Source organism: Balaenoptera musculus, chromosome 10 (assembly GCF_009873245.2).
Source record: "Balaenoptera musculus isolate JJ_BM4_2016_0621 chromosome 10, mBalMus1.pri.v3, whole genome shotgun sequence".
Lineage (NCBI taxonomy): Eukaryota > Metazoa > Chordata > Mammalia > Artiodactyla > Balaenopteridae > Balaenoptera > Balaenoptera musculus.
Window position 1 is genome coordinate 100,275,863 of NC_045794.1, and position 202,743 is coordinate 100,478,605.

Below are 202,743 nucleotides of genomic sequence, written 5' to 3' on the forward strand. Positions count from 1 at the left end.
TTCTCACGCTTTTCCGGCCACATTTCTTGAAAGCTCTCCCCGTATTTCACCTCCTCCTCCCTCTTCCGCTGCTTCCTGCATCCTGGCTAGCAGCCCCTGATCCTCTGAGCCGGCTGGCATAAGGCCCCCGGGGGCTCCCACGTCACCAAGTCTAATGTGCGCTCATCAGCCCCGAGCTATGTGGCCTCTGGCAGCACCTGGCACAGCTGGTCATTCTCATCCCTTGGTGTCCAGCACTCTGCACGCTCAGGATTCCGCTGCATCACCCCGAAGCGGACCGCTAGAGCAGACGCCCCTCTCCTCCAGGTGCTGTATTTTGCCCAAAGCTGAAGGCAACCCAGAACTGAACTACCATTATATTACCCACCCGAATGGGAAGCAAAAGGGAACGTGGCAGTCGCTGTCTGTTAAGTGACTGCTTACAGGCTACACAGAGTGTGGATGACATATGCCTTAGAGCAGAGTTTCTCCAACTCAGCACAGCGGACCTTTGGGGCGGGATCATTCTTTGTTGTGTGGGGCTGCCCTGTGCATTGTAGGATGTATATTGGCATTTCTGGACTCTACCCAGTGGATGCCAGCAGCACCCCTCCCCATCACCCTGGTTGTGACAGCCAACAATGTCTCCAGACAGTGAGAGGGGTTGATTTATTTATTTTTTGTTTTGTTTTGTTTTTTAATGAAGTATAGTTGAACTACAATGTTGTGTTAATTATTGTGGAAGCTAAGCAGGGTGGGGCCTGGTTAGTACTTGGATGGGAGGTTGATTTATTTTTAATAAATTTGTTCATGTGATCCTGGAGGCTTGGTAAGTCCAAACTCTACAGGGCAGCTGGCAGACTGGAGACTGCAGAAGAGCAACAGGGAAGAGCTGCAGTTCAAGTCCAAGGCCATCTGGAGGCAGAATTCCTTCTTGCTCGGCAGAGAGAGGTCAGTCTTTTGTTCTGTTCAGGCCTTCGACTGACTGGACGAGGCCCACCCACTTTATGGAAGGTAATCTGCTTTACTCAGATTACCTAAAGTCCATTCAATTTAAACGTTAATCTCATCCAAAAAACACTTTCACAGAAACATCTAGAATAATGTTTGACCAAATATCTGGCCACCATGGTCCAGCCAACCTGACACATATAATTAACCATCACAAAGGGATGCGTAAAAAGGAACTTCTTATAAAATCCTGAACTTGATTCAGTAGTTTTCTTTTCTTTTCTCCTGTATGAATGTGGCAGAGTTCTTTTGGAACTATTTTATTGTATTGTAAGCGAAAACAACTAAGTATATATGTTCATATGTTAGGAGTCAAGATTTTCAGATAAGAACGAAAGTAACAATTACAGAATCAAATAATGTAAGTGGGAGTACTCTAATGTTGGAACTATATTGGAAATATTGACACAAACTCATGATTTGAAATAACTACATTAGCAATTATTAATGATGATATATAAATATCTTCCTTATCCCCACGTGTGGGCCAGGAGCCTCCTGGTAAACCTGGGCCATCTTGATGAGTCACAGGGCAAGGAAGCTTTTAAGGATCACTGGGGGGGCTTCCCTTGGTGGCACAGTGGTTGAGAATCCGCCTGCCAATGCCGGGGACACGGGTTCGAGCCCTGGTCCGGGAAGATCCCATGTGCCGCGGAGCAACTAAGCCCGTGCACCACAACTACTGAGCCTGCACTCTAGAGCCCGTAAGCCACAATTACTGAGCCCGTGTGCCGCAACTACTGAAGCCCGCGCACCTAGAGCCTGTGCTCCGCAACAAGAGAAGCCACCGCAACGAGAAGCCCGCGCACTGCAAAAAAGAGTAGCCCCCGCTCGCCGCAACTAGAGAAAGCCCGCGTGCAGCAGCGAAGACCCAACATGGCCAAAAATAAATAAATTAAAAAAAAAAAAAGGTTCACTGGGGTCATGTCAAGAGGACACAACAGCTTACTTAAAGGGCCTCCCATTGGCCAAAGGTCTGGCAGTTTGAGCACTAAAAGAAGTAAATTGACTGTGCTTGATTGAAACACGTTGAATCTATGAAATACCATGACTCCATAGTGACACATAAGATAAAAAGTTACCATAGGATTTCCCTGGTGGCACAGTGGTTAAGAATCTGCCTGCCAATGCAGGAGACACAGGTTCGATCCCTGGTCCGGGAAGATCCCACATGCTGCGGAGCAACTAAGCCTGCGCACCACAACTACTGAGCCTGCACTCTAGAGCCTGCGAGCCACAACTACTGAGCCTGCGTGCCACAACTACTGAAGCCCACGCGCCCTAGAGGCCGTGCTCCACAACAAGAGAAGCCACTGCAATGAGAAGCCCGCACACCGCAATGAAGAGCAGCCCCCACTCGCCATAACTAGAGAAAGCCTGCGCACAGCAACGAAGACCCAACGCAGCCATAAATAAATAAATAAAATTTTTAAAAAATTTAAAAAAAAAGTTACCATAATATTCCCAGAAGGTGACCCTAATAGAATGTACTTGTGACTCTTATCATTCATTTAATTATTATATTGATAAGGAATACATTTGTTTGAAGACATTTTCCAACTCAAGGCAAAGACTCAATGGAATAATCCAATATTTCGTAATTTCCATTCATTGTAAATTGGGATTTGCTTCCTAATCATCTCTGGGGACGGGCAAATGTGTGTGAGTATAGACAAAATAATCGATGAAAGAGCTAATAATTGTTGAAGCTGGGGGACTGGTACTGGAGGTTCATTGTTCCATTGCTCTGCTTTTGTAACATATTTACAATTTTCCAGGATAAAAAATTATTTTAAGTCAGGAGGATGGATGAAACAAAATTGGCAAAATGCTGATCACTGATGAAGCCAAGTGATATGTATATTCTATTCTTTCTATTTCTGTTTGTGTTTTAAATTTCCATAGCAAAAAAACATCTTTTCTGGGAATTCCCTGGTGGTCCAGTGGTTAGGACTCGGCTCTTTCACTGCTGGGGCCCGAGTTTGATCCCTGGTTGGGGAACTAAGATCCCGCAAGCCGCGTGGTGTGAATCTTTTCTCAGTGTTCACATTTGATAGAGTCATACATCATTAGAATCTAAGATTTACAAGCTAAGCTCAAACGCTGGGGAGGACACCCTTAGATGGTCACTGCTCCAAGGTACCTTCAGCCATTGGGCACGGACCAGGCAAAGACCAGGCTCTCTCCGTGTGTCCCTCCCAACTCCCTTTCCATCTTTCCACCCTGCCTGCGCCCTCGGACCTCCATGGGCTGCATTGATGGGCTCCTTTCTAAACCCCCCAGTGGGGTTACTTGTCTGCAGTAAGACTCTGCTAAACAAGGAAATGCCCAGGACTCATTTATTTATTTGTCAAGTACTCATGACCTGCACCATCTCGTTTAATCCTTGCCATTGAGTCCTTGTTATATACATTAGCTTATTTAATCCTTAGAGCAGATCGTGAGGGAGAGATTAAGATCGTTTGCAAATAGGACACAGCGCAAGGTACAGTCAACGTGCCCAAGACCACAGAGACTGACAGCAAGTCTGGGGGCTTGAGCTGAATGCTTCCCAGGCTCTGTGGGGAACTATCCAGGGACCCTCCCACCCACCCAGAAGTTCACAGAGTCATGTGACCTAGCTTTTCAGGTCTTTTAGAGTGGTGACCATTAGAGGGTTGGGTAGGATGAAAATATGAACTAGAGAATTCATTTGAGAGCTGAGGTTACTGGCAGGGTGTTCAAATTCAGACACTGATACCCAAAGGGCAGCGTCAGAAAAGACCAGGTTGGAACTGCTCTATATCTGTGCTGGGAGAGGCTGAGAAAGGGCCGGGGCTGCGCCCTGCGTGTTGTTGGAAATGGGAGCAGAGATGGGACAAGGACACAGGCTTCTGAGGTGACCCTGCTGGGGCCTGACTGGCTGGCTGCACTCAGCTCTTCCCTCCAGGCCTCCGTGTCCCCACCAGCCCGCCAGGGGGTGGATTTGGATGCACTCGCAGGCCCCTCCCGGCTGGCCGGGCCGTCCTGGGATGGATGGGACTGGGAGGGGGGCTGAGCAGCAGTCTATCAGGCCGAGGCCTGGAGTCCAGGCTCCCAGTGCCCGGCTTGGGGAGGCCCCACCCCATCCCCTCCATCCATAGCTCCCATCCCTCCTGAACCCCTGAAACACAGCCTCTGCGAGGCAGAGCCGGCAGCCTGGGGCGCAGGGTCAGTTCGGGCAGGAGACTTGGGGAAAGGCACTGCAGCTGGTAACCCCTGTTTTCTCCTCTGTAAAGTGGGGGAGATGCCCCCCAAGCTCCCGCAGGCGTGAAGGGACGTGATGGCGGGGGAGGAGCCTGGGAGCTGTAAAGCGCCCCCCCTTCTGCTCTCACCCTCCAGCTCTGACCCACAGGGTTGGCCAGGGTGAGGGGCCACTGGGGAGTGAGCGGGTTGCCCGTGGCCACGTGACGGAGAGAGAACAAGCCGACCCAGGCGTTTCAGGGCCCCCCATGCCTGCCAGCCTCCAGATCACACAGACAAGGAGAGGCCAATGTCTAATCTGGGCTCCGTTCCAGACACGGACAAACCAGTTTGTCACCGCTCATCCGGAGAAGGCTCACCTCGCCCACCACGAGGCGGGGGAGGTGGTGGGTGGGTGTGACGCCAGAGCACCCCTGACCCTGCTCTGCCCCACAGTACCCCCCTTCGGCCTTGGCACCGGGGCTCCAAAGAGCTCCTCCAGGACCCGTGGGTCTGACGGCCCTCAGGCCGCTGTGCCCCGCACGGGACTGGGCAGCTAGCTGGCGGTGCTGGGGGATGTCAGTTACTCTCAGGTTGTAAATCAGTCCCCGCCACGCCCCTCCTGCCGCCCTTCCGGTGTCACCGGGTGGGAGAAGCTGCCACTGGCTCCGTAAACTCTCCGAAGCCCAGGGATGGGGCCCTCGTCAGAGAACCGGCCTCATAGACCTCAAAGCGGAGACCACCAGGGACGGGAAGATCACCAGGGTCTGTCCACGCCTCCAAGTGGCTGGGTGGCTTACCCCAGCCACTCGCCCTCTCTGGGCTCCAGAGCCTCAACTGAAGGAGAAGGTCTAAAACTGACGTCTGGATTCCCTCTCCCCTCCAAAGCTGCTCTTCCCAGCACCTTCCCCATTCACTTAAGGGCAACTCCATCCTTCCAGCTCCTCGGGCCAGAGCTTGGGGCCACCCTGGATTCCTCCCTTACCCACACCCTACATCCAATCCACCAGCAGCATCCTGGTGGCTCAGCCTGCAAAATACGTCCGCGGTGTGAACACCCCTCCTGCCTGCAGTGATGCCAGCCGGCCGCACGCCTCGCTACGGCTCCTTCCTAGAGGGCGTCTGGTGTGAACCGAGATGAACTTGGCGCCTTCAAAGAGCCACCTCTCTTCTGCTTATATTCATTAAAATGTTTTTTTACATTTTACATTTTGATTTTTATTAAATAGAACATTTTTTATTAAATAAAAACCAAAAACATCTCTACTGGGCTATACCAAGTTATAAGGATAATTGAAAGTGCTGGTTTCCCCACACCCTCCCTACTGCTGTTATTCTTTCTTTATTTTTATTTTTATTTTTGGCTGTGTTGCGTCTTCGTTGCTGCACGCGGGCTTTCTCTAGTTGCGGCGAGCAGGGGCTACTCTTCATTGCGGTGCACGGGCTTCTCATCGCGGTGGCTTCTCTTGTTGCAGAGCACGGGCTCTAGGCGCGCGGGCTCAGTAGTTGTGGAACACGGGCTCAGTAGTTGCGGCAGATTCTTAACCACCGTGCCACCAGGGAAGTCCATCTTTTTTTTTTTTTAATTGAAGTATAATTCAGTTACAAGGTTGTGCCAGTGTCTCCTGTACAGCAAAATTCTTTCACGGTGGTGGCGCAGTGGTTGAGAATCCGCCTGCCGGCTCAGGGGACACAGGTTCGAGCCCTGGTCTGGGAGGATCCCACATGCTGCGGAGCAACTAAGCCAGTGCGCCACAACTACTGAGCCCATGTGCCACAACTACTGAGCCTGTGCTCTAGAGCCCGTGAGCCACAACTAAAAGAGAAAAAAACCAAAACAACAACCACTGGACTGGTGGTCCAGTGGTTAAGAATCCACCTTCCAGTGCAGGGGACACGGGTTCAATCCCTGGTCAGGGGAACTAAGATCCCACACGCCGTGGGGCAACTAAGCCCACGCACTGCAATTACTGAGCCCGTGCGCTCTGGAGCCCGTGCACCACAACTAGAGAGAAGCCTGTGTGTCGCAAGGAAAGATCCTGCATGCCACAACCAAGATCCCCGTGTGCCGCAACTAGGACCCAACGCAGCCAAATAAATCAATTAATTTTTTAAAAAATAAAATAAAAAATAAAAATTCTTTCACTTATTCATTCATCAAACACTGCTGGGCATGTGCCCGGTGCAGGGCATGGGAGTCACTGTAACAAAGAAGATCCTATCACAGCCCGGGATGGGCTCTTACTCTGGGGTTTGAGGGAGCAAGACACATCACCGGCATGATGTCATCATAGTAGCCATGGCACGTGTGGAGAGACATGGAAGGAAGCCTTCCTGGAGGAAGAGGGATTTGGGCCGGGCCTTGGAGAACAGGTGGCTTCCATGGAAGAGTGTGGAGTACAGGCAGTCCAAGCAGTGGGCACAACATGTGCAGAAAGGCCTTGGGCAGCCGTCTGAGGGCAGCAGTCAAAATCAGTCTTGAGAAAACGTCAGTTGTTGATACCAAAGCTGGGGGACGCTGCAAAAGGCCGCATCTTTGGAGCAACAGAGGGCAAGAGAGAGCGTAGTGAGCTTGGGGACATGCCAGTGTTCAGGAGGGTTAGTGCCCCGAGTTGGGGGAGAGAGGGAAGGCGGAGAGGTTGGCGGGAGCTAACCAGCCATGTGAGGCCTTGGATGCCGGGGTAAGAAGCTTGGACTTTATCCTGAGGACGGTCAGGGCCTCTGAAGGGTTTTACATGAGGAAGTGACGCCCAGGTTTGCATTTTAGAAATGCCACTCTGGTTTCTGGGGGAGAGGAGACCAAGGAAGAGGCAGGGCTGTGCAGTGGTTAGTGCATGGATGATGGGGTCCCATGACATGGGTTTAAAATCCTCTCCCTACTTCCTACCTGGGAGACACTGGGCATGTCTGTCTGTCTTGCATAACAGCATCAGGCACTGTGCTGGGGTTAAAGACAAGGTTCCTGCCTCCACAGAGCTTACAGTCTAACAGGCTCAACCTCTTTGAGCCTCAGTTTCCTCATCTGTAAAATGGAGGTAATAATCATACCTGCCTCTCAGACTGGATGTGATAAATGAGTTAACATGTGTGAAACACTTAGCGTAGTCCTTGACACATAAGGGCAACTGTTGTTATTACGTTATTAGTCCAGGCAGGAAGGCATAGACAGAGCCAAGTATGTGTGTCATGGGTGAAAGTTGGAGTCCTAACCCCCAGTACTTCAGAATGTGACTGTATTTGGAGACAGGGTCTTTAAAGAGGTGATAAGGTGAAATGAGGTCATTAGGATGGTCCCTAATCCATATGACAGGCATCCTTATAAGAAGAGGAGATTAGGTCACAGACACACAGAGGGAGACCATCTGAGGACACAGGGAGAAGGCGGCCACCTGCAAGCCAAGGAGAGAGGCTCAGAAGCAACCAGTCCTGCTGACACCTTGATCTCAGACTTCTAGGCTCCAGAATTGTGAGAAACTAAGTTTCTGTTGTTTCAACCCCGCCTCCTCCCCGCCAGTCTGTGGTATTTGTTCCAGCAGCCCTAACAAAGTAATAGCATGTGCCAGGCAGCGGGAGCAGGACCAGAAAGGAACAAATGGATTTGAGTCACTTGGGAGACTGGTGTGGCCAGCACATAGTAGGCATTCAATAAATACCTGCAGAGTAAGGTTGGATTCTACCTGAGCGGGCACTGAAAGGGAGGCCTCTGATGGCCTGGAGAAGGAGGGTGAAGGTCTGGAGGCTCTAACTCCCCACACTGCCCAGCACCCCAGTCGTGTTCACCCCACGACCGCACTTCACACCTCTGCTCTGCCAGGGGGCACCTTGAGTACCCCCAGTTCACTGAGAAAGAAACTAAGGCTTTGGAGAAAGAACCAGAGCCAAGGCCCTTCAGGGCCCTGCTGGGGCTGTTCTGCAGGATGGGGGGGGGGGGGGGGGGGGAGGAGTCTGGGGCACGCGGAGAGAGGTGAGGGATGCTGAGAGCAACCTGGAGCTGGCGGTGGATGGGTGAGCTCCTGGGGGCTGGGGTTTCTTTGCTCACATTTTGTTTTGTTTCATTTTGTTTGAAAGTGACTAAATCTCATGGCAGCTAAAAGCTTGGCTTCCAGGACTTCTCAGATGTGGCCAAGACTAAGACCAAGTGTTTGCTGGGGTGACATCAAAAGAAAAGAGTTGTGGAAACCGGCTCAGGCCTCTCTGGCCTCTCTGGCCCTTGGAGAAACATTTCTGGGTCAAGAATTTCCAACCTATAAACTCCCCATGTTTCAAATTCAAAGGAGGTCTGTGCAGGGCTGGGTTTGTATAACCTTTCCCATCACAGAACTTCCTGCTCCGTGGCCTCCTAGCAAGCACGTAGTCCAGGCCAGGGTTCAGAAAGATGGTCTGATGGATTGAAATACACAAACGGATTTAAAGTCAGATGGAACTAACATAGTGCTGTAGTCGATTACACTTCAAAAACAAAAAAACTCATAGAAAAAGAGATCAGGTTTGTAGTTACCAGAGGTGGGGAGTAGGGGCTAGAAGGATCTGGATGAACTCAGTCAAAAGCTACAAGCTTCCAGTTATAAGTTAAATAAGTACTAGGGTTGTAATGTATAACATGATAAATATAATGAACACTGCTGTATGTTACCTATGAACGTTGTTAAGAGAATAAATCCTAAGAGTTCTCATCACATATATATGGAATCTAAAAAAAAAAAAAGGTCTGATGAACCTAGGGGCAGGACAGGAATAAAGACACAGACGTAGAGACTGGACTTGAGGACACGAGGAGGGGGAAGGGTAAGCTGGGACGAAGTGAGAGAGTGGCACTGACATATATACACTACCAGATGTAAAATAGATAGCTAGTGGGAAGCAGCCGCATAGCACAGGGAGATCAGCTCGGTGCTTTGTGACCACCTAGAGGGGTGGGATAGGGAGGGTGGGAGGGAGACGCAAGAGGGAGGGGATATGAGGGAGGGGATATAGCTGATTCACTTTGTTATACAGCAGAAACTAACGAAGCATTGTAAAGCAATTATACTCCAATAAAGATGTTAAAAAGAAAATTGTTTTCCTACTTCTTTAATTTTGTGTCTATGTGAGATGATAGATGTTCACTAAACTTATTGTGATCATCATTTTATGATGTACGTAAGTCAAATCATTATGCTGTACACCTTAAACTTATACAGGGCTGTACGCCAATTATATCTCAATAAAACTGGAAGTAAAATATTAAGTCAGACGGAAGACTCAGGGCCCTGGAATGGGCCTGATCAAAAGGGGAAGTTTTTTAAAAATTGGTATTTGCAAAAAAAATTTTTGGAATGTCCACATGGGACGTTTGGGCTGAAGCATTGGCAGGTGTCAGGGCCTCTTTGGCACCCCAGTTTCCCTCCACTGACACCAGCGTGAGTGTCACCCAGGCAAACGGCTCGTATCTCCTGCGCTTTTCCCTTCTTCAGAATCTGCCAAACAAAAGTCAGCACTTTGAAGTGGAAACTTGTTCATAAATCCAAAACTTTTTTTTGCAGAATGTTTCTGGGCCTCAGTAGATTATTATTTTAACTTTTTCCCCCAAATATTTTCTCCATATTTGGGCAAGGCAAGAGGCTAAGGATTTTTGTTTGTGTTTTCATAAGAAACTGCAGTGTCTTGGAGACGACAGTGAGTCCCTGCCTGCTTCTTCTCTGTCTCATGGGGGATTCTGGGCTGAGCCTTCAAGGTCAGCTCTGCTGGCCTCTGACAAACTCTGGTTCACACACACACAGTCGCTGGGCAAGAAATGTCAGTCCATAAAAATTCCTGGAGGAAAACCCCACCCCTTGCTCAAGAGTTCCTTATCTCAGGGCATTTTCTGTTCCCTGGAGATAAGGATCTGTTCTTCCACTCTTGGCAGGTCAGAGCTGAGAGGCCATCAAACCCCCGCCCCATTTTACAGAGGGGAAACTGAGGCCCTGGGAGGGGATCAGTGCGTTTGTGGCTGAGGATAAAATCTTTTTCTCCCAACGCTTCTACTTTGAAAAATTTCAAATCTATAGGAACGTTTCAAGAAGAGTACGGTGAACATTCATACTTACCAATTGTTAACATTATGCTACATTTGCTTTGTCTCTTATTTTCTCCCTGTTTCTCTCCTTAAATACGTGTGTGAGTTTCAGATATCATGACGCCTCACCCACGATAGTCCAGCATGCATCTCCCTCTACAGAACCACAATAAGGTGGTCACACTCAGTGTTTAATCAATATTATTATCCAACACACATTCCGTAATTCAAATTTCTCTCTTTGTCATGCTAACTACCACAGTGTTCATTAGAGCTTCTTTGTTTTTACCCAAGAATTCATCAAGGGTCACTCAGTGCCTTTATACAATAGTTGTTATGTCTCCTTCAGTCCACAGTGATTCTCAGCCTTTTGTTTTGTTGTTTTGTTTTTGCTTTTGCCTTTTATGACAGTAACATTTTAAGAGCATCCAGGCCAGCTGGTTTGCAGAAGGTCCCTCAGTTTGAATGTGTCTGATTGTTTGCTGTTGATTAGATTCCGGTTAGACTTTTTGGCCAGGAAATCCATAGATGATGCTGAGCCCTTCCCAGAGCCATGATGCCGGGAAGCACGTGAGGTCAGTCCGTCCCATTATTGGTGACATCAGATTTGACTGTTTCATTAAGTTGGTGTCTCCAGATTTCTGTGTATCTTGTTCCCTAAAAATATTTGACCCTATGATTTTAACATCTTCTGAGATGATTCCTTCTCGAATCAGTTATTACCAGGATGGTTGTAAAAGAGTGATTTTTGGTTTTGTCATTCTCTCTACATTTATTTGTTGGTGTTCTTCTTTAAAGAAGAATTTTCCCTTCTCTTATGAAACGTTTTTTAAAGTATCAGTATTGGGACTTCCTTGGTGGTCCAGTGGCTAAGATTCTGTGCTCCCGATGCAGGGGGTCTGGGTTCGATCCCTGGTCAGGGAACTAGATCCCACATGCATGCCGCAACTAAGAGCCCACATGCCACAACGAAGATCAAAGATCCCACATGTTGCAACTAAGACCTGGCTCAGCCAAATAAATAAATAAATAAATAAATATTTTTTAAAAGTATCAGTATTGACTCATGGATTTGGATTTTATCCAATGGGCTAAATATGTTACTTTGGTTATTTATTTTGTGCTCAAATTTTCCCCAATCTGACCATTGGGAGCCCTTTCAAGCCCCTTCTGTGCCATCGTTCTTCGAGAGCTTCTTTACTTTCTAGGCTCCTCTGGACATTCCCTGTCCCAGCCCTGGAGTCGCCATCTCTCTAGGGGCCCTGGTGCGCTTTGCTGGTGGATGAGGTTTCGGGTCCAAGAGTGCTAAGTGAGCTCCTTGCAACAGGCTGTCATCCCTTCTATGTCCTCTCAGTAGACAGAGCTTGGGAGTCGTTTTGTTACTTTTTCATAATAATATTGCTAATTGAAAATACTCCCCGTTCCCCCACTCCAAATCCCCTTCATCCTATGGCGGGAAGCTGGGTGCTGACAGCACCAGTCCTAGGGTGCCCCAAAGTTGCTTCCCAGCTGCTCTGTCTCCCACCGTCACCACTGCCTCACCAGTGAGGACCAGGGTCTCTTTGTCCTTAGAGGATTCTCCACCAAGAGAGCACAGGCAGGCAAGCCTGTTCCAAAGCCCCTCAGGTACAGTCCTTTTCTTCAAGTGGTTATGCCATCAATGTCATACACAGATTCACTAGTTACTGTTGGGCTCCAGTTTTAAAAAATCCCATCCTTTTACTTTTATTTTTAAAATGTAAAATCTAAGGTGTACTGGGAGATGTGCACGCTTCCTGATGCTGGAGGGAACCATCTGGTCCAGGTGAAGACCCCAACACTATTTTCAAAAGCTCCCCCAGGAAGCACGCCTTGAAACCCTGATCCATCCCTTTTGAAACAGCCCTGGGCTGGGGGGCAGCAGTCCTGCGCTCCACCAGCCCCGGAGCCCACCTGCAGCCTTGGCGAGTCCCTGGCCTCCCGGGGCCTTGGCCTTGCACCTGTGAACTGAAGGGCCACACCAGAGGTCTCCAGACAGCTCACAGACCAAGGACTTCGAGGTTTTCCATGACACCACTTTCACCCGTTAACCCGTTTCATCTTCACAAGAGCCCAGTGAGTGGCACATAGTAGGGTTTCCATAAATAGAGTTCCATAAAGGAATCAGCGTCCTCACTTTACAGTGCGAAAACTAAGGCTCCAAGAGGGAGTGGCTTGCCCCCAAGGTCTCATTAGGCGAGAGACGCCCTGAAAGCGCCGCTCCAGCCGTGGCACACAGTAGGAGCTTCGGTCAGGGGACGGGGAAGGTCCGGCGGGGATGGATTTGTGCCCTGAGCACCTCGCGGTCCGGGGGAGCCCGGGGCGGGGTTTATGTAAATATCCTGCGAGGAGGCCGAAGATTGGCTGACTCGGGCGGGGGCGGGGCGCGCCCGGGGTCCAGGGCCGACAGGTGCGCGCGATGGGAGAGGCGCGGTGCACGCTCGCCCCCTGGACCGCCCGCCCTGTCGCAGCTTCTCTCGGGCGATGCCTCCGCTCTGGGTCCTGCTGGCCCTCGGCTGCCTGCGACTTGGCTCAGGTAAAGGGCGGATGAGAGGAGGGGGCTGTGCCCGGGGAGGGCGGGCAGCTGTGTCCCGGGGCGTGTCCTGCACCCTGATCCTCCTGAAGGGTCCCCAGAGGAGCCTGGATGGGAAGTGGCATCAGGGATGGGAACTTATTCCCTCCAGGAATGGGCACAGATGCCTGCTCTGTGCCAGGCCCTGTGCAGGCTCTGGGGACCTAGATATTAATAATAATAGCCAACGTTGATTAATAAGCTTCCTCTGATGGGGATTCGAGGGTTCTGTGTTGGGTGCTGCAAGAGACAAGCACACAGGGGACTGTGGGAGAGCAGAGAAGGGACTGGACTAGACTCATGGTGACGCTTGGACTCGGGACACGGAGGGATATTTCAGGTGAAGGGGCAGCATGGGCAAGTTCAGGGAGGAGGGCGGTGGCATTGTCTATCCTGGGAACCTCCCACCCATTGTCCATCGGTGTGACCGGAGCATGAGGTCAGGGGGTGTGCATGGAGGGGAGGCTGGAGACCCACGAGGCAAGGCCCAGAGCTTCAGGACCTCACTGCCCCTCCAGAGAGGCTGGACCGTGTTGGAGGGCAGTGGGGAGCCAGGAAGGGGCCCAGCAGGAGAGGGACGCAGTCAGATTTGCACGATAGAGAGCAGAGGATGGGGGAGGGCTGTTTACTAGGGTCCAGGTGAAGAGGGTGGACTCAGACCGGGCTGACGGGGTGGAGAGATGCATAGGCGGGGCAATGGGGTTCTCGGTGACTGAATGTCTGTTGGGGGGAGCGAGAGAGAAGTAGTTCAGCTGGATTTCCTGGTTCTGGTCAGGATGGCTGGGTGGGGACGGGAATGCTGCCCGTGTCTGAGACAAGTTCCTGAGATGGCCCACAGGGAGAGTGAAACCCAGTGCCTGGCTCACCGCAGATGTTCAGTAACTGCAGAGGGGTGTGTGTGTGTGTATGTGCGTGCGCGTGCACGTGCGCAGAGGGTGCCCGTGGGTGTGGACAGTTCTGCTGGGGGTCAGCTCCTGGCCTCATTGCTCCTCCAGGTGTGAACCTCCAGCCCCAGCTGGCTAGTGTGACCTTTGCCACCAGCAACCCCACACTCACCACTGTGGCCTTGGAAAAGCCTCTCTGCATGTTTGACAGCTCAGCGGCCCTCCATGGCACCTACGAGGTCTACCTCTATGTCCTGGTCGACTCAGGTAAGGGTCCTGCTTCCTCTGGGCTGCTCTGAAAGGGGCTTTGACCTGTCTGCAGGCAGGAGGGAAGGAGACAGGTAGAGGGGTGCTCCATCCCTGCAATTAAACCACCCCATGCACCTCACTGACATGCACTGGTGCCCGCTCTGTGCCAGCCCTGGGCTGGGTGCTTGCGGTCACAGACGTGCATCTGCCCTGGAGGGACATCCAGTCTAGTGGGGGAAATAATAACAGCATCAATCACTGAGTACTTACATTGTGCTTCGTGCTTCGCACACCTTAGAGCTAATAGTTACAACCTGCCTGCAAGGTAACTGTTAGGATGCTCATCACAGGGGCAAATAATCGGGGCTCAGAGAGGCTGAGTAACTCATGGGAGCTCCCGGAGCTGGAGAGCAAATCAGATTCTCTGGTCCTCAAGCTCAAGTCCTGCCCAAGGTTTCCCGCGGTAGTTCAAGATCGGTGTTTGGGATGGAAGCCACGCATTTGGACTTGAGGGCTCTGGGCCAGCCCCGACCTGTTCACTGGCAGCAACCCTGGGATCTGAGAGTAGGGACCCGATGACAACCTCTTACGTTTCTAGCCAGCAGCCATTTACAGCAGCTCCTGTGGGGTCATCATTTTATTCTTTCAGCAAGCAAGTATTGACTGCCTACCTGTGCCCAATCCCAATCTGCAGGCACTGCGAGGTATTTTCCTCCCATTTCACAGAGGGTCCAGAGAGGTAAAGTGAGTGGTCCAAGATCACCCAGCAAGTAAGGAAGAGACCCCAGGGCCCAGTAGAGCGCTGGCGCAGAGAGGATGCTTAGGGACGTTTGTTGAATGACTGAGTGAGTGACTAAGCTGGGGTGGCCAGGAACCTCACTCCTGGCACTGCCTCTACAGCCAGCTTCAGGAACGCCTCTGTGCAGGACAGCACCAAGGCACCTCTCAGCTCGACGTTCCAGCAAACAGAGGGAGGGAGGACAGGCCCCTACAAGGCGGCGGCCTTTGACCTGACCCCCTGCAGCGACCTGCCCAGCTTGGATGCTGTCAGGGATGTGTCCCGGGCCTCGGAGATCCTGAACGCATACCTGGTCAGGGTGGGCACCAATGGGACCTGCCTGTCTGACCCCAACTTCTGGGGCCTCTGCAACCCACCCCTGTCAGCAGCCACGGAATACAGGTGGGTGTGAACGGCTGCGGGAGGGGGGCAGGTGTGCCCCAGCCCCGACGTGGGGCGATGTAGAGCCGGTGAAGTGTGAGAACCCACATTTCTCTGGAGCCTACCACCTGCCCGGACCGTCCCGGGTGCCATAAAGGATTCCTGGCTTCCTGGGCTCGTGACCGTGCACAGGGCCCTGCGCTCAGAAGGACCCCCTCTTGGCTTAATGCTCTGCCATTGCCATCTTGAAATTCTTAACTTTTAAACTAGGGGCCGCATTTTCCTTTTTGCACTGGGCCCTACAAGTTATGCACCTGGTCCTGGCCCATCACCCATGTGGCAGTTCGTTTGACAGGGAAGGAGCTGTGGTCCAGAGAGGGAAGGGGGTCACCTCGAGAAAAGCTGGGGCTCAGCGCAAAGACTTCTCCCGCCTTCCTGCAGTGTACCGCAGAGCAGCTCCCTGGTTCATTTCCACGCGTATTTCCTGAGCATCTGCTCTGTGCCGAGCTGGGGGCTCAGCCCTGACCCAGGGCCAGGCGTCTCACCCAGCGCCAAGCCTTGATTACACTCACCCCTGTTACCATGGAGACGCCTAGGTTGGGGCCTCTGTACCCTCTAGGCCACATCTGGGGCCCAGACCATCCCTTACCTCCATCCTCTCACAGGGCTCACCCCTCCTCTGGCCTCGGCCACTGGGCAGGACCTGAGTCCTGGCTGTCCTCTTCCCCACCCTCAACCCTTACCTCTGACCTTGTTCTTAACATGGGAAAACCTCTCCCTCCTACTTGAGCCCACCCTACCTAGGGGACACAGGGCACACATCCCAGCCTCTGGAATTCTCATCTTCAAACCTAGAGAAGCAGGGATTAAGCAAAACACTGGATGCTACAAAGATTTTAAGGGTCTTCATTTTTTTGTGTGTCAGACTAGAGGCTGTTGATTTCTTTGATCTCAGAACATCCATCATTTTTAACTGAGGGTGAAGAAGACCTAAAGTAGGCCATGGGTATTCTGTACTGTGTCACCTGATCTTCCTTTATGTTTTGTAACACTTGATTGGGATTTTCTGGATATAAAGTTAGCCTTTATCACAGGGCATCGGGGTTGCAAATGGATATTATTCCTTTTTTTTAAGTCTCTTTTGTGAGATCGAGGACCAGGCTGGGAATAGAGGAAGGCAAAAATGCAAAAAGGACAGATGGGTCAATAGTCAACAAATCTGCTACGTGCACAATATATACGGCAGAGAAACAGAGCGGCTCCCAGAGGGAGAGCCTAGGCTCCGACGGCTTTGTGGATGAGGTGGCATCTGAGCTGTGGAAACACCTGGCAAAGGTGCTGCTAATGCGAAGTCCAGCAGCATCCTGTTGCCAGAGCCCCCCACCCCCACCCCACCCACTGGGGCCACCTAGATCTCCATCTCCTACGAGTCCCAGCTCTGCCCCGGTCCCTCCCCCTCCCTGTGGCTGAGGCTCACAGGATGGAGAGAAGTCATCCCTGCTCCATTTCCTTCCAGATTCAAGTACGTCCTGGTCAATATGTCCACAGGCTTGGTACAGGACCAGACCCTGTGGTCGGACCCCATCCGCACCAACCGACGTAAGTGGTGGAGGTGAGCTGGGAGTGGTCCTCAAGGGAACCCAGGGAAGCAGACACATGCTGTCACTTGGAAAAGTCTCCCCAGATACAGGCAGGTTATTGGGTTATGAGGAAAATGCATCTTAAAATAGTTTAACCCAAGACTTCATCCTCCCTCCCTCCCTCCCTCCCTCCCTCCCTCGAGGACCAGGTGTCATGACAGAGGCCGGTGGAAGATTTGCAGGTGTTTGGGCTGGCTGTGGATGGTGTAACTGAAGACAGAGTCAGCCGGCATTTCCAGCCCTGATGGTGCATTTGCCTCCAAAGGGCTCAGCCTTTATCCTGCATTTAGACCCTAACGAGCCCCTTTGTTGAGCCCTCCCAAGGACAACATCATTATCCTGTAGGGTGGTTCCAGAGGCATCTTAGCCACAGGGGCATGAGCCCTGGCGGCAGCAGGAGTGCCATTCTCCTATGGTTTTTCTGAAATGGGGGGTCTTGCAGGCCCAGGCATCTGCCGGTGGTCCTGCCCTGTCCCCCTCAAGCCTCCATCTGAGTTCTCAACACAGATACCAGGTTTATACACACCAAATCATGTCTGCTGAACCTTAGGGGTGACAGAAGAGATTTCCTACGGTAACTTTGACGACCTGTGACCCTAACTTTAGAACTCCCTGGGAATTCCCTGGCAGTCCAGACTCCGCACTTTCACTTCAGCTGTCCTGGGTTCGATCCCTGGTCGGGGGGCTAAGATCCCACAAGCTGCAGGCACAGCCAAAAAAAAAACAATTCCCCTGCCACCCATGGTAATCTTATGGGCCAGTTAGGGCTCTGTGAGGTTGCCTGAGGTCACACGGCTAGTGAGGGTGTAGCTGGGCAGGCGTGCATGTGGCTGGGGGCTCCTTCCTACCCTCTGTCCCCGCTCACCCCTCCAATGGCACGCCCATGCTTTGTGGTCCCACTGAAACAGCACTGCCCTGGGGCCGAGAGTCCCAAGTTCAAGCCCAGCGTCTGAGCCTCACTGCTGGGTGGGACCTCAGTTTTCCCATCTGAAAAGTGGGAAGAAGAATCCTTGCTCTGCTCCTCCAGCAGGATTCCTTCGGGTAATCCAGATAAAAGCACCAGGCCCAGCTCTCTTGGGGCAGGGAGACAGACCTACAGGCTTGAGGCTGGAGTCTGAGTGCCCTTGAACAGGAACTCATCTCCCTGAGCTGCAGGGAGCAATCTGCAGAACGGGGGTCTCATGGGATTTACAGGAGACACTGGACGAAAAGCCAGCTCACAGTAGGACCTATAAATGGTTTGTCCACTTAGTTCCAAAAGGGTGACACTGGCCAGAGCAGAGGGAGGGCACAGTCCCCCTGACTCCGTTAGACTGGGGATCTTTGCTCCACCTTTATTTTGTTTATAATCTGTATCCCGTCCGTCTCACCAGAAAACTTGAGTCAGTTCATAATTCAAAATTATGCAAAAAGACGGTTAAAAGAGGGTGAGAGCAGACACACGCAAGAGAAAGTTGGGGAGTGGGATGTGGTAGCAAGTCAGATAATTACACCTGAAACCCAGGGAGAGGCACTGACCTGGGTCCTTGCTTCACCCCTGAGATTTTAGGCTTCCAGGGCAGGGAAGGCTTCCCTGTGCGTCCCTGGGAGGAGGCTGGGGGGTGCAGCACCTGGAGAGTAACCAGCCTGCATCCCACAGTCGCTCCGTACTCGGCGATCGACACGTGGCCGGGCCGGCGGAGCGGGGGCATGATCGTCATCACGTCCATCCTGGGCTCCCTGCCCTTCTTCTTGCTCATTGGCTGTGCTGGCGCCATTGTCCTCAGCCTCGCGTGAGTTCCCGCCAGTTGGGGGGGCGCGGGCAGGGCTTGGGGACACACTCCACCAGGAGGGTCTTCTGAGGTGGGGGGAGCCCGGGAGCAAGAGAGCTGCCTTCCACCCTGGGTGGGGTGGGGTCTAGTGAGAGGGGAGCAGGGTCCTGGGGTGTCCAAGGTCAAGTCTTCAGCTGGGTAGGGGGTTGCTGAGCACTGGGGCTTTGTGGGCAGATCCGAGCTCTGACACAGCTGTGCGTCTTGGGCAAGTGTCTTATCCTTCTATGCTTCAGTTTCCTCTTCTGGAACATGGAGATTCTAATCAATATTATCTGCCCCATGGAGTTGCGAGGGTTAAGTGAAATATTCCCTATAGAGTCCTCAGGGCAGTACCCAGGTACTAAATGGGTATTAGCTTCTGTTGTCATTATAATTCACTCGCTTGCAGTACAGATGGGGAAACTGAGGCCTGAGGGGGGAAGGGTGGCCCAGGGTCACACCCCCAGGTAAAACAGAGCTGGACCAGAGCTCCTGAGTCTCCTGACGCCACTACCAACTCTGATGTGCATCTATTTAGATCAGGACTGGAGGTGTCCCATGGGGTGTCTGGAGCAGCTTATGGGGCTGCCTGGTGGAAAGACAGGAATCCACTAATCCTGGGAGGATGGAGCAGGGGGTGAATCAAGGCAGCCGCAGGTGCAGGTGCCATGATAATCCAGAAGAGGGCAGGGCAGATCCTACCTGGAGCATCAGGGTGGGCTTCCTGGAGGAAGGAACAGCAGGAACAAATTTTTATCAGGACTGGGATGAATTGAAAACTCACATGCAGTGTGCATCTCAGCAAGAGAGGCAGGAGACCCAGGCGGCTTTAAAGATGGGGGGCGGGGTGGGGGTGCCTGTCCCAGCGCGGGTGCAGCGGATGGAAAAGCTCCTTGGAGTAGGTGAAATTACGTGGAAAGGTAGAGATTAGCCAGGAAGGAGGAGACGTGGGGTGGGTGAAGGATGGAGTAGGGAGGAGGCAGTGAACTTGGAAATCAGATTGCCCTCTGACATTTAAGTTAAAAACACAGATAATAGATGAGATTAGCCACCAAGAGACTGGTCTGTCTGGCCAGACCTGGGAGCAGTCTAGATGTGGTGATGTCCCTCCCTCCCTTTGGGCAGCACCCTAATCTGGCACCAAGGTCCTGTTATCTGACTTTAGCCTGGCTCTTCCATTCGTCCCTCCTACCATCCCCACCCCAGCTCCAGCTGCACCCAACTTTGCACTCTTGCCCCAGACACTCCCTAGCCCTTCCTATCAAATGCCTGGAATACATTTCTGTGCCTCCATTCTCCTCCTTTAAGGCCAGATTAACTGTCCCCTCCTCCAGGAAGCCCTCCAGTGGACTCATCCACTCTGTCTGGTCATTGTGTGCTGTGGTCTGTCTCCCCATACAATCTTAGCTCTTTGGAGACATTTGTCCAGCTCATGGTAAGACCTGTAAATTGTTCACACAATTCCAAGAGTGACACTTTTCTTATCCCAGGGCCTGGCACACAGTAAGTGCTCTGGAAAGATTGGTCTATTGAATGAAGGCCTAAGGTGACCTCCGTGAAAGCAATGTCTAAGTAGAAAGGTCCCTGACCAGCTGAGGGGTTGGGGTTTGCTCTGCGCTCCTAACCCCGGCTCTGTTCATCTCCTCCATCAGGGACATGGGCAGTGCTGACGGGGAAACAGCCCACGACTCCCAGATCACACAGGAGGCCGTCCCCAAGTCCCTGGGGACCTCGGAGCCCTCGTACACATCTGTGAACCGGGGGCCGCCCCTGGACAGGGCCGAGGTGTATGCCAGCAAGCTCCAGGACTGAGCCCGGATGCCACTTCTGGGCGGCCACAGTCTCCCCGAGGGGCTTGCTCAGGGGTCTGCGGGGGGCCATGTTCACACCCTGACCCCAACCAAGGCGAACACAGGGCCTGTTGGTCCAACTGCAGGAAAGCACTTAATAAAATCTTCCCAAGATTTTGAGTTCAATAAAGACTTACAGAATGAATGAGTGAGATGTTGAATGAATGAATGAGTCGTCATTTTGAGGGTTTGCATTGTTTCTCTGGAGAGTGGGGGTAGGGGGCTAATTTTCAGTCAAAGCGATGGTGGAGAGGGTAAGGAAATCAGGGCTGTTAGGGCACCGGGGTTGTCTGAGTCTCAGGCTCCTCCGGAAGATGGGAAATCAGCACCTCCCCTGAGGGCTTCGCGTGAGCTTTAGGGATTATTAGATGCTGTTTTTGGGTTTGCTGGCTGTGAGGTACCAGAAGCTGATCTGGGTCCAGGTTACGGCTCTGCTGGCAGCTCGTCCTGTCCCCCCCACCAACCCTGTAGTCAGCTCTTTCTCTTTGGGGCTCAGTTTCCTCATCTGTAAAATGGGCTGATGTAAACAGTTAATTTCAGGGCCATGCACTTCTGGGTCCCTTCACAGCTTTCTCTGAGGACCCCACCACAGGCAGGCAAAAGAGGCTGCAGGACACAGGGGAGGGGCACCAAGTCCTCTTGGGGGGCAGACGGGCTCTCCCAGTCCTGGGTCTGTGAGTCTCCACACAGATAACTCAATTCTGTCTTCTGAGCCAGGTAGCAAGACTGCTTTCCTTTCTGGGATGTGCAAAACAAGTCAGTCCCACTTTCCATCACTGAAAGAAGAAGAGGTTTGTCAGGGGACTTTCCCAGCGGTCCAATGGTTAAGACTCCGTGCTTCCAGTGCAGGGGGCGCAGGTTTGATCCCTGGCTGCGGAACTAAAATCCCACATGCCAAGCGGTGCGACCAAAAAAAAAAAAAAAAGAGGTTTGTCAGAGCAGGGTTGGTTAAAGCAAGAATGCTACCTGACAGCTGTGAGGAAGAGCCCCAGCAGGCTGATGGGGTGCTCTCAGGGCACCAGATCACGGATGCTGAGACATGTCCAGATGCACCAGAGGGGGCCATAGCTGACAAGGCAGGAGGCCGTTGGCCCCTTTGGAATGGCATTCAGGCCCCTTCTGTGCAGCACAGGGGAGAAGAGGGTAAACCTTCATCTTTGGGCAGCATGGGGTTGGGGGGTGAGCTTGGATTCGAAGGCAGAAGCCAAGCCTTGGCCAGCTTCCAGCCAGTTCTCTCCAGTCTGCAGAATAACCCAAGCTGGTGGGCGGGGGTGGGTGGGAGAGGCTGGGCTTGGTTCATGGATTCTGGGCTGGACTCAAGCTTCACAGAAACTTCTAATTATAAATACCCACAGAAGCAATTTTTCTAGCTCACTTCTCAGATTCTGAAGGATCCTCTCCTCCCATGACTGAGCTGGCAGGGCCTTCAGAGCTGAGCTTTCCACCTCCACACAGATGCTGCTTCACCTTCTCTCCCATCTCAATCATGGTTCATCAATGAGCTGATCACTGTAGACATGCTGTGTGACTTGGGGCAAGGAAGTACCCTCTCTGGGCTCCTCTGACCTCATCTGTGCAAAGAGAGTCAGAATGCTTGTGAAGGTTGCTCCAAAATAAGTGATTTTTTCTGAGATCTAATCAATCACGAGGTGATGTCATTCAGTTAAATCCAACCAAACCCTGAGCCCCAGGCTTGGGAAAACTCGGAGCCACCCTTCCGGTCAGAATAGAAATGCACAGAGGAATTGTCAGAGCAGAGCCCTGGACAGAGCATGGTCTGGCCTTCGACACACAGGTCAGTCTAGAAGTGCTGTAAGAATCAGAGATAGGATTACTCTCCCCACCCAACCAGGGCTGGCATAGCCAGGAGGGCTTCCTGGAGGAGGAGGTGATTTTTCTCAACTTTTCTCAACATATAACCTTTTGAGTTTTTTTTTTTTCCAGCAGCGTAATTCCCTTGGGGCCCATCCAAGTTGTTGCAGGTATCAACAGTGCATTCCTTTTTATTGCTGAGTAAGTGTCCCGTGATGTAAATGGACCACAGTTTGTGTATCTGTTCTCCCACTGAAGGACATTTGAGCTGTTTTCAGTTTTTAGCTGTTATGAATACAGCTGCTATGAACATTTATGTAAGGTTTTTACATGAACATAATTTTAATTTTTCTGGGACGAATACCTGAGAGCTATTGCTGGGTTGCATGGGAAGTGCATGTTTACTTTTTTTTTTTTTTAATTTATTTTTGGCTGTGTTGGGTCTTTGTTGCTGCACGCTGGCTTTCTCTAGTTGCAGCAAGTGGGTGCTACTCTTCGTTGCGGTGCTCGGGCTTCTCATTGTGGTGGCTTCTCTTGTTGCGGAGCATGGGCTCTAGGTGCGCGGGCTTCAGTAGTTGTGGCTCACGGCCTCTAGAGCGCAGGCTCAGTAGCTGTGGCGCACGGGCTTAGTTGCTCCATGGCATGTGGGATCTTCCCGGACCAGGACTCGAACCCGTGTCCCCTGCATTGGCAGGCAGATTCTTAACCACTGTGCCACCAGGGAAGTACAACACTATTTTTTATTTTAGCCATTCTGATAGGTGTGCAGTGGTTGTATGCCTTCACATTCCTACTAACAGTGTGAGAGTTCCAGTTCCTCCACATCTTCTGCAACACTTGGTATGGTCAGGCTTTTAAATGCTGGCCATTCTGGTGGTGTGTAGTGGTTTTGATTTGCATTTCCCCATAATAATGTTGAACATCTTTTCAGGTCCTTATTTGCCGTTCATATATTTTCCTTGATGAAACGTGTTCAAATCTTTTGCTCAGTTTTTAAAAACTGGGTTCTTCGTTTATTATTGAGTTATAAGTTCTTAGTATATTTTAGATTGGGTCCTTAGTCAGATATGTGTTTGCAAATTGCTCCCAGGCTGTGTTTTGCCCTTTTATTTTCATAGTGGTGTCTGTCCCTGACCCAGCTGCCATTTTCTTTATAGCCTCCCCACGCCCTGACAAGTGTTTTTTTTTCTTTATAAATTTTAATAATGGTTATGTTTTTTAAAATTAATTAATTAATTTATTTTTGGCTGCATTAGATCTTCACTGCTGTGCACGGGCTTTCTCTAGTTGTGGCGAGCGGGAGCTACTTTTCCTTGCAGTGTGTGGGCTGCTCATTGCGGTGGCTTCTCTTACTGTGGAGCATGGGCCTAGGCACGTGACACATGTGTATATTGCCCATTTCCCTTCTACACCATCAGCTCCATGAGGGCAGGGGCTGTTTTCCTGCTGTGTTCTCAGCTCCTAGGAGGTATTCATGCTGGTCCCCCTGGCCTTATCATGGCTGCTGGGGAGCAGGGGCCTGGATTGGTGAGCCGAGACCTCAGTGTGGCTTGTTGCAAACTTCCAGGCCAGGGGTGAGGAGGCCTGAGCTGGGGCCCGGGTGGGGGGCAGACGGAACAGCGGAGGAGGGCCAGAGAGACTTCTCCAAGCTTCCCTCCTCCCTTCTCCTGCCAGCAAAGCCGTCCTGCTAGCTACACACCCCCCACTGGCTGCCCAGCACTGGCGTCACAGTCCTACCTGCCAGCCTGCCCAGACACAGGTACAGCACCAGGAGTTTCTACAGGAAATTGATGTGGGGGGGCGTAGGGGAATTCCCTGGCGGTCCAGTGGTTAGGACTCCGCGCTTTTGCTGCCGACAGCTCCGGTTCCACCCGTGCTCCGGGAACTAAAATCCCACAAGCCACACGGGGGCGTAGTGTGTGTGTTATCTACGTAGGGTGTGGTCCAGACGTATACCATATGCATACATCAGGGCTTTACACCCGTGCAGGGCATCTTTGTGTTATGATGTGGGTCTTTCCGTGGCAACAGAGCAACAACTTCCTTTCTGGGATGGAAGGATTGTCAGCTCATCCCTGATGTCTTTTCCCTCTCCCGGGGCCCCGCCTGTGACTCTGTCCCTTTTCTCCATTCTGCCAACACCACACCCTTTCTGTAGCCAGGCATGTCCTGCAGCGGTCCAAGCAGATGCCCACCTTCCAGCTTGGCCTGGTTACCGTTAAGTCCTCAGTGTCTGCTTTTCAGTCTGTTAAAGGGGAATAATAATACCTACCGCATAGGACGACTGACAGGTGCGGTAAGATGCATATGGAGAGTTTAGCACGTGGCACGTGGTAGGTGCTCAATAAACAGTAGTTAAACACACAAAAGCATATCCACGAGAGCAACTTCTGCACAGAAGTGAGTGGGGTCTGTCTGGGGAACCGAGCCTTGTGGGTTCACACATACACATATTCACTCCTGTGTTCAGTACACGCTGAATGAGACGTGCTCACACCAGTGGGGTGGAGGCTGGGATGCGGACTCCTACACCCTGCAGGGCCCACACTGTGTGACATACGCCCGCACCCCAGCACCATGCCGGCTCCTTGTCTACCTGCCCCGCCACTGCCTTATCTGCTCTGAGAGTGTGCAACGCGGCCAGGTGGCAGTGCCTCCCAGTAATTTTCCACAGCTTGAGAGAAGCTGTGTCTCTCTTGGATATGGGGGAGGGGAGGGGAAGGCATTGTTCCCAAGGTGTCCCTTCTGCTGGCTTTGTCCTTGTAAGGCTGCCTGGCTGAGCTTTTGGGTGGAGGGGCCGAGACTTCCAGCCTGCACCTCGCCTAGAGCTGAACTGATTACTCCAGCTCCACCATCCTGGCACACCCTGCCCGGGGCCCCGCTGCGCCTTGGGTCTGACCTCTGACAGCACCGAGCCCACAGGGTTCTGTTTATCAAGGTCCACGCTGGGGCCTGGGGCCCTTGAGGGCAGGGGCTGTCTCCTACAGGTCCAGGTGTAAGCAGATAGGTTAGGGGGTCCCCAGAGAAAGAGAACCAGGCATGGCTTTCTTGACATAAGAGAAGCTATTTTTGGCCTAAGCCATTTTGGGATGTCAGCTTGGCCATAGTGCTTGCCCTTGAACAGGTCTCAGTAATTAATGATATTAAGAGAAGTGAGGGAATGCAGGAACAAAGTAAAAGCAGTCAAGAAACAATAGTCAGTGATAAAACAGAGTCCAAGTTCCTCCTCAAGAGATATACATCCTAATCCAATACAGTCTTTGAGTTCTGCAGGAACTAAGGCCCCCATCCAAGTGGAGGACAGAAAGATGACGTTGACCCTTCTGACTTCAATCAACTAAAGCTTGGACTCTGTCGACCTTTGCCCCAATTCTATGCAGAATTCTCCTCTGCTCAAGCCCCTTCGTGAACATGCATGCGTCTTTAGTTTATTATTTCTTTTTGGCCGTGCCACGTGGCTTGTGGGGTCTTAGTTCCCAACCCGGGCCCTCGTTAGTGAAAGCACGGAGTCCTAACCACTGGACCACCAGGGAATTCCCCACCCTTAGCTTAAAACTTTCCCTATTTTGTGGTCTAGGGATACACTGCTTTGGGAAAGATTCCCAGTGTTCTCCTTACTTGCTGCAAGTAATAATAAATCCTTCCTTCTCCTGCTTTCTCTTTTTAAAAAATATTTATTTATTTATTTATTTGGCTGTGCCAGGTCTTAGTTGCAGCATGTGGGATTTTTTTTTTTTTTTTTTTTTAAAGTTTCAGCCTGTGGGATAGGTTGTTGCTGCATGTGGGCTCTAGTTTCCTGACCAGGGATCGAACCCGGGCCCCTTGCATTGGGAGCGCAGCATCTTAGCCACTGGACCACCAGGGAAGTCCCTTCACACGCTTTTTGGCTTAGTTGTGTCTTTTGGCTCCACATTCACCAAGAGGTGAACCCGGTTTTCGGGTAACACAGGTGCCCAGCACTCAGCACAGGTGCTCAGGAATTGAATTGCACTGTGTTCCGACCCTGGGTACAGGGCATTAGGAGCTGCAGGCAGTGGTGGTTAAATGTGCCTCAGCTTCCCCATCTGGAATAATAACGATGGCGACTTCCTCACCTTGTTCCGAGAACTAAAGGAACACAGGCGAGTGCCTGGCACCACATAGGAAGCCCACCTCTGCTCCTCCTTCACCCCTGACTCACTGGCCCCCACGGTGTTCGGGGCTCTGGGGCCCCAAAGTTCACAGGCTTTTGAAACTTACAAGCACGACTTCCCTCACGAATGGGAGGCTCCCTGTAGGCTGGGGGTGGGGTGGGGTTTGTTAGCCAACTTTAAAACCCGCGGGGGGGTGGGTGGGGGGATGGGGGGAGGTGCTGAGGAGAGAGGAAATAGCCATTAACTCTGGCTGGCAGGGCAGGGCAGGGAGGGCGGACTCAGGAAGGACGGGAAGGCTGGCAAGAGGAAGAGGCTTTTGATCCGGTTAGGTTTTCTTCAGGGAAGGGAAGGGCTTCCAGAGGCAGACAATGGGAGGAGGGGGCCACCAGAATAATAAGATCACTAGGGGACACTAGACCAGCTGCGTACCTCTGTGCCGAGCCCATCTATGCGCGATCTCATTTGGTTCTCTCAACCACCCCAGGAGGCGCGCACTAGCATCACACGTTTTACAGACGCGGAACCTGGGACACGGACGGGCGTGTGGTCACAGGGACTCACGGGATCCGAACCCAAGCTGGTCCCATTCTCAGCTTCCGGGTGAGAGAATTTCTTGATGAGGGGAGAGCACGGGTGGACACTCACTCATTCACATTTGGGCACCGATCGTGTGCCCAGCCCCGTTTTAGCTTCTGGGTACCCAGGGATGGACACGGCGGACAAGGTCCCGGCTCTCCCGGGGAGCTGGGGAGAGAAAAATAACAAGTATACGTAATTTCAGAGTGGTAAGAACTCTGAAAGAAAAGAACGCGGGGCTGGGGGAGAGGACTGGCGATTTTAGGTCCGCAGGGTCTTTGGCAAGCAGGGCGTGTGTGGAGACCCGACATTGGCCCGGGTCTGGACCCAACTCGGGTTGGAGAATAGAAGCAGTGCATGAGTGTGATGCAGAGCCTGGCTGCAGAGAGGCGCCTCCGATTGCACTTAATGGTCTCTATGTCCCTGCAAAGTGCGCCCATTTTGCTGATGAAGCTGAGAACGCGCTGTGAGCAGCTGCAGGCGGAGCGCGGACGAAGTCTCGGCCCAGCGAGAGCTCTCCGCGCACTCGACCGCGCCTGCGCCGGAGATGGGGCGGGGCCTCGGGGGAGGGCGGGGCCAGCGGCTCGGGAGCCGTTGGTTTTGGGGCGGAACCTCCGCGCGGCGAGGGCGGGCGCACGAGGCAAGGCTTCGCCGTAACGCCGCGGCCGGCCTCCGTGGGAGTCGCGGCTGGGGGTTGCGCGTCGTCTGCTCCGGCTCCGGCTCCGGCTCCGGCTCCGGGTGCGCGCGCCGTCTTCCCCCCGCAGACCGACTTCCGCCCGGCCCCGCCCAGCGCGAGGGGCGCGCGGCCTCCCGGAGCCCCCGGAGACTTGGACCGCTGAGCGGGAGGAGGCGGCGGGAGCGCGAGCTCCGACCAGCGTCTCGGCGGCGCCGCGGGTGAGCTGGCTGGTTGGGGAGGCCCGGCGGTGCCGGATGGAGAGCCCCTCAAGACCCCCGGCCTCTCTCGGGATCCACGGCCGCCTCAAGGACCCCGACAGAGCTCGGTTCCCAAGACCCCCGTCTCACCCGCCCTCGGGAGTCCCAGCCCCCGAGACCCTTTCGGAGTCCCCGGCCACCTCTGGCCCCTACACCTTCAGGACTCTCGAGCCCCCAAACCCAGGATTTCCCCTAGACCCCGAGACCCCCTGAGGCCCTCCCGCCGTTTCAGGGCCCCGGGACCCCTTAGGATCCTCGGTTCCAGAAACCCCCCAAGATTCCCTCAGGACCCCCGAGACCGTCCCTGACTTTCCCATCCCCGGGTCCCCTCAGAACCCCGCTGGGCCGCGAGGCCTTCCGCGCCATCTCCCCCGGCTCCCTGGGCCATCGTCCCCACCCTCGGCGTCTGCCCTGCCCTCTACCACCTGCCCTGAGGTTCTGTTGCCGTTTGGCTCCCTCTCCTCGCTGGTCTCGAGGCTGGGTTTCTCAAACCTGAGGTCCGTGGACCAATGGGGCGTCCGTGAAAGTGCTCCTGGGGGTTTGTGAATTCTTGATAATATAAAAGAAGTAGAGGCATAGGAGTCACCTGATGACTCTTTGTAACCAGGTAGGGGGTGTGATCTCAGCGCGGGCCGTGGCGTCGTGTTTACTGTTGCATTGAGGCCAGAGCAGGACAGGGTTTAATTTTCATGCTCTGCGGTGAGACTCATGGCTCCACAGAAGCGCCTAGAAAACAGATCCGATGTGGTGCACGGTGGCCCAGCTAAGTAGGTGAGGGGCTTGGGGCGGACCAGGACGCTTTGAGCTTGTCTCCTGATTTTGTCATTCATGGAGCTAATTTTTTTTTTTTTTCTTTAAATGGCTGTGGTGGGAGAGAATTGTTTGGAGGAAGAAAGACCACATGAGAGGTGGAGGTGACCTCGACCCAGGGTGGTGGCAGTGAGGACCGTGGCTTCTTCAAGCACGGCTAAGCTTCTTAAAGTCTAGACCCAAAAGACTAAGTTTCCAGGAATTGGCACTGGAGCCAGAGATGACACAGCCCCTGCTCTCAGGGCCACGATGGAGGGGGGTAATTAAGCACATAGGTAGTTTTTATATGGCCTTGAACTTAGCTGGGGTGAGGGTCAGATTCTCAGGAAGGGGTGTTATGGAGGGCTTCTTGGAGGGGAGGAAAAGTGACAGGTAATAGGTGAGCTGATTCTTGAAGGTTGAAATCAAGAAGTTTGCCAGGGTCACTCCAGGCAAAGGGACAGTATGTGAAAAGGAGAGGCATGCCACAAAGCACATGAGATTTTGGAAACCAAGAGGTGGGCTGGAGCATAGATTCATCCTGGGGCGGGGGGTGGCTGGAGATGTAATACCTCCTTAATGAGCAAGGTCCTCAGGGGCTATTAGAGGGAATCCCAAGTGGGAAGAATCCAGCTTTGTTCCCTGAGGCCCACCATGCCCTTGGCCCTTTCTTGAATTACTGCTTCTCCCATCCCCCGGAGTGAGTGATGGTCCAGCTCCCAGCTGAAGAAAGGTGGGCGTTGGTCAGTGGAGAGGAGTGAGGGAGGTGTTCCGGATAGAGGAGACCAGAATGGGGGAAACTGGGAAGCTTGGCAGAGGGCGGGGTTTCAGGCGTGGAGTGGCAAGAACGGGCTGGGCCAGGGTAGTCAGGACCAAAGCAAGAGGAGCTCCTGAAGCCCGGTGGAGGATTTGGTGTTTGAAGGGAGCGGGGGACCATCGAGGGGTTGGAGGAGGGGAGTGAAGAGGGGTTTTGTGTTTTTGAACAATTGCTGGGTCTGGTGTGGGAGAATTGTTTGGAGGAAGCAAGACCACATGAGAGGTGGAGGTGACCTGGACCAGGGTGGTGCCAGGGGGGACCTCGGCTTCCTCAAGCATGGCTAAGCTTCTTAAAGTCTAGACCCAAAAGACCTTTCCAGCTCTTTCTTGTCTCAGCCCACCGTCTTCTGCCTGGGGACTGACGCTGGGAACTTGTTAGTCCTTTTAGGGGAGGTTTTGGTCTTTTGCCCATAGGTCACCTAGGGCTTCATCAGGGTGACTGTGTGTCAGAGTGAGCCCAGCATCCACCCCGGAGGTGCACATGTGGCACAGTGGGCAGGGAGAGGAGAGGCTGGGTCTCAGAAGTAGAACCAGATCATGGAGTGTTTGGAGGCTGGGCTTGGGCGTCCTGAAGGAACTGGAAAGCCCTTGAAGGAGAGACGAGTTCAGATGTGTTGTGTCAGAAACGTCACTTTGGAGACAGTGTGGGACCAGAGGGGCTGAAACCGGAAGCAGGCTGGCTGTCAGTCCAGACAAGTTGTGAGGACTGCAAGGCATGGCAGAGGGTAGGGATTAGAGATCGATTGAGAATAAATCCACAGGACTTTTGTTTGCTGAGGTCTGGACTTGGGTGAGGGGCAGGGAGACTCGCCCGGTACAGTGACGCTGTACAGTAGAACTTTCTGTGGTGATGAAAGTGTTCTCGATCTGTGCTGTCCAGTTCACTCGACACGTGTGGCTGTCAAGCATTTAAAACGTGACCAGTGTGACCGAGGAACTGAATTTTAAATTTTATTTAATTTCAATTGATTAAATCCAGGAAGGATACCCATCGCGTGCATATGGTGTAGTGGGGATCGCACTGTCGTGGGCTCTGCTGTTTTAAGTGTTACCCCTTTTAGTGTTTGCAGCAACCCTGAGATGTACGATATTATTCCTTTTTTACAGATGAAGGAAATACAGCTCAGAGAGACGGAGTAACTCAACCCCATATTAAGTAGTACAGCTGATACTCGGTTGTTTAACTTCTAAGCCTGGACTCTTTCTGCTGGATCCTACTTCCTCCCTCAAAGAGCCTCAAGGTCTCTTTCCCAGGAGAATGAAGTCCTCTCCAGTGGTGGCTTTGTTTCCCAGCTGAGCCCTCCTTATCTGTTCCCTGCTAAAGTTAACACGGACAGCTGTGTGATAAGCTGCCAGCCGGGAGCAAACAGAAAGCTCTTGTGAGCTAGTTGTTTTGCCCGAGGCTGCTTCTTGCTGCCTCTAGTATCTTCCTAATGCTGGCTGTTTCTCTTAGCATTTCTGGAAAATGAATGGAGCAAGGAAGCAGGTGAACCTGCAGATCAGCCAAACTGTGTGGCTTGGTATTTGTAAAGATAGGTCGTAAAAAGAGGTACAAATGAGTACCTTACATGAAGTTTTGGGGTCACAGTGGACCAGCTGGTGCCCAGGATAGTGGCAAGATTATGGGACATAAGCCAGGAATGAGTTTATAGCTTGTCCCTGGACTCCCTAGGGGACCTTGACCAAGTCACTGCCTCTCAGTCTCAATTTTCACACCTGTTATTTAGGGTATTTGACATCGCAGAACCTTTAAGATCCCTCCAGCTCTAAAATTCTATAATTTTAGATTTCACTGGAGGTTTACTTTCTAGAACATCTCTTATTCCTCTTGGGATGGATAAATGCTGGTGCTTCAGCATTTGGCCTCTGCATTGGTGCATTTTAATAAGCCATTATTGGCTTATTGTTAAGTAACGTGTCTATTTGAGTTGTGCAGCATGTCATATCTGATGGACAAACTATTAACCAGTGACCACTTCACATGTTGGCAGTGTTCCTAGTAAAATGTCAGGTATATTTGCTTGCCCTCCTGAGCTGCACTGATGATTGGAGAAAACGTGCAAGACTCCATTTAGCATGGTGGTTGGCCTCTTAAAAGGGTTTAATGTCAGCGTTGGCCAGGTGAGAGGTAATAATAAGAGCCACGTCACAGGGTTGTTGAGAGCTTTACATGAGAATGCATGTAAAGTGCTTAGTGTTTGCCCTTGAATCTAATAGGGGCGTAGAAAGCGTCAGTAATTAATGTTGCTTTTTGAACTAAATTGTGGCCTTTAAATTTTTTACTAGTGGCGGGTTTTGTTGTTTTCTTGGTTTGAGCTTATGTGCCCAAGCAACTCTGTTTGGAGGCACTGGTTTCAAGAAGCAAAGGAACACATTTTTTTTTTTTTTTAAATTAATTTATTTATTTATTTTTGGCTGTGTTGGGTCTTCGTTTCTGTGCGAGGGCTTTCTCTAGTTGCGGCAAGCGGGGGCCACTCTTCATCGCGGTGCGCGGGCCTCTCACTATCGCGGCCTCTCCTGCTGCGGAGCACAGGCTCCAGACGCGCAGGCTCAGTAGTTGTGGCTCACGGGCCCAGTTTGTCCGCGGCATGTGGGATCTTCCCAGACCAGGGCTCGAACCCGTGTCCCCTGCATTAGCAGGCAGATTCTCAACCACTGCGCCACCAGGGAAGCCCAGGAACACATTTTGATCATTACAAAATAAGGATTTTTTCCCCCTGCAGTTTATTTTGACTGAATAAAAAGTGATTCATTAAGTAGCATGTTTTCAAATTAAGGTTTTGTATTTCCTGTAACTTGAAGAAAACAATTCATCCTGCAGATCTCTTACTAGTAATGACTGGGTTAAGTTTTACCAGAATCCAGTTTAAATGAATATGTCATTGTGGAGAAGCAGTGTTGAACCGAAAGCTTCCTGTTGCTGAGGGAGAGCAGCTAGCTGCTGAGGTGGTTTATAGTAATAGACAAACATCTTAAGGTTAAGTGCCTTTCAGACATTGGACGCACTCAAAATCTTCACAACAATCAGTGATGTGGATGGTGGCATTCCCATTTGACAGATTCGGAAACTGAGGTTCAGAGCGATCTCGGGGCTGGGGATATGGTGGTGTCTCCTGTCTCCAGATCCTGTGTTTTCTCCACCAGAGCCCCAGGTGTTGTGGTTTCAGGGCAAGCCTCTCCTTTGCAGTTCTGGAAGCTTAATTTTTGTCCATTTGCACCTTGTTTTCAGCTCAGGTGAACCTACTTATGCTAACCAAACTCGCCAGAAATACCTCTACCAACCAGATCCCAGATGATTCATTAGTGGTTAGAAGTCTGTCAAATGTACTTGAAAACTTCCTCTTGTTGCCCAATGATTTCTGCTTCTGTGGCCCCCCCTCCCAAGTCAACATGGGGAACCAGATTGCCATGAAAAAGGCAGTTTGAGGGAATCAAGTTAGTGTGAAGGGCAAGGAGGATGATGTTAAGGACCAGGTGTGTCAGTGTCAGTGAGCTATGGCCCCAGGCACTCCTCTGCATGTGCTGATGGAGCCGGGAAGAGCTTGCTTTATGGCCGGAGGCCTCCACGCCTGCCTGGGTGTAGTCGCAGGGCAATTGGTTTGGCCTCATTTAAGGACATTCCAGTCCTTAGGAACCACACTGGCTACAGGGATTACATTTAATACTAGTATTAATATTTCAGGTCTCCTGTCTCCTGTGAGTAGCAGATTTATAAATCATTTCTTAGTGTGGGTTACTTCTGTAACAGTAGCAGAGTGGTAATACCAGAGCTAGCTGTGTTGCCAGGCCTTTACATTAATCAAGTCATTTGTAGTCACAGTGACCTGACTTTTTCCACAAATTCTGGGGGATCTTATTCCATCACTATGGATTGGGTTCAAGTGAGTTCAAAGCGAGCATTTGGAAATTTTCATGAACATTTGCGATGTCCCTGTGTAAGGAATATATTTTGAGCGTATGTCTACTGTAGGCCCCTCTTCCTTCATTGTAATCTGGGGCTGTACAACTTGGGAGTTGTCATCTCCATGCTCTTTTATACCACTCAAAACCCATGTGATTATTTATAGGAAGAAGTTAAGAAGTTTTCTTAAGAATATTTTTCAGGGTCCCACAGACTGGAAACTTCTAATTCAGGGTTTGTACTTAAGTGAAGGTGTAATTTATAATAGAAAGTGATTCGTTTTAAGTTTTTTATTATGCTACTTGTAATAAAATACTATTCTTTTTTAAAAAATATTTATTTATTTATTTGGCTGCACTGGGTCTTAGTTTTGGCATGGGGGATCTTCGTTGTGGCATGCGAACTCTTAGTTGCGGCATGCACGTGGGATCTAGTTCCCCAACCAGGGATCGAACCTGGGCCCCCTGCGTTGGGAGCATGGAGTCTTACCCACTGGACCACCAGGGAAGTCCCTAAAATACTATTATTGACGAATATTTTCTCCCTCCCCCTCAAAACTTTATGGACCCTTTCACTCATTGATCTGTGCTTTTTTTTTTTTTTTGGTCTTGATACTTTTGTCTTTTTTCCCATCCCTCTGCTCTTTCTGGCTGTGTAGAACGGTAATGAGTGCTTCAAAGAACGGCCAGTTCTGTAGATCAGCACCTGGGCCTGGTTCAGCAGGACTCCGGCTGGCCTAGCTGGGGTCGCTCACGCAGTTGTGGTTATTTGGCTGCTTGCCTGGCGTTGAGCGGTCCCTCGTAGCCTTGCATGCTTGTCGAGTGGATGGTGCTGGGTTGTCAGCTGGTGTGCTCTCCATCGGTGGCCGTCCAGGAGGCTAGACTGGGCTTTAGGAGGCTGAGTTCCAAGAGGGCAGGCTCCAGTGTCAGCGTGCTTATCAAATGCTTGCTTGCTTGTTTGCCGACATCCCATTGGCCAAAGAAGTCATATGACCAACCCCGAGTCAGTGCGAGCAGGACTGACTACACAAGGGCCAGGGGACCAGGAGGCGCGATGGAGCGGGGGCGGGGAGGTCACTGACAGTCCGGCGCGGGCGAGTTAGGGAGCTGGGGAGCGGGACTTTGTTTTGCTAGCTGTAAATAACAAGTTTGGTGTTTGTAGTTTATTCTGTTTTGCATTAGACTCAGTTTGGTGAACATTTATTTAGTGCTGGACGCTAGGGATTCAAAGGATAAGGCAGTCTCTGGCTACTCTGAAGTTCATAAAATACTCATGATCTCAGATTTTAAGCAGAAAATATCCTATTTAGACTTTTATTCATGGCTTTAAATAAAAAGGACAGGAACTGCTTATACAAATCTGTGTTGGGGCCTGATTTTGCTTTCAGAAAATGCTGATAGGTCCTTGAAAAAGAAAATGGGTTGCCATGATGACTTGGCTTTGGGCCTGCAAACTGTGGTGACGACACCATCACCAAGGAAACCAAAAGATGCAGTGTCTAAAAGGTCTCTGAAGGCTTTTGTTCCTGTTGTCTGGAACCTGACTGGCTTGGAGGAATGGTGTTGGGGATGGGAGCAGAACCCCAGAGGCTTGCCCACCTACAGAAACTTCTAGGATCAGGCACTGAGTGCTTTGGAGGGAGATCTGCTTGGCCCTTGGTTTAAAAACAAGGAGAGATTTGGGGTACTTTCTAAGTCATTGTGAGATTTGGCTCGGATAATTATGCTGCTGAAAGAACAGGAAATGAGGTAATGTCTTTCAACATGCAGTGTTACAATGAACTGTAAATGTCTAAATATGGGCAGCTATGCAGTTCATCATTACATAGTTATTGTGTTGAGATTTAATGTAATTGGGTACTTTCTGTGTTGGCTACTTTGATCCTTAAAGACACCCATCGGTATTAAAGTCTAGAGGCTCACCTGCCTGTTGAGTTTGGAGCATGTGCGGTTCTGTTGGAAGTGCTGCGCAGCCGGCTCCAGGCCTTCATCACGCTCAGGAGGAGAATGAGTTTTGAGCGCTTAAGCCAGCAAACAACCACCCAGGAGTGCAGGCTGTCACCTGTTATATAAGTGCTCAGTACTTGTAGTGATAACTTGTTCTTCTGGAAAACTTTGAAATCACTTAATTTTGGAGTTAAGTCCAGCCCAGAAAAGTTTAATTTGTTCATACTTTTTTGCAGATGTGTAAATTCAATGTTGAGGTTTTCCATTTGTGTCTATCTTCATACATACATGGAGCATCGAAAGCAGCTGAACAATAATTGAAAGAACTAGAGAGAGATTTTTAAAAGTTCTTCACAACGGTGACAGTTTGGGGCATGTGATTTCTTAAGTCATTGGTTGACCAGTGACTGTTTAAAAAATATTCTAAAATGTTTTGTAGAGCAGGATGAGGTAAAAGACTCCTTTCCAGGTGGGAAGGAGTAACTATTTTCAAGTGATGTAGATTATTTGGGGGAGCAGGATTGGGGGGCAATTGGATTAGTCAGCCGTAAGCATCTCGTATTAACCTTTCATATAGGATTGAACAGGAAGAACCCTGAGTTCCGTCCTGCAGTGGGAGGTTGAGAAAGGACGTCTGCGGCCTCCTGAGCTCTGTGACTCCAGAGGTTGAATCCGGAGCATCTTTCCTGTGAGAGGTTCCCAAGCTTTCAAAACTCGGTCAGTTAGCAAGATTTCCTATTTCATAGCTGTTAAAACTGAGGATCGGTGAATAGTTAGGTCAGTCATTGAAATCTCCAGGCTGGGGCCCAAGGTTGCTTATACTGGGGATTATATAATATAGTGGAAAACCTCAATATTTATTCCTTTCCTTAGAAAATATCTAGTAGAAAAAAACAAAAATGAAACAGTCTGACCTTTGATGACTCAGATAGTAACTCCACAGCGGGAAGGAGTTAGGGCTGAGCACCAGCCTTGGGCAGGTGACAGGCATCAGGGAGCAGCACTTTCCTCACCTACAGACTGGTCTCTTAACATTTGGGGAAAGGTCACAGACACCTTTGGGAGTTTGAAGGGCGCTCTGAACCCTTTCCCATGAGCTGGGGCGGGGTGGGGGGTGGGGTGGGAAATGTGCACAGGCACCTACACAGAGTTCTGTATACATTTCCAGGGGATATTCTTACGATCCTGTTTAGCTTTAAAATCTAAAGATGCTCATAGACTGATTAAGCCTTGTTTCCTTCCCCTGGAAAATTATTTTTGATGACCTAATTCTAATTTAGGGGGGAAAAAAAAGAGATTATACATGTGAAAAGGTGGTTTTCAATTAGTGCTGGTTAGGCTATGCAAAGCAGGCACTTACGTATTCTGCTGATCACTTTTCTGGAAAGCAGTTTGGCGGTAATGTGCTGAGATATTTTACAGAGTTCATATTCTTTAACTGAGCAATTCTGCTTGTCAGAAATCTCTCCTAAATAAATAATTTCAAAATAGATGAAAACTTTGTGCACAGAGATGGTTGTCAGAGTGTTACAGTAATGCCCTACATTGGGGAGGTAGGTAAAGTAAATGATAGCATATCAGTAAGATAGACTTTCATGTATGTTGCTATTACATTTATATTTAGGAATAGTTTTGAATAACATAAGAGAAATGTTTTTATTAAAATGCATGAAAAAAGTAGGATATGACCTAAGGTCTCAAATGATGTAAAAATTTTAAAGGAAAAAGTCTAGAGGGAACTCTACAAATGCTAACAGTCATTGCTTGTAGATAGTAGGATTATGGGCTTTTTAATCTTTATTTTTCTGTATATTTCCTTCTTTGCAGTAAATGTTAGGTAGAGAATTGGGGGGGGAAATATGATTCTGGAAAAATGATAGAACATGGAGATAGTTTGGCAATAGAGACCTAGCTGATTCGAGAGCCGTGTTTTATGTAAGCTAAGAATTGACCTTTTACTTCGATTATTCCTTTGGACTGGATTTCAGTACGGCCGAGGGGAGGCCTGGCGTCTCCTCGGAAGACTTGCTGGGCATGTCGTGGTCCGTCTTGGTGCACCGCTCGGTACCCTCGAGAGCTCGGATAGTCCTGGAAACCCGTGTGTGGCTTACTTTATCGTGCCATTGCGTTGTCTTCCTTCCGTGATAAGTCGTTTGTGTTCGTGTCACCTGGAAGCGGTTCTGGAGCAGAGTCATGAGGGGCAGTGAACACACCCAGCGCTGAGCCACTGCACCACCTGCGCTCCCTCACACTAGTTTCCCTTCATCTTCCCTCCAGTGTCGAGCTTCGCAGAATCTGGGTCTGAGACTTTGCCTGGCCTGTCAAGTCACAGAATTAGGAATGGGGGCTTAGGAATCATTTTGGATGTACGTTTTTGTATACGATGCTTTTCAGTTATTCTAATTTAAAGAAAGCTCCAGGACCTTTGATTTTAATTCCACCTCATCTCTCTTCCAGGGTACTAATAAAAGAACTTTCATCTGGGAAGTAGAAGTCGCTTCTGACCGATTGCTTCTGAATCTCTTTAGGATTCACAGATGGATTCCGTGGAAAAGACAACAAACAGAAGTGAACAAAAATCAAGGTAAATGAAGTCAACTGCACCCTCAAACAGGTGTATAGCTTCCATCACAAGTCTCCTTATATGTTATTTGGTAGCTGGGAGGGTGAGTGAAGTGAGAACACCGGCTGGGGAGGGCATCTCCGGGGCCAGGTAACTACCCTTTGCTCCAAAGTAAGGAACGTTCGCAGAGGCAGCTCTCTTCCTGCCCAAGGAGGCGACTGTCGCCTGGCCTCCATACCGAGCAGCAGGTGACCAGAGGGTCGCGTCTAAGGCTGGGGGGGCCACGTTTCACAGGAAAGAAACCTCTGACTGGGAGTGGGCGGGTTACATTTCTGTAAAGTGACGCAGGAGAAGGAGGTGCTTGCCGGGGAGTGGGTTGCAGAGGACCAGCATTTTGCCAGGAATTTTCTTTTCTGTCCCTGTAATCAGGGATCATTTTATTATCATAGTTTGTATTTACAAGCTCTTTGCAGTTTTAAAGGAATTTAAATTGCTGAGATTTCTTGTTCACAAATACATATCACTTAAACGTGTGCTCAACACTATGGGGGACTCGAGATGAATAAGACAGTACTGTCCCAAGTCCCTTAGGAATGAGGATAGAACATGTGAGATTAATACACAAAAAGAAAAGTACACAGGCTCCGTCTTGCGGTTAGTATAACTGGGGGGACGATGCGTGTGTGTTTGTGTCCAGCACGGGCTGTGTTTGACCGGACACCTCACGGATGTTCCCACACTACACTGTTTTCTTTGTGGTTGCAGTACTTCCATGTTGGCTTTCATTCTTTCCCTCCCTTGTTTTTAGTAGAAAGTTTTTAAAAAGCCTCATCCGGAAACAGCCTCAGGAACTGCTCCTGGTAATCGGGACGGGAGTCAGTGCCGCCGTGGCCCCAGGGATCCCCGCCCTGTGCTCGTGGAGGAGCTGCATCGAGGCCATCATCGAGGCCGCGGAGCAGCTCGAGGTGCTGCACCCCGGGGATGTGGCCGAGTTCCGCAGGAAGGTGACCAAGGACGGGGACCTGCTGGTTGTCGCCCATGACCTGATCCGGAAGATGTCCCCTGTAAGTCTTTTCACACAAGTGCGTCAGGTCTCACTGGGGACACCTTGGCTCTGGGCCAGGTTGGTGAATGAGTCTAGCGTTTAGATTTCTCCAAGCCTGCATCGTGTCTGTTTCTCACCGCGTTGGGCTGACAAGCCAGAAATCTTTCAGTTCATCAGAATATTGTCCCTTTAAACAGACGGGGTGCCGAGCACAGTGTGGGCTCCTAAAACAGTCCATGTTAAACAGAACCTGGATAGGGGGCTTGTCTCAGGGAGGTCGCCGTGCTGCTCTGGGGACCAGCCTGGTGATCTCACCCTCTTTTAGCGAAGGGACGGAGCAGCCAGGTCTTCGTTTGGTCCAAGCAGGCCAGCCGCATCCCTTCACACGACCAGGGCTTCCCAAACATTGTAAGATGGGAGAAGATGGAGCTTCTTTGTCTGCAGGTGGGAAGGACCTAGCAGAGGAAGAGCGGTTGGTGATACAGGGGACACTCACTGAGTGATGCCCTGGAGCCATTGGGGCGGGTGCAGAAAGGGCTGAGCTCACACAGGTCACAGCCAGGTCGCCATCGCACAGGACGCACGCAGGGAGCTAGACGCTGTGGCCGAGGCCCAAGGCCGCTTTCTTCCCCTTAGGTTTGTTGAAGAAGTATAACCGTCATCTGAGAGTTGGGGTGGGGAGATGTTGAGGGTTAGTTAACCGAGAAGAAAGCCTGAAAACTAGTACGCAGAGCTTCGGCTGCTGCAGAAAGAAACCCAAAAGTACGTGGCTTGACTGTGATTGTGTTTACATTTCTCACATAAACATCTGGGTGGGCAGCCCCAGGGGAGCGCAGGGGCTTGACGGTGTGGGGAGCCCGGGCCCCCGTTTATGGCTCCGCCGTCTTCACCGTGCAGCCCGCACCTCGTGCTCAAGGTTAGCTGCCCCGACTCCTGCCGTGAGTGATGCGTGCCTGCCAGCTAGTGGGAAGGGGACAGAGGGGCCGTGCGTCCTCCCTTACGGGGGCTGACATGCAAGTCACTTTGTTTTCATGGCGTTGGCCGGAGTTGTACATGTGGCCATGCGTGGCTTTACCAGAGTCTGGGAAGTCGTTTTAGCTGGGTGACGATGCCAGGTATGGGTGTCGTATTAATAAGGGGAACTAGCGTCATAGGGCAGGATTTGGCTGCTGCTTGTTTTGTAAATAAAGTTCTGCGTTCCTTTACACAATGTCTAGGGCTGCTGCTTTCATGCTTCAGAGCAGAGTTGAGTACTGGCAGCAGAGACTGTGTGACCCGCAAAGCCTAAAATAGTTTGCTCTCGGGCCCTTTCTAAAGGAAGTTGCTGAGCCCTGTCAGGGGAGGAAGGGGCAGAGTCGATGGACCAGAGAAGGACCCCTCGGATGAGGCCGTTCGTTCGAATAGAGGCCAGCTAGGTTGATGCTTGTTTAATCAAGGAGATGAATATTTGGAGCTTTATCTTATTCTCCTCTTTACTTTTGTGTATTTTTGAGAACTTCCATAAAAAAAAAGAGTTCAAGTGAGGCAGTCAGAATGGTTGTTTTCCTTGTGTTCAGCGGGTTGGGAACAGGTACAGAGTAAGTGGAGAGTTGGTTTTCTCAGGGTTGGGGTTTTGCCCAAGGATTCCAGCAAAGCCAGGGAAGGGCGGGGAAGGTGAAAGCGAATTTCAGGAGTAACTGTAGTATTACATTATGGAATCTAGGCTGCGTAATGGGGGAAGTTAGGCTGGCGGGGGAGGGAGAGACAGTGGGTCAGTGCCATGGGTCCTGGTGGGGTGAAGTCCCCTGGGAGCCGGGGTGCTAAGAGTTGGGCAGGTGGAGGGAGAGGCGGGCCAGGGGTTCTGGAAAGGGTCCCGCTGCGGGTCATGATAAGGTTAGGGGTGTGGATGGCGGAGATGGGACAAGGTCGCTGGAGGAGGGTGATGGAGGCGTTTAGAGGCTGTGACATAGGAAGGAGCAGCCGCGTGGGTGTGAACCCAGCGTGAGCTGCGACAGACGCGCAGCTGCAGAGACTCGGCAGCGAGCGGGTGCCACCCTCGCATCCTCCCTGGTCCGCAGTGTGCGGGTGCCAGGGACGTGGGGAGCCGGTCTTCAGGGCAGAATGAGGCGAAGGCTCACAGAAGCGCGCGAAGATGAGGGCTCACTGACGGCCAGCCCCGGGAACAGCGGGAACAGCGGGGGTCTCCCGAGCGGGCAGGGATAGGAGGGTCGGAAGAGGGAGCGCCGAGCCCTGGGATGAGCGACCACCTGGGAGGACGTGGGGGTCTCTGGTGGACGCTCCCGACGCTGATGGCGGTGGTGACGGGGGCGCGGGGGGGGGCAGGGGCCGGCAGAGGCGTTTCGTGGGAATGCACGGGTCAGGTTCTCCCGCCCGTGCTGCTGGCCCCGGGGCGAGGCTGGCGGAGGGGCGCGCGTGCTGGGAGCGCATGAAGCAGCCTCCTGGCGCCACACCCCGTTTCTCTGATCCCGCCACAGCACAGCTCTTCCGGGGCTGTCGTGTTCGCTCTTGCCCGCTGCCCGCCTCCCCTCGGAACCCAGCGCGGCCGGGCTCCCCCGAAGCCGCTCTGGTCAAGGCCACCAGTGACCTTTGGTGCTACATCCAGGGGCCCAGTCCCACTCCTGACCCTGCTGGGCCTCTCAGCAGCATGACACGCTGTCTTTCATCCAGTTCCCTAGAGCAGCAAGGAGGAGGAGACCAGTGCCTCTGTGGCTCTCGCGGAGGGGGAGGGAGCCCCGGTCTTCACTGTAGTCTTCAGGGCCCCACGTGATCTGGTTCCAGGGCAGCTGTCTGGCCTCACCTGTGACACGTGCCCTCACTCCTCTCCGGAGACCAGGGCCCCTCGCCCGCCCTCAGCCCCACCTGTGCTCTCACCTCGGTGCCTCGCGCTGGCTCCTGTCCCGCTTGGACCCCCCTCTCCAGAGCTGCCTCCCTCCCTCCGCGCTCTGCTGAGGCCGTCCCGGGGCCCGCTGGCCTGTTTACCCTCTGCCGCGCGGCAGCGAGCCCCCTTCTCTGCTGGGCTTCCCCGCAGCGTTGATCACTGCTGACGTGTTGGCACGTTACCTGCCTCCCTCCCCCAGGGTTTCAGTAAACTCTACAACGTCAGCCGTTTTCTCTCTTTTTTAAAAAACCACTGCATCCCTGGCGCCTAGAGTACTGTCTCCTGCCTAGGTGCTCGGTGGTGACTGAGAGATGGCGGTTTTGTAACTCCGGGTCCACCTCTCCGTAGCGCACGGGCGACACCAAGCCCAACTTCTTCCAGGACTGCCTGCTGGAGGTTTTCGACAACCTGGAGCAGCACATCCAGAGCCCGCTGGTGCTGCAGTCCATCCTCAGCCTGATGGAGAGGGGCACCATGGTGCTGACCACCAACTACGACAACCTGCTGGAGATCTTCGGGCAGCAGCACAACAAGCCCATGGAGTCTTTGGATCTGAAGGACAAGACCAAGGTGCGGGCCGGGCGCCGGGGCGGGAGGCGGGCTAGAGGCAGAGGCGCAGGCATGTTTGCACTGCTGCTGTGGTGTGGCCCGAGCTGTCACCTCCCAGCAGAGGGCCCGTCATAGGAAAGGTGCTGTCTGCTCGCGGAGGCTCCTCTCCCCGCTGGAACGAGGCACGGAGGGCCTGGGACAGGGCGCTGCCGCCAGCCCCTCAGGACCCCTCGTCTACCTGCTCTGGCTTCCGGTTTGCTTCTGTCCTGCACACCCGCAAGGGCTCTGTCATCGTAGGAGATGTGGGTGATAGAGGCTATAGTTCAGGAAAGCAAGATCACCTATAGTCCTACTGCTGTGAATTTTGGTTAATTCACTTATTTATTTATTAACAACTGGGATTGCAATACACGTCAAGTTTTTGGGCTGATTTTTTTTCCCTTAATATTATACTGTGAGCATTTTCCTGTCATCAAGCTGTCTTTAAAAGCATGGTTTTAAATGTAATTTCATTGTGAGACTGGATTATAGTTATCATTGTGAGCATATTTTCACAACTATAAATAACGCTACAGTGAAAATTCCTACACTTTTGATAAGTTCGTGGAGAACTGTTAGGGTCAAAGGGTATGACCATTTTAAAGACAAACGATGTAAATCACCCACGTGTTCTCCAGGAAGATTTCCAGTTTACACTCCTGCAGCTGTGTGAGGGGGACTCCGTCTCCCATGTCTTGCCAGCACGAGGCGTTACTAAAAAACCTAACAAAACACATTTCTCCCATCGGATAGGTGTACATTTTACGCTTTTATGTCTTTCATTGCTAAGGTTGACCACAGTTTGATTGCATCGGTTGTATTTCCTGTGCGCCGTGTGTGCCTGTGGATTTGTACGATCGCTGCCGGCTACGGCTGCTGCCTGTTCCTGCTTCACTGCTGGCGGGCAGGGGGTCCCAGCCCCGCTCCACACGCAGGGACACCGAGGCCCGTTGCGATGCTGTCTTACTCGGGACCCGGGGAAGTGTGGGAGCTGCCCTTAGGCGGCCTGTCTCCCGGCGCTTGGCTGAGGAATTGTGACGGGGCCCCGGCCGACGCCGCGAGCGGCACCCCCCCTCCCCGTGACACGTGGCAGGACACCTGCTCCCATGTCGGAGCAGCGTGGCCCCGTCTGCGGGGCTGCTCCCTGCTGTACCGAGGGCCCCTGGAGATAAACTGCACGTGGCAGGGAACAGAAGTGCTGGCTCCTCCGCCTGCTCGTGGGGGGCTGGGGGCGGGGGTTAGTCCATTTGTCTGGGGTTGTCAGTCCGGCCCGCTGACGTGAAAGCCCCTGGCGTGGAGATAAAAGGAATATACGTGATGTGCATCTTCTGTATCTTGAAATGAAGCCAATTTAGAGCTATTTGATAAATTATTTTTTCTGTATATGTGTATTCTTCTGGGTGTACAAACAATGTATACCTAGCAGTAATTAAAATAAAACATGTGACTTAGAAGTGAAAGCCTTCATCATCTCCCTAAAGTCATCAGTCTTGACAGTGTGCTATAAGCTGAGATGTTAAAGGTATTTTCTACCTAACAGTCTCGGTCTCTGAAGAAGTTCTTTTCAACATGGCAGGACAGGAATAAGTAGCATTTAACACCTGAGTTTCTCTTAGGTTTAAAGGTATAATTATAAATTGAAGCATCTCTCTTACTGTGTCCCAGGTAGGTCTGAGAGGCCATGAGTCACTGTGGATATTTCCTCTTACACCTGTTTTACATACCAGCGTTCTTCCCCTGTCTGGCTTGCTCTTTGCTAGGTCCTTCAGTGGGCTAGAGGACACATGAAGTACGGAGTTCTTCACATTCACGGCTTATACACAGACCCCTGCGGGATGGTGTTGGACCCATCGGGATACAAAGACGTTACTCAAGACCCAGAAGTCATGGTATGCCCATCCTGACTAGGCCCTGGTTGTACCCCTGGGGCTGCTTGGCGGCCGCTAGCCAGCAGTGGTGGCGGTCTGAGCAGGTTCCTGGCCTCTAGGCCTCCTGCCCCTCGGGTCACACCGCTGCTCTCAGCGCTGTCTCCAGGGCCCGGCACAGGGTCTGGCACAGGGTCTGGCACCTGGCACAGATGCTCAGCGAACGTTCCGTGATCCTTTTGCTCAGGGTCACAGTTACGTTTCTTCAGCGTGACTCACAGGCCCCCGCACGGTCTGCAGCGCTCTTCTCTGGCCACTCCTCTCTACTCATCTTTTTTCTGTGTTCATTCAGGCATCTTCTTCCCTTTCTCTATTTAGCAATCTCTTTTAGCTTTCAAAACCTAGTTTTAAAATTTCATTCTCTGTGAGGCTTTTTTGATATCCTGGACAAAATGAAGTGTGGAGAAACTGCCTGCTAGCTTTTTATAAACTCATTTATTATGGCACTTAAGAAGCCACGGGCCTTCACTGACTCGCTGTTGAGCTCAGCATCAGGCCCTCCCTCCCTCGCCCCTACGCCCTGGGCACAGGGGTGACGCCCCTCAGTGGCACCAGTACTGCGTGGGAAGAAGTTCCTTGCCAATACTGAACCTCTCTCTGAGGTGTTTGGGTGTCTGAACTGGTGATTCTCTGCTGCGTGCCTGAGTGACCCCACTAACAATCTTCGTTTCCCTCTACGCCCACTCCCTTGGGTCATTGTCACTGGTCCCCTCCTCAGCTCTCCTGCCCGCACTCCCCAAAACCCTGTTTTTCCGAGGCCAGGCCCCTCTCCGTGGAGTTCCCATCTGTGATTCACTGAGACAGAGGTTAATTCCAGGGCGTTACATGTGCACAGCTTGGAGCTGAAAGAAAATTTCATGCCCTTATTTTATGTTTTAATCATTTAAAGTTGTACATAATTCTAGAAGATTTGAATTGAGTGACTACACTGACGAGATGGTGGGTGGGGAGGGGTGGGCAGTAGCGCATCTGCACGGATTTGGGGACGTGGATTTGGGGCCTGGGCTGTTTACCCTGGCTTGGAGAGGAAGGGGCCCCCTTCCTTTCTGCTTTTCTAACTTTGCTCCTCTGTGGCTCTTGGGAAAGGCTGGTTAGGGAGCAACGATTTAAAATCGCAAATATCTAGCTTTACATCATAAGATCCCACTCACTTTCAGATGAGCATGTCGATCTCCTCGTTGGTTCTTTCACAGGAAGTTCTTCAGAACTTGTACTGCACCAAATCTTTTCTGTTTGTGGGCTGCGGAGAGACCCTTCGTGATCAGATATTCCAGGCCCTCTTCCTTTATTCGGTGCCGAACAAGGTGGATTTGGAGCACTACATGGTTGTGCTCAAGGAGAACGAAGACCATTTCTTTAAGCATCAGGCAGACATGCTTCTGCATGGGATCAAAGTCGTGTCCTACGGGGACTGTTTTGACTATTTTCCGGGGTACGTGCAAGACCTTGCCACTCAGATCTGCAAACAGCGAAGTCCAGGTATGGGATTTTTTTTTCACTTTTCAATATACAAATCTGATAGGATTCTTCCTTTTTTTTTTTTTTCCCTTTTTTGTAGATATAAATTACATACCATAAAATAAAATTGAAAGGTAATTTTACATACCATTAGATTCACCAGGCTTCTAGTTATTTTTTTTAATGTCTCTGGGTACTTTAAAAATAGAAGACTAGGGTTATTGGTATGATAGTAATAGCGTATAAATAGAACGTTATAGTTAAAGCTGTGCATATAGTTGTACGCATCTATTCGTTACAGATGACATGCCATGCTTCAGATTACCTTAACCGAGAAAGAAAACTGCGCAGCCAGCTTCATCAGCTGGGATACTGACAACCTGAAAAATGCAGATACCTCATACCTTTATCCTGTCACTACCTTTTAAAAGTTAAAACACAGCAGCACAAAATGATTTCGTGCAGACTTTTATTTCTTTTTTAAATAACATCTTTTCCCTGTTCTGCTGAGTGCAACACACCTTTTAAGTAATTGTCCTTGGCCCTTCTTTGGGGAATTGATCATCTGCCAGGAATGACCAAGAGAAGTGAGCACTTCTTTTTTTTTTTTTTTTTTTTTTTTTGAGTAGTTAATATATATTTTAAGTGAGCGCTTCTTAAACTGGTCATCTTGCCATAAGGGCAGTTCATGGCTTTGAGTTTGGTGTCATAAAACATGGATGACGGCAAACTTCAAGAGGTCTGTATTGGCTGTCATGTCACGGTAATAGGAAACTCAGACGTGGTCACCCACACAGTGGAATTGGGTTAACCACAAAGCTGCCTGCATGTGACCGGCCATGAACTTGAAGACTAGAGATAATGCGAAGATCACGGGAACCAAATGCACAGATAATCCAGCAGTCTAGCTTCTTCCCACTAGTCCTTTTCCGAATTGCTAATAATTAGCAAGATGGACTGACTTAAGTTGCATTTACATTAATAAAAGTGTCATTAGGGTGGCAGTCAAGTTTTTTTACTAAGGGAAAGAGCAGGGAGCCGACCCTTGCGCTGTGTTACACACTGCTATGAATTTTACATTCTTGACCTTATTTCACTTTTCGTCACAGTATCCACTGCTACTAAGTAGATGATTTTAGAACTGATGAGACAGGCTCAGAGAGTTAGTGCCCAGGTATTTTGAAGCTGGGGCTGGGGTCCTGGACCGACAGCAGTGGAACATGCCTTCAGGGTGTCCCTGCACGGGCCTGCGTGCCGGCCCGCAGGACCTCAGCCGGGGCTCCTGCGCGTGCCGCCGATGGCGGGGCCCTCCGGTCCCCACCCAGGCCCCCTTTTCCAGACCCTGGCCACTGAGTGCATTTGACAGGCTGCTGGGGGCTGAAGGCTGTTTGGACTTGTAATGTGTGACCGCGTCCTCAGGGACATCTGTACGCGAGTTCTTGAGGTGCTTCTCCTGTTGGAAGAGGGTGTTGGGTCAGCAGCAACGGCAGTCGTGGTGGCAGCTCCCCGCGCCCGGGCTGTCGGGGGCTTCACACGTCGGGGTTCAGTCCTCACGTCGGCCCTGGGGGTGGAGAGGAGGGGCGGGAGCCGGCGCCGCTGCCCCGGCGCGCAGAGCAGGCTTCAGGCTGGCCCGGGCCTCCCCCGCTGCGTCACAGCCGGCCTCGCCTCCGTCTCCACCGCCGGCCTGACGAGGAAGCGCTGGGGAGTCGGTTCTGCTGACTGTTCTCCTTTCTTCCCCAGATGCCGATCGAGTGGACAGCACCACGTTGTTCGGTAAAGCAGATCTTGGTTTTGCCAGCCTGTTTTTTGCCTACATGTTCCAGTGTTTTCCTGCTCTTACTTCTAAAATCATAGATGTGTTTCTCACATTGAATACTTAGCCCGTGTTGTGTCAAGACATCCCCGCCAGAGATGATAGATGGCAACACCTGCCTGACGGTCCCTTGAACTGGGAAGCAGCTCTGTCAAACGTGGGCCATCCACTGGTGCCAGGAATAATTTCCTGTCCTGGAACCAAGAGTCCGGGGGAATTAGAACAAGAGTCTATTTGTATCATACCATTGGGTCTAAGATGTAGTTAATTTTTTTTTATTATCAGATATAATTGCTTTACAGTGTTGTGTTAGTTTCTGCTGTATAATGAAGTGAATCAGCTCCATGTATACACATACCCCCTCCCTCTTGGACCTCCCTCGCCCCCGCCCCCCGACCTAGGTCATCACAGAGCACGGAGCTGAGCTCCCTGTGCTGTACCGCAGGGTTCCCGCTAGCTCTCTGTTTTACACATGGTAGTGTATAATTTGACCCATCCCCTTCAGAGATTTTAATTGCAAAGGTTCTAAGCATTGGTGTAAAATTTTCTATCTACTACGTGGTTGAAACGTCCATACTCATCTTGCAGGGCTCGACTCTGCCCATTTATGAGTTACCAGGTATGACTGCGCTCAGAGGCTCCCAGCGTCCACCCTGGGGTGAACTTAGTGCCAGGTTTCCCCATGCTGGTCAGTCAGTTGGGTTAGAAGGGGCTCTGGTCAGTGGAGCCGGGGACCTTGCAGCCCCGGTTTCCCTGCCCCTCTCAGCAGAGCCACAGATAGAAACTTGGTAGTGCTGCACGGGCTTCAGTTAAGGAATCGTGAAACAGGCGTGCTCAGCTTTCCGTTTCTCCCTTATCTCCGTGGGAAAGGACACATTTATTTTAGCTGCGTTCTCTGACTCCCAGAGTCATCCATTTCTCTTGAAAAAAGCATTAACTTGATAGACATCTGTAGCATATGGTAGGGATTAGTTGGTCAGTGCTTCAGTAAAATCAGATAAGTGTTTTTTAAATTAAAACAATTTTTTAAATTGAAGTATAGTTGCTGCACAATGTTATATGTTACAGGTGTACGATATAGTGATTCACAATTTTTAAAGGTTATACTCCATTTATAGTTATTATAAAATACTGGCTATTTTCCCTGTGTTGTACAATATACCCTTGTAGCTTATCTTACACCTCATAGTTTTTACCTCTTAGTCTTCTACTCTTATGTTGCCCCTCCCCCCTTCCCTCTCCCCACTGGTAACCACTGGTTTGTTCTCCAAATCTGTGAGTCTGCTTTTTTCTTACATTACTAGTTTGTTATATTTTTTAGATTCCGCATGTAAGTGATACCATGCAGTCTTTGTCTGACTTACTTCACTTAGCATAATGCCCTTCAAGTCCATCCATGTTGCTGCAAATGGCAAAATTTTGTTCTTTTTTATGGCTGAGTAGTATTCCATTGTATTCCAAGATGTATTCCACGTCTTCCTTATCCATTCATCGGTTGATGGACACTTGCACTTACTTCCATATCTTGGCAATTGAAATCATACTGCTATGAACACTGGGGTGCATGTATCTTTTCCAATTAGAGTTTTTGTTTTTTTCCGATATATACGCAGGAGTGGGATTGCTGGATCATATGGTAATTCTATTTTTAGTTTTTTGAGAAACCTCCATACTGTTTCCACAGTGGCTGCACCAGTTTACATTCCCACCAACAGTGTACAAGGGTTCCCTTTTCTCCACATCCTTGCCAACATTTGTTGTTTATGTTCTTTTTGATGATAGCCATTCTTAGATAAGTTTTTTAATAAAAGTTTTCATCTTTCAGGTAATGCATGCCAGGACTGTGCAAAGAGGAAGTTAGAAGAAAATGAAATTGAAGTTTCAAAGAAACTCAGACAATCAGATACTGGTATAATGTCTTTTCTTTTCTTTTTTTAAAAAATTTTATTTATTTATTTATGTTTGGCTGCGTTGGGTCTTCGTTGCTGCGCATAGGCTTTCTCTAGTTGCAGCGAGCGCGGGCTTCTCATTGTGTTGGCTTCTCTTGTTGCAGAGCACGGGCTCTAGGTGCACGGGCTTCAGTAGTTGCGGCACGTGGGCTCAGTAGTTGTGGCTCGCGGGCTCGAGAGTGCAGGCTCAGTAGTTGTGGCGCACGGGCTTAGCTGCTCCGCGGCATGTGGTATCTTCCCGGACCAGGGCTCGAACCCGTGTCCCCTGCATCGGCAGGTGGATTCTTAACCACTGCGCCACCAGGGAAGCCCTGTAATGTCTTTTCTATTTTGCAGATTGGCCTTATTTGGAGGTGTTTTCAGTCATAGTGGTTTGCTTTAATGCCCCAGCCTCTTGGTCGAAGGAATGATACATAGATCATTCCAACTGCCCAGAGGTTCCTACTTTAACAATTTCTGTTTCTTTAAGTTAGCATGTTATTGAAGAAAAACTCGCCAAGTACACAAATTGTAAGCAGCGCAGTGAGTTTTCACAAAGTGAATGTTTCCCCCATGTCTGGGGCTCCTCAGCTGCCTGCCGGCATTTTAGAAGGCGGGCCCGGGTGACTGTTCCGCAGTCGGCTGTGTGGATTTGCCGCCGCCGCTGCTGCATATGCACAGCTTTCCTGTCCCAGGCCGCCCTCTGAATTGGTGGTGTGTGTATAGGGCAGCAGAGCGGACTGCCGGGTGGACTTTGCTCCAGAGCAGTGGGCAAGCCAGTCTGTGGGCTCCAGGGGATCCCCTGGATGCCAGCACCCACACCGGCAGCCTCCTCTCCAAGCAGGTCTGTCTGTGTAGAGAGCGCCCTCTGGTCTTCCTTACAGAAAGCTTTGTCCTGCTGTGCATGTGGGTGAGACCAAGGTTCACCTTCTCAGTGCTGCTGGCCATAGCTGCAGGCGGGAGGGCTCAGAGCGGCACGGCAGGCTCCCACCTGCAGGCAGTCCCGTTGTGCACACACCCTGAGCCTTCACTCTTCTCTGCAAGTCAGCAGGCTCCCGCCCTGTGTGCTGAAATTGCCCCTCACTGTTGACAGCCGCCCCCTCTTCCAGTCCACTGAGAAGGGGAAAAGCACGCACATTCATGGGTCGAGATTTCCATGGAGCTTTGCAAATCTAATGTTATCATTTACTTTGTCCCGCGGTGGTATTTATAACTCAGAAAGCCATTTTTAGACAGTGGCCACTATTTCCATTATGGAGGTATTTTCAAAGTCTTTAGCACATAAGAAAAACCATAATCAATTTTTGAAATAAAAATCCCATTGCAGATACTTTTTTAAGATCAACTTTAATGTTTTGGTATTCCTTTCTTTTTGTTTAAACAGATGATGCTGGAGGGTCTTGAAATCTTTAAAACCAATAAAACCTGCAACTTGAAAACCAGCCTTCTGTAACCACAGTGCCATCCCAAACGATGAGGAAATGTTAGAGAACTCCACACAGGACCTCTTGATCCTGAACCGTCAAATACCCCAAAAGAGCCATGTGGGTGTGTGGCCCTCAGAGGCTGGGTGAGGGAGTTCCGCGTTGTGTTGAACTGCTTGGGAGGTGACGCATACACACGGCAGGTATCCTTTGTGAGGACAGATACACAACTACCTCAGGGACCAAATCAATGGGCAGGGACGTACCTGGTATTCCCGACTCCCATTTGATATGCCCTGTCAGGTGGTTTTTTTCTCTAATAAAAGGGGGAAAGTAAAGACTGTCCAAGCAACAGTAGTTGCCAAAGAGAAAATAAGACACTAGACACTTAAATCTTATAATTTTTGTGGAAACATCCATTAGTGTAGAAAAAAAAATTAGAAGTGTGTTTGTTACATTGTTAAATAGTAAAGAAGGAATGGAAACTGGAGGCACTGAGTCCGCCAGTGAGAGCGGTATGTTTTAAGAATGACTTGACCTGTAGGCTTCTCTGGAGTTGTGTAATTTCAGTTAGTACTTGGTCTCTAAAGAATGGCAGGTCTAACTGTTACTAAGAAGTGAAGTCTTCAGGAGCCAGAGGGCCTTTTCAAAAGCACAGGTCATGCAAGTGTGTCATGCGATGGATAACTGAGAAATTACAAGTGGAGCACAAGACCAAGTTCTAAACTTTTAGTTCAATTCCAAGCTTTCCAAGCCTTTATTCTATGGGTTAAGGTCCAACCTTTCTGTTCTTGTCTCTTAAAATCCTCTCCCCACAGCCCATATTAAAGGATTTGCACAGAGTGAAGTAGGCAAAACTTGTCAAGGGCCTGTTAACACTTTAGACGTTGTCAGGGTTCGCGCAGGGCAGCTGGCATGCTGGACTGCGTGCTCGTGCCCAGGGAGTTGCTCTGTGGCCCTGGCGCTGTCCCTGCTTGGCTTCTGTGTCAAGGCTGCCTGTCTTGTAGCTCCCCACGGGTTTAGGGAAAGTGAAGCATGAAGTTGGGATGTGTAGGGAATGAGAGAAAAGCCAGAGAGTTGCTTAAGACCTTTTTTGTTTTTTTCTTTTTGAAGCATGGAAAACAAATCTTTTATGTTATTCTGGTCAGAAATAAAATTTTATCTTCAATTCCGTTTGCTCAACTTTTCTTTAGTTATGACAAGGTGTGGTATCATGTACTTAATGAGAATTTTTACCTTGAGTTGCCACTCAGTTGTGAAACTGATTACTTGAATGTGTTTATTAAACTTTTTGAAAAGCAAACTAAGTTGGCTTTTTAAAAAGAGACACATTTATAAAGTGCAATCCGGGCAAGATATGTGAATTTGAAAGTTGGTCATACATAGGGTGTAGCAATATTACAAGCATGGAAAATGATGTGAAACAGGACATAAAACTGGAAAAGTAGAGCCAGTTCAAGACGAGCTCTGAGTGCCATGCTGAAGAATCGGAGGCCTTCTTGTTGTAATGAGTGAATATATCTAGTCAGTTCTGCTGTGATTCTTATTTTAAATGCAGATTTAGAAAGAAAGAAACAATCTGAGCATAACTTGTTCACTTATTTATAATTTTGTCTCTCAGAAACACTGGGTCAGAGAGTGACTAAGTATGGATTTGTTTGCTGCCTCAAGCTTAGAATAGCTTTTACATTTTTAAATGGTTATATTTTAAATAATAGTTATACAGACACCTACACAATAGTCTCCTTGCTCCCTCATCGAAGCCTGAAATATGTATTACTCTCTGGCCCTTAAAGAAGTTTGCTGGACCTGCTCTAGGTGAAAGCGGGAGACTGCAGCCGGCTGCGTGGAGCTGCGGGGGGTACACCGCCCAGCCCTCAGCCCCCGGCCAGCTCCCTCACACAAGCCTCCTTCCCCCACTCGACCTCAGCAGCAAGCTTCACCCGATGGGTTGCCCATTTCACAAGCCAACGTCTGAGTGTTTTTGAGATGAAGTGCCATATATGCTATAGTATTTGTGAATCTCTTAACTATTTAGTGTGTATAAAACCAGCTATTTATTAAGTTCCTGTCTTTTTTTTTTTTTTGGACCCCATGTTTCCCATCACCCGGTGGTTTTCATTGTGTACTTTTGCATGGCGCTGGGGTTTTCAGGAATATGGGGGTACTGCGTTATAACAGAACAGTGATCCTACTCAAGGATCACCGGCAATCCACGAGTCCAAGTTACAAGACAGAGAGAACAGCCCAGGCAGAGAAAAGGGTCTACACTGAGCTGTGTCACCGAAGGGACATTTCAATGTAAAGTTGATGCCTTTCAAGGCAGAAGGCGGCGGTGATTTAGTTGGTATTACCAGCACTAAAACAAGGAACAAAGGACTAGTGGCTTCTGCTATCTCAAGTTCTTAGAGACTAGCTGATGGAGCACAGGAAAGCAAGTTTTACCTGAGATAATGAATGTTGTGCAAAAGAGATGCCATTACTTCAGGAGGCCACTCCTTGATTAATTAATTAGCACTTGGGCCCAAAGCAGCCTTAAATACAAGACCACCAGCACCTTAGAATATTTTAATTCCATTTTTAAATGGAAATGAAGTACTACTGAAAACTCTGCACCTTTCTTTCCTACCCCTAACAATGTACAGCAGTGGGCCTTCTGTATCCATGGGTTCTACATCTGTGGATTCAACCAACCTTGGATTGAAAATAGGAAAGGGAATTCCCTGGTGGTCCAGTGGTTAGGACTCCGTGCTTCCACTGCAGGGGGCACGGGTTCGATCCCTGGTTGGGGGAATAAGATCCTGCAAGCCGCATGGTGCAGCCAAAAAAAAAAAATCGGGGAAAAAAGATGCCAAAAAGCAATACTTGAATTTGCCGCATACAGGCAACTATTTACGTATCATTTACATTGTATTAGGCATTATAAATAATGTAGAGATGATTTAAAGTATATGACAGGATGTGCATAGGTTATATGCAAACATTGTACCAATTTAAATAAGGCCCTTGAGCGTGCTTGGATTTTGGCATGCGTGATGCCCACAGATAATAAGGACGACTGTTTAAGTGGAGAAGTCAGTTGTTACTTGGGAAAACCTGTGTTCTTCAATGTTTCAACAGAAATTATATTCAGAAAAATTTAAATTGCATTGAAGCAGACATAATTTAATTTCACCTTAAAGTTTTGTTTGTGAAACTGTAGATGGTAGACGTTTGAAATTAGACTTTTTTATTGGCATTTTCAATACTGACTTCAGTTCCTCTGAAATAATTTTCCATAAAACACAGGTTTAACACCTTATAACTAGCATATTTAGGAACTAAGAGTTTCCCTTAAAGATTACTTAAACATACAAGGCGAGATCAGAGTAAAGATGATGCAGGATTTGAAAACTTTCTGACTGGCTTTCAAAATGGAAGTTAAAACTATGGTGGTTTCTTTTTTAAGCTCATTCAGAGCTAACTCTCACAAGAAATACTACCTACTGGAATGGGGCCTGAGCACTCCTTAATGGAAGTGAGCTACAGCATCTTTGGTAGCAAATTAAGCTTTTCCATAAATGGCACACAGGCTGTCTAGCTTTTGCTCCAGAAGTCTGTTACTCAGGAGTGGCGTGGGACTGAACGGCAGAGAACAATGACTGGCCTGACCGTTGCGTGACTCTGCTCTCACAGCCCAGGGGCGTTCTGCGTCCTAACGGGCCTCCTGCTGTCTCCTGCTGCTTTCTCTGTCTTCAGTATCTGGATACTGAGACAGATCTAGGGTCAAAACTCGGCTGAACATGCAGTCATCATGCTGAAATGGAGAGAAGACAGTTAAAAGTCAGTTCCTTTACTTAGGGAATAAGTGCTATTAAATGTAAAATAAGAGCCATTAGTGAGTCTAGATTTGCATTTAAAAAGGAACCTCCTTATAGCCACCTAAAAAGGTATTACTTCTCTGCATTTACATCAGCTTTATTTATTTTTTGTATTAATCTGGTAAAGGGTACCAGAATATGCCACCCGAAAACATGCCTCTTTTGCATATGGATTGTTTTGAGCCAGAGGCTACTGAAAACCAGCAGATGTAGGTAAAGCTCCAAAAACCAGGTACAAGTTTTCCTTTTGTAAAGGAAGTTTACATTTATGTAAAAGATGACACCCTTTCCACTCTTAACTCTTTATCAGTGGAGAAGGCACCTGAATCTGCAGAGCAAATCTGACTGAACAGGCCTTGTTTACTGTACTTTTCCTGGTCACCTTCCCATCACTTGCCTCCCCTGCCCAGAAGCCCCAAGACTCTTATCCTTATTTTAGCCTAGGATGGTATATAAGTCCAAGTTCTAGCCACCCCACTGAGTTACTCATTACTGGGTGTACCCATGTGTGCACACATGATGCACATATTAAGAACCTGTTTTTCTCTTGTTAATCTATCTATTGCTGGTCTAATTTACAGGGCCCCAGCCAGAGAACCTGAGTTGGGTAGGAAAAGATTTTATCCCTCTCCTACACTGGTAACGAGAATTTCCATTTCTCTCCGGCAGCATATTTCCAGTGATCCCCTGACATTAATTAGGCACAGGAAGGGAAATTAATTTTTATCTTAGCTTAAAGGAAAACGCAGGAAATAAAACCTAATTGTCCAAGAATTGAATGATTTGAATGAGTTGCCCTGCTCCATTAGCTCAGGTATTTTCAGTGGCTCAAGAAAGGTGTGTTTGAATTCTAGAAGTTACTCTACAACTTGGAACTTGTCAATTTCTTTGTTTTTTTTCCTTTGTTAGTTTTGGAAGATAAATGGTTCCTTGTTCTATCACAATGCATTTGTTTTTGCCTAAAACATTCAAACATTACAGAAATATGAAATACAATATCGACAATTTATTCTAAGTTAATATGTACTATTATCTTATAAACAATTATCATACTGTTCTGCAATTTTCGATTTACTTTTTCACTTAAAATATATCTTAAATTTCTGTGTACTGCCATGGAAAAATATCTGAGTAGTTACTGTTAAGTCTTATTTGATTAAAAAATCATTTAAGCTTATATTTATAAACTGCAGAAATCAAACTATCTATAGACTTCACTAGGAACTTGTAATTGTGCTGTCAGGACACTCTAAGGTGATCTTATTCCTCTCCCCCATTTACTTATCTTTACCTCTGGATAGATGCCTATCAGTGCATCAGCTTTGGAATATAACTCCTCTTTTAGGGAAATGATTATCATCTGAAACTGTTCCTGAGTCTGCTCTTTGATATAACTTGATACCTGGGAGGAAACAGAAAGCACACATTTCATGAGTAAAGAAAGGCCTCCTTTCTCGGGGTCTTGAGGACAGTGATTCTGCATGTCTCTGAATCTGCCCATTTTAGGTGACAAGGCACTTACTTCCCTTTCTGTTAATTCAGTAAATCCACTACAACCACAGAAATGGAAATAGCTCAGATTGTAAAATAAGAGGTTAGTAAAAAAATATAAATCTCATTAACTCTATAACTGAAAACTTGGAAGAATATTTTTTTAAGAATAAAGCTCTAACTTAAGATACTATCATGTGAATATGCAATCAACCTTTACAACAAGATAAAACTACCACTCAGATATTTTATGAGGGTGAAGAAGGGCTGGTATTTAAACTTCCAACTACCTATATTGCCAGCAAAGCCTCAGGATGGGAAAAATATGGCGATTATACATGTATTCATAATCCATAATCAACTCATTTGGTTAGAGGGGAGCTCAACAGCTCCTTCAGGAGGCTTAATTCCAAGGAATGAGAATAAGAACAAGAAAGACTGGATAGAAATGGGTCTTGGTGAACAAACTACTCAGAATTTGGAGAATGATAAAGAACTTGGACTCAAACCACAGTTTAACAAGATACTTGCCAACTCCCTGGATCTCTCTGCAAGCCCAGAGGGTGTCTTCTCCATGTGTATTGGTCCTGACTGCACCCAAGATACTAAGGACACAAGTTTTGGAAGCAGGAATGGCAGCTTCAGTTGAGGAATGAGTCACTAGTTGAGGTGAATGATGAGAGAGGAGGGAAACGGCTTTGGGCTAAGAGGCTGAATTCATAGAAGGAACTGCCGCATTAGAGGCAATGGCAGCCACTATGATTCAGGTCTTTAAAAAGTCTTGGGATGTTGATAGAATGGAAGAGGAGATGGGATGCAAATACGTTAAGGCATGCATTTTGCTAGGAAAGTTACCTACGATAAATGTTGGGCACCCTGATCACAAGAGGGAGTGGAAGCTCCTTCACAGTTGCTCATATTACATCACTGCTCATACTCAATTCAGCAACGGGGTGCCAGGAACGTAAATCTCAAAGGGAAGCTGGAAATTTAGAGGTTTTTAATACATAGGATAGGTGCAAATAGAAAAGAGTCTTAAGAAAGACCTAGTACGTGAAGATGCCACTAATACGAACATCTAAATTTTGCTAGAAGATACGGATCCCTTAAACGCTACAGAGAGAAGGGGCAGTCCACAGTGATGGATCCCAGCCCCAGCCCACACACAAAGGGTATGGGATACAAAGTACTAAAATTAACCTTCTGAGGGGAAATTTCTCCCAAATGACTGAGGCTATGGAGTCCAGTTAGCTGATGCAGACTGGCTGGCATCCAAGAGAGACAAATCAAGATTTTCTTTTCTTCCCGTGTTTTCTTCTTCCCCAGTAATCCTGAAGTCTCTGGTAGGTCACAGAATGTGGCTCTTGCCTGTTCTCTACAAGGTTCAGGGGACTTTGGACTTGTTTTCTAACTTCTATGGGTGTGGTGTTGATGTGCTATTCTTATGTACGCTGTGACATGTTTAAAAAGCAAGGTCCGGGACTTCGCTGGTGGTGCAGTGGTTAAGAGTCCGCCTGCCAGTGCAGGGGACACGGGTTCGAGCCCTGGTCCGGGAAGATCCCATATGCCGCGGAGCAACTAAGCCCGTGCGCCACAACTACTGAGCCTGCGCTCTAGAGCCCGCGAGCCACAACTACTGAAGCCCACACGCCTAGAACCCGTGCTCCACAACGAGAAGCCACCGCAATGAGAAGCCCGCGCACCGCATCGAAGAGTAGCCCTCGCTCGCCGAAACTAGAGAAAGCCAGAGCGCAGCAACAAAAACCCAACGCAGCCAAAAAAAAAAAAGAAAAAAAAAAAGTATAAAAAAATAAATAAGGTCCTAGAGAGGTTTGGGTTAGATGAATACAGCCTGGGAAATCTGAAAGATGACATTGTTGCCTAAAATTAGAAGTTACCCCAGGCTGCAGCTCCTGAAAAATCCCCTGACTCTCCCAGGCATTATTACACATGAGGTTCAACAGAGTAAGGAATCAGGGAGGTCAGTTTCAGAGACTCAACCTATCAGGGTGGCACCCCAAGACTGAGTACATCTCTCGGGGCTGGACTCATTAACCAAGCTCATAAGACTAAGGTATAAACCAGAATGCCAGTTTACAAATTAACAGAGATATCTCTGTCAGCATGACCAGAGCAGCCTCCTTGTAAGCAGCTGTAAATGCAAAGCCCAGTCATTTCTGGAAGATGGATGAACCTGGAATCAGAACCAGGAGTTTCATTCATCCATTTCTGGAAATGGATGGCTCTGGAAGTAGGACCACAACACAGGGACTCTGCAGGATGGAGCTGTCCCAGCCTTGGGCAGTGACAGGTACTGCCAGTGTTTGCCTCTATCCTTTGGTCACATGTCCATGGTCAACCCCATTCTCAGGTCAAAAATTTACAGTCAGGATGTGTGGTCTGAGAGCCTGTCTCTCAGGTGGCTTTGTGTATCTATGCACTGATCTTTAAGGCTGACTTTCAGTTGTGTCCTTAGTTCCCTCATGGTCTCAAATACTGAAAACAGTGCAAGTGTAGTAAATGACTGTATAAATTTTAATAAATGAAGGGGAGCAGAATTTTGAACTTTAATTCCTTTGGAATTTTATTTAGATATGTTATTTTTGGACTTTATTAAACACTAATTTGGTCCTGTTTGCCATGTGGCCTACTATTAAGGACGCTCTAGGTCCCAAAACCTAGATTTAGGGAAAAGCAACTCACCCAGTAGCAATGTTGTGGATCCAGTACAGTGATTCTCACCTGACTCCCCAGCAACTCACTGAGGGTCCCCTAAACCTTGAATGAAAACTGCTACCCTGAATCATCTTGTTTTTAGATTTTTAACTTAGAAAAATCTACTTTTAACCAGCAACTATCAAATAAACTATGTTTGTTCAGGGTAAATTGCCTTCTGACTGCATCATGATCCTTGAATTATAGACACTGTACTGGAAATTAAAAGCAGAAAGGAACTTACTTTGCCAATGTTAGTATTGTCCAGGGCTGCATCTACTTCATCTAAAACAAAGAATGGAGCAGGCCGAAAACTAGAAAAAAATTATAATCGCTTAAGTTACAACTTTGTTTTACAAGACTTGGAGGGGAGGACTAAGAGTATTCACGATAAATAAATAAAACACGTCCTTTTGGATGCTTTCGTCTAGGTCTCCGATGACCTCTATGTCAGTAAATACAACGCTCAATTCTCAGTCCACATCCCAGGTGACCTTTGCAGATGGTACCGGGGGGCGGTCCTCCCCGTTCCTCTGACGTCAAGGACAGCGACATGGTCTACTCCCCGTGCATCACCCACTGCTATAGGCCCCAGTCTCCTACCAGCTCCTCCTCATCTCTCTAACTTCTTGACACTGCAGTGCCTTCGGGGCTCAGCGCTTAGAGCACTCTATCTGATTAGCTCCCTTGGTGATTTCATTTGCTCTCAAGGTTTTAAGGATCTTCTATTGATAGTTCTGACCTCTCTCTTTAACCCTGGCCTCATGGGTCCAACAGCTTCCTCAACTCCATGTGGGTGTCTAGCTTGAACTTGTGCAAAATCAAACTCCTCACCTACCCCTCAAACCCATCCCTCCTGTGGTCCTCTCCAGCTCAGTGAATGACAGCTCTTATCACTCCAGTTGATTAGGGTCCCTCCTACCCCATGCCCTGTCTGCTCCCACACTGGTCCAACCCGCCATGATCTTCCACCCTGACTGCTACAGGAGTTTCCTAACCCTGTGCCTGCCACTGCTGCATACAGTCTATTCTCTACAGGCACCAGGCTCACTCTGGCCTCAGGGCCTTTGTACTTGTTCCTCATGTCTAGAACATTCTTCCCTTAGAATTCTCCCCTAGAACATCCATCCACGTGACTTGCTCCCTTAATTTCTTCAAATCTTTGCTCAGATACTACCTTTTCAAATAGGCCTTCCCAGAAGACTTAAATATTGCAAACCCTTCCCTGTTACTATTGCCATTCCCTTCTTTAATTTTCTCTATAGCATCTGTCATTTTCTAATAGTCTCTATATTAGAGAATTACTTTACTAATACACCTTATTTATCATCTGTCTTCCTCAACTAAAATGAAGCATCTTTGAGGCAGGGAATTTGTTTTCTTCACTGCTGTCTCTAATGTCCATTTTTAAAAAAAATATTTATTTATTTGGTTGCGGCATGCGGGATCTTTTAGTTGCGGCATGTGGGATCTAGTTCCCTGACCAGGGATTGAACCCGGGCCCCCTGCATTGGAAGCATGGAATCTTAGCCACTGGACCACCAGGGAAGTCCCTCTAATGTCTGTTAACACCACTCGACACACAGTAAATATTTAATAAATATCTGTTGAATAAATGGATGGGGGTGACACCTAGCATTAGTCTTATTCTGCTAAGATTTACTTCACACAGGCTCCTGTTTAAGTTCCTGCCTCCTGCTTTTCCCAAAGTCCTCCTGCATTAATGGCATTTTCTTTTCCTTTCCTGTAATTGCCAATTCCTTTTCCTTCTTGAGACCAGTAGAAAACAGCTGTAAAACTTTTATGTTGATCTTTCTGATCATGAAAATAGAGAGGCAGCATCATCTATACCTTAGTTCTTCATCTAATGCTTTGAATGTCAGAAGTTCATTGCCTTAATTTTAGCTGACATTTTTTCCCTTTATTTTACAAACATAAGTGTCACCATCATCAGTGGAAATGAGGTTAAACATTTTTTTTTCAGAAGAAATACTTTGTTTAACATTCCTTACTAAATAGCAGATCTCTGAATAGGGACAAGGAAAATAATATACAAGTTAGGTGTTTTTATTTTGTTTGGCTTTGTTGTTGGTACTGTTTTTTGGCAATCCTGATTTCACATCTGGCCATTTGATCCTCCTTTTTCTCCTTTCTTTTCTATGAAGCTGGAATATTAGTAGCTACTGATAATAACAAATTGAATAAAAATCTGTCAAAGACTGAATTCTCTCTTAGATTTGCTGTCTAAATTGTTACAGGCCTACAGCATAACCTGAATTGTCTGGCTGAAAAAAACAGTTTTGTATCACATACGCTAAATATGACTAAAGACAAGTAATTAGCAGGTCTTCTGTAGGAAGGTCTATTTGGTTTCTGCCCTGATGCAAAATCATATAGCTCACTGTGACCTTACCTGTGCACAGCAAACAGGAGAGCCAAAGCTGCCACACACTTTTCTCCCCCCGACAAATTATCCATTGGCATGAACCTTTTGCCTGGGGCCACACAGTTATAGCTAATTCCCTCCAAGTAAGGCTCTTCTGGGTTTTCTGGGCTAAGAAATGCCTGAAACACATGTTATTTATTTAGCAGCATCAGAAAAGCTATTAGTAAATTTCAACTTGGAATTGCAACAGAGTTTTACAAAATACTCTTGGATAGATTTTCCTCCATTTTGATGGAAAAATATCAATGCCTGTAAATAATGTATTTAGCTCTATATGTAATCACAGACAGCAACGGTGTCTGGGGCAGGGAGTAGAGGGAAAACATTCTAACATACATAAAGGATAAGGCCTTCCCACCAGGCTACCATTCAAAGCTCAGAAGCATATGCTGCAGTCTTACCAAAACAATCTTCATTCAGTTCTTTCATTGGTCCTTTCATCAAATCTTTATTGATGAATCCTGCCCTCAAGGAGTTAATGGGTTTCTTTTAGTCTTACTTTACTGAAAATAAGTTATTTTTGGTGGAAATTCTAAATATATGATTCAGGATTACCTCAGTAATAAAAGAATACCATGAGAAAGAGGGAAAAGGAGATACATAAGATCAGATCTACATCTTTAGTCCACATTCAAGTCCACAGTATTTGCTATATGGATGCTGATCACGGAATGGAGAGATTACCAGTACAAGGGGCGTATCTAGATTTGAACGCTGCCTTTAGTTCTTTCCCTCTCCTTTGTTACTCTGGGCAACTCCACAGACCCCATATCAACCATTTTCCCCAGATCGTCTACATTACCCTAACTTTACTACAGAGACGGCTCTATAAAATCAAATTAGTACAGGTGACAGAATTCCAGAACTGAAAAGAGAACCTGGAAACCAAATGATCTAACCCACTCATTTTGCAGATGAAGAAGCAGGACCAGAGAGATTCTGACTTGTCCAGGCTGGTTAGTGGTGGAATGAGTAGGACCTAGAACACAGGTCACTGCAATAACCAATTTTCATGAGCTGACTTTGCCTGGTAAGTGGGTCATTCAGATAGTGTGGTGGTGATTTCCCACCAGAAAAAAAACACACCACCAATAACACGAAGTTCCCACTCATATTTGAGGTGAAAAATACGTACTTGGGCACTGTCGTTTCTGCAGAGCTTCTTGTAGATCTGATCAATTGCGACTGAGATGTGCTCAAAACACTGGCTGAAAATATCGTATCTCCTTTTTTTCACCTGTTCAAACTCTTGCCTACGTATTCTGGCTTCCTTTCTGCTGGCCTCAAAAGCTAAGAGAGAATCAATGTTCTTTATTTTGGAGACCACCAAGGGCTTCTCTTATTTCAACTTTAAAGCATAAAATACTTTTTAAACTAGATTTTGAGTTTGGTTGTCTTGAGTAAAATCTACCTTCAAAACACCTCAACTGTTATGAATTCCAAGAAAATGACTTAAAATTGATGAGCCCTTTTTCTGGTAGGGCTGATTTTTAAATAATAATAACAAACTCCAACAGAGTATCTAATATGCCTCTTATGCTGGTATGAAATAAGACACTATTCTAAAATAATCAATACATCTGTTTTTAAATTAAAGAAGAACGCTTTTCAAAAAGGAATGTATTAGTGATTCAGTATTAAAAGTACATTACTATAAGATAACAGAGGAAAAAAATATATATAATAAAAACAAAGGTACAATTCAGGGGGGATTATTAGTAATTGTTATAGAAATCAAAACCCCTAACACCCATGAATATGATCTTGCTAACAACTAAAGCTTCATTTCACCATCTGTGGACTCCTGAAACTTGTCTCTGACAGTCTTTAGGTTCTCCGGGGCTCTGAGGTTTGGGGCCGCCGTCCTCAGCAGGACGTCTTCCTGGGATGCTACTTGTTGCCGTAGGAGTCTAAGGTGGGCCTCAACTTCTTTATCAGGTTGTAGAGCCTATTATTGGCAAAGAACAGCAATGGTTAGCATGCCATTTAGATCCAAACTGCTAAGGTACAATAATTAGGCACAGGGCCCTTCGGAATCTGGCCCGTCTCCCTCCGCATCCACTCCTGCCCTCCTTTGCAGCCCTCTCTGAGTCTGCAGTGCGGTCAGGTCACACTGCTGTAGCTTCCTGAAGTTGGCTGTGCTCTTTCATAGCTCTAGAGTCATAGATGCTGCTCTTTTGGAACGTGCTGCACCTTCATCTTTCTTAATCTGGCTAAAAAAGTAACAATTCACGTATCACTTCATTTACTCATTCATTAAAAAATATTGATCATCTACTATGTATTAGACACTGAGGATTCAGTGATGAAAACTATTCTGTCCTCGCCCTTAAAGAGCTCACAGGGAAGTCAGACATGCAAACTGACGTCTGCAACAGCGTGAAACCCTCCACCAGGCAAGCACAGGTATTATGGGGCAGGCAGAAGGGATCCAACCCATCTGGAGGGGTAACACTTAAGCTGAAACCTAAACAATGAGCAGAACTAACTTGAGTGAAGAGAGAAGGGAAAAAGTGATGTAGGCATCACCTTCCAGGAAAACTTTCTTGACACCCCCCAGAGGGGGTTAATTAATATCTGATAAAGGTGACATTTTCATTCATTGGGAAAAGAATTATTTAGATGTTGAGTAAACTGGTTAACTTAACGTACCTTTTAAAAAACAGATTCTTACCTCATACCATATATAAAGATAAATTTCAGATTAATTAAGTAGGTAAGTGAAAACAAAAAAATCACTAACAGGAAGAAAATATTTATAAATATTTACTCAGTAATGTCGTGGGGAAGGACTTCCTAAATACGAAGGCACTGAATAGACTATAAAATAGATAAGAGCTTTTTTTCTGATTGCCAAAAGTACCACAAGTACAATGAAAAGAGCCCAACAAATCTAACAAAATACATTAGAAACATCTGAAATTAAAAGATGTGGTAGCTACTGCTACTTGGTGTCCATTCTCCATTTCTTCCTTTCTAACAGAGCCCATGTTTGACCATTTCTCCCTTATACGTCCCATGAACCCTGCTTGGTCTAAAGCTAAGTCCATCCCACCCCCAACAGTGATTGGTCAGGAATGAACACGTGACCCAATTTAGGCCACTGTGATTAGGGGACAATTGGTAGAGCTTTGTGGAAAAGCCTTTCTTCAATCTTTAGAACAGAACCACTACAAAAGGCAGCCTCTCTCTTCTCTGAGGGTTGTGGTTAGGTGGCTGGAAGGCCAAGAAAGGCTACAGTCATTTTGCCCTCATGAGAGAAGCAGCTTCAGGACGAAGTCAAAACACAAAGCAAAATATGGCTATAGGGTTAAGAGAAAGAGTAAGAGCTGCTAAATTAATGAGACCATGAAACTGGATTCCAGGTTTGTGCTCTGTAGCTGTGAAGGATTTGTCACCTCCTGAGGGTACTGCACTGGGACACGGACAGGGCAATTCAGGATGCTGGAGTATGTTGGCTACTTTTGTCTATTTCAGGACTTCTCAAAGACTTTATTATTCATTCTGAATCTCCAAGAAGGGAATAGACTTTCAAAACACTGACAGAAACTTTTCTTCTTTGGCAAGACATTTCATGGTATTGGTGTTCTACAGAACACACAGTGAGAAACGATGATATGAAAACTTTAAATGTTTTAAGCATTTTATGTGTAACCTATTTAGACTATTTCTTAAAAAATCATTAGGAAATCTACTTTTTCCCCTAAATTTATGCTCTATCATCTAAAATTATTCTGCAGTATTTAAATATTCACTATTACCATGAGTTAGTCATGAACAACAGAAATCTTTCAATTACCTTCAAATCCTCTCTTAGAGAGCTGTAGTCTACCTCAATGGCTTCTTCTTTTTCATATATATCCACTGTTGCCTGGGTACTTTCTGCTTCAGGTCCCAACTGAAAAACATATGAAGCCCTTTCCTTGTTATCTGAAATGGTGATCTCTACTCATCTGTCTGTCCCAAGGCCTCCAGTTGATTGCCACCTCATGCAGATTGAAAGTTAAAACCCTTATGTTGGCCTGCAAGGCCATGACGGTCTGGCCTCTCCTTCCCCTTTAACTTCACTTTGTGCCAGTCTTCCTGGTACTCGCTCCGCTCCCACTACACTGGCCTCCTTGAACAGACCAGGCACACGTCCACCTTAGGGCTGGCACACTGCCCTCTGCCTGGACCCCCTTCCCCTAGATGTCTGCATCTCTTCATTTTCTACCTTGTCTGCTAACCAGCTGCCTTCTCTCAGGACATCCACGGCCTCTCCATCTAATATTGCAAACTCTCCTCCACCAATACTCTCTATGCCCTTCCCTGCTTTATATTTTCTTTAGCCTACAGCATCACCAAATACATAAATATTTTATCTGTTTACCATTTTGTTTCTGTGCCTATCTCTCCCCTAGCAGAATGTGAAGGAAGGGATTTTTGGCAGTTATACTCACTGCTGTGGTCTCAGTGCCTAATGCAATGCTGACAACATAGCAATATATTTCAATTTCAATATATATCACTCTGAATGGAGAGAGGAATAGGAAAGAAGGGACAAATACATGAGCACTTACTAACCTGTAGGCTGGTCTTTGGTGTAATGCTGATACCAAAAACAAAGACTTACAAATTAAAAGAAAAAAACCCCTTTGCTACTCACTCTTTCCTAGATGTTCTCAGCTGAAACAAACCCAATAAAACTACTTTTGGAATTAAGTCTATATTTTATGTAATATATTTATGTTAAAATGGTTCACAGAGAAGTGGAACTTGAATACAAAATGTAATCCTGAATCTCACGATTCCTATTTATGTGATTCAACATCGTATTTTGTATTAAGCTTCTATATGAGTCATCTGATGCCTTGAGCTGCGCAGCTTGCGGGATCTTAGTTCTCCATCCAGGGATCGAACCCGGGGGCCCAGAAGTGAGAGCACTGAGTCCTAACCACTGGACCGCCAGGGAATTCCCAAGAAAAAGGACGTCTGAGTATAATATCACACCAGAATTATGCTATGAGAAGTGGTCAATATTAGCAAGAGAAAAATTGTTTTACAGTTACTTCAAATTGAAGAACCCAAAGGACTGAAGGCCTCTTCTGGAGTAGAAATTGGATGGAAATGCATGGATTTCTGACTGGGGGCAGAGCAGAAAGGGGAGGAGGGATGTGGAAGGGAGACCACAGAGATTCACTAAAGAACTCAGAGATAATCTGAGAGGTAAAAGAAATAACTATTTTCACCATCCTCTGGATTGGCTAACAGTAAGATATTCTTCCTGAACTGTATAGTCATATCTTTCTTAACATGAGTGACAGAACTAAGGGTGTATAAACTTCCAGCCAGCCTAAGGAGTACTGTGCGATACAAATGTGACGAGGAAGAAAGGAAAGAGGCAAACAGAGAAACGTCCACTGCTGGCTGACGCTGGTCTCGTCCTGTGGCTCCGTGGGGCCTGCTGTTGCCCCCCCCCCACACGCTCACCACCTGGACAGACTCAGTGAGGCACGTTTCTGCTGAGAACCACCTCAGGTTGTCGGTGAAGGTGCAGAGCAAGACCCCTCCACACACCGTGGACAACGTTACCAGAGTACAGAGACGTGCTCACGCCAGCGGGCCAATGGCACCTCGCCTGTGGCTCACACCGCCTCCCCAGCGCCCCTAACTCCAACAGGTTCAAGTCTCTGACCCCTCTTGGGCATCTGTGCACAGGTAAGAGACTCTGGTCCATCCTGTGGGGCTCAAAGGACATGGATTAGCAAGAGAAATAAGAGAACTGCACAAAATGCCCAGCCCTCTGGCATGAGGACCATCCTGCCCTTTTTCCCTCCTAGAGACGTCTTTTCTGCCCCTAAACGAGCTTTAGAACAAGAGGAAGAATCTGCATAGATGCAACTTCACTAAGCAGCCAAAGGCCTTACATTAAGTTCCACACAACTGCACATATTTTAAAATCATTTGCTAGAATACCTCCACTTCAATGATGTCATCCAATGACCCCGACAAAAGAATTATTTCAATGTCTTGAACTTTGCAATCAAGCAACATGTTATGTTTCTCTAACCGCTTCTGTTCCAGAGAAGTTTGAAGCATTACAACTTCTTTTTGCCGTTTTCCCACTTCCCTGTAAATACACAGATATGAAAAAGTGATTATATTTTACTAATTATGTAAAGTTGCACCAAGGAAAAAAAACATGTTATAAACTTACATGAAAAAAAAAAGATTTTTTCTTATGAGTGCTGTAAGTTGCAGAGTTAGCCCATGGATGCTTGTAATTTAAACTTTAACACTCCTGACAAAGGCCATGAATATAATGATTTAATCCAAGGGAGGATTTTCAATAATAAATATTATTACTTTAATCAGGCTAGCACCAATACAGCCCTTTCCTAGTTACCTTATTTTTGTTTTAATTAATTAATTAATTTATTTATTTTTGGCTGTGTTGGGTCTTCGTTGCTGCGCATGGGCTTTCTCTAGTTGTGGCGAGCGGGGGCTACTCTTTGTTGCAGTGTGCGGGCTTCTCATTGCGGTGGCTTCTCTTGTTGTGGAGCACAGGCTCTAGGCACGCGGGCTTCAGTAATTGTGGCACGCAGGCTCAGTAGTTGTGGCTCGCAGACTCTAGAGCGCAGGCTCAGCAGTTGTGGCACGCAGGTTTAGTTGCTCCGCGGCATGAGGGATCTTCCCAGACTAGGGATAGAACCCGTGTCCCCTGCATTGGCAGGTGGATTCTTAACCACTGCGCCCCCAGGGAAGCCCTACTTACCTTATTTTTAAATCAGTACAATTTTTCAAGCTGCATTTCTCTTTCAGTATAAGTTCTACATTTTAGAACATCAAACCAAGAGAAAGAGTCTCTTAGCAAGAGAAATGTCTTACCAGTTAAGTCATTATGCACCTGACAGTCTCAACTTTTTTTACTACCACCACTAATGTAATGCCTTCTATCTTACTGAGGGCTTGGGAGTTTTACCAGTTGAAACAAGGTGGGACGTTAAAGAGGACCCAGAAAGAGGACCAGAAATAAAATAAAATAAGAACTATATGGTCTTTAAAAATCTGATGACAGAGATGTGGATCTGTTTAAATACGAGTTAAAAAAAAATCAAGAGTAAATGAACTTAATTCCACTCAAAAATTTTAGACAAAGAATTTTCTGGCTGTATCTTGAAATACTAAAGGTCTTTGAACATTGTGGGAAATTGTGAAATGCCAAGAAGTTGAACAAAAACAGAGCGCATTTCATCTGATCGCTTATGTTTGTGTCAGTCACACAGGAAAGCAGATGTCACTGTGGGGCAACAAGCCAGCTGACTCAAAGCGTTACTGGTCATCATCACGGCAAACATACCTGCTTATCGTGTACTAGGTACTGTTCTAAGTACCATATAAACACTCACTCATTTAATCCTTACAATTATTCTATGAGGTAGGCACTATTATTATCCCCATTTTACTGATGAGAAAACGAAGGCACAGTAAATAAGTGGCAAAACTGGGGCATGGAACCATGCAGTGTAGTTCCAGATTCTACGTCTCACCTGCTATGCTCTGTCACACAGACAGACTAGCAGGAGACTCCCCAGTAGGAAGGTACTGGTGTCAAGGGGATTTAGGGTAAGGAACTCTTTATATAGGTCCATGTTTTCACCCACCAAAAGGAACTATTCACTCTAAACAACTAACCACCTCTCTTGGTTTTCCCCCAAACTGCAGTGCTTGATAGGTGTGATGTGGGACCAAAAGCAACGAAGGGTGTATATTCAAATAATAAAACTTCCTATAATAAATTTCAAGTTGATGGTAAACATCTTTTAAACTCTGATAAACTTCTTAGTCACCTATCAACAGCCAAAAACTTCTTCCGTTCCTCTTCAATTTGAGCTTGGACTTTCTCAGTGTTGGTATTCTGAGTGACAAATATGTCCTTAAGTTGCTGCCGTTTCTCCATGAGTTCATCCACAACTTTCAGACAATTTTCTTCAGCCTGAATGGAGATGATTTACATTGTAGATTTACCATCTTCTACATTAATAAGGTCAATAGATCATTTTATCATTAACATAACAAACCCAGCCATTCCAAGGTAAACCCCTATCCTGTAGGTTGCCTGAACCTCTATCACAGAACGTGACCCACCCTTGTTTACACTTCCGGGTAATCACTACCTACCTTTCTCTTTCACTTTGAATTCATTTCTCAGCTTGCTGCCATCTGACTTCTGTTTCCACTGTCCAGTGAAAATGTTCTTGCTACCATGACCTCTTAATTGGCAATTTTCCAGATTTTGACCTCTTGAAAATGGACATTTTCCAGACTTTACCTTTTCGGCAACTTTCCTCACTTCCTTCTCCCTCCCACTCTGGGGCTTCTGTAACACCACCCCTTCGGGCTCTCTTCATAACCTATGTGGCCTCTCCTTCCAGAACTCCATCCTCACCCCACTGCTCTTCACTGCCTTCCTCTCTGGTTGGAGCCTCACCCACTCACATAAGGATTCAGTTTACTCCCCTAAACCAGCCTAGACTTCTGTTGTCTACGTCCTCTCTAACTACTTGCTGGAAATTGCTATTTAGATGTCACACAGGGAAGTCATGCTCCACAGGTCCAGAATTTTCTCTCCTTAATCTCTCCTCCTATCCACCAATCACCCAAGTTAGAATTCAGGACTCACCCGTGTCACACCCCTCCCAATATCTAATAATTCATGAAGCTGTGTGGACTGTACTTCAAGTATTTCTCAAATGTGCACCCCGCCCCCACCTTCTATCACTATTAGAATTTTTCAGGAACTCAACGAATGTTTAATCATGGAAGAAAGTCATCATTTCAATGACTTCAGCCACCCATCATTAATTACCTTCTTTAGGTTATCGATGTCTTCTCTACCTTTCTGGATAGTTTCTTTTAATGTGTTAATCTTATTCAGTTTTTTCTTCAGATGATTGCGACTATATTCAAGTTGAGCATTAAGCCGAGTTTTTTGTTTCTCAAATTCTAATCTAGTATAATAAAGTCAAGCATTACAAGAGGTAAACAGAGTCCTTCAATTATTTTTTAAACTCTTTTTTAGTTTTTATTATGGAAAATTTCAAACAAATACAAACATAAAAGGAATACTATAATGAATTCCCATATAGCTATCAACCAACTCTAATAAGTATCAATTCATGGTCAATCTTGTTTTATCTATAATCCCACTCATCACTCTTTCCCACCACTGGATTATCTAAAGCAAATTTCAGACATCATATAATTTCGTCTATAAATATTTTAACATGTATCTCCAAAAGTGAAGTGATTTTTAATACATAACCATAAACTACTATAGGTAGAAATGATAATAACATCCTTAATATCAAAATGCTTTCACTGCCAAATTTCCTGGGTCTCATTAATTAAAAAAAAAACTGCATCAGGATTCATACACTGCATATGAATATGTTTCTTAAATCCTTTAAAATCTATAGTTTCCTTCCCTTATCTTTTTCTTTAAGTAACAATTTATATGTTTATTCTTATTTAATTAGCCAATCAGTCTTTTCAAATAGCTATTCATTCACAAACTCCAAACTTGGGAATTTAAGAACATGTTCCTTCCTGATGTACTTTCCTACTTTGCTAGCTTCATAAAGTCCCCACAAAGAATTCCAGCATCAAAAAGACAGTCTCTTCAACAAGTGATGCTGGGAAAACTGGACAGCTACATGTAAAAGAATGAAATTAGAACATTCTCTAACACTATATACAAAAATAAACTCAAAATGGATTAAAGGTCTAAATGTAAGACCAGAAACCATAAAACTCCTAGAGAAAAACATAGGCAGAACACTCTTTGACATAAATTGTAGCAATATTTTTTGGATCTGTCTCCTAAAGCAAAGGAAAGAAAAGCAAAAGTAAACAAATGGGACCTAATTAAACTTGAAAACTTTCGCACAGCAAAGGAAACCACTGACAAAAGGAAAAGACAACCTACTGAATGTGAGAAAATATTTGCAAATGATATGGCCGATAAGGGGTTAATATCCAAAATATACAAACAGCTCATACAACTCAACATCAAACAAACAACCAGATTAAAAAATTGGCAGAAGATCTGAATAGACATTTTTCCAAAGAGGAAATGCAGGTGGCCAACAAATACATGAAAAGACGCGCAACACTGCTAATCAGCAGGGCAATGCAAATCAAACCCACAATGAGATATCACCTCACACCTGTCAGAACGGCTATCATTAAGAAGAACACAAATAGCAAATGTTGGCAAGGATGTGGAGAAAAGGGAACCCTTGTACACTGTTGGTGGGAATGTAAATTGGTGTAGCCACTGTGGAAAATAATATGGAGATTTCTCAAAAAAAAAACCTAAAAATAGAACTACCATATGACCCAGCAATTCCACTTATGGGTATATATCTGAAAAAAACAAAAACTCTAATTCGAAAAGATACACGCACCCCAGTGTTCATAGCAGCATTATTTACAATTGCCAAGATATGGAAGCAAACGAAGTGTCCATCAACAAATGAATGGATAAAGAAGATGTGGTTTATATATACAATGGAATATTACTCAGCCATAAAACAGAACAAAATTTTGCCATTTGCAAGAGCATGGATGGACTTGGAGGGTATTATGCTAAGTGAAATAGACAGAAAAAGACAAATACTGTATAATATCACTTATATGTGGAATCTAAAAAATACAACAAACTAGTGAATATAACAAAAAAGAAGCAGACTCATAGATATAGAGAAGAAACTAGTAGTTACCAGTGGGGAGAGGAAAGGGGGGAGGAGCAATATAGGGGGAGGGGACTGAGAGGTGCAAATTAGTAGGTATAAAATAAGCTACAGGGATATATTGTATAACACAGGGAATATAGCCAATATTTTATAAAAACTACAAATGGAGTATAACCTTTAAAAATTATGAATCACTATATTATATACCTATAATATATAATATTGTACATCAACTATAACTCAATAAAAAAGCCGTATCTCTAAACAAAAAGAATTTCAGTATCAACTGTAGCTCATACTTTCTCCACCCACTCTCCCTCACATAGACTGCTAATAGAATCATTCATTTAAGAAACATTTTAAAGCACTAATTGCATCAGATACTGTGCTAAATACTAGTAATACAAAGGCAACAACAATAATGATAAAAACAGAGTCATATTTAATGAGAGGTTACTATATGCCAGACACCGTTATAAATGCTTTTACATGAATTAACTCACTTAGGTTATATGGCTCTCTGAAGTTGGTAACACCACTATCCTTATTTAACAGTTGGGGAGACCAAGGCACGGAGAGTTAAGTATCTTGCCCAAGGCTACCCACTTAGGAAGTGGTGGAGCCAGGCATGACACACTCAGGCAAGGGCCAAAGAATCCCTGCTCTTAACCACTGACCATGCTGCCTGTACGAGTGGTTAAGAACAAACCCTTCAGGGGTTTATTTCTGCTGCAGGAGGAAGACGCACAGGCTGTGTACGAGTGGAACACTTCTTCACTTGGCTCCAGAACACCACTTTGGCTTTCCTCTCCCCTCACTGGCTGCTCCTTTAATAGTTCCTTCTTAACTCCTCAACTTGCTTACATAGCCTAGGATCGCTTCTCTCTTCTATGTACATTCATTCCCTTGGTGATCTTATCCAGTCACATGACTTTAAGTACCATCTGTATACTGACAATCCCCAAATTTATACTTCCAGCCTGGACCTCTCCCATGAATTCCTGACTTGTATATTCAACTGTCTACTCTACTACACCTTCAATTGGATGTCACAGGCACCTCAAACTTAATACCTGGGATACATAATGGATAAGCTACTATAAGTAATAAGAGGGGTTAGCAAAGTTATCAGATGTTGGATAATTTAAAATTTGATACCATTTTTCTAAGCCAGTAGAAGGCAACTAGGAAAATATCTTAAAAATAGATACTAGTCGTAAGAGGAATAAAACTATAAAATATCTAGAAATTAAGAACACACAAGATCTTTATGGAAAAAAACTTTAAAATTTTAACAAAGGATAGAGATGATTAGAATAAATGAAGAGATATTCTATGTTCTTAGATGAGAGGACTTAATATTTTGAAGATGATCTCCCCAAATAAATTTATAAATCCAATGCAACCTCAATCAGAGTTCCAGTTGTATTTTTATGATTGATAGGCAGAACTCTTTAGCAAGAAACTATATTGAAGTTCAAGCAGACTTCAGAACAAGGAATATGACAGGGACAAAAAGGGGCATTTTATAAAGATAAAGGGATTAATTCAGCAAAAAGAAATAATGATCCCAAATATGTATGCACCTAGTCACAAGGCTTTAAAATACATGAAGTATAAACTGACAGAACTGGAAGAAGAGAATGAGAGATCCAAAAGTACTTGGAAATTTCAACACTCCTCTCTTAGGAAATGCTAGACCAACTAGACAGAGAATCAGTAAGTACACAGACGACGTAGCAACACCAATCAACTTGACCTAAGCGCCACCCAGAAAACACTCCACCCAACAGCACAATGCATATTCATTTCAAGTGTACATGGAACATTTACTAAGATACAATATATGCCGTGCTATCAAATAAGTCTCAATCAATTTAAAAGGATTTAAATAATGCAAAATATATTCCTTACCACAATGGAATTAAAATAAAAATCAGTACCAGAAATATATCTAAATCCTCCCTCCACCAAGTGTTAAATTAAATAACACTTCTAAACACCCCATAGGTCACAGAAAGAAATCACAAAGGATATTAGAAAATATCTTGAATGGAATGAAAATGAAATAAAACATATCAGAAGCAGTGGGATGCAGCTTAAGCAGTACTTAGAGGGAAATAAACAGCTTACATGAAAAGAAGAGTGTAAAATAAATAAAGCAAGCTTCTACCTTAAAAAGCAAGAAAAAGAAGAGTACATTAAACCCAAAATAAGTAGAAGGAAGGAAATAATGTAGTTAAGAACAGAAATCAACAACATAGAAACATAAACCACAGAGAAAACCAATGAAGCCAAGAGCTGGTCTTAGAAAGGATCCAAGGATCCAAAGGACCTCTAGCTAGACATCAAGAAGAAAAAAGACAAGACAAATCAGCAATATCAGGAATGAAAGAGGGCACATCAGTACAGATCCTACAGAAATTGAAAAGGATAAAAAGGGAATATTAATAACTTTGTTAATAAATTTGATAACTCACATGAAATACACAAATATTCCTTCCAACACACAAACTACCAAAACTCACTCAAGAAAAAAGATATCCTGAATAGCCCTGTGTCTAATAAGGAAACTGAATTTGTAATTTAAAAATCTTCCCATAAAGAAAGGTGGGTAGCCCAAGTGGCTTCACTTGAAAAATTACCAAACTTTTAGGAAAGAAATAATATAAAAACTCTCCATGAGAAAAGAGGAGAGAATAATTCTTGACTCATTTTTATGAGTCTGGCATTAACCTGATACAAAAATGTGACAAAGACGTTGCAAGAAAAGAAAACTATAGACCAATACTCTCATGAATATAGATGCAAAAATCCTTAACAAAATTTTAGCAAATCAATCCAAAAATATTTGAAAAGGATACTACAACATGACCCAGTGGGCTTCACCCAAGGTATGCTAAGTTGGTTTAACATTCTAAAATCAATCAATGTAATTTACCATATTAATAAGCTATCCCCCCAAAATAAAACCCAACCATACAATTATCCCAAAAGATAGCAGAAAAAGTATTTGACAAAATTCAACACTCATTCATGATAAAAAATTTCAGCAAACTATAAATAGAAGGGAACATCCTCAATCTGCTAAAGGGCACCTTAAAGTTAGTATCATACCTAAAGGTTAAAGACTTAATGCTTTGCCCCTAAGACTGGGAATAAGGCAGGACGTCCACTCTCACCACTTTTATTCAGTACTGTACTGGAGGCCCTTGCTAGTGCAATAAGACAAGAAAATAGAAGGCATACTAATTGGAAAGGAACATATAAACATGTATGTGTATGTATATTTTCCCCCTTACTGTCAGTTGTCTTCTCATTTTCTTCAAGATGCTTTTGCCATGCAAAAATTTTTTTTAAATTTCTATACATTTGCAGTTTATCTATCTTTTCTTTTATGGCTTCTGGGGTCTGTCATACTGAAAGATCTTCCCTAATCTGAGATTATTTTTAAAAATTTTCTTATGACTTATTCTAGTAATATTTTTATGCTTTCATTTTATTTACATTAACATATTTGATTCAGCTGGAATTAATCTGAGTCTAAGGAATGATGTAGGGATCCAAGTAGGTTTTTTCCCAGGATGCTAACAAATGTATTCCAACTGAGTTACTGAAAAGTATATCTTCTCTCCACTGATGAAATGCACCTTTATTTTAAATCAAATTTCCCTTACAGATCTGAGTATATTTCTGGACTCTGTTTGTGAGCCAGTACCTCAAGATTTAATTAAGATAGCTTTATACTATGTTTTAAAATCTGGGAGTTCTAGTCCTTTTTCATTACCTTTTTCATATTTTTCTTAACTAGTTCTGAATGTGAACTCTAGAATCACCTATCCAGTTAAAAAAAATCTTGTCCATACATGTATTGAGATGATATTTAAAGTACACTATAGATTAAATTAGGGAATACCAACTTCTTTACAACATTGAGCCTTCCTATGAAAGAACTAGTTTGCCTTTCCTTTTAATTCACATTTCTGTATATAATTCTCAGTCTTGTTTGAAGGTTTCTTTATATATTGCTTTCATATCTTAGTTTATTTCTAGGTACTAAGTATTTTACCTTTTTCCTCTCCACTATAATTGGGATATTTTCACCTAATATATTGTCTCCCTGGTAGTTTGTTTATAGAAAGGCTATACAATTTTATCCATATATGGATATTTACAGAAAACTAAGTAAATTTTAATAACCACTATGTAATTATTTCCCCATTCTCTTATTTTGTATATTTGTGCTTTCTCTCTTTAAAAAATTGTGGAATAAAAGAATTAGATCTCTTTATTAAAATAGGAATGTTTACTAGCTATTTCTTGACGAACTGAAATAAAGACTACCTCAGGCAAATTCCTTTAAATTATGAAATAATAGTTACATTTATATATAAGTAACTGCTTACCAACATCTTTTAATAAAAATACCTTTTTTGATCAATTTCTTGTTGCTGTTTAACATGCTTGTTCTCAAATTCACGAATATTTTCTACACCAATTTCTTCACAGAAGTGTTGAAAAATATCATCTTCAACCTTTTAAATTATTTTAAACCAAGTGGTTTAATAATTAATTTTAAGAAAATACATAGACAATGCTTAAATCTATGTTTTTCCCACCAAGATTTTCCTGGATTAGGCCAAAGACTAATCCCAACAAGCATCACTGTACTCTGAAAAGTCAGTGCTTTCTCTTTCTTTAACTCCATAAACTACGCTTACTTATTTTCAAATTTCTTATTCTGAAAACTAAATAAGAAAGCGCATAGCTGGCCTTTTAAGTGTTTTGGCCCTATGAAGTGTTTAATACAAAATCGGAAGTATTTCATTCACCAAAATATAACATTCTACATAAATACATAAAATATTCTTTATATTTGAGTAATACTTTAGAGTCTTAAGCAGTGTAAAACCAAGAGGACTGAAGCATAGAATTAAGACTCAAAACACCTGGAAAAACTAGAATGAGCCATATCCAACAAAATAACATTTAACATTAATATTTTTAAAGCCCTGCATTTATGCACTATTACAGGATAAGAGAGACTTGTTTTAACAACAGGACATGTTAAAAAACTTTCAGATTTCAGTTTAATATAAATTAAATATGAAAGTGATATGATTGACACAACAGTAAGCTATAAATTGTATAAGTAGATAATCCAAGCCATGGAAAGTTATAGTTCTGTGTGCAGAGTTCCAGGGTACTCTGAACTGGTCAGATAGTATTTTTACATTATTTTTTGTTCTGGGCATTGACAAATAACAGAGTACCCAAAGGCTGGTTACCAGAACTGGTCTTAGATCCATAGTAAATGTAAATAACTAAGGAATTAGGGGTATTTAACCTGGAAAAAGATAATTAAGGGGCAACATAAGTGTAGTTTCAAATCATGTGGTAAAAGGCAGAACTAGAGGCAATGGGTGAAAGTTATTGAGTGATGGTGTGACAAACAACTTTTTAAGGATTAGAGATAAGCAACAGCGGAATGAATTAAACCAGAAAGTGTCTGTCACTTTATAAGCAGAGGCTAGATGATCATATCTTTGGTGCCCCAGAGCCAAGCAACTGTGCCTGGCATATAATAAATGTTCAAGAAAAAATTACTGAGTGAATACACAACCTTAAAAATGACACAAATGACAAAGTTCTTTCCTTCCTGGTGTTAAGGGCAGTGAGAGAAAGAAAGTGGCTGCAAATTTTACAATGGACAAGGAGAGGCTGGAGAGCTGAAGAGAAAAACCATGTATACTAGTCATTTTCTCTTGAGATTAGCAATAGTGGTTCTCAAAAAAACACAAGGAAATTAATTTGGCAAACCAATAGAACTTAGCATTTATCAAACTTTGCTTTAGCATATATTGAAGAAGCCCTAAATTTGGTATCTGGTCTAGAACTATATTCCACATGCCATTTAGTAATAATATATCATTCATAACCTTATGTATCTTTCCTTGAAATTCCTCAATTCTTTGTTGCCGTTCTTTGATTCCTTCACTCAACATAGTACATTGAGACTCAATATTTAGTAGTTCACTTTGTAGTTGAGATTGTTCCTGATTACAAAAGAGAAAAAAATGTCTTTTTAATATGGTCATTTTAGCTTTATATAGTGAAGCCAAAAACATGATAGGTATCTTTCAGAATAAAAAGAGAATCTGTGAGATAAGGTAAATTCAGGTACAACTGGATAACAACATTAACAACCATAAAAATAAAGTCACTTAAAGAACTATAATGTACCTCAATCATGGGGAAGAGTATAAAAACTACATGGTGCTTTATAAATGTAATTCCTGAAATTCTATGTCCTGGTTCTAATTTCCATCAAATTTTATGTAAGTCTATGTTACCTGGTAAAAGGCAGCAAGGTGCTTCTTTTTAATCATTTCTAGTTCACTTTGTGAATATTTGAGTCGTGTATGAGTTCCTTGTACTAGAGTCTGTATTTGTTTCAAATCTGTTTCCTTGCGAAGTGTCTTCATTAAATTCTAAAAAGGAAGGCAAATATAAAAATATTTTATAACAGACAACACTTTTACTTTTCACAGTGCTTTCATACGTCATAATTCACTGCTTTTTACATATAACCACATCCACACTCCACCTTCCCTTCTTCTGATACTGGGCAATTAAGTACATAAGTCATCTGGAGTAACCAAGATGCCATACAACATCCTCAAAAAACTATCTTCCTAACAGGAAACAGGCATGAAAATGAGGAATGGGGAGTGCATGTTCCACCCAAGGCACAAAAATGGCATAAATGAGATCATATGATACGTGCTGCCTTGTTTTTAGTGCATCCTTGTCTTGCCTCATCCATTTCCTTCTCCCTTCACCTACCCTATTACTCAACCAAATTAACTCGCTAGTATATGTTCTTCTGTATTTTTACTCCAGGTCCGTATATGAAAACATGTGTATACATACCTATATATGTTGTTTTTTTCAGTCTTGTTTTACAAATTTAGAATCACATTAAACATGCTTTTCTGCCTCCTGCTTTTCTCATTCAGTTACTCACAAAGGTCAACTGATAAAGCTCTAAATTCAGTCTTTTAATGGCTGTGTATTATTCCACAGTGTGACTGTAACAAAATTATTTAACTCTTCTTGTAATGATGGGCATTCACTTGGTTTCCAGGTTCTTGCCACCACAAACAGTGCTGCAATAACATACTTGTATGTATACCCTTAAATATTGGTGTTTTTATTTCCATGCAATAGATTCCCCAGAGTGAGCTTAATGGGTCAAAGGTATTCATGTTTTTATTATACTAGCTGGTACCAACTGCTTTCCCAAAGGCTACAACAATTCACATTTCTATAAATAATGTTATGAGGGAGTATGTTTCTTTACAACCCTACCAGCATATATATTTTTCCCAAGTCTTACTGATATATCTGAAGTAACACTAATTTAATTTGTGTTCCCCTGAGTACTATATTCTATAGTGAGCATTTTTTCATGTTTACTAGCCATATGGATTTCTTCTATGAACTGAGTACTCTTATCCTTTGCCCCGATGTTTCTGTCATGTCTTTTTCAAGTCAATTTATAGAGTTCTTTGATACTACAGAACCTATAGTCTTCATTTTAAACTTTTTAAAAAAACGTATCCTCATTTAAAATATTTTTTAATTCAAGTTTTCAATCTATCTGGAATTTATTTTTTTTTTAATTAATTAATTTATTTATTTATTTATGGCTGTGTTGGGTCTTCGTTTCTGTGCGAGGGCTCTCCCCAGTTGTGGCAAGTGGGGGCCACTCTTCATCGTGGTGCGCGGGCCTCTCACTATCGCAGCCTCTCTTGTTGCGGAGCACGGGCTCCAGACGCGCAGGCTCAGTAGTTGTGGCTCACGGGCCCAGTCGCTCCGCGGCATGTGGGATCTTCCCAGACCAGGGCTCGAACCCGTGTCCCCTGCATTGGCAGGCAGACTCTCAACCACTGCGCCACCAGGGAAGCCCTGGAATTTATTTTTATATGTCATATTATGGGGCACAAAATTACTTTCCTAGATGTGCCAATACCATTCACTAAATAATCTAACCTTTTCCCACCAAACTAAAACATCATTTTAGTTGTATATTAAATTATCACATATACTGGGCCATATTTTTGAAGTCCTTATTCTTTTTCATTAATCTGTCCATTCCTATGCCAGTACTACCTCAGCTTGGTTACAATGGCTTTTCATAGTATTTTGTATGCTGGTAACATACAGAATACTACCACAAGTTCTACCACACTCTCTCTTGTTACCTATTTTTTGACTAGTCTCAGGAAATTCTTCATTTGTAAGAATTAGAGGATCGTTTTATCAAATAAAAAATTCTTGGTTTTATACATACATACATACATACATACATACATACATACATATATATATATATATATATATATATATATATCTTTTCTTTTTTTTTTAACTGCATTTTGTCCTTGGTGCTGCGTGGGCTTTTCTCTAGTTGCGCGAGCGGGGGCTACTCTTTGTTGCGGTGCGCAGGCTTCTCATTGCGGTGGCTTCTCTTGTGGAGCACGGGCTCTAGAGCGCAGGCTCAGTAGTTGTGGCACGCAGGCTTAGTAGTTGTGGCTCGCGGGCTCTAGAGCACAGGCTCAGTAGTTGTGGCACGCGGGCTTAGTAGTTGTGGCTCGCGGGCTCTAGAGCACAGGCTCAGTAGTTGTGGTGCACGGGCTTAGTTGCTCCGCGGCACATGGATCTTCCTGGACCAGGGATCGAATCCGTGTCCCCTGCATTGGCAGGCCAGGGAAGTCCTCTTGGTATTTTTTTTTTTAACTTTATTTATTTACTTATTGAGTTTTGGCTGCGTTGGGTCTTCGTTGCTGTGCCCGGGCTTTCTCTAGTTGCGGCAAGCAGGGGCTACACTTCATTGCAGTGTGTGGGCTTCTTATTGCTGTGGCTTCTCTTGTTGCGGAGCACGGGCTTTAGGCGCATGGGCTTCAGTAGTTGCAGCACGTGGGCTCAGTAGTTGTGGCTCACCGGCTTAGTTGCTCTGCAGCATGTGGGATTTTCCCGGACTAGGGATTGATCCCGTGTCCCCTGCACTGTCAGGCGGATTCTTAACCACTGCACCACCAGGGAAGTCCCCCTCTTGGTAATATTTTAATTGAACTTGCATTCAAGTTATATTAATTGGAGGACTTCTAACCCAAGAATATAGTATGTCTTTCCTTTCAATTGTTTTGTCCTTCAATAAGATTTAGCTTTCTAATAGGTACTGTGCCTTTATACTTATATTTCTTCCTATTGTGAGCAGAATATTTTTCCCTTTTTAGATGCTTTTTGATAGTATAGAGAAAAACTACACAGTTTTGTTTATGTTGCCCTTCCATTATTTTATTAAATCTAGTAGTTTTTAAACTACAGTCTTATTATCAGCAAAAAGTCAGTTTTTCTCTTCTTTTCAAAAATTTATACAAATTATTTCATTTTGTGACTAACTATATTTAATATAACTTCCAAGATCATGTTAAATAATAACAGTGATAGCCGATATCTCTATTTCCTGATTTTAACTAAAACAGTTTTTATGTTTCACCATTTAAGCAATTATTTCTGTTAGTTTTGGGTAAGAGATATTTTTTATTTTATTGAAGTAATTTCCACCAATTACTCTTCTACTTAGAACTTTAATTAGGACTAGCTGCTGAACTTTATCAAATGCCTTTTTATGTATGATCATATGATTTTTCTCCTGCCTTTAATTTGTTAATGTAATGGATTATGTTGATCGATCACTTAATACTGAAATACCCATGTATTCTTAGAAGAAATTCTATTCAGCAGATGTATTTTTCTTTTACTACATTGCTAAATTCTCTATAGTAATATTTAATTTAGAAATTACATATTTATACTCACAAAGGAAGTCAGTCTTTAGTTTTATTTTTTGTAGTATCTTTATAATATGTGATATTAAAGTTATACTGGGGCTTCCCTGGTGGCGCAGTGGTTAAGAATCCGCGGGCCAATGCGGGGGACACAGGTTCAAGCCCTGGTCCGGGAAGATCCCATATGCCGTGGAGCAACTAAGCCCGTGCGCCACAACTACTGAGCGTGCACTCTAAAGCCTGCGAGCTAAAACTACTGAGCCCGTGCGCCACAGCTACTGAAGCCTGCGCACCTAGAGTCCATGTTCCACAACAAGAGAAGCCACCGCAATGAGAAGCCCACGCACTGCAACGAAACGAAGAGTAGCCCCCGCTCGCCACAACTAGAGAAGGCCCGCGTGTAGCAATGAAGACCCAACGCAGCCAAAAGTAATAAATAAATAAATAAATAATAAATTTATATTAAAAAAAGTTATACTACCTTTAGTAAACAAACTGAGAAGTTTCCATCTTTTTCTATGATCTAGAATGGCTTATGTAACATTAGAATTATATTAGACAGAACTGAGCTATAAACCCATCTGGTCCCAGTCTTTTTCTTTTTTAATTGTGGCAAAATATACATAAAATTTACCATCTTTATCATTTTAAAGTGTACGGTTCAATAGTGTTTAAGTACATTTGCATTGTTGTGCAACCAATTTCCAGAACTCTTTTCACCTTGCAAAACTGAAAACTAGACCCATGAAACAACTCCCCATTCTAACCCCCCAGGCCCTGGCAACCATCATTCTACTTTTCTGTCTCTATGGATGAGACTACTCTAGGGACCTCATAGAAGTAGTAGAATCATACAGTATTTGTCTTTTTGTGACTCGCTTACTTCACATAGCGTAACATCTTCAAGAGTCATCCATTTTGTAGCATGTGTTAGAATTTCCTCCCTTTTTAAGGCTGAATAATATTCCATTATATGTATAGACCATATTTTGTTTATCCATTCATCTGCTGATGAACACTTGGGTTGCTTCTACTTTTTGGCTATTGTGAATAATGCTGTTATAAACATGGGTGTACAAGTATTATTCCAGACCCTGCTTTCAATTCCTTGGGGTATATACCCAGAAGCAGAATTGCTGTATCATAGGATAATTCTATTTTTAATTTCCTGAGTAGCCACCACACTGTTTTCCATAGCTGCTGTCACTATTTTACATTCCTGGAGTCTTTTTTCAATGAGAGATGATTCAACTAACAGTGGCTTAAAAAAATGTGTTTTGGTTTTTTTTTCTCACACAAAAGCAGTCTACAGTGATGCAGCTCCTCAACAATGGCATCTAACTTTCAGCTTCTTAATACAATGGTTTTTATACTCAAGCTTGCTATCTCTTGGTGCAAAACTGCTGCTGCATCTCCAGGCCTCTTGAATGCGTTCCAGTCAGGAAGAAGAAAATGCAAAAGATAATACCAACATTCCCATTTATATCTCCAAAACTGTCACAGAGCCACCACTAGCTACAAGGGAACTTGGGAAATCAAGTTGTTTTAGTTTTTTATGATTCTATAATAGAAGCAAGCAAGGAAGGAAAAGGTTGTGGATAGGTACTGGGCCAACCAACTACAACACTGCCTGCCACTGCCTCATTTTTCAAATGTTCCACTTTTTTTCTGGTCGATCTTGGCAACTTATATTTTTCTGAACATCATCCTTACAGATTTTCAATTTTTTTTACTATATAATTTTTTGCCTGTAAGATTCTCTTAAAATTATTTTAATTTTCTCATTCCTGATCTGTACATGATTACTTCTAACTTTTCTTCCCTTCATTAGAGTTGCAAAGAGTTTATCTATTTTATTAGTCTTTCAAAAGAACCAGCTTTAGATTCATTTTTCCCTTTTCTATTTGGCGTTTTCTATTTAGTTAATTGCAGCTTTAAAAATTTCCGTTATTGTTGTTTATTTTGTGGTGGTTCTAATTTCTTAAAGTAATAAATTCCCTTATATTTCATATTTCTTCTTTAATAATGAAGGTATTTTCCTTTTGATGTAGCTTTACTGTATCTCAAAGATTTTGTATTCACCATTTTCAAGACATTTTGTAACTTTCTTCTTGATTACTTGTTTGATCCCCAAACTATCTACAAGTACATTTCTGAATTTCTATGTAGACAAAGATTTTTTTGGTCACTATTTCTATTTCATTAAATTATGATCAAGATGACCTATAAAAATCTCTACTTTAAAAAAAACTATTGAAGTTTCCATTGTGGACAAGCCTATGATCAGTTTTTAGTGTTTCATAGTTATTTTAAATAATATCTCACATTTATTGAGCACTTATTGTTTTGTAAAGTTTACATTAACCTACTTAATCCTCTTAACAATGCTATGAAATAGGTACTATTATTATCCCCATTATTATTGATGAGAAAATTAAAGCATAAAAGCATTTAAGTAACTTACTCAGAGTCACACTGCTAATAAGTGTTAGAAATAGAATCTGGATTTAAGCTTATTGACTGTATTACCAATTCCTCTAAGTTACTGTTTTTGTCTACTAGATCTGTCCAATTTTGAAAGACATACATATAGTGAAATGTTTCACTATAGTTTCATTTTTATTAACTATCCTTGCTTTAAATATTTAGGTACTATGTGCTGCAAAGAGGTTTAAAATGGAAATCTTGTTTTTTAATATATAATGTCCTTCTTTATTCAATTCATTCAATAAATATTTATTGAAAGCTTACTATAGGTGAGGATTTTTAACCTTAAAGTTCACATTGTCTGATTTTGTCACTCCTGTTCTTTTTTGTTTGCATTTGCCAGGTGTTCATCCCATAATTTTCAACATTCAATTTTAAGACAATTTCTTACAAATGACATTTAGCTGAGTTTTGCCTTATTTTAAGCTATGATGATCTTGGTCTTTTAATGGGAAACTTAAATCCACTCATGTTTACTGTAATGACTGATAAACAAAAATTTTATTTCCTCCATCTTACTTTTTATCTTTTATTCTTTTCATGCATTATTTTTGTTATTTGTTCCTGTGTTAGTGTACTTTTAAACACTCTAGTCCCACCCATGTCCCCCCACCCACCAAGATACAATCTTTAGAATATTCTTACTTCTTCATTTCCTCACAGATAAGACCTCTGGAACATATTTACTTCTCTCTCCATCTCTAGTTCCCTGGTTTTGCTGAGTTAGTTTAGCACTATTCATTTATTATAATTAGGTCTGTTCTAATCCATGTGTTGCTTAGAGTACTTTCTCTGATATTTTTGTAACATGGAGTATGTGCATGACATTATCTCTGAATCTGCTTATCTGCAGATTCCTGAAAGGTAAATGATATCTTGGGATGTAGTCCTTTTCCCTCAGTTGCCTATAGCTGTTATTCCAGTCTCATCTAGTTTTGTAGTCTGATACGAACTTGATTTAAAAAAAAAAATACGAGGAATATTTTTTAAAGGGGGGTGGCGTATTTTCATATTTTAGCCTTGCCTCTAAAACCTAGGACTTCTGTGTTAATGTGTGCCTTTTCTCATTAAACCTACATGGAACTGCGTGTGTCATTTCAATTGGTAAATTAAGGTGGATCCTCAGTTAGAGACATTTCTTCTTTTTTGTTTAATTATTTCCTCTCCTCTGTGCTCCCCTTCCTCTTTCTGAAACTTTTATTATTCTCACGCCAGGTCTCCTGAGTCTACCTAAGTCTCTATTTTTCTCATGATTTCCTTATCTTTGTAATTTTTCCCCCTCATTGAGATACTATTCCACTTGGTCTTCCAGGTTATTAATTTGGTTCTCAACAATGGCAATCCCATCCCTCAATCCATCTACTGCATTCTATAGTTTAGAAATACATTTATTAGTGCCAGAAAGTCTTTTTTTGTGTGTGGGGACAGAGAGAGGGTCGACACTACATTGCGTTTCCTTACTGCTACTTTTTTGTTGAAGTGTTGATGGCCTCCTGGAACACCTCAAATGCATTTGTGCATTTCTTTCCCTACTGAGGATCAGGTCTGGGTATTAAGGTATCCTAAATGGCAGCTGCCCCACAAACATTCTCTACACCCAAAGGCCAGCAATTACAACAGAAAACTGTCAGTGTCCCACTCTGAGATGGAGGAAAAGACGTCTCTCTGGTCTCTTTGGCCTCTCCCAAACTCAGGAATAGGGAGGCCACAACCTACTAATATTTAGCTTCATGGGGTTCAAGACTACGCATATTCACATGCGACAAATATTTAACCTCCCCCCAGGATTCCCCTATGTCCTGATTCTTCTCCCAGCACTCTTCAAAGATCAAGAGAAGCCCTGCATCAGCTTTCCCTGGTGGCCTCCCCGAGAACCCAAGACATCATTTGCACCCAACTCCCCACTAGGTTCAGGTGAGACACACAGGTAAGAGCTTAGTATAAACATGGATAGGAAGCCAGATTCATTTCAAGTTGCCACCTTCCTAGAACTTTCTCTGTGCCTAGGCCTAAATTTGTAAAACCTTTAAAAGCTGAATATTTATTTATATACCTTACTTAGATCAAAACATAATTTGTGGTCTTATGCTTACAGAAAAAGATTAAAATTAGCGGAGTAACCTTGCCAGAATATCTCCTTGAATCAAAAACTGGTCATTTGTATACACAAAAGAAGAAAGCTAAATAGGAAAAATAAATAATCTAAAAGCATTCTACTGACTTAGTATCTGTTAAAGTTGACATTTCAAGTAAGTGTGTGTGTGGGATTATAATATTCAACCAATGATACTTTGGAAGGAAGTATTGAATTTCTTTTGTCATTTTCAGAAAGAATAAGGTCTTTCTGAGCATGACACTGAAATCCAGAAATTATAAAAGATTAATAAATTTGGCTACATAAAGATTAAAAATACATGTATAATAAAGTCAAATGTCAAACAGATACTGAACGGTAAAAAGGAATAAACTTTTGATACACACAATATGAATTTCAAAAGCACTAGGTTAAATGAAGAAAGCATAACACAAAAGACTACTTACTGTATGAGTCCATTTATATGAAATTCTAAGTCAGAAAAAGCTACAATGATAGAAAGCAGATTGGGTTGCCAGGGTCCAGAGGGTCCAGGGAAGGGTACTGACTACCAAGGAGCCCAAAGGAATTTTGGGGGGTTATGGAAATGTTCTATATCATGATTTTGGTGGTGGTTACACAACTACATACATGTCAAAACTTATTGAATCATACACTTAAAATTGGTGACCACTATTGTATATAAATTACATTTCAATATAGCCGACAAAAAAAGTTGAAGAGAGAATATATTTACAACATGAAATATTGAAACATGAACATGAATATATTTACAACATACATGACTAAAGGTAATTTATTTATAATACAAATAATTCTTAAAGTAGGTAATAAAATAACAAATACCTAATAGAAAAACATGCACAGGAAATAAATAAGTTCACAGAAGAGGACTTCCCTAGTGGCGCAGTGGTTAAGAATCCGCCTGCCAATGCCTGGGACATGGGTTCCAGCCCTGGTCCAGGAAGATGCCACACGCCGTGGATCAACTAAGCCCAGGCGCCACAACTACTGAGCCTGCGCTCTAGAGCCCACGAGCCACAACTACTGATCCCGTGTGCCACAACTACTGAAGCCCACGTGCCTAGAGCCCGCACTCTGGAACAAGAGAAGCCACCGCAGTGAGAAGCCTGCGCACTGCAATGAAGAGTAGCCCCCGCTCGCTGCAACTAGAGAAAGCCTGTGTGCAGCAACGAAGACCCAACGCAGCCAAAAATAAATAAACAAACAAATAAATTTATTTAAAAAAAAAGAAGTTCACAGAAGAAAAAAATTACAAAGAACCAATAAATACATGAGTCAATGCTCAACCTCAGTTATAAGAATTACATATTCAAACAATTAGATTACACTTTTTTCTTTACCGGATTGGCAAAGATTAAAAATATTTGCTAGTATCTAGTGTTGCAGTCTAGGAACATACACACTCTACTACAGGTTTCTTTTGATGGGAACTTAGCAGTATCTATCAACATTTTAAATACACACATCTTAGACCCAGAAATTCCACATGTAGGAAATCATCTTAGAGATACAAGTAAAGATATAACAACAAACATTTATATAGTGCTTAGAGTTTTGCCAGGCATTGTTTTAAGTATTTTATCTGGAATATCTGATTTAATCTTTAAAATAACTCTAAAAGGAAGGTCCTTTTATTATCCCCATTTTACAGATGGGAAATTAAGGTACAAAGGGGTAAGGTAAGTTGCCTAAGGTCATACTGCTGCTGGTAAGTGGCAGAGTCAGGATTCAAACTCAGGCAGCGTGGCTATAAGATTTATACTCTTAGGCACTGTGTTATTTTCCCTCTCTAAAGAAAGTTTAATGCTGCATCATTTGTAATAGCAAAAACCAAATGTCCATTATTAGACAATGGTTAAATAAGCAAAATCTATATAATGAAACGCCAGGCAGGATTCATTAAAAATAAAGTGGTTCTCAAAAAAAAAAAATAAATAAAGTGGTTCTCTATATGCTAAAATGAAAACATGTCCACGTTATGATATTAAGTGAAAAAGCTTGTTGCAAACACTATCAATAGCAAAAGTCTATTATAAAACAAATCAGAAAAATAACACATATGCTTGCATACACAGAGTACATTTCTGGAGGCTATGCATCAAACTATGTTTAACAAATACCACTGAGATGTAAGGATGGGTAAGGGAAAGATTTTTATTTTTTACTTTATTCCATTCTGCATAATTTGAACCTTTTAAACTATAGGCATGGTACTTTTATTACCCAAGAAATTAGCTTAAAAACACAATTACTCTACTTGGTATTCTACAGTTTTTACAACACGGATTTACCTTTAATTCTTGGATTAGTTGGGTTCTCCTGTCTCTTAAATTCTTTATTTCTTTCTCATCCCAGCATCTAGCCTTGTATTTTAAGTCACTTGACCCTCCAGAGATGACTCCAGATTTTAAAAATAACGTTCCATCAAGAGCTACTGTCTGTAAAATTAAAAATATTTTACCTTGGAGAAATGTACATAAAGATAAAAACAGAACATAATATGACAACTTTCACAGCTGAGACTTTGTAGATGAGAAAAACTACTTACTGAACTCCACTAATAAGATAACTAGCTTATGAGGGACACCAGCCAACAAACTCAAATACAAAACCTTGTTTTGCTAAGGCCCAAACAATTCTAGGCAATAGATTAGCAGCAATTTAAAAAGTTCAAAATAAAATTATACATTAGTTCTAAACATATTCAATATAGAGAAGAAAAAACCAAGAGTATTTGTATTTAATATCTCATAGTCTGCATTATATAATACTGTATTTTAAAGAATCTGACATCACATGTCAAAGACATACTATGAAAACAGCCTTAGTTACTTTAGGATATCAAAAATATCACGTTCTCTAAAATGAATATGAAACTGGGACCAAGAAAAAAACTTAAATGGAGTCAAAAATAGCTTAAAGGTATTTTTTAGGTATAAAATAGCTTAAAGTTTATAGTCCTATGAGTAACCATATGCTTTATAGAATAAATGAAAGCAATTCTCAGTGTTTTGCAAATGTTTCTAATTAATTAGTCAAAGCAGAGGAGACAGCTCGTGGAGGACTAAAACCACGTAATGTGAACTAATTTTTAAAAAAAGCTGACAGGAATCTCATTCATTCCTGCATTCAGGCAAACATTCTCTTTATGACTGCTGTGTTTGAAACATTCTATACTGGGGACTGGAGTGACCAAAAGGGAGTGAAATATGGTACTGACCCTTAGGGAGTCATGCTGGTAGGGAAAAGAAACATATAAACATATCATTACAATGTAAAGTATGAGACAATAGAAACATAGAGTAATCTGGAAGCTTAAAACTTGGGTGCTCCAACCCAGCCTGGAAGGTTCACAGAAGGCTTCCAGTGGAGTTGAAGGCTTTCACTGTATCTTATCAGAGGTACTAGTTAGAAGTAGATTAATTATATTTAACAGAAAACTTAGTTTATTTCTCTCTTGCAATTACAGAGGTAAACATTCCAGCGTATGTATGGTGGTTGCATAGTTAAAAAAGACTCCTATAATACTGCTCTACCATCCTTAGTACTTGGATCACTCAAGGGAGACAGGCTTCTTATTTTCTGGAAGGCCATGGGGGCTCCCTTCCCTCCCAACTGTTAGCTTGGCAATGAGTTGTCTAATCAGGCCTGAACTATGGAAGGACACTAGATCTCTACTGGATACCAACAGCCATGGCATGGAAACTGAACTCCTGTAGATAAGCTCTGGTTGGTCTGGAAAGCAGCTTCCCTGACCAGGAAGTCCACTGTTACGTGATCAGCTTACTCCTCCGACCTCCCCATAAAAATATAAAGTGGTATTGAGGCAGCTTCCCCCTCCTGGAACACTTTTAGCTCACGCTGTTTCTGCCTGGCCAAAGCCCACCTCTGTGGAATGAAAGCTGAGGAAATACACAGGCTCCACTGCTTCTCTGCTTTTAAGTTGTTCTAAATAAAGCTTACTTTACATCTACAGTGTGTCACTAGTGATGTGTGTGTCAGTGTTTCTTATATGACAATCTTCAAAGTCATTTTGTAGTCCAAGACGACTCCTAGAGCTCTAGCTATGTGTTCGTATTTCAAGAAAGAAGGGAAAGAATGAGGCTGGTAGACAGGGCAGATCACAGAGTTCTTTGTACGTCATCACAGGAAGAATGTGGATCAAATACAAATGAGGACAGGTGGGGCTTGTGGAGGGGGCTGGGGGATTAGCACTGAACAGTCTAACAGCAAACAGGAGAGTGAAATGGTCAGATATGAACTTTAAGTAGACCAATCTGGCAAGTATCTAGAAAATGGGGTGGTCCAAGTGAAGCCAGAGGTGATAGTATGAAATCAGCCAATACCTACAGTGAAAAAAAGGAAAAAGATTTGAGAAATATTTAGGTGGTGTAATCAGAAAGCCTTGGGAATTGTAGAGGTTACAAGGAAGTCCATGAGGAGAAAACAGAATTTCATTGGTTAGAATAGTGGTACTAAGAATTGAAGAATACAGGAGAGGGATCAAGATCTAGAAAGAAGAACCTGAGTGTAGTTTTATACATGATGATTTTACAGTGCTTGTGGGCTAATAGTTTACTTATTTATAATGTATATCTTGACTATTTCCTAAAAGAAATTATTCTTTTATAGATTATAATAAAGATTATTCTAATAAATATAAATATACAGTAAGATAGCTACAAATAATAATTAGAGATAACAAATTAAACTAGGTGAAAAAAGAACAAAGTATAAATAATTTAGACTGATGAGAAATCAGTAAATTCAATCAAATAAGTAGGAAGAAGAAAAATTATTCAATATATGATGTTGGGACCGGTAATTAACCATTTAGGGGGAAAAAGCTAATACCTACATCTAATAATACATATTAAAATTAATTCTAGATTAAATTAAAATATAAAAGTGATACCATTAAAAAAATGTGAAGTTAAGTAAATATATTTTGATCTCATAGTAAAGACCCAATTATACATATACCAAATACCTATAAAGGTTAAGAGTAATATAGTTGATTATCAAATATATGGCATATATACCACAATACTCACTAGATCTTTCTAGGGTATGGTTGCCAGACTTAGCAAATAGGAATACAGGATGCCCAGGTAAATTTGAATTTCAGATAAACAACGAATAACTTTTAAATGTATGTCCAGACATTTTATCTGGCAACTCTATTCTAGAGGACATGTTAGGGATGGTTATTTTCCTTTTTGAGCTCTTTTTCCCAAACTGAACATTTATTAACTTGTGTTTCCGATATGTAAAAGCCAAATGTAACACAAAGGGAAAAAAATCCATGGGCTGGCTTGGAGAGAAGAGACAGAAGTGTATTGAGAACTTTGAGCTAAGAATCTGTCATAATACACATGGTGTTCTAACGCCAACTCTCTCTTCCCAGCCATGATACTTAGGCAACTCAACTTCCCCTCTCAGAGCAGAGGGACAAACGATTTTCTGAGATTCTTTTTACTTTCATTGCTTGGTTGGCTGCTGCTGTTGTTATTGCAACCATTTACTGTACTGTGCTTGACAGAGTGCATTTATGCTATTTGATTCTATGTTTCAACCCCGTGAGGTAAATATGATTTCCATTTTATAGATTGGGGCTTAAAGATATTAAGAAACTTGCCTAAAGTCATACACAGGGACTAAAATTCCTAAACCAAAAGTTGGTCAAACATCTATGTCCATGTTCTTTTTTTTTTTTAATGTCCATATTCTCAATAACCACCATGTTACAGACCTCCTTCAATTCTAAAAATGCAATGGGCAGCAATTCATAGAATTATAGGGTTTTTTTTTTTATAGTTTCTAGGTTTATTAAAATAATTTACTGAAAGTAAATTTAGTATCAAATAACCTATTTACATTTGATTTACAATCAAATTCCTATCCTGGAAGGACTATAATTTCTATTTCCAGCCTGCAAATTCCTTAACTTATAGCTTACAACGGTTGCTCAGGGCAGTAATCCTATGCCTACTTTGGAGGTTGCATTCCTGAAAAAATACCATGGCTGGCACAACCGGGATCTTATACAAAATAAGGAGTTGGAGGAATTTTTAAATCGCATTAAATAAAAGTTCCAAAGAACATGGCTTAGGAAAAGGAGAAATTTTTTGGCATTAAAAATTTGCCCTGAGGGCTAACCAATCATTCCACTGAACCAACTTCAACTGTTTCAAGAAATACTGTTTCAGTGTTACAAGTAGATCTTCTATAATTTTTGTGTTATGCAGATTATACATATTTTTAAAGTTGTCTTTCACTGATATGGAAATAATATACTTTAACTTTTTCTTTTATTTCTGAATGGGTAAAATATTCATGTAGTTCAAAATCCAAAAGATACAAGAGTAAAGAGTGAAGACTTTCCCCGGCGTTGCGAGACCCCAGCACCCGGTTATCCTCCCCAGAGGTGACTGATGCTGTCAATTTCTTATGTATTCTTCCAGAAATATTTTTGCATAAGCAAATACACACATATATCTCTTCTTTCCCCATTTTTTACATAAATGGTAACATACTACACTCTACTTATTACTTTTTTTTAAACTGAATATATCTTGGAGATTGTCTGACACTTGTATATAAAGAGCTTCATTCTTATTTAAGGTTGCATAGTGTCCCATTCTATGAACTCATTATAATTTTATTGAACATAGTCTTGTGCAAATTGTTTCCAATTTTGCTTGCTACATACAGTGATTCGATGAATAAATCTTTACATATATCATTTCATATACATGTGTATGTAACGTTCTGAAGAAGTACAACTGCTAGAATTGCCCTTCACAGAGCTGGTACAAACTTACATGCCCACAGAAGTGAATGCAAGGGTCTCTTTCCCCATAAAGTGTTATCAAACTTTTTTATGTTGATCAATCTCACAGGTGAAAATAGTATCTCAGTGTAGTTTTAATGGGCATTTCCCATATTTGGTTTTTTTTGGTCGTTTTTTTGGCCACGCACATGGCATGCAGGAGCTTAGTTACCTGACCAGGGATCTAACCCGCGCCCCCCACGCCCCACCCCCGGCAGTGGAAGAACAGAATCGTAACCCCTGGACCACCAGGGAACTCCCTATCCAAATGTTTTATGCATCCTAAAACACAGAGAATATTCTTCAAGTGGAATAATAGTAATAGGAAGAAGATAAGAGTCCCTGGAATATACTTAACGTAAAAATACGACAAATAAACCTGATTAAAATTTTGAAATAACGATAAGAACAAAATACAGCCTAAAGGGGTACGGCATGTTACTGTGGACAAGATATAAACCATAAATATATGTTGAATGAAGGAAGCGTTAAACACAATCTTATTTTCATGTGACTTCTTTAAATTGACCACACAAATCTTCAAAAATCAATTTTACAAAATACATTTTACAAATATACAAAAATCAATTTTAGCATAGTTAATTAGGTAGCAAAGTAAGGAAGATACTGTATTAGCTCACTTATTACACCTGCTTGAATTTAATATGTAGAAATCAATGACAGTGATTACTAAGACAGTGATCACATTATCATTAAGATAATTATAGATATAACTACTAAAATGTATGAGAAGTTAATCATATTAGACAAGTCAATACATTTAATACTGGAAATTCCTATCTTTCATAAGAATAGCCCAACCCCCACCCCCACCCCGCTTCGTGTTAATTTGCGATTCTGGACATTCCAGATCAAATGTGTAAAATGACTAGTAAATAAAAAATGACTATCACTTTTTGAGAGCTATTTGCTAGGCACTATAAAAGCATTTTGCATGTTATTACTTATTTTAATCCTATAACTCTATGAAATAAGTACTATTATTTCCCCAAATTTAGATGAACAAACTAAAATTAGAGGTTTAGAAACTTGCCTAAAGTCACATAATTAATTACTAAGTAGTATCACTGGTCTTACTCCATAGTTTATGCCCTTAGGCATTGTGTTACACTTCATCACAGATGTAGTTTTAAAAAAAACTATGTCAGATAATTTGAAGAATTTAACACTGCTTAACTAAATACAAACTCTATTTCAATTGAGAGTAAAACAATATTTTTAAAACCAAAATTATTCCCTTGAGAGACTGGTATCTAGTAACCTCATTTCAATTGTGCTATTTCTACAACTTCAAAATGTGTTAAAACCTTGAATGTGTAAAAGGACAGTTAATATCTCCATTAAGCTATGGAAGAATTAACCCAGAATGTAAAATAAGCACCTAAAATCTTTCCTGGTATTCAGAAACACACGTATTATATATGTAAGTACAGGGAAAATCTGAGATTCAACAGGGACGTTTATTGTATATAGAGTAAAAAAAAATTAACAGCTTTAGGCTCTCACTACAATAAATCTAACTTCCAAAATATGATTTATGATTTGGGGAAGTATTAGAGAAATTAATTTTTTGAAAACTCAACACTATAAAAACTACTGAAGCCATTAACATCTTAGGTTCTATTTTAGTTTCCCCTACATAAGAGAACATACGAAAGCATATAGAGATATTTGTGTGTGTAATATGTTAGTCTTATAAATACTGCTTCAAATTATCCGAAAGTACAATCTAAGCCTCTTACTTTCCGTCTTTCAGGTCCATTGAAGGCAATATGCCTTGCTTCTTCCACAGTCTCACAGACAAGGCCATTTCCACACACAAACTGAATTACTTTCTTCAGCTGAGGAAACTGAGTCTTTATGACATCAATCACCATTTTACAGCCTTTAATCTCCCGTAATCTTTCATTGATTGGCTTGATCTAAAAGGTTTAAAATATACTTGATATATTAGGTATATTAAAATAAAAACCAAACACTCAGTACATTCTTTTTCAAAGAACATACATAAGTATGAAAGCAAATGATTAGTAGTATGCACTTATACACAATAAAAGTTTGACAAGAACCTGATGAACAATATCCCACCTTTGGCTCGTGTAATATTTTTTAAAAGTATACTTCATCAAAAGCCAGAAGATATAATTTCTAGATTCAACTCTGTCACTAACTAGTTGGGATAAAGCAATAGATGAGAAGCCCTTCATGCTCTCAAAATCATAAAATCTAGTGGGAGATAATACCCATTTACATACTTTCAAAAGAGTGGCACAATAGCATGGAACTCAGAAAATCATTTTAGGCTTAAACGATCAGGAAAGCTTTTACACCTTCTTTGACATGACTTTTAAGTTGGGTCGATAAAGAGATCAAAAGACGTCTGCAATATATTACTGAAAAACAGCAAGTATAATTTCATTTTTGTAAAACAAAACAAAGGGAAAACCCTATATACAACCAAAGTATGTGTGTATATGTATATATATATATATATATATATATATATATATGTACACACACACACACACACACACATATATATACACACACATATATATGGAGCATATATTTATATAAATCTGTATGGATGGAAGCAATCTAAAATAGTTGTGATAAAGGAATTGAGCACTGAGATGAGGTAGGAGTATTTCCTTTATACTTGATACACTTCTGTATTATATTTTTAAAAAATGAGTGTGCCTTGAAAAAAATCTTTAGCATGAAATACATAAAACAGAATTTTAACAGGCAAATGAACTAGGTTAAATAGTTTTAGTGGGCAGAAGGTATAAACAAAAGTGTGAAACTACAAAAGGCCAAGTCTGAACCATTAATACCCAGTTAGCATTTGCTGAGCCCCTCCTCTGTGCCAGGCACTGCGCTAGGTGTACTACATGTAGTGATTCCTTGCAATAATACAATAAGGTAAGGACTAATTTCTCCACTTCACAGATGATGAAACTGACACTCAGAAAAGTTAAGGACAAATCAGTGAGAACTAATTAGAAGGAGGGCTGCCATTCAAACTCAGGTCAGTCCAACTCTAGGGCATGTGCTCCTAACCACTATGCACACTGCCTGCAGTTCAGGGACTTGAAAGCTGGACCAAGTAGAACATTTTCTTTATTAAGCAATGAAAAGATCACTGAAGGATATCAGCCGTGATAATGACGGAGTTCCTGCCTCAGGAATTTAAACTTTGGATGCTCTAAGGCCTTTCAATACATACCTCAAGGCTCAAAATTTGGCTTGCTCCACACCAAGAGCTGACACGTATATTTACTGGACCATACATTTACAGCTGAGACTCTGGGTTGGCATTTCACCAACAGAACGTACGTCTTATCCATCTCCTGTACTTTGCTACAGGACAAAATAAATTGCTGGCTAGTAGGCAGAGTGGTGCACTGCTAGAGCAACGTCCTTGAAATCATCAGGGTAAATTATGGCAAAACTAGATTAGGAAGAAATGATATGAAGGCAAGAAAGATAGCACCCACTTGATACTATTCTTTGCCTGCCAATACATTAACACCAGCCATTTGAATGAATGACTAACTGGCATCCAACTTACGATTTTTTCAATCACTACCATAGTCTCAGGCAATAAAGACACACTTTAAAAGACAGAATTTTATCACTACTAAATACTAAGGATTATAAATTTCTTACATCAAGGTAATCTAAAGCAAGGAATGTCTCAGGTTCAGCTCTTTCCTCCTTCAGAAATCGAATACAATCTTTTGCTACCTTTTCAGAGGCTACAACAATGGCAACCAAGTACCGACCAAAAAGTTTAGTAACAGCCAGCTGGTATTTCTTATGAATAGGATGACACAGGTCAAGCAGTCTTCCAAACTTAACAGGTTTCAAAAAAGGAGAGAAAAACAAATACATTAATGAGGAACATATAATTCATTGTTTTCTAATGTAACAAAGCAGCATAGACCAAAAACTAATTTTCTAAAATTATAAACATGATAATTTAACAGTCTCATTCAAATGGAAATAAATTTCATTATGAAATATCCATTTAGGTGTGTCACACTTCATTCAACAAAAGAGTAATAAGGAGGGATGAGTCATACCAAGGTATTAAAATATTTTACAAAGCTAGCAATTAAATAGTATTCATTCATTCCCTTATTTATTAAATAAGAAACTGTTGAGGCACCTACTATATGCAGGCACTGAGCCACACACTGGGTAAACATGCCTGAATAAAACACATCCTCTCTGACCTCACAGAGCTTTCAGACTAGTAGGGAAGGAAGATATAAATAATCAATAATTACATGCATGTACAAAGTAGAGTTATAACAGACACTGTGATTAAGCACAGAGAGCTCTGAGAATATGTAACAGGGACGAGGTTGACCTGAGAAGCCATGGAAGGCTTCCCGTGGAGAAGTGTTTTTGGGGATCTGAAGACTGGTCAAGAATCAGACTGAAGTTCAAAAAGTCTATTAAATGTCACAGTGCCGGGGCTTCCCTGGTGGCGCAGTGGTTGAGAGTCTGCCTGCCAATGCAGGGGACACGGGTTCCAGCCCTGGTCTGGGAAGATCCCACGTGCCGCGGAGCAACTGGGCCCGTGAGCCACAACTACTGAGCCTGCGCGTCTGGAGTCTGTGCTCCGCAACGGGAGAGGCCGCGATGGTGAGAGGCTCGCGCACCGCGATGAAGAGTGGCCCCCGCTTGCCGCAACTGGAGAAAGCCCTCGCGCAGAAACGAAGACCCAACACAGCCAATAAATGAATAAATAAATAAATAATTTTTAAAAAAGAAAAGTTTCTCTGATCTTTAAAAAAAAAAAAAAAAAAAATGTCACAGTGCCAACCGTCCTGTACCAATGCTCCCTAGAATGTCTGCAGATTCAATTTTACATCTTTAGACTCTTTCTTCAATGTTAGGTTCTACTTCAGAAATACCAATTTCTTCAAGATAGATCATCGTCTTTAATATTTATTACCTTGGTCTTTGTTCTTCTCAATTTACCTATGATTAGCTCAAGCCTTACTTCTAGGTCAGTAATTTGATTTTCAGCTATGTAATCCATTCCTTGTTATTTGCAATTTATTATTAGTTCAGTAACATTTGTTCTTGATTTGTTTCCTTAGCTCTACATTTTTCTTTTTATTTTATTCTGTTTTAGCTCATATTTGAATCTGATTTTATGAATTCAAGCTCTTATTAAATTGTCCACAGCACAGAACACTTACGGGGGATTCTGTTCTGTAACCTTCTTCCACAAGGCTCTTTGACTTCTAAAAGCCTTTTAAATTATTCTTTCTTTTTACTATTATATGTACCTATAGCTGCCATATCGATTCTCTTCACCTTCCCTATATTTAATGTGGGCAGCTCTGGGCAAACCTTTTATTTTCTGTGACGGATAACTTTTTTTGATTGTCTCACCTAAAATTGAGATGGTTATCTCCTCTGAGCAACAGATGATGGACCAAGTATTTTCTGTTCTATATTCTAAGTATTTTCTTTTTTTTTTTTATTCTAAGTATTTTCTGATCTATTTCCCATCATCTAAGGGCTTGGATGGCAGGGGTAAGAGAGGTATGCTAAGGCTGTGCATGTGCTTTATTTGAATACCTGAGTTTTCTTCTTTCTTCTCAGTTTTTAATTAATATCCCATACCAAGGTTTCTCTCCTTGGGGGAAGATAACAAATCCCATTTTTGGAGAGAGGGTTTTGATTTGGCTTCTCAATTTAACAAGGAGCCCTAGAGCCTTCACTTCCATCTAAGAGAAGCAGAGGTCCATGTTCTCTGATTCTATTTTAGTGATAGATTTTTACTCTAAAGGAAACAAACATATGAGTTTGCTTCTTTCTAGATTAAGGGATACTAAGTGAGAATTCTCAGGAATGAATCGATTTATCAGTTTGCCTTCTGCAGAATTAAGAAAAAGCAATGCTATACTTCAATCTTTTTTAAGAAATTCTGGACTATTACCATTTTCTGAAGGTTATAGCATGATGTATGAGCCCCTTTCCTCTTTTGGCTGTTGAACTAGTTTTTCACTAGTTTTTGTCATTTTCCTTGGTATCAGGGGAAGAATTCTGTGACCCAGCCTTATTCCTCCATCATTGTCTAGAAGTTAAGACTAACACTTAAGAGTCAGAAAGGCAAAAAGGATGCTGTAAAGGAAACGAAGATGGGAGGCCAGAGAGACAGGAGGAAAACCAACAGAGTGTAGTATCATGGAGGCCAATGGACAGATGTTTCCAAAGAGTGCAAGCAGTTAACACAGGGTACACTGGTGTCAGTGACAAGAGAGTGAGATGTCAGACCCCAATTCCAAAGGAAACAATTCTGTGAGGCTGACCCCCCAAGCAACAGGTTAGTAGATATTGCTGTACTGGGGCTAATGAAATACACTAGTAATACTGGATGGCAGTCACATTTGGAGAATAAAAATTCACCGTTTCAAAAGTATGCCAACAATGTCTACTGAAAAAAATATTTTAAAAAACCTGAAATCATGAAGAAAATGAGGTTTGAGGCCATGTGTCTATGGGCAACAGACTACTTCATGCACCTGTGTCCTTTGGGGATGATGGCCATACCTGGACTTTCTGGGTAATGTGTTCATGTCAATGTTTCTCCCCAATAATTACTTATCTATAACCATCACTGGGAGTTATTTACATTTTACCTCAGTTATTTACTATTATGTTTTAAATATAAATAATAAAACACAAAACCTATAGATTTCTGAAATAATATTACTTCCTATTAATGGCAAATTGTTAATCCCAAATAAGAAAGCTTAGCCTTTTTATTTCAATTACCACAGAATCTGGGTAAAGTCTTTTAAGGTGTTCCAGAACCTCTGCTCTCTTTTGCTGACGTTTTCCCTCATGGGTATCAATTCCAGCATTCTGCAGTTCACTTCTAATAAGATTCAACTCTTCATTAACTTCAGACATTCTTGATTTTGTTTTTTCAATTTCATCCACTAGGGTTTCCTCTTGCTGTTTTTTCTCTTTCAAGCAATTCCTACACAACAGTAACAATAATACATTATAGAGCAAAAAGAAAAACCAAAATTTAGGAATTACAAGATACAGTACACTCTAGTCTGACATTGCAGGGGAATGGAATAATGCTCTATCAATTTTAAACGATGAAAAATACAATATAATAAACCTAGCACCAAACATGGGCAAAAGATATTTTAATCATTCTTTCTTGATTCAAAAGATACATATTTCTGGATTCTGAAAAAGAAAGGATAGGTCACTATAACCAGAGCAATCATCATAAGCTTAATGGTAAGTAAATGCCAATTAAAAAGAAATTCTTCGTGGTAGAATACTTAGGTGGTGCTAGCTTTCATGACATACTTTTATTATAAAATATCGATACCAAAAGAGAGTTTTAAGTTTCACCACTGTTAAACATTTATATTTTCAAAACTTAAACCTTAGTGGTCAAGGATAATTTTTAATTATCTACAATGAAATAAAAAAACAATGGAGGACTAAGAACATTATGATACAGTGGAAGCATTCATCTGATGACTATACCACAAACATCGAGACCCCTGAGATACAAGAAAGCTGCAAGGAATATTTTTTTACTATACTTACATGCATGTTTTTATATACTCCTCCAACTTCTCTATTCGCTTTTTATGATCTTCTATTTGTTCTTTTATGTGTTTTAGATTTTCCTAAAATAGGAAATGAAATCTGAAATCAATTACAGCAAATCCAAACAAAATTGATTACTTTTCACTGTATGCCCAGAACTTACTATAACAGCATACATTGTTCTAAATTTGAAATATATATAACCATATGAAAATTCTTATAAGAGCAAATTTTAATTTTGAAAAGGCAATATGGTACAGAGCTTTGAGGTTTCAAGACTCAGGGTTCAAATCCTGGCTCCATCATTTATGTCCTGGCTGGAGATATCTGATCTCCAGCAAGTTTACTTTGGTAACTTCAAACCCCAGGGGGATTATTTTCAAATATCTATATACAGTTCTTACCTCTCTCTCAAACTAACTCATTCAATAAATATTTATTCACTGGCTACCATGTGCTAGGAACTACGGCTATAATAATGAACAAGACAGAGTCCCTGCTCTCAAGGACTAAGGTTTGGTGAGAGAAACAGACAAATAAGTAATTCCAATAGAGTGGCTCAGTACTATAATTGTATAGGAATCTATGAGGCAACTATAGGCTTGTGGAACTTCACAAGTCTTGCTCCATTCACCTTATCACTAAGTCCAAGGATTGTGGTCGTCTCCAATTCGCTTATCTTTAACATTCTCCCTGTCTAATTCATCCTGTGCATTATAGCAAGATTAATCTGTCTTACTTCATCACTAAGTGATCTAAAACCAGGAGTGTACAAAAGTAAAAAACACAATTCTTTTTCAGTACACAACAGCAAAAAAGAGAAGAAATACCAGTTTTCAAGTGGTAAAGGATAAAATATACCATGAAGTTAATGATCTCATTTTACTCATTTATCACAGAAATTCACTGAACAAACATCTACTATGCTAGGTGCCAACAGCTAAAAAAATGATTAAGATACAATTCCTTTTCTCCAGGGACTCCCACATTATTTTTTTTAAAATAAATTTATTTATTTATTTTTGGCTGCTTTGGGTCTTAGTTGCTGCACGCGGGCTTTCTCTAGCTGTGGTGAGCAGGGGCTACTCTTTGTTGTGGTGCGCAGCCTTCTCATTGCGGTGGATTTTCTTGTTGCGGAGCACGGGCTCTAGGCGCACGGGCTTCAGTAGTTGTGGCACGTGGGCTCAGTAGTTGTGGCTCGCGGCTCTAGAGCACAGGCTCAGTAGTTGTGGCACGTGGGCTTCAGTAGTTGTGGCACACAGGCTCCGCAGCATGTGGGATCTTCCCAGACCAGGGCTCGAACCCATGTCCCCTGCATTGGCAGGCGGATTCTTAACCACTGTGCCACTAGGGAAGCCCCAGGGACTCCCACATTTTGAAATTAGAGTCCCCATATTGAAATTCTGTTATCTCACTTAAGAATTCCATTCAGGCTTCCCTGGTGGTCCAGTGGTTAAGAATCCGCCTGCCATTCCGTATATATGTGTTAGTATACTGTATTTGTTTTTCTCTTTCTGACTTACTTCACTCTGTATGACAGACTCTAACTCCATCCACCTCATTACAAATACCTCCATTTCATTTCTTTTTATGGCTGAGTAATATTCCATTGTATATATGTGCCACATCTTCTTTATCCATTCATCTGTCGATGGACATTTAGGTTGCTTCCAGGTCCTGGCTATTGTAAATAGAGCTGCAATGAACATTGTGGTACATGACACTTTTTGACCTATGGTTTTCTCAGGGTATATACCCATATATACGGAATCTAAGGAAAAAAAAAAAAGGCCATGAAGAACCTAGTGGCAAGACGGGAATAAAGACACAGACCTACTAGAGAATGGACTTGAGGATATGGGGAGGGGGTGGGGTGAGATGGGACAGGGTAAGAGAGTGTCATGGACATATATACACTACCAAATGTAAAATAGATAGCTAGTGGGAAGCAGCCGCATAGCACAGGGAGATCAGCTCGGTGCTTTGTGACCACCTAGAGGGGTGGGATGGGGAGGGTGGGAGGGAGGGAGATGCAAGAGGGAAGAGAAATGGGAACCTATTGTATATGTATAACTGATTCACTTTGTTATAAAGCAGAAGCTAACACACTATTGTAAGGCAATTATACTTCAATAAAGATGTTTAAAGAAAAAAAAAAAAAAAAAAAAAGAATCCGCCTGCCAATGCAGGGGACACGGGTTCAAGCCCTGGTCTGGGAATATCCCACATGCTGTGCAGCAACTAAGCCCGTGTGCCACAACTACTGAGCCCGCACGCCTAGAGCCCGTGCTCCACAACAAGAGAAGCCACCGCAATAAGAAGCCCGTGCACCGCAACGAAGAGTTGCCCCCACTCACCACAACTAGAGAAAGCCTGCGTGCAGCAATGAAGACCCAATGCAGCCAAAAATAAATAAATAAAATTAAAAAAAAAAAAAGAATTCCATTCAAAGAGACAGGAACAAGATTAGCTAACATCAAGGACCAAGTTTAGTCAACTGGAAACACCTGCCTCTGCCTTTACTCTGGCCAGTCCCAGGGCTTGTGTCAGGGCCTGGATGTTCCGTTGGACACGTCATGGGGGATAATCAGACTGCCGTGACACCAGGCATTCTGGATTCAAGATGCCAGCTGATCATGCTAGTTGTCTAGAAGAACCAACCCCTGCCCAGCCCTTAGTGATCTTGGATCTGTGGAAAGTTATAGCCCTTTCCACCTGGGAACCACCAGTCCTGTGGGAAACCAAGTATGGGTACAGATTTTTTCATCTCTTTCCACCCTGATATGTTATTTCTTCTGTCAGTGTTTTTCTATTCAAAAGACAACAGAGATTCAATCAACACTTACCGACATCTACCAAGTACATGGGACTTACAATAGGACACTATTACGAATCCTGCCTTTAAAAAGCTTCCAGACTAGTAGAGCTATATCATTAACTGTACTTTTCCTCCAATCTGATAAAAGCCCTTAGACAGAAACAGATTAAGAACAATGGGTGATTAGATGAGGAAGAAACTATTTTTCAGGTTTTTTTTTTGGTGGGGTGGGGAGAAAAGGCAAACCAGGGAAGACTTTGTGGTGTGGGTAACTATTGAATTGAACATGTAATGATGAGTAGGTTTTTCCAAAATTAGCATGCACAGAGGCAAAAATGTGCAATGAGAAATCAGTGTATTTGCAGAAATCAGTGTATAATTTTATAATGTGATACAAATTATACCAGTGTTTTAAAAGTAATTACTGATATGTTACTACATTTTTCTCCTTCCACAAAATGTCCTTTCTTCTACTCATATGATTATCAATATATATATTAGTATATTATCATATACTACCCTTCATATTTGTTTGTATTTTCATCTGCCAACTCACAAAGAGACTACAATGAGAGGCATACAGTGTAGGATTAAGAAGGTTCATTCTGGAGACAAAGTGTTTAGAATCAAATCCCAGTTCCTCCACTTACTAGTTCAGTCAAGTTAACTATCTCGTGCCTTGATTCCTTCATTTGTAAAATTCATTAATCCAACAAATACTTATTATCTGCTCTAGATCAGGAACTATTCTAGGTGCTTGAGATGTACCAGTGAACAAAACAAACATCCCTGCTCTCGTGCAGTTTACATTCTAGAGAGGGACAGTAGACAAACAATATGCAAATTAAACAGTATGTCAGGAGATAAGCACTGGGAAAAACAGAGCTAGGGTAAGGGGAGCAGAAGTGCACCGGGGACTACCGTTTTAAATAGGCTGGTCAGGGTAGCAGGCCTCATTGAGAAGGCAACATTGGAGCAAAGACTTACAGGACATGAGAGTGTTAAAAACTAAGAAATGTAGGGAAAGCATGTTCCAAGCAGAGGAATAGCCAGTGCAAAGGCCCTAAGGCAGAAACATGTCTGATACGTTCCAGGAGGCCATTACAGCTAGACCACAGAGAACAAGAGGGAGAATAGAAAAACAGGAGGTTTGAGAGGTAAATTGGGGTGGAAGGGGCAAGCAGATCAGGTAAGTCTATGCAGGGCACTCAAGGACTTTGACTTAAACTTTATGTGCAAGGGGAAGTCACTAGAGGACTTCAAAAAGAGCAAGTTTCATGATCTGATTTAGATATTAAAAGCATCACTTTGGCTGCTGTGCTGAGACTATTATGAAGGAGACACAAGAGAGAAAACTTTTCAGGCTACTACACTGATCTAAACAAAAAACAAAAAGATGGTGGCTTGGACCATGGTGGTAGCAACAGAAATGGAGAGAAGTGGTAAGATTTTTGGTATACTTTGAAGGTGGAGCCAACACAATTTCCTAAAAGAGTCAAAGATGGACTCCAAGATTTTTGACCTCATCAACGAGTAAGACTGATTTGTCATCATCAGAGACTGGAAAGACTATGTTTGGGGTGCATTTGGGTGTGAGCAGAAGTTCAGTTTGGGACGTAAGATATCTATTCAACACCCAGAATGAAGATGATGAGGAAGCAGCTGGATATATGAGGTTGTGAGCTAGAAATACAAACTTGGGAGTCATCAACAGATGGTATTTAAAGCTATAAGAATACAGAGGGTATGGCCAAGGTGGAGGAGTAGGAAAACCCTGAATTCACCTCCTTCCATGAGCATACCAAAATTACAACTACTTATAGAGTAACTATGAGAAAAACCTGAAGACTATCAGAAAAGATTTGCCACAAAAAAAGATATAAAGAAGGAACCACGAGACAGGTGAGCAGGGCAGAGACATGGTACAGTCAGGACCAATACCCCCGGGTTGGGGACTCATTAACAGAAAAAATATGATGATCGTAGAGGTTCTCCCCAAAGAGCAAGGGGTCAGAGCCCCACATCGGGCTCCCCAGCCTGGGGGTTCTGCACCAGGAAGGTGAGCCCCCAGAACGTCTGGCTTTGAAAATGAGCAGGGTTTACATACCAGAGAGCCAGAGGACTGTGGGAAACAGAGACTCTACTCTTAAAGGGTGCATGCAAAATCTCATATGCTCTAAGTCCCAGCACAGAGGCAGTAGATTGAAAGCAGCCTGGGTCAGATCCAGGAGATCTTGGAGAACCTCCTGGAGAGGCAGGAGGCAACTGGGATTCTTCCTGGGCACACAGATGCTGGTGGCAGCCATTTGGGGGAGCTCATTGAGCTCATTCTATTATGATGACACCAGTGCTGGCAAGCACTGTTTTGGAAGCCTCCCTCTAGCCTAAAACCACCCATCAGCAAGCCTACACTGGTCATGTGGAGTCCGGGCCCCACCCACCAGCGGTCAGCAGCAGCCCTGGGCACTCCCAGGCTGTGCAGCCAGCCATGCAGGACCTGGCCTCACCTATTAGTGGGCCAGTAGCAGCTCTGCGTCCTTTAGGCCACACAGCCAACCACATGGAAGCCTATCTCACCCTCCATCAGCTGCAACCACTGCACAAAGTAGGGCCGTGCAGCCAACAGGGCCAGGGGCCTGCCCCACCTACCAGCATGCCCAAGTAATTACCTCCCTGCCAACAGAAGTGTGCATGCAGCCCACACAGGGGGCACCAGAGGGGAGTGTGCTGCTGGGCCCCATAGGACATCTCCTACGTAAGGCTACTTCTTTAAGATTAGGAAGCAAAAACAATCTACCTAAAACATAGAAATACACACAGAGAATTAGGTAAAATGAGAGGACAGGGGAATATGTTCCAAATAAAGGATTAAGACAAAACCTCAGAGGACTTCCCTGGTGGCGCAACGGTTAAGACTCCGTGCTCCCAATGCAGGGGGCCCAGGTTCGATCCCTGGTCAGGAAACTAGATCCCACATGCATGCCGCAACTAAGAGTTTGCATGCCGTAACTAAGGAGCTTGCCTGCCGCAACTAAGGAGACTGCCTGCTGCAACAAAGGAGCCCACGTGCCACAACTAAGGAGCTCATATGCCGCAACTAAGGAACCGGCGAGCTGCAACTAAGGAGCCCTCAAGCCACAACTAAGGAGCCCATGTGCTGCAACGAAGGAGCCCATGTGCTGCAACTAAGGAGCTGGCAAGCCGCAACTAAGGAAACTGCAAGCAGCAACTAAGACCCAGCACAACCAAATAAATAAATAAATATTTTTTTTTATAAAAAGACAAAACCTCAGAAAAAGAACTAAAGGAAATGAAGAGGAGCAATCCACTCCATAAAGATGCTCCAAGGTAATGATCATAAAGATGCTCACCAAAATAGGCAGAAGAATGGGCAAACACAATGAGAATTTCAACAAAGAGTTAGCAAATAGAAAAAAGAACCAAACAGATTAAGAATACAATAACTGAAATAAAAAGTTCACTAGGGGACTTCTCTGGTGGTGCAGTGGTTAAGAATCCGCCTGCCAATGCAGGGGACATGGATTCGATCCCTGGTCCGGGAAGATCCCAGGTCCGGGAAGATCCCAAATGCTGCAGAGCAACGAAGGCCATGCGCCACAACTACTGAAGCCCACGTGCCCTAGAGCCCATGTGCTGCAACTACTGAGCCCGTGTGCTGTAACTACTGAAGCCCGTGTGCCTAGAGAAGCCACTGCAATGAGAAGCCCACACACTGCAATGAAGAGTAGCCCCTGCTCACTGCAACTAGAGAAAGCCTGTATGCAGTAATGAAGACCCAATGCAGCCAAAAATAAAATAAATTAAAAAAAAAAAAGTTCACTAGAAGGAATCAACAGAAGATTAGATGATACAGAGGAACAGATCAGCAATCTGGAAGACAGAGTACTGGAAATTGCCCAAGCAAAACAGAAAAAAGAATTTTAAAAAATGAGCATAGTTTAACAGACCTCTGGGACAATATCAAGTGTACTAGCATTAGCATTACAGGGGTCCCAGAAGGAGAAGAGAGAGAAAAAGGGGCAGAGAACTTATTTGAAGAAATAATAGCTTAAAACTTCCCTAACCTGGGGAAACAAACAAACATCCAGGTCCAGGAAGCACAGAGTCCTAAACAAGATGAACCCAAAGAGATCCATACCAAGACACTTTATAATTAAAATGGCAAAAATTAAAGATAAAGAGAGATTCTTAAAAGCAGCAAAAGAAAAGCAACTAGTCATGTATAAGGAAACTCCCATAAGACTATGAGCTGACTGTTCAGCAGAAACTTTGCAGACCAGAAGGGAGTAGCACAATATACTCTAAGTGATGAAAGGGAAACACCTACAACCAAAACTCTACCAGGCAAGGCTATCATGCAAATTTGAAAGAGTGAAAATGAGTTTTACAGACAAGCAAAAGCTAAGAGCTCAGCACCACTGAACTGGCTGTATAAGAAATGTTAAAGGGACTTTTCAAAATGGAAAAGAAAAGGCCACAACTAGAAATCTGAAAATTATGGAAAGAAAAACCTCACTGGTAAAGGCAAACCTACAGTAAAGGAAGTAGATAAACCACTTATAAAGCTAGTAGGAAGGTTAAAAGACAAAAGTAGTAAAATCATCTGTAACCACAATAAGTAGTTAAAGGATATACAAAACAAAAAGATGTAAAATATGATGTCAAAAACGTTAAACTTGGGACTTCCCTGGTGGTGCAGTGGTTAAGAATCTGCCTGCCAATGCAGGGGACACGGGTTCGAGCCCTGGTCTGGGAAGATCCCACATGCCACAGAGCAACTAAGCCCGTGCGCCACAACTACTGAGCCTGCACTCTAGAGCCCACGAGCCACAACTACTGAGCCCACGTGCCACAGCTACTGAAGCCCACGCGCCTAGAGCCCGTGCTCCGCAACAAGAGAAGCCACCGCAGTCAGAAGCCTGTGCACTGCAATGAAGAGCAGCCCCCGCTCGCCGCAACTAGAGAAAGCCCGTGCGCAGCAACGAAGAAGACCTGACGCAGCCATAAATAAATAAATAAATTTATTTATTTAAAAAAAAACCAAAAACAAAAGAACATTAAACTTAAAGAGGGAGTAAAAATGTGAGGTTGTTAGAATGCAATGGAACTTAAGATATCAACTTAAAATAATCATATGTATATATGAATCATATATATTACATGTTACATATAACATAACATGTTCATATATTATATATGAACCTCATGGTAACCACAAACCAAAAGCCTATGACAGATACACACAAAAAAAGAGGAAAGGAATCCAAATATAACACTAAAAATAGTCATGAAATCACAAGGGAAGAGGACAAAAGATGAAAGGAACAAAAAATAATTACAAAGCAACCCAAAAACAATGAACAAAATGGCAATGAGTACATACCTATCAATAATTACTTTAAATGTAAATGGACTAAATGCTTCAATCAAAAGACATGGAGTTACTGAATGAATTTTAAAAATATGTTTATGCTGCCTACAGGAGACTCACTTCAGATCTAGAGACACACACAGACTGAAAGTGAGGGGATGGAATAAGGTACTCCATGCAAATGGAAACAAAAAGAAAGCTGAAGTGGCAATACTTATATCAGACAAAACAGTCTTTAAAACAAAGATGGGCATTATTATATAATGATAAAGGGATCAAACCAACAAGAAGAGATAACAATTTTAAGTATATATGCACCCAACATAGGAGCACCTAAATACATAAAGCAAATATTAAGAGACATAAAGGGAGAAATTGACAGATACACAAAAACAGGAGGAGACTTCAACACTCCAGTTACATCAATGGACAATTCATCCAGACAGAAAATCAATAAGGAAACACTGGCCTTAAACAGCACATTAGATCAGATGAAATTAATAGATATATATATGACATTTCATCCCCAAACAGCAAAATAAACATTCTTTTCAAGTGCACTTAGAACATTCCCCAGGATAGATTGCATGCTAGGCCACAAAGCAAGTTGCAATACATTTAAGAAAACTAAAATCATATCAAGAATCTTTTCTGACCACAACAGAGACTAGCAATCAACTACAAGGAAAAACCTGCCAAAAACACAAATATGTGGAGACTAAACAATTACTACTAAACAACCAATGGATTGATGAAGAAATCAAAGAAGAAATTAACAAAAACACCAAGACAAATGAAAATACAATGATCCAAAATCTATGGAATGCAGCAAAAGCAGTTCTAAGAGGGAAGTTTATAGTGACCTAAACTGAGGTAGCAGCTTTGAATGGGAGATGTTTGCGAACAATATATATGATAAGGGGTTAACATCCAAAACATAGAAAGAACTCATACAACTCCACATAAAAAAAAGACCTGGGGCTTCCCTGGTGGCGCAGCGGTTGGGAATCCGCCTGCCAATGCAGGGGAGATGGGTTCATGCCCCGGTCCGGGAGGATCCCACATGCCGCGGAGCGGCTAGGCCCGTGAGCCACAACTACTGAGCCTGCACGTCTGGAGCCTGTGCTCCGCAACAAGAGAGGCCGCGATAATGAGAGGCCCATGCACCGCGATGAAGAGTGGCCCCCGCTTGCCACGACTAGAGAAAGCCCTTGCACAGAAACGAAGACCCAACACGGCCATAAATAGATAAATAAATAAATAAATTTATTAAAAAAAAAAAAAAAAAAAAAAAAGACCTGGACTTCCCTGGTGGCACAGTGGTTAAGAATCTGCCTGCCAATGCAGGGGACACAGGTTCGCTCCCTGGTCCGGGAAGATCCCACGTGCTGTGGAGCAACTAAGCCCATGTGCCACAACACTGAGCCTGCACTCTAGAGCCCACGAGCCACAACTACTGAGCCCACGTGCCACAACTACTGAAGCCCGCACACCTAGAGCCCGTGCTCCGCAACAAGAGAAGCCACTGCAATGAGAAGCCCGTGCACCACAATGAAGAGTAGCCTCCGCTCGCTGCAACTAGAGAAAGCCTGCACCCAGCGAAGACCCAACGCAGCCAAAAATAAATAAAATAAAATAAATTTATAAAAAAAGAAAGACCTAATTAAAAAATGGGCAGGGTACCTGAATAGACGTTTTTCCAAGGAAGACATATAGACAGCCAGCAGGCACATGAAAAGATGCTCAACATCACTAATCAGCAGGAAATGCAAATCAAAACCACAATGAGATATCACCTCACCCCTGTCAGAATGGCCATTACAAAGAAGACAAATAACAAGTGCTGGCAAGGATGTGGAGAAAAGTGAACTCTCCTACTGCTGGTGGGAATGTAAATTGGTGCAGCCACTATGGAAAACCGTATGGAGATTTCTCACAAAATTAAAAATTGAACTACCACATGATCCAGCAATACCACTCCTGAATACTTATGCAAAGAAAACAAACACAATAATTAAAAAAGATAGATGCACTCCCATGTTCACTGCAGTATTTTTTACAATAGCCAAGATATGGAAGCAACCTAAGTGTCCATCAATAGATGAATGGATAAAGAAGATGTGGTATATTATATATACAGTGGAATGTTACTCAGCCATAAAAAATGACATACCTAACCTCATTGTTCAAATTAAGAAATCAAAGTTCAGAGAAGTGAAATGATTTATTTATACGAGCACAGGTCAGTGACAGGACAAGACTGGATGGAAGCCAGGTCTGCCTTACTCTAAGGCAGAACACTGTAATGTTGTCTTGATGGTTACCTCTCATGTAGACTATTAAGCTCCTCTTGGGCTATGTCCTTAATGTTTCCAAATGACTTTTCACCTACGTTATACTTGTTTTTTTCCTTTATCAACCCTCCTCCTAACCTCACTGGACTAACCTACATGTAAGAACAGACAATATCATCTGCCCACACCTATCATTATACACATAAAATGCTTACTGACTGTATGTATGAAGATACTGTCTGTTTATATCTTAGACCATGAAAGAGCACCTAAATGATACAATACTAAGCAGCCTAACAGGTAATCCAGAAAATTTAATTAATTCCTTATGTCTGATGTAAATCCATTTATATACTGAAAAACCAATATAAAAATGGGAATAAAATTTCATGAAAAATAATTCTAAATCATTACTGCCCAAACCAAGGTACCTGAGCTTCCCCATGCCTCCTCTTTTCAAATGCCAGTCTGTCTTCATCAGCCTTTTGTTCCCACTGCAGCTTTTTCAATTGTTGGGTCATTATACCCACTTTCTTTCTTACTTGTTCCTTAAGTTCTTTGTATTGATCCAGCTGTATAAAGAGCATTTAAACATTGCTAACTCACTTAAAGAAGCATGAGAGGAAATTCTTTATATGCTATCCTTCACTAGCAGATTATTAAACTTGTCAAAATTATGTTTTATATGAATTAGACCATAATTAGCCATTTCCTCTGGCTAAGATAGCATGAACGTAAAATGAACGTCTTATTTAAAACTGTTTAGATAGATCAATAAGGTATTCAAAACCAACTCTATAAGGTCTCTGTAAGAAATTCTTAAAAGAGAAAGAACATTAAAACTCATTAAAATTCTTAAAAAAGAAATGAGTTCAGAGAAAATTGTGTATTTTTCTATTTATACAGTCACAATTATTTTAGTATATATATTGTGATATAAGGTTATTATAAAATTAATGAAAGAGATAAATGACAGAAATTTAGTTGAGGGAATGTTTGAAAACTCAATTATAAATTTTTGGATATCTACTATTGACTTATAATTAAATCTTATGTACTAAATGGATATTAATTAATCACTTAACATTTTAAATAATCTTAAGGAATCAATTTCCCTTCAGTCAATTAAGTGATCATGTTTCTTCAAAGCCATATATTATCTGACTTTTAAGTTTTTACAATATTCATGAGAGGAAAAAAATGATTACCTTAAAAACATAAGAATATAATTTAATTACCTAACTTTTATTACAAAATGATACCATGTAACCTTGTTGAAGTATTTTCTATGACTTTAATTAACTCATAAATGTTATAATGTCATCTAATTTTATGAAGGAAAAATAGCCTACTGTAAAGATTAAATTTAGATTCTACATACAGGCTGAAAAATTTAAATCCTCATAATTTAAATTCTGAGGAAAATCTCTTAAAATATCAGAAAGAGAGGTCATCCTTTAATTTTTTTCTAATTAAAAGGAGAAGCTGAAACAATAGAAACAAATGATTTCCCATGTGTCAACTTTTTCACCTGACTGGCTTCTAGTTCAATGTCTCGCCCTTTATGTAAAATTTCTTCCTCAATCTGCTTTTCAAAACTTCTCCATGCACCATCTAAATCAACCAGCTCTGTCTCTAAGGCCTTTATGTCATCTTCCTGTTTAGAACGTTGTTTTTCACTGTCCTTTATTGATTTCTTAGCTGCATCTAACTTCTTGAGGTGGTGAGAAGTGTTTTCTTTAGCTTTAATGTACTGAGGCTTCTTCTGATTTAAAAGTGCTTCAAGAGATCTAAAAAGAAAAATAAAGTTTGCTTTAAAGGAAATTTAATTTTATAGTATATAAAGGGAAGTTCTTTTGATCAAATTATACATTTAAAAAGAAACGATAAAAATTGACTTTCAGAGACTATAAGCAGATCAGTGGTTACCAGATGGCGAGGGAGAGCCAAATAGGTGAAGCACAGGGGAATTTTTTTTTTTAATACATTTATTTATTATTTATTTACTTATTTTTTGGCTGCGTTGGGTCTTCGTTGCTGTGCACGGGCTTTCTCTAGTTGCGGCGAGCGGAGGCTACTCTTTGTTGCAGTGTGCGGGCTTCTCATTGCGGTGGCTTCTCTTTGTTGTAGAGCACAGGCTCTAGACACGCAGGCTCCAGCAGTTGTGGCTCGCGGGCACTAGAACGCAGGCTCAGTAGTTGTGGCTCACAGGCTTAGTTGCTCTGCGGCATGTGGGATCTTCCTGGATCAGGGCTCAAACCTGTGTCCCCTGCGTTGGCAGGCGATTCTTAACCACTGCGCCACCAGGGAAGTCCCAGGGGAATTTTTTAAGAGTGATAAACTACTCTGTATGATACTGTAGTGGTGGACATATGACATCATGCAGTTGTCAAAACTTACAGAAATTTACAGCAGCAGGAGTGAATCTTAATGTATCAAATTAAAAAAAAATCACTTAGGAGGCCGAGGGATCCTAGACAGAATGTAGAATGTGACTAAAGAATCTAACTGTATTACAAATGTATGAAACAACCTTATTGAAGAGGGTGGGGGGAAACGTGCTAACCTAAGTAACTCTGGAAATGAGTGGAGTCCATAAAACTAAAAGCAAAAGGGATTGTACATAAGCCTTGTACTCCAGTTGATAAAGTTGCTTCCCACAAGGATATGGGTTAATAATTCTGATACTGCCATACATGATTACTGGAATTGAACAATTAAGCAAATGGATGGGAGACTGTGGAACCCAGATTTCTTACTGTTGGAATAGGAGGTTACAGATAAGCAAGAAAAGGTCAACATCAATAACGATATGGGACTTCCCTGGTGGTCCAGTGGTTAAGACTCTGCACTCCCAATGCAGGGGCATGCGTTTGATCCCTGATCGGGGAACTAAGATCCTATATGCCGCATGGTGCAGCCAAAACAAACAAACAAAAAATAATAATAATGATGTCATGCTGATACTATGATATCTTAGATAGATGATATGTCATATAACATATATGATATATATTTTTAAAATTTTGGTATAGCCACTTTATTTAATTTATTTATTTATTGTCCACATCATGCAGCTTGTGGGATTTTAGTTCCCCGACCAGGGATCGAACGGGGCCCTCAGCAGTGAGAGTGCAGAGTTGTAACCACTGGACCGCCAGGGAATTCCCCATATATGATATTTGACATCCGTGATATAATGTGATGATAATGGCATTTTACCTCTGTGGTCTTCTTCTTCCAAACCCATAAACGCTGTCTAATTATGAGAAAACTAACAGACAAATCCTAATTGAGATACATTCTACAAAAAACCTCACCAAAGCTTCTTAAAACTGTCAAGGACATCAAAAACAAGGAAGGTCTAAAACTGTCACAACCAAGAGGAGCCTAAGAAGACATGATGACTAAATATAATATGGTATACTGGATCGGAAAAAGAACATTAGGTAAAACCTAAAAAAATATGAATAAAGTACGGACTTTAATAATAATGTATAAATATTGGTTAATTAATTCTGACAAGTGTATCATACTAAAAATATAAGATGTTATAAGTGAGAGAAATTGTGTGGGGAATATGGGAACTCTCTGTACTATCCTTAGAATTTTTCTGTATATCTAAAAGTATTCCAAAGTAAAAAAGTTTATTTAAAAGATCAACTTACAAAGTGTCACTTATATTTTTATTTTTTCTATCAATCTACATAAAATCCAACTGTTAATAACTATTTTGAAAACTCACTTTAATTCTTTTTCTGTTTGTTGCAGTTGTCTGCTTAACATTCCATGTTCCTTTTTCTTGGCTTTAACTATGTTTTCATGACGAGAAAGAGACTCTTTTGTGACACTCAAATCCTTATTCACACGCTCTAACTCACTGTTTAGAAAAGAAATTTTTTTCTCATTGTGATACAGTTGGAAAAGCTGCAGTTGTATCTTGTTTATTTTCAGTTCTTCAAGGAGACTCTGGTAACGTTCTGCCTATAAAACAGTACAATTCAACAACAGTTAAAAGGGAGTGTGTTTTACATTGACCTTTCCATAAACTCAACCAGAGTGCCAACAAATGATCTCTAATGAATTTTTATTTACATCATTAACAAATGTTATTCTTGCCAAAAGTACCATTATTTGGAGAAGGCTTCTGCATATGCTTCTACAATAAACCAGTAAAGGATTTTATTTATTTATTTTCTAAAATTTCTTTATTTATTTTTGGCTGAGTTGGGTCTTTGTTGTGGTGCACGGGCTTCTCATCTCGGTGGCTTCTCTTGTTGTGGAGCACAGGCTCTAGGCATGCGGGCTTCAGTAGTTGAGGCTCACGGGCTCTAGAAAGCAGGCTCAGTAGTTGTGGCGCACGGGCCTAGTTGCTCCGTGGCACGTGGGATCTTCCTGGACCAGGACACGAACCCATGTCCCCTGCACTGGCAGGCGGATTCTTAACCGCTGTGCCACCAGGCAAGCCCAGTAAAGGATTTTATATTCATGCACTCAGTGGTATGGTGGTAAGAACCATGAAGGGCCACCCACTAACCGAGTCCTGTCCCATTTTTGTCTTGACCTCAGAGTTTGGCAAGCATGTCTGACATCAACTTCCTCATTTGTAAACTGAAGGAAGTTATATGACTTTTAAGGTCCCTAGAGACTTTAAATTCAATGATTCCAGGTAAAATTCCTTCTATAGGATGTAATTTTTTCTAGGAATAGAACTAATAGGACTATTTTAAAGTTCTAAATTATATGTGAGATGGAAGAATTTCTTTAGTATTTGTGCTATTAATAAAGAAATAAAGGAAAGTGCTGCCTTAAGAGGAAAGCTCTTAATCAATGAAATATTCCAAGTAATGGGTAAACGGCCATCTGCCAGGATGTTGTAAAAAATAACTGGGAAGGTGGACTACTCTAACTGTCCTTACAATGTTTAAAGGTCTGCAATTCTACACTGCTGTAAGCTGTTTGAGTATATTAAGCATACTATAGTTTGACTTTCACTTAACACCACCCCTTTCTGACAAAACCAAGGACATACACATACATATAAAAATGTGAAGAAAACAGAGAAACATCACTAATAAGGAACACATCCACTTTTCATTTATTTCTTCAAATATTTATTAATTGCCTATTGTGTGCCAAGCCCTCTTCTATGTACTGGAAATATAGTAGAAAACAAGACTGAAACAGTCTCTGCTCTTGTAAGTTTATAATCTAGTTATTTTAATGGAGGGAAGAAGAGGAGTCAGAGATTAAATAAGCAAATAAATAATACACAAGATAATTTCATACAGCAAAATATGCTACAAAATAGGGACTTCCCTGGTGGTCCAGTGGGTAAGACTCTGTGCTCCCAATGCAGGGGGCCCAGGTTCGATCTCTGGTCGGGGAACTAGATTCTGCATGCATGCCGCAACTAAGAAGTCCACATGCCACAACTCAAAAAAAAAGATCCTGCATGCCGCAATTAAGACCCGGCGCAGCCAAAATAAATAAATAAATAATAAATCTTTAAAAAAAAATGCTACAAAAGAAACAAAATAGAGTAATGCAATAGTACCAGGGAAGGGATGCTAATTTAGATTGGGGGCGTGGACAGCAAATGCCTGCCTGAGTACATGGCTTTTTTATGAAAACTTGAATGAGAGTACCAGCCATGTAAAAATCAGGCGTACAACTATCTAGGGAGAGGAAATAGCAAAAGCTCCAGGATAGAAGGGAGCATGGTGCTTCCAATAAATAATAAAGGTCAGTGTGGTAGGAGAGTAGAGGAAGTTAAAGCTTCAGAGGTGAACAAGGGGCAGATCAGCAGGCTGGAAAGGGAGACTAGATTCTCAGTGCAGTGGGAAGCACTGCTCTGGAAGAGGTTTTATGCAAGACAAAGACAGAATCTGATTTGTATTTGAAAAAGATTACTCTAAAGGCAAACAGTTATCAACAATATACAAGGCACTACATTAGACATTGTGAAGGGCACCAAGAACTAACACAGAGGGACTTCCCTGGTGGCGCAGTGGTTGGGAATCCGCCTGCTAATGCAGGGGACACGGGTTTGAGCCCTGGTCCAGGAAGACCCCACATGCCGCAGGGCAACTAAGCCCACGAGCCACAACTATTGAAGCCCGCGCACCTAGAGCCCTTGCCCTGCAGCAAGAGAAGCCTGCGCACTGCAACGCAGAGTAGCCCCCGCTCGCCACAACTAGAGAAAGCCTGTGCGCAGCAACGAAGACCCAACGCAGCCAAAAAATTAATTAATTAATTTAAAAAAAAAAAAAAAAAAAAAAGAAGAACTACCACAGAATGGCATTCACAAAGTGTGGCTATGGCCTCCTAGAGTTTTACAGTTTTACTCCTTCACGGAGCCCCTGAGGTCAAAACTATTTTCATAATAATACTCAGATTTTATTTGCCTTTTTCACTGTGTTGACATCTGCACTGATGCTGTAAAAGCCAATGGAGGGTAAAGCCGCTAGGTCTTAGCACAAATAAGATTTAATACAGAAGCAGATATGAGAATTCGTCTGTCTTCTATTAAGCCAGATATTAAGGAGATTATAAAAAGGTAAAACAATACCACTCTTCTAATTATTTGGTTTTAGAAAACTCTTATTTTTCATAAAAATATGTTACTTATTTTAATATGAAATGAGTTTATTATTGTTATTTTTACACTAATCATTAAAATATATTTTTTAAATGTCTCAGTTTTAATTTTAAATACAATATATATAAATAGATACAACCCACATGAACAGAAAGTCTTTGGGGTCCTCAATAATTTTTAAAGTATAAGAGGACAAGATCCAAAAGTTTGAGAGCCTCTGCAATATACGATATAAATCCCTCAAGTTTAATTTTAGTTGGGAAAATCAGACATCTTTGCAGTGCAGGTTGTCCTGCCTATTTGGGAGAAAAAAACCCGAAGAGTGGAAAATACATCAAAAAGTTTATCTTTGATGAATATTGGACTTTGTCTTATGTTATTAAAAGCATCTTTTTAGTAACCCCACACCAATACTTAAAATTCTAACACAAAGTTTTTGTATCCAACACTTAATTGGTTACATCATGACACCTTACCTCTTCCTTCTCTAATTTTGCATGTTTACGCTCTGCAGCTACATTTTTTTTCTTATTAAAATTAAACTGTGCATCTTCTTCAGCTTTCTGTAACTTTCTTTTCTTTTCCTCATATTCTCCTATAAGCTCTCTTGAAGTGCTGATTTCCTCAAAAAACTGCGTTCTTTCTTTGGGTTTTTTCACTGAAATTGACTCCACAGTTCCCTGTTAAAAATAGTTAAGCACACCAACATATAAAATATAATGATATATTTTCAAAATCATGAATAAAATAAAATACTACAAGCTACTTACCTGAAAAACTAGACAGTTCCGTGCTTTGACTATTATGCCTATCTTTTCTAACTCTGTGATATAAGCAGAACGACTCACAGGACTATCATCAAAATAATATTCTGAGCATCCCCCTAAAATAAAAGAATAAAGGCTGTTATAGGAAGTATAAATACCAGACATATACCAACAACTATTGAAAGCTTAATAAAATTTTTTTCTTACTGAAATAGCCAGTTATGCAATAATATACATGTTAATAAATGCATTTAATCAGTCAACAAATATTGAGTGTCTACTACATGCCAAGGAGTGCTCTACAGTGGTGAACATAACAGACGTCTGACCTCAAGGAGCTTATATCCTAATAATGGAGACAGACAAAAATGAGATATGTAAGTAAAATGACTATCATGCGAGGAAGTGTTAAGTGCTAAGGAGTAAAGTAGAGGTGGAAGGGGGTGTGGTAGTCTCTGTGTAGGAGAAAGAGGCATTGCAATTTTAAATAGGATGGTGTAATGGTCTGAATGTTTGTGTCCCCAGTGAATTCATATGATGAAATCCTAACCCCAAAGGTCATGTTGTTAGAAGGTGAGGCCTTTGGGAGGTGATTAGGTCATGACAGTGGAGCCCTCATGAATGGTATTAGTGTCCTTATAAAAAGATCCTACAAGGCTCCCTAGTCCCATCCACATGTGAGGATACAATGAAAAGTCTGCACAGAAGAGAGCCTTCATCCAACCATGCTGGCACCCTAAGCTTGCACTTTTAGTCCCCAGAACTGCGAGAAATAACTTTCTATAGTTTACAAGCTATGAAGTCTGTGGTATCTTATTATAATAGCCCAAATGGACTAAGACAGATGAGCTGGGAAGAAGAACAAGGCTGGAGGCATCACACTTCCTGATCTGAAGTTACATTACATAGCTACAGTAATCAAAGCAGTGTGGTACTGTCATAAAAACATACAGAACAATGGAACAGAATAGAGAGTCCAGAAAGAAATCTAAGCATCTATAGTTAACTGATCTTCAACAAAGGTGCCAAGAACACACAATGGGGAAAAGACAGTCTCTTCAATAAATAGTGTTGGGAAAACTGCATATTCACATGCAGAAGAATAAAATTGGACCCTTACACAAAATGGACACCATACACAAAAATGAACTCAAAATGGATTAAAGACTTAAATGTAATACCTGAAACTATGAAACTACTGAAAGAAAACATAGGGAAAAAGCTTCTTGACATTGCTCTGGGCAACGATTTTTTTGGATATGATACCAAAAGCACAAGCAACAAAAGCAAAAATAGACAAGTGGAATTGTATCAAACTGAAAAGCTTCTACACAGCAAGGGAATCAAACAACAGAGTGCAAAAGGTAACCTACAGAATGGGAGAAAATATTCTGGAACCACATATCTGATAGGGGTTAATATCCAAAATGAATAAGGAATTCATATAACTCAACAGCAAAAAAACAAATAATCCAATTTAAAAACGGGCAAAGAACCTGAACAGATATTTCTCAAAAGATGACATACAGATGGCAAACAGGTATATTAAAGGGTGCTCAATAGTAGGAATCACCAGCAAAATGCAAATCAAAACCAAAATGAGGTATCACCTCACGCCTATTAGAATCAAAAAGACAAAAGACAAGTGTTGGTAGGATGTGAAGAAAAGGGAACCCTTGAATATTGTTGGTGGGAATATAAATTGGTACAGTCACTATGGAAAACAGTATGAAGATTCCTAAGAGAATTAAAAATAGAACTACCTTATGAGCCAGCAATCCCACTTCTGAGCATATATACAAAAAAAATGAAATCTGTACCTTGAAGAGTTATCTGCACTCCTATGTTCACTGCAACATTATTCACAGTAACTAAGATATGGAAACAACCTAAATGTCTTTCAACGGATGGCTGGATACAGAAAATGTAGGAATATTATTCAGCCTTAAAAAAGAAGGAAATCCTGCCATTTGTGACATCGTGGATGAACCTGGAGGACATTATGGTAGTGAAATAAGCCACATACAGAAAGACAAGTACTGAATGATATCTATATGTGGAATCTAAAACAGTTAAACTCATAGAAGCAGAGAGTAGAATGGTGGTTGCCAGGGGCTTGGGGGAGGGGGAAATGGGGAGATGTGGATCAAGGGGTACAAAGTTTCACTTATGCAAGATGAGTAAGTTCTGGAGATCTAAGTATAGCAATGTGACTATGGTTAACAATACTGTATAGTATAGTTCAAATTTGCTAGGAGGGTAGATCCTAAGTGTTCACACACACACAGAAAATAGTAACCGTGTGAGGTGACACATATGTTAATTAGCTTGATTGTGGCGATTATTTCACAATGTATATTAAAACATCAAGTTATACAATTTAAACATATACAATTTTTATTTGTCAATTATACCTCAATAAAGATGGGAAAAAATAAATTTATGATGGTTTATTAAGTAAATAGAGTAAGCTAGGGACTCTGACTGAGATGGAGACTTTTGATAAAAAACTCCAAGAAAGTGAAAAACTAACCAATGAAAATATCTAGGTGATAAAGTGGTGAAATACTTAAATTATGCACTAAGGTATATGTACATAATAATAAGTATTTCTAAAATTATCTGTGATTGAAGTTGAGGAAAGTTAATAAGAGTATTTATACATTAGAACATTAGAACCATGTTGTAGTGGCAGATTGAAAACAACAAAAAACAAAACCAAGAAACGTCTACTTACAGAGGCTCTGTAAACTCCCAGCATAAATAGAAAATATATATATACATAACTCTCAATCTTGTTTACTCAGGAAATACAGGGATTCATGAATAAATCATAACAAAACACAAAGTCAAATATTTCACACAATTTGCTTTTTGGTGGCAGGAAAAACTTTCTAAACAAACCAAAAATATGCATTTAGTTAGTTTATCACTAGGAAAACCATATAAACATAAACAAAGAACCTCAGGAAGGACTTTTATGACATCACTGTCTTTGAGGTAGACTCCCTCCTTCATTTTAACCGAATAACCAGGGAGAAAAATGCTACTTGACAGTAAGGGAATTTGAATAAATATGTCTGCTTAAAGAAAAGTCCGGTGTAGAATCAAACAGGTTCTATTACTTGCTACCCAAGATAAAAAAAAAATACCTCGGATAGTCCTTGCAAATGTTTTCTCTTCTCCACTTTCTTCCACGTATACCATTTTTACAGTTGCAGAAGAAGAAACAGGTTTTCCAATATGTGCTCCATGAATAAGTTCTTGAATATTTTTCACTCTTAAGTTAGCTATTTTTTCTCCCATTACAAAACTAAGTGCATCCATTACATTAGATTTTCCTGGAGAAGGAAAGAGAGAAAAAGTTATTTATTCTTAATGATAAAAAACCTTGCCCAGAGCCAAAGAAACCAGGCTACCAAGGGCCAATACACATATCTAAATAGTACTGTCTTTTCTATATTCAAAATGCACGTGACGGAACAATTTTATGTAGATAACTGGTTTCTATGCAGCTATGGTAGAGTATTAAGTTATCTAAATGTAAGGATCTATACATGGATCTAAGCCCCAGCTCTCTCCCACTATTAAGTATTATACCATGGCAAATCATTTAACTTCTCTGAATTTCAGTTATCCCCACTTTATAAATTTTAAGTGTCACATATTTTTAAAAAATGGCTACCTCCAGGATTTTCCCAAAGGCTAGACTAGGGTTGCTAGAATATTTATGATTGGTATGTGTTGGTAGTGCAGAAAAGTTACATAGCATGTCCAAGCTTGCTATCCTATGAAAGTCCTGCTTACAAGGTTAGCTGGCATCGTGGGATTGGGATTTGGATTCTGTGAGGGTTTCCACCACTTTCTGATAAGAATGTCTCACTGTGCCTAAACTGTTTATATAAACAATATGATTTATGCTGAATACTTGCTTTTTTTCTAGGAGTCTGGAATTTTGGTATGTGCTAGGCAGAGGTGCTTATGTGACCATTTCCCAGTAAAAACCCTGGGGGTTGAGTCTTTAATGAGGTTCTTTGGTAAACAACATCTCACATGTGTTGTCACAACTTGTTGCTGGAGGACTTAAGCCTGTCCTGTGTGACTCCACTGGGGGAGGATTCATGGAACCTTGCACCTGGTTTCCTCAGAGTTCCTCACGTGCCTTTTCCCTTTGCTGAGTTTGCTTTGTTTCCTTTCGCTGTTATGAGTAACAGTCCTGGGTACAACTATATGCTGAGTCCTGAGAGTCCTCCTAGTGAATCACTGAAACTGGGGGTAGTCTTAGGGACTCCCAACTCAAATGGCAAACTGTTCTCCAACCATGAGCCGATAGTTTAAGACAATTTCCAAGGTGCAATGTCATTTCAGCTACTACCATCTGTACTTAATTTTCTTTCTTCACATTCGTTCCCTCATATCCACAAGCAATTTAAATTTCTAGTGCCAAAAGCAGGGAAAGAAACATAAACAAGAGAATACTGCCAATCACTGGAAATATGGCTTAGTTTTAGAAGTTAATGATCTTTCTAAAAAGAACTAGAAGTGGTTAAAAATGCTGCAAATGTATTTAACTAAGTCTCAGTTAACTAACAGGTATGAAACATGGCTTTTCTGGGTTAATTGATAATCTGCAGATTGAAAGCTATTGTAAGATGGTTATGTATATAGGACCAAACGAACATTAACTGAATTATTAAGTCTGACAGTAACAGAATTAAACAGAAACTGGTTTTGGTCAATCCTTATTGAAAGTCTGCCTAAAATAAACACTTCCCCATCCAAATTCATTCATTACATTAATTCTTTTGTGTGCTAGGTCATAAGGATACAGTAAAAGAACAAGAGAGATACAACTCTGTCTAACGAATGTTATAATCTATTAAGAAAGTCAAACAATAAAGAAAAAAAATTATATATTATAAGTATCATGAGGAAACAAACTGAGTGATGAAATAGAGGGTAACTGGGAGAGGTAACTTCAGATAGCATGGTCAGGAAACATTTGTTAAGTGCCTAGCTTAACAACCGCCTGTTGGCAAAAATGAACGAATTAATGAACCAAGTTAAGTTTTGTAATAGTCAGAGCAGGAACCTCTGCTATAAATAATTCAAAACTAACATCAGGAAAATAATAACTCTAGAAGAGTTACCTTTTAGACTATCAACACTTGATGAAGATGAACCAAATATTCACAAGATATAAAAATTACAGTATCACTCTCCCATCTCAAAACCTCAATATTTGCCACTCATCTGCCCTCTTACCAACAGCTGGTAAGTTCCTTTTTGATTTCAGCTCTGCATATCTCTTCCAATCTGCTCCTTCTTTACCATCCTTCTAGTTATTCAAGTACTCCTTACTTCCAAGAACCTCCTAGCTGGACTCAACCTTCACTCTCTTGCCTCTTCAAATTCATTCATTCTACAAACATTTATGGAACACCTATTAATCAGGCATTCTCCTAAGTACTCAAGCTAAAAAGAAACAGTATGTAGGATTTTCCCCTAAGGTACTTACAGTGGGAAATATGATCAATTTTTATTGGACCCCATTTTGTGCCAGACACTCCACATCTATTACTTTATTCAGTCTTTGCAATAATCCTATGAGATAGGTATTTAATTTGCATTTCAGAAGTAAAAAAGCAGAGGCTCAAAGTCAAACAAATCATGTTTTGGGGTTAGGCGTCTGATTCCAAAATCTATACTCTTCCCACTAAAAGGAGGAAATTATAACTTACTATAGTAAGTTCTAAGATACAATTAACACAAAGAACTATGAAGCACTTAAGAGAAGCACTAACTACTGGAGACTCTGAGTAGACTCTGCAGGAGGTAATTCTGGGCTAAGTTTTAAAGAGTAAGTAGAAGTTTGGGGAGGCAGTGCTGAAGGTAAACATAACCATTCCAGGAAAAGAGGATAGCTTGATCATTGGCACAAATGGGAAAGCAAGGTACCATTCCAGTGAGAAAAGGGTAACTAATGATATAGAGGTGGAGCAAAGCTTACAAGGTTGGAAATGATAAGAGAGAACTAAACTTCATGCTGAAGATTATGTGAAGCCATGAAGGATTTTAGGAATAGCAGTGACGTTTTCACATACATTTTATAAGGATTTCTGAGACAACAACCCACCAGAAAAATGGGCAAAGAACATAAAAGGGCAATTCAGAGAAACAGAAATACAAAAGGCCCTTAACCATATGAAAAGACACTTGAGCTCAGTCATAATAAGAGAAATGTAAATTAAAACTGTTTTGACTACCATTTCTCACTTACTAGACTGGCAAAAATCCAAAATTTTGAAAACATATTCTTAAACAGGACCTCTCATTAAATTACTGTTGGGAGTACAAAATGATATAACCACTATGGGGGGTAATTTGGCAATAGCTAACTAAATTATAACTTCACTTAGCTTTTGAACCAGCAATTCCACTTCTGGAAATCTATCTCCCTGATACATGTGCAAAACTACACAATGGCAAATACACAATTATACAATTATAAGTCATTTCTAACAGAAGTAGATTGGAAACAACTTAGGTGTCCAAAAATTAAAGGACCACTTGAAATAACTATGTAACAGCCACACAATGGAGAATTACACAGCAACAAGAGAACAGAAGAGGAAGTGGGAAATGAAAAAAGAAAATTACGTAACAGCATATATAGCAAAAAACTAAATACGAACTTTTACTTAAAGAAAAAGTGCAGGGTTGGGAATAACAATACACACATATTTGCTAGCATTTGCAAAAAGAAACACTGAAGGATAATCAAGAAATTAATGGTTATGTATAGAAGGTGAAGAAGAGCAGGACACAGAAACTGAGTTGGACCCGTTCTGTTTGCCTCACACTGCTTCTGCCTTTATCCACAAGCTCTCATGCCTTTGAGCTTCTAGTTGGATTTGGCCAATGGAGAGCCCTGGCAGGAGGGAAGAAGGGAAAAAAGTGAGGTCAGGGTATTTACTTCCCTATTTTCCTCTCTGTAAAGTGGCTTCTGACTTGCTGTGCCCTTCAACAGAATGTCACTGGCTTTTTGAAGTTCCTTCTAGGTTCCTTCCTCTCTCAGCCTTGGGGTGGCAGCAGCTCCACTGCTGCTAGCTGTGTGGTCCCTCTATTCCTTGGGATTCCTCTACAGCCCTCCCACACCTTTGTAATTAGTCCCTTTGTAAATAAATCTTCCTAAAACTGTCCTAATTTGAGTGTGCCACTTGTTTCCTGTTGGGACCCTGACAGATACAGGGAGCAGGGGTAGAAGCAAGATTTCTCTGTGTATACTTTTCCATAGAGTTTTGACCTTTAAAGTATGTATATGCATTCCTGATTTTAAAAAAAAACATCTAAATTTAAAAAATCCCATAAATGAAAACAATCACAAACAAGTAAACTTAACTGAATATTAAATTGGTAACATAGGCATACTGAGAAATGATTTATTTCAACGGACTTCAGATCACAGAATTCTGACTGTACATTCTTAGTGGGATCGATTCTAAGAACCAAAAAGAAGTACAAAGGAATTTTAAATTTCCTTCAGTTGCTTTATCATTTATAATGTTATTGGTATTGGTAGTTTAAGACAGTTCTCTTTATATTTTAAGTTAAAGCAAATAAGTAATTATATTAGTCATGTTAGGAAATAAGATTTTCAGAGTAAGAAAAAATATTTACAATGACAAAAATCAAGGAACAGTGAAAACACAGTTAAAAGTGAATGGAGGGACTTCCCTGGTGGTGCAGTGGTTAAGAATCCACCTGCCAATGCAGGGGACACGGGTTCAAGCCCTGCTCCGGGAAGATCCCACGTGTCGCGGAGCAACTAAGCCCGTGCACCACAACTACTGAGCCTGTGCTCTAGAGCCCACAAGCCACAACTACTGGGCCCTCGTGCCTAGAGCCCGTGCTCTGCAACAAGAGAAGCCACCGCAATGAGAAGCCCGCGCACCGCAACGAAGAGTAGCCCCTGCTTGCCACAACTAGAGAAAGCCCGTGCACAGCAACAAAGACCCAACGCAGCTTAATTAATTAATTAATTAATTATTTTTAAAAAGTGAATGGCAAAATATCAGCATGAACTCAAATTTTAAAAATTACTGTAACATGAAAAGATGTTCAAAATCATATTAGTCATTAGGAAAAAGCAAATCAAAACTACAATGAAATACCACTTCGCATCAACTAGGATGGCTAAAAGAAACAAGACAAACAAAAACAACTGCTGGTGAAGATGTGGAGAAATCTGAACCCTTATTCATTGACAATGGGAATGTAAAGCCAGACACAAAGGGCCACATATTGTACGATTCCATTTATACGAAATGTCCAGAACAGGCAAATCCATAGCGACAGAAAGTAGATTAGTGGTTGCCAGGGACTGGGTGGAGAGGAGATAATGGTGAATGATTACTAATGGGTACAAGGTTTCTCTTTGGGGTAATGAAAATGTTCTAGAATTAGATAGTGATAATGGTTATACAACTCTATGAATATACTAAACATCACTGAAGTGTACACTTTAAAAGGATGAATTTTATGATATGCAAATGACATTCCAATAAAGCTGTTATTAAAAAAAAAAAGAACAAATCTGAAAAAAGCACTTTACGCATTTTCTAGCCCCATCCTCTGAAATGACCCAGAGCCACTGTTACCCAAATGCACTGAATATTCTAGTTCCCAGATGGCAGTCTTTAATACCTTACCTTCTAAACAAACGCAGAAATCATTGGAGAAGTGGCTAATTCCAAGTCTGAGGCAGAGAAAACTGAAGATAAGCCTGAAAACTGGGACATCTTATGTTAGAAAGCAAGGAAGCTTTCAAATATTAATGAGGTAATGACCAAAGGACATAGGAGGCAGCTTGAAGGAGTTCCCACTGATTAAAGTTATGAAAATCTGAGCATCAAAAAGAATGATTTTGGTGGATTAAAACACACTGTACCGGGCTTCCCTGGTGGCACAGTGGTTAAGAATCTGCCTGCCAATGCAAAGGACACGGGTTCAAGCCCTGGCCCGGGAAGATCCCACATGCCACGGAGCAACGAAGCCCATGAGCCACAACTACTGAGCCTGAGGTCTAGAGCCCGCAAGCCACAACTACTGAGCCCACATGCCACAACTACTGAAGCCCGCGTGCCTAGAGTCCGTGCTCAGCAACAAGAGAAGCCACGACAATGAGAAGCTTGCACACCACAACAAACAGTAGCCCCCGCTCACCACAACTAGAGAAAGCCCACGCACAGCAATGAAGACCCAACACAGCTAAAAATAAATAAATAAATTTATTAAAAAAAAAAAAACCACACTGTACCAATGAAAATCCAGGTGTCCTTTTTATTTTTTCTTTTTTAACAGTATCCACCTTGTGAGCTGCTCAGTTTTCTCTGCTTCTCCTTGCTCAAGAGTAGGACAGAAGCTAATACATCTGTGAAGCAAAATGAGCGTCTTCAGCTGAGCAGGCAGCAAGAAAGGGAGGATCACTTGGGAAGTTCTTCAATGCCTGATTAAGCTGTGCCAAGTTCAGAAAAAGTTTGCTGACCCCTGCTCTAGACTCAGAAATGGAATGTTGCATAGATGACCAGAGAGAAAAATAATAGGATTTAAAAGAAAGGTGAAGACAGCAGGAGCAAGAAGAACTACAATCCTGCAGCCTGTGGAACAAAAACCACATTCACAGAAAGACAGACAAGATGAAAAGGCAGAGGGCTATGTACCAGATGAAGGAACAAGATAAAACTCCAGAAAAACAACTAAATGAAGTGGAGATAGGCAACCTTCCAGAAAAAGAATTCAGAATAATGATAGTGAAGGTGATCCAGGACCTCGGAAAAAGAATGGAGGCAAAGATCGGGAAGATGCAAGAAATGTTTAACAAAGACCTAGAAGAATTAAAGAACAAACAAACAGAGGTGAACAATACAATAACTGAAATGAAAACTACACTAGAAGGAATCAATAGCAGAATAACTGAGGCAGAAGAACGGATAAGTGACTTGGAAGACAGAATGGTGGAATTCAGTGCTGCGGAACAGAATAAAGAAAAAAGAATGAAAAGAAATGAAGACAGCCTAAGAGACCTCTGGGACAACATTAAACGCAACAACATTCGCACTGTAGGGTCCCAGAAGGAGAAGAGAGAGAGAAAGGACCAGAGAAAATATTTGAAGAGATTATAGTCGAAAACTTCCCTAACATGGGAAAGGAAATAGCCACCCAAGTCCAGGAAGCACAGAGAGTCCCAGGCAGGATAAACCCAAGGAGAAACATGCTGAGACACATAGTAATCAAATTGGCAAAAATTATAGCAAAAATTAAAGACAAAGAAAAATTACTGAAAGCAGCAAGGGAAATACGACAAATAACATACAAGGGAACTCCCATAAGGTTAACAGTTGATTTCTCAGCAGAAACTCTGTAAGCCGGAAGGGAGCGGCATGATATACTTAAAGTGATGAAAGGGAAGAACCTACAACCAAGATTACTCTACCCGGCAAGGATCTCATTCAGATTCGATGGAGAAATCAAAAGCTTTACAGACAAGCAAAAGCTAAGAGAATTCAGCACCACCAAACCAGCTCTACAACAAATGCTAAAGGAACTTCTCTAAGTGGGAAACACAAGAGAAGAAAAGGACCTACGAAAACAAACCCAAAACAATTAAGAAAATGGTCATAGGAACATACATATCGATAATTACCTTAAACGTGAATGGATTAAACGCTCCAACCAAAAGACACAGGCTTGCTGAATGGATACAAAAACAAGACCCATATATATGCTGTCTACAAGAGACCCATTTCAGACCTAGGGACACATACAGACTGAAAGTGAGGGGATGGAAAAAGATATTCCATGCAAATGGAAATCAAAAGAAAGCTGGAGTAGCAATACTCATATCAGATAAAATAGACTTTAAAATAAAGAATGTTACAAGAGACAAGGAAGGACACTACATAATGATCAAGGGATCAATCCAAGAAGAAGATATAACAATTATAAATATATATGCACCCAACATAGGAGCACCTCAAAACATAAGGCAACTGCTAACAGCTATAAAAGAGGAAATCGACAGCAACACAATAATAGTAGGGGACTTTAAAACCTCACTTACACCCATGGACAGATCATCCAAAATGAAAATAAATAAGGAAACAGAAGTTTTAAATGACACAGTAGACCAGATAGATTTAATTGATATTTATAGCACATTCCATCCAAAAACAGCAGATTACACTTTCTTCTCAAATGCGCACAGAACATTCTCCAGGATAGATCAAATCTTGGGTCACAAATCAAGCCTCAGTAAATTTAAGAAAACTGAAATCATACCAAGCATCTTTTCTGACCACAACGCTATGAGATTAGAAATGAATTACAGGGAAAAAAACATAAAAAACACTAACACATGGAGGCTAAACAATACGTTACTAAATAACCAAGAGATCACTGAAGAAATCAAAGAGGAAATCAAAAAATACCTAGAGACAAATGACAATGAAAACATGACGATTCAAAATCTATGGGATGCAGCAAAAGCAGTTCTAAGAGGGAAGTTTATAGCTATACAAGCCTACCTAAAGAAACAAGAAAAATCTCAAATAAACAATCTAACCTTACACCTAAAGGAACCAGAGAAAGAAGAACAAACAAAACCCAAAGTTAGCAGAAGGAAAGAAATCATAAAGATCAGAGCAGAAATAAATGAAATAGAAACAAAGAAAACAATAGCAAAGATCAATAAAACTAAAAGTTGGTTCTTTGAGAAGATAAACAAAATTGATAAACCTTTAGCCAGACTCATCAAGAAAAAGAGGGAGAGGACTCAAATCAATAAAATCAGAAATGAAAAAGGAGAAGTTACAACAGACACCACAGAAATACAAAGCATCCGAAGAGACTACTACAAGCAACTCTATGCCAATAAAATGGACAACCGGGAAGAAATGGACAAATTCTTAGAAAGGTATAACCTTCCAAGAGTGAACCAGGAAGAAACAGAAAATATGAACAGACCAATCACAAGTAATGAAATTGAAACTGTGATTAAAAATCTTCCAACAAACAAAATTCCAGGACCAGATGGCTTCACAGGTGAATTCTATCAAACATTTAGAGAAGAGCTAACACCCATCCTTCTCAAACTCTTCCAAAAAATTGCAGAGGAAGGAACACTCCCAAACTCATTCTATGAGGCCACCATCACCCTGATACCTAAACCAGACAAAGATACTACAAAAAAAGAAAATTACAGACCAATATCACTGATGAATATAGATGCAAAAATCCTCAACAAAATACTAGCAAACAGAATCCAACAGCACATTAAAAGGATCATCCACCATGATCAAGTGGGATTTATCCCAGGGATGCAAGGATTCTTCAGTATACGCAAATCAATCAATGTGATACACCATATTAACAAATTGAAGAATAAAAACCATATGATCATCTCAATAGATGCAGAAAAAGCTTTTGACAAAATTCAACACCCATTTATGATAAAAACTCTCCAGAAAGTGGGCAGAGAGGGAACCTACCTCAACATAATAAAGGCCATATATGACAAACCCACAGCAAACATCATTCTCAATGGTGAAAAACTGAAAGCATTTCCTCTAAGATCAGGAAGAAGACAAGGATGTCTAGTCTCACCACTATTATTCAATATAGTTTTGGAACTCCTAGCCACGGCAATCAGAGAAGAAAAAGAAATAAAAGGAATACAAATTGGAAAAGAAGAAGTAAAACTGTCACTGTTTGCAGATGACATGATACTATACATAGAGAATCCTAAAGATGCCACCAGAAAACTACTAGAGCTAATCAATGAATTTGGTAAAGTTGCAGGATACAAAAGTAATGCACAGAAATCTCTTGCATCCCTATACACTAATGATGAAAAATCTGAAAGAGAAATTAAGGAAACACTCCCATTTACCATTGCAACAAAAAGAATAAAATACCTACGAATAAACCTACCTAGGGAGACAAAAGACCTGTACGCAGAAAACTATAAGACACTGATGAAAGAAATTAAAGATGATACCAACAGATGGAGAGATATACCATGTTCTTGGATTGGAAGAATCAATATTGTGAAAATGACTATACTACCCAAAGCAATCTACAGATTCAATGCAATCCCTATCAAATTACCAATGGCATTTTTTACGGAACTAGAACAAAAAAATCTTAAAATTTGTATGGAGACACAAAAGACCCCGAATAGCCAAAGCAGTCTTGAGGGAAAAAAAAACGGAGCTGGAGGAATCAGACTCCCTGACTTCAAACTATACTATGCAAAGATATAGTAATCAAGACAGTATGGTACTGGCACAAAAACAGAAACATAGATCAATGGAACAAGATAGAAAGCCCAGAGATAAACCCACGCACCTATGGTCAACTAATCTGTGACAAAGGAGGCAAGGATATACAACGGAGAAAAGACAGTCCCTTCAATAAGTGGTGCTGGGAAAACTGGACAGCTACATGTAAAAGAATGAAATTAGAACACTCCCTAACACCATACACAAAAATAAACTCAAAAGGGATTAGAGGGCTTCCCTGGTGGCGCAGTGGTTGAGAATATGCCTGCCAATGCAGGGGACACGGGTTCGAGCCCTGGTCTGGGAAGATCCCACATGCCGCGGAGCAACTGGGCCCGTGAGCCACAACTACTGAGCCTGTGCGTCTGGAGCCTGTGCTCTGCAACGAGAGGCTGCGACAGTGAGAGGTCCGCACACCGCGATGAAGAGCGGCCCCCACTTGCCGCAACTAGAGAAAGCCCTCTCACAGAAATGAAGACCCAACAGAGCCAAAATAATTAATTAATTAATTTTTTAAAAAAAGGGATTAGAGACCTAAATATAAGACCAGACACTATAAAACTCTTAGAGGAAAACATAGGAAGAACACTCTTTGACATAAATCACAGCAAGATCTTTTTTGATCCACCTCCTAGAGTAATGGAAATAAAAACAAAAATAAACAAATGGGACCTAATGAAACTTAAAAGCTTTTGCACAGCGAAGGAAACCGTAAACAAGACGAAAAGACAACCCTCAGAATGGGAGAAAATATTTGCAAACGAATCCACGGACAAAGGATTAATCTCCAAAATATATAAACAGCTCATGCAGCTCCATATTAAAAAAACAAACAACCCAATCCAAAAATGGGCAGAAGACCTAAATAGACATTTCTCCAACGAAGACATACAGATGGCCAAGAAGCACATGAAAAGCTGCTCAACATCACTAATTATTAGAGAAATACAAATCAAAACTACAATGAGGTATCACCTCACACCAGTTAGAATGGGCATCATCAGAAAATCTACAAACAACAAATGCTGGAGAGGGTGTGGAGAAAAGGGAACCCTCTTGCACTGTTAGTGGGAATGTAAATTGATACAGCCACTATGGAGAACAGTATGGAGGTTCCTTAAAAAACTAAAAATACAATTACCATATGATCCAGCAATCCCACCACTGGGCATATACCCAGAGAAAACCATAATTCAAAAAGACACACGCACCCCAATGTTCATTGCAGCACTATTTACAACAGCCAGGTCATGGAAGCAACCTAAATGCCCATCAACAGACGAATGGATAAAGAAGATGTGGTACATATACACAATGGAATATTACTCACCCATAAAAAGGAACGAAATTGGGAAACTTGTTGAGACATGGATGGATCTAGAGACTGTCATACAGAGTGAAGTAAGTCAGAAAGAGAAAAACAAATATCGTATATTAACGCATATATGTGGAACCTAGAAAAATGGTACAGATGAACCGGTTTGCAGGGCAGAAATTGAGACACAGATGTAGAGAACAAACGTATGGACACCAAGGGGGTAAAGCGGTGGGGGAGTGGGGGTGGTGGTGTGATGAACTGGGCGATTGGGGTTGACATGTATACACTGATGTGTATAAAATTGATGACTAATAAGAACCTGCTGTATAAAAACATAAATAAAATAAAATTCAAAAAAAATAAAATAAAAGGTGAAAAAAAATCCATGTGTCCATAATGATACCAACAACAAAAAAAGAAAAACTCACTTTCACTATTTGCCCTATTAAAACTCTTTTCTTTGAAAATACTAACTAAAAGGGGCACGCATTTATTCTGATTTTACAGTGCAAACTGCATTTTATGTTAATCAAATAACCCCAATTAATGAAGTAAAACTTTTTTTTTAAATAGGGGAATATCATCCAATGAATATAGAAAGCATGACAGGATTAGAAAAACCTGGTTTTGCAAACCTGAATGCAATACTGACTCAGGCAAGATTATTAATTGGCATTAAAACCATTCGGGTAAATGGTTGATAGAGAATATTTGTATAATGCCAAAGTAACACTAGAACACTAGGCTAGAGAGAAAGGTTACAGCTAACTGTATAATGGAGAGATCACTGTCACCACCCTAATCCAGGGGTCAATCTTAGCATCACCAGATATTATGTGATATAAGGTAATGTGAAGTACACAACAGCACCTAAAATGAAGTCTAGCCAAAAATCTTCAATTTGAAACCATCAACTTTATAGACATCTTCCAGTTCAAAAAAATAGAGGGGATAGAGGAACAAACTAAACTACATCATAAGGAAGCAATCAGACACATCTAAACATTCTATGGAAAAACGTTTTCAACCTTTTCAATGAGTCTGTTATAAATAAAAAAAAGAACTATGCTAAATTAATAGAGATCTAAGGGATATAACAATCAGATGCAATATGTGATTCTGGGATGGAAAATGGTTTGGTCAAAGAACACTATGGAGTAAACTGAGGAAATGTGAATTTGAGCTGTGCATCAGATGAAATGCACTAAGAAAGAAAGGTGAGGATAATTGTCTGAAAAGAGTGAGTTAGACAACAGTATGTATTGTATAACCTCATTTTCATTAAAAAAAAAAAAAAGTTTGCACGGAAAAAGATCTACATGGACATGTCCTAAGGTATTACAATAGTACTCTCTGGATTGTGGGAATACGTTTTTACTTTTTTACTCGTTTATTTTCTAATTTTTTACAAATCATATATAGTGCTTTTGTGATAATAAAATATTATTTTTAAGAATTCAGCTGCCATTCTGGATTATCTAAAATGGTTTTTAAAACTAACATTTTTTTCCTGATTATAACAGTAAACCATTCAATGTAGGGTTTTGGAAAACAAAAAAGTATTTTAAAAATCACCTGAAAAATCACCCCATCTGGAAAAAACTATTGATGGAAATGGATATTGAATTTTGTCAAATGCCTTCTCCTCAAAAAAATAAAATGAATCTTCTTTCTTGCAGGAACAAATGAAGATTACTGTGGCAGCAGTGTGCCACATGGATTAAAGTAGGGTAAGACCAGAGGTTGGGAACTTAGCTAAAAGGTGACTGCATTAATCCAAGGAAGAAATGATGAGAGTGTGAAATAAAGTGATAGCAGTGGCAACAGAGGGAAGAGGACAAGGTTATTAAGGAGGCAGGATTGGAATGATGGGTAATGTATTGGCTGTGACAGGGAGAATTTATCAAGGATGATGGAGAATTTATTAAGGTAGCAGCCATATGAAACCCTGTGAGAAAGGCATTCTAAGTCCAAGGAACAGAAAATGCTAAAACCCAGAAATAGCAATGAGCTTGGCCTGTGTAAGGAAAGCTAAAAAAGCAATTCTGACCAGAGAACAGTAAATGTGGAGGAAGAGAATATTTGAGAAGAGAAACATACACGGGTCAGGTTATAAAGGGCTTTGTGGATCATGGTAAGAAATATGGATTTTACTCCAAGTGCAGTGAGAATGCACTGCACAGAGACAAAAAAGGAAGCAGAAGGACCTGTTAGGAGATTATAGCGATAGTCCAAATGAGAGCTCTAGCAGCTTCAACTGTAATAGTGAAGAGTGGCAAGAAACAATTGGATTCAGGATGCATTTCAGAGGTAGAGTCATTAGGATTTATAGACGACTGGATGAGGAAAGTGGGGTGTAGAAGGTAAAAGGAGGAATCAAGAATTACTCTGGGGCTTCCCGGGTGGCACAGTGGTTGAGAATCTGCCTGCCAATGCAGGGGACACGGGTTCGAGCCCTGGTCTGGGAAGATCCCACATGCCGCGGAGCAACTGGGCCCGTGAGCCACAACTACTGAGCCTGCGCGTCTGGAGCCTGTGCTCCGCAACAAGAGAGGCCGCGATAGTGAGAGGCCCGCGCACCACGATGAAGAGTGGCCCCCACTTGCCACAACTGGAGAAAGCCCTTGCACAGAAACGAAGACCCAACACAGCCATAAATAAATAAATAAATAAATAAATAATTAAAAAAAAGAAAAAAAGAATTACTCTGGCTTTCTGTCTGAATAAATGAGTAAATTGTGCCCTTTACTGAGCTGGTAAAGACCTAAGAACGAACAGGTTTGTTGTTTGGTAGTGGTGGGGGAGAGGAAATTAACTACTCTTCCTGATTATATTGTTTTAGATGGCTACTAGAAATAGGAAACTAAATGCTAAATATTATAGGCTGGAAATATAATTTGGAAAGTCAGTAGCTTAAGGATGGGACTGGATAAGACCACCTGGGGAAAGGAGGGAGAGATGAAATGTGGTCTACCTTGCCCCCTTAACAGCAAGGCCTTCCCATGACCAACTTCTTTAAAAACACCCCCAGCATTTCCTATTCCCCTCCCTTGTTTCTCTTTAAAACTTAACACTTTAATATTCTATATACTTTTCATATTTAGTTTGTTGTCTGTCTCTTTGCACTTGAATGTCAGTTCTATACAGGCAGGAATTTTTATATCATGTTCACTGATGAATCCCCAACAACCTAGAACAGTGCATGGCATATAGTAGGCACTCAATTATTTTTAAATGAATGAAATACTGTTGAAATGTCAAACAGGATGAGGACAAGGAACTAACCGCTGTCTTTTATAAGATATAGCACAATAGTGACCTAGATAAGTGTCATTTCAGTAGACTTTGAGGCTGAGAACTGAATCAAGGGGGCTGAGAAGAGAATGGAACTACAGACAATGGTTTCAAAGAGTTTTGCTGTACTGATTAAAAAAAAAAAAAAAATGGGGCAATAGCCTAAGGAAACAGTGAGGTTCAAGGGATTTCCCCCCAAGCATTTCATTACAAAATTTTCAAACATACAAGAAAGTTGAAAGAATTTCATAGTAAAAATCCATATATTTACCACTAAATTCTATAATTAACATTGTACTATACTTGCTTTTCACACATCCACTGATCCTCAATGTCCTGAGAGTGTTCATAAGGCATGTATGTATTTATGCCAATGAAAATTATCCAATAAGGGAGAAAGATACAATCCAAGAGAGAAAGATAATAATTACAAAAGCAAAGAACTAAGGAGGGGACAGGATCCAAAGCACAAGTGGAGAGGATGGCCTTAGACAGACTCAAGGCACCCTCGTGGTAGTTCACTGATAAAAATCCTTCAAAGTCTAACTTTTCTTTCCAGAAAGTTAAATATAAACTCTTCACTCTGGTAAGGACTTATCCAACAGAATTCCATTATATCCCACCACTTCCCTGCATATGCACTATATTCTGGCCAATTTGGACTATTACCTGCCCCACAAATAGACTTTCACAAACCCCTGGAAAAATACTCTTTACGCTTTGAGCCCAGCTCAAATGCCAACTCCTCTAGAAAAGCTTTCCTAATCTTCACCTCTTCCTGTCCAAAACTCCCCAAATCAGATGTTGTATTTTTCGTGTTTAAAGTTTCATAAACAGTGTTATCTGGCTTTCTATTTCAATTAGTGTGTCATTTTCTTATACTCCCTATACCTTCAGAGCAGGAGCTGTCTTAATCTACACATCTTCTTCTGCTCCTAACATTATATATAGGCAACAACCATTTGCTGCATCTGAGTGGAAAACACGAATGTAAAATTAAAAATAAAAAATTTCTGCTACCCATAAAAAGCCCCAAATTAGATTTTATTGAAAACAAACAAGGGACTTCCCTGGTGGTCCAGTGGTTAAGACTCCATGCTTCCAATGCAGGGGGTGCGGGCTCGATCCCTGGTTGGGAAACTAAGATCCCACGTGCCATGCGGCGTGGCCAAAAAATTGAAAAAGTAAAAAAATTAAAAAATAAATAGATAAAAACAAACAAATGAGAACATGTCAAGTTTTGGCAGGTGGTGACAATAGAAAATTATTACAAAAAGTATGACTAAATTAAACTATAACAGGAAATGAGCATGATGGGAAATTATCAATTGGCTTAACAAATTCTATCTGAACGTGCCAGTAATTCTGTAAGATTTTAAAAAATGATGATCTACCAACAAGTGTTCAAATGAACAAAAATAGAATATCACCCATTAAATCGGTCATGGATAAGTACTATATTGAGTTTGGGCCTTCATATAGCAAAAAGAATGTGAACACTTTAGGCAAAATTCAAAAACAAGTAAACCAGAAATTTCTGTTGTGGAGAGATGGTATTGAAGACACTGCTGAAATGATCCACAACTGGCTTTTCCCGGTTCTAAGCATAGTCTCTAGGATACCAGTGATTCTCTAGAGGGGAGCTGAGCTTCCAGGGCATGTGGATCTAGGGAGGGCAAGAGGATTTGTAAAGGCATTTTCACAGTCACGTTAAGATATGTTGTTAATCACAAAAAGTATTTCTAAATTAGGAAAAGAAATAATATTATTTTGAAACTCGTTTGGCACTAGGTTACACAAGTTCAAAGCACCACTTTCACAGGATCTTGAATGGTAACGGGCATGTAGTTCAAGTGGACTAAATGATGTTCAAGACGTCACGCAGATACTCATTCCGAGTACTGCACTGTTTGGAGTTGCAAAATGTAACTGAGCAACCCTTCACATAATCACCAGTTAAAAGGTGAAAATTCCCTGGTGGTGGGCTCAGCAACTTCCCGATAAAAGAGTGGAGAAGATTAGTTAGGGTAACAGTGCAGGAGTGATTCCAGTAATTATTTTTTCAATGTTTTCTGATAACAGAATAAAGTGAAAATGAGGAAATATATTACACAGAAGAGGCAAGGAAATCTTCAAATATGTGAATGCATCTAAGCTCAGGTATTCTTTCGCATATACTAAGTGCAAAAGAAAACCTTCAACAGCAGCTGTTTTTATAAGGCAACAGAAATTTCACAACAGTTCCACAATAATTATATTCCAGATTTGGTGTGCAGGGAAGGCACACATTCACGTGTCCTATTCACGTCTGTCAAATAAATTGATTTACTGAGGCTAAGAAAGGAAAGCTGGGCTAAGAGAGCCAAACCGGAGACTCCAGATTTCAGAAGACTCTCCAGGTCACTATCCTTTGAGGCCCCACTCCACCTGCTCTGCTCAGCACCCCACTGTTTCCCATCACGGAGCCAAAGGGAGCCTGGCCAGGCCCCAACTCCAGTCCAGACTCTGCCACTTACTGGGCAACCTTGGAAAGTCATCTGGCCCCTCTGAACCTCAGTGTCCTCCACTGTAAAATGGGGATCATACCCATTTGTGAGGATTAAACAAAAAGAGCGGGGCCAGGAACTCAGGAATAAGTTCAACAAACGCGGCCATTTTCACAATATTCCTGCGAAGCTTCCTTGGATCCAAATGGTTGTTCGGGCTCCTTGGAACCAATGACTTCCTCCCGATCTCGCTCCCACTTAATCTTTTTGGATGGGAAAGGGAAGGGGATGGAGAGGAGAGGTGACCAAAGCGGAGGGCAGAAGAAGCCCACGGGGGGGGGGGGGAGGGAAGCGGGGCGGGGGGAAGAGAGGAGGGTCCAGGGTGGAACCTCTCGGGTGGGGGGTAGGGCGGGGGTCTGGCCTGCGGTGTTGTCCGAGGGCCGGGGGTCCGGCGCAGAGGGCGAGGCGCAGGCCCCTGGGGGTGCCGTCCGAGGGTCGTGGGTCCGGGGCAGAGGGCGAGGCGCAGGCCCATGGGGGTGCCGTCCGAGGGTCGGGGGTCCGGGGCAGAGGGCGAGGCGCAGGCCCCTGGGGGTGCCGTCCGAGGGTCGGGGGTCCGGGGCAGAGGGTGAGGCGCAGGCCCCTGGGGGTGCCGTCCGAGGGTCGTGGGTCCGGGGCAGAGGGCGAGGCGCAGGCCCCTGGGGGTGCCGTCCGAGGGTCGGGGGTCCGGGGCAGAGGGCGAGGCGCAGGCCCCTGGGGGTGCCGTCCGAGGGTCGTGGGTCCGGGGCAGAGGGCGAGGCGCAGGCCCCTGGGGGTGCCGTCCGAGGGTCGTGGGTCCGGGGCAGAGGGCGAGGCGCAGGCCCCTGGGGATGCCGTCCGAGGGTCGGGGGTCCGGGGCAGAGGGCGAGGCGCAGGCCCCTGGGGATGCCGTCCGAGGGTCGTGGGTCCGGGGCAGAGGGCGAGGCGCAGGCCCCTGGGGATGCCGTCCGAGGGTCGGGGGTCCGGGGCAGAGGGCGAGGGTCAGCCTAGGGTGGACGGCGAGCAGCGGCTCCCTGCCACCTCCAACCCGCCCTGGGCGGAGTCTGAGGGTCGCCTCCCACCCCATCCCCCGTCCCCGGGGTGGACAGCAAGGGTCGAGCCCGAGTCCAGGCCGCGAGGCCACCCTCACGTCCCCTCAGGGGGGAAGAGGCCCGGACGACCGCGGCGCGCGGGGGCGTTCTAGGTTCCAAGTTACCGGAGCCGTTGGGGCCAATGATGCAGGTGAACCTCCTGAAGGGGCCTATGACCTGGCGGCCCCGCCACGACTTGAAGTTCTCCACAAACAGCAGCTCCAAACGACCCATGGCTGCGCCCTCCGCTCCTCAGCCGCGTTCTCACACGCCGGCCAGAAAAGCGCGGGAAGGGCCTCGTGCTGTCTCGCGAGAGGAAAGCGAGAACACGGGCGAGCCCTGCGATGTTTCTTAGCAACCGAAGTTGTTTACGTTTCCGAGGAACCGGGTCTTCTCGCCACTGGAGCGGTGGGAGAAGGCCGGACTGAGAGCCTCTGGAGCAGGCTCGGATCCCACCAGCCCAACCTCCTAGGGAGCCAGCCTCGCTTGGCTTGAGCTTGTTTTATGTTTGTTGTCTTTTCTTTTAATCTCACAAGTTTTAAAAACCTCAGAATTTCTTGGCGATTCGCAGTCATGGAGGTAGCGCAGCCCAAGGACCTGGAGGAGGACTTCGGCCTGGCCAAAAGGAGATATGCGGAGCTGCGCAGGCAGAAACGGATCTTCAATGCCAGGAACAGGATCATCGGGGTGAGATCCTCCAGCCCGGAAGGGAAAGGGGCCAGGAGGGAATGTGGAGGAGCGGCTGGGGGCGAGTGAGGCGGGCGGCGGGAAACAAGAGGAGATGAACCCTTGGAATGAAACTTTTGATCCAGGCACCGCTGCAGACGGCTCCAGGCTTTGCCGGGAAGACTTGTTCCATGTATTGACTTTGCTGAGGATGGGAGAGACCTTAACAGACCAAATAATGCCCCCTGTCCCTTGCCAGACAGGCAAATTGAGTCCTGCAGTGGGGAGAGAGCTTGCCTGGAGTTAATGGCCAGAGACTGGAACGCGATTCTCCTCTCTCTGAGCCGGATTTTCTACATTGCCAGGAATTCCCTCCAGTCCGTTCATTTGACAAATGCCAGTGGAGTTCCTATTTTGTGGCAAGCCTGAGCTGGGCCCAGGAGATGAGGAACAAGGCAATATTTGACCTTGAGGAGTTCATAGCCCAGAGTGGAGGAGGCAGGCATTAAAATGGTCACATTATAATGCAGTGGAGTCAGTGCTGTGAGGGAGGCAAGCAAAGGCTGCCAGGGAGCACCAACTGGGGCTGGGAGAGGAAATCAGAGAGGACTCCCCAGAGGAGGTGATGCCTAAGCAGTGTTCTGAGGATGAGGATCTATTGACTGAAAAGGGGAGAAGGAAGCTCTGGGGAAATTTAAGACAGGCTGAAGAACCAGCTATAAGCAAAAGCATCCGGGTATGACAAGATTTGGCTTACAGTAGGACTGTTATCAACTGAATCGAATTATCTGGCTCTAATTCCCTTTGTTTTCCTTTCCCAGGGAGACACAGAAGCCTGGGATGTTCAGGTTTGTGACCAGAAGATAAAAGAAGCAACTGAAAAAGCTAGACAGGAAACCTTTGGTGAGCATTCCCTGAATGGCCATCTAGCGGTTCAGGGCTGTGTGCCTTTAGACCCCAGTTCACATTTCCTCACATATGTAAAAAGTTGCAATTTTCATGCTCTTCCTCCTTTTAAAACTTCACAATTTCTTGTGCTCAATTAACTTAATGCACTGATGCTTCCTCACTTAAAAAAAAAAACAGCTATTGAATTCTATGTGAGCTGTAGGAAATAAATTGTGAGGATAAATGTATGTTTTTCTCTGTTTTCTTAAAAAACTGGGTATGAAAATCTTTAAACACACACATTTTCTGCCAAAAAGTTCAAGACCTTCTACCGGGGACAGCTGTTTACAGTAGCCTGAGCTCATACCCCCGAGCTGACTCAGAACCAGATATGGTTCAAATAATAGTGTTCTGGCTCTTAGATCAAATACTCAAATAGTATTCCTTTTCCCCCATCACGTCTAGCAATTTCTTTTAAAGCACTATAAGGATTTTTTAAATAGAAAAAAGCAGGGTACAAAATTGTATATACAGTGGGTTATCAATTAAGTTTAAATACATATATAAATATATATGTTTTAAAATACATAAAAATATGCTTAGAAAAATACAGAAAGGAAATATACCAAAATGTCAGCAGTGGTAAAGTTGGAGTGATGGCATGATGAGTGAAATTGATTTTCTTCTTTATACTGTTTCATATTTTCTAAACCTTTTACCTTTTAAAATTCTAGCTTAAAGTAATTCAAACCTGTGTTAAACCATAATGGAAAAGAATATGAAAAAGAATATATGTATGTATAACTGAATCAATCACTTTGCTGTACAGCAGAAACTAACACAACATTGTAAGTCAACTATACTTCGGGCTTCCCTGGTGGCGCAGTGGTTGAGAATCTGCCTGCCAATGCAGGGGACACGGGTTCGAGCCCTGGTCTGGGAAGATCCCACATGCCGTGGAGCGACTAGGCCCGTGAGCCACAATTGCTGAGCCTGCGTGTCTGGAGCCTGTGCTCCGCAACAAGAGAGGCCGCGATAGTGAGAGGCCCGCGCACTGCGATGAGGAGTGGCCCCCACTTGCCGCAACTAGAGAAAGCCCTCGCACAGAAACGAAGACCCAACACAGCCATAAATAAATAAATAAAATTAAATTTAAAAAAAAAATAGTAGAAAAATGTTTAAAAAAAAAAACAACTATACTTCAGTAAAATTTCTTTTTTAAAAAGTAATTCAAACGTACAAAAACGACGTGACAGACATATACATACCCACCACCAGACTAGATATGAACATTTTGCCAAACCGGCTTTAGATATCTTAAGAAATGCTTTTTGAAAATTAAATGTTATACAGACATAGCTAAAGCTCTCCCCCACCTTACCATTTTCCTCTTCTTCCCTTCTCAGAGGTGTGATCATTCCCATGCATGTTTTTGTACTTGTACTATTTAGGTATGTACATCCATGACAATATAAAATTTGTGTGTGTGTTTCAAAATTTTTACATAAATGATGTTATATTGAATGTATCCTTTTGCAACATTTAAAAAATTCACCAATCTATTTTTGGAATTTATAGGTGATCTACGTACAGAATATTCATTTTAATTGCTTTATGATGTTTTGTCATATGAATTTTAACCACAATTTTTTTATTCCTCTACTGGTGGCTGATTTAGATTTTTTCCAGTTTTTTAAAATGATTACAAACAATGTTAATGACTGTCCTGCATTATGTCCCAATGTTCATGTCCCTGGTATACCTAGAAATGAAATTGATAGGTCATAGTATGTGCATGTTTTCAGTTTTACGGGATGTTGGCAAATGGCTTTCCAAAGTTATAAAAGTTACACTCCCACAAGCAGTAAACGAGAAATCTTTGTTTCCCCACATCCTTACTAATACCTGCTATTATTCGCATTTGAAATGTTTCTCCATTTCATTGGATGTTTCCCATCTTGTAAGGTTGATGATCTTTTCACAAGTTTATTGATCATTCAGGTTTCTTTATATTGATTTGCCTTTTCCTCTCCTTGGCCCCCTTTTTGGTTAGGTTGTTTATTGTTTTTTTTTTTTAAGTTGATTTGTAGGTGCTTTTTAAATATTCAGAATACTAATCCTTTAATGGTTGTGTTAACTTTTTGGAAGGTTGGATTACTTTAGAATCACTAAAAATCATTTTTTAAGTGGATTTGATCTTGGAGAGGCAGCAGTAAGTGGTGGCGTGAAGCAAGATCTTAATTCCCTGCCCAGGAATTGAACCTGGGGAGCTTGGATGAAAACCAGGAATCCCAGCCACCACACCCCCTGGCTCTTGACCCCGGTGAAAAATTCATTTCTCACGGAGGCAAAAACTGTAAAAACAGGTACAAAGTTTATTATTAGAGACACAGCACAACAAGTGGGAGAGCACACAGAGAAACAGTTTGCTTAGTTAAGACAGAAGCAGGGCAGAGATGCACACCCGGAGAGGAAAGGTGTGGGCGTCCCCCCTAATGAGGAGGAGCCCAGTAAAGAGGCGGTGAAGTCATTCATATAGGGCAGTTCTTCCGGGTCTCTGTTTACCTTTGGCCAATTACCTGGCTTCTTTTTCCACACGTGACCTGCCCTAGGCCCCACCCCAGCATGCGTGCGCAAATTTTTTTCCAAGATGGGATTTCAGCCCAGAGGCCTATGGGACGGCCTTAGCATCACCTATTATGGGGTGGTGCCCCCTCCTTTTTGACCCCCAAGGAGCCTTTCTGCGCGTGTGCAATGTCTCCCTTGCCCCAAGGATGGGAAATATGTGACCTCTTGATCCTTTACCCAAACAAAGGTTAGCCCCTCTCTGTTCCTGCCACGACTGTTATCTTCAGGCATCCTCAGGAGACAAAGCCTGGCTATTTACCTTGTTTCTGTTGTTACTTCCATTTCGGAGAGCAAACAGGAGGCTGATTTTAAATGTCTAACCTGGAGCCCATCTATGTCCTAATGCAAACAGGAGACTAGTTGTAAGTGTCTGGCCCGAAGCCCACTTTTTCCTGCTCCATGAAATGTACACGGGAGGCCAGTTGTAAATGCCTAGCTTGGGGCCCATCTATCTCCTGCCTCAGATTCAAATTTATGTCTTTCCTCTGAATCTTAAGCTGATGAATATGCTGTATCTCTTCTAGCTGCTGAAATGAGGCAAAATGACAAAATCACATGCATATCAGAAAACCGGGAAAGGAGAGATAGGAAAAATCTCTGTAAAGCTATCAATGATTTCCAACAGAGCTTTCAGAAGCCAGAAACTCGCCGTGAATTTGACCTCTCCGACCCCCTAGCCCTTAAGAAAGATCTTCCAGCCCGGCAGTCAGATAATGATGCTCGGAATACAATATCAGGAATGCAGAAATTCATGGGAGAGGATTTAAACTTCTATCAGAGGAAGAAATTCCAAGAGGAACAAAACAGGGAATGGTCCTTGCAACAGCAAAGGGAATGGAAGATCGCCCGTGCCAACCAAAAATGTGCAGGTAATGGAACAAAAAAGACAGATGGGTCTCAATACTTTCTTCAACAAATCAATCCCCCCCCCTTTTTTTTTCTTGTTTCATTTTGTCTTTTAAGTCTCACTAATATGCTGCTTTGGCCACGTGGCCAAAAAAAGAGACATGAGAACCCGGGTTCCAGGATTTAACTATCTTCAGCCACGTGCCTGTCATGCAGGAAACACCTTCTGAGCTTGTGCTCTGTCCGGGCCCCAGTGGGATGCTGGAGTTCAGGGTAACTCAGCATCGGTCCCGGCCCTCAGTGTGTGGGCCAAGACATAGGTCCAGCCTATATCAGTTCGTGTCCAGTAAGAAAATCTGATCATCCCCTGAACCTGACCGTCCACCTCCATCAATGGGAGCTCTGTTCCTCTAGTTGCCCAGGCCCATACCCAAGTCATCTTGACTCCTTCCTTTCCCTCAAATGCCACACGCAGTCCAGCAGCAAGTCATCCCAAATTCCAACCACCTTCACCATGTCCTCCACTACCACTCTGGACTAAGCAGCCAGCATCTCCCAACTGGATCATTGCAATAACCTCTAACTGGTCTCCCTGCTTCTGCCCTTGTCTCCCTATAGTCTTTTCTCAACCCAGCAGCCAGAATGATCCCGTTAAAAGTTAAGCTGGATCCTTTGCTCAAAACCAATAGCTTCTCAGTTTACTCAATAAAAGCCAAATTTATTTCAAGGACCAACAAGTCTGACCTTACCTCCTGCTATGCTGCCCTCTAAACCCCTCTCCACTGGTTCCACGGCAGACATTACCAATCCATAGCAGACATTACCAGGCCACAGTGGTGATTGCTAACACTGCCAGGCACCCATCTAAGAGCTTTACTTGAATTGACTCGTGTCAATCTCCCACAGCCTTCCGACGCATCCCCTTTCTTTGGATGGGGCCGTGATGAGAAACAGATACTCCGCAGGGTGCTCTGCACATCTCGGAAGGATCTCCGGGCAGGCACGCAAGGTTTGATTGCGTTTTGCTTCCTTTCAGAGGATCTCTACCTGAAGACAAGGCTGCAGTTTGACGAAACAGCCAAGCATTTACAGAATCTGGAAAGCACCACCAGAAAGGCGGTTTGTGCAGCTGTGAAAGAATTCAACAAGAAGCAGGTGTATACCCCAGGCTCTGTCTGGAGGGGAAGACAAACACACAGCCACCTCCCCGGCATGCCCCAGCCTCCTTGACTCATCAATGATAGCAGTTCTTTTTAATCCCTGCAACAATCAGCTGCTCTTATTAGTCACTGTGTTCAACAACCCTTTCAGAGGGGCACGATTAACCCAATTTAATTGATAAAGAAACGGGCTCAGAGTGGGGAACTGACTTTCTTTGGGATGCCTAAGTACTAATCTGATTTGCTTTGGCAGATTCAAATACTGGACTTCCAAATACCGCGAGTCCAGTATTCAAATCCCAGCCTGTCCAGCTGCAAAGCGTGGGCTTATGTAACGTAGTTGAGCTGGCCTCCTTGTGAGCACCTGCTGTGTGTGGGCACATCAAAAAGTGCCCTGTCCATTCATTACTAAAGAGAACTGGTAACACTGACAAATGTCTCTTAATCCGTCTCTTGACTTGACGGAGAAATAACTGCAGCCCAGAGAGGGCAGGTGACTTGCTCCAGGTCACACAGCCAGGGCCCGTTCCCTCCACCCATCATCCTTACGTGAATGGGGATTTGGCCAGGAATTTATTTGTCCCTGGGGCTGAGGTTGCCGGGCAGTGGGAGCACCTTTTAGAAATCACCACTGCTGTGAATCACTTGGTTGGCTGTTCTTTGTGGCCCACTGCCGTCCAAGGGTGACCAGGACCACACGGAGGGGTACACAGCCCTGTCTTGGGGTGGGTGAGGCCAAGCCGAGGGGAGATGGCAGCCTAACGGGGAGGCAGCTCCCTGCTTTGGCAAATCACTGCAAACAAAGACGTGCAGCAATTATGCGCGCGACCAACAGGCAGTGATTCCCCGAGCCCAGCCCACTCATCCAGCATCTCCCAGGCAGCTGGGGGTCTGAGGGCCTCCCCACATCCATGCCTGACGAGTCTACACCTCCCCCCATCCCTGGTGCCCTTTAGCACATTCTTCCTTCAAGGGCCCCCAGTGAGACTTGCCAGCCTATGCCTCAGTCCCCCCGGGGTCACTCAGGGCATCTCCCTTAATATCTTGCCCTGCTCAGGCCTTGGAGTCAGCAGAAAAGAAAATTCAAGAGAAAAAACAAGACCAAGAGGACAACCTGGCCGAGATCTCCCACCTGCTGCGTGGGGACCTGCTCTCGGAGAACCCCCAGCAGGCAGCCAGCTCCTTCGGGCCCCATCGCGTGGTCCCCGACCGCTGGAAGGGCATGAGCCGGGAGCAGCTGGAGTTCATCCGCCTGGCTCAGAAACAGCAAGTCCAGGAGAAGCTGGTGCCTGTGCCCCCACCCCCCCACCCCCCGAGCCCACAGATGGGGCCCTGTGCTCCCTGCCACCTTCCTCAAGCATCTAGTTATAGCCACTGTCACGCTCGGCCCTAGAAGCTGCCCTCAAGGAGTCTGTGTTCTAGTGAGAGGAGGACAAGCGCTAGGGAGGGGAGGAGGCTGGGGAAGGGGCTGAGATTGCTGGGCGCGAGAGGGTCATCAGGGGACCAATGGCTCTGGAACAAAGGGCTGAAGGTGGGGAGGGACCTTGCACGTGTCTGGGGAAAGGACGATCAGGCGGGGTGAAGAGCAAGGGCAAAGGCCTTGAGGAAGGGCCATCTTGACCTGTTCAGAGAAGGGAGGCATCTGGTGGCTGGAGTGGAGGGAGGGGAGAGGGTGGGATGAGGTCCAAGAGGCAGAGGGTTGAGGGCCTGGCAGGCCACTGGGGAAGACTTTGCCTTTTTTGTGACCGAAATGGGGAGCTCTGGCGGGTTCTGAGCAGAGGAGAGACAGGATCTCACAGTTAACAGGATCCCTCCTGCCGCTGTGTTGAGGGTGGACTTAGGGGGATAAGGCGGGAAGGAGAGAGATCACTGGGGAGGCTGATGGTCAAGGTCAGAGATGGTGCTGGCTGAGGCCAGGGCGCTGGCAGCAGGGGTGCTGAGAAGTGGTCGGATTCTGGATGTATTTGGAAGTTAGAGCCAACAGAATTGGTTGAAGGGTTTGGCATGGCATATGAGAGACAGAGGAGTTAAGGATTACTCCAGGCATCCTGGCCTGAGCAACGAGAAGGAAGGAGTTGGCACTTACAGAGATGGGAAGATGGTGGGAGAAACAAGTCCAGGAGGGAAGTTCATGGGAGAATGGAAATCACAAGCGCAATTTTGGATATGTTGTGTGCAATGTTCTTTAGATATCTATATCTGCTAGGATTCAGCTGAAAATCCCAAATAACACCATCTTAAACAAAATAGAACTTTATCTCTTGCATGTAGACTAAATCCTTAAGCAAACAGCCCAGGGCTGGTATGGCAGCTCCACGACCATTGACTAAACTTCTGCCATCCTCAGCACCTGGTTCCCACCTCTTAGTGCAAGATGGCTGCTTGAGCTCCAGTCATCATATGCATATTCCAGCTGGCAGGAAGAAGGAAGGGGGAAGAACGCTAAGGGCACTTCCTAGAAGTTTCACAAGACATTTCCACTTACATTTCGTTGGACAACTCAGTCACTAGGTTGCCCCTAACTATAAAGAAGAAATGTAGTATTTATTCCAGGCAGTGAAGTGCTGGTGATTCTTTTATTAAGGAAGAAGGAAAAATGGCTACTGGTGGACAAGTTATATTTTCTGACACAACTTCCAAGTAAAGCCCAGCAGGCAGCTGGATGTAGAGTCTGGGGCTCAGAATGAGATCTGGGCTGGAGACATAAACAGGAAGTCATCACTGCACTGAGAGTATTTAAAGCCGGGAACCTGGAGATCACAAAGGGAGTGAGTGTAGACAGAGGGACCCTCCCCTCCCACCCCCATCGTTTATAAAGAGCAAAGCGGCCTGAGAAGGAGCAGCCAGAGAGGTAGGAGGGATGCAAGCAGTGGTGAATTCAGAGGGAGTGTGGGAACCCCTGGGTCAAACGCCACTGCTGGGCTGCCGACTGGATGCAGGACCCAGCACTGGGCAGTCACCTCTTTGGTGGAGTGGTGGCAGCCTGTCTAATGGGCTGGAGAGAGAACAGGCAGGAGGGGAAGGAGACAGCAAGTGCAGACAATACTTTCAAGGCACTCTGCTGTAAAGGGCACAGAGAAATTCACCCCCAAGATCCTGAGCCATTGTCCCGGGGTGGGGCTGTGGCATCAGCACATTCTAGAAGTGACCAGAGGACCCCAGTGTCCAGCCAGGTGGTGCCACTGCCCACTGGTAGCATCCCAGATGCAGAGGACCTGACACCCGTGGGCCCTGCTTACGGAGGTCTGGGCTGGGAGCCACTGTTGGAACCGAGACTCTGCTGTCCCTTCAGGCTCAGAGGGCCAGCGCAGGCCTCCCAAGAGGGGGAATCAGCTGGGCCACCAGCATGATGGCAGGTGCGGGGGGGTGGGTCTCCTCTGATTTCCCGCATGACGTTGCTCACCTACCTGCCCCCTTCTGGGCCTCAGTTTCTCCATCTGTACAATGAAAGGCCGCCTCCTAGAGACAATCCCCTGGGGCTCTTCTGCTGGGGACAGGCGGTGGTGAGTCACCTCTCCTCTCTCCAGAGGCTCCAGGAGGAAGAGCGCCAGCGAGACATGCACTGGGACCGGCAGAGGGTCCAGCAGGCTCGCGCCGCCTTGCTGTGTGATCGACAGCAGCAGTGCCAACGGCATGACCTGCGCAGGGCCCTGGACTGCAGCAACCTCAGCCTGGCCAAGGAGCAGCTTTCACAGTCAGTGCCAGGCGGGGGCCTGGGCGGGAGCGGGGAGATGGGGGTACGGGTGGGGAGGGCAGGCAGAGGGGGCTGGGATCAGGCTAGGGTCAAGGGGGGCAGGTGGGAATTGGGGGCATCATCGAGGGAATCAGGCTCGGGGAAAGCAGGGGTAGGCGCTGGCCATGCAGGGCCCATAGAGCAGGCACCATCCTTTCCTGGACCCCTGGCTCACCCTCCCTGAATCCTTCCCACCCAAGGGCTCGGGACCCTTGGGGTATATTTCACCAGAGGCCCTGTAGCAGCAGTGGTTGGGGCTATAGCATAGCCTCCTGGTAAAGAGAAGGGGAAGAAGGACTCAGAGCTAAGAAGCCAGAAATTAAGTGCTAGGAAACCACCCCACACAGACCAGGGATTGAGATTCCATTGTGCCCTCAACCTGTAAACACCCCTCCTTGGACGGTCCTCACCTGGGCACTGGCGGACCCCAGCAGGCTCGGACACAGGTGCTGGTGATGGAGTACACGGAGGGCACCAGGAGTCCCAGGGGAGGGCGCCAGGGGGGCTTCTGGGAGGAGGCTGCGTGGCTCAGACGTGGGGGAGGACAGTGCCAGCTGCCCACTGCAGGGAGGGCTCTCCAGGGAGAGGAAGGGGTTCCTGGGCTGCCAAGAACAAGTCTGGAGTCTCTTCTTCATTTCAGACAGGCCCCAGGAGTAGTTCAGAGTTCCAGCTACAGAAAATGTCAAATGCAGATCAGTAGGTGAATTTGTCACTAAAAAAAAAAAACCCATTATTTATTTACTTATTTATCTATCTATTCATCAAGCTTGAACTCGGATGGGATCCACCAGTATTTTTTCCAATGTCTGTTTATCGGTGGGTCCATCATTGGGGGCCTAAATAAGGAGAATTAAGAGAGAATCTCACAGAAATCAAATGGGATGAGCAAATGTCTTTACAATCATGGAATTCTAAGATATCCCCACATTTCACGTGCGCAGGTCCCTAAACTAATCAGCAGTGACGAAATGCCCCCTTCCTCCCCATTTAGCTCGTAGGGCTGGAATGCACTCTGTATCCTGGGGTTAACACACCAATTAAACAGTAGAATGTTTAGGAAGTCAGGCATTTCCTGATTTCTTTTTCTCCTTGTTTTATTATCAGGAAAAAATATATGAAGGAAATCTGTACAAATCATCCCACAGAAGATTATTTCGCACAATTTAATACAAGAAGTCGATAATGAAAAAGGCACCTTCTTTCCCTCTGAATCGTTTACCTATAAAGGGCAGTAACCTTGAAGAGTCCCATCTGTTAAAAAAAAAAGGCGCTCTTTGGTCCAGAAGTACTGTTGAACTTAACTTTTCCACCGTAGACAAAACTTGATTAAACCCCTTCCTGTATTTCTATGAGGAGCATTAGTGTCCGTTCAACTCAGCTCAGACTATTTCTAGAGCAGCTCTGGTGCTGTAGATACAGGGATGAAAGCCTGCGTATTAGACTCTAGGTTCAGCTGGTGCAATCACCAATACTCACGGGCATCATTTTAACCGCTTCACGTGGAATTAACTAATTTGGTTCTCACAGCAGCCCGGGGTGGGTATTTTTATTACTCGCATTCTCCAGGTGAAGAGCCTGAGCTATAGACACGTTAAGTGACTTGCCCAAGGTCACGCTGACGGGACGTGGTGGACCTGGGGTTGAACCCAGGGTGTCTGGCTCTCAACCACTTCTCTCTCCTGGCTCCTGGTAACAAGACCCAAAACACGAGTGGCCAAAAAGGCACAAGTTTCCTTCCTCCTCTCGTCAGAGCCCCAGCTGAGCAGTGCTCCCTCATTGCTCTGCCATCTCGCATCCTGTGGTCCCGGAATGCTGTTCCAGCTCCCACCATCCTATCACATTCAGGCCAGCAGGCAGGAGAAAACGGGAAGGAAGGGGGTGGGTGAACGCAGCACAGCAGCAAGGCCTTGGCTCCGGAAGTGTACATTTCACCTCTGCTCACACCCTATTGGTCAGAATTTAGTCATGTGACCATGCCTCGCTGCGGGGGAGGCTGGGGAGCCTTGCTGGCTAACCACGTGACAGGCAATAATTCCACAATGGTATAAAAGATGGAAGAACACAGAGTGGGCGACGACTAGCAGTCTGCGGAGTCTTGAACCGTGCTTTGGAATTTGCCAGTAGGGAGGTGAAGGGAGGCAATTTACACGGGGGGAGGGGGAGAGTATGTCCAGCAGTAACGGGGTCACTAGCTCCCAGGTCCAGATGACTGGGTCCCGACCAGTTACCTCTGCCTTCTCCGTGTAGGCTTCTTGCAGGACCATATCCATATGGCCAGTGACAAGTGGCAGCTCTTGGTGGCACTTCATCATTAGCCAGGGTGGAGCTGGATACACCAGTGCTGGCTGCTTAGCCCACATCCCTCTTCTTCTAAACACTTTCTCCCCTGCTGGAAACCCTTCACTGGCTGACGTTTAACCAGAGCCTGAGGATTGGCAGGGTTTTCCCAGGTGGATCAGTTGGAGCTGAACATCCTTTAGGGAAGCATGTTGAGGGTGTATAGTTTCCTGGAACTATCATAACAAAGTACCACACACTGGGGGGCTTAAACAACAGAAATGTACAGTTCCTCACAGCTCTGGAGGCCAGAATCCGAGACCAAGGTGTCGACAGGGCTGGTTCCTTCTGAGGGCCTTGCAGGAGAACCTGTTCCTGGCCTGTCTCCCAGCTTCTGGAGATTTGCTGATGACCTTTGGTGTTCCTTGGCTTGTAGCTGCGTCACCCACATCTATGCCTTCATCTTCACATGGCATTCTCATCCCCTGTGTGTCTGCGTCCCAATTTTCCCTGTTCATAAGGACAGTAGCCATATTTGATTAGGGTTCAGCTTAATGACTTTACCTAAACTATATCTACAATGACCTTATTTATAAGATCACATTCTGAGGTACTGGAAGTTAGGAATCCAATATACCTTTTGGGGGCGGGGGGAAGGGCACAATTCAACCCTTAATGGGGGGAATGCAGAGGGGCACCTGCCCTCTTGCTTCCCAGGATAATCCCATTGAGAATGTTGTTGCCCAGGCTGAAGAAGCCACGCTTCGGGGAGGGCCCTGGATGAGTGACACACTGTGTAGATTGTTAATCCTCCTACAGTTGGGCAGGGAGATAAAGTGAGTGATGGGAGGTGATGTCAGTTCATTCCGTGCACATTGAGTGCTCTTCAAATCCTGGACGCTGTGCCAGGCCCTGGGCTAGGATCTCTCACAGTCTAGTGGGAGACCCATTTATGGAAGTAGGTCCTTGCACAGGAGTGGGAGGTGGAATCATACACCAGGCTGCTGGGCACAGGCTAGGAGGGAGATGGCACTAGGAGGACCCTGCAGTCGTCAGTAATACCAGTTATATGCCTGGAATCACAGGCCCAAAGTGGAGAGGCTTGCTTTGACTCTGAATTTCGCATCTTTTTTTTAAAATTAATTTTTATTGGAGTATAGTTGCTTCACAATATTGTGCTTCTGCTGTACAGCAAAATGAATCAGCTACATATACATATATACCCTCTTCTTTGGATTTCCCTCCCATTTAGGTCACCACAGAGCATAGAGTAGAGTTGAATTTCGCATCATTATAAAAAATATTCCGAAAGGAAGGCGAGGCGCGAAACCCGGACATTTGCTTGCTTTAAGTGCGCCCTCTGCTGGTGACCAGCAGCACAACACATTCCCCGTGGTTCTCAGGCAGGAAAATGAATGAACCCCAGGGATTATTTCAACTAATTCAACTACCGCATCACAGGCCCAGTGCTGGGTAGGTTGTTGCAACACCCGTGCACCCCTGGATGTTGTGATTGCCGTCCTGCCGAGAGGAGACAAAAGAAGGGAGGTTGAGTAACTTGCCTCCACCTGGAAGGCAGAGCCAGGTTCCAGGTGTGGGACCCTCTCCATGGCTCCTCTGAATGGCCCCGTTACGATTTTACAGACACACACACTTCAGAGGGTTTTGTTTTGTTTCTTGGTTTTTCACTTTTTCCCCCAACATTTATTATGAAAAATGTCACACATACAGAAAAATTGAAATCATTATACAATACACTCACACACCTACTACCTAGATTCTACAATTAATATTTTGCTAATATTTGCTTCATTGTCTATCTCTCCACAAACTGGCTTTTAAAAATTCCAGTTATTGGGGAGGGGGAAGGGTAAGCTGAGACGAAGTGAGAGAGTGGCATGGACATATATACACTATAGATAAAATAGATAGCTAGTGGGAAGCAGCTGCATAGCACAGGGAGATCACCTCAGTGCTTTGTGACCACCTAGAGAGGTGGGATAGGGAGAGTGGGAGGGAGACACAAGAGGGAGGGGACATGGGGATATATGTATACATATAGCTGATTCACTTTGTTATAAAGAAGAAACTAACACACCATTGTAAAGCAATTATACTCCAATAAAGATGTTTAAAAAAAAAAGAATATTCGATCTAATAAAATCACTCTGAACTTAAAAAATATATTAAAAAATTTAAAAAGTTAAAATTCCAGTTATATGATGCTTACAAAAGACCCATCTAAAACAAAACAGCACAGGAAAGTTAAAATAAGAGGATTCAAAAGTCATTTGACTTTATCCAAATAAGTTGAAAACCTATGTCCACACAAAACCCTGCACATGTATATTTACAGCGGCTTTATTCATACTTGCCAAAACTTTGAAACAACCAAGATGTCCTTCAGTAGGGGAATGGATAAACAAACAGCGGTACAGCCATACAGTGGGATATTATTCTTTGCTCAAAAGAAGTGAACTATCAAGCTATGAAAAGACATGGAGGAACCTTAAATGCATATCACTGAGTGATAGAAGCCAATCTGAGAAGCCTGCAGACTGTATGATTCCAACTTTATGACATTCTGGAAAAGGTAAAACTGTGAAGACAGTAAAAAGATCAATGTATGCCAAGGATTTGGGGTGAGGGGGCGGGTGTGGTAAATAAAGGGAGCACAGAGGATTTTTAGGGCAGCAAAACTATTTTGTATGATGCTACAATGGTGGATACAGGTCATTATATATTTGTCTAAACCCATAGAACGTATGACACAAAGAGCAAGCCCTAATTAAACTATGGACTTGAGTTAATAATGATGTTTCACTATTGACTCATTAATTTATACAAATGTGCTACACTAAAGCTAGGTGTTAGTAACATGGGAAACTGGGGAGTGGGGAAGTAGGTATATGGGAACTCTCTGAACTTTCCACTCAATTTTTCTGTAAACCTAAAAAATAAAGTCTAATTTATAAAAAATTAGACTCTAAAAAATAAAGTCTAATTTATGAAAAAAGAAGCCATGGAATACAGAAATGCTGTCACAGAGGTGCTGACACAAAGGGGGAAGGTCTAGTACATGTTGGGAATTAGGAGCAAAAGAAATATTAAACTAAATGCACAAAGTATACAGTGCAGCCATGTCTAGACACCATGTTGTATCTGGATAATTTTTGTGCCAATAAATGATATCAGAATTTTAAAAAAAAAGAAGAAGCCATAAAATAGCTAGGAAGGGGAAAAAAGTCACTTACACATTGTTCTTTATCTTTATTCTGAGTTCAAGTTCTAGTGTTCAGAATGATGGAGGGAAAAACTGAAAAATGAAGGATTAGCCCTATGCTAAATAATTCAAGGATTCTCCTTTGTAGCCTCTGTGTTACTCCTGGCCTTGCCAGTCTGTTCTAGTTGAGTATGTGGAAACTGAATTCATTTGCAGTCTAGGGGGTATAATCCTAGAACCGAATTCCTTTGTCTATCCTCTTATCCCTACTTTACAGATGGCCCAACAGAGAAAAAGCACATGCAGCGTTTCATGACTGCATAATGTAGAAGTGAACTGTGCACCTTTATTCCTGTCTAGGGCCCACTGCCCTGTTCCTCCTTTGTCCTAGTATCTGTTTGTGGATGGTGTTGTATAACCAAGAGCCTTTGTATAATCAAGACCCTGAACGCTGCATAGTATCTTAGTGGCAAATACTAATATTTAAATCCTGGGTCATTGTTTCACCAATAGAACATCTTTACTGATGAGGTAATATAAACAGAAATTGCACACAACACAGTTTGTGTGTTCAATAGTGTGTATCTTTGCACACATCAGAAACATCGTTTTGGTTCTCAATGTTTTTACTAGTATCTTTCCCTGCCTATTTTCTTTGGACTGCCCTCCTTTAGGAAAACCTAGCAAAATTATGTTACTATTACTAGTCAGTACTCAAGGGTCAGCGCTTCTGACTTTGCTAAAGGGTAGATTGACTAAAGAAATAATTTGGAAACATTTTTTATTTGTCAGTGCCTCCTTACCTGTTCAGACTTCCTGTGTATAACTTGTCCAGCGGTTTGTACCCTCTAGTAACTGTGATCCAAAGGAAGATAAAATTTTAATTGGTTCTTGCCCACACCATTTCATGCAAAACTTGGCCCTTTCATATCATCTGGTCTTCCAAGATTCTCACTCCAGAGTTTTTAATAAGCATCTTCTACGGGAAAAGCATATATCCTCAGCATAAGGGACTGGTACGAAATCATTTGACGCAATTATTTTTAAAACTTTTGGCGAATCTTCTTGCCCCTGCTGAGTGTTTTTCTCTTGCTTTTGTCTATTTTCCAAATATGCAAATTGCAGCACGCGTATCCAATTTTACACTTATTTCACATAGTTAAAGTGTAAAGTGTTCCTCCATAATCTTTGACAGCCCAGTTATGCTTACGCCACACTCCTTTGGCTTCCAAATATCCCCCATTATAGGAACGGTTCCTGCTAATCCAACACCTACTATGTGCCAGGCAGGAACTCAGTGAAGTGTGTTACATGGAATATCAGCTTGTCTCAACAACCGCATGGTCGCTATTTATCCTCGTTTTACAGAGGAGGAAGCTGAAGAGCAGACAAGTCATCAACTTGCTGGAGGTCAAACAGCTAGTAATGCGGGGGAGCTGGTTTCAAACCCAGATAAGTTGAATCACCATCAATCTCCCTACCCTTAGTGTTCCCTACCACCCTTGCTACTGTAATGGGGAAGAACCTTTGTGTTCTATTACAAGTTCATCACTAAAGGGATGTTGCCTATAAGCTTAAATTATACATAGTGGCCCATCTCTGGGAACCCTGGCTCCCAGGTCATGAGCATTAAGCTAAAATACCTTTGTTTAGCTCACAGGAAACCTCCTGCCCAGGCCCACCTGTGAATGACTGCAGGCAGGAAGAAATGAACACATCCTCTCTGGGGGCTGATGGGAACCAGGAAGTGTTTCACTTTACTCTCCCTCCCCTTTTCGTATAAAAGGAGCCTGAATTCTAACCCAGGCAAGATGGGTCTTTGGGACATGAGTCCACCGTCTTCTCAATACACTGGCTTTTCAAACAAGTTGCTATTCCCTGTCCCAACAACTTGTCTCTCAATATATTGGCCCATCGAGCTGTGGACAGTATGAGCTTGGACTTGGTAACACTACCAGCCAGTCCCCTTTCATGGACACAGAGCACCATAGCCTCAAAAAGCCACCTCCCTCTCTCCAGTTCTACCTGCCTAATAACCTCTGACATCTACATGCTGCATTGTAGACAAGTGTCACTGACATGACGTCATTGGATCCTTGCAACAAACTTGTGAGACAGGCAGTTGTCGATTACTTTGATTCACAGTTAAGGAGACTGAGGTTTAGAGAGAGAAATAATGTCACAGCATGAGAAGAGAAGAGCAGGGATCCAAACCCGGGTCATGCTGACTCCTGCTTTAGTGCTCAGGCCATCTAGCCACAGAGAGGCCCAGCTCAAGCACACAAACCCCCCAGACTGAGGTGGTGCTTTTGTCCTGGGCACCTGGCCTAACTTTTGTCTTTGTTGAAGAGTAAACAGTGCGTCGTGTTGCATTTAGTGCTTTGGTCTACCTCCCACTTCAGAATGGATACTGCAGGCAGGTTGCGTCTGTGACAAGCGCTATGCTAAGTACATTCCTTGTACATATCTCGGTTCCTTGCAACAATCCTCAGAAGTCAGGATTATCGTCCCCATTCTTCACAGATGAAGTCACCGAGGTGGAGGATTTCTGCTTCCAGAGGAATGATGTATACGGCAGATTAAATATCCTAAAAAGTCTGTCCACTACAATTCAGCTAGATCCTGAACAAATTACAGCCGGCATCTTATATGCATTGCTGAGCTCACAAGAGGGTAAATGAAACCATGAAAAAGTTACACACACACAAGAAGGAACAATGCACTGAAACCAGAACAGTGAACGGTAACAAAAAATAGAAGCTGGGGCTGCCCTGGTGGCAAAGGCTGATAATAGAAACCCAGAGCTCTGGGGACTAATAATCAGGAGGAAGATGAGAGACCCTCGTAAAGGGTGAGCATCAAAATTGAGACCTCAGCATTAATCTGAAAACTTGGAAGGTGGCTACACCCTTAGGGATAGAGAGATTGCTAGAAACCAGTGAGCCTCCACTGTGGCTAAGATAGTGATAGTGATGACGGTGGTGATGATGATGATGGTGATAAGATGATGGTGATGGTGGTGATGATGGTGATGATGGTGATGATGATGATGGTGATGGTGGTGATGGTGATGCTGGTGATGATGGTAATGATGATGGTGATGGTGGTGATAGTGGTGATGATGGTGGTGATGATGGTGATAAGATGGTGATGATGGTGGTGTTGATGGTGATGATGATGGTGATCCTGGTAATGATGATGGTGATGGTGGTGATAGTGATGATGATGGTGGTGATGATGGTGGTGATAAGATGATGGTGATGGTGGTGATGATGGTGGTGTTGATGGTGATGATGATGGTGATGCTGGTAATGATGATGGTGATGGTGGTGATAGTGATGATGATGGTGGTCTTTGAGAATTCACACCCATATGCTCACTCTTACATAACCCCAGAGTTTTAATTTTTTCAAACACGTGAGAAAAATCCCCAGCAGAAAAATTAAATTTAAGTACTCTCGGATTAATTTTGCATCCATTGTACCTAACGGAAGCTGACACAAATAATCTCTGGAAGAAAGCCGTCCCAATTTAAACTTCTCATGATTCTCCCAGATTAAATTCAATCAAAGACAAGCTCACACAAACATATAAAACACATAAGGCAACAGCCTGCCATGAGTAAATGTCAGTGGAAACAACCAGCCAGGTTTGAGTCTCCCTAGAACTTTAGATGATGAAATTATCAGATATAGGTATCTGAAAAGTGTATGGGTCTTCCACTTCCAGACTTGACGGAGTAACTGGACTATCTCTTCTGCTATAAACAGCAGAAAATTGGACAAAATAAATGAAACAACAGTTTTCAGACATTGGACAACAGATAGCGCAGGACCGTGATCCCTGAGGGAAGGGAACAAGGTGAGCTATATAATCGCCCAGGACTTCTCCCTGGAGGCGTTGCTCTACGTTGGCAGGGGGAGGGGTGGCTGAGCAGAGTACACTCACCTCACTGAGCTAAGGAGGAAGCGCTCAGAGTTGGGGAAGCTGGAATTTGTGGAGCAGAGTTACAATGTTTCCCAGCAGTTCCACTCCTAGGTATATGCCCAAGAGAAGTAAAAACATGCCCATACAAAAACTTGTACATGGGACCTCCCTGGCAGTCCAGTGGTTAAGACTTTGTGCTCCCAATGCAGGGGTCGAGGGTTCAATCCCTGGTCCGGGAACTAAGATCCTGCATGCTGCACAGTGCAGCCAAAACAAAAAAAAGAAAAGAAAAAAGCCACCAAAAAAACCTTGTACATGAATGTTAAGAGCAGCTTTATTCACAATAGCCAAAAACTGAAAACAACCCATATGTCCATCGACAATGAATGAGTAAACAAAATGTGTATGTGTATTCATACAACAGAATATTCTTTGGCCATAAAGAGGAATGAAGTCCTGTTAAATGCCACAATGTGGATGAACCTTGAAAACAGTATGCTAAGTGAAAGAATCCAGACACAAAGGGCCACATTTTATCATTCCCTCTATATGAAATGTCCAGAATAGACAAATCCATAGAGACAGAAAGTAGATTAGTGTTCTGCCAGGAACTAAAGGGCTTTGGAGTGATGAAAATGTTGTGAAGCTAAATAGTAGTGAAGGTTCCACAACTCTGTGAATATATTAAAAACCGTTGAGTTGTACATTTTAAAAGGGTGAATATTGTGGTACGTGAATTATATCTCAATGTTTCAAAAGCCCATGAGATACCGTTACATAGGCACTAGAATGGCTAAAATTTAAAAAAAACAAACAACCATACCAAATGATGACCAGGATGCAGAGCAACTAGAACTTTAACCCATTATTGGTGGAAGAGAGGCAGTTTTCACAAAATTAACCATAAACATTTAAAGCTAACATTTAACTATACATTTAACCGTACAGTTAACATTTAACAAAGTAACCATACATTTACCCTATGACCAACTATTCCAAGAGAAATGAAAACGTATGTCCACAAGAAGACTTTTACAGAAGTGTCTGTAGCATCTTTATTCATAATAGCCCCAAACTGGAATCAACAAAAATGTCTATCACCAGGTGATCAGATAAACAAATGTGACACCCGTACCACTCACTGATTAAAAGAAACAAATTACTAATATACCCAACAGAATGGATGAATCAGAAACTGTAGTCAGAAACATTGTAGCAGACCCCAAAAAGTACACAAATACAATTGTCTATATGTGAAGTTCTACAGTGTGCTGAAGTATTCTGTGTTTGCCTAGGTCAGGGGATGGGGGTTGGCTGCAAAGGGCACGAGGCAATTTTTTTTGGAATGATGGAAATGCAAAGAAAAAAAAACCAAGACCCCACTTCACCCCAACCCCCAGCAAGACAGCAAAATGAGGGGCCTTAACACACCTGCTACCAGACAGTGGGAAACGAGCTGGCTGCCGGCTGCCCATGCTGAAGTCTACCAGCAGGTGGCGTTTCTGCCTCGCATGCACCAGCCCTCCGCAGGGCCCCGACCCCCGGCCGCCTCGTTTCCCCGTGTGCCTCTGGTCTCTCCAGGCAGATAGACGGGGCTGCTCTGGAGGCTGTGGGTGTAACGGGCTGCGACAGCCACTTTACAGCGTCGGTGCACTGAGGCGGTGGCTGGTCCCCATGCTTCTCTCCTGGTCACAGGCAGGCACCTGGCGGGGCGCGGTGGTGGGGAGTATGGAGCAGGCGCCTCGGGTACATTTTCCAAACGAGGCGTCTTCCTGATCACGTGCAATGTGTCCACATGATGTTAAGATATTGATGAAAGCATTTGGAAGGAGCCTAGTGAGAGCAAGGCCGAGCTACATGGAGGAAGCAGTTGCAGGGTGGGGCCTCCCTCTGCGCTTTCCACAACCGCGCAGAGGCCCCGGCGTCGCCCGCAGGTTCACGCTGCCCCATCTTGGAAACTAGCCACCCCTCTGCCCAGAGCCGGCCAAGCTGGTTTTGCCCATCCTGTGGCGGTTAGGTGTGCCTTACTTCTTTTCCTTCTTTTTTTAAAAATATATTTTATTATTTATTTATTTTTGGCTGCATTGGGTCTTCGTTGCGGTGTGCGGGCTTCTCATTGCGGTGGCTTCTCTTGTTGCGGAGCACAGGCTCTAGGCGCGCGGGCTTCAGTAGATGTGGCACATGGGCTCAGTAGTTGTGGCTCGCGGGCCCTAGAGCACAGGCTCAGTAGTTGTGGCACACGGGCTCAGTAGTTGTGGCACACGGGCTCAGTAGTTGTGGCTCACAGGCTCTAGGGCACAGGCTCACTAGTTGTGGCGCACGGGCTTAGTTGCTCCACGACATGTGGGATCTTCCCGGACCAGGGCTCGAACCCCTGTATCCCCTGCATTGGCAGGCGGATTCTTAACCACCGCGCCACCAGCGCAGTCCCTGCCTTCCTTCTTTTCTTTTGCCAAGCGAGGGATGAATCCAGTGCCTCCGTGGCCAATTCCCAGTGCTGGTTATGGCCCCAAAATGTGGACATGGAGAGAGATGTGGGAAAGTGGAATGCCTGTGATTTTACGGCTCTTTTCTTTTTACCAGAAGTTCTAGAAAGCTTTCAAAACACACTTGTTTTAACAGCGCCCAAAGAGACTTCAACCCCATCATCCACAATTGTTGGGGGCGGAACATTCCAGAGTCCATTGGAGAAAGAAGCGGCTGGGCCTATCTCCTCCACAGCAGGCTGAGCCGTGAACTCATCACCCCGTATGGTTCCCATTGAGGCTCCTGGGCTCAACAGATACGCCTTTGTTGGCTGGATGTCCAGTGGGAATTCAAGGAGACTGAGCATAGGCCTGACGGCCATCTGGGCCTCCCTGGGATGAGAGCAGGATCCAGCCAGCCACCATGAAGTCTCTCACTCAAGGTCACTCTGTCCTTGGCTTGCTCACATAGGAAGTGACCCAGAATGGCCTTTCGGCTCCAGACCCACCATTGATGGCCCCAATTTCCTCATCCCCGACTCAAATTCATGCCTGGGGAGTCTGATTAGACCAGGTCATCCTTTCAAATGAGCAGTGCAGAGGTCAAGGCCCCATCGCTGGTCCCCATCACTGTGGCCAGGGGGATACGGCTCAGAGTTAACCAGAGGCCCAAAGAGCGGTGGGTTTGCAACAACAATAAACACGCCCAGCAAAATATAATAGCATCCATGGCTGCTGCTTTTTGAGGTCAGCACAACACTGGCACAGCCTATATTCGATGATTAAAACCTTCATGAAACTGTAGTGTATTATTGCTAGTATTATTTCCCAGTTGAGGAACTGAGACTCAGAGAATGGGACTGACTTTCCCAAGGTCCTGGAGCCAGTTAAACGTGGAGCCAGGCATTGACCCCCAAGTCCCACAGGCTGACCCTCCGACAGAGTGCCTGGAAGTATGATTAGCAGAACCCCAGAAACTGGAGATGGGGGACAGCTTGCCAATGTATCTCTCTAGCCCGACCTTGGCCCTGAATCCCAGGCTCAGCATCAAACGCCGACTTGATAGCTTCAACTGGATGTCTAACAGGCGGTCAGAATGAATGTGTCCAAGCATCTCTATCCCAAACTTTTTCCTTCACACTCTTTTCCAGCTCAGTCAATGGCAATCCTATTCTTCCAACTGCTCAGGCCAAAAAGGGTGGATTCATCCCTGGATTTTCTCTCTCTCACATCCCACGTCCCATTCCATCAGCAAATCCTGTTGGCTGGACTTCAAAATATATAAACAATCTGACTGCTTCTTACCACCTTCATGGCTAACCCCTTGTCCAAGCCCTTATCTCCTCACTGGTACCCCTGCTTCTCCCCTTGTCTGTGCACATTCCTTCTCAACACAATAGCCCCAGAAACCAAGTGAGAATGCAAGTCAGACCGTCCGTCTGTCCTTTCACTCAAACCCTCCAGTGGCTCCCAGCTCACTCAGAGTGAAGCCGGTTGTCTCCAAGCCCCATCTGACCCCATTGTCTGCAGTCTCTCTGACCTCCTCTCCTGAGCTGCCCCCCCGCCCCCTTGCTCACTCTGCTCCGCCGTACTCACTTCCCTGCTCTTCACTGAGCATGCCAATTACACTCCTGCCTCAGGGCCTTTGCACCTGCTATTCCCGCAGTTTAAAATCCTCTTTCTCTGAGTATCCCTGTGGCCAACTGTATCACTTCCTTAGGGACACATCTCAAGAGTTACCTTCTCAGTGAGGCCCTTTCCTGCCCCCTGAGTAAAATGGCAACACCCCTCCTCCATGGCTCCTCCCTCCTCTCCTGCTTTACTTTTCTCCATGGCATATATCACCTGATGTGCACATTGCTCCCCTGCCACTAAAATGTATGTCCCTAAAGGGCAGGGACTTGACTTTATTCGCTACTGTTCCCGGATCCTTGAACGGTACATGACATGTATTTGTTGAATGAGATTGATGTAGTGTGGGGCATGAGTTTCATAGCCTGAGCCTGAGCTGGTCCACCCAGTGTTCTGACATACTCAGGGCCTGTCTAGAGAGCAAGTGGGTGAATCCACCGGGGTCTTGTTTGTGTGATGATTGAGGAGTTGCTGGGGAAAAACTCAGTGTGGGGAAAATGACAGTCCAGGCACACGGTGTTTCCTAATCATAGTGGCTTGGTCGATAACAGAGAGATCCGCGGCTCAGCTCCACGGCGCTCCTGTTAGAGATCCAGGGGATGGTACTGGAAGTCCAAGAACCAGCATCCCTGGGAGCCACAGGGAGTACCAGGCAGCATGTCCCCACAGTGGTCCCTGAGAGGTGCCCCAAGGGGTCAGGGAGCATAACCAGCCAGGCCTGGGTGTGGAAACGTGACACCCACTTCCCGGGGGTGACAGGGCCAAGAGGCCAGCACAACACGACCTGAATCGCAGCCACCCTCATGCTCATATCCCAGCCCTGGTAACTCACGTATTAATGCCGAAAGACTCTTCCTGGCAGATTCAAAGGTGACTGGATGTGGCTTCTGCCCCAGACAGCTCACATTCTGTAAGGCGGAGAGCCGTTCATTCATTTGATGCATGTTTATCAAGAGCCTATAATATGCCAGGCACAGTGCTAGGCCCTGGGCTGCAGCCGTTAACAAGATGTGTAGGCTAATGAGGGGATGGAAATAAACAAGCAAATCAGTACGCAGACAAGATCAACCAAAGCAGACAGAAATGCTACCAAGAAAATGCCTATGAGAGCTATTTTGTTCTATGCAGCATTTTTAATGGTGACTTGGATGAAGCTCTAAAATGTATGCTTCTCAGTTCTTCGGGGGATTAGAGCCAGAACCAGGACCAATCCAATCAGCAGGATGGAATTTAGCCATGACAGTTGTCGAGATCTGGAATCAGGCCCCGAAATCAATTACACAAACTCGGAATATCATAGTCGACGGAGTGTGAGAAAAGGATTCGGAGGACTTTGTTGACTACAAGTCAAGGATGGTGTAGCTGTTCACTCACTCATTCACTCAACAAATTCTGAGTGGATGATTATGGTGTCAGATACTGTTCTGGGCAATGAAATGACAAAACAAAACAAGTTCCTGTCCTTATGGAGCTTACATTCTGGTGGGAGGAAAGACAATAAACAAGTAAATCTGAGGTTGCAGGTGGTGATGGGTGCTGATGAGCAGGGAAGGAAGGAAGGGCTGAGGGAGCGTGTATCTGGGGAGAAGCTCTGCAATTTTAGGTTGGGTGACCAGGGTCACTGAGTTCCCAGGGAAGCAGATGCTGATTTGGGGATTCGCATGGGGGTATTTATTGGGGAGGACAGTTGGAATCCACGTGTGCAGGAGGAAGGGAAGGAAGCAGGATTGGGCTTTGGGAGTTGAGCTGTGACTCAAGCTGAAGAACTCAGCCAGCACCCCATGGAGTTCTGGACACAGATGAGCCTTCAGAATTGTCTCAAATCCCCCATGTTGACCGGCATCAGATGAGGCTGCCTTGGAAGGATGCATGTGCTTGAACAGGAGGTTTTCTTCAGCTGAGACAATCCTCAAAGGGGCTGAGAGCCGAGGGCACCTCCCAGCAGCCAGGGGACAAGTCCTTCGCTCCTGAAGAGGGGTCAGGACCACACATCACAGTGGCCACTACCTCAGGGAAGGCTTTAGCAAGAAGACATTGACATAAGAACCTGAAGGTGTGAGGACCAAAACCTTCCGAGGCAGAGGGAACAGCAAGTGCACAGGTCCTGAGGAGGGACGATGTTCGGGTGGTCTGGGAGGCTGGCATGGCTGGAGCACAGTGGGGGAGGGCGAGGGGTGGAGGGAGCTGGATTCTCAGTGACGGTCCAGGTTGCAAGGACTGTGACCTACTGGGAGTCAGACTGGTGCCCCTGGAGGGTTTTTAGCGAGGAACGGTTTGACTTGCATGTTGAATGTCTTCTCTGGCTGCTGTGGTGAGACAAGCATGGGGAGGGGGGGCCAATGATGAAGCTGGGAGCCGAGCAGGGAGCCCGCGGTCATGATCCAAGCAGGCGACGATGGTAGCTCGGACTTAGGTGAAGCAGCGGACGTGGAGAGAAGTGACATACCTCTGGACAAATTTAGAGATGGAGCAAATAGACATGATGACAGATTGGAAGAGGGGTCAAGGGTGACGCCAAGGTTTGGGAACCGAGTAACTGTTTGAAGGAGTTTCTGTTACAAAAATTGATGTCTTCCTCTAAAAGGATGTTGGGCTGAGCCTACCAGGAGAGGCCTGCACTGGGCATTAAACAGTCAATCCTATAGAGAATAGGCTTATGGTTGCTAAGGGGGAAGGGGGGTGGGGGAGGGAAGGACTGGTAGTTTGGGATTACCAGATGCAAACTGGTGTATATAGGATGGATAAACAACAAGGTCCTACTGTATAGCACAGGGAACTATATTCAACGTCCTGGGATAAACCATCATGGAAAAGAATATGAAAAGGAATGTATATATATGTATAACTGAGTCACTTTGCTGTACAGCAGTAATTAACACTACATTGTAAATCAGCTACACTTCAATTAATCAAAAAAAAGAGTTAGTCCTTGTCCAAACCCTCCCCTCCATGCAGGAGACGCTGGGCGACAGGTGGTTTAACCGATCAGGTGGGCAGGCTGTGTGCACAGAGGGACCTCATGCAGCTGAGGAGCTGAGACAGACCCCACTGGCCAGCTGAGGGCTCATTTCCTCTGAGACACACACTTCAGGAAGGGCACTGACAAATTAATGCATTAAACAGCAAGACCCGGTGACAGATCTAATGGTGACTGTAATTTTTTTAAATTAATTAATTATCTATTTACTTATTTGGCCGCGTTGGGTCTTTGTTGCTGCGCGTGGGCTTTCTCTAGTTGTGGCGAGCGGGGGCTACTCTTCGTTGCAGTGCGTGGGCTTCTCATTGCGGTGGCGTCTCTTGTTGCGGAGCATGGGCTCTAGTCGCGTGGGCTTCAGTAGTTATGGCACACAGGCTCAGTAGTTGTGGCTCGTGGGGTCTAGAGCACAGGCTCAGTAGTTGTGGCACACGGGCTTAGTTGCTCCGTGGCATGTGGGATCTTCCCGGACCAGGGCTCGAACCCATGTCCCTGCATTGGCAGGTGGATTCTTAACCACTGTGCCACCAGGGAAGCCCGGTGATTGTAATTTCGAAGTAGCCACAGCCATTAATTGATGACAGGTCACAAGTGTTGCTAATACTCCTCTGGAAGCTCTGTGCATTCATGGTGGAAGAAAATGCCACATTTCAGTTATAGGTTGGTTGAAATAAAGAGGTAACTTTTCCCCATACTCTTTTATGGACCCCCCTCCATCCTTTCCAAGGATCTCTCAGGAATCTGTGGACCCAGATGAAGAACCCCTGAATTGCACCCATTTTGCTGATGAGATGAACAAACTGAGGCTCCGAGAGGTGAAGGGATTTGCTCAAAGCCACGCAGTACTGAGCCGGGATGGGCATCTGGGCTGTGTGGTCCCAAAGCCCACTTTGGACTCCACCTTCCATCTGTAAATTGGAGATAAACCTGCTCACCTGGCTGGGCTGATGGGCAGAGGCCTGGTCCACAGAGGCTTCCGTAAACCACCGCTCCTGGATCCCATGACACCACGATGAGGTGGAGGGCAGACAGTGAGGATGGGCTCTGGGTGCTCGAGCCGCAGCTGGCAGCATCCTGGATGATTTCAGGCTGTTCTCGGGGAGCCCAGTCCTCTCTCCTGGGCTGCAATTGGCAAGCCGCAGGCTGGGCTGGGTGGGTGGGGCAGGGGACTGGCTGGTCCCTGGGGCACCACACGGGGAGGAAGAGAGGCTTCCCTTGACTCAGACCTGCTAAGCAAGCAAACCTCCTAAGAGGGACAGGATTGGATCAGTCTCTCGATTCTGTTCATGTGGCCGTGTGCACAGGACGAACAGCACGGGAGATGTGGGAAGGAAGGATGGGTACTGGGATCCAGTCTCCCTTCACGCGGTATCAGCGGCACGTGGTCCATCTCTTTTGCCCCCTGAGCCGTGCATGGTGCGACCACAGTTGCACTGAGGCCCCGGAGGGTCCTGGAGGTTCCCAGGGCTGAGGCTGACCCCTCTCGGCCTGGGTGCCCCTGGGGGACCCGATGGAGACCGGCTGTCTAACAGAGACTGTGTAAGCCTCGGGCAATGGGGAGAGTCAGGGGCTGCAAAGGGAGGAGCAGAGTCCTGGGAATGGTGGGAAGACAAAAGGGCATGCTGGCGTCCTTGGGCCCAGGTTCAGCCTCTGCCATGTCACGCGGCTTCACCTCTGTGAGGCTCAGTTTCCCCAGCTGTAAAGTGGGTTCAGAACACGACCTATCTCTCAGGGTTCCCGAAAGGAATAAGCAGATGAATGTTCGTGAAGGCCCATCCCACCCACCCCCGGCTCACTGTTGGCTCAGAGCGCCAGGAACAGTCAGTAATTGGGCCGTGGGGTCGCATTCCTTAGGCTCAAATACCAGCTCTGCCTCTCACTAGCCGTGGGCCTTGGAAAAATGGCCTGCATTTCCCAAGGCCGAGTCACCACGACTGTAAAACGGGGATAATAAACATATCACCGTCCCAGAATTGTGAGAATTAAACCAGATAATTTGTTAAAGTGCTTGGCACATAAGAAGTACTTCATAAATGTTAGCTATTACTACATAAAAAATATACTTTGGGGATAACCAGGACTCATGAACGAGGAACCCTCTACTAATTACTGATGCTTGAGGGGACCCCAAACCACTAATATAGAATTTGACACAGGAAAGATAAAGTTCTCCATTAAAGTTCAAAACATCAGTTCCGTATAAATATGTTTCCATTTCTGACTTACAGAAGCTTCCTTTCCCTGTAATTTAAGCCCTCGGAACATTTGAAAGGAAACGTCAAACGAGAAAACCTAGCATGTCCTGACTTACGGTATTCAGCTGTTTCTTTTTCGGTCAACAAACACTTAGTGAGCATTGTCTATGTGCCTGGATGTGTGTCGGGTCTGGGGACACCAAGGGGAAATGCCCATGCCTAATTCACCATCTAAGGCCCTAGGACATTCCTGATTGAAGGTTCAGATGAACGGCCTGAAATTTACAAAGTGGCTGGCTTTCTTCCACCCAGAAACACACTGGAAAATGGATATTCTAGAGCAGTTATCCAACAACCATTTCTTGGAATCGTAAATGTCTGAGAGTTGCTGCAGTACTTTAGATTATCTTGTTTTCTTTATCCATTGAAGCCAAGATTTTTAATGCTACATCTGTGTGAGTATCTTTTGATAATAAGAACCAAATGTTGTCGGTGGAAATGACTGGAAATTACACTTAGGATCAGAATGTGGGGTTTTAGATTCCCACTTGGAAGGCAGTGCTGAGAAACAAACACACAAGACGTTTTCCCTATAAATCACCTCGGGATGTTGCAACACTCCTCTATCCAGGCATCAAGAAGACTGGGATGAAGTGGATGGTGGGAAGGCATCACCAGTTGGTAGTAAATATCCCACAGCCCAGATTACACCTCCAGCACCCACCTCCAGCTTTCCTTGTCTGCCACTAGAGCTCGCCACCTGGATATCCACATGCATCTCAAACTCAACACGTCCAAACTGAACTCATCCTTCTCTCCAGAACTGCTCTGCTATATTCAAATTCCACATTGATGAAAGGCACTACCTCGTCCTGGGCAGGAAAGCTGGGAATCATTCCCCGCCTCCCCCGTCCACCGCCCATGCTGCTCTCACATCAATCAAGTGCTGGCCCTTTTCTCTCTGATTTGGTCCCCTCCTCCCCAGCCCCCTGGTCCCTGTCCTGGTTTGGGGTCCTCCTCCAGAGTCTGGAGCATTGCAGCAGCCTCTTCTTGCCCACCTCTGACAGCCACTCCCTACCCCTCCAGCCAAAGTGATCTTTGGAAAAACCCACATAGATTCAATTTGGCCGTGGCCCTTTTTGAGAACTGAACTGGAGTGCAAATCCATCGGTTTCTCCACTTGAACTCCACCTTCCAAGAAAAATGTAAATAACAACAATATCAACTCATACCTAGGATTTAACACAAGAGGGGACCTTCCAGGAACTGCCCTGAGAGGAGGACACCCTGGGGGAGACTGTACCCCTTCTTCTGGTCCACCACGTCCTGGATAATGGAACTGATGGTCTGGGGGCAGGATTCTGGCAAATGGAGATGACCCAGATGCAGTCCCTGCCAGGTGGGGCTCCAGGATGGATAGTTAGTAATGACTGAAAGGAAAGTTTCCAGAAGGAGGGAGCAGAGAGGGGCAGGACCAGCTTGAGAAAATCTTGAGCCTTGAAAAGGCCAAAAGGATGGACCAATGCCTGTGGTCTGGGGAAGCCGCCAGTGCATTACAGCAGATGGGCAGTGCTGGGCATCAGACAGATGAGGCATGCCGCAAGCTCTCCCGCACCCCCTTTCCAATTCTTAATAGCCTTTCACTTGGGCTTTGCGTTTGGAAATCACGATGGGGGGCACAGCCGACCCTGGCCCAACCCCCCCCTCACCTAGAACTGGCACCTTGGGACTGGACCAGTGTCTCCGAGTGCTGGGAGACCCGCCTGTTGCAGTCTCAGGGGGCTCTGATGAATAACAAACTTGTATGCATTTGCTTCTTTGCTTTGTTCTTAGAAGGCAGCTAGGAACTAAATATTTTCTGGGTGAGTGCATATCCCCATTTCCCTAACCAGCTGCTACCAGTCTGCCCAAGACACCCAAAGGGCAAAGCTAACGAGCTCAGTGTGGTTTTGTTGACCTGGTGATCCCTCCAGTAGAATCTCAATAGCAGCTAACACTTGCTGCATCCCTGCCGTATCCTAAGCATTTTGCTTGGATTATTTCATGTAATCCTGACAACAGCTTGTGGGCTGCACACTATGATTACACCCATTTGCGGGTGAGAAATCGAGGCCCTAGTCAGCTAAGTCGCTGGCCCAAGGTCGCACAGCCGGTCAACGGTGGAGCCAGGATTTGAACCTGACTTTGGCACCCGCAGATGTTTGCTGATAGAGCACTCGGATGCATTGTTTAATCCGATGCCAAACAGCTCCCACCACCCAGCAGCTCCCACCCATCCAAACCCCGCCCTCCCCATGCCACACCTCTTTTGGATTCAGCACTAAAGGTCCTTTCTGCAGCTGTAAATTGATATCTGGAAGGGGAAGTCCCCACTCTCCACTCATTTAATATAAATGGACCCACCACCCACCCTTTCCAAACAGCTGATGCCACAGTGGCTCGCGACCAGCCATCAGCTCTGGGGTCATCAATTTCTTGGCCACCCATGGAACACTCCAGCTTTTCAGCGAGCTCATGACAAATGCTGTGGGGTTTTCCTCTGGGAGGGCAGGCGCAGGCTCCGGGCACAGACGGGTCACAGGACTGACAGCAGGGTGGCCCCCCACAGAGGAGGCCATCCCAGGGGGTCCCCTTCCAGCCACCCCAACCAGAGCCGCGGCCTCCTCTGCGGAGCCGGGCGTAATTGGTTCTGCATGGTGTTGTTATGGCTTATGTGGAAATCAGAGCAAAAGAATTCGGTGGGGAAGGCCGCTGTTGGGGACCACATGGCGACTCCCGGCGGACGTCTCCACTAACCTGTTCCCAATTAGGGGCTTGGGGGGCTCCAGGCCTCCCATTTGTTTGTGAAGCGATTTGACCAAATTCTGCCTCAAAATTGGTCAAAGGGGAAGGCCCTTTGTGGAGCCATGTTCATCTTTTCCTTTTTAAGTTTTTTTGTTTTTTTTTTTTTTGGCCACACCAGGTGGCTTGTGAGATCTTAGTTCCCCAACCAGGTGAGAAAGAACAAGGTCTCCCAGTCGGGCCGCTATATTGGATTTTATGGGAAGGGTTGGAAAATTGTTAAGCTTTGTCCCTCTGCGCTGGACGGTGCCCAGCAGTTGGGTGGACAGACTGATACTCCCTCAGCTGGAGCTTCCAGATGTGCCTGGCCACCTTGATTCAAGAAGGAGCTAGCTGGAAAATTTGGGGAGAACCAGCATTTTCTTCCCCAGCTTGGGCACCATTTTTGCCATCTACAAAAATACACTTTGCTGTATTTAGGTGGCGCTATTAACAGGACTCTCTCTCTCTCTTTTTCCCTCAAGAATGTTTCCCGGTTTGTTTTTGTCATTTCATATTTTTCCCTACCACCTGGGGAAATCATCAAGCACTCACATTCCTAAAGCAACCTTTCCCACTGCTAGCTAATTAAAATAAACCTCTGTCCAAATTATGACCTTCATATTTTAGGTATCGGTGGAAAGTATTCGTGCATGTTCCCCCACCTTGGATGGACGGCACGTTGCTGGTATTTCTGGGGTGTCTGCTTTGTGCCAGGCACCATGCTAGTTGCCATCTGCGTGTTTGTTTGTTCATGTCGGGCTCTTGTCTACCCTGTGCTGGGGAGCTGTTAGCACTATGTTCTAGATGAGAAAGCCGAGCCCTAGGGCGTCAAGCCATAGCCACAGGGGCTTGGGGACACTGAGATCTGAATACAGGTTTATTTGACTCTAAGTTCTGTGCTGAACACGACGCACAGGCTGGAGCTGGAGGAGACACACACTGGGGACATTCACTTCTGAAGTTCTGTGGGTTCTATTTTAATGTGGAATTCCATCAGCCTCTAACTGACCCTGGAAGTGTGCTCCATGGAAGGGGCCTTGACCTGGGGGGATCAAGGGGGCAGACCTCCCTCCCAATTCGCCCCTACCCCCAACACCACTCTGAGATGTCGCTTAGCTTCCAGCCCTCACCCCAAATGGTAGCAACAGTGAAGTCTTCTTCACCTCTCCGGGGGACCCCAGGACATCAGGCACGAATTAGGAAAAGCCCCCATCCCCCTCTCCCAATGCAGGGCCTGGCAAATTGGAAAAGGGCGTCGGCTGGCTCTCTGGATGGGTGTGGTTCCGTGTCCAGGCACACGGCTTGGCCAGCTTGCAGGGGGCAGTGCCCAAGCCACCATTCACCCCTTGGCCTGGCGTCCGTGTGCAGTAAACAGCTTCACACTGCGCAGCACTGACTTTCCTTAGCAAGGAGGCCATGAACACAAGTGCACAGGCCATGTGCTCCTGAGCCTGCCATCCCGGGCCTGACGAATGATGACAACAGTGACACGACAAGAAAATAGGTCACACTGATCTGTAGCTACAATGCATGTGCCAGGTACTATGCTAAGCATGTCTGGTTGTATTAACTCGTTTAATCTGCACCACAGCCCCATGAGGTATGTTCTATTATTGTCCCCATTTGAGAGATGGGGAAACTGAGGTCGTCATTTGAAAATACAGGGACCATGGGGCCAAGCTTCTTTAAAAAAAAAAAATCTGGGAATTCCCTTGTGGTCTAGTGGTCAGGACTCTGCACTTTCACTGCCGAGGGCACAGATTGGATCCCTGGTTGGGGAGCTAAGATCCCGCAAGCTGCATGGTGTGGCCAAAAAGAATGAATGAATGAATGAATAAATAAGTAAATAAATACACAAATCTGACCCGATCACTCCACTCAGTCCTCTGGGCATCCCTCCGTATAACCTCAGAGCAGGTGGGTGTGGCTCCAAAGCCCTCCATGGTCAGGCCCCTGCCGTCACCGCAGCCACGTCTGCTCTTGGGCGCCCCTACGTACTCTGCTCCAGTTGTACCGAAACCTCCCACCCCGTACGAGACCTTTGCCTGGGCTGTCGGTCCCACCCGGTCTGCCTGGCAAATACCTCTCCTTCCTCTTTCAAAACGTACTTGAGCATCGGTGGTTTTGGTCTCTTTTCAAGAGCGGCTCCCTCCTTCCTTCCTCTGGGTCCCGCCGCTCCCGCTGCATTCCTCTGTCACGGGACACCTTGCAGCTTCTGCGTGTTCAGGGTCCACCTCCTGCAGTCGAGAGTGGGTCCTAGGAGACAGGTGTGGCTGCTGTGAGCAGGGTCCGGCTGTGAGTGTTAGGGAAGGGCCCTGTCCCTCTCTTCCCCGCCCCTGCGCAGCATTCCAGGTTAGGCTCCCGTTGGTGATTCAAACCACGAACCTAATATTTGTGTAAATAGCATCTTTCTACATCTGATGGCTGCAAGATTCTAGCCTGTCTCTTTTCATACTTGTTTGGTGCCCCTGGTGCTTGTGTCCTGGGCGTGTGTGAAATGATCCTGCCGAGGCCTGGGGAGAAAGCACGCAGACACATAAATCTTGCGGACGTTCCGTTCATTTCAGTGAACCCAGAGGCCACGTTCTTGGCAAAGCGCCCAGGGAAGGCCTGGTGGGGGATGCTTGGTGAGCACGGGGCCTCAGCCTCCCACTTCCTCCTAGGAGACGTTTTCTGGTTAATGGTGACAGCACTCTGAGTCCAGGGTGGGGGGATTTCTGAGTTGAGAGGAGCCCAAAGTAGGGACCTCTTACACTCCTAAGCACCTCACTCTGAAATTACAGCATGATTGCCTTCTGTGGCTGCAAAACGTGTGAACTGGTGCAATGCCCAAGTCCCTGGTGCGATTTCTGAATACCACAGGAGCGGAAGCAACGTCTGGGTGGCACCCACATGCAGGACGCTGTAGCCACGAAGCGCTCACCCAACTGTGGCCACGTGTGGTCGTGCTCACTGGGGCTACAGCTCCTGAGAAACACTGAACTTGGCAGTTCTGCCTATTTTGTGGTCAGTCAGCCTTGGGTGGGAGCAGGGAGGGGGCGTGGCTGAAGAGAAGATGGAAAGAAGTTAATGGATTTAAGAGCTGTTTAGGAGCCCAAGTGCCCAGGTGTGGCCGTGGACGACTGTGGAAGACATAGAGAAGAAGGATTCGGAGGAATCTTGAGCTTCTTCCTGGCTTGGGCAGTTGCCTGGTGGACGTGTTTTTCACAGAGGAGGGAGCACAGGAGGCAAGCCAGGTTGGGGTGAAAGCGTGCGTATCGGTCTGCTAGGGCTGTCATCACAAAGTTCTACAGACTGGGGGGCTTAAACAACAGGCATTTATCGTCTTACGATTCTGGAAGCTGGAAGTCCAAGGTCAAGGTAGCAGTAGGGTTGGTTCCTTCTGAGGCCTCTCTCCTTGGCTTACAGATGCACATCTTCTTCTTGTGTCCTCACATGGTCATCCCTCTGTGTCTGTGTCCTAACCTACTCTTCTTATAAGGATGCCTGTCATATTGGGTTAGGGTCCACCCTAATGACCTCTTTTTAACTGAATCACCTCTCCAAGTGCGGTCACATTCTTTTTTTTTTTTTTTAAAGGTAAATGCATTTTTTTTTCTTTTTTAAAAATTTTTATTTATTTTTGGCTGCATTGGGTCTTCGTTGCTGCGTGCGGGCTTTCTCTAGTTGCTGCGAGCAGGGGCTACTCTTTGTTGCAGCATGCAGGCTTCTCATTGTGATACCTTCTCTTGTTGCAGAGCACGGGCTCTAGGTGCGCAGGCTTCAGTAGTTGTGGCCCACAGGCTTAGATGCTCCGCGGCATGTGGGATCTTCCCGGACCAGGGATTGAACCTGTGTCCCTGAATTGGCAGGAGGATTCTTAACCACTGTGCCACCAGGGAAGTCCCTGCAGTCACATTCTGAGGTACCGAGGATTAGGACTTCAACAGATCAGTCTTGGGAAGGTACAATTCAGTCCGTAACAGCATGCATGTAGTTTTAAACAGGTTGAGTCCTGAAAACCACGCAGACACGCAAGCCATGTTGGATGTGTCCTTCTGGGTTGAGAGGGAAGGGCTTGGCTGGAGCTGTGAATTTGGAATTTGGGGGTGGCTGGCAAGGAGATGGTAATTGGGGCCACAGGAGAGGAGGAATCGGTCCAGGAGAGAGAGTGGAGGGAGATGAGAGGAGATTCAGGACCAGACATCCAGGAACCCAACATGGGAAGGGCGGGTGAAGCTGTGGCCGGTGGGACTGGAGAAGATCCAGGGGAGAGTGGAGTCACAGAAGGGACCCCAAGGAAGGGATTGCTTCAAGGAAGAGGGTGTGGTCATCGTTTTGAACAGGAAGTGCCCTTTTTTCTATCTGACACTCATTCTGTTTCATGTCTCCCACAAGATGGCAGACAGCTTGGGGCAGGGGCTTAGTTTTGCTTTTATCCAAGCCCACTCCCACCCTCGACTCACCCCAGGGCCTGGTTCAGGAATAGAATAAAAATTGAAGTATGGAAATATTCATTTCCAGTTTTCCTTAGGCAGGTGTGAGTTTCTGTTTTCGTGAAATCAGTCTATTCCTGGGAGTTAAAGGTGGATAAACGTGTCCTCTAGTGGCAAGAGGCTTGTGTACCCCACCCCCCAAGGCAATCTTGTGGCAGCAAATGACTGTGAGCTAAAATGAAACACCCAGATGTGCTGTTCGACTTGGAAAGGGGGAAAAAAAACCCGGCTGTGCTCACTGTGGCTTTGTTTGGTCTTTAAACATTGATTGGCCAAAGTGAATGATGCTTTCCAGATGCTCCGGTTTCCCCCAGCCAGGAGTCCGGCTGGCCAGCTGGGCCCCGCTGCGGGCCTCTCCTTCAGCCCAGCCTCCCGTGCAGCCAGACAGCCTTCCTCAGGCCCGGCTTCCACCCGCCTGGCTAGAGCTGTGGGGCTGTGGCCTCGCTTCCTGCTGCGGGGGGGGGGGGGGGGGGGCTGGGCAGATGGTCCCCAAGGACCCTTCCAGCTCTAACAGGCAACAGTTGTGTGTCTTCCGGGCCGGCAACTGCCTCGGAATCAAAGTCAGGCATCCGAGGACCCCCGCAGGGTGAGCGGTAATGAGGCCCTTTATTTGCAAAGGGCTTCGTGATCTTCTGAGACGCCACCCCACACGTCCGCCCCGAGCTGCCCGCCCAGCCCCAGCTCTCTGGGCACGGCTGCCTGGGTAACCCACTCCCGGTGACGTCAGCCCCGCGCCTGCCCCGCCTCTGAGCTGCTGTCGTTTGGAGTTTATCACACTTTGACGTGAATCCATGAACAGGCTTCTTCTCCTAGAGTAACTATTTGCCTCGGATTCTAATACTTGAACAAGCTGGTGAGACGCCTATGTTAGAATTTCTTTTAAACTTTTCATTTCAAAATAAATATAGATTCACAGGAAGTTGCAAAAGTAACACAGAGAGACATTTCTGCTTCTGGAGTAGATGTACTTTTCCCTATTCCTCCCACTAAGTACAACTAAAAACTCTGAATGTTTTATATAAAACAAATAGAAGGGGCTTCCCTGGTGGCACAGTGGTTGAGAATCTGCCTGCCAATGCAGGGGACACGGGTTCGAGCCCTGGTCTGGGAAGATCCCACATGCCGTGGAGCAACTGGGCCCGTGAGCCACAGTTACTGAGCCTGTGCGCCTGGAGCTTGTGCTCCGCAACAAGAGAGGCCGTGACAGTGAAAGGCCCGCGCGCCGCGATGAAGAGTGGCCCCCGCTTGCCGCAACTAGAGAAAGCCCTCGCACAGAAATGAAGACCCAACACAGCCAAAGAGAAATTAAGAAAGAAAGAAAGAAAGAAGCTTTCATTAAAAAACAAACAAACAAAAAAACAAATAGAAGAAGATTCTGAAAGGTGGAGAGAAACAGGTGGGCTGACTAGGGACCTTAGGACCCAAGGAATTGCACAGTGGCAAGTTCCCTGGGTTTTCTTTTGCCTCGTACATCCTAGACTTGGAGGAGGAGAAGCTGGCATTTAAAAATGCCAAGAGGCACAGACAAACAAAAGCCTTCTCTCTCTGGCCAAAAGACCAGGAAAGGGAAGCCCAGCAAGACAGAAAACTTTTAGACAATAACTGCCCTACTTTAGCTAAACACACAGAAGAAAACACAGCCCCGCCCACACCCACACTGCACTGTAATAAGGTGTCCCAACATCCCCACCGGGCTGGTGTCAGAGGAGGCTGAGTGGGAAGCCAGGACTTTCATCCCTACCAGCTGGAAACGAGGCTCCTCTCCCGTGGTGCCCGTAGAGACACGTGGGGAGTCCAGACCTCTACCCCAGCCTGGCAGTAACAAGGCATCTCTCCTCCTCCCCACAGGGTTTTGTCAGAGGAGGACTGGTAGAGAGTCAGGTCTTTCACCTTGGCCCGATAACAAGGTCACCCCTCCCCCAACCCCATGTCTACAGGTGAGGAGAAGAAACAGCCCTTCTGTCCCTCCCAGCCAGGGAGTTTTCAGGGAAGGCTTAGTGGGGAGCCAGAACTCCCACTTCTACCCAGCGGTAATAGGAGCACCTCTACCATGGGTGCCAGTGAAGGCCAACTGGGAAACAAGGACTTCTATCTCCACCTGGCAAGAATGAGGCCCAGCCCACGCCACCCCTTCCAGAGCAGAGTAAGGGGAAACCAGCTGAAACAGAAGGTTTAAATAAGACCCCAAATCTCATCTGCAATATGAGAATGTCCAGGTTTCAAATGAAAATCACTCAGCATACCAAGAACCAGAGAGATCTAAAACTGAATGAAAAGAGATGATAAATAGAGACCAACCCTGAGATGACAGAGACGTTAGATTATCCGACAAAGATTTCAAAGCACCCATGATAAAAATGCTTCAACAAGCAATTATGAATACGCTGAAAACGAATGAAAAAATAGAAAGTCTCAGCAAAGAAGTAGAAGATATAAAAAGGAAAGCATCTGTGAGCTAGAAGACGACAATAAAAAGTACTCAGTATGAATAACTGAGAGACAACAGACAGGAAAGAAATGAACAGAGCCTTGGGGACCCATGGGACTATAACAAAAGATCCAATATTCGTTACATCAAGTCCTGGGAAGAGAAGAGAGAGAGGGTGGAGCTGAAATAATAACTGAAAACTTCTCTAATTTGACAAGAGATGTCAACTTATACATTCAGGAAGCTGAGCAAATTCCAAATATGATAAACCCAAAGAAATCCACACCAAGACGCATCGTAGTCAAAACTCCGAAAACTAAAGGCAAAGAAAAAAATCTTGAAAGCAACAAGAGAGAAATGACACTTTCCCAATAAGAGAAACAATTCAAATTATAGCAGATTTCTCATCAGAAATCATGGAGGTCATTAGGAAGTAGCATGACTTTAACCAGGGCTGGAAGAAAAAATTCAGAATTCTATACTCAGAGAAAATATTCTTTAGAAATTAAAGGAAAACCAAGACATCGTCAGTTGAAGGAAAACTAAGAGAACTTTTTGTCAGTAGACCTATCTTAAAAGAATTGCTAAAGAAATTTTTGTAAACAGAAGGGAAACGAGGAACCTTGGAACATCAGGAAAGCGAGAAAAAGTATAGGAAAATACAATAGGTTTTCATTCTCCTCTTGAGTTTTCTAAATTATGTTTGACATGGAAGAAAAATTGTAACACTGTCTGATATAGTTCTAAATATATGTAGAGGAAATATTTAAGACAACTGTAAACAGAAAGAGTAAAGGAACCTAAAGGGAGATGAGATTTCTATACTTCACTCCAACTGACGGATACCAATAGACGGATAAGTTATGTATACATAATGCAATACCTAGAACAACTACTAAAATAGTTATATAAAGGAACACTATACATAAGTAAAAATGGAATTCTAAAAAAGTTCAGTTAACCCACAAAATGACAGGAAAAAGAAAACAGAAAAACAAAAAAATAGAACAAATATAAAACAAAAAACAAATCGGCAGACTTAAGCCCTAACATATCGATAATTACATTAAATGTAAATGGTCATTTATCATTTAAGGACAATTAAAAGACAGAAATTGGCAATTAAAAAAGGGAAATAGGCAGAGTGAATTTTAAAGATGACCCAACTATGTGCCATCTACAAGAAACCCATGTACAATAGCACAGGCAGCTTAAAAGCAAAAGGGTAGGAAAGATATATCATGCAAAGATTAATTTAAAAAATCACATGGTTATATGAATATCAGATGAAGTAGACTTCAGAGCAAGGCAAATTGCTAGAGATAGAGATTATATAATGATAAAAGGGCAAATCCACTAACAAGACAGATACCAATCCTAAATGTGTATGCATCAAAGAACAGAGTTGCAAAATATGTGAAACAAAAGCTGATAGAATTGAGAGGAAAAATAGATAACTCTACAGTTACATCTGGAGACTTCAACATTCCTCTCTCAACAATTGATAGAACAACTGGACAGAATGTCAACAAAGATATAGAAGAACTCAACAATACCGTCAACTAACACGGTCTAAACAACATTTAGAGAACACTCCAGCCAGCAATAGCATAACACACATTTTTTTAACAGTCAGAGAACATATACCAAGATAGACCATATCCTGGGCCATAACACAAACCTCAAAAAAAATTAAAAGAACTGAAATTATACAATGTGTTCTCTAATCACAATGGAAGCCAACCAGAAATTCATAACAAAAAGATAACAGGAAAATCTCCAAACACTTGGAGACTAAACAACACACTTCTAAATAACCCATGGGTCAAAGAGGAAGTCTCAAGGGAAGTTAAAAAATTATATTGAGCTGAATTAAAATGAAAATACAATGTATCAAAATTTGTGAGAACAGCTAAAGCAGTGCTGAGAGGAAAGTTTATAGCACTAAATTCATACATTAGAAAAGAGGGGGGACTTCCCTGGTGGCGCAGTGGTTAAGAATCTGCCTGCCAGTGCAGGGGACACGGGTTCGAGCCCTGGTCCGGGAAGATCCCACATGCCGCAGAGCAACTAAGCCCGTGTGCCACAACTACTGAGCCTGTGCTCTAGAGCCCATGAGCCACAACTGCTGAGCCCGCGTGCCACAACTACTGAAGCCCACACGCCTGGAGCCCGTACTCCGCAACAAGAGAAGCCACCGCAATGAGAAGCCCAGCACCACAATGAAGAGTAGCCCCGGCTCACTGCAACTAGAGAAAGCCGCACGCAGCAATGAAGACCCTAAGTAGCCAAAAATAGATAGATAAAATAAGTGAAAGAAAGAAAGAAAGAAAAGAGGGAAAGTGTTAAATCAATAATCTAAGAGTCCACCTGAAGATTCTATAAGAGGAAGAGCAAAAAAAAAAAAAACCCAAAGCAAGTAGAATGAAGGAAATAATAAAGAGCAAAAATCAATGAAATTGAAAATAGAAGAAAGTAGAGAAACTCTATGAAACAAAGAGCTGGTTGCTTGAAAAGATAAAACTGACAAACCTAGCAAGACTGACAAATTAAAAAAAGGGAACCTACACAAGTTACCAAAATCTGGAATGAAATAGGGAATATCACTACAGACTCTGCAGACATCTAAAGGATAATAAGGGAATTCTAGGAGCAACTCTACACACATAAACTTGGCACATTAGATGAAATGGGTCATCTTCTCAGAAAACTCATGCTATCACAACTCCCCCAATATGAAATAGATAATTTGAAGAGCCCTATAACTATTTAGGAAATTGAATTCATGAGTTTAAAACTCCTTAAAAAAGAAACCTCCAGGCCCAGATGGTTTTACTGAAAAATTCTACCAAATATTTAAAGAAGAATTAATATTAATTCTGCATAATCTTGTCCAGAAAATAGAAGGAGGAACACTTCCCAATTCATTTTATGAAGTTAATATTATCTTGATATCAAAACAAGATAAAAACAGTACAATAAAAAATGAAACAAAAAACTACAGACCAAAATCCCTCATGCAAAAATCCTTAACAAAATACTAGCAAGTAGAGTTTAACAACATATAAAAAGAATTATACCCCATATCCTGAGTCTCACACCTATGAAAAATTAATTCAAAATGAATAACAAACTTAAATGTAAAACATAAAACTTTTAGAAAAAACATAGGAGAAAATATTTGGGATCTAGGACTAGACAAAGAGTTCTCAGAGTTGACACCAAAAGCATTATTCAGAAAAGGAAAAATTCGTAAATTTGACTCAACAGAATTTTAAAATTTTCCTCTTTGAAAAACCCTGTTAAAAAGCTGAAAAGACAAGTTACAGACTGGAAGAAAAATTTGCACACCACATATCCAACAAAGGACTGGTATCTAGAATGTATCAAGAATTCTCAAAACTCAACAGTAAAAAAACCCAAACAATTCAATTAGAAAATGGAAAAAAGGGACTTCCCTGGTGGCATAGTGGTTAAGAATCCACCTGCCAGTTCAGGGACACAGGTTCAATCCCTGGTCTGGGAAGATCCCACATACCGCAGAGCAACTAAGCCCGTGCACCACAACTACTGAGCCTGCACTCTACAGCCAGTGAGCCACAACTACTGAGCCCGTGTGCCACAACTACTGAAGCCTGCTCACCTACAGCCCATGCTCTGCAACAAGAGAAGCCACTGCAAATGAGAAGCCCGTGCAGCGCAACGAAGGCTAGCCCCTACTCGCCACAACTAGAGAAAGCCCCTGCACAGCCAAAAATAAAATAAAATAAAATAAAATAATTTATTTTAAAAAATGGAAAAACAACATGAGGAGACATTTCACAAGAAAATATACAGAAGACAAATAAGTACATGAAAAGATGTTCGACATCATTAGCCACTAGGAAAATGCAAATTAAAACCATAGTGGGATGGTTCACTACATACCTATAAAAATGGCTAAAATAAAAAAGAGCGACAACACCAAATGTTGGTGAGGATGAGGAGAAACTGGATCACTCACATATTGCTGATGGGAATGTAAAATGGTACAGCCACTCTGGAAAACAATTTGGCTGTTTTCTAAAAAATTAAATATTCAAATACCATATGCCCCAACAGTTGTCTTCCTGGATATTTATTCCAGAGAAATGAAGATTTCTGTTCACAGAAAAACCTGTACACCAATGTTTATAACACCTTTATTCTTAATGGCCAGAACCTAGAAACAGCCCAGATGTTCTTCAACCTTCTCTGAGCATGTTCACTGTCAGTCTATGTGGATGATCTTTATCAGGTTGAGAAGTTCCTTTTCCTTCCTGTTTAGATTGCTGAGATTTTTATCATAAGTGGATGTTGAATTTGTCAAATGCTTTTATATATATATGTGTATATATATATATACATATATATAAAAATGATTATACGGCTTATGTCAATGTAGTGAATTATATTGATTAATTTTTAAATGTTAAACGTATCTTGTATTTCTGTGATAATTCCAACTTGGTCATGATGCATTATACTTTTTATATATTACTGGATTTGATTTGATAGTATATTGTTAAGAATTTTTGTGTCTATATACATGAGGGATATTGAGCTGCAATTTCCTTTTCTTGTAGTGTCCTTGTCTGGTTTGGTAAGAGAGTAATGGGTTGAGAAGTATTCATTCCTTTTCTATTTCCTGAAAGAGTTTGTATAAAATTGATATTATTGTTTCCTTAAATGTTTGATATAATTCACTTATTAATCTTTGAATCTTCCCTCTAACCCTCAATCCCTCTGTCAATATGGTAGGTACTTAGTACATGTGGAATGAATAAATTTGTGCTTCTAGACCAAGGGTTGCAAGTTCAGATGGCTTCAAGACTGGGCCAGTAACAGAAATAGGTGAAACAGCTGAGTACTATAGGGAGTGGTGGGGTCTGTGGCTAAAAAGCAAAACATTCAAATTCAAACTTTATCTACAAATAACAAATGCTGGAAAAGTGTGTGGAGAAAAGGGAAGCCTCCTACACTGTTGGTGGGAATGTAAATTGGTGCAGCCACTATGGAAAACTGTATGGAGGTTCCTCAAAAAACTAAAAATAAAGTTGCCATATGATCCTGCAATCCCACTCCTGGGCATATATCTGGAGAAAACCATAATTAGAAAAGATACATGCACCCCAATGTTCATTGCAGCACTATTTACAATAGCCAGGACATGGAAACAACCTCAATGTGCATCAACAGATGAATGATAAAGAAGCTATAGTGCATATATACAATGGAATACTACTCAGCCATAAAAAGAATGGAATAATGCCATTTGCAGTAACATGGATGGACCTAGAGATTATCATACTAAGTGAAGTAAGTTAGACAAAGGTAAGTATCATATGATATCACTTATATGTGGAATCTAAAGTATGACACAAATGAACTTATCTACGAAACAGAAAGAGACTCACAGACATAGAGAGCAAACTTGTGGTTGCCAAGGGGGAGGGCGTTGGGAGAGGGACACACTGGGAGTTTGGGATTAGCAGATGCAAACTATTATATATAGGATGGATAAACAACAAGGTCCTACTGTATAGCACAGGGAACTCTATTCAATATCCTGGGTAAACCATCATGGAAAAGAATATGAAAAAGAATATATATATGTATAACAATCACTTTGCTGTACAGCAGAAATGAACACAACATTGTAAATCAACTATACTTCAAAAATATAAATTTTTTAGAAAACAAATTCAAACTTTAAAAAACTTATCTGTGGATCCTGCCTGTAGACCTTTGGTTTGCAACCCGTATAAACACTTCTAATTCCATATTTTCTTAAGACATGAAGACGACGGTAGAGGACAGAGTATGAGCTGAATCATACTGAGGAATTTAAAATGTATAGATGTGGCTCTGTTTGGTGCTCTCCTCACATTGACTCACCCTCTTACCTTGCCTCATTTCTCGTCTCTCTCACTCTTACTACCCTGGGATTGCAGGCTTCCAATAAAGCATGAGCATGTTTAGAAAGAAAGTTGGGGAGGGGAGAGTTATGACACCATGCAGCCATTGCCCAGCAAAGTGTTAGGGACTTATCTAAAGGGATAGAGAGATAAGAAATGCCTGGTGATGTTCTTATCAATCCAGGCCCAGCTAGGATTCTTGCTGGCAGTGTAAAGTGTTGGGGCAGCATTTCTTGGCTAGCCAGCCACAAGTGTGCATGAGCTGGAATTCTCTCTCTTGGTGCCTTTGCTCACACACCCCCAGGGTTTGGGGGGCAGATTCATTGAGAAGAGGTCACAGTACTTGTAGTCATTCATTCCTAGGCTGCTGGAGCGACTCTCCCCTGTCTCTTCATCTTCTGAGTCTCACTCATAGAAAGGGTCAATCCACAAACTTTGGCTGCATGTCTGTCCCGGGTGGGGCCGTGTGCTGGGTGCTCAGAACGGAGCCAGACACAGCCCTGCCCAGGACAACTCAGGACTGGGCATTATCAGCATAAAGACTAGAAACCATCAAAGAAAAACATGATGAAATAAACTCATGCTCTGTTTCTAAAAGGAAGGAAATGTGTTCTACATTTTGGAAATCTTTCCATTCAACACTGTCAAAATAAAGAAGCAAAGGCTTGTTGCTGGAAGGGATAAGCTTCAAAACTGGGGAAAAATAGCTCATGTGGGGACTGGCTTTGTTCCAAACACGCTTGATCAATGAGTGGTTACTGCGTGGTGTTTTTTTTTTTTTTTTAATTTTATTTATTTATTTATTTATTTATGGCTGTGTTGGGTCTTCGTTTCTGTGCAAGGGCTTTCTCTAGTTGCGGCAAGCGGGGGCCACTCTTCATCACGGTGCGCGGGCCTTTCAGTATCGCGGCCTCTCTTGTTGTGGAGCACAGGCTCCAGATGCACAGGCTCAGTAGTTGTGGCACATGGGCCTAGTCGCTCCGCGGCATGTGGGAATCCTCCCAGACCAGGGCTCGAACCCATGTCCCCTGCATTGGCAGGCAGATTCTCAACCACTGCGCCACCAGGGAAGCCCCTGCATGGTGTTTTTAAAGGGAGTTAAAATGTTGTCCTACTAGAGCACAGAGGGTCATAGGACACCATGGCCCCTAATTTTAAGTCTTGGTGGTGACTTCAGTGTTTCAAACAAAAATTTTTTTTTGGTGGGGCCGATCAGATCTAAAGTCTTACTAATTCTGTATAACTCTGAACAAATCCTTACCTGTCTCTCTAAAGGACATCTCCTATCTTTATGGGTTGTTTCATTTCTCCATCGCAGTTTAAAAAATATATTTTGAATTTTCCCTGGCTTCAGAATGAAGTCATAAGACCTCAGAATTGCCAACAGATACTCTCTTTCTAGAACGTGAGTGTGCGGGGAAGTTTTATTAAAGTGATTTTTGTGTGCAGAAAAAGATTAGACATGTATAAAACCTGCCGTAAAAAGTACACACATACTCCAGGGAATGTCTCAGATTTGATTTCAGGGTTCACTCTTGCATAGATAATGATAGTCTTTAATTTATACACTTTTTTTTTTTTTTTTTGGTTTGGGCTTGTTTTTTGTGTGTTTGGCCTATGTCCCCACTGTGATTCTAAATTGCCAAAACTTAAACATGGAAAACTGGTATTTGAGGTTAGGCATAAAATTATGAGATCATATACCTCCAAAGTTTTTCATGCATTTTGGATAGTCTCAGTTCCAGCGTTGTTTAACGCCAGTAATGAACATGGGCTGGGAGCAGTGTAGGTTGTTAAAAGTACTTGCCAAACATACTTCTAAAGCTTAACCCCATTAAGGGGAAAAGAAAAAAAAAGAAATAGCATTACAGCACATTGGCTTGAAAGCAATCTGCCCAATGACTGGCCTCTAAATGTTTCTCATTAAGTACCTTCCCCAAGGGCAGGACTAGGACTCATTCATTTCTTTTTCTTTTTTTTTTTAACTTTATTTTTAGTTTTTTTAAAAAATTAATTAATTAATTAATTAATTAATTTATGGCTGTGTTGGGTCTTCGGTTCTGTGCGAGGGCTTTCTCTAGTTGCGGCGAGCGGGGGCCACTCTTCATCGCCGTGCACGGGCCTCTCACTATCGTGGTCTCTCGTTGCGGAGCACAGGCTCCAGATGTGCAGGCTCAGTAGTTGTGGCTCATGGGCCCATCTGCTCCGTGGCATGTGGGATCTTCCCAGACCAGGGCTCGAACCCGTGTCCCCTGCATTAGCAGGCAGATGCTCAACCACTGTGCCACCAGGGAAGCCCTCATTTCTTAATTTGAAGTCCCTAGCTCAGTATCAGACAACGTTAGATGCTCAGTAGATATCAGCTGAATGGATGATTTGAAAGCATGTGACATTAAGAGGCATGTTAAAAGGATGGGTCCCCAAGAGTAGGATCCATACCCCAGGGCAAAGCATGCTGTGCTGTCTTTCACTTCCAAGACGGACTTTTGGAACTCTGAGCAGAGGTAGTGCCTTGAAATCTAAGAAGCTGCCTTGCCTGGAGGAAGGCACTCCAGAAAAGCAAGAAGAGAGTCTGGTGCTGCTGAGTTCCTGGGTGGGGCCTGGGCGCCACTCCCCGTTCCTCCCTCAGAACGCGCTGGGGGCAGTGGAATCCCAAGGGAAGTTCTGGGGAATCCTGAAGTGGAGGGACCTGACCCTCTAGGAGGCCCTTCGCGGTGGGGTGGGGATTACTGCCTGGAGGTTGGTGCAGAGAGGACTTGCTGGTGGCTTCCGTCTGGAACAGTCTTCTCTCTTCCCCAGGTGGTTCTCACCTGTTCTTCAGGACTCCAGTCAGATGCTCCGTCTCTGGGAAGACTACCCTGTGCCCGAGTCTGGGTTACCTGTCTCCTCTCCTCTGGGTCTCCTGGTTCCCCATGTGTCCATCTACCATAAACAAATCACATGATATTGCAATCCTGTTGCATTCATAGCCTGTGAGCTCCTTTGGGAGGGACCATGTCTCCAGGCATCACTGTGTCTCTGTGATCAGAACAGGGTGTTCCTGGGTCCCCACTGCCCCTCCCTCTGCCCACCCCAATTTATCAAGGTTCTATTGAAGACAATGTATTTTCCCCATCCCCACTCAATACCCCCAGCTGCTTTAAATATTTTTCTTTTTGTTTGTTTTTCAACAGTTTGACTATTCGGTATTTAGAATGTGGTTTTCTTTGTGTTTACCCTGTTTTGGATAAATTGAGCTTCCTGAATCTGTGGGTTGGCATATTTCATTGCTTTGGGGAAATTCTTGACCATAATCTGAGTACTGCTTTTGCTGCCCACACCCACCCTTGTTTTTCTGGGGCTACAATTACATGTATGTTGGACCTTTTGACTATGTCCTATAGGTCTTCTATCTTCTTTTAAAATCCATTCTTCTATTTTTTTCTATGTTTCAATTTATGTATTTTTATTGATTTATATTTGATTTCATTTTTCTTGTGTTCTACTATGTCTAATCTGTTGTTGAACCTTTCCCTTGAGTTCTTTTTTTTCTTTTTCTTTTTTTTTTGGCTGTGTTGGGTCTTCGTTGCTGCGCACAGGCTCTTCTCTAGTTGCAGCAAGCGGGGGCTACTCTTTGTTGTGGTGCACTGGCTTCTCATTGCAGTGGCTTCTCTTGTAGTGGAGCACGGACTCTAGGCACGCAGGCTTCAGTAGTTGTGGTGCACGGACTTAGTTGCTCCTTGGCATGTGGGATCACCCCGACCAGGGATTGAACCCGTGTCCCCTGCATTGGCAGGCAGATTCTTAACCACTGCGCCACCAGGGAAGTCTCTCCCTTGAGTTCTTAATTTTCCAGTTCTAGAATGTCAGTTTGGTTATTTGGTTCTTTTTTCTCTAAAGAGTCCAATTTCCTATTGAAAATCTACCTTTCATTATTTTGCCTATGTTTTCCTTCAGTTTCCTTGACATATGCATAATTATTATTTTAAAGTTCTTGTCAGCTAACTTCCATATCTGGATCAACGGTGGTTATGTATCCTTCGCTTGTCTTTTCTGTTCATTCCTTGTCATATTTTCTTCACTCTTTTCAGGTATAGTAATTTTAATTGAAAGCTGAACATTGTGTATGGAAAGCAAGGAGGCTCCAAGTGACTTTATTCTCCTCTAGGGATGGTTTCTCCTCACCTCTTAAAAATATTCCTGCTTATGTGAAAAAAAGCTAAATACAAAACTGTCCCTGGGCTTCCCTGGTGACGCAGTGCTTAAGAATCTGCCTGCCAATGCAGGGGACACAGGTTCAAGCCCTGGTCTGGGAAGATCCCACATGCCTCGGAGCAACTAAGCCCGTGTGCCACAACTACTGAGCCTGCGCTCTAGAGCCTGCGAGCCACAACTACTGAGCCTGCGTGCCTAGATCCCGTGCTCTGCAACAAGAGAAGCCACCACAATGAGAAGCCCACGGACCGCAACGAAGAGTAGCCCTCGCTCAACACAACTAAAAGAAAGCCCGCGTGCAGCAACGAAGACCCAACGCAGCCATAAGTAAATAAATAAATAAATTTATTAAGAAAAGAAAAAACCAAAAAACTCTCCCTATTGGATAAATGGTATGAGAGCCTTTTCACCTCAATCCAACCAGAAACTGAGCAGGGAAGGGGCTGAGTTGCAGTTTGAGTCATACTCAGTTTGTCTCCGCAGCGTCCCTGTTCCCAGATCATGCCCTCCTGAACTTTCAACTGGCCACCTGCTGGGCTTTGTCTCCCAGCCCCGAGAGACTACTGGACAGTCAGCTCTCCTACATCCTGCCCAAGTAGCTTCAACATCCACTACTACATGGTACGTGGAGGCTGGCTGCATTTTGGACGTAGGTCTCCTCCCACGCTGGGCTTTTGTGTCCTAAGCCTCACTCTGCCTTTCCAATTTCCTCCTGGTTCCCTGGACCCCTGCACAGCCCCAGAACTCAGCAAATGCGCCCCCCAGGAAAAATGGGCTGTGCATCCAAACCCCCTCAAGTTTCCTTGCCCCGCTCTCCCGTGTGACCACCGGATACTAATGGGCTTCCCGTTCCTCTGGCCAAGCCTCCCAGCCAAGAGCAGCCCCATCCTCAGTCCTCAGAAAGAACAATGGTTAGAGATTGTCAGCTCCTCTCAGGGTCTCCCGGCGCTAGAATTTAATCTAATCTAAGCCTCATTGCTTCCATGATTCTCTGGTGCCTTTAAAAATATGATTGTTGCAATTTATCCAGCTTTTCGAATTGAGGCGATGGGAACATTGGCCTGTTACTCCAGTTTAAAAAGTAGAAAAAGAATGTCTCCTACGTAGTTTATCCACATACTTGCTTTTTTTAAAAATACAAGTCATGCTTAAGTGAAAAAACTAAATACGCAATTGTATCGACACTGTGATTACAGCTGTAAAACTCCTTCGTGCAAGTGAACAAGAACTAGAGAGGAATGCAGAAAAATGAGCCTAATGGGATGGGGCAGTGGGGTTGTCCGTTTTTCTTGGCCTTCTGATTTCTGTTAATATGATTAAAATGTGGTTTATAGAATTTTCAAAAATATTATTTTGGAAATCCACGCTTGGCTGTGTAGCTCCGCCTGAGGTCTGCTTCCAAGATGGTGTCCCAGGTTCTTGGAAATGGGCCCCTTCCCTCACCTCCCATCCGTTCCCTGCTCTTTTGGACACCTGTCTGGCCCCTTCTTCCTCCTCACTGAGACTCTTAAGAAGTTGGGGAGGGCTTCCCTGGTGGCGCAGTGGTTGAGAATCTGCCTGCCAATGCAGGGGACATGGGTTCGAGCCCTGGTCTGGGAAGATCCCACATGCCATGGAGCAACTGGGCCCGTGAGCCACAATTACTGAGCCTGCGCGTCTGGAGCCTGTGCTCCGCAACAAGAGAGGCCGCGATGGTGAGAGGCCCGCGCACCGCAATGAAGAGTGGTCCCCACTTGCCGCAACTAGAGAAAGCCCTCGCACAGAAACGAAGACTCAACACAGTCATAAATAAATAAATAAAAGAACGTGAATTTCTTTAAAAAAAAAAAAAAAAAAAGAAGTTGGGGAGAGGTCACCTCGTTGACCCAGTGGGTCTCCTGCCCATTCCCTGGTGCTTTAGTAGACGGAGCTCTAGGCTTGGAGCCAGGAGAGCTGGGAGAGGGGAGCACGAGGTGCGACTCTCAGGGGCTGCACAATGCCTGGCGAGCCCCTGGCCTTCCTGAGCCCCAGTTTCTCCATCTGTAAAGTGGGCACAGTATCCCTATCTCACAGTGTTGGTGAGGACTCAGGGCCATGCTGTGTGTGGCTGGCCAGAGCTTGGCTGAGTCTGCATTCGAGCCCTGGGATCCACGGACGTGAGCGGATGGCAGCTGCGGAGGCTCAGGCCGCTGGTGGAGGGACGCACAGGTGGTCCGGGCCGTGCTGGGCTGATCTGATCAGATACATCCACAAGTCAGGCCCGTCTGTTCACGCCCCACGCTTGCGCGGGACACTACATCTGGGTGATCGCAGGACAAACGTGCACTTTCTCCTGAGCTGGGGTCCCTGGGAGGAGCAGAGGGGGGCCCCACCCAGTGGTGAGAGAGCTGGGCAAAGGGTCGGCGCCAGGACAGGCTGGCCAGTGAGAGAGCCAGGGCAGAGGACCCAGAGATATCCCGAGGAGGGCCGGGGGAGAGGAGGCCTGCATCCCACCAGGCCCACAGACCACCCAACCTCGACCAATGTCAAACCCCAAAATCCCAGAGGGAGTGAAAGGTGTTTGGTGGTCTGAAACACGAGAGCATGTAAAGTGTGTTCATAAATGAAGTCAGCCTCGTAAATTGTGAAATCCAAGACACAGGCTGACTTTTTCCCATGTTGGGGTAAACACTGCGCTTTTCATGTTAAGACTGAAACTAAAACCCAAGATAAAGTCGGAGCCCCCTGCAGCGGTCACTTGGTGCCTTGTCAGATGTCTCTTTCAGATCCCGAAGCTTCTGTCTGTGGCCGGGGCCGGGGGGCCAGGAGGGGCGGTGCTGAGGTGGCCCACCCCCTCATTACACTGTTCCTGAGACAGGCGGGACACATGGGGTAGCTTTTGAAGCATGAGAATGGGCTTGCCAGGAGGAGGGCCTGCAGGGGAGGGAATGTCAGCTCAGGTAAAGGAGGGATATTTCGTGTCTGAATGGAAACTCCCTCCCCCATAGCAGCCGCTCCACGAAGGCAGGATTTTGTCTGTTTGGTTCATGTCTGCATCTAGGACAGTGCCTGGCACGTAGTAGGTGCTCAATAAAATACTTGGCGAGTGAATGGATGAGTGAGCTGGGTGTGCAGAGAGAAGAGGCTGGAGAGGAAACTGAAGGAAACAGGGCAGGTTGTCCAGGGGCCTCATCTGGCAGTCTGAGGTCCTGGACGTGGTCCTGCAGACAGTGAGGAGCTAGCAGAGATGCAGCAAGGTCTCTTTGCTATTGCCCACTGTCCCGACACTGTGGCGGGGAGCAGCGGGCGTGGGGCTGACTGGACCCTGGGCAGTGCCATGGCCACAGCCGCAAACATCGCAGCCCTCCAGGACAGCCCAGGGGCCTGGCCTGGTTTCTTGCTGTAAAGCTTGTGGTACGTGCAAGGCTTCTCCTGGCCACCCCTACCACATGGCCACACGGCAAGAGGAAGCGGGAAGCCATCCTGAGCAAAGCCAGGCTGCCGGAAGGAAGGTGAGGGGCCAGGCCCAGCAGCCAAGGTGGAGACATCGGAGGAGGCCACCTTGTGCCGTGAGCACGGTGTGCGCCTGGATGCCGGCGGTCATCCAACCCCCAGGGCCTCCCTCTGTAAAACGGCAGCTCCGCAGCGCACCGGCTTCTAGCAGGACCTGAGCTGATGATGTGCCAACATGCGGCACAGGACGTGGCCCTTGGTCAGGGCTCCATAAAGACACACCAGGATGTAGACATACAGAGACGCCAGGCCCACCTGCAGAGGCCAAGGCCTCTCTCCAAACCTTTGCTGTTCTTTCTGCCTTGGGCGACTCTCCCCTCCCATCTCTGTCCATGGAATTCTTCATCCTCTCCCCAGCTCAAGTTTCCATGAAGTCTTCCAAGACCAGCTCTCCCTGCTACATCCTCCTCCCCCACCCCCTTCGTCTCCTCCTCCATCAGAGCTAACACTTATCAGATGGTTCCGTGTGCAAAGCAGAGGTCTAGAAGCTTCACAATGGTATCCAAGTTAATCCTCCCAGCACCGGTATGAGGGTGATGTCAATATCCTTTTTCTATAAAGAAGCCTCTGCAGCTCAGAGCAGGTAAGTGACTTGCCTAAGGGCATCCATCCAGTGAGGGGTGGAGGCAGTGTTTTGTTTTTTGTTTTTTTTAATTTATGGCTGTGTTGGGTCTTCGTTGCTGTGCACGGGCTTTCTCTAGTTGCGGTGAGCGGGGACTACTCTTCATTGCGGTGCACGGGCTTCTCATTGCGGTGGCTTCTCTTGTTGCGGAACACGGGCTCTAGGCATGCGGGTTCAGTAGTTGTGGCACGTGGGCTCAGTAGTTGTGGCTCGCGGGCTCTAGAGCTCAGGCTCAGTAGTTGTGGCGCACGGGCTTAGTTGCTCTGAGGCATGTGGGATCTTCCCGGACCAGGGCTCAAACCCGTGTCCCCTGCATTGGCAGGCGGGTTCATAACCACTGCGCCACCAGGGAGGTCCCAGAGGCAGTGTTTTAACAGAGGTCTGTGAGGTCAAAGCTTGCTCTTAGTCATCAGGAGACCCTGCCAGGAGTGAGATGGGGCTAGACAGGGCTGCGGTGTCCTCTAACCTTGTCCCTTGGTGCTCTATGTGTACAGGGGAATCCTGACCATCTTCCTTTAGGGTTTGCTTCACACACTGTCTCCATCCGGGAGACCTGGAGCTGAGTTTCTTGAAAGCCAGGCCCAGGGCCCACTTGCCCAAATGCACCACTCACTCTCCTCCTTCTTTCCTTGCCCACCCGGCAAACTTCTGCTGGGCATGCCTGAGAGCCCTCCTGCTCCCTGCATCCTGCGTCTTCTCAGGGCACCTGTGGCCTCCCCCAGACCGTGAGCTCCTGGGAGCCGGGCCGGACACCTCCAGGCCTGGCACAGATTTGTGCTCAGTCTTTGTGAATGAACAAATCCAGTCCCACGTGGATTGATTCTGAAGTGGCCCTGGAGCTGGAGGGACGAGATTGAGCTTTGGTTTTGCTACTTAATTGCTGTGTGCTCCCAAGTCCCTTCACCTATTTCGGCCTCAGTTTTCTCATCCATAGAACGGGGGCAATTTGTGGCAAGAGAGATGGAAGCACTTCATAAACTTTGAGTTGTAAGGAGGAATGATGGTGGCTTCAGGGAAGGCCTGGTGGGTCTGCTCCTTGTTAAGCAAAGCAGACACTTGGTAAGGCTCACAGCTATACAGATTGTCCTAAAATATGAATCCATACAATCAAAAGATTGTTGTGTTCCTTTAGAAAAACACTACCTACAGAGATACTCTGCCCCCACCTTTTAGTTTAACAAGTTTGCTCTGGTCACAAAGACCCCGGCGACTCCCCCATACACGCAGCTGGAACCTATGAAGAAAGTTCAGGCCTTTATTTAATTAGAACCATTTGTCCTTCCAGCGAACGGCAGGTGTCTGGGCCAACTTAGAAAGAGATGCTCATTAGAGCAGCATGTGCCCTTTGACCTGTTCATCTGACTTCTGGGAATCTGTCCTAAAGAAATAACCCCAAATATGGAAAGGCTCGCGAACAAATAAACAGTCCTTGCAGTATTTCCTATAACAGCAAAGAAACTGGACTCAACCTGTCTGTCCAACAGGGGATGAGCTGATATTTCCCCAACTTGATGGCGTTTTATCGGCCACTGGCAAGGATGGCTGGGGAGGCTCTGCAGCAGCGCGGAGCACGGCTACGAGAAGAGGTTAATTAAGGAAATCAGGCTGCAAACCATGTGCCCCGAGACGAGCTGCGTAAACTGTGCATATAAAACACTGGAACTCAATGTACCACCATTCTACTTGTGTCAAGAGGATGAGATTACGGGTAAATTTTTTCTCCGTCTTCCCAATCTTCTGCAATGTGGTTACAGTTAAAAGTATGTTATAAACCTAAAAAACTCAAAACAAAGAAACAATGGCTGGTTTTCTTAGGGTAGAGATAGAACTTCCAACTTTGTAAAAACAAGTTCTACAGAACCACTCCTGTGGCCTGTCTTAGATTTTTTTCTTTAATGTAAAAGTAATACATGTACAGAGGAACAAATATGCAGGGCAGAAAGACCAGCAAATGCCACTGTCCTAATGACACTGCCTTTTTCTTCCAGTAGTCTTCATATTTATATACAATTTAACAAAGCCTGGGGCTTCCCTGGTGGCGCAGTGGTTAAGAATCCACCTGCCAATGCAGGGGACACAGGTTTGAGCCCTGGCCAGGAAGATCCCACATGCCACGGAGCAACTGAACCCGTGCACCACAACTACTGAGCCTGCGTGCCACAGCTACTGAAGCCTGCGCACCTAGAGCCCGTGCTCCGCAACAAGAGAAGCCACCACAATGAGAAGCCCGCGCACCCCAATGAAGAGTAGCCCCCGCTCGCCACAAGTAGAGAAAGCCCACGTGCAGCAACGAAAACCCAACACAGCCAAAAATAAATAAATAAAATAAATTAATTTTTAAAAAAAACAGAAAAACAAAGCCTGGTGTATATCCAATTTTAAGTTCTGCTTTTTTATTTTATTTAAAAAACAAGCACCTCTGTTGCAACAGACTTCATAGTTTAAATTTAATAGTTCCCTGAGAAATCAACTACACTCCAATAAAAATGAAAAAAAAAAAAAACAATTACATGATCTTCCATAGTGGGGATCTGTCATGTATTTACTTAACTATTCCTCTATATTACACACTAGTTATTATGTTTCCATTTGTGTTTATGTTTCTATTATAAATCTCATGGTAATAAATATAATTGTACATAATGTACACATGGTTGTCCATAATGAATATGTAAAAACTTATAGCTTTCCTTTCCATCAGCAGTAACAAATTAGAAAACGTGATGGGAAAAATATTCCATTCAGAATGACAATAAAAAATATAAAGTGCTCAGAACTAAAGAATTAAGATGTAAGATCTGCACTTTAAAAAAAAACTGCAAAATTTTAATAAAAGCTGCAGCTCTCAGGGAGTTCCTTGGTGGTCTAGTGGTGAGGATTCAGTGCTTTCACTGCTGCGGCCTGGGTTCAATCCCTGGTCAGGGAACTGAGATACCACAAGTTGTGCAGCGTGGCCAAAAAAAAGTAAAAAAAAAAAAAAAGGTTAAAATAGTAAAGTTTACATTAAAAAAAAAGTTGCAGCTCTCAAAGAAGAGGGAGTCATGGGCTGGGCTTCATTTCTCAAAGGTGCCTACCACATTCCACCCCTTGGCTACTCAATACACCCATACCCCCTTGCTCTCTACATACAAACTTGTTTTTGCTTAACTCAACCCAACTATCTCACATTCCACTACAAAGTTATTACCTTTCCCCCACCCAGAGGCAACCAACCTCATGTCCAGATGTTACATCCAGATGCAATCAAATTAAGGCCCCTGTTCAGCGTCCACCATCCTTAGGGGACTGTCCTCCACTAATTCTGTAACAATCCCCGTATCAGTCACGACTGTTAGTTGCAAGCTGTGGAAGCCAACTCTGGTTGAAATAAATAGAAAGAAATTTATCGAAATGGTATTGGGTAGCTTGTAGAATTATCAGAAATACTGCAGACCAGGCCTAAACCTGGGCTAGACCAGGGACACTTGGAGTAAAGCCAGGGCTACAGCCAAATTCAGGGCACAAAACCAGTCAGGTGATGTCACTGCCAGCTACCACCATGCCACTCAGCACCGGATGCCACGGCTTGCTCTGCTTCCAGCACCGACCCTAGAAATTCCATGTTCTTGCTGCTGCTGCTTTTAACTGCTAACAAAATGGATTCGCCACCAGCCTCGTTTCCTTCCATCACCAGCTGCCTCTACAAAATCTGGGGTAGTTCCATGAGATTGGCTCGCCTTGGTCACAGGCCAGCACCCTAGCTTCAAGGGAGGCTGCTGTGGGGACGTGAGGGTTTAGTTTCTGCAGTGGGAAGAAAGCAGTGCCTCCCCGTGAGGCTCTAAAATGGGGAATCTCTCAAACAAAGGTGGAAAACGGATAGATGCCTATTATAATCCCATTCACTTTTCTGGACTAGCAGGAAATTTAAAAATCATCATTCTTTTGTCTGCGGCCAACAACGAGAGAAATGCAAATCTGCCCTGAAACAAGCAAAAATCCCAACTCAAGTCTTCCCAACCTCCACTGCTGCCCCCAGGGCATCCGGAGAGAGGTTTTCCAGAACCTCAGCAGTTAGAGTTTCATTTTGTCAAAACAAAATTACATGTGCTTCAGCCATGGAATTGCTTCTCCTCCTCCTCCTCCTCCTTCTTTTCTTCTTTGACCACAGGAGCTCCAATGGTTTTAATCTTTATAACAATCACCTTTCCCATTTCCACTTCCCTGCTCTCAGGACAGCCGCATATCATACCCCTACCCCCAACGTCAGGCTCTCATCACGGGCTTTTCTGATTTCTGGGCTTTCGTTTGTGCGAGGCAGCAGCTTTATATAGTCTCCAAAGCAGAGTACAGCTCCTGGAGAACTATGTTTTCACAGAAAATTAAACGATGGCAGTTTTTATTTGAATTTGCCCTGATAATTCTTCTTCTGATCTACGGAGAGTTCCAGGACAGCTGAGGTAATAAAAGTCCCTCGGACCTTGTTGTGCCCCCACCTGCTTCCTTCCCTGGTCCCAACGCCTATTTACAGAGTCCCCGACCACAGACACGGAATACCTCTTCCAAACCCCTCTCTAACTGTATCAGCCTGCTAGTGCCGTATAACAAAGTACCACAGATTGGGGGACTTAAAAGATAGAAAGGTATTTCCTCACATTTCTGGAAGCCAGAAGTTCGAGATCCAGGTGTTGGTAGAGCTGGTCCCTTCTGAGGTTTCTCTCTTTGGCGTGTAGACGGCTCTCCTCACCCCATGTCCTCACATGGTCTTTCCTCTGTGTGTGTCTGTGTCCTCACCTCCTCTTCTTCTAAGGACCCCAGTCCTACTGGATGGGGGACCACTCTAATGACCTCATTTAATGTGATCCCCTCTTCAATGGCCTGGTCTCCAAATACAGTCACATTCTGAAGTACGGGGGGTTAGGACTTGTGACTTTTGCGGGGGACTCAATTCAGCCCAGGACACTCACTCACCAACTACCTGCCACCATGCTGGTGGGCACTGTGGGCTGGTGATGAATGCGTGGGCTCAGGACCCAGACATGCCTGGGAGCATTCTGGCCCTGCTGCTTGCCCACGTGAGGCTGGCAGTTTCCTCTATGGTCCTGCCCCCCCTGCTGTGAAAGAGGGTTCATGCAGAGTGAAATGGGGTCAAAGGCGGAGACGTGCGAAGGTGCGGGACAGATGGGAACTACGTCCTTCGCCGTCAGCGGGGAGGTGGACGAATGAGACGGGCCCAGGCAGGGACTTCCGGTCACTTCCCGGGCGCTGGCGGCCCTGGCGACGGGGGCTGCCATGCTGCGTGGAGGGCACAGGTTCGAGGTGTAAGAGTCAGGAGAGAGAGGCGTCTGTGGGAGGCCCGGGAGAGCCCAGGGCTTCTCCACAGCTTGTGTACTTGGCACAATTTGGAAGCTCTCATTTTGGGAGCCCACTTGAAGGGTTGGGACTTTTTGCGCTCGTCCCCCTAGTCACACAATTGCGCCTCTGAAGAATACCTTCTGCATGAGGAAAGACGCTAGTGGAGTGGAGAAGGGACCCAGAGGGGGCGGTGAATGGGCTCAGGAGCGGAGGTGTTTGGATGGCAGCCCTGGGCCAGTTCCCAGGCTGGCAGAAGGCAGCGTCTGGGGCCACACTGGGCGCCAGCTCTGCCACCCCCCTGAGCCACAGTCTCCCCAGCCGTCACGTGGGGGAGAGGATGCCCATCTCAGTGGAGGTTGTGATGCTGGGCGTGGCTCTGACTCAGAGCCCTGCTTGCTCTCCGTGCTGCACTGCCAGCTGCTGGAAAGGCCGCTTCTCCATTCACACACTAGACAGGATTTGTTTTTTGGCTCTGCCCTGTGGCATGCAGGATCTTAGCTCCCCAGCCAGGGATCGAACCCTCGCCCCCTGCAGTGGAAGCGCGGGGTCTTAACCACCGGACCGCCAGGGAAGTCCCTCGACAGGATTTATTGGGCACCCAAGGTGTGCAGACACAGTCCTTGCCCTCAGGGAGCTAGTGGGTTAGTGGGTGGAGAGAAAACCAACACTTTAACAAAGAAAGAAAGGAGTATGAAAGGGAGAAGTGTCATGAAGGGGGTGGCATCTTGGCTGAGACCTGAAGGACCGGACGGGGCTGGCCCAGCAGAGAGGCAGGAAGAGAGGGGAGGAGCTGGGGTGTTCTAGGAGCCATGCAAAGGCCAGGGGGCTGCCGCCAGGGCGTGAGGGGTGCAGGGCCAAGATGAGCCTGGAGCGGTGGGCAGGGGCCAGGGCAGCCATTGTCCTGAGAAAACCACCCGGCTGGGTAGCAGCACCTCATGCGAGAAACCATAGCGGTCCTGTCCTCCAGAGGCTGGGCAGTGTCAAAGACATTTGTTTTCTGACTTAGGGAAAAACAGTCCACGTGTGCCAACAATGATCTTTCAAACAAAATGGAGAGTTATTTGTTATGGGGAGGAGGGCAAGCATTTGTTCTGCTCCTCAGAGATGGGAGAAAGCTGGACTGTCACAACGGGACATAACGGATGACTTCCTGCTTGGAGCAGAATCCGAGGGGTGTGTGTCATCTTGTCCTGGACTGGGGGCCAGGTGGCGGGGGGGCCCCCTTGGTCCCTAATTCCCCCCTTGGAACCTCTCTGAAGACCATCCCATCTTCCACAAACTACAGGCAAATGTGCAGCTCGGCAAGTTTCCTGAGTCTTACCTCAAGACCCAGAAAGAAAATGATTAGAATTTCGTGCCAGAAAGAAACTTGTCTCTCCAGATAAAATGATACATTTCCTTTGGTCAGAAAACAGGGACTGCATAAGTGATCATAATTTGATTTTTGCTTTGGTTGCCAAGAAACTCAGAGTCAAGTTTATGTGCAGGAGTTATATCACTCCAGGTTTCTGGTACAATTATTCCTCCCTGTCTCAATTGTATCCTAAAAAATAAAAATTAAAAATAACAACATTTTCACGAGTCAAACACAACATCCACTTTCATTTAGCTCCCTTTTGATCTTTAGCTGCATGACTATAGCTTTTACAGAGTCATAACTGCAGTGTGAATCTATACATTCACACTCAATCTTGTTTTTCTTTTTACATAATATTAGTTCACAAAGATCATATTTCTACTAAAGCATTGTATTTAGCCCTTTCAACTCTGGCACAATATTCTGTTGAATCACTGACTATTGACATTGTTGAATTCAATCATACATACCATAAATAAGCTATTGTCGGACATTGCATTTTTTCTAGATTTTCACTGGAATAAACAATTCTGCTATTATAAAAATAAATGAATAAAAGTTATGAAAGAGAAATACAAATATGAAAAATGTTCAACCTCTGTGATGATTAAAGATATACATTGAAACATCGAGACACCCGTCCTTTTGACTGTGAAAATAGCCCAGATTAAACAAAGATATTCGTGCTGGAGAGGAGGTGGAGACACCCACGGCTCAGCTCCTGTCTCTCTCTGGGGATGTGAATTAGCCCATTCCTGGGTGTAGCATGTGCTCTTCTAGTGTATCCCTGTGGGGAGCTGAGCCCAGAGCACACAGGTTTCACTGCAGCATGATTTATAACCCCCAACGTTGAAATGATCTAAATGTCCAATAATAGGAGAGTGGTTAAGTAAACGTGTGTACAACTTTTATACTATTCACTCACTGGATGTATAATGTAGATTTCTAATAAGAGGGGGGATGTTTATGCTATAATGTTCGGTGAAAAACAGAACCCTGGATACAGATGAGCCCGGGATTGGGAGTCATATGGCCTGGATTCAGATCCCAGAGCTGCCAATCACTGGTCATGAGAATTTGACCAATGACCTCACCTTTCTGAGCCTTGGTTTCCTCATCTGCAGAATAGGGGTACTAAAGCCTCCTGGGGCTGTTGTATTAATGAAATAACATAAGAGCATATAATCTGCTACACACACTACACTTTCCCTGGTTCTCTAACCTCCTTCCATGGCACCCTGATTCTCCCGTGGCTTAAAAACATCAAATTAATATTAAAGTACTAATGAGTCTCCAATCTGCCTCCAGCTTAGAGCTCCCCACTCACCCTTTATCCAACTGCCTTCAGGGCCTCACCATAGCACATCTGTGGGCTTCAGGGACCCACATCGTCCAGTCAAAATGGACCGGATAATCTTCCTGAGCTGCCCAGGGTCTCTGGTGCCTCCACACTTTGCAGATGCTACTCCCTCTGCCCAGGAAACCCTTCTCCCTCTACTGCTCGTCTTTCAAGGGCCGGTCCCACGTCCCTTTTCTGGGAAGCCTCCTTAACCCAGGAGGCCATTAGCAAGCAGGCCCCTTTCATGAGCTTTTCTGGGCTCTTTGCAAACCTCAAACTTAGGAGGTAACCTGTGGGGAGATGAGCGTTGTGTCTTTCTGTTGTTGTTGTTTTTTGGCTGCGTTGGGTCTTCGTTGCCGCGCACAAGCTTTCTCTAGTTGCGGTGCCCAGGCTTCTCATCGCAGTGGCTTCTCTTGTTGTGGAGCACGGGCTCTAGGCGCGCAGGCTTCAGTAGTTGTGGCTCGCGGGCTCAGTTGCTCCGCGGCATGTGGGATCTTCCCAGACCAGGGCTCGAACCCGTGTCCCCTGCATTGGCTGGTGGATTCTTAACCACTGCGCCACCAGGGAAGCCCTGTCTTTCTGTTTTTGATTTTTAAATCTATCATTCATTCAGAAAAGGGCACATGTCATAAGTGAGCAGCTTCATAAAATTTCACACACTGAACCCAACCTTGAAACCAATACACAGATTTTAAAAAACATCCTAACTGGCCCAGAGAAAGCTGCCTCATACCCCCTCCAGTGCTTAACCCATCCCCAAGGTCATCACTTTCCTGACTTCTAACTTGCTCCTGTTCTTCATAACAACAGAATCCTGCAGGAAGCGTTCTTCAGTGTCTGGCACGTGTCTGAGAGTCTCCCTGTAGCTGCCTGGGGTGCAGAGCTCTCACTTTTCAGGGCTGTGTAGTGCTCCAACCTGACTGCCCAGCGTTTTCATTATGCTGCTGGTGAGGTTGGGGCCTTCCTTGTTGGAAGCCGTTATGAACTGTGCTACAGTGAACACTCTGGTACAGGACTTTCTGTCTCTTGGTGCACACTGCACGACACGTATATGCCTTTCTGCTGGGTGTAACCCAGAGTGGGACTGCTGGGTCAGGGGACCCCTACACTTGGCTAATGGTGTTCCTGTGGGTCTCACCCCATTGCTCCCCATCTTCACCCGCACACGTTTTGTTTTCGTTTTTCTTCTTCTTTTAAATAAATCGATTTATGGTCCCAACGGACTAATTCATCCTCAGTAACCACCGACTGGTTGCAGCCATGAATTCCTACACAGGCCCAGCGCAAAGGCTGCTTCCTCTCTGGCAAAAAGAATCTCTCTCTCCCCGCGGTTGGGTGTCCCGGGTTCATCCCCCTCCACGGACGCTGGGATGTTGGTGGAGTCTGTCCGCTGCCCGCCCCACTGGCGGTCCCCTGAGGGCAGAGCCAGGTCGCAGCCCGGGACACACCTGGAGTTAGCCACCGACCTGCAGAGCCCCCGGCGACCCGCGCGCAGGGCTGGAGAAGGCGCGAAACCCGCAGACCGCGGGTTCGGGGCATTACTCGGGGGCCGGGTCCCACAGGGAGACCCCCGAATGGTCACCACCCTTATTCCCCCTCAGAAGGCGCCTCCGACCCTGGGGACCCCTCGCCGCCTGACTTCCCTTT

The 202,743-nt window shown here is 44.4% G+C and overlaps 4 protein-coding genes across 11 annotated transcripts; 3 read left to right on the forward strand and 1 right to left on the reverse strand.

Moving 5' to 3' along the window:
* The first annotated feature begins 12,704 nt into the window (after window positions 1–12,704).
* Window positions 12,705–20,533, forward strand: UPK3A (uroplakin 3A). 2 transcript variants are annotated; one of them, XM_036867116.1, is made up of 6 exons: window positions 12,705–12,782; window positions 13,814–13,969; window positions 14,852–15,131; window positions 16,627–16,709; window positions 18,390–18,522; window positions 20,193–20,533. In XM_036867116.1, the coding sequence occupies exons 1-6, from the start codon at window positions 12,731–12,733 to the stop codon at window positions 20,350–20,352; spliced, it is 864 nt and encodes a 287-aa protein (XP_036723011.1). In that variant the 5' UTR covers window positions 12,705–12,730; the 3' UTR covers window positions 20,353–20,533. The 2 variants fall into 2 exon arrangements, with proteins under 2 accessions (XP_036723011.1, XP_036723012.1); XM_036867117.1 differs by lacking the exons at window positions 14,852–15,131; window positions 16,627–16,709 and having other exon boundaries at window positions 12,707–12,782; window positions 20,193–20,352.
* A 7,013-nt stretch (window positions 20,534–27,546) lies between these two features.
* Window positions 27,547–52,089, forward strand: FAM118A (family with sequence similarity 118 member A). Of its 6 annotated transcripts, XM_036866932.1 has the most exons (10): window positions 27,547–27,805; window positions 35,874–36,013; window positions 37,754–37,880; window positions 38,668–38,923; window positions 42,131–42,352; window positions 44,131–44,259; window positions 45,489–45,774; window positions 47,494–47,526; window positions 49,392–49,475; window positions 50,879–52,089. In XM_036866932.1, exons 3-10 carry the CDS (start codon window positions 37,834–37,836, stop codon window positions 50,896–50,898), a joined length of 1,077 nt encoding a protein of 358 aa, XP_036722827.1. In that variant the 5' UTR covers window positions 27,547–27,805; window positions 35,874–36,013; window positions 37,754–37,833; the 3' UTR covers window positions 50,899–52,089. The 6 variants fall into 6 exon arrangements, with proteins under 6 accessions (XP_036722827.1, XP_036722826.1, XP_036722831.1 ...); XM_036866931.1 differs by lacking the exon at window positions 35,874–36,013; XM_036866936.1 differs by lacking the exon at window positions 35,874–36,013 and having other exon boundaries at window positions 42,164–42,352.
* Window positions 52,090–54,497: 2,408 nt separating this feature from the next.
* SMC1B (structural maintenance of chromosomes 1B) lies at window positions 54,498–140,782 on the reverse strand. 2 transcript variants are annotated; one of them, XM_036864641.1, is made up of 25 exons: window positions 140,632–140,782; window positions 122,115–122,303; window positions 118,966–119,078; window positions 118,672–118,875; window positions 115,340–115,578; window positions 113,126–113,384; window positions 112,026–112,166; window positions 101,088–101,170; window positions 100,287–100,494; window positions 97,155–97,340; window positions 95,225–95,404; window positions 88,921–89,067; window positions 78,520–78,657; window positions 78,106–78,222; window positions 76,595–76,701; window positions 70,279–70,420; window positions 69,260–69,405; window positions 67,386–67,539; window positions 65,230–65,328; window positions 63,222–63,378; window positions 62,566–62,720; window positions 61,398–61,549; window positions 59,229–59,298; window positions 56,070–56,180; window positions 54,498–54,714 (listed from the first exon to the last, which is right to left on the reverse strand). In XM_036864641.1, exons 1-25 carry the CDS (start codon window positions 140,738–140,740, stop codon window positions 54,613–54,615), a joined length of 3,708 nt encoding a protein of 1,235 aa, XP_036720536.1. In that variant the 5' UTR covers window positions 140,741–140,782; the 3' UTR covers window positions 54,498–54,612. The 2 variants fall into 2 exon arrangements, with proteins under 2 accessions (XP_036720536.1, XP_036720537.1); XM_036864642.1 differs by lacking the exons at window positions 59,229–59,298; window positions 61,398–61,549.
* A 111-nt stretch (window positions 140,783–140,893) lies between these two features.
* On the forward strand, window positions 140,894–151,712 carry RIBC2 (RIB43A domain with coiled-coils 2). The gene is made up of 7 exons (XM_036866800.1): window positions 140,894–141,193; window positions 141,994–142,075; window positions 145,213–145,557; window positions 146,571–146,689; window positions 147,752–147,979; window positions 150,222–150,388; window positions 151,532–151,712. Exons 1-7 carry the CDS (start codon window positions 141,011–141,013, stop codon window positions 151,608–151,610), a joined length of 1,203 nt encoding a protein of 400 aa, XP_036722695.1. The 5' UTR covers window positions 140,894–141,010; the 3' UTR covers window positions 151,611–151,712.
* The last annotated feature ends 51,031 nt before the right edge of the window (window positions 151,713–202,743 follow it).

Bases quoted from the DNA above. Each gene is read 5' to 3' on its own strand.
- UPK3A (XM_036867116.1), top strand. From the start codon at position 12,731: ATGCCTCCGCTCTGGGTCCTGCTGGCCCTCGGCTGCCTGCGACTTGGC. The intron at 16,710-18,389 runs GTAAGTGGTGGA...TGCATCCCACAG, and splicing joins CCCCATCCGCACCAACCGAC to TCGCTCCGTACTCGGCGATC. The intron at 18,523-20,192 runs GTGAGTTCCCGC...CTCCTCCATCAG, and splicing joins GCCATTGTCCTCAGCCTCGC to GGACATGGGCAGTGCTGACG.
- FAM118A (XM_036866932.1), top strand. From the start codon at position 37,834: ATGGATTCCGTGGAAAAGACAACAAACAGAAGTGAACAAAAATCAAG. The intron at 44,260-45,488 runs GTATGCCCATCC...GTTCTTTCACAG, and splicing joins CTCAAGACCCAGAAGTCATG to GAAGTTCTTCAGAACTTGTA. The intron at 45,775-47,493 runs GTATGGGATTTT...TTTCTTCCCCAG, and splicing joins CTGCAAACAGCGAAGTCCAG to ATGCCGATCGAGTGGACAGC.
- SMC1B (XM_036864641.1), bottom strand. From the start codon at position 140,740: ATGGGTCGTTTGGAGCTGCTGTTTGTGGAGAACTTCAAGTCGTGGCGG. The intron at 78,223-78,519 runs GTAACATAGACT...TTTTGTAATCAG, and splicing joins ACCTTGCTGCCTTTTACCAG to GAACAATCTCAACTACAAAG. The intron at 61,550-62,565 runs GTACGTATTTTT...CATGTGTTTCAG, and splicing joins GCAGAAACGACAGTGCCCAA to GCATTTCTTAGCCCAGAAAA.
- RIBC2 (XM_036866800.1), top strand. From the start codon at position 141,011: ATGTTTGTTGTCTTTTCTTTTAATCTCACAAGTTTTAAAAACCTCAGA. The intron at 141,194-141,993 runs GTGAGATCCTCC...TTCCTTTCCCAG, and splicing joins CCAGGAACAGGATCATCGGG to GGAGACACAGAAGCCTGGGA. The intron at 145,558-146,570 runs GTAATGGAACAA...GCTTCCTTTCAG, and splicing joins TGCCAACCAAAAATGTGCAG to AGGATCTCTACCTGAAGACA.